General features: G+C 36.2%; 1 protein-coding gene and 1 pseudogene across 7 annotated transcripts; one reads left to right on the top strand and one right to left on the bottom strand.

The window, feature by feature from the left end:
- The first annotated feature begins 40,774 nt into the window (after nucleotides 1-40,774).
- LOC134391520 (cytochrome c oxidase subunit 7B, mitochondrial-like) lies at nucleotides 40,775-41,014 on the top strand (annotated as a pseudogene).
- Nucleotides 41,015-110,497: 69,483 nt separating this feature from the next.
- KIF21A (kinesin family member 21A) lies at nucleotides 110,498-257,424 on the bottom strand. 7 transcript variants are annotated; one of them, XM_063115509.1, is made up of 38 exons: nucleotides 256,973-257,424; nucleotides 185,779-186,001; nucleotides 185,469-185,651; nucleotides 183,970-184,119; nucleotides 183,125-183,259; nucleotides 182,451-182,618; nucleotides 180,306-180,421; nucleotides 176,393-176,588; nucleotides 175,817-176,006; nucleotides 175,218-175,281; nucleotides 169,989-170,192; nucleotides 164,470-164,508; nucleotides 159,839-159,929; nucleotides 159,261-159,381; nucleotides 158,654-158,842; nucleotides 157,934-158,133; nucleotides 156,713-156,820; nucleotides 146,629-146,697; nucleotides 146,310-146,524; nucleotides 146,010-146,163; nucleotides 145,642-145,836; nucleotides 145,118-145,219; nucleotides 144,234-144,399; nucleotides 143,725-143,745; nucleotides 138,940-139,000; nucleotides 138,510-138,564; nucleotides 134,284-134,498; nucleotides 131,550-131,657; nucleotides 130,045-130,173; nucleotides 127,831-127,869; nucleotides 127,115-127,129; nucleotides 123,713-123,849; nucleotides 121,910-122,090; nucleotides 120,180-120,344; nucleotides 118,063-118,180; nucleotides 116,454-116,624; nucleotides 114,920-115,119; nucleotides 110,498-110,757 (listed from the first exon to the last, which is right to left on the bottom strand). In XM_063115509.1, the coding sequence occupies exons 1-38, from the start codon at nucleotides 257,014-257,016 to the stop codon at nucleotides 110,664-110,666; spliced, it is 5,031 nt and encodes a 1,676-aa protein (XP_062971579.1). In that variant the 5' UTR covers nucleotides 257,017-257,424; the 3' UTR covers nucleotides 110,498-110,663. The 7 variants fall into 7 exon arrangements, with proteins under 7 accessions (XP_062971579.1, XP_062971580.1, XP_062971583.1 ...); XM_063115510.1 differs by having other exon boundaries at nucleotides 127,115-127,126; XM_063115513.1 differs by lacking the exon at nucleotides 130,045-130,173.
- Between the last annotated feature and the right edge of the window lie 30,934 nt (nucleotides 257,425-288,358).

The following is a 288,358-nucleotide window of genomic DNA, read 5'->3' as shown; positions in this document are numbered from 1 at the left end:
TATAAATATAGTTTTGCTTAGATATCTCTTTATGGAAATGTATAAATATATAAGTATTAAAATGCTATTTTCCATCAAAAGTATTCTTCCTCTTTATATATTTATTACCTATCTTTTTCTGAACAGTATGTATTTGGTATATTTAATGTCAGTAAACATGATTTGTGCAACGTAATTTTTTAGAGCATGTTCTCTATCCTATCAGATTTACTTGCTAGCTGAAGGGCCTGGAGTTGTTTTTAACCCCTCTGAGACTAAGTGTCCTCATTAAGAAGCTGGTCAGTAGTAGCACCTGTCTCACAGGTTTTTTGTAAAGATCAAATGAGCTAATTCATAAAAAGCTTCTAACATTATGCCTCAAACAGAGTTTTCACCAAATAATTGTTAGCCTGCTATTTTTCAAAAAAAAATTAATGGCATCACAATAATCTACCAGATTGGTTCTCATGTGACAATTTTAATTTTTACAGATTTGAAATCCCAGCTATCAGTATCTATATGGAAGACTTCAAATCTCATGACTAATAATGTAGCTAGAAAATAGAAAGTTTTAACAATGATACTAAATATGAAATATGATATTATTTTGAAATTAGGATTTGCGACTAAAAACAAGAGACACCCAATTTGAACTAGAAAATAGGAAAATGAGGAAATTTTTGACTATAAGTTCTTTTTTTCTCTCTTTTTTTCCTCTTTGTTATCTGCATTCTCAGAGAGAATGGAAAGATGGACACCAACAATTCCAGGTTTAGATTATGCTTACAGGAAACCATCCCAGTGAAAACAGGATCCAATGTAATGATGGTTGCTGAACTACTCAAAAGGAGGTGTCTCATGAGCTTAATTTACATCATGTATTAATCTTCTGGAAAGATGTATGTTGGGAAAATAGAATAGTTTGGTCAGGGCCCTCACCTCGGGTCCAGATGGGTGTGGTTTTAGCACATCCTTTGTAGGAAATTGTGCGTGCATGTGTGTGTGTGTGTGTGTGTCTGCGCGCGCGCGCGGAGTTAGTGCGTATGCGCATGAATGTATCTTTTTAGTTTTGTTGCTATTCTTATTGTGTGTGTCTGTGTGTGTGTGTGTGTGAGAGAGAGAGTTTTAGTGAAGCAGGCAGGTGGGCATCTGCCTCAGGCATCCACCTGGTGCAGCCATGCTTTCCAACCTATGGCTCCAGGGACCTTTTGGCCAGTTACCTAGCTCATAGACCCATGTGAAGGGGTCTGGTGGCCCAGCCTGGCATATGAAGGGTTTGTGACCCAGTCTGTGAATGGGCTTGAGGGGTCTGGGAGCTCCAGACCCAGCCCTAGCTCAACAATTGGCCCAGTCAGCAGGACTACCAGCGGGTAAAAGAGCCCAACAACTGGTGTGGTCTTGGAGCTAGACAATTGGCATCACGAACAGGATTAAGAGTTCTACAATGTACATGAGTGCTTGTTAGGCAAAAGGACAGCCTAACCTAAACCATGTGAATAGCCTAAGAATGGGTGAGAGGTGGTTCCCGAAAGAGATACTGGGCAGACAGAATCTGCCCACTTCATAGGGTCTACCCAGTGCAAATATACTTTAAAACTAACTGAAGTATCATGAAAACTTGATGTATGTGTATTTTATTTTTAGTAAAGTAAAAATGCAAGAGATCCAATAAAATAGGTAATAACTATATAGTACTAGACATGTGTCAGACACCGCTGTAAGAGTTTACTTATAGTAACCTATTTAAGCTTTTCAACAACAAGAGCTAAGTTTCCATTTTCAGATGAGAAAATTGAGGCACAAAGAGATTGAGTTAAGAGGCAAAGCTGGTGTTCAAATCCAGACAGTCTGGCTCCAATATGCATGCCCTAACCATTATGCTATTTATGACTCCTTCTCTGCGGTTGACAGGAAACTCTTACATGAAAACATTAGGGGGAAATTCAGCTATATCTGAGTGAATACCTGCACTGGTTCCCTTCAGTTGCCTGTCCGGGCAGTGGTCTCCATATACTAACCCTCTCTGTGTTCCTCCCACTGCTTCCTCTCTTTGCTTCTTCAGGCCTAGAAGCAACAACTTCTTGCTGGTGCTAACCTCAGGATAGTTCAGTATCCCTTGTTGATGTCTCTGATTTTGTCCCATCGCTTTGCTTCAATCCTCAGTACTACATTTGATGGTGCTCTCTCTTGCCTATTTCCTGGCTAATACAGTAGACAAAATTCTGCTTTCACTTATTTGAATTTAAAAGAGGACTATTACTACAGAGCTCAAATATGGCTTTTCTCCTTGAATGGGAAGAGAAACATTTTTATATAAAATGGGAGGAAATTAATTTTAAGAAATCTAAAGCACAAGTTTGTTACAAGAATTATTTTACTATTTTTGGATGGGCTCTTTAGGGTTAATAAACATCTTTTTCAATAGACAGCTTTCTCTTTAGTAGAGTTGCTACATGTACAAATTAATTTAGGTTATATTAATTGTATTATACCTAGACTTCTGGCACTAATAGTTTGCGGGCATATAAAGGAATAAAATAGACTCTTGCCTCTAAATTTTGTGCTTTGGTAAGCCACAAAAACAGAAAGTTCTAGAACAATTTGGAGAACTGACTTAAAGCAGTTAGTCACAAACAGTTCTCAGGTTCTTTTGCAGAGAAAGCTAACTAGTCACCAAACATTCGTGCTCCCCTTCCACAAGGTTATTGGTTATTAGGGGGAGTTACTGGAGGCATCTTCCTGCCCGGAGACTACGCTTGTTCAGCCTTTTGACATCTGAGTGGGGTTATATAACTGAATTCTAGCCAATAGAATACAGACAGAGGTAATGTTTGCACTAACATGCCAAGCCCTAAGACCTTCTCATGTGATTCCTCTTTCTACTCACTGGATGTTGATAATCAGGGCAACTTTGAAAGCCACATTTTCTAACACCCTGGATGCCTGAATGATTGGATGGACAGGACCCCTCCCCTTTACGTAAGTGAGAAATACACTTCTACTGTGTTAACTCATTAACATTTCTAAGTTAATCTGTTACATCATTTAGTGTTAACCCTAACTCATAAAAGCTCTTTTTAGGAAATAACTGTGTGCTTAAGAATGAGCTACTGCTCCACAATCTTGCTACCAGGTTACGAGAAAAGCAAGCCTCAGACCAAATTCTGCCACATGTATTAAAACAACATTCCTTAGCAAGCAGGAAAAAAAAAAAAAAAGATTATAAAACCTGTTTCGTAAGCTCAGTAGAATCCCAGATTTTTGTCCCTTTATATATTTCAGCTACCACTTTTCATGAAAGTTGTATTTGAGGCATTCACAACATTCCAGAGCAAGATTCTTTTCCCCTCAGAGTCAATACTGATAACCAGAAATCCTCTACATCGACAACTAAACACAGGACCATTTAGAGCTCAAACTGCCTGAAGGTCTAGGTCACAGGGTTTGTCACATGATTACCCTCTGTTCATGCATGAGTACATCTAAAATACTTTAGCCAATCTTTCTATCTTGAGTACACTTAACTTGACCAATTAAAACCCATTTATAACGTTTACCTTGGTAATTATCAAATCATCAACTTCTCCAATAGTCATCCATTTGCGACATTAGTATGCTAATTAGCAGAGCTTCAGACGTTGATCAAGTGAGAGATCACAGACTGCTTGAGTCAACACCTCTCTAAAGTGTGACCTTTCTGATATCACGCTAGCTGATCAATCTCAAACTGAGCCTCACATTTTGAATGGGTTATAGCTTTGCCTAAGTATTTCACACCCATTACATAAATGAAGGGATTTCTAAGTCAAGTGCAGTTATCCAAAGAGTAATATAACCACTCCTGAAGATGGAGCATAAGTTTGGATTCAGGGTCTGCCATAGATCCTCCTCTAGCACTGTACATAGCACTGACAAGGCTGTGCCACGATTGAGGCTGAGAGGACAGCAAACACTGTGTCTATAGTGTTAATCGTTGCTCTTCCCTGGAAACTAACATAATACCTGGCACATAGGAGTCACTCAATAAATATTGCCTAAATTATTTAATGAAATTTCTGTGAACTGAACTAGTACAGATATGTCTTCCTATTAAAAAAAGGGCAAAGTTAGAGAAGTAGGCACATGTCTTTTCCAAAAAAAACCGTGTCTTCCTTATAGTTTTTCTGCTTAAAGGGTATATGGTAAGATAAAGATAGCAATCTATTGTCCAACCGTGTTAAGAGTTCAACATACACGTGGAGTAATGGAGAATGAATGTGCAAATGCCCTGCCTCTATTTTCTGACAGCACACTCCTTTACCATTTATGGACGGGGAGCTGCAGATTTTACTCACAGCACACTCAAGCGTGCAAAGAACATGATGAGGTGGGGTGACCTTAGCCTTTGGCCTTGAAGTTCCCGCTTCCCGTGGTCTGAGGTCTCCACTGCTCCCCTCATCCTCTCAGCACTTCTGCATCCTTTCTACAGTAATAAAAGATATTTCTCAATCCCTGCAGTCCCTCTGCAGGCTGTGGGGGACCAGGAGCATGGCCTGAGGCTCACGTGTTTATTCCCTCCTCTCAAATCCCACTCCCCCCCATTAATGTCGGATGTAGAGCTGAGCTAAATGCACACATTCTCCTGTAGGCCTGCAGCTCCCCTAAGGCTATGCCCAGGAACATGGACCATCACTTCTAGGGTTCTGCATTTCTCTGTGCCTATTGGAAGTTTCTACCACATCAAACCTGTTTTGAGTTGGACCATGGAAGGGGAAAATGCTGACTTGGGACCTGCCCTCTCTCCTCCACTGGGAAAGAAATCTTTTCTCTCTCACAAGGACAGGCTGAGTTTTCTCTGCCCTGTGTTCTTTTCTGAGCTTACTCTTCTCCTCCACGCATTTTTGGCACCATTGCTGAAGAAAATTTTGAGAAACCAGACTGGGCAAAAGATGACTGGATGTCCTTTCGGTGGAATGCTGGGTCTGTATGTTAGCTTTTTCCCTTGCCATGGACTATTTTACAACTGTGTAAGTTGAAGAAAACTGATAATAATTATTCCTGTCTGTGGAATTACGAATAAATTTTGACCAGTTTGATTTCCACCCTATAGACACATTTATTCAAACATTACATTTTATTGTCCTGCAGGGTATCACGAGTTCTGCATCTATGAGCAAATTCATTTCGGTATTCCTGACTCCCTGTAATGTCTTCAGTTTATCTTTTGAACTAGTTCTGACATCTTATTGTTTATCTAATAAATGAGTAAGTTAAATGAGCTAATAGGTTAAGTAAAATCCTTGACATGTGTTTGTTTTATATCCAAATGACAATCATGATTTTACCATTTGAAAATTATATTTTAGTATCATCAGTCACCTTTTGTTATAAAAGTCAGCAATTTCAGTGTTATTTTCTCTTTTCCTCAACCTCCCAAATCCAGTGAGTCACCAAAGTTCAAGAAATCTGTATGTGCAGTCCCTTTTCTCCATTACCCATTGTCAGTGCCAGTTTGTTAATTCTAGGCTTCATCTTCTTTATTAGTCATGCCTATCTCCCACCTTCAATCTTTCTCTTAAAAGTCTAAATTTCTAGATCAAAACATCACATTGCACCCTAAAATGCACACAATTATAATTTGTCAATTAAAAATAGTTTTTTAGTCTAAATTTTTCACAACCACTGGACTGATTGATTTAATATGCAAATCAGAGCCTACTACTCCTCTGCTGGAAGCAAGTCACTGTTTCCCCATCGCTCTGGGGTAAGTAAAGCTCCTAGGCAAGGATCACAAAAGACCCCTGATCTGCTTTTTGGCTCCCTCCAGAGCTTTTTCTCTCCTGAGATCAGCAATACTGAATTACTTTCATTTCCTTAGGAACAATCCCCGAAAGTTCCCTCAGTATGACTTTTACCATTCTCTTATTTCAAATAAGTGTTTAATTTGTCCGGTTCTCCCATGAGACTGTGAACTTCAGGAATGAGTCATTGCATTCATATCTGAACTAGTTTTCTATTGTCATGTAACAAATGATCACGAACATACCAGGTTAAAACAACACACAGCTATTATCTCACAGTTTCTGTGGGTCTGGAGTCTGGACTTCACCTGACTGGATCCTCTGCTTAGGGTCTCACAAGGCTGTAATCAAAGTATCAGCCACCCTGACTGGGAAAGTTCTCTGGGGTCCTTAACAGAATTCTTTCTTTGAGCTGTAGGATTCAAGGTGGATTGCTTCTTCAAAGCCGCAAAGGAGAGAGAGCCCCTCGATCGAGCGTGCTAGCATGGCAGTTTCATATAGTGGAAGGAACATAATCACAGGAGTGACAACCATCACCATATCCTATTAGTGAGAAGCAGGTCTTTTCATGGGGACTTATTTTTCTAGGCCAGCTTTTGGCTGAAGATTGTGTGAAGGAAATGTGACAGAAGAAAGCTGGGTGAGAGAGCGACATGGATTTTTGTTTGTTATTTTGAGACATTTTCCGTCAATACTGTCCCTGGGAGCTAGCACTCAGCATGTAGCTAACACAAAGTCTCCCAGCCTCTAAGCATAGCTCCTTCTTTATGAGACCTACGTGTGTGTGTGTGTGTGTGTGTGTGTGTGTGTGTGTGTGTGTGTGTGTGTGTGTGTGTGTGTGTGTGTGTGTGTGTTTTGTGTGTGGTGTGATTTGATTCAACAGCTGGCCAACATCACTAGCTGTACCACCTTCTTTTTCTGCTTCCATCTGTCATGCCAATAGTTTAATTTTGGAGGAAAAAGAGGCCCGGCTACACACTTCCTCATTCTCCTGACTTGTCAGCCAGTCTGTGGGGGGTGCCACATGGAGTTCAAGGATAATCCCACATTCCAGGACCTGGATGTTTCTAAGGAAGTGTTTTTGATGCATTCCCTGAGGTTATGCAAGCCACTTTTAGACACCTGACCGGGTACCATTTCTACTGTCAGCTACTTGCTTCAGAGCTGTGTTGGAAAGCCCTTGTTCTTGGGTTATAATTGAGTTCAATTATTAGAGCAGCAGAGGGATACTCTTACTTTTTTTTAACTGGAATAAATGCCAAGGACTTTTCTAAACACACAATGCTGCCCTGATTTACATATAATGGGCTTCCCCTAAGCCTCACACGATCTTTTCAAGATCTGATCACCACCCTTGAGCCACATCTCCTGCTCTCAGAACATACAGAATTTATTTAAATTTATATATTTAGCTTCCATTTTAATTTTAATAGATATTTAAATATAGAGCTACTTGCTGATGCCTGAGTGTGCGATGCTCCTCCTACCTCATTGGCTATGTGCATGGTTCTGCTTAGGATGTCTTTCTCCTGCTCTTCCAAACCAACTACTTCAAGACTCAGCTCAAGTGTCACCACCTCTGGGAAATCTTTTATGACATATCCTCAACTCAGATTAATCTGCCTTCAAAATAATATTCTTCTAAGGTAAATATTAGTTTACGTATTTGTCTTCCCTAACAGAGTTAGCTCCTTGAGGAAGGTGATTTGTCTAGTGTATTTTGTTATCAGCAGAGCCTAGAATACTGCCTAGCCATAAGATGCTCTTAGTAAAAGTTTGTTGAATTATTGTCTTCATTAAAAACACAAAAACAATATTTTACAGTGCCAAAGGCTGATTTTTATGTAATGCTTCTAGAGACCTCACTCCAGATTGATGACAAATTTAATCAAATTAACAATTGACCAAAAAGCATTGTCATTCAGTCCATATACATAGTTTATTCTCAAGGATATTCTGGGACTTGATTAACTAGCTGGATGGAAAAAAGATGAACCTGAACCATTCCTTACTTCATCACCTAGTTAACCCTATCAGTAAGGAAATATTTTTCACATTATTGCACCTATATTGAGTCCAATGTGCAAGTTGCTACCCAATGGCTTTCTCTGCCCAGAACCACTTTTTACCTTCTGGTAATTGCAATCCTTTTCTTTCATAATAACATCTTCTCCCTACCCCAACCACGTTATTCTAGAGGAAACTGCCAGTAATGTTGTCTAGCCCCCTCCCACTTCCTTGTCATAGGATGGGTCCATGTCAGCACAGATTATTCCTAACATGCAACCCTATGACTCAGCAGGACCAGTCGTAAGCCTTCTACAGGATTCTTTAGCAGCGGCTGGCTGGAATGAGGCTGTCCTTCTGGATCACGATCTCAGACATGTGGAGAAGTCCAGGAAGACAAAGCCTGCAAACAGAAAGAAAATGAGAGCAATAATAAAAGGAACATTTCAGTTCTCTCTTTGAGTTGCTGAAATTCAGGTCATTGTCCTGGTTCCTGCAAGTTTCCTTCCTTTCTGTAAAGCGGGCTATTGTGCATCTTTAAAAAAAAAAAACCTCTTTTTTTTCTTTGGATTTCTGTCACTAGCAATTAAATATTTTCCTGAAGGGCTTCTTTACTAAGGAAACAGCAGTGGAATTATTTGTCAGATTTATTTTCTGCAGTGATGTACCTCTCCATTTTAGCTCTATAGAAACAGCGCCAAATATACATAAGTCCTTCTCCCATCCACAGAGAAGACTCAGGACGTTTCATAGTTTGAGGAATATAGAGCAGGATCAAAATGTGTACAGGGACTTCAAAAGTGAATAGATGCACTTCCAATCAATGAAAAATCTTAACACATACGCAAAAAATAGTTGAGTATGAAGATGTTTACTACAAATGGTTTCATAATTTTACAAAATTATTTAACAAATTATTCCTTTGAATAGTGAGTTTCTACTGTGATATTTAAAATATGATTTGGCTAATTCTAATTTTTCAGGAATGTTTTATATATTAAATATGGGAGAACATCTATGAATTGCTAAATGAGGACATTTGTCTCTCCGTGTTTTATAGATTCTAAACTCTGGCCATGACCATACAACCAGAGGTAAAACAAAAGTAGAGATGCCACAATGACACATTTATTTAAGTCATTACACAATTTTATGGGCAAACAAATATTTCAGCCAAAAAAAATTACAGTATTTCCAAATGCATACAGTCTACATAAATATGTAATCTTTCAGAATTTATGAAATAATATTCTAAATGGGTGGGAAAATTGAACATCCTATTTCAAAATGTACTCATTAATAATTTACCTATTTTATGTAGTTTTTTCCTTTAGCAGTGACAAAGTTCTGCCAAGATTTACAAATATAGTGCTTTTCATACATATTTAGCAGTATATAAATAAGTTAAATAGAAAGGGAAGTGCATCCTTCCATCAAATAAAGAGGAAATTTAAAGATAAAACAGAAACAACTTCATCAGAATGAAAGATTAAAATATATTTCTGTGAAAATATAAAAAGTATTTCTTAGCACTAAGTGGATATATATTATTGAAAATTAATTCATAACATATTAGTACAGGCAGCTGCACAAGTTTGAAAATGCAAGTTAAAAGGTAACATTAACAAAAATTCTTTAATGTTCTTTGTTAAATTAAAATAAATTTCATTTTAATAACATTACCAATAATACTATCTTACTCATTCTTTTCATTACAGTATGAAAAGGAGCTTTTAGACTTAAGGGCTACAGTTTGACCAATATTCCCAAATTATTGCAACATGCAAGTTATCTGAACAAACTTTGTGACAGTTACCAATACTTCATACTGTACTCCATTTGTCTTTTTTTTTTTTTACAAAAAGCAGACATCTAGTTCAAAAATTTCAAGTTGCTTTTAGCAGACAGAGACATAAATCTAGCAACAATAAAATTGAAGAGCAAGTAGTATACAAAGAGTTAAATATAGATTTAAAAACTGACATTTAAATTAAGCACAGTGTTGCACACAGTGTTGTGTGCAAGTATATCAGATTATAATTTACATTTACGTACTCTTTTGTTTATTTATTCATGACTGCCTAATGAATAAAAAGCAAATCACAGGTAGTATATATATATTAGTTACACAGACTCAAATGCAGAAAGGTCTCACAAGACTCCACAGAGTGCATTCTTGTAAGGCTTTAACAAAGGTAAGGGTTACAGTAAAGCAGGAGACATGAAGCCCAAGCAATCAGAAAGGTTTGAGACTTTCGGGCACAGCCCTTCAGGGGCCCTTCCTCAATCACACAGGATGTACCCTGATTTTAGAGTAACACAGGCACAAGTTTTCAGTGGGGTCTTTCATACACTGCTGGTCACATACCCAAGCCAGGCTGTGCAACAATTACACTAAGTATAAACCATCAACCCATACATCCCTCATCAGTGGAAATAAGTCAGCTCCAGGGCCTCTGGGGCCATTTTGAACATTAAACAGCACATTATAAATCATTAACTAGTATCTCTCATTCACATGCTGTCCAAGTGTCAGTACCAGATTTCCAGGCATTCTCAGAGATAAGCATAGTACTGTTCCAGTCCAGCTATAAAATCAGCCAATCTCACACAACCCACATAAAATATCATCATAATAGTCAGGGTTACTTTCTTTTAAGTTTAATTAATATCAATGTTCATTTGTACCTCTTATGACAGAGGCTTGAACATCTCATAAAATATGAGCCTTTCAATTTTTTAAAGTTAGTCTTCAGTAAAACAAGATATTAAGGATTCAGTATAAGCATATAATAAAGTCAGAGGTGTACCAAAAAATAAGAAGTTAATAAATATTTGAAAATTTTAAAAATATTTTCTTGCTGTTCTAAATTAATGCACATGCCCTTTCCTTTAAAAAAAACTAAAAATAAAGTAAATTAGGGAGATGATTAAGTAATAAGCATTATGCCAGACTCCTAGAGGTTAGCTACTTTCTGATAGCAACTTCCACCACAGGCTATAAAATTAGCCATTTACCATTAACACATCTGAGTATTTCAGTGTTTCTAGACATGCCCCAAACCCATCTCTTCCTACATTTTACCTGGAATAAGATGCAGTGCTCAGAGTTATCCATGGGAGGTACAGGCTGACACAAGTAATTCTGTGTGTTCAGTACCCTCAGTTCTACCCATCACACTGTAGACAGGTGAGATCGGGTTTAACACAGGGAGAACTTTGAAGAGTAATCACTAAAAGGCACTCTAAAGCTGGTGTAAAAAGAAGAGACGAGGGATGATCTGACTAGTGGTTGCAAGTCTGGCCAAGCTTTAAAAAAGAAACAAAACTGGGGAGATTTTTAAAATGTTGATGGTCAGGCCACTGCTTCTGGCCATACAAGCTGCACTTGGCACAAGTCCAAGGGCACCATGCATATAATTACAATGTGGATGGAGCCCAGGGAGCAGGACAACCTAGCAGCCCTACTGGTCCCCACCATTAAAGGTCTGAAAATAATGATGGGAATGGTGTGCAAAAAGACGATTCTAACACACAGTCAGAGTTGAGAACTACTGGTCTAAACCATTTTTTTCCATAAGCTAATTATATGCCTTTGAGACTCATGTTGAGATTGTTATTGTTTTCAATATCTGCCTGCTGAGCAAATATTTTGCATCTCCATTAATAACCTCAGGATTTTATCTCTTTTTTAATGTGTAACAATAATCTTCCCACTGCAATGCAAAAACATTTGCTTCTGTTCCTACTTTTACTTATTTTGCTCCAGCATCCCCAAAGTTGGAAGGAACTTGTTGAACCTCACATTCTTTTACATAATTATGAAATTTTGGTTAATTAATAATAATATTAATAATTATTTAATTTTTATGTAGACATGGATGTTATTTTTCTAGATACTGTGTACATTTCAATGATTCTATTTAGGAAATAAACATAACTTGTAACAAGAAAGTTATTTTCTAAGCATTACTCCTATATGGTCCACATTCTTTTTTTTTTTTTTTTTGCCTCTGGCAGGTTCCGGCATCTGACCCCTCGACTTTGATGTTATTAACACCACACTCCAACCAACTAAGCCACTGGCCAGGCTTGATCCATGTATTTTAACACCATTGTAGCCTGCTTTAAAAAAAAAAAAAAAAAAGCCATTTGAGCAGCTGAATTATTTGCTAGTGGGTAATCTAGGTTGTTTTGTTTGTTTTGTCTGCCTCACAACGCTTCTTTGGAGACGTGATCTATCCCCTTGCCACGTGTGGCTGGAGAGGCCACTCCTCCCCCCCCATCGCCATAGGGAGGGCGAGAATGTGACTCAGTCAGGGCCAATTTGAACCTCGGGACAGAAGGCAGCTGGGGTTGAGTTAACTGATGGGAATGCCCTAGAGATAGTTCAATAATCCCTGCTGTTTGATTCCCTGACCTGCCCTTCTTAGGGCAGACTTCCTTTTTATTCTGTGAATAAACAAGTATGTGTTGAATAAATTGCTTTTGGCCTAAGTTAGTCAGAATTGGTTTCTGCCATTTGCAATTAAAGGATGGCACAATTAAAGAAATTGGCACCACTGTAGAACTGAGGCAAAAGAACCTCAGGGATATTTGCAGTATTCGAATTTATTTATGGGGTTGAAGTGAGTCCAGTGAAAGTAAAAATCTACTTCACACTCCAGGAAGGAACTAGTAGCGATCGCTACAAAGTGGCAAAACAATTAATCAAGTTATCAGTTGCAGTCATCTCAGATGATGAACCCAGTGAGGTGAAGCTGTGGCAGAGCGAAAAGTTGCTGTCATTAACCAAAATAAGGAGATTTAAAACTGTTGGGGAAGATGGTGGCTCTGAACAATGTAAAGGAACTTAAGTTCCAAGCTTAAAACCCTCCCTTCTAGGCATGGAATAGAACTCAGGGCCTTATTATGATCTACTGCAAGTCTCGTACTAATTTCTGTTAAGGCTAAGCTTACGGAAAATTAAACACAAAAACTTACATTGTGGATTTCCAAATTGCCCCAGATAAATTGACACCACCTCAACAGATCACTTTTGTAAACATTAGAGCTCTGATCAGAAAAAAGTAAGATGCTGACAATTATAACATTGATGTCCGAAAACAGAACTGGAAGAAATGGCGAATTTCAAAATTATAAATCCCTCAGAAACACCAAGATTTCTTTGCCCGAGGCGATCCTGACTCTCTTGTAAGGGAAGTGTATGAATCTCACTTTTGCTCCACCTCTCATTGTTGCTCCAGTATCCAGGATAAAAAGCTGACATGACATGGCATGGGTGATAAGCAGAGGAAAGGAGAGAAACCTCACGCCTAGAAGGAATCAAAGGACTCCTCTAACTGCCGTGACTTAGGATTTGTTTTTCATTCTTTTTTTTAGTCTTAAGACTATTCATGGAAGTGGTTCTTGAAAGATCTCAACAATTTTGGATTGATTTCAATCCAAATACAAATTTGGTAGACCTGGATTTATTAGCATGTGTGCAAGCACCGGAAGATCTGCATGCAATGTACCAGCTGAGGCGCTGAGCATGGTTTTATCAGCTTGCCTAATACTGGCCCATACCCAGTGACACAGAGAGGCCAGAAATTTCTTGGTGCAGTGTAGAGAAAGGAACTCAATTATTTTTGAAGACTGGAATGCTAGATTCATTGTGCATCTAACTCACTTTCAGTTTCATTCTTCATCCATTAGAAATGAAATTAATGAACAAATAAGAAAGAAAGAAGAAAGGAAGGAAGGAAAGAAAGAACAATCAAGATAACACGCTGAACTTTCAAAAGGAGAGAACAGAGCTGTGGTTACTAGAGGTGGGAAAGGGGGAGGGGTCAGCAAGAAATTGGTTAAGGGTCACAAAGAATGATTATGTTTTGCAACGATGAATATACTAACTGTCCTAATTTGATCATCACATATTGTACACAGGTATTGATATTGAAATCTGTACCCCACAAATATGCATGATCAATTATGTTTCAATAATAATAATAAAAAGAACCCAAATCCATCTCCTTTCATTCTTTCTGTAGGAAGACATTAGGGAGAAAACATTAGTCTTTTAAATGTTGATTACTGGCTGTGATCTCTTGAGGAGGAGCAATCGAAAAGGGTGTTTAATCTCAGCAAGTTTCACTGGAGCCAAATTGACTGAAACCAGGTGCCATCATCATCATAATAAATAGTAGGACAATCACTGAAAACCTTAAGACATAAAAAGATCTCTGGCTCTGGCTAGATGTGAAGTTCCAGGAATGAAATAAATAAGCGATTGCCAATATCATATTTGATTTGTAAAACAGGAAAAAATATTCAGATCAGCAGCATGATAAAGTTACCCTGCTTACGTCATTGCCTCTCAAACAATTCTAAACCCTGGGTCAATTCACAGACCCAGAGGCCCTTAAATGAAAAGAGCCTTTGGGTACCACTGAGAAAAAAACCCAAATTAGCACCATTTTGTATCCTTGAATCTTTCTACTAACATTCTCCAAAGGAATGTGTGGCCATCTGGGTAACTGTTCTTGGAAAAATGGAAACATGTCAAACTCATTTGGGAATTATTAAATACAGGCTCTAAAATAGCATTAATGCCCAGGGGCCCAGAGCGTGGAGCTGGGGACCAGACCCCCTGCCCAGAAACAGGCACACCACCAGTGCCAAGGAGCATGACAAAGACATCACCTCCATGTGGGTGGCCCACCACAGGAACCAGAGTAACTACAGCTGCCACGAAAGTGGCTGGACGTCACAACCACCATGCAGATGGTCCACCAGCCACTGGCGTGCACTGACATGAGGAGAGTCACCAGCAGAGACCAAAGAAAAGAAGAGGACGTCTCTCTCCACAAAGCCCATTCCACAGTGACAGAAGAAGCAGCTGCTCTATGATAATATTGGGGGACCTGAACATACCTCTCAGCATTGGACAGATCATCTTGGCAACAAATCAACAGAGTAACCATTATTCTTTCAGAAGGAGAGAAGAAATCTAGGGTTATCAGTGGTGGAGGGGGGAGGTAGAGCGGGAGGGGAATCTCTCCAAGACAAGGGGCATAAAGAATAAGTACAATTTGTAACAATATACGTACTAGTAATATTGATTTGATCCACATATGTCAACATTGAATCCAAAAAATATATATAATCAATTATGATTCAATAAAAAATTAAAAAATAAAAATAAAATAGCAATAATGTCTGGGGATCTATAATGTCACTGTACCCCACTGGTCAGAGTGGAGGCTTATGGAATCCAGATGATACATGGTGTTCTGACCTGAGTTTGCCTCACAGTAGTCCTGGAATGCCCTAACACCATTCATTGGTTATTTTTCTAGTTCCCCATTATAAATCTTGTGTAGTATATTCAGCAATTAACAGCATCTTCACACTGGCTCCCTGACCATGCAGTAAAGCCTATTATGAAGGAAAATCCATATGGAAGCCACTATCAATTCTCGTGCCTACCATTAGAGTAAACTAAAAGCCACAACCACATTACTTGGGGAATTGCAGAGAGTCACACCATCATGAAAATTTAGAAGATGCAACTGTTGTAACTTATATCATATCCTCCATTATTTGTCCAATTTACCACATGCAGAAGACATATGGATGTGTGAGAATAGCAGCAAATTAACATAAGAGAAATTACATGGTGACTCTGATTGCAGATGTTGTCTTCTTACTGCCACAAATTAAAACATTGCCTGGCAATTGACATGCAGTTATTAACCTATAGAATGTATATTTCTCCTTTTAAATAAACATCAAATAACAAAATAAAATGACAAAAGGTTTGCTTTCACCTACCAGAAACAGTAGTATACTTTTACACACACACACACACACACACACACATGCACACACACCCGTATATATAATGTAGTTCAACTACATAACATATTCCTAACTGGGTACTATCTGATCCTCATAGCCATGTGTAGGAACAGCTCAGACAGGACTTATAATCTTGTCCTTTCCAAATTATCTTATTCCCTATTTAGTCAACTTTGTTTACGTCGCTTGCTTCATGAAGAGATTTCAATTGCGACCCTGAGAAATATGCAATCAGAGCCAGGGATAACATAGGGGAAAGCCAAGGGCTCTTCTTAAACAACTTTGCCTGATGGTAAAGATAGATGGAAGACTCTAGCAATTCTGTGCAAGGAGACTGCAAGCAAAGAACCCTGATCAACTGTCCTCCTGGCCAAAGTCCAGCAGAATGCCAGAAGGAGTAGTACAGAAAGAATAATTAAGTACAACTAGGACCTCATAACTAGTTGCAGAAAAATGTCTGTAGCCTGCATTTGCTGGTTCACTTTATATTTAGCACATCATGTTATATGGTTTGGTTTTCATTACAGAATGAGCTCTACTACACTGGTTCTGATTGAACAACGTTATATTTCTCACAAATAAGTCTAAATTGTCCTCCCTCAATTTCAAGAGTCATTCAAATTTTAATCTTACCCTCCAAGGCATTTAACAGCTTTGTATATAGATTCTCTTAACAGTCTCCAGACAAATGAGCTTATAAACACCTGGAACCTTCTTCACTCTTGCTATCTTGCTTGAACATAAATAATGAAATGTTCACAAATAACACATGATTAGGTAATTTTAAAACATAATAGATCCTTAGATAAAACATTTGAAAATATATCTCTCTTCAAAAGTTTCTGTAGATTATAAACATAAAATTTTAGCTAGGATTAATGCCATGAAAATGACTAAAAGATCAGTCCTTCAGTATTTACATTGACCTTCCCTGGGACACTAATAGAAAGTTAGCAAATTAAAGAAGATCTATTCTGCTCACTATTAAGTAGTTGTGGCTGAAAGAGAATAACATAACACCTTGTAGACTATGTTAAGGGTTTGCAGTTACAGCTATCGAAGATGTGGAGCTATAGAAATATAGCATGAGTTATATGAACAAAATTTTGGTTTAGAAGTGTTTCTCTAGCAATAGCAGAGAAAGGTAGGAAAGCTAGAGGTAAGAAGAGCAGTGAGGAAGCTATTACATGAGTCTGGAAAAGAGGTTTGGGTCCTAAATCATGGTAAAAGAAATTGGAACACGGAAAAGAGCCACACATTTTCTACATAAAATAACTACTGTGCACTATCTCATTATTATAAATATACTACTCTTAAATGTCAAGATGCCCCTTCTTAAAATTTCTGACTATGGTAAGCAAACTTATCAATAGCATTAATAGTTTCAAAGATATCCATTAAAAACCCTCTCTTGGCATTTCATTTTTTAAGGATTCAGCTATCTAGAAACTTCATTGATCTGAAACTAGTTTGTAATAAGAAAAAGTTACATGTAATTTTTTTAAAAGGCTTCTGAATGGCCAAATTAAATGTCACAAAGTTCACTTAGTAAAATGTATATACTTAAGGGAAAAGTTTTCAGATCTTACACAGAGCCTATTAACTCCTTTAAAGCCTTTTTTCCTATTATTTTTAAGAACTGCGGCCATCTGGATTTCATGTCCAACTGAAATAAGAAATCAGAAGCCCAAAACTCTGATTCTTACAGAGGGGGTTAAGCAAAGCAGGTGAATGAGTGAAGAAACCCTGTATAAAGCAGTAAGGAGGGGTGAAGACTGAGACAAAATAGAGAAGACAGGCCCCATTCGAAGGGGATAGTCACTGCTCAACATCAGCCAATTGTAGACAAATGGATATGAAAGCTAAGTACTATCCCAATCTTCTGAGTTTTCAAAAGAAGTTAGAAATTTAAATTTTATATGAAATCTCCCAAATTTTAAACCCACGACAAACTCAAATTGTTTCAACACTGGGTAAGCCAAACAGTACACATTTGTGACATCTTTGAGGGCTGTGTATAGACGCACAAAGTACCAAACTTTTCCAGTGTTACTTCATATAAGGACAAAGCACCCTAATCCCTTCAATAAGTCTGAGAATATCACCGTGTTGGACCAATGGAATAGAATAGAGAATCCAGAAATCAACCCACACACCTACTGCCATCTGATCTTTGACAAAGGCTCCAAGACTACACATTGGGGAAGAGACTGCCTCTTCAGTAAATGGTGCTGGGAAAATTGGATATTCATATGTAGGAGAATGAAACTAGACCCATACCTCTTACCATATACCAAAATCAACTCAAAATGGATTAAAGAATTAAATATACATCCTGAAACAATAAAACTTCTTAAAGAAAGCATAGGGGAAACACTTCAGGAAGTAGGAGTGGATACAGACTTTATGAATATGACCCCAAAAGCACAGGCAACCAAAGGAAAAGTAAATAAATGGGATTATATCAAACTAAAAAGCTTCTGCATAACAAAGGAAACAGTTAACAGAGCAAAATGACAACCAATAGAGTGGGAGAAAATATTAGCAAAATATACATCTGACAGAAGGTTGATAATCAGAATATACAAGGAACTTAAACAACTTAACAGCAAAAAAACAAGTAACCCAATGAAAAAATGGGCAAAGGAGCTGAATAGGTTTTTCTCAAAGGAAGAAATATGAATGGCCAGCAGACACATGAAAAATGCTCAACATCACTTAGCATTCGGGAAATGAAAATCAAAACCACTTTGAGATATCATCTAATTCTGGTTAGGAGGTGGCTAATAGTCAAAAGACTGAGAATGACAAATGCTGGTGAGGATGCAGAGAAAGAGGAACCCTCCTACTGTTGGTGGGACTGCAAAATGGTGCAGCCTTCATGGAAAATGGTATGGAGGTTCCTCAAATAATTGCAGATAGATCTACCATATGACGCAGCTGTTCCAGAGGAATGGAAATCATCATGTTGAAGGGATATCTGTACTCCCACGTTTATTGCAGCAGTATTTACAATAGCCAAGATTTGGAACCAGTCTAAATGCCCATCATTGGATTAGTGGAAAATGTGGTATATCTACACAATGGAATACTATTTTGCTATAAAAAAAAATAAAATATTACCATTCTCAGCAACATGGCTGGACTTAGAGAAAATTATATTAAGTGAAATAAGCCAGGCACAGAAAGAGGAATACCACATGTTCTCACTTATCTGTGGGAGCTAATAAAAATAAATAAATAAATATACAAACAAATGGGTGGGGGGGAAGAAGACAACAATCACAACAATTCCTTGACTTTGTTAAGACAAGTAAACAGATATGATGTTGATGAGGAGAGCAGGGAAGAGGGAGGGAGGGAGGAAAGGGAGCAATTGGTAAAGGGGCACAAAAATCGACTATATTGTATATTGATAAATTAAAATAAAAAAAGAATATCACCATGGTATACCATTTCACAGTACTTTATATTTACAATGACAATCCCTAATCATAAAGAAAAAGTAAATTAAAATTAGTACCATCTGCTTAATAAGGTTGGGAATTATATAATACATTTGAGAAAGTTTCATTTCCACAAGGATTAAAATTTTTAAATGGTGGTGATTTAAACTATTTGAAAACCTTGGTTGTCTAGAATGACATAATACACAGTTTTAATCAGCAGAATTTCCTTTTATGACCTTACACCATTAGTTGATATACAGCCATAGCCATATATGTGACTTCTCAATGAACCAATAGTAGTGTGAAAATACAATGATTGTGTTTTCTATATCATGCTTTCAACTCTCCTTATAAAATCATCATTCATGGGACAACTCCTGACGTGGTAGTAAAAACTACTTAAAGTCTCCAGAAATTGTTCTAAGGGCATACAGTAAATGAAAAAACATTTATTTAATAAAATCTACTAAACCTTGTTAAAAATAGCAAGTTCTGTGCCATTTGAGCCATGACCTATAGCCATTTCACCATGTGACATCCTGCATTGCTGTGAAGAGTCACCACCTACCAACAAGACCTCCACCAGATGTGTTTCCTGGACTTTGGACTTCCCAGCCTCCAAAACTGAAAGGAATAAATTTTGTTTCTTTATACATTACCCAGTTTCAGATATTCTGTCATAAGCAACAGAAATTGACTAATTCATACAACCTGTTAAGAGCATAATTGATTGGTGCCTTTGAATCCCTGCTTCAGCTGGTCTGTTTTCTGCCTCAAGAACTGTGAAAAAAAAAAAAAAAAAAGAAAGAAAGAAAAAGAACAAGAAAACACCTACATGTCTATTATGTCTATTCTGCCATATGTCTAAAAACAGCTGATCTCTAAGTCAAGCTACTGATATTATTGATCTGATGCAGGAAGACAACTTCATTCTAAAACCTTTGTTGATATAAACTACCTGTAATTTGTCAAATTGTTAAACCCAATATGTATGTTATAGAAAAGAAAGCTGTATATGGAACTTAGTTTGGCATCCAGAGATACATTTCCCTCTGATCACGCTTTCATTCTACATTCCCTCGTCATTTATATTCCTCACAATAGTATTTCAATCTATTCTGTACTATTGCGCACACACATTGCTGTACAATTTATCTCTTGTGCATGTATCTTTCCACAAATTGATTGAAAGTTCTCTGCAAGCAGCAATACCCTCTGTCTTGTATCTCCTCATGGTATTACCGTGTTACTATAAGGAATACTGAGTGAAAATATTGAGGAAGAAATATCCAATCAAAGTCAGGTGCTGGGGCTGAGCCCCTGGAGCACTTGGTAGAGTGCTGCGCTGGCAGCGCAGCGACGCTCCCGCCGCGGGTTCGGATCCTATATAGGACTGACCGGTGCACTCACTGGCTGAGTGCCGGTCACGAAAAAACGACAAAAAAACAAAACAAAAAAAAAAAAAAAAAAAAAAAGTCAGGTGCTTAGGGGAATATTGAAAAATGCTTTTGCTTTGGTGAACCACTTGCAACATTTATCTCCCTTATGAAGAATTAATGTAAATTGTAGAGATAAGCCATTATGACTTAGAACATCTACAAAGTGCAGGTAATTATTATTTTATGAAAAGCGACTGTTGATTGGACAGAGATTACAGCTATTAGGAGAAAGAAATGAACAGAGCAAATGAACAGAGGGGGAAAAAAGGCTGTGGAGGAGTGGAAATATTGCCAAGGAACCTGTGTCTGAGCTACACCTCCAAAAGCTCTGATCCGAGTCCTCGGGGTCACACAAAAACCAGGTACAGCGCCTCCCCTTATCCCTGGGGATCCACCCTAAAGCCTGCTCCCCCTTGCTGGGACCATCTTTTCCAGTGCACATCCTTCCCGACCTCACGGTGTCCAAGTCCCTATTTTCTTTGTCACGTTCTCAAAGCACCACAGTCCATCATAATCCCTGCCCGTCATTCTAATCTGTCTATGTAATTGCTAACATAGGCCGTTTATCAGTTTCCAGGGTACCTCTCAGCCAGATTTAGTTTTCCGAAAAGGGATTTTCGGTTGCACTTCCACAGAGTGTAATTAATCTTCCCAATGTTGAGCAAATAAATACATACTTTGAATAGTCACCAGGAATACTGTTTTAGTATGAAGATCTACACTTCCAGTCGTTTATAGATTCTTAAAATTGGTGATGAGTTAGTCAACATTTATTTTATTTTATTATTTTACTGTGGAAAGAACACAACATGAGATCTACAAATGCTCAAGTGTGCAAGACAGAATTAACCATCAGACGTGGGACATTTAGAAGAGGATCTAAGCAGCAGCACAGACGGGCTGAGCAGAGGGTTCCGGGGACTGGGTCACGCTCCCAGGTACTGTCGCAGCTTCCAGAACGGACCGCCCACTCCAGAGGGCTTTCGCCTTTGCCCCGGAGTAACTGCGGGGCCGCAGCTGCGGGGGTCCCCACTCACCGCGGAGCGCCGCCGGGCTCAACCCCCTGCCCGCTAGCTGGAGGCTGGGTGGCGGGGGTCGGGGTGGAAGGGACCGACCTCTGCCTGCCCGGCCCGCAGGAAGGACAGGCGGAGAGAGAAGAGCTGCGTCCTCCGTGACAGGACCCCGGCATCTCCCCCGCGTGCCCAAGTCGCGACACCTGCGGCCAGAGGGTCCCGGTCGCCGGGACTCAGGGGGGAGGGCGGGCCTGGGCGGCCGAGTCGGATCCCGGGGAGGCTGCAGCCGACGCCCTCCCCGAACCCCGAGGGGCGTCCTGGGCGTCTCGCGCTCGCATCGCTGAGGTCCAGGTGCGCGTTTTCCCTGCCCCCACTCTCTTTTCAAACAGGGGAAGAGAAAGGCGCCAACTTGCTGTCCTCTCGCTCTTTGGAGCTTCAGCGACCCCGCCCCGACCGCCGCCACCAATGCCACTGCCCGCCGGAGTCAGCGACCTTCAGACGACCCCGCCGGGGACAGGGGATTGGCCGCGGGCGGCCGGGCGCGCACACCCAGCGTCCCGAGCGCCGGGCGCGAACCCGGCGGACTCGAGCGCTGCTCCCGCGTTGGAGTCACAAGCACCGGCGCCGAGAGGAAAGGACGAGATGGACCGGGAAGTCGCGAATGCCCAACTCAGGACGTTGATCCGGGGCCGCGGGCCAGCGCTGAGTCTGGGCGCCGAGCACACGTGTGCAGGACAGTCCGCGGTCAGGGAGGGCCGCGCTGGCCCCCCACCGCCTGGAGTGCAGGACACACCGCCGAGGAGGGGTGTCCGCGCGTCCCCGACGGTGGCGGGCGTCACCACCAGGGGGCGATGGACAGTAGGCGCCTCCCAGGGGATCTGTCACGTCCAACCACGTTGACCCCAGGCTCCAGCCTCCAGCCTCCAGCCAGAGCGCACTTTCACAATATAAAGGCCCCGGTTTTAGACGGGCACGTTCTGGGGTAATATTTTAATCCACTTAGAGCTAGCTGCCGCTGCCCCTTTCCTACTCCACACGGAAAACCCTGTTCCACTCTGCTCGTTGCCCCAGCCGTTACTTCAACTTAGTTTTTTTGTGTTTGTTTTGCTTTTCCATGTTGGAAGCAAAGGAATAACGACGCTGACGCACAAGGCTTGAAACAAGCTGTATAGACTCCAATTCACTTTTACCAGCTTGAATCCACTGTTGATTGGTCATGAGACCCTGGGAAAATTGTTCCCATTCTCCGTGCCTTATTTTCCTCATCTATACACAACATGAATAATAACAGTACTGACCTCAAGGTTATTATGAAGAGTCTTAAAGATAAGATTTTCTATCATACTGCCAAATCGTCTATTAGGCATGGGTAGGAAACTGCTATTAGTGAATGGAATTTGAGGGTGGGCAACCTGGGTTGCAACTATACCTTCACTTTTTATGAGATGTGTGACCTTGGGCAAGTCACTTCACTTTTCTGTACCTCAATTACTTCATCTGCAAAATGAGACATAACTGTTGTTAATGAGGACTAAATGAGTTAACATTTGTAATTAATTTCAAATATTTACTATCAAGTGTATTAGCCTTTATAAAATGTAGAACTTACCTTTTAACCAGGTGCTATGGGTTGATTGAATTGTGTCCCCCAAAATCCATATATTAGAAGTTTAATCCCTACTGTAACTGGTGAGGGTGGGAAGTCCTATAATGGTAATCAGAAGGTGGGGCCTTGAAGAGGTGATTAGATTCTGAGGACCATGCCTAGTGAATGGATTAAAAATGGTGGTCATGGGCACGGTTCTCTTTAAAACAGGAGAGTGTACCAGGAGCTCTCTCTGCTCCACCATTTTCTGCCATGTGAGACCCCTGCATTACTGTAAAGCCCCAACCAAAGAAAACCCTCACCAGATGTTTTCCCTGGGCTTTGGACTTCCCAGCCTCCAAAACTGTAAGCAATAAATTTCATTTTCTTATAAATTATCTAGTTCCAGGTATTTTGTTACAAGCAACAGAAACAGACTAATACAGCATTGCATTGTCTTCAGTGTGAAATAGTGACTTGGAAAGTCATTCTTAGCAGTCCTCTGTGAGCAAAGCCAAAATGCTAAGTCTTAACTTCCTTAAAGTAGAAAGGCTGTATTATTATTTTTTTTCACAGCTTATTAATATTTACGAATATGAGAGAATAATGTTAAAAGAATTGCATTGTTCTAGGTTTCATTAACGTAATACAACCCAGAATTATAACTTACCATAAGATGTCAAGCTATCAATTTTATCTTATTGTTACACTTAAAATTATTAAAACATTTTGGAGAATTTTAATCTAAAAGCTGAGAGACAGTGTTATTTTGTAGAAAGGAAAAGAAAACCCAACAGTAAAAATGGCACGTAAAATTTGTAATCTGTTTCAATGTGGAAGAGTCAACCAACAGTAAAATTAAGGTCTTGCCATTAAAGAAGTACATACCATTTTCAGTGAACAAAAATCAGCCTATAATTTTGATGAGTGTTCATCTTCAAAATACTGAAGCCACCTCTTGAATAATAACAAACTCAAAGCAATAATTTTACATAAGAAGGGAGATACTGGGGGTCCACCCAAGGGTGCACCAGGTCCTTTACCATCCGTATATATCTCCCCCATCTCCATGACAAAGGAAAGACCCAGGCTATTCCAGCCTTGCCTGGAGCACTGTGGATAGTAAAGAAAAATTATCCAAAATTTGCAAAACAAAGATGTGACTATATGACCTTTATTGTTAATCTAAAGATTTTCCTAATAAGCCTAAGCTTCATCTGACTGTAAGGTAACAAAACGTTGCTTGACTATAAGGTAACAAAACGTCGCTTGACTGAAAGGTAACAAAACATTGCTTGACTTACTCCTTACTGTTGATTAGGACTCAAACATATTATAATTCTGTAGTGTCAGATGTTAATTTGTAGAAAACTGATGAGATAAAATATATTTTTATTTGATAGAAATATAAATTATTTCTCTCTGATAGAGAAGATAAATCCAAAGGTTATACTGTCCTGCAGTTCTTTAATCAATTTTGTGCCCCTCTTTCTTTTTTTTTCACTAATATAGGTTTCTCCTATATTCTTTTGAACTGGCTAGTTCCTTCATTATAAGTTAAATAAAACTTTGATAGGTGCTCATTAGGTATGAGGATTATGTTTTATAACATTTTTAAAATTACACTTTTGGCAGTTCTGGAAAGTTCACTGAAATTTGATTGTGTCTCCCTGACTTCCCTGGGTCCTGAGTTGCTAGGACTGGTATGTGGGGTTTGGGGGGTTTTGTTTAGTTTTGTTTTGCAACACAGAAGATTGGACTCATTTTCAGACTTGCATGTAGCCATTTACCTGTCTAAGATGTCTTTAGCTTTCAAAAATTAAAAATTCTATAAGTCATGTCAGACTACTGTTTGGAAACCATAATCCTGGTTATTCTGGTTATTATCTTCCAGAGTGAGAGTGAATACTCTCTTCAGGTTATTGCTAGAAGTTGTGATATTTTTCTTATATCCCGGAGAGAGCTCGGTATACTTGGTTAGACATCAATCTTCAGTATACACAGACTGGAAGTTTGTGTATAATGTCTTGGCTTTGGTACTACTGTGAATGCTTTAAAGGTCTGTGGAAGCTTGGAAAGATGAAGTAAAGAACTTGCAGGTGTCTGAATCCTTAAGGAATTCCATAGATTGAGGGTCTTAAAGTCTGAACAAATGGGAGAGTGGGAGGGAAAGCAGGGAGGGATAGAAGAAAGAAAGGACTGAAGAAAAGAAGGGAGGGAAATTGACTTACATAAAAAAGAGCTGAAGTTATTTATAATTATATTACTTTGCTATACTTATTTTAAATCATTATGTTGGCACTCTGATTAATAAGTAACCAAGCTATAGTCAGCCGTTATTCTTAGGGACCTCTGTCCTGGACTTAATCAAATGACCAATCTCCTCTTGTAAAAATGCTCCCTTCCCAAGATCAGATAATAAATTCAGAAAAATAAAATTATTGAGATATTTTATATTCCAGAAATGTGGGCCAGTTCCATTGCCAAACCTGATGTCCCTACTTTGGAGAAGGGAAATTTGAGGTTTAAGTAAGTAATAATTAGAAAGAAGGTAAAACAATGGCCGAGGCTGAAAAGCAGGCATAACTTTGGTGCCTCAAGACCAGCTTAGAGCAAATAATTTTCTCTCTTAGCTTGCACTCAGATACCCATAAGGCTGAAGCATTTTGTTGTCGGAAGCCTCTGCTATTACTAAAAAAACCAGTGTGCTGTTACCTGGGAGGCGGCAGACATAAGCATGCTTGATGGTTAAAGGGAACAGCACTGATGTGGCCGTCTTTGGCTCTCATTTTAAAAGTTACATTTACTATTGGGGAACCAAACTGAGATATTATCAACAGAAATTTCTCTCTCTAGATCAACCCTTAATTACCCTGTTCTATAATGGAGCTGAGAATCATTTTGTAACCATAAATTTGATAGTGAAGCATTAAGAAAAGTACTATGTTATAAAGGTAGAAAGCTATCTGCTGCTTGCCTAGTATGTCATAGAGTTACATGCCAAAACAGGTTCTTACCCTGTTTTTATGAATGGAAAGCTTTAAAGAAAAAATAAAAAGAACATGTGGGTTATTGAGATCAGTCAGTCCATGCGGAACACATAGTAGGCTCCTACACTAGATTCTTAAAACATTTGAAATTCAGAGAAATCACCTATGGGAGACCCTGTGGCACACACAAACAAAAGCACATTTAAAAGTAACCACTACCTATATGACTTTTTTCCTCAGGAGCTTAATATTTTGGGGTACAAAATATGTTTCATAATTACATCCAGGCAATTAGCGCACAGTTGTAACAACATGTATGGTAGATTAAAAAACTTTGGCCTACCAGATCAAAGACAACTTTGGGAATAAAAGGATCAGGCCTAGCAATATTAGAACACACAGAATTTGTTGTTTGAATTCAGTCACTCAGACCTTTACGCACAAATAGGATGTCTTGAGGGTTTCCTATTCCAGGAACAAGGCACAGTATAGCAAGCTCCATGGTATGACAATGGGATTACCAAATGGAACAAACTTCGCAACAACGTGGTGGAACACAATAGTGGGAGAGAACTTGTACTCTAACCCAAGCAGAGCTTTTTGATATATTATTTCAAATAGAAGCAGAAGTTCAATCTCATTTATCTGGCACATTGAATACCAAGTCACGGGGAATCCGTTTATGAAAACCATTTAGGCCATCTAATTTATGAAAGTGTTAAATGGAGATTGTAACTTACAGTGGTGCGCATTAATTGCTTGCCACCACAAATAGAATAAGACATTTGTACAATTTGTGGAGATAGGAGATATATTAAATTTTACACATTCCTATAGGAATTTGATGGTCCCTCTTAAAAGACCCCTCCCATTGGGAACGCATCTCAATTCAGTCCTGTGAGATGAAGGAAAATATCTGATTATGTCTACAGAACACTTGGAATCCCAAACTCAACCAGACATAGCCTTTGGTTTTTGCCACTGTACACAATAATAGTTTGCCGGTAAGGGAAATGAATACTACAGTCTTAATTTATGAGTTGTTTTACAACAATATCCCTGATATTTGTAATCATACTGCAAATTGTCAATGAGATTAATTTGATAGTTGTCAATAAGACCTACAATGATACAGATGTATAGGATCAAATACACATGTAAATCTAGTTCAAACCTCCTCAGTACCTGATCCTAGTGGAAGATGATTATCCTGAAGACGACTTAGATTTCATTCAGTAAATTATGGCTTTAAATCAATCAGCACAAAGTTATTATGGAGTCCGAATTATAATAGACAAAAATGGAAAGAGAAATGTTAAGCTGATACAAAAACATGAGGAAACGTGTAGGAATTATAGGATGGTTGAGTTGTCTTTTAACACTCACACCTGAGTTGTTACAAAAATAATTATTTGTGTGTTAATGATTTGCCTACTATATCACTGTTGTAAAATATGTAACTCAACTAGTCCAGATAAAGAATGATTTATTATGAAACAGCCTTGATTCATTGTCACAGGGTTGGATTGCATTGTGCAGGTTAATCTTACCTGGTCAGAATTGACCAGATGCTTAACTCAGAGTTGGCTGGAGCAAGGCACTGACCATTGGCCAATATTATAAAATATATTAACTAAAGAAAAATGATGTCCTATAACCATGAGTCCATGACTTGTTTCAAGGGCAGACACAACAGACTGTCAGCATTGTTTAGCTATAATAATTTGTATAGCGATTTATTCAACTGTGATTTGCTTTGGATTTTGTTGGAACCCAGGAGTTTTGATGGTTACAGCTGATTGCATAGCAAATGTACCTATGCAACCAGCTCACTATAAAAGACCCTAATCACAAGCAGATGTTGGGCTTCCTGGTACTCAGAGTTCCACACATTTGCTAGTGATCCTTCAAGAACTGGAGACAGAGAGCGCCCTGTGTGAGCCAGCTGTGTGGGGACAAAGAAACCTGAACTTGGGATTGCTGCAGATTCTTTTCAAAGCATACTCTTTTCCTGCTGTTGCTGTACTGTATCCTTAGCCTATAATAAAACCGTTCTGTGAGTATAATGTTTAAGTCCTGCAAGTCCTTTCAACAATCAAACAATTAAGATAATTAGTGCATAAGTAATGCAGCATGCAAACATGCTGTGATAGTCTAACATTTACAGTAGAATCTGTAATTGTCAAAAACTATTTTTTGACAATTTATTTGTCAAAAACTACTTAAAACTATTTTTCTTTACACACTGTAACTGAACTACAATATTGCTGAGACAAATTTGATGCTCAATACCCCAGCCACATTAGCATAGCAATACTCATTTTCTCTTTACCTGCTATCAATTAGATTTAAGAAATGTTTGAAAAAAATCAATTTATCTGTCCTACAATGGTATGGAACATTTTTGTAAACCTCTAAATTTTGGTTGCTTTATCACTCAATTGTAAATCTTTGATGAAATTATTCATTGAATAGAGCACCAAAAATTTTAGCTTCTGAAGTTTTTAGTGGTTTGCAGTTCTTAAAAACAAAGCTTGCAATAAGATAGAGTTTGAGATTTATTCCTAAAAGCAAAGGCTGCACTGAACAAATTATATAATGACAACGTGAGCTGTGTGCAAGATTTAATTTGAAATCCTATAATTACACTTTGGAATATTTCAGCATGGTGGGAAATATTTGGTAGAGCTCACTTTTTATTGAATAAATTTATATTATGTACAGAACACAATGAAAAGACTCATGAATAGAGGAAGTTTATTGTAGAATTTTGATTTTGACTTGTAAAAATATTTGACATTGCAGGATATAAGAACAATATAAAAAATTGTACACTAGCAATAAACATTCTGAAAATAAAATAAAGGAATATTCCTTTACAATAGCATTGAAAAGAATAAAAGACACTTGTACACTGAAAATCTTAAAATGTTAACTTAGAGATTTAAATAAACAGAAAAACATCTCAAGTTCATAAATCAGAACACTTAATATTGTTAAGATGGTGAGAAAGAAAAGTGGCCCAGAACAATCTGAGCCATGTGAGGTGTGTTCATTGGGCCCAGAGAGATAAGAGCGTGGAGCTTCAAGCCACATCTCCCTCATCCATGTCCAGGATAATTGCTAAATCGCACGTTTGGGCAACAGTTTGCAGACTAGTTGCAACCACCAATGAGTATAAACTAGACATATGTTATCACAAGTTGTACCATGTGACCCCCACCCTTTCTTTGTTGCAATGTTCCTGGAATTTATGATGCAAAGAGGAATGTATAGCCAATCAGTGGCTTATGTTATTTTAGTTAACCAATGTAAATTCTTGGCAAACAACTTGGTAACTGCATTTTAACTTCCTTTCTCCCTTTAAAAATCATTTGTAGCTGCTGCCAAATGAGGTACATATTCAAGGCAACCTGTATTTGTGTTTCCCGGGCTGCAGTCCTCAATCTTGGCACAAATGAACTCATTGTTTTACATATTATTGCCTCAGTTTCTTCCTTTAGGTCAATAATGGTCACACTCTTTCAATTGATCTATAGACTCAATGCAATCTCTATCAAAATCTGTTGCTTTTCTTGCAAAATTGATAAGCTGCTCTTCAAGTTTATATGGAAATGCGAAGGACTCGGAATAGCCAAACAGTCTTGAAAAAGAATAACGTTGAAGGAATCATACTTCATGTGATACTGGCATAAGGCTAGACATATAAATTAGTGCAATAGAATTGAGAGTACAGAAATAAGCCCTTACATTTATGGTTAATTCACTTTCAACAAGGGTTCCAAGACACTTCGAAGGGAAAGAAACAGTTTTCCTAACAGTTACCAGTATAACACCACATATCCTAAAGACACTAGGAAGAAAATTAGAAGTTAGAAATAACTTTATGCCAATAAATGTTAAAATTTACATGAAATGAATAAATTCCTTGTAAAATATGATTTACCAAAATGAACAGAAAGAAAATGGAATACCAGAATTGTCCTGTATATATTATAGAAATCTATTTTTCTCTTACAAAGAAATCTCCAGGCCCTGATGGAGGTTTCAAATTCTTTTAGTCATTAAAAAATAATAATAATACTAATCTTACCTAAATTCTTTCTAGAATAGAAAAGAACTTTTCCAGCTCATTTTATTTCCACACAGCATAAATTGATATCAAAATTCAAAAGAACGTGCACATGAAGGAAAATAAGGAAAATTATAGGTCATTCTCTTCTATGAGTGTATGATTATATAAAATACTTAGCAAAGATATTAACAAATGAATCCAGTGATATGTAAATAGGATAATACATAACGACTAAATTGGTTTTATTCTAGGATTGCAAGTTTGGTTAAAGTTTGAATAAGGATAACAGCATAGACAAAAATCTACAATAAACATAAACGTAATAGTGAAATTTTTATATATCTCTCACTGCCATTGGGAGTTAGACAAATGCCTAAAATTTACCACTTCTATCTCATATTTTACTAGAGGTCCTGACCAGTTCAATGAGACAAGAAAAAAAAGCAAAGAGGGATGTTGATAAATGGGATGTGTCCAACACCCTAAGTTTGCAAATATTTTTCTCTGTGGTTAGAACATCTGTATTTGCTAATTGGCATTCATTCCAAGTCAGGATCCTACCCTCCCACAGAGAATGGGAGATTGGGATACCATCTTCCTTGATGGCTGTATTTCAAAGAGATGGCTCCCAGGTCCTTGAGAAAAATACTACTGGGTTGTAAAATTAGCAAGAGGCTGGGCAAAGATTTATATAGTAGTCCCACCTTATTTGTGGGGAATACTCCCAAGATCCCCACAGTGGATCTTGAAATAGCAGATAGTATTGAACCCTGTATACATATATACATTATGTTTTTTCCTATACGTACATACCTATGATAAAGTTTAACTTATAAATGAGGCACAGAATGAGATTAACCACAATAACTAATAAAATAGGACAATTAAAACAATATACTGTAATAAACATTATGTGAATGTGGTCTCTCACTCTTTCCCTCAAAATATTTTATTGTATGTAATATATTTAGACTGCGCAGTTCACTACAGGTAACTGAAACCAGAGAAAATGAAACGGCAGATAAGGGGGGATTACTGCATACATTTCAAAGGGGTAGAGAAAGAATTTGCAATTACAAGTTGTCTGAAGTAAATGCTCTAAGAAAAGGGAGGTCAGGGGGCAAGAGTCAGGAAGAAACCTGTCTAAAGTCTAGCCAGGGTGAGGGGAATATTAAGGCCGTCTCTTTATCATATGGCAGAATCACAGACTCCAACACAAGGCCAGGCCAACAAAGGGATACATAACACTACTCTTAACCTTCAGTTCATTGAGCTGCTTGTATAGCCTAACTGAGTTCCCTGCTCTATGATCCTCCATGATGACTAAGTACTCCACACACTACCAGACAGGAAATGTCCTATAATACATTTAGTCAGACCATCAATAATTTAGTACCTAATTTTTATTTTATTACTTCCCCTTTCTGGGTCTAGTAACCATCAAAATGTAACTCCAGATACTGTGATTTATAGTAGTTAAGTGATTAATCCCAAACCATATAGCAAGTAGGTAGTGAAGTCACTATTTATCTCTTAGGCCACAGTCCATGCTGCTATAGAAATTTTGCACAAAATTCTTCCAGATTTTTCCACCATGAAGACCCTGAAGAGTTTTGTGGTTGCTTTGTTATCCTCTTACCAACACATCATCTTTATTCTGATTGAAAGGTGTTAAATTTTCTTTCTCCGCCCTGACCAATTTGCTTCTGTTGGTGGGTAGGGATCAGAAATTCTGTTTTGTACAGAGATGTAGGTTATCTTTTCCCTGTTGAGTCAGTTAGGGCATTTTCAGTGTCAGGTAAAAGAAAACCTACTAAAAATGGCTTAAGCAATAAGAAAATTAACTCATAAAATGAAAAAATTAGAGGTTGAGTGATGCCAGAGTAGTCTAATTCGGGTGTCCCACAACCTCACCAAGGACAAATGTCATTTCTATTTTTCAGCTCTACCATCTTTGATCTGCTGACTTTTCTCCTTAAACATTCCTTCTTGTGCTTGGCATTGGTGGGCTATGAGCATTCCATCCTCATTCAACTATGTTGAAAAGCCAGAAGAGAGAATACCCCTTCTTTCTGACTCTCCTTTAGAATGAGAAAACCTTTCCCAGAAGCCTCTTAGTAATGCTTCTTCTTATATCTCGTTAGCCAGAATTGCATCAACACGTTCATGATTAAACAAATAACTGGCAAGGAGGATTGGAATTTCCATAGATACTTTATATTATTCAAGATTCAAATGAGAAAGGGATCAATTTTCTTTGAAGCACATGGCTGCCTGATACCTAAAAAACTGGGTTTCCATTTAAAAAAGATTGTAAAGATTGTTGAGTATAGTGATGGTAACTGAGTAAGAAATAAACAGTATCTGCTACTTTTCTTGACCCCAATGGAGCTACTCATATAAGTCAGCATCAGGAATACTTATGAGGGACTAAACCGAAGGAAAAGTCAAATCATTTTAATTATCTTAATGTGCCATAATTCTTCCATTTTAAATAAAAGAACAGGATAAAGTCTGTGGATTCCTAAATGTCAATATCAAACGTTTTACAGATTTTATGACAAATGAAATGCCCCTTTTCTCTTTCAGTCTCTGTTGGTATTGTCACAGGTATAGAGAGTTACAAATCTATACCTGTGCTTCTAAGTCAGTGATTTCTTTGTTTTATATCTTTAGTCCTCATTGCTGATTCATTAAGTGAACTGAATTTTGTTAGATGTCAATTACAATTACAATTTCCTCCCTCCGAATGATTACAGTTTTCATCTTTTTAAATGGCCTTATTATTATCTTAGTATCATTTACTATGCCTTTACACAAATTTACTTAAGTTTTTTATTAATTATAAAAGCCTTTTGTATAACAAAAGCATCTATGACTCTGGGCAGACTTTACCTCAAAACAAAAGCTACAGATATTTAAAAATAAAATTAAAATCTCTTAAATAAAATTCTGGCCTGATCATTATAATACCTCACTCATAATATTTACTATATGTTAAGCACTATTCTAAGTTTTTACATATATAAATTCATTTAATATTCCCCATAACTTTACAAGGTAAGTTGTTTTCCTATCCTTGGTTTACAAGTGAGAAAACTAAGAAAGAGACAGGTTAAGTATATGGTTCAAAGTGAAAAAGCTAGTGACAGTCAGAGCTAGTATTTAAACTTGCACAGGTGTTTCCAGAGTCCTGTACTTAATCAGCACACCTGATGAGAAAGAATTCTCATCTTATATTTATAGTATGAGTTGTCTATGAACTTTGAGATGTTTCTGTCTTCCACCTAAAAAGCTTTATTAAATAAGTTTCAAATAGTCTATTAGGAAATATCTTAAAGAGGGTTAAAGGCATCTCATAGCAACTTAGGGGCCATATGAAGTAAAGTCCCATTTAACACATTACCTGAGAATCTAATTAACAGCCCTATAATTAAGTTGGTGAAACTCTATTGGACATAAGTCAATTGCTGTATTTATTACTGAAATAGAAATTAATACGTAATTAAATGTTAAAAACAAATAGACATCAGCAACATGGTGGAATAGGAAGTTCCAGTCCTTGATCCCCATGGAAACATTGATTTAACAACAACATTGGACCAAAATACCTTTATAAGAAGTCCAGAAACCAGTAAAGAGGTTGCAGTACACCAGCTAAGCACAAAGCCTAGAATAGCCATATTGAAATAGGTAAGGAGAGCAATTTCATTTTACCCATGTCAGCCCTTCCTCTGAGCCAGGAGAGAATGCTCCAGCTCATGACTTCTCCCTCAGAGAAAAGAGAAGAGCGGAGCATACATCCAATGCTCTGGCTTTTGGAAGGTTTCTGTCTCACCTCATTTGAAGCACAGCTTGAGCAAGCATGGTTTGGATGCTGAAGGTCCACCAACAACAAAGAAGGATGGGAGGTAGCTTGCTGCAGCTGGCATGGCTAAGTCAATGGTGAGTAAATCACTTTGAATTCTGATATAGAAGTTAAGATATAAAAGTATAAAAATAACTATAAAAATATGTTAATAAACAACATGGAAAATATAAATTGTGACATCAACAATATAAAATGTGAGCAAAGGAGAAGTAAAAGTGTAGAATATCTGTATGTGATTGAATTAGGTTGTTATCAGCCTAAAATAGATTGTTACAACTATATTTTATGTAAGCACCATGGTAACCACAAAGAAAATATCTGTAGAAGATATGCAAAAGAAAATGAGAAAGGAATCAAAGCACATCACTATAAAAAATTAATGAAACATAAAGGAAGATAGAGAAGAAAAGAGGGACAAAAAAGCTACAAGACAGACATAAAACAAGTAACAAAATGGTGATAGTAAGTTATTTCTTATCAATAATTACTTTAAATGTAAATGGATTAAACTCTCCAATCAAAAGACATAGAGTGACTGAATGGATTTAAAAAAACAAGATTCAACTGTGTGCTGTCTACAAGAAACTCACCTCAGGTGTAAGGACAGTCACAGATTGAAAGTGAAAGGATGGAAAAAGAGAACAGGGGTGGCCACACCTACATCAGACAAAAAAAAATTTGAAATGAAAACTGTCAAAAGAGATAAATAAAAATATTATATACTGATAAAAGTGTCAATTCACCAGAAATATATAATGATTATAAGCATGTATGTACCCAATATCAGAGCAGTCAAATAAATGTACCAAAAAGTGACAGAACTAAAGGGAAATATAATCAGCAATACAATGATAGAAATGGATTTAAATACTCCACTTTCAGTCATGGTTAGGACATCCAGACGGATGATCAATAAAGAGACAAAGAACTTGACAGCACTGTGTACCAAATGGACCTAACAGATATATACAAAATATTCTACCAAACAGCAGGACATACATTCTTCTCAAGTGCACACAGAACGTTCTCCAGGATACAACATATGATAGGCCATGAGTCTTAAAAATTTTAAGAAAATTGAAATCATATCAACTATCCTTTTCAACCGCAATAGAATTAAACTAGAAACCAATAGCAGAAGGAATACTGAAAAATTCACAAATATGTAGAAATTAAACAACATGTTCTTAATCAATGGCTTAAAAAAGAAATCAAAAGTGAAATTAGAAAATATCTGAGACAAACTAAAATAAAAACATAGCACACCAAAATTTATGGTATGCAGCACATCAGTACTAAGAGGGGATCTTATAGCAATTAATGACTACATTAAAAAAGAAGAAAGATCACAAATAAACAACTTAATGTTAGCACTACAGGGAACCAGGGGGAAAAAGGAACAGACTAAGCCAAAAATTAGCAGAAGGAAGGAAAAACTTAGCAGAAATATAAGAAATAGAGAATAGAATAAACAACAGAAAAAAATCAACTGAATTCAGAGTTGGTTTTTTGCAAAGATAAACAAAATTGACAAATCTTTAGCTAGACTAATTAGGAAAAAAGAGAAGACTCAAATAAATAAAATCAAAAATGGAAAAGGAAACATTACAACTGATGTCACAAAAATGAAAAAGATCATAAGAGACTAATACATATAAACAATCATATGCCAATAAACTGGATAGAGTGGAAGAAATAAATAAATTCCTTGAAAATATGAACAGAACTATAACTAGTAAGCATATTGAATCAGTAATCAAAAACCTCCAAACAAAGAAAGGACCAGAACCACATGGCTTCTCTGCCAAATACTACCAAAACATTTAAAAAATTAACGGAAATCTTTCTCAAGCTCTTTCAAAAAATTGCAGACAGAAAACTTCCAAACTCATATTATGAGGCAAAAATTACCCTGATACAAAAACCAGACAAAGATACTACAAGAAAAGAAAGCCACAGGTAAATATTCCTGATAAGCATAAATTTTTAAATCCTCAATAAAATATTAGTGAACCAAATACAACAGTACAGTACTCTGACGAAGTGGGATTTATCCCTGGAATGCAAGAATGGTTCATCTTATAAGAATCAGTCACTGTGATATACCAGATTAACAAAACAAAGGGTAAAAATGAAATGATCATCTCAATAGGTGCAGAAAAAACATTTGACAAAATTTAACATCCTTTTATGAAAAAACTCTCAACAAACTAGAAATGAAGGGAAATTAGGTCAACATAATTAAGTCCATGTATGAAAAGCCAACAGCTAACATCATTTTCAATGGTGAAAAACTGAAAGCTTTTCCTTTAAGATAAGGAACAAGGCAAGAAATGCCCTTCTTTCTCACTTTCTCACTATTCAACATAGAACTGGAAGACGAAGCAGAGCGATTAAGTGAGACAAAGAAAGAAAAGGCATTCAAATTGGAAAGGAAATGTAAAACTATCTCTGTTTGCAAATGACATGATCTCATAATGTAAAATACCCCGAAGACTCTTCAAAACTTTTAGGACTAATAAACAAATTCAGTAAAGTTTCAGGATACAAAATCAACATGCAAAAATCAGTTTTGTTTTTATACTCTAACAAACTATCTGAGATAGAAATTAGTAAACATTTGGAGTCTTTCTATTCTTTTGATGTAAGCATTTATTGCTATAAACTTCCCTCTTAGTACTACTTTTGCAATACCCCACAGGTTTTGGTATGTTTCTTTATTTTCATTAGTTTCAAGAAATTTTTTTATTTCCTGTTTGATATGTTTTTTGACCCATAGTTCATTCAGGAGCATGTTGTTTTAATTTCCATGTATTTGTACAGTTTCCAAGTTTTGCTTGTTATTGATTTCTAGTTTTACTTACTAGAAAAATTCTTGAAAAGATACGTGAAATGATTTCATTTTTAAAAATTTTGTTGAGAATTGATTTGTGGCCTAACTTATGGTCTATCCTGCAGAATGTTCTATATGCTGATGAGAAGAATATATATTCTGTAGTTGTTGGATGAAATGTGCTATAGGTGTCTGCCCAGTCCAAATGGTCTAAAGTGCAATTTAAATCCTGTATTTCTGTGTTGATTGAGAGAGGGGTGTCAGGTCTTCAACTATTATTGTATTGGGGTCTGTCTCTTTCTTTAGGTCTAATAGTGTTTGCTTTATATATCTGGCTGCTCCAATGTTAGTTGCATATATATTTTTGATTGTTCTGTCCTCTTACTGGATACATCCCTTTATCATTATACAACGACCTTCTTTGTCTCTTTTAATAGTGTTTGGTTTAAAGTCTGTTTTACCTGATGTAAGAATGGCTGATCCTACTCGTTTTTCTTTTCCATTTGCATTGTATATCTTTTTCCATCCTTTCACTATTAGTCTGTGCAAGTCTTTACAGGTGAGGTGAATTCTTGAAGACAACATATAGTTGGGACTGGTTTTTTAATTCACTCAACCAGTCTATGTCTTTTGAGTGGGGACTCTAACCAATTTACATTAAGGGTTGTTATTGAGAGGTATTATCTTACTCCTGGCATTTTATTGATTTTCATTTGGATGTTTTGAACATCTTTTATTCCTTTCATTCCATTTTATTGTTTGTTGTTTTTTTCAGGTAGTAAGATATAGTTTCTTTCTCTTTCTCATTTACATTTTTGTTCACCAATGGGTTTTGTTCACCTATGGGTTTTGTTCTTTCTTGTGTATTCATGGTAGTGATTAACACTTTTCAGCTTCCAAGTGCAGGACTCCCATGAGGATTTCTTGTAGTGCTGGTTGTGTGGTGGTGAACTCCCACAGTTTTTGTTTGTCTGGGAAATACACTATATCTCCCTCATTTCTGAAGGATAGCCTTGCTGGGTGTAGTATTTGGGGCTGCCAGGATTTTTCTTTTAGGATTTTAAATATATCATCCCATTCTCTTCTGGCCTGTAGAAACTCTGTTGAGAAGTCTGCAGTTAATGTGATGGGAACTCCTTTATAGGTGACTTGACACTTTTCTCTTACTGTTTTTAGGAGTTTGCCAGTTTAACTATAATGTGTCTCAGAGAAGACCTTTTAGAATTGAATCTGTTTGCAGATCTTTGAGCCTCCTGGATCTGAAGGTCCATGTATCTCCCTATACCTGGGAAGTTTTTCATTATTATTTCATACTATACAATCCAACAATCCCACTACTGGGTATATAACTAAAGGAATGGAAATCATCATGTCAAAGGGAAACCTGTACCCCCATGTTTACTGTAGCTCTATTTAAAATAGCCACGATATGGAACCAACCTAAATGCTCATCAGTGGATCACTGGAAAAGGAAAATGTGGCATATATACATGATGGAATACTATTCTACCATAAGAAAGAATGAAATTCTGCCATTTTCAGCAATATGGATGAACTTGGAGACAATTGTGTTAAGTGAAATAAGCCAGGCTCAGAAAGAGAAATTCCACATCTTTGCTCATAAATAAATAAATAAAGCTAAAAAATAAATAAGGAAAAAAGCTAAAAAAATAAACAAACATGATAATACATTGAACTTTCAGAAGGAAAGAACAGAACTTTGGGGTTTTTAGGAGGGGTTTAGGGAGAAATTGGTTAATGAACACAAAGGATGAGTACATTTTGTAATGATGAATACAACAACAATTCTGATTTATTCATCACATATTGTACACAAATACTGATAATCAATTCTGTGCCCCATAAATATGTATAATCAATTATGTTTTGATTTAAAAAAGAAATTAGAAAACAATTCCATTTACAATAGCATCAAAAAGAATTTAAAAATTAGGAATAAACTAAGAAAGTGAAAGACTTGTACACTGACAACTAAAAATCATTGATGAAAGAAATTAAAGGCACAAATAAATGAAAAGATACCCTGTGTTAATGGATTAGAAGATTGAATACTATATGACTCAAACAGTGTATGGATTTTATTTAACCCCTATTAAAATCCCAAAGGAATTTCCTTCTGGAAGTGAAAAAAAGAATTCTAAAATGTGGAGGCTGGGAAGTAAAGGTCAAGGTGACAGATATTTGGTGTCTGGCAAGGGACTTTTTGCTGTGTCCTATGATGGCAGAAGAGCAAAAAGACAAACAGCTCCCTCCCATCTCTTTTATAAGGTTGTTAATTCCACCAGTGAGGGCTCTGCCCCTATGACTTAATCACCTTCTAAAGGCCTCACCTCTTAATACTGTCATATAGGTAATTGTTTCAACATACAAATTTTGGGGGACACATTCAGACCATAGCATACAGTCAACTGATCTTTGATAAAGGGGATAAATATACAATGGGGAAAGGATTATTTCTTCAGCAAATGGTGTTGGAAAAACTGGACATCCACATGAAAAAGAATAAAATTGAACCTTTATCTTACATCATACACAAAAATCTACTCAAAATGAATTAAATACTTAAACACAGGACCTGAAACTGGAAAACTCTTGGAGAAAACATTGGGGGAAATCTTCATGATATTGGTCCTAGCAATAATTTCTTGGATATGACAGCAAAAGCACAGGCAATAAAAGCAAAAATAGACAAGTAGGACTACATCAAATTAAAAACTTCTGCACAGCAAAGGAAACAATTAACAAAATGAAAAGGAAACCTACAGGAAGGGAGAAAATATTTGCAAAACATGTTTATCCAATAAGAAGTTAATATCTAAAATATATAAGCAACATTTAACAACTCAATAGCAAACAAACAACCTTACTTAGAAATGGGCAAAGAACTTAAATAGAAATTTCTCCAGAGACATACAAATTTTCAACAGGTATATAAAAAGATGCTCATCACTAATCATCAGAGAAGTGCAAATTAAAACCGCAATGAATTATCACTTCATGCCTGTTATGTTGGCTATTATACAAAAAAAAAAAAGAAAGAAAGAAAGCATAAGTTTTTTTATTTTGTATTTTATATTTTAATTTATCAATAGACAATGTACTTGATTTTTGTGTCCCTTTACCAATTCCTCCGTTTAAAAAGTGGAATCTTTGTGCTCTGTTGGTGGGAATATAAAATGGCAAAACCAATGTGGAAAAAAATACAGAATTTCCTCAAATAATTAAAAATAGAACTACTATAAGATCCTGCAATTCCATTTCTGGGTATTTACCCAAAAGAATTGAAATCAGGATCTGAAAGAGATATTTGCACTCCCATGTTCATTGCAGCAATACTCACAATAGCCATGAGATGGAAATAACCTAAATGTTCATTTGACAGATGAATGCATTTAAAAAAAAATGGTATATACATACAACGGAATATTACACAGCTATTAAAAAGAAGGAAATCTTTTCATATGCTACAACATGAATGAACTTTGAGGACATTATACTAACTGAAATAAGCCAATCACAGAAGGACAAATAGTGTATGCATGCTTCTGCTTCTATGAGGTATCTAAAGTGGTCAAACTCATAGAAGTACAGAGTAGAATGGTGGTTACTAGGGGTTAGCAGAAGGAAAAATGGGAGTTGCCTCTGTTCAGTGGATACAGAGCTTTATTATTGCAAGATCAAAAAGTTCTAGAGATCTGCTTTACATCTTTGTGCTTATAATTAACAATTAAACACTTAAAAATCTATTAAAAGGGTAGATCTTATGTTATATATTTTTGACCACCACTGCAACAAAAAAGACAACATGAAAAAAGTGGATAAAGTTAAACCACATAAAATAATACCAGATCAGTAGATGGAGTTGTCACAGTTCCATCTGCACCTTTACTATGTTTCCCCTGGCCAAAAATGAATTGTTATCTCTGAGTTTGAAGCTTCCATCAAACAATAGCAAGGCAGAGACACCAGAAACCTGCCCCTGATTTTCATGACAAATATGGTAACACTATTTTAGTTGGTGAAGCCACTCCCTTTGTTGCTGTATGGACAGTACAGCAACACACACTGGAATAGAATGGAACCTGTCCCCTGTTGGCAGAGTCACTCCAAAGTAATGGAGAGATCAGTAATTATTCTAGCTGATGTAATACTGAACTGTTTCAAAACCAACTGATGCCAAGTAAAAGCACTGTATATCCATTAAAATACAGCATTATTGAACAAATAAAGTACTTTTAAAACCTTTTAAAAAAATAAAAATCAACGTTTTGGTAGAAAAAAATCACTGAACTTTGAATCAAAAACAGGGTTTTTCCAACCATTTTGACACTATCTGACTATGTGACTCTTGTGTATAACTTCATCTTTCTAAATCTGGTTCCTTCAGCCTCAATGTTGAGTCTCTAGCTCTGCTCAGATGGCCTCTCTGCCTGTGATTCCTTAACCCCATTTCCATGGTCAGAATACTATCCAAACATTAAGATTTGTCACTAAGAAACCATTCCTCCTCTCCAAGGCAGAATTAGTCAATAATTCCACATTTCATCCACATCCACAATTTCTTAGGAAGTTTTTGGTCACATCTGTCTGATTTTATTAAACTTGAGGGAAAAGTATAAACTAGAATTAAAAAGGCTTCTCCTTGCAATTTGCCTTAGAAAAGATCAGCTTCTTCTGAAAATAGGCTAAATGCTTCTTAGGTTTAGTCCATAGACTCCAACAGGATTTATGTATTCAAGTCACAGCTAAAATTAGAATCACAGAATTCATTGTACTGAAATTGTAAACAAGACTCAAAATGAGAATCAAGAGCCAGACATTAAGCAGGAATTTAATTTGGATTAACCAAGTAGGTGGTTGATAGTTCTGACTCTGATTTCTTTTGGGGGCTCAAAGCGGAGGTCAAATCAGAAATTAATGTGAGATGGAAGAGCTTTATTCATCCGTAATGCAAAACAAGACATGGGCCTGGGCTTTCTCAGTGTGAGACTACTCCTGTGAGAATCTAGTGGTTAATTCAATGACGGATCAGGAATACTGGCTGATATATGTCCACATTTAGACAAATAGAACCCTATTCACAACTAGAACCCTATTCAAGGCATTTTCATTTAAGCTGTATAAGGGCAGGAATTCCAACCTGTTATTGTTTTTCCTGCTGTATTCTTAGCTCTTACAAGACTACCTGGTCCCTTGTTGGTGTTCAGTAAATATTGGCCAAATAATAAATAGATAACTGGCAAATATGATGTGAATATAAGTTATTCTGCTTAATAGGTGCATTCTTTTGATTATTTACTTAATCTCTGAAGACTTTATTCTTATATCCTTGAAAGGGGAATGCTAATACACCTCTCAGATAAATATGAGATTGAGATAAGAAATCTAAGTACTTAGAGTACATGATACATAGATTTAAATAAAAATTGATTTGTTTGCCTTTTCCCCTTTAGTTCATTGTCTTAACTACTACAATTATCATTTAAAGCAATATTATGATTTTTGAAAATATAATGATCCATACTTTTTGATGGTATTTTGCTTAAAGCAGTGAAAATTCCCTAAATTCCGTCTTAATTAAATAAATTTAAGTTGTGGGGAATTTAATGCATTTATTTATTTACTTATTTAAGGAAAGATCAAATATACTATTTCTGGATAATTGTTTGTTTCTTTCTGCTTAGTTCTTTAGCATTATTCTTTTATCTTTTGTATCATTTCTAAAATCCCTCTTCATGGGAAAATTATTTCTACATCAAATCCAAGACACCCAGTGGCTAATTCTAGCCAATGGAGTAAGCATAGAATTCCACAGTTCTCATTGTTCCCAAATGAATCTAAATTTATCTGCATATGATTTCTCTAAGTCACCTACAAAGTTACCCTTGCCAACGGCAACCATAACAGAACTCAGGATTAATGAGCATTATTTTGACTATATGGTAGCTACCACTGTTTAAGTGTGCTCTTATAAAGTAATACTGTACATGAAAGGTTCAAAAACAATGATGAATTCACAGCTACATTTCCTCTTCTACATAATGAAGGCCTTGAGAAATGATCTGTTTTAACAAGAACAGGATTCTCTTTGTGAGAAAAGACGGATAAAGACAAGAAGGCAAATAAGAACAGTGTGATTTGCAATGATCGTCTCAACATGCATTATCAAAAATTCACACAAATATTTCCCAGTTTGGAATGTAAAGTAAGAAAGCCATGTATACCCCATTAAAAATTTAAACCTTCTTATTTTCCACAAAAAAATCACTTTTGCATCATATTGTAAAATTTTAAAAACAGTGTTGTTTGAGCCAGTAATAAATATAAGAATATTTATTCTAAATATAAGTAAAACCCCACCAATTATGGTTTTGTCTGCCCATTGCAGTACAATTGCTTTCCCTACTTAGATTGTAACAGGACCCTCCTCCCTTCCCTGAACAGGTGAACGTGTGCCTGGGCTAAGCAATTGCATCTTTATTACTGCAGTGAGTAGCTCGGTTTGGGTGGCTAAACAAGTTGGACAAGTCAGGCCATCTCTTGCCTTTTCCTAAATGGAATTAGCAAAGTAGAACCTCGTTTTCTTCTTCAGGTACAAGTGTGACTCCAAAGTTCCTGGCTGTCACGTTCCATCCTATGAAACGGCACAAATGGAAGAAAAAAATATAGAGAATATTGGAGATCAATTCCTATGTTCAAGTCTTGAGTTTTCTTAGGTTCCAGTAGTTCTTCCGACTGTATGAGCTACTCCATTATCATTCCAATAAATCCTCTGTTTTTGCTAAACTGGCTTGAGTTGGATTTAAGTGCTTACTAATGAAAGAGTATGTACAGAACTTCCACAGCTGTGCAAATCCCAAAGACTCTAAAACTGGTTCATTGTGCCACTTACCCTCAAATAATGAGTCATTTTGTATTTATTGGTTTGAAAACTACGGCATGGTTGTTTTCTGTATTAGCACATGAAAGAAAAGTAGACCATGCTTTGTTTTGCCACTCAAATGGAGAAAATTGGTTTGAAATGCTTTTCCCATAGAGATCATTTGAAATTTATGCATTACAGGAAATGGGACTAGAAATAACTCTAATTGATGTCATATTCATATATTTTTCATTTCTGCTCACATTTCTCTAGATGTGTCAAAAAATAGAATACTTGTAATCTTTTCATATATAACAAAATTATTTATATTTTGTTTTAATATTTAATCCCCTGCTTTTTTCTAAAATAGGCTGATGCTAGATGGGATGCCTTGCTTGCTGAACTGAGTAATAAGTGGGAGAATGTAAAAGAAAAGAAACTAAAAAGAACCAGCATAAGCATATCTGGAATTAAGAAATGACTATAAACAGCAAAGAAGGAGGTTGGGAGGCAGTGGGAAATATGTGGTTGAGGTGGATTTGGGTTGAAGAATTATTCCTAGAAAAGGAGTTTGGAAATGTTTAATGGGTATTCTGACCAGGTATTGCTAAGTGCACTATAACATTGCACCTTTTCTCATCTATCTCCCTACAACATCCTCAGGAAAATCCATACTCTTTGCTAATGCTTTGTGAGTCGGGTGTGCTTTTCCAGCTGTGACAAAATGTCTTTTCTTGATTCAATATGGTTACCAGGGTAAAAACAAAAACAAAACAGACTTCTCCTATAGGGACATTGTCACATCTGTTTTCAAATGTAAATAGTAATTGTCCTTCATAATGCATTATTGACTGCATGGGGTCTTATAAGAAACTTGGAACTTCCATCTTAAACTCCAAATTTTGGCATTGTTGTTATTAAGTGATGTTGATTTTTGAAGAGAGAAAATGAAGTGACTGTCAGGTATTTTGCGGTTGAAACAAAACATGTTGAAGGCACTATGTATAAATAATCCTTAAGGGAGGAATAATCTATGAAGGATTTTTATCTTGGAGACTTTGTCAACTCCTGCACTTCTTACAGACACCAATTTAAATGGTCATTAAAGTAAAATGTATTTAATTGCACACTGTTGGTAGAACTAGTTTGTGCAATTTATTAGCAAACAAGATCACCATTATAAAGATGTTTTTATTTTTTACTTGTATCTCCTACAGAACTCAGAACACATTCTCTCCTGCACACTTTCCTTGACATCAGTTCTAAACCATCTCCAGCACAAAGTGGTCTGCACATTTTCAAGGAACAGTTATATGAACATATCCCATAGACAAATGGTTTAACTATTCTGGAACTTGAAAACTTCACTCAGAAACAGGATCTGGGTCTAAGAAGTTACAATAAGATTCTTAGTCTTTGCCACAAATCCATCTCTCTCTCTCTCTCTCTCTCTCTCTCTCCCCCCCCCCCCCTCTCTCTCCCTCCTCTCTCTCTCCTCTCCTCTCCTCTCAACTTGGGAAAATAAAGAACTGAACCAAAAGCTCCCAAAGGATAGAATTATAACTTGATTACCAGTGTAACTTCATACATTAGGAATACTTTAAATATTACTTGAGTAAATGTGTTGGTAATTCAGTAATGGTGGCCCCAGGACTCATCCTCCAAGCTACTCAAACTAAGAGATGTAACAGAGATAGAAAGAGAGGATCATAATTTATTACAGAATGAGTTCTGTGCAGAAAGCATTAAATTAGGTTTATTTCTCCTTGGAAAACCTGATTACCTTCTTTGAGAAATTTAAAGGACAACATTTGTTTTACTCTTTCCTCACTTATTCACCACAACAAAAATATGCCATAACCCGTTCCATGAAAGTACTGGATTCTAAGATGCAATATGTACCTCAAATACTGATCTTTCCCAACACCGTATTTATAGGATATGCATATACTTGGTTCAAATAATTCAATCCTGGAAGCAATCTGGATTTCAATAAGTTTTCTTAGAATTCTGTAAATAGCTGGAAGCTCTCAAAATTCAATAATGATATTTCTACCAGTGCTTCATACTGCTGATAGGTTTAGCTTTAACTAGCCACTTTGTTACAGGTACCATGCTGCTGTCATAGCAACTTTGGAGAAGGTCATGATGAATGGGAAACTGAGAGATGACCTAAAGATGTAATTTAATAATGACTGCAGTGATGCCTTCTGGGAAGACAATGTCGAAAGTCAAGAGATTGTTTCTATACCTGGCTTATGTAACTTAATATAATTTTTTCTATAAGTCCATCCGTGTTGCTGAGAATGGCAGTATTTCATTTTTTTTTTAAATAGCAGAGTAGTATTCCATTGTGTAGATATACCACATTTTCCTTATCCACTCATCCGATGATGGGCATTTAGGTTGGTTCCAACTCTTGGCTATTGTAAATAGTGCTACAATAAACATGGGAGTACAGGTATCCCTTTGACATGATGATTTCTATTGCTCTGGTTATATACCCAGCAGCAGAATAGCTGGGTCATGTTACACTTCCCTCTGTGTAATGGAGATGAAGAAAGAAGAATTATTCAAAGCACCATGAATACCATGAGAGGCCCAAAGTGACTGCACTTCAGCATCTCCCCTGTTAGAAGCAGAAAACTGAATGTGACAGCCCTGATTCAAAGTTAGTTTCTCTTTTTTACTGTAAAGAAAAGGAAGTTTCACGAGAAAATTCAGTTGATTCAAACATCAAAGAAGGACATAAAAACAAAGGCAATGCCAAACTAGTAACAGCAGTAAAATTAACAGTGTGACATTCCAGAATGCAATTTGTAAAAAGCCAAGTTGATCCACCAACAAACAGCTTGCCCTTAGCAAACATTTTCTTTTTCACTACAGCAATTTCCTCAGCATATTTAAACAACAATCAAGCAGTTTCCTCAACATATCTTAACAACAATCAGTAGGTTAAGCTGCACCAAGGACATCTGCCCTTAGAGCCAGCAATTTTGCTATATTACAGTTCTTTATCTACAACAGAGACTAGCCCAGGGAAAGTTTCCTGTCTTTCACAAGCTTAAAATTTCTATGTGTAATTCTAACAGTTAGGTTATACCTGAAACTACAGGGCCTTAGAAGCTAGGCCCTGTGAAATACATTTGCTTTATAAATGTTAGTATCCTCCACAGGGTCATATAGCAGTTTTATCTGTAATTGTTGGAGGAACCCCCATACCATTTTCCATAAAGGTTGAACCATTTTGCAGTCCCACCAACAGTGTAGGAGGCTTCCTCTTTCTCTGCATCCTCACCAGCGTTTATCATTCTCAGTCTTTTGGATATTAGCCCTCCTAACTGGATCTCACTTATTTGTAGCAGCTAATAAAAATAAATAAATAAATATACAAACAAATAGCGGGCGGTGGGAGAAGATGACACAACAATCACAACAATTCCTTGAACTTGTTAGGACAAGTGAACAGATATGATGTTGATGAGGTCTGGAGAAGAGAAAAGAAGGAATTCTAAAGGGACACAAAAATCTACTACACTGTATGTTGATAAATTAAAATTTTCTAAAAAGTCAAGAGACTGCTAATTCTTCACATATTCCACATGGTAGATTTATTTGAGGCTTACATCTTTTCAAGCTAAAACAGAATAGGTCTGAACACAGATTTTTCCTTCACTCCTTTATTACGTACAATTTTGTCCTAGAAAACAATACTTCTGAGGCTGGTATATGAATAGTATAAACTATATCCCTACCTTTTTGACAATAATTTTTAAAGATTTATTTTAAATGTGAGCCAGTACATATCTTTATTTTCCATATTTACAGTCACTGGCCTAGAGAAAAAACTCATCTTTTTCATTTATACCAAAATTCTCCACAGAAACAATTCTTACATGCAGTACATGGGTACTAAGCACTGAGTAACTTTTCAATGTCTCTCTTTATTAAGAAATTGAATACTCTTTAATTTTTTTTCTGATTTCTTAATGTGGGGCTCTGAATATGAATACTATTCTAAGCTTGAAAACTAAGACATGACAATTTTGTTTAGAAATTATATCTAAAGATCCTATTGTGATTCTTAAACCAGGTTAAAATCTCCCAAACTCACACCTGTGTTCTCTTAAAGTTGAACCAACACCTATTTGTCTCTAAATGACTATTTCCAGTGATACATATTGCTAAGAAAAATTTAGATTATTTTAGGGAAGTAATTAAAACAATTGAAAATTACGCTAATTTTTCACTATTTCTGTACCTTATAACAGGCCAAAGAATAACCTTCCTTCTTTGTTACCTATCCCCAGTGAAAGCTACTCTGAGGAAAGCAATTTCGCCTATAAAAAAAGAGCATGTCAGACATGGGTTTAATCATAGCTTGGCCATTTACTAAACACTTGTACTTGGATAAGTTACGTATACCTTTTGAGTCTTTCCTCATGTATGAAATAGAGATTATACCTTGCAGGGTTATGGAAAGGTATAGAGACAATATATGTAAAATGGCTTGAGCAAAATAATGAATGCCCACAAACCAGAGAAGTATAATTCATGATGGCTTTTGCAAAGTTTCATTAATTATTTATTGACCATTTATTGGCTATTGTAAATAGTGCTACAATAAACATGGGAGTACAGGTGTCCCTTTAACATGATGATTTCTATTCCTCTGGTTATATACCCAGCAGCACAAAATTACATTTTGTAATTATCTAATTGAGTGAAATAAGCAATGAATTTTCTAATAAAGGAAAAGGAAAAGGAGTTGTCTCACTCCCAGGCAACATCAACTGGCAAAAGCTACTATAGATATTTCTCCTAAATCAGAGGTAAAGAACCACACTGCAGCAGTGATTAGTACCATGTTTCTTTATTTGTTTCAAAGTATCTTATCTTAAAACTCGAATCAGCATAAGTTGTCAATTAAAAACAATCAAAACTCAACTCTGAAAAAAAAAAGAAAGAAAAGAAGAGCCACAACAGATATCTTTTGAAAGGCAGCTAAGAATTCAATTGAGGAAAACAATTCTAAATCTTAAGAAGACAGCTACGCAGCAGACGTAGCTGCACCACTGATTCTGACTAGTTTGGAATGGTTTTTTACTCAGAAAGGGTGTTCTCCAGGAAAAAATAAAGTGCAAAGGTAGTATAATTTATAGCATAGACATTTCTGAGGATATATAAACATCTTGTTGTTGTTGATAGAAAATAGGCAGTTAGAAATTTCTCCATCAGAAGACTAAACTTTCATAAGAAAGTTGTAGTTCAAACACAAGGCAAATGAAAATATGACTTTTAAGCTTGCAGTAAACTATAAGAAAGGATGATCTATTTGATCTTGTTTAGGAACCAGGCCAATAGCGAAGGGAATACAACATTGCTTAAGGTGGTGGATGATATTGACATCGCCATAACAACAAAAATGCCCTTTAGGCATTGTCAACTTTTCAGGTCAACCAATGGATAAAGCATGAAAGTCTCTATTGTAGCAGCAGAACATAAGGTAAATGTTAACAATTTTTAAGACAAAATTCTGAAATTATAGCTATTAGGAAGAGGTAGCTGGAAGGAGAGAGAGGGGAGAGGAAAAACTAAGCAAGGGCAGGTATACTGGATTTATATCCTCTCAAAGAGCAGGAAACCAAGACACTGCACTAAATGCAACAGTAAGTAGAAATATGTTATTTAAAATTAACAAAGCTAACCAATATAAGAACTAAAAATAAGGGTTAGTTTGTGATCCAAAGGCAACCAAAACCACGGGCTGCCCTGCAAACTATAATTCGTGTGGCTTGGGGGAAAAAAAAAAAAAAACTAGTGATCTTACCAAATAAGGTTATTCTTTTCTTGCAGGAATTTGAAATCAGAAACATGGAGAAAAAATTTCCAGTAGTAGCATAGGCTGAAGTGGGAAACAAAGGTAAAGGAACACATGCCTATAGAAAGAACTACTATACGAGTATATATTATATAGAAATTAAACCATGTTGTTTCAGGACATTATTACATCTTCATAGCCTTTGCCCTTTTTATAATATTGTATTATTTCTCTGAATAGAGGATCCATACAGATGGTCACCAAAGGTATAAAAGACTTTACAGTGAAAAGTAACTCCCTCTGCCTTGCCTGTTTCCCTCTCAAGAGTCAACTATTGCAATCAATTTCTTGAGCATCTCTCTCCAAAGCTAGTCCTTGAATTTACAAACATTCATATAAAAGGGTTGCAAAAAAGGAATAGTGGAAAAGTGCCAGTGCTGCTGAGAGACTGAATAAGATGATGACATACAAGCCCTCATGGCTTTAGAAACATGAAAGTTGCTGGTGGCCCTGACAGGAGGCATCTCAAGAAAGCAGTGAAGGCAGACAATAGATCAAAGAGTGCTGGAAAAGAACAGAGTAGGTTTTCTAAAATGCTTGGATGGAGTAATTAATTGAAAATTTATATTTATTAAATATATTTCAATTATATCGTTAATAGCAACACTTCGTTATGAAACTCAATAATTACTAATTCATTTTAAGAAACTTCATCAAGCTTTTCCACAAAGGGCAAATCAAGAAATTATTCTTAGAATGCCAATGGGCTTGCGAGAAATATAATTAACATTCACGACCTTCAAAAAAATAAAACAGACATTTCATTTCTCACCAATAATAGTTAACTTATTCATAGATATTTTGAGAGACCATTTACTCAAATAGTGATACTCACCAGGCCTTCTTCATTGGACCTTTTCTCTTCCATATTCACATGTTCCTTTGTTATCCAAATCCCATTACCTACTCTCCTCCGAATCTACATCTCAGGTCTGCCTTTCATCTATGAAACAGATCTATGTAAAGAATTCTCTGGCTGACAATACTATTTGGGCCTATATTTATGTGCACATGAATTCAATATGTTTACAATTGAACTCATTTTTCAAATCCGGTGTCTCATCCCTGTGCCACTGCCCTGAAGGCTACACCACCATTCACCCAGTTGCCCAAGCCAGAAACCTGGGGGCTAACTAGACCCTTCCTTTTCACTTACCCCATTTATCCAATAGCAGTTGCCAAGATGGGTTAAATGTCCCTCTTTATTGTCTTTCAAGTCATGCATAACAGTGTTGTCTGAATAGTTTCTCTGAGACGTAAGCCTAATCACGTAACTTGTCTTCTCAGAAGCCTTTGTTGCTTCTAGGCTAATATCCAAATCTCCCAGCAGGCCAAGACAGCTCCTCCAAGATCAGAGCCTTTGACATGACCTTATCTCCTTTCACTTTCACATTCAGACACATGCCACCATCTCATTCGTTCACATTTACTTAGCTGCCCAGTGTGCCCTTCTATCCTTGCTGCACTACTGGTTAAATATTTTTAATAAAATCCCTGGAGGTAGTTTCCTCAGGAGATTTTGTATGGGTTACACAGCTTTATATATTTGATAAGAACTTTGTAAGTGCAAAATGCCATGGAAATATGTTTGATTATTTACTAAAAGGTTTTTTTTTATATATACCTTTTTTAAAAATTTGCTGGACAGACCACAGAAAATTGGTTATTAATACACCGCTTAGAAAAATGTGAGTACTTAGTACAATTCTTGCTGACCTTTAATTTTTGGAGTATTCTACAAATAAGTCCTTATACATTTGGTTTTTGACAAAGTTTAAAATATTTTAAGCCTGTTCTTTTGTTTGTTTGCATATAACTTCTACATGTGAAATCAAAAACACTGTTTATTTAACATATAAAACATGACTGAATTTTTTAAATCTATAAATAAACTGAGTTGTTTTCTTTTTAATTTGTTCTTGCTCTTAGGCAAAAATTGAAAAAACTTACTGAAAACTTACTAAAAGTTTTAGTAAGAGTATTAAATCAGAATTGCCCATAGCTTGGTATTGTCCAATAGTTTCCTTTAGAAACAATTTTTACTCTTTGGGGTGTACGTAAGTCCTGTGTTTCACAAAATGACTGATGTAAATAAACAACCAACTGTTCAGATCTCCTTACACCATGAGGACAAGTGTCACCTTTAAACTCAGACACATGAAACAGGTTAAAAACCCCTCAAAAGCATGACCTCAGTTCCATAACCTCAGTAGTGACAACCTGCTTCAAAACTAAGAGGATAACAGAAGGATTCTGTGGCAGTTCAGCCATGAAAATATTTTTCAGAGCTTCTGGGAACCCGAACATTTACCAAAATCTTTACAGATCTGTCAGACATTCAGACTTGGAAAATTTTCCTCACCTGTCTATTTTCTATGCTTTTACAACATACCCTTTGTAGCATTAATTTCCCACCCCCCAAAAAGTGCATTTCCACCTGTCTTCTAATTCTGTTTGAAGGCATTTAAAACGGTTCTGTGCATCAGAAGAATCACGTGGATTTGAGCTGGGGTGGGGATGGAAATTGGGGGGGCTGGGAGATAAGGGTTTGTTCAGAAAAGAACAAATAAAGAAGTTGAAACATTTTCAGAGGTGGCTTTCTTTTTGCTTCAAGGTATGAAACAATTCAAGTGAACTCTAGGTATTCACTTCTTAAAACAAAACTTTATTTCTTTTAAATTCTTTCATGGCTATTTTAGAACTTAAAAATATGTTTAGGTCTGTTTAGATATATTTTTTAAATGAAAAATTAATTTAAGTTATCATTACAGAAATATGATCTCTTCAAAAATCAATATCAAAAGTATAAAAAATAAACACAGCCATGATATCCCTGGACTACTTTTAAGTAAAAAATGAAAATAAGTTTTAACCGCTCTTAAAAAAGAGAAAAAAAAGCCATATCATAGCTACAAAAAGTTATAGAATCTCCCTCTTCCTGATGCTGTTGTTCTTCCCCAAATGAACATTTTATCTATTCCATAATCTGAGAATATGAAATAAATCTAGCTTTGAATGTCAGAAGTCACTGGTTTTGATAAAATACTTTGGAGACTTAACATTAACTAGCTCTTCTTAAGAAGACCCCTCATCATACTCAACAAGAATTAAGGCCAACTAATGTTTGGTAATAATCACCTAATCATTAATTAAAGAAATCAACATTAAAAATAAGAACTCATTACAGTCATGCACCACATAACAACGTTTTGGTCAGCAATGAACCTCACCTATGACGGTGGTTCTCTAAGATTATAATGGCTACACCATATAGCCTAGGTGTGTCATAGGCTATATCATCTAGGTTTGTGTAAGGACAGTCTATGATGTTTGCACAGTGACAAAATCACCTAACGAGACATTTCTCATCATTAAGTAATGCATGACTGTATTCTGTAGGCTTTGGTTTCATCCTTGAAGTGATCTAGTGACATTCATTGGGGTCACCTACAGATTATCACGTAAACCCTAACAGAAAATGATACTGAATATATGATAGTCCAAACTTTCCCAAACAGAAGAGCCACTTAAAAAACAAAAGTAATATGTCCCATGTGAATTAAATAAAATAAACAAATATCTACTTACAACATTTATTAATTTAAATAGAATATTTAGCATAGTATTAAAGTGGGTACCACTCTTTTCCACTTTGACATTTCATAAAAGAACTTTATTCAAACATGTATCTTTGGGCTGGCCCCATGGCTCACTCGGGAGAGTGCAATGCTGATAGCGCCAAGGCTGCGGGTTGGGATCCTGTATAGGGATGGCTGGTGCTCTCACTGGCTGAGCGTGGTGCAGACCACACCGTGCCGAGGGTTGTGATCCCCTTACCGGTCAGGGGAAAAAAAAATAAACATGTATCTTTGATATCAGAGCTCTTATCGTTACTAAATAAACTTTTTGAAACATCCAACATAGTTTCCCAGAATGTATATTTTCAGTTCCATCTAAGTTGTTAGAGATAAAGCCATTTTGGAAGTGTAATATGATTCCATCACTGGAAATTCTATCTTAAGCCACACTTATCTTTTGTATATAACATTAAGACGTCATAAAGAAATTTGTCCTGTAGGTTGTTATTCATAATTTCCACAACATTACTATGCTCAGTGACATGAAACATTTGCAATTATGATGCCTTACGTTCAGGAATGCTTGTTGATTGTATGCCAATAGTTTTGCCTCTATTTCTACAGATTTAACCAGGTAACCTCTGAGAACTAGCATTAATTAAGGTTATTTTAGCATACTGTATTTTTCTCTAATAGCACTTTATTTTTCAAATAAAATAATTGAAACTGCACTTATATGAGAAACTTTCCAAAGACTTGAATATAATACAAACATTTTCTGAGTGATAATGTTAAAAACACTTTTACTTGCACTTATATAATAAGTAATTTATTATATGATAAAAATTGTTATAAGTATAGGTCCCTTGACATAAATTTGCATTTTTTACATCTGATCAAAGCAGTGATTAATAATTAAATTGACTGTTTTTTTCTCTGCCAAACTGAATTCTAAACAGCCTTCAGAATTCCATTCTAGTCTTGCCCTCCTTCATAAAATATTTCTTATTTCAGCCCAAAGTGATCTCTCTCTTCTGAGCATTTCTACACTATTTCTGATCTATGTTATGGTTTATAATTTAACAATACCCTTCTATATTATTCTACAATTCTTTCATGTTAGTTAAGTTTAACTTCTCGACCTGTTGATTTGAGACTTTATACTTCTATTTTACTCTATACACTACTTACCAGATTGTTAGATGTAACATAATTACTCAATAATTGATCATTGTTGTGAACTATATATAGTCACCTTCACAAATAAATGTCTTCTGCTTGGGATTTGCACCATCCTCAAATGACTGCACGGATTAATCAAGTCCATCCAGATCTATTTTATAGAAAACCAAATGAGGCTAGAATAAAACAGACAGAATACTTACTCAGACATAAATAAGTTCTTGTATTTCTACTGTTGTAAAAATGGTAGAATAAAGTATCAACAGATATCTGATCATTCATATTGAAGGAGAAATCACAGCACTCTCTCTTATTCCTACTGAAAGAAAGGAACTTCTGAAACACATAAATGAGAAGACTTTGCTGCCTGAAGTGCAAATTTATCAAGTTTCAATTCTTTCCTCAAGTTCTTTTCTGGAGCAAACAATTGTTGAACATTTTTTATCCTTATATTTTAGTTGTTGACAAAATAGTGGACCATTGCAAAAATATATAAGATGGCCACAATGATATTACTGATTGTTTTGAATCCCTACAAGTCTAGAAATTGCTCTCTCACTTAAATAAGGTCCATGAAGTGTCCGAATCATAGTGGAAAACCCATATGCCTAGAAATCACAGAAATATTTCAGATTATCTCAAGACAGCATATAATTTCCATAAACCTTTTGTTTCCTTCCCAGAGAGGGTTAGGCCACAAAGTCTGAGGGAGCTGGTCATTAAACTCACAGCTAGATCTGCCTTCAGCCAAGAAAAAGGACAATTTCTTACTGGACCATACTATAAATTGCCTTTTAGTAGTATACAGATCAGAAATATGCTTGTTCAGAATTATTAAATAAAATAAGATTTGTCTGATGCTGGCATATAATTTGATGAACTGATTTATAGATAAGTCCTCTTTGGGGAGTTACACAAAAATTATGTCCACACACAAATTTAGAAAGCATCTAAAATTTATTTTTATAATTTTTGCCTTTTTCTGAAGCTTCTAGTAATAATTAGTAATAGGTAAATAAGAAATCCAAACACACTTTTTCCAGCTGGATTGAAGCACACATTGGATTTCAACTTTTTATATTTTTATATAGGTACAGTTTTGTGTGTGTGTGTGTGTGTGTGTGTGTGTGTGTTTGTGCATGTGTCTGTGTATAATTATTCTCTTATTGAGAAAATGTGATGATTATCTTTTATAACTTCAAAGAGATTTTTTTACAAGATAAAATCCATGAGATGAATCCAATGCAATATTCATAAGTAAGCTTTGTGTTTAACCTCTAAGTAACAGCTCAAATCTTTATTATTAGTTTATGTCAGCATCAAGCTGTATCACATAACAATTTACCAAATGCAGATGCCTTCCTGTAACTTAACATGTAATGAAAACTTTATCATAACCAAAATGACCTAATTGCCACAAGTTAGCTATAAGCTTATATGAGGATCATATTTATATTTATTTTTATAATTTTTAGATACTTTTAACTCTAAGACCATTAGCACTTCGCATTTATAGTTTATAGCCAATACAAATTTGTTTGGTCTTTTCTGTATTATCTATATCTTTAATAAAATCTAATATATCAGCAATGCTTCCTCAATTGTTAACCCACCACTATCACTTTTGTAGATAAGTTTTATGGGTTTTTATTGTTTGTTTATTCGTTGTCTTTAATCACAGGACTTTAGCTAAAGAAAATAGTGCTCTATTACTTTTGGAAGTTTAAATTTTACTCCCATATTGCAATGACCAAGCCTCTATTATAAATTTTGCCCTCTGCATCCGTAATTCCTTTCTTTTTCCTTCTTGCCATAACCCTAAATTCTGAGGTTTTTGAAGTCATGGCTGGTTGCTGACAGAGGAAATCATCTGTTTCATCTTTTCTCTATCTCAAGTCCTATTTTATCATGACCAGTTGTTTCACTTCAAAAACACATTTAATTGCAAGATAATCATAGTAATATTGTGATCTCCATAGACTGAGGGCATTTCTAAATGAAATCAAACAAATCATAAGGCATTTGCTAGAATTTCATGAAGTAAGTTTCCTACATATAATGGAGAATACCAGCAGATTGTCTAGTGTTTTTATAAAATTATGTAGTGCAATGTATCTTCCTAGAAATAAAAAATAAATTTGATACCCAAAAAGTGATATCAACTGTTATGAAATGTGTAAGACAGCTGATATGTAGAAGTCCGGTATTTGACAGGTGCATTTCCTCTATAGCATTGCTAACATCAAGGTCATCAGTAGGGTATTTTGTTTTCCTAGAAGATGTAAAACTACTCAGAACAAATGCTAGGTCCCTTATATAGCATTCACAGAAGCACCTGGGCATGGGGGAGAATGAATCTTTCAGTGCCTTTCTATTAAAGATGCCATATTTTTCCATGGAATTTTATGGGCAATTTAACATTCAGAGCTGAATGCCTTAGTGTAACAGATTTTCACAAGCCAAACCAGGGTTTTTGTCTGGGGCAGGCAGCCAGACTTGGTTTTGGTAACAGTCTTAATCCTCAGTCCTTCAGAATGTAACCTTATTTGACATAGGTTAAAGAGGTAATTAAATTAAAATGAAGTCATTAGGGTAGGCCCTAATTCAATAGGACTGGTGTCCTCATAAGAAGAGAAAATTTGGACACATATATAGAGAGAAGGAAGATAACGTGAAAACACAGGGAGAAGGAGGTCGTCTGCAAACCTAAGAGAGAGGTCCCAGAAGAAATCCACCCTGCCAACACTTGATCTCACACTTTCCAGCCTCCAGAACTCTGAGGAAAAAATTTTCTCTTGCTTAAGCCGCCTAGTCTCTGGTACTTTGTTATGGGAACCCTAGCAAATGAATGTACTTGATAAACACTCTTTTGCCTTGTGAAGGTGGATTTTGCTAATACTTGTACTGAAACCAATTTTCATGTCTTCTGGTAAGCAATTTTCATAGTTTTAATTTCATTAAGTTTAATTCATTTGGAAAATAATGTTATTCTTACCTTAAGTTATGAAGACTTAGAACTATACCTCTTCATGAAAAAACCACATATCTAAAGAAACTTTTTATTCTTATTTAAGGACTCCAACTGGCAACATAATTCAGATGCAATTAGCAAGTTGTTGGGGCATGTAGATGTGGGTAGTGGTGTCTAAGGGGAGGGTTTTCAATGCTGAGTAGGAACTAGGAATAGAATCCTTACATTTTTATTGTGAAACTGGAGACAGTTATTAATAGAAAAATCTTGAAATAATTAATGGAGATAAAGCGTTTTTGTGTTTTATGTGCATAGCATAAAGTACTAATTTATTTACATTTGGTAAGTCTTTCAAATATATAAAATCATTCTCCGTCCCCAAAAGTTGACAGAGCTATTTCTATGTGTAGCATTTTTTGTTTATACTATTGAGAATATTGTTTAATCAAAGTTTATAATCATTCTTTTTCCAGACAAATTAAAGCCAAAGAAGTGAAACATGGGGAAGTGTAAACTGTTCGAAAACTTAGTGGTAGGTATGACAGAGTCAGTTTCCAAGGTCATGTATAGCGCTGTACTTCTGTTGATTAGGAAAAATGAATTTATGAAATTCTCCAAACATATAGCTCTGGTTAAACAGTTCTACACAAAAATCATGATTTCATAACAATGAATTTGAATTTGCATGCACATAAGTCAATTCTCTATTAATTACCATAATTTACTAATACGGCACCACAACCAATATTTGAGATTCATCCTTACGAAAAGGAAAATGTGTGAATCTATCGACCACATCTTCAGGCATGTTAATGTACCTGGCTAGAGAATGTGTCCTCTTTCCTCATCTGATCCCCACAGCCCTTTCAGATCAGAAGTCTAGACTTTGTACCTAGGAACTCCAGGTAACATTCAGGACCGGGATAAGATGGCAAACTAAAAACAAGGGAATCCAGAGAATATTTCCATAATAAACAGTGGGTATCTCAGCCTTCTTCCCCAGACATGCTCCCAGAATAACTGCGACTGTGTGTAGGAAACTGGATAATTTTTTTGGAGAAACTCAACTATCTCAGATGTATGGTGGTCTTCCAAGGTTGGCAGCTACTTGATTCCCTTGTAATGAATCCCACCAGGCAACAAACCCATCTCCAATTGCAGATCTTCCAGCATGCTTTTTACTACCTCACTATGAAATATGAGTGAACAGCTAAGGAGCCACCAGACATTTGAGGAAAGGATTTAACTTGAGAAAGAAAGGCCAAAACAAAGAGAAAATAAAAGGAACCTGAAGGACATGATAATGGAGAAGAAAATTTCAAAAAGAGAAAAGCCTATAACTATATTCTTGGCAAAGTAAGAGAGGATATTGTGCCCATAAAACCAGAACAAGGTTGAATGAAAAAGAAACAAACACTATGCAAGAAAGAACAATGGTTTTCTAAAATACGATAAACAAAACAAGTGTTTCAATAGAAAGATTGAGATAAGATGATCAGTGAAAAATCTGAGAGGAAAGTAAAGAAAATTAGAACATTATACCAAGAGGAGAAACATTTAAATAAGAGTTCCAGAATAGGAAAACAAGGGAGAAAGAGTTGTTAAAAACAAAATACAAGAGAAATTTTCCTGGGCTAAAAGATGTAAGTCCTCGTATTAAAAGTCCCACATAGTGCCCACTTCTTTGACTGATAAAAGACACATGCAAACACACACTGTGAAATTTCAGAACAGGGTTAAAGAAAAGATCCAAAAAACTACAAAGCGGGATTGGGAATGAGGGTGTCACATGCAAAGAAACAGGAATCATAATGGCATTGGAGGTCTAATAGCAACATTGAACAATAGAAGACAGTGGGGACAATTATTTCAAAATTCTAAGAGCACACTTTCCAACACAGAACTCTACCCAGACTAAAAGGTAAGTGTGAGGATACAATAAATATATTTTTCAAACATTCAAGAACTCAAAAAATATACTGTGCATACTTTTCTAGGAAGCTACAAGGAGATGTGCTTCAGCAAAATGAGGTAATAAACTAAGAAAGGGGAGGACATAGTATCCAGGCCAAAGATGCAAAACAGGAGGATGTGAAGAGAAGCCCTGACTTTGAGAACTCGATGCCAGACTGCAGGGCAACCAGTCTGCATGAGAGCAGCAGACAGGGGGCTACAGAAAAGCAGACAGGGGTATCCAGGGGAGATAAAAAGTGGGAAAGATAGGTAATTTCATGCATGTTGGAGCATTTGAAAAAAAGGTGGATAAATGTTTAATGATTTGGTGGAGCATAAAAAAAAGAACAAGTCTATCAAAAACTAAGCAAATGAATAACAGACACTGTTACACTGGGGAAGTGGGGAAGAATATTGGAAGAGAATGAAAATGCAATCACAATACAGGACTAAGTTATTAGTGAGCAGCGTTTGTTGTCATAAAATATAAACATAATTTGAAATATGATATAATTATATTGGGAAACTGGGAAGAAGGAAACCAGGGTGAGGTGCAATAAGAGGTTAAAGCCTCAACTACCAGGAGGGGGAGTTAATGATTAAAATTCATAAACGAGGAAACAGAAGAATTCAGAAACCTACGGGTAAATATTAGAGATATCTTCCACATAGTAGGATGGGCTGGAATTTTTAATCTATGCATCTACACTACTTGGATTAAAATAAAAATTAATTCTATAAGTAGCATTTCACATAGAAATGCTAAAAGAAATGTGTTAACAGAAATTAAAATGCATAGTTTTAGGTAGTTAGAAGTTGAGAAGGTAGGTCTCTAGAAACACATGATTGAAAAATGGAAACTATTTTCCACTGTAGCTAAGACAATTGTCACTGTGGCCTCAGGACTGGACTGGCAACCCCACACATTCCCATGATGACCTTGAGTTGACCTTGACCTTGGCTTTACATCCAAGTACCACCTGTTTGCCTCTTTAAGATGAGGGCAATGACAGTGCTCCCCTTGATGGGTTGGTATGAGGATTCCTGTGCCGTGCTGGCACATGGTAAGCATTCAATGAAAGCACCCAGCAAATACATAGATGAGGACTGCTGGGGCTGAGTATGTAAGTGGCTGATGCAGAATTAACCAGCCCATCTTAGATTGGGACCTGGACGAGAGGTTGAAAATGTATATTACTACAGGGTTCCAGGAAAGACTTAATGAGTTCAGAGAGATGATGTTAGATGAGTGCATGCAATGTGTGAATGACAGGGACTGTGAAAACATACGCATCTAAAAAGAACAGAAACTTCTCAGCCCCAGTGTGGCCATGCAGAAAGACAAAACTTTCATGCATCTAATTTTAAGTCATCTAATTTTATCAAATCATCTAATTTTAAGTCAGAACAAATGTATAACGTTTGTTAGAAAGCCAAGCAAAACCCATTTTTAAGCTGTGTGTAGCCCACAGCTCCCCAGTGGGCTGTCTCTGAAGATGCTGACTTCCCTTGATCGGAGGTTATATCCACCCATCTTGCTCAGCAGGGCACTTGGGAACAGCATCACACTCAGGTCAATCCTTATCACTGTCCAATGAGAAGGGCTACTGCATGTGCTCTTATTTACTGCTGCATGAAAACAGCTCTATTTGGAGTTGATGGTATTACAGAAAGAGATATAGAAAAATTTTTAAATGTGAGTTGCATATGAGTATTCTTTAATACTCACAGCACTGCCTAATGCCTTTTAATAACTGAAGAGAGTTCACTGGCAATTTTGCTCCTTGTTATACTTTTTCCTGATAATTCTGACATTTACTAGAAAGCAGGATTTTAGCTTCTGTAATCACCGATAAGCTTTTAAGTCCTCTGCTAAAGTCACGGTAACATGCTTTTGAGATGTTTCAACTACTTGCTGAAAATACTTGATGTCACAGGCAATACATATAACACATAGTAAATAAAGTAAAACATTGAAGAGGAAAATGATTTTTTCTTGACTTCATAAATTCAACATTTAAAAAATGAGTAAATTGGATATCTACTTAAAAGCAATAAATTACCACTTCCCTGTCCATTATCTTAAATGAATTAAAGACATTTAAAAAAAAAAACAAAAGAATGTATTTGAGCCGAATTATAAGGTAGTTTTGTCTGTGACTTGGAAAATATATAATGTTTGCCAATAATCTCCCAAGTAAACCATAGGCATAATGTCAGTACAGGCAAATATTTATCAGTGATAGCTAAGGATGAAACGAAAAGGAACATACATTCCAAAAATAATTTAAAAATCCACAAATGTATAATTATATGAAAAATATCTTTGGAATCTTAAAAGCATTAAAATCTTCTAACATTTCTGTCTTCCAGCATTTTGAAAAAAGCTATTATGACTAAATATGGCAGTTTGTTTCCATTCTGTCCTATACACATTCATTAACATTAACATTGACATTTTAGAACAGGGGTTGGCTGTCTATAGCCCACAGACCAATTCCAGCTATGCTCATGTGCTTATTATTGACTAATGGGCACTTTCTTGTCATACTACTACTGCACAGTTGAGTAATTTTGATATAGACCATGTAGCCCACAAAGCCTAAAATATTTACCATCTGATTCTTTACAGAAAAAAAATTGCTGACTCTTGTTTTAGAAATATATTTTAAAGCTTCCTAGTATCAAAAATTATCATTCAGTTTGTCCCTTTTAGAATGTATATCCCTAAAGAAAAGCAACATTTTCTTTTACTTCTTTCATATAATCCACAGTATTTAAGAATTGGGACAATAATAATCTCTTTTTTATGACAAAATGATAAAACTTCTAGGTAAATGGTTTGCATTTGGCAAATACATTCTTAAATGTGTTCCACATGAAATACTATTATTGTCTGAGGAAATATTATCTATATCAGTGGGTTTCAGAGTTTTCTTACTGTAGATTTATTTTCTTCCAAATAAAATCTTATTCTGGGATTTGAATTCATAGAACAAATGATAACCATTTGCAAGTTTGCCCATTGTTTGTCAGGAAAAAATCTCCAGGGAGTTCTTAAGTGTTATAGAGCACAGTTAGCAGTGGTCTAAAAGAATCATTGAGTTATAATGGCTTATAAAACAGGACCATAACCAGAGAAAAATGACCAATAACTCTTTCATTTCATTCAATTCCCTATAATATACTTTTACAATGTGCTAAGCAAGCATTGAATGCTAATTTACAATACACGGGCAAGAAATTATATTATATACAGATGTACTGTAATGAATAAACTGTGAACCCCTTGAAGACAAAGACTTTCATATAAGGATGCAATATGTTCTATAGGATATTTTCATGGGACTCAATACACTCCCCACTAACTAGGACATGATATGAAGGCTATGTCAGACATACCCAATACGTCTCAGCACTTTGCAACTTAATTAGGCTGTATGAGGGTACTTTAAAAAGTTCATGGAAAAATAGAATTACAAGATAATGGGAATCTTTTCCTGAACTTTTTGAAGTACCCTCATATTTATTGATGATAATATACTCTATTCACCACCAGAAAAGATACATAGTTTTAGAGTTTGAAGCAAGCTTAACAAGCTAAAATAGACACAGAAATGTTTAAGAGTTGAAGAGTTGTAAATTCCTGAATAATTATTGCAAAGACAGTCTTATAAATGGGCTCTTTGAGGTAATCACAAAAAGAATGACTTAGAAAAGCCCCTTTTATCATTCTTTTTTAAATTTAGAGACAAGTGCCATTTTTTTTAATTGTCCTCTTTTTGCACCTTAAATTATATTCAGTGCAAAACCAAATATACTAGGTTTACCAAGTGCTATGTGATTGTGATGTGTCTGTCCTGCTTTTTTCTGTAATATTTGAGTAAAAGAGTAATATGAAGAAGTTCTCAATTTGTAAGGAGAAACAAAACTTTTGTGTTAAATAGAAAATAGACATGCTCTAACTGTATAGAGTTCTCTGCCCACTTCTGCTGAATTTTGCAACACAAATTCCAGGCACAGATCCTATTTCCTATACCCAACTTCATCAAATGCCTCTCACTTTTGCCTGTCTGTTCAATCTCAGACTCTGGATATTAACTTGCCACATATTTGGACTACTGGATGTACGATGTACTCTGAAGTCAGACAGGAATTTGAATCTAGATTCCACCATATAGAAGTTATGGGACCATAGCCCTTTACTTCTGCTTCATGCTCTTTATCTTGCTCATGTTTAAGATAAAGTATTTAAGAGAACCCTTTTCATAGGGACAATGAGAGAATTTGCTGATACAGTGCCTATAAAGCACTTGGCTTGATGCCTGGTGAGGTAGACAAGGAGATGGAGGTATATAGCTTTTCCTAGCCTCTCCTGCCCTACTTCCACCGTGAATGCCAGATCTAGCAATCCACTGGGCCTCTGCTTCTATCCTTCAGTGTGTCTGATGACCAGGAGCCTAACCACTCACATCTCAAAGCGAAGCAGCCGATCCCATTTCATCAGAAACATATCAAGACCTGTTGGGAAGAGAAGAGCAACTTAGGAAAATGAATAAACCCTAGGATGGGTTTACATGAAGTTGGGCCTTCTGTGAGGTAGAATCCCAAGTAAAAAAAATCATTCTTCATGGAAAGAATAGTGTAAAGAAATACTTCATCAAAATAATGGAACCCTAGAGGGCAATAGTCAGAGAGTCCTTCATTACTGGATAAAGCAAAGTTGGTACACACAGGAGGAAAGGAAGTCAGACTACTTTAGAGATGAAAGGAGTTTTTTAATGTTCTGTTCTGCCCAAAGTGAGAGGTGAACATGTCATCTCTGCCCTTCTGAGTTGAGTTGCTTCCAGCGCACAGAGAAAGCGCCCTCTTCACATACATTATAACTCTTCTAACGCTGTTTGCTGTAACAGACAGCACAGCACTTACTTGATATTTAATCAGTACTGAAAGCTCCTTGAGAGTGGGGGTCAGATTTTCCTTTCTCTCTCTCTCCACTCCCTGAACCAGGGGCAAATACTCAGAATAAAAGATATTCATTGAGTTGAACATGGAGTTCTTTAAATTCAGACACAAATTATGTCCTGTTGTGGATTTTGCAAATAGGTAATAATACCTATTAATCCTGAAATTTTTTTTAAAGTGAAGTCTTTTGTGGATGGGTGTAAAATCTGAAATGTGAAGTAGGAGGGAATGTACCAGGCAAAAGGGTGTTATAATCAGACAAATACAAGTCTACATGCCTTCTCGTAGTAGAACAAGAACATTCAAGTGTGGCAATGCTTTCCAGGGCCATTTTGACCCTTATGCTGATCAAAGTTCAACAGTATCCAAAGCCAACTCCATAGCCATCAAAATAGTGCTGATGCTGGGAACCTATGACACTGGTTTGTCATTTTGATGCTTGAAGAAAAGTGTCAAAAATCCAAATCCCACATACGTACAAAATGAAAAAGACAGTAGAACCTTTCTTTATCCCACTGATTAAATCATTTTCTTCAACACTTAAGAACTTGATAGGTTAACTCTTCTTTAAAATAGCTATTTGGGAATGAAATTCTGCCATTTGCAGCAACATGGATGAGTCTGGAGGGAATTATGTTAAGTGAAATAAGCCAGACAAAGAAAGAGAAATACCACATTTTTTCACTCATAACTGGCTGCTAGGAAGGAAAGGAGGGACAGAGGGAAGGAGGAAGGAAAGAGGGAATAAAGGAAAGAGAGAAAGAAAAGACCACAACAATGCATTGCATTTTCAGAAGGAGAGAACAAACCTAAAGACACTAGAGATGGGGGGAGGGAGGGAGGGGGTTTGGGAAGTGATAGGTCGGGTAAAGGCCATAAAGAAATATCACGATTTGTAAGAATGAATATGCTGACAATAAATAATAAAAAAAAAATTTTTAAATAAAGTTTAAAAAATTAAATAAATTAAATAGCTCTCTGAAATTCCATCAAGAACTAGAATGTATGCTTTCCCATAACTTCTTTATTATCTGCCTCTTTCCCTCTCCCTCCCCCAGACCAGTGGTTCCCAGTTCTGGCTTCACATTAGAGCCTGGGGGGGCTTTTAAAACTACAAATGCCAGGGTTCATTCTCACACACACACACCCCCAAAAGATGGTCTGCATTAACTGGTCTAGGATCTAGGATAGGGTCTGAGCTTCAGAATTTTCTAAAGTTCTCTAAGTTATTTTAATGTACCACTAAAAGTTGAAGACTACATCCAATCTCAGTCATACCCAGAGGTTTGGTGACTGTTGGTACTAATGACTCCAAACTTCAGGTCTTCAGCCATCCCTGTCTCTAAGCTTCACGTGTATGATTATTTGGTATTTCTCTCACGCCGCTAGACCACAGGTGCTGTAAGGAGACCTGCATTGATTTGTTGCTTGCTCATTTTATCCCAACACCAAATACAATGCTTGGCACATAGAAGGTGCTTATTAAATATTTCCTAGTTAATTAACTTAATTTCTTGGTCATCTTTTAGGATCAAAGGAATTAACATCTTCCAGAAGAAAAAAAAAATCTCACATTTAGCTGTCCCAACATTCTTCATTGACAAGAGAATGAGATAAGGAGAAAAATCCAGAGCACAGTGCTTCTAAATCTAATCTGCTGCCAGGGTAAATTTCATCTCTCTCTTCTCCATATCCAAAATTGAGACAATTATGGCATTTTCCTAGTTGTATTCCTAATGCATTTTGAAGGTAAATCATCCCATTTATACAAAAATGTTATGAACTACTTAGCAGAGAAATACTGTGCCATATTAATTAAAAACTTTATTGATTCTACTTTAAGATTATCTGTAAAGAAAACAAGCTGCTTTAGCCAGATTTTTGAGAAGACATTTTTTCTGAAAAATTAGAGTTGAATTTATTGTCCTTTAGTTTTCAAAACTACCCACTCAAGGAAACAAAATAAAATGTAACTCTTAAATTTTTTATGCATGAAATATCCTCTTATCACTTTACCATGTGCATGTTATATGACTAAAATTTTCATCTGCTCACAAAATCTTCAGCTCAAGTGAAAGCCTCTTGCAAGATATGCACAGAAAGGGAAAGCAACAGCAGAGGAATCTGGGCATTTTGTATTAATCTTCTTACCCCCTGCAGAGAAAGAGAGCAGTTCTCATCACAGCCATTTCCTTCCAGAGAACATTTTAAGCACTTACGGTATGATAATGAGGCAGGCCTGCTTGGCCACAGGGGAAAATGGCACAAGTGTAGATAATTATGGTGGAATGCAGTGGGTAATTGCAGGACTCCTGTACTCTAACCAGAATAGAACTCCTAATTATCTCAAAAGGCTAACTTTATGAAATCAGAAACAGTTACCAAAGAAATTACACGAAGTGGTAAAACCTTAGACTGTTGAAATGAAAAAGAGATAGGAAGAATTTCTGTAACGGGAAAATAGCCTGAAGATCTGGAAACTCTTCTGCTGCTTCATGGGGTCTTTATTCTCAGCACGTAGGCATCACTCAGCCTGACTGCAAGTAAATTTCTTTAATACGTTGTGCATCAATCTGTGTGAAGAATACATCTAAAATCCTTATCAGTCATTTTTTTCTCCTTTAAAACGTCCTTAAGGTAGTATTAATTGTTAAAATTCTATCTTTTGTTTGTTTCATACTTATTCTCCCAGTCTACATTGTTCTCTATTAGTCAGGAAAAAAAAGAAAGAAAGAAAGAAAGAAAAGAAAACCATAAATCCTCAGGTAGCTAAACAGCCACTTGTTTAAAAACAAACCCAATTATATACAGTCAGCCCTCTGTATCCGTGGGTTTTGTGTCTATGGATTCAACCAACTTTGGATTGAAAATATCTGGGGTGAAAAAATTGTGCTTACACTGAACATGTACAGACTTTTCTTTAGTGTCATTATTCCCTAAACAATACAGTATAATAACTATTTACATAGCATTTACACTGTATTAGGTATTATGAGTCATCTAGAGATTATTTAAAGCATATGGGAAGATGTGCATAGGTTATTTGCAAATAATACATCGTTTTAAATCCGGGACTTGAGCATCTTTGGATTTTGGTATCCACAGGGTGTCCTGGAACTAATCCCCCGCATACATCAAGGGACAACTGTATATAAAAAAAAAAATGCAAGTTTTCCAAGACAGCCGAATCTTACTGCACCTAATAAGAACATCACTGGCATAATTGTTTGTTGGCTTTGATTAGCAAAACACTTGAAGCTGATTAAATGGGGAGAAGTTTGACATTAATACCATTTCTTGAACATTTACTGTGTTCCAGGCACTGTGCTAGATTCTTTACATATATTATTTATGATCAAAGCCACATTCTGTAATAAGACACTATTTGCCTACATTTCAGAGGAGGTAACTGAAATTGGGAAATAAAGCAGCTTGCCCTAGCCCCTTGTTTCACAGGAGGAGACTTACAGATCAGAAGCGTTTGCATTTTTAGGAGCTTATTAGAAATGCAAAATCTTTGTCCTCACCACAGACCTACTGAGTTAAAATCTACTGTTTAACAAGGTCCCTAGGTGATTCATATACAATTTTTTAATTTCCTTCAAACATGGGGTGGGGTGGGGGTTTTTTGGGGGGGGGCAGCTGGCTAGTAAGGGGATCTGAACCCTTGACCTTGGTGGTATAACACTGCACTCTAACCAACTGAGATAGCCGGCCAGCCCCACTTCAAATTTTGAGAAACCCATGCTACCTCAAACATCTTACAAGTGACTAAGACAAAAACCTAAGCTAGGTATATCTGTCCCCAGAGACTGCACTTTTTCCCCCTATGCCACACTGCCCCTCTAGGTACCATCTTGTGGTGTCAGCATTCCTGCTTTCTATCCTTGGACCAGAAGTTTCTTCTCAGGAGAGTGCTGGAGGTACCTTGCCCGGTAAATCTCCATCAGCTCCCAGGAACTTTGAGCACATTGCTTTGGAGAACTAAGTTGACTTTCCATCTCTACTGAATACAACGATGGTTCAACATAGGCAAGTCAATAAATGTGATACATCACATCAACAAATGCAAGGACAAAGACCATATTATAATCTTACTACACACAGAAAAAGCATTTGATATAACTCAACATCCCTTCGTGATAGAGGCTATCAGCAAATTAGGTATAGAAAGAAAGTATCTCAACACAATAAAAGCCATATACAACAAACCAATTGCCAATATCATCCTGAATGGGGGAAAAGCTGAAAGATTTTCCCTTAAGAACAGGAACAAGACAAAGATGCCTACTCTTACCACTCCTATTTAGTACAGCATTGGAAGTACTAGCCAGAGTAATCATGCAAGAGAAAAAAATAAAAGGCATTCAGTTGGAAAGGACAAAGTCAAACTGTCCCTGTTTGTAGATCACTTGATTCTATATATAGAAAAACCTAAAGACTCTACCAAAAAACTTTTAGAGCTGATTAACAATAGCAATAATGTTGCAGGTTACAAAATCAACACACGAATATCAATAGCATTTTTATTCTCCAGTATCAAACTAGCAGAAAAAGAAATCAAGAAAACAAGCCTATTTACAACAGTAACCAGAAAAAAAAAAAAATAGAATACCTAGGAATCCATTTCATTGAAGAGGTGAAAGATGTCTACAATTAGAACTACAAAACACTACTGAAAGAAATTAAAGAGGACATAAAAAGATGGAAAGACATACCAGCTCTTGGATTGAAAGAATTAGCAATGTGAAAATGTCCATACTACCCAAAGCAAACTACAGATTCAATGCAATCTCCATCCAAATTCCAAGGGCATTCTTCACAGACATAGAAAAAAAAATCCTAACATTCATTTGGAACAACAAAAGACCATAAATTTGCAAAGCAATCCTGAGCAAAATAAATAAATAAAGCCAGAGGTATTATACTACCGGACTTCAAATTATATTACAAAACTATTGTAACCAAAACAGCATGGTACTGGCATAAAAATAGACACTCAGACCCATGGAACAGATAGAAAACCTGGGAATTAACCCACATACTTACAGCCAACTGATCTTCGACAAAGGTAACAAGAACACACATTGGGGAAAAGACTGCCTCTTCAATAAATGGTGCTGGAAAAATCAGACATCTATAGGCAAGAGAATGAAACAAAACCTGTACCTCTCACCATATACCAAAATCAACTCAAAATGGATTAAATATTTCAATATAAAACCCCAAACCATAAAATTACTAAAAGAAAACATAGGAGAAACACTCCAGGAATTAAGAGAGGGCAAAGACTTTATGAATAAAACCCCAAAAGCACAAGCAACAAAAGAAAAAATAGACAAATGGGATTATATCAAACTAAAAATCTTCTACACAGCAAAGGAGACAATCAACAGAGCAGAAAGACAACCTACAGAATGGGGGAAAATATTTGCAAACCATATATCTGACAAGGGATTAATATGCAGAAAATATAAGGAACTCAAACAACTTCACAGAAAAAAAAATAATAATCCAATTAAAAAATGGGCAAAGGAGCTGAATAGACATTTTCCAAAAGAAGACATACAAATGGCCAACAGGTACATGAAAAAATGCTCCACATCATTAATCATCAGGGAAATGCAAATCAAAACCACATTGAGATACCATCTCACTCTGGTTAGGAGATGGCTAAAATCCAAAAGATTGAGAATGACAAATGCTGGTGAGGAAGCAGAGAAAGGAAACTCTTCTACACTGTTAATGGGACTGTAAAATAGTACAACCATTATGGAAAACAGTATGGAGGGTTCTCAAACAACTGTAGATAGAACTACCATATGATCCAGCAATCCCACTACTGGATATATACCCAAAGGAATGGAAATCATCATGTCAAAGGGATACCTGCACTCTCATGTTCATTTCAACTCTATTTATAATAGCCAAAATATGGAACCAACCTAGAAGCCCATCAACAGACAACTGGATAAGGAAAATATGGTACATATACACAATGGAATACTACTCAGCCATAAAAAAGAATGAGATTCTGCCATTTGCTGCAACATGGATGAGCCTGGAGAAAATTATGTTAAGTGAAATAAGCCAGACACAGAAAGAGAAATACTGCATGTCCTCACTCATAACCTGGTGGAAAGGAAGGAAGGAAGGAGAAAGAAAGAAAGAAAGAAAGAAAGAAAGAAAGAAAGAAAGAAAGAAAGAAAGAAAGAAAGAAAGAAAGAAAGAAAGAAAGAAAGAAAGAAAGAAAGAAAGAAAGAAGGGAGGGAGGGAGGGAGGGAGGGAGGGAGGGAGGGAGGGAGGGAGGGAGGAAGAGAAAGAAAGAAGGAATTGCACTAGGGATAAAATAGGTGATGTGAAACCTGGAGCATGTAATGCTAAAATAGTATTAGTTATTATTAGTGATTTTTCTATGGAAATTAATATAAATTGAAGGGCTACTTAACAAAGTTATGCTTCTTTTCTATTTAGTAATTTATTTTATAATCCTGGGTCCTCTTGAATTAATTTGAATATTGTGATGGTTTTTAAAACATGTTTACATAGTCTTTGATACTCCTCCCTTCAAAAGATGGAACTAAATTCACCTCCCCATGAATGCTGGCTTTACTTAGTGACTGGCTTCTATGAATAGTGTGGCAGAGGGACAGTTGGTGATGTTCAGGACTGAATTGTAAAAGGCACTGTGGCATCCCCCTTGCTCTCTCTCCTCTGGATCACTTGCTCTGGGAAGCCTGCTGCTATGTCATGAGAATATTCCAGCAGTCCTGTGGAGAGGACCATGTGGTGAGGAACTGATGCCTTCTGCCAATAGTCAAATGAGTGCGCCATCTTGGAAGTCAATCTTCCAGTACCAGTCAAGCCTCAGATGACTGCAGTCCTGGACAATGTCTTGACCATAACCTTATGAGAGATGCTGAGTCAGACCATCCAGATAAGCTTCTCTCGGTTTCCTGATTTCTCAGAAACAGCAAGATATAATAAATGTTTGGTTTTTTTTTTAAGTGGACAAGTATGGGGATAGTTTCACAGCAATAAATAATACAAACGTTTTTATTCCCTTTATATCAAAACAAGGGAAGGAAAAGTAACTGGCATCATTAGATTGACATATTTCGAAGAGGTTGATCAACTTTTAGAGGTATACTTTATCTATTAAAAATGGGTGTTACTATTAAATCTTTCACCCGACAAAATATATAACATATTATGTGAGTCTCACTTTTCCATTTTGAATGGAACCTTTAATCTGCATGGCTCTTTCTGGCAAAGACATTATAAAATACCCTGTCTTCCTTAGCGGATATTCTAGACATTTACTGTAAGATCTGTATATTATAAAGTAATAAATCCCATTAATCCTTTTCAAAAACTTCAATTTGCCCTCCAAAACATTCATTTAGGTCCTTTATGAATTTCATAATCTCGGTGCACACTTCCGTTTTCTTCCTTTGAAAGGAATGCTGGGAACAGGAGGGGAAGTTCGAGCTGATCCTCTGATCCCTCTTATCTCTCCAGCCAATTAGGCTCCTCCAAGTAGCTGATTCATTCCTATCATCTCACAGCCACAGCATGTTTAAGCCAAGAAAACACTTAAAATGGTGGCAGTGATGACCAGTGATAACCAAAGCACTTACCGCCACTACAGAAATCTGTCACAGCTTAGTCTGAAAAAATATCCATGAATATTGAACAGAGAGGATAGACTGGAAGACATCATCTCCCAGCACCCATGAGGGGCATTTGCCACTCATGTTTGGCCTCTCTGCTCCTTGCTGTCTGATTGTCACCTGATTGGAATTAACCTAGAGATAAGATCTTCAAGAAAACCTACTTTTCTGGAAGCCAAAACAACACCCAAGTGGCAAAAAATGTAATGTACAGGGCTGGTTTCCTGGAATCTGAAGACAAGTTTGAGGTCTTAGTCAATTGTAAAGGGACAACAGAGAAAGTATTGTTAAAGTATTTTATAAGTGGGCTGTTAGGAGCTAGAAGGACCTAGGAGCATCTAGATTATATACAAGTGACTCATCCAGTGTCACATGCTGCTAAGTGATGATTTACCTTAGGGACGTAACTCTCCTGATTTCTGATCTAGTGCATCTCCTACGACATAGCTATAACACTAGGTTTTGATATACCCTGTTTTATTGATTTTGTTTTTGCCTTGTTTTGTTAGTTTCTGTTTTATTAAAAGTGTAATACACTCATTTGATAAACAATTCAAAAAACAAATATATGACCCCATTTATGTAAAATATTAGGACAAAACCATCATATTTTAAGATTTTCTATGTAATTGACCTATAAAAATATACATAGAAAAAATTCATACCAACCTCAAGTTGCTGGTACATCTGAGGACTGAGATCACAAAGGGATAAAAAAGAAGCTTCCATTTTTTCATCAACTGAATACGTTAAGAAAAAAGCATTTTTTAAGAAAATATGATCAAAAAAACTTTTATATTTGAGAGGTTCATTTTCTTTATAATATCCCCTATACTTCTCTGTATATTTTAAATATTTCTTGATTAAAACAAAAATGCATGTTAAGTTTTATACCACAAAAGAAAGTGTCCCTCTTACCCAAGGCCCCCACTGCCCCTCCTCAAATGCAATCTCTAATTAAGTTTCTTACATATTCTTTTGGAAATTTTTTTCGCATATGCAAATTGCCTTAAAAACATACAAGGCGTCATAATATATACAGTTCTTCATTTTGTGTTTTTTATTTAAACAGCACACCTTGCAAATTTTTTTATTTCTTCCCTTATTCTTTTAATGACTTCAACATATTCCATTGAATAAATATATCTCAATTTTATCAGTCTATTTTACCTGAAAGCTTGCTACTAAAAGTGTGGTCCATGGACTAGGAACATCAGGATTGCCTGAGAGTTTGTGAGAAATGAAGAAAATTCATTTTAATATGATATCCAGGTGATTCCTATAAAATTAAAGTTTGAGAAGGACTGATATAAATTACAATAGAACATGCCAGTGACCTCACTTGAAATAACCAAGAATATTTATATTGTATAATATTTATAAAACCTTATAAATTCATTTTTAAAGTAAATATTCTTCTATGTAATATAGCTAGAAAATGGTCTCAGTATATAAGAAACTCAGGTGGCATGAGTTTATTGCACGGCTAGGGATTGAACACAAAATAAGGGAGGAGAGAATGATTGAGATAATTACTAAAATTTCTGCTGAGTCTGCTTGTTGGCTTGAAGGTTTTAGAAAAGTAATGAAGAGTAGTACAGCTTCAGGAGGCTTTGAAATGTTACCACAGAAAGAAAAGAAACCAACAAAACTGGCTTGAAAACCAGGCTTGATAATCAACCCATGTGCTGGTCACTCCAAAATCTCTCACCTAAGGCTCACTCCAGAACTCTAAACCATTATTTCCAACTTACTACCAAAAATCAACACATGGATGAGCTACAGATTTCTCTAACACAGTGGTTCTCAGCTTTAGAATGCCTCGGAATCACCCAGAAGGCTTGTCAAAACTCAGATTGCTGGCCCATCCCCAGGGCTTAGGACTCAGTAGATCCAATATGCAACCTAAAACTCTGTTTCTAAAAAATTCCTACATGATGCTGATGCTCCTGGTTCAGGGACCACCCTTTGAGAATCACTGCTGTAACAAAACATATTCAAAATTAAGCTTATTTTCTTCCCCCAAGTTCTTTTTAATTGACCCTCATCCTTATTCTGTTGTTTTTTCCAAGGTCACAATATTGGTGTTAACTAACTCACTCATTCCTGAGTCTTGACAATAACCCTACCTCATTCCCTGTCCTTCCTACCTCACATTAATGCAGAAGCAAACTTGGTTCCTGTGGTTAGAAAGTGTGAATGACTTACTACCCAACATATACAAACTTTGCCATAGCCCATATCTATAAAGCTCACCAAGTAACCATGAGGGCAGTCCAAGAGAAATAAAGGAAATGCAAGTTATTTTACACACACACACACACACACACACACACACACACACACACACACACACACACACACACACACACACACAGCCATAACTCGCCCAGTCTATTTCAAATAAACTGGAAAGAAAACAAAAAATCTGTCCCATAGGAAAAGCTAAATTTTAGTGCACTTTATCATCGTTTTCAGTTTACCAACCCTTTGGATTTATGGTGAAAATATTTACAAAATAAATTCTAAATTAACTTGAGACTCAAGGACTAGAAGGAACACAATTCATGAATTTGCTAATTATCCCTCCTTTAACATAAAGAGAAATTTTAGCAGCATGAGGACAATTTAAACACAAATTACATACACATGTTTACATCTGTGCATTGCTGGGCAATATTTTCAGGTGCAGTATCACAAAACATGTAAAAGACAAGGACTCCTTCAGTAGTTCAAAAAGTCATAGGAAGACATGGATGTGTAGTGGTATGGGGAAAAAATAAACTATTAAGTACAAATAATGAGCAACACTAGATCACTATAATTTTAAGTTCTCTATTATTCACATGTTAACTAAGCCATTTATTAACTTACACTAAATACCAATAGCAATATCTGGTGTCCAGAATCTGCTGACATTTAACCATTCAGTAACAGGGTTTTTCCCCCAGAGGATTTCCTTGAGTCACTTATAAGTGGCCTATAAAATTATATACATCTTATGTGTTTACACAATGCCACATACATAAGCCATGGAAAACACTATCAAGTATAAGTAGGAAAAGCTACAAAGGAAACTAATTACATGAGGGCTGTTATGTTCACTTCATAAATTGAAACGCTGTGTTAACACAAATGGGCGATCATGGTGAAAACTTTGCTGGATAGGCATGGAATATTAAAGCAGGGACAAACTATTGCATTTCCATGTGCGTCAGAAGAGTTATGTATATTCAAATGGCTTTCTATCTTCACTAGCCTTGTGTTATTTTAAAGGAATTGGTCCATTTGATCTAAGTTATCAAATTTGTAGGCATAAACTTGTTCATTATTTTTTTATTATCCTTTTAATATCAAAGTGATTAGTACTAATGCACCTCTTTATTTCTGATATTATAATTTGTGTCTGCTCTCTCTCTCTCTCTCTCTTTTTTTTTCTTTTTTTGGTTAGCCTGGCTAGAGGTTTATATGTTATTTTTAAAGGAAAGAAAATCATAACTGTTTTACATATATTGCTACTTTCACTCAGATAAATGTTTTATTGAAAAAGTCTCCTTTTCAATATGAAATATGAACTTTTAAATAATTTTAAATTTCAGCTTTTTAATTAATACAAAGTTATAGATGGGGAAAAGGCAAAATTATCATATAAATTAGTTTTTTTTTTACATTTTTACAAGGCAATTAATCAGTACTGCCATCCAAGAGAACACATGCATATGAAAATCCCTCTCGTGCACACATAAAATGTCTGCAGCACCTACATATTGCTTGAGGGTTTATTATCATATAAATGTCTTTTCAAAAGATCCGATAGCATTTCCAAAAACAGAAAGCGTCTATCTGAATACTAGCTTTTAGTGGAATGTGAATAGCGCAAGGTGTGGCCTGAGTAAAGGGCGGACCAGTGGAAAACATTAATAGACTTTCCAAAATTTTTTTTTTTTTTTTTTTTTTATTTTATTTTATTTTATTTTTTTTTAATTTTATTTTGTCGATATACATTGTAGCTGATCAATGCTCCCCATCACCAAAACCTCCCTCCCTTCTCCCTCCCCCCCCTCCCCCCCAACAATGTCCTTTCTGTTTGTCTGTTGTATCAACTTCAAATAATTGTGGTTGTTATATCTTCTTCCTCCCCGCCCCCCGGTTTGTGTGTGTATGTGTGTATGTGTGTGTGTGAATTTATATATTAATTTTTAGCTCCCTCCAATAAGTGAGAACATGTGGTATTTCTCTTTCTGTGCCTGACTTGTTTCACTTAATATAATTCTCTCAAGGTCCATCCATGTTGTTGCAAATGGCAGTATTTCATTCGTTTTTATAGCTGAGTAGTATTCCATTGTGTAGATGTACCACATTTTCCGTATCCACTCATCTGATGATGGGCATTTGGGCTGGTTCCAACTCTTGGCTATTGTAAAGAGTGCTGCGATGAACATTGGGGAACAGGTATACCTTCGACTTGATGATTTCCATTCCTCTGGGTATATTCCCAACAGTGGGATGGCTGACTTTCCAAAATTTTAACCATGGCCAATTAAATACAAATACACTTAAACAAAATACCTCCTGGCATTAAACTCCTGGAAACTTTTACGAAAAAAGTTTTACATTTCTATCATTCTTGCCATATCAGTTAGTTTGTATTGCTTTTGGTATAAAGAGAGAAAATTAACCAAAGATGGCTAGAATTACAAGCATGTTTATTAGTTACTTTGTAAAAATCTGGAGGTTGCTGGTTCTGGCAGTGACTCCGTGACTTAAGGAAACACTGCTTCTTTCTTTGTCTACTCTGCTGTCTTTATCTCATTGGCTATTGCCCTGTCATGGCAAAATGACTATGAAGGTACAAATAAAATATCCTCAAATGGGGCATGCAATTGTCACATTGCCACTCAAAATAGAATTTTCTTCACAAGGAAGAAAGGAACGATGCTTTTGGGTGGGTAACCAGCAGTGTGTACCACATTTTCTCTTGTTAAAAGCAAAATTTGAAAGTCAGAGCTCCACCATAAACCCTTCTACTAAATACATTGCTATTGGTGATTGATATCTAACAAAATCCATGACATGCTTAAATGATGAGTATTCGTGTTCATCAAATCCACGCATATGACTAGATGGCACAGAATTTATCATTTGTAAGGATGGCTAGGACAAAAGCCAGTCATCCAATGAGGGTACTAAGTGCCAAATCAACAGGAAACTGATAATAGAACTCAAAAATGAATCCCATTTTACACATAAACCCTAAAGTAAACACCTATATCCCATTTTACACATAAACCCTAAAGTAAACACCTATCTCAGTCAAGCTTTACCTCTCAAAAAACAGCCTTGGTTCAAAAAACAAAAAACAAAACCCTTTTGAACAGGATAATCAGAGAATGAAAAAAGACCTAATACTTTGAGCACTTACCAGGGCTAGTTACTGTGTTTGACTCTTTGCACGTGGTGCTCTTTTAATCCTCACCATACACCAATGACTTATTATCTCTTTTTATAAAGAACACTAATGCTCAGAAATACTAAACAACTTATTCAAGGTCATTAAAAATAATGAAGAAAGGATTCAAACCTAGGCTTTGGTCTCCCTCCCTACCCTGATCGCATCTGTAAGGGTGGCAATAGCTGGAGCAGTGTTTCCCTCGGGTCTTGATGAGATGGTAATAGATCTTTCTCTTAGAGTCTTTACTAATCAACCTAAAATTGCATGATGGCTATGTTGAAGAATAAAACAAAGATCACCAGAACTATTAATAAACCAACTAGCTGACAAAATAAGCATACTCAAAGCTGAGTCTGTTAACTTACCAGGCAAGTAATCACATGCCAGTGAAGAAATTTGCTGAGTAGTTAGCTCAATCAGGGAGAAAAGTCAGAAAGTTTTGAGTTTAGAAAGGGGACATTCATGGTAATTAAGCATGAAAGCCGGCACTCTAGACGGGTGGGAATAAATCCATATGTCTGTACGTAGTTGGTTAAACCAAGATTCATTGTTTATGGGTCAGAAAAACATCTTCAGTTAGGTCCAGTAAGGGTGTGCTCTCTCTTTCTCTAAAAGCTCATGATCTTTTCTTAGCTTCAGCTTGCTACTAGCAGCAATGAAACACAGCAGTTAGTTTTATATCTCTAAAGCAAGTACTGTTATAGGTGGAAATTTTTCCATTTATAGCTCAAATACAATAGAAATTTATTTCTCACTCAAACAACCCAAGGCAATTTCCAATGAGGCAATTGGATGGTGTCTCCACAGTCATTGAGGGACCCTCGCTGACAGAGACTATATACTATCTTTCACATGTGGCATCTAAAATTTCCCAGGGCATTTAAAAATAAATAAAGCCACTTCATTATTAATGATGAGTGCCTTGGGTTGAATGTCCCCCCAAAACTTAATCCCCCTTGTAATGGTTGAGGGTGGGAAATCCTATTATGTTAATTGAAAGGTGAGGCCTGGAAGAGGTGATTAAATTGTTGGATCATGCTGTAGTAAATGGATTAAAAATGATGGTCATGGGTGTGGTATGGGGGACTTTGAAAGAAGAGTGAATGACGATAGTCTCTCTCTGCTCCACCATTGCACAATGTGATACCCTGCTGTCACTGAAGCCACCACCAAGGAAAGCCCTCACCAGATGTGTTCCCTGGACTTTGGACTTCTGAGCCTCTGAAACTATAAGGAATAAATTCCATTTTCTTCATAAATCATCCAGTTATATTTTGTTATAAGCAATAGAAACAGACTAATACAGAAAATGGTACCAGAGAAGTGGGGTGTTGCTTATAACAAATACTTGAAAATGTCAAAGGAGCTTTGGAACTGGGTGTGGAGGAAAGGCTGGAAGAATTCGAAGGAGCAGGCTAGGAAAAGCCTAGCAGCTGGTGGGAGTTTAGAAGATGAGAAAACCAGGGACAGTTTGGAATGTTTTAGAGATTGCTTAAATGGTGATGAGCAGAATGCTGATAGAAATATGGACAGTAAAGGCCATTCTGAGAAGTTCTCAGATGCAAATGAGAAGGGACTTATTGAAAACTGGGGGAAAGTTCAACCTTGCTGTGAACTGGCAAGGAACTTTGCTGCATTGTGTCTATGCCCTAGGACATTCTGGAAACTGAACTTGAGATTTGTGAACCAGAGTATTTGGTTCACAATAGAAGAAAATTTTTAAGCAGAAAAGCATTCAGGAAGCTGCATGGCTTCTTGCAACAGCCTACTCTGAGTTATGGTAGCAAAAGCCAGAATTTTAAAGGGAAGCAGATCATAAAGATTTGGAAAATTTGCAGCCTGGCCATGTGGTAGAGAAGCAGAGAGCATTTTCAGAAGAAAACTGCAATGGTGCTAAGATTAGTACAAAAGAAGAGGATTATCAAGAAAAGGGGGGAAAGGCCCTGAAGGCATTGCAGAAGCCTCTGAGGCCAACCCTTCTATTTTAGGCCAAAAGGCCTAGGGAGACACAATGGTCTTAAGGAACAGGCCTGAGGCACACTCCACAGTCTTGCTTCCCAGGGCCACGTGGGAAGCTGCTTCCAGCACCAGCACCCTGGCTGCTTTGGTGGCTCCAGCCATGGCTAAATTGTTCCCAGGTGTGGCTGGACCTGCACCTTTGGAAAATACAAGCCACAAACCTTGCTGGAGTCCATGCGCTGTTAGGTCTGCAGGCTCACAGAATGCCAGAGCTGTGAAGTCTTGGGAATCTCCACCTCAATTTCAAAGAATGGAAAAGCCTGGGGTCCAGGAAGAGATCTGTTGCAAGGACAGACTCACCAGAAATAGTCTTCTCTAGAGTGATGCAAAGAGGAAATGTGAGGTCAGAGTTGCAGCAGAAAAACCCCAGCAGTGCCATGCCTAGTGCGGCTGTGAGAGCAGGACTGCCATGGAGACCCCAGATCTATGGTGCTACCAGAATGCAACACCAGCCTGCAAGAGCTAAAGCATCCCCTAAGACCAGAAAAGCCATAGAAGAGAGTTGCCTGAGGACTTGGGGATCCAACCCCTGCACCAGCATGCAGAGGACATCAAACATGGAGTCAAGGTACATGATTCACAATCTGTAAGATTTAATGCCTGCCCTGCTGGGTTTTGAACTTATTTGGGACCTGTTAACGCCTTTCTTTTAGCCTATTGCTCCCTTTTTGTATGGGAATATATACCCTATGCTTGACCCACCATTGTATTTTGGCAGTAGATGACTTGTTTTGATTTCACAGATGGGACTTTGAACTTTGGACTTTTGAGTTGAAACAAGTTAAAACTTTGGGCATAAAATGAATGTATTTGCATGTGGAAAGGACATGAGTTTTGGTGTGCCAGGGGAAGAATGCCTTGGGTTGAATGTCCCCCCAAAACTTAATCCCCATTGCAACTGTGGAGGGTGGGGAATCCTATTATGGTAATTGAAAGGTGAGGCCTTGAAGAGGTAATTAGATTGTAGGACCATGCCTTAGTGAATAGATTAAAAATGGTGGTCATGGGAGTAGTTTAGAAGGCTTTCAAAGGAGAGTAAATGAGGAAGTTAGTCTCTCACTGCTCTCTCTGCTCCACCATTTTTGTGATAGGAAACTCTGCCGTCACTGTTACCATCGCTAAGGCTCTCACCGAATGTGTTCACTAGACTTTGGACTTCCTAGTCTCAGAAACTGTAAGCAATAAATTTCATTTTCTTCATAAATTATCCATTTCCAGGTATTTCGTTAGCAACAGAAATGGACTAATACAATCAGGATGTCTAGGAAGTGTTGATTCCCTCATGGCTTCTCTGGTCAGATAAAGAAAAATAGAAATGCTCAGTTTATTAGGCTTCCTGCTACAGAATGCTTAGCCTTTAGTTTGCCGATGAACTCTGTAATTTTTTCAATGAGATGTACAGATTTATAGCATTACTCAAACTGATTTGAGTATTTTATTTATTTTAGACCATGGTACAATGATCCAAAGAAATGATTCTCAACTTTAATGTGCATCAGAATATCAGAATCACCTGGCTTGTTAAAATACAGATTGTTGAGTCCCTCCCCAGAATTTCTGATTCAATGGGTCTAGGATAAGGCCTGATAAGGCCTGAGAAATTTGCATTGTAATGGCAGAGGAAGGGTCTCTTACCTGGTAGCTGGCCTCAACCCACCCCATTCTCTTACCAGGTTCTTGACTCCACCACAGGAAAGAATTCAAGAGCAGAGTCACAATAGAAAGTGAGAACAGGTTTAATGTAACAAATAAGAAATACAGACTTCACAGACAAAGCGCAGTATAGCTCCAGAGACTGAGCAGGGTCCACTCCAAGTTTAACACAAAAGGAAGAAATACACACTCAAAGTTCAGTACAGAGTATAGGCTGGGTCAAGAGAGTGAGCAGCCACTGGTTGAAAGTAAGTTTGATACAAAAGAAAGCATACGCACCTCAGCTGGTGAAGTGCAGGTTGGCGCCAGGAAAGTCAGCAACAACCGTGCCTTCTGCCAGGATTCAGCTTTTATAGTTTTGCTATCTAATACATATCCATGCTATCTAATGAATATTCAACTAAGAGGGTGGTTCCCTGTTATGTAACATAGTTTTGCACATGTTCAGCTGGGCTCCCCTCTGTAAGAAAATAATCTAAGTGATTTATCTTCAGAAATAATTCAGGCCCAGCCTGAAAGTTGCCTGAATGGTCCAGCCCATTCCTGGGGGGTTGCTGAATAGATAAAGTTGTCCTTGAGATGGTAACGAGTTAATAGCCCTTTATTGTTCTCTTCATTTCCTAATGTTTCTCCTTCCACAGGGTGTTGGGTGGGCCTTTTTTCCAGGCTTGTCCTGAGCCCTCAGACAAAGAAATTTCCTACAAGGGGGTAGTAAATTGGGGTATTTTAGATGTCATATGGGAAGATTATACACTCTGTAGTACTCTCAGCCAATGAGGAGGCAGGGGCAGGGACTTGCATACTAGGAAATAAATTGCTTGTTACAGCCCTTTTCCATGGGCCTGCCCATTAGACGCCCGAAACTTGCAAGGCCATAATTAAAGTCTTGCTTTTCTCTACCTCATGTCTCTATGTCCATCCTTTGGCCTTGGACAGGTGAGGGTGTTTCTCACACCTCCCAGCATATTCATTGGTCAAATTCAATCACATGCACTAGATGTATTCAAGAATATTCTGTGCTCTTTAGCACCCCTAGTGGAAGGACATTCAAAGGATAAATTCCACTTTACTGAGCATGCTCAGCTACCAGGGTTACAACTCTTCTCTACTGAGCATGCCCAGCCACTGGATTTACATAAGCCAACCCCTTTTGGTCTCAATTTCCCCCTGTTAGTGCCAAAAATAGGTCTAACTAGCAGCAGTAACTTTCTTCTAGGGGAGGGCCTGGAGGAGAGGCCTGAAACCTTGGGAATGTCTTGAAACCCAGAGGTGTGTTCTGTAACCCAAGCCCTTGGAAACTGAGCACTTCTTATCTCATTTCCAATAAGTTCTCAGGTGATGCTAGTGCTGTTGGTCCAGAGACCACACTTTGAGTAGCGTTGATCTATAAGATCACTTAAGAGCAAAGGGAAATTTGAAGTGATGGGGATGAGGACGTGTGCCTCTTGGCTGCAAGTACTGAGCTGCCACTTCTGCCATAGCCTCTATTGCTTTCTCAAGCCCAGCCCTCTCACTTGGGAGAAGCTGTGGGTCTAGCACCTTTTCATATACTTGTTGGCCATTTGTATGTCTTCTTTAAAAAAAAAGTCAATTCAGGTCCTTCTCCCATTTTTAAATTGAGTTATTTCTTTTTTTGCTATTAAGTTGTAAGAGTTCCTTATATATTTTGGATATTAACCCTTATCAGATATATGGTTTGCAAATATTTTCTCCTAATCCTTAGGTTGCCTTTTCTAGTACACATTCTAGACAATTGCATCCATAGAAAAATAGAAAACAATTTAATAAATACAGAAGAGATGAAATGAGTAAAAACAGTCTCCTAAAGAGCCTTTGAAAGGACCAATAAAGTAAAAAAAAAAAATTAAAGAAAAAAGTCACAAAATATTATATTAGGAATGAGAACATCATTACAGGTATACATGCACAGATATTAAGAAAATTTTTCAAATTATCCTATTTTTATCAAATCTAAAATACACCATCAATTGTAAGATATGCCATTATTTTATGCACCACTGAAAGACTACTGCCAATTAAACTATGATACAGAACTTTTTATCACTTACAATTCTTATATGTATTGAAATAACCCTTTTATATTTATTTAGCCATACCTATTTTATTATACATCACATCCGTGTACAAAACAATAAGGAAAATAAGAGTGAAATGCATTGGTCAGATATTCCTGAAGTTCCATATTTAGTCTCTCACTCTTCTGAATCAATTCTGAGTTGGAGAGTTTAAAACACAAGAAAACAAAAAACTAAACCATAAAACAGAAATCAGCATATTAAGTCTATAAGGACTGTTAACGTCCTCTTGCTTTGGTTTAAAATATTCAACTACCCACCCAGTTTTCATAAATAAAGATTCAGACATCTATTCCTCATCTGTTTTTATTTTGCTTGCGAGTAGGATTCTTTAAAAAAAAAGCTCCACGACTTAAAGAAAACTATGGATTTGAGAACTCCACTGGCAGGGGAAGAAAAGTCTTACTCATATCATCTCTGAAATAATAAATGAGAAAAAAAATCTATCTTTGGCTTACGTTTCTTGCTATTTTGGAAAACTCAATGCAAAACAAACAGGACAAGCTCAAAACTCAGTGGGCCAGCCTACGAAACTGTAAAGTGTGAAATGGATTAATACAAAGTGAGCATGTGAGTCTGCTCAGGATAATACTTTGTATTCATTAAGTAGCTTCAGACAACAGCTTCAGGTATTTTCCTGCCAGTAACTATACAAGTGGACACCCAAATCAGCTGGGAGAGTAACATGTGATTTATTTGTCTTATTTTTAAGTGTAACTTTAGATGCAAAAAAATTATTAACAAACTCAACAACACAAAATATATTTAAAATACAGAGAAGCTTATACTATTTTTCCAGTTTTATCAAGGTATAATTGATAAATAACAATTGTATGTATCTCTGGTATACTGAGTGATGATCTGATATACGTATATATTGTGAAGCTAATGTCACAATGTCAAAATTATTTCCCAATCAAGATAATTAACATATCCAACACCTCACAAAATTTTCTTGTGTGTGTGTGTGGTAAGAATACTTACGATATACTCTCTTATAAAAATTCATGCATACAATACTCTATTAAATACAGTCACAATGTTATATATTAGGTCTCCAGAACTTATTTATCTTATAACTGAAGGTTTGTACCCTTTGACCTACATCTCCCCATTTCCCCTTCCCCCTGTGCCCTGGCAACCAACGTTCTACTGTCTATTTCTATGAATTCAACTTTTTTAGGTCTCATGCATAGGTAAGATCATCCAGTATTTGTCTTTCTGTACCTGGCTTACTTCACTTAGCATAATGTCCTTCAGGTCGTTCATGTTGTCACAAATGGTAGGATTTTCTTCTTTTTTAAGAAGAAAATGTTGTATAATATGGACCACTTCATTTTATCCATTTATCTATCAACAGACACTTAGGTTGTTTCCATATTTGGGGTATTATGAACTGAATAGTGCTGCAGTGAACACAGGAATGCAGATAGCTCTTCAGGACAGTAAGATAGTCCTTTGGATATGTACCCAGAGGAGGGATTGCTGGATAATATCTTAGTTCTTTTTAAAAATCTTTTAAAGGAAATTCCACACCATTTTCCATAATGGCTATACCAATTTACATTCCAAACAATAGTGTATAAAGGTTCCATTTTCTCCACAACATTTATCATTTGTATCCTGTGATTTTACTGAATTTATTAATTCATTCTAAAACATTTTTGTGGAATCTTCAGGGTTTTCTATTTATAAAATGTCATCTGCAAACAGTGATAATTTTACTTCTTTCTTTCAATTTAGATGGCTTTTTCTTTCTTTTCCTTGACTAATTACTCTGGCTAGCACTTTAGTACAATGTTCAATAAAAGTAGCAGGAGTTAGCATTTTTCTCTTGTTACTGGTCTTAGACTGAAAGCCTTCAGCTTTTCACTACTGAACATAATGTTAGCTGTGGGATTTTCATAATTGGCCTTTGTTGTGTGAAGTTCTTTCTACACCTAATTTGTTGAGTCTTTATTATGACAGAATGTTGAATTTTGTCAAATGCTTTTTCTGCATCTATTTAAATTATATGATTTTTATCCTTTATTCTGTTAATGTGGCATATCACATTCATTAATTTGCTAATATAACATATATGTTGAACCAATCTCATATCCCTCAGACAAATCCCAATTGGTCATAGTGTATGATCCTTTTGATGTGCTCTTAAATTCAGTTTGCTAGTATTGTGTTGAAAATTTTTGCATCTATGTTCATCAGGGGTCTCCTGTAATATCCTTGTCTGGTTTTCGTATCAGGGTTATGCTGGCCCAGTAAAGTCAGTCTGAAAATGTTCCCTCATCCTTAATGTATCGGAAGAGTCTGAAAAGGATTGATATTAATTCTTTAAGTGTTTAGCAGGATTCACCAGTGAAGTCATCAGTTTCTTAGTTTTTATTTTTGGGGGACAGTTTTGATTACTGATTCAATCTTGCTCATTATTGTTCTGTTCAGATTTTCTATTACTTTCTGATTCAGTCTTGGTAGGTTGTAGGATTCTAGAAATGTATCCTTTTCTTTTATATTATCCAATTTGTTGATATATAATTGTTTAAAATAGACTCACAATCTTTTTTATTTCTGAAGCACTCATTGTAATGTCTTTTCTTTTGTTTATAATTTTATTTATTTGAGTCTTCTCTCAGTTTCTCTAGCTAATGATTTGTCACTCTTATCTTTTTTAAAAAATTAACTCTTGGTTTTGTTGACTTTTTCTGTTTTTTCTCTAGTGTCTGTTTCACTCATTTCTGCTCTAATTTTTGTTATTTCCTTCTTTCTGTTAACTTTGGGCTTACTCTGTTCTTTTCTAGCTTTTTGAGACATACAATTAGGTAATTTATTTGACATCTTTCTGTTTTCTTTATGTAAGTGTTTGTTACTATACATTTCCCTCTTATATCTGTTTTTACTGTGTCCCATAAGTTTGGTGTGTTGTGTTTCTATTTTTGTCTGTCTCAAGGTTATTTTCTTTTCCTTTTGATTTATTCTTTGACCCATTAGTTGTTCAGGGGCATGTTGTTTAATTTCAACATATCTGTGTATTTTTAATTTTTCTCCTATTATTGATTTCTAGCCTTATACCATTTTGATCAAAAGAGATATTTCATATGATGTGAATCTTCCTAAATTTGTTAAGGCTTGTTTTGTGACCTAACATATGATCTATCCTGGAGAATGCTCCATGTATGCATCCTACTGCTGTTGGATGAAATGTTCTGTGTATGTCTGTTAGGTCAATTTGGTGTAAAGTATACTTCAAGTCTGATGTTTGCTTACTGATTTTCTGTCTGGATGACCTTGTACTGAAGTCCCATACTATTATTGTATTGCTGTCTATTTCTCCCTTCAGGTCTATTAATATTTGCTTTATATATTAAGATGCTCCAATGTTGGGTGCATATATATTTACAATTGCTGTATACTCTTGATGAGCTCATTACTTCATCACTACATAATGAAATTCTTTTCTCTTATTATAGCTCTTGACTTAAAGCCATTCTATATACTTTGATTGGTGAGTTTAACCCATTTACATTTAAAGTATTGATAGGTAAGAAATCACTACTGCCATTGTGCTACTTGTTTTCTCGCTGTTTTGTAGATCTTTTGTTCCTTTCTTCCTCCCTTGGCATCTTCCTTTGTGATTTGATGATTTTCAGTACTGGTATGTTTTGATACCTTTCTCTATCTTTTGTGTATCTACTATATGGTTTTGCTTTGTAGTTACCATGAGGCTTATGTAAAACATTTTATGTTTTTGATGTCACAATTTACATCTTTTCATACTGTGTATCTGTTAACAAATTATCATGACTATAGTTATTTTTAATACCTTTGCCTTTTAACCTTTAAATGATTTACACACCACCATTACAATGTTGGAGAGTTTGAATTTGACTACATACTTACCTTTACTAATGAGTTTTATACATTCATATGTTTTCGTATTACTAATTAGCATCCTTTTGTTTCAGCTTAAAGAACTTCCTTTTGTATTTCCTATAAGGAAGGTCTATTGGTGATGAACTCTCTAAGCTTTGTTTGTCTTAGAAAGTTTTTCTCTCTCTTCATTTCTGAAGGCCAATAAAATATTCTTGGTTGGCAGATGGTTCTTTCAGCACTTTGAATATACTTTCCTACTCCCTCCTGGCATGCAATGTTGCTGGTAAGAAATCTTCTGATAGCCTAATGAGGTTTCCCTTGTATGTGATAAACCTCTCTTCTCGTGTTGCTTTCAAATTACTTTCATTGCCTTTGATTTTTGACAGTTTGATTATAATGTGTCTCAGTGTAGCCACCTTTGAGTTGAACCTGTTTGAGGACCTTTGAACTTCATGTACCTGGATATCCATATCTCTCCCCAGATTTGGGAAATTTTTAGTTGTTATTTTTTTAAGTACTCATTCTTTCATGCTCTCTCTCTATTCCTTCTAGAACTAGCAAATTTAGCTCCCTTCAGTATTATGGTTCATAGGTCCTTTATCCTCAACCAGTGATATAAAAGTGCTGGAGTGAATAAATAAATAAACACATAAAATAAACCCATAATAATAAACAGGATAAAGAGTTCACCAAAGTTTCTGAGAGGAAAAAAAAAGATATAAGGATATTTATGGAGGTGAAGAAAACTCTTTCCCAGAGTTAGCACTGGTAGAAGTCTTCCTCATTCCCTTCCTTCTTCTCACAAAAGTACAGCAACAAATGTTTAAACCCAAGGGGTGTGAGAAGCACCTTCTTAAATAATTGAAAGAACTCTCTGGAGAAAGTGTAGGTACCCATTCCTTCTTCCTTGTGGTACTTCTGGAGTCCTTTAGTCTAAATGCTTTCTCCCTCCTCCCCACTGTCCTTAAAGGGAAGCCTGTATGATGATGTGTTCCATCCTTCTCCATACACAGTTGCCAGCCAACATTCCCACCCAAGCCAGAAATCCTTCGTTCATACAACAGAGGAAACCACACTAGTTACTTGGTCTTTCATTCTTTTATAGGATTCCATTGCACGGGATCAACAGGAAAATAAAGAGAATCTGCAGCATAAAAAATGAAAGACAAAAACAAACATGAATAAAACAGAGATAATTCAGGGAACAGAAGAAAATATTATTAAAATTGCAGAGAAAGAGAGTTAAAGATAACATATAACTAAAATAAGAACATCTTCTACAGAAAGGGGATGATGAGAGAACGAGAGCTCTTAGAAGTAAAAAGTACTATTGCCGTATTGCCAAAATAAAAAAAATTCAAAAGAAAAACTGGAAAATAAAGCGTAAGAAAATTTTTAAGACACATAGAAAAAAGACAAAGTGATGGGTAACGTGGCAGAATTTGATAAAAGATTTGGCAAGAAGTTCCAAACACTGATTAAGTGAAGTCCCAGAAGCAATACCTGCCCAGAAGAGAGACTAGTACCACCAGCAAGTCATGGGGACCCTGAAGGCAGAGCTCGGAAGAGGTGGGTGTGGCTTCATCCAGTTCCGCTTTACTTCCTAAGTGGAAAACCAGCCACCTTGTCAAAACTGAGACTTTCTTGTTTTCCCAGGACTACAACAGTAGCTCAGAAGGATTTCTGCCATAGTATAGGGAGTACTTAGGACAAACTCCTTCCCACCAGTGTGGTATTTGCCGTCTGCAATTTCCTCTCAAGCTCCTTTTATATTCCCACAGAGCAGGTCCCCAGGTGGCATTTGATAGGCCCCTTCCCCAAAACTGTTTTAAAATTTAAAAATTTTAAAAAGAAAGAAGAGCAAAATGAAAGAGAGATATTTTTTCAAAGAAATAATAGGAATATTCCAGAGTTGAAGACAGGCATCTTTACATTAAAATAGCCTCTGAATAGAAATGGGAAAGTGTGTGTGTGTGTGTGTGTGTGTGTGTGTGTGTGTGTGTATTTTTTTTTCCTAAATGGCAAGGGGATCACAACCCACAGCATGGTATAATCTGCACCACACTCAGCCAGTGAGCACACCGGCCATCCCTATATAGGATCCGAACCTGCAGCCTTGGAGCTACCAGCACGAAACTCTCTCTAGTGAGCCATAGGTCCAGCCCAAGAAAATGTAGATATATTTTAAAGACATTTCAGAGCATCAAGATAAAGTGAATATTTTGAGAAGAAAATGCAAATTATTCCAAATAACTAGACAAGAACTAGATAGGCATTATATTTCTTGTTAGCAATAAGATACGCTAGAGAGACAGTAAAGTAATACTTTCAAAATTCTAAGAAAAACATATTTTCAACTTAAAATTCTATGGCACATCAAGTCAATAATAAAGTGTCATGGTACTTGATTGCTGTGATTAGAATAGATTTAGAAAGTTTACTTGCTATCTACCTTTTCTTAAAAAGTTACTTGAGGATTTACTCTAGCCAAATAATAAATAGAATGCAGGGAAACTGGAACTAAATGGGAAAGCTAAGGAAGGGAAGTCCCAAGATGACAACAGACCTAGACAGCAATCGGTCTATTTTGAAGAGGCAGTGAGAGGGCTCTGAGATGGAGAGCTCCAAGATAAAGGAAGATGCCACAAAGTGTGACTGACAGGCTGGAAAAAGTAAGCACATGACAAAGGCAAATGAAAAAAAAAATTTAGAAACCCCAATAAAATAAAAAAGCAAAAAGAAAACAAAAAAGACATGACAAGAACGTAAGTTTCAAATATAAAACAAAAGTACAGCATTTATTTTAAATAATTGGTAACAAATCTGTGATGGTTAACTTTATGTATCAACTCGACTGGATCATAAGGTGCCCAGATATTTTGTCAAATATTATTCTGGGTATTTTTTAATGAGATTAACATTTGAATAAATATACTGAATAAAGCAGATTGCCTCCCCTGCTATGGGTGGTCATCCAGTCAGTTGAAGGACTGAATTGGACAAGAAGACTAACCCCTCCTGTGAATAAGAAGGAACCCCTCCTGCCTGACCGCCTGAATTGGAACGTGGGTCTTTTCCTGCCTTTGGATTCAAACTGAAACATGGGCTCTTCTTGGTCTCAAACCTGCCTGACTTTCAGGCTGGAACTTCAACGACCAGCTCAAAATTAAAATTTCATCATCCGCATTTAATGCAGAGTGTTAACATATAGTTGGATACAAAGGGCAGGACTATATTTTTCTAATCTTTTAATCCTTGGTACACAGTAAAAATAAAGAAATAAATAAACCGCTGGCTTTCCTGGGTCCCCAGCTTGTCAACTGAAGATATTGGGACCTGTCAGCCTTCGTTAACATGTAAGCCAAATCCTTATAATTTAAATACACACACACACACACACACACACACACACACACACACACACACACACACACACACACCCTGTTGGTTCTGTTTCTCTGGATAAGCCTTACTAATACAATATCTTTGCAATAGAAGAGAAGAAATGTAATTTTAGCACCCCCTAATTACAAATTGAATTTTCTTTATATTGTTATATAATATCATTTTCTGTATCATTTTCCGGCATTAAATTTAACATATGGACAGAACACGGAAGATTTGTGTGTGGTTTCTGAACAGAATGCAAGTTTTATTTTTGTTTTTGGTTTCGTTTTTTTTTGTTTGTTTGTTTGGACTTTTGCAGTAACTTGGAACAGAATGCACGTTTTAATAACTTTGGTAAAATAAAAGCAAAAATTTGATTAATATAAAGTAGACCATAGAGAAGGGAGGAGATCAGACAAAAGAAGAAGCTGATATTTCATCTCACATAGTGGACTGTCAAGACACCCTATTGAAAGTAAATAGAGCAAGGAAATGGGAATTAAGGTTGCTATTTAAAGTAATAGTTAAGGAACTGAGGAACTAAAAGTAATATACCTGTCAGCTACAGGTAGGAGGAAGAGGTGGAAGGTGTTATGGCCAACGTCCAACGGGTAAGAGAAATTTGCCCACGAGAACTGGGTGATAGGAAAAGAGTTTATTTCTGGCAGCCAGGGCTATGCAGGCCAATCGAAGTGCGCAGCCCGAGTTGAAACCTCTCGCAGCTTTTATTTTTAGCTAGGCGGGAATTTTTCACGCCTGACACAATCTAGCCAATGCAAGCAAGCCAGCGATACATAAGCTAATTTTGTGGGTAGCCCTGTAGCCCCTCCCCACCCTGGATTCCCCATAGGGACTTTTCAGGCTAAAATGGCAGAGCCACCTAAAATGGCGTTGGCCATGCTACTCTGTTTATTCCCCCATTTATTTTAGCAAGCGACTTGTACAGAAGCAGAATGCATATGTTAAGGTCAGTAGGGGCTGGGGCATCCCTTATCAAAGGGAACCGGAGGTTGGTGAAGCCAAAGCCTCAACTTTCATAATGAAGATCCAATAGATATCACCTATTTTACAGTTTCTTCTACATTGATAATTACCTATGGATAAATGTAAAACTAAAGATAAAACCATATTGTCTGGTTCATTGAGGTCACCGGAATTATCAAGAGTTTGCCTGCAGAACAGGCAGGGACAGATGAGAGTTTACTGCTTTTCATTATATAAGGAATTAAATAAGGAATTAAAGTTATTTTAAAATTTAAATCAGTCAAAAGAAGAGAAGAAAAAGAAAAGGAATAGAAGAAATAAAAGAACAAACCAAGAGTAAATGCACTTTTTAAAACATCAGTGTTTCCTATGGGTGGATGACACAGAGCTTTTGCATTTTAATGCTAATTTCTTTAAAAGATTCCTGCTGATTTCTAGTGATTGTTAGAAATATCCATCTGAAATAGAAAATAGTGGTGGTGAAAATAAACCTTACTTCAACTTCAGATATTTTAGGAATAAATATTCAGGTTCTTTTTTCACTTAAAAGAACAAAATCCATCTGCTCCTTAGGATTATTGACAGCCTTTCTTCTACCACATGGGTTTTATTTTATGCAGCAGCATGAAGCTACAGTTTTGAGGTCTAGTTTTCTACCTTTTGTTTATTTTCTTCTCTCTTTCTTTGGGGAAAATAAAAAACATGCTGATTCTTAGTCAGAGATTGAATTCCTACCTGTGTTCCCCTCTCCTCCTTGGAGAACAGGGTTTTTTTGTGGCTGCTGTTGTTGTTTTTTAATTTCCTTTAAGGGATGCAATGGATTTCTGTTATCTAGAACCATATTATCAAGCTGTCAAGCACAGCACACACAGATAGGGTATTAGGCATATAAAAAAATAAAAGAACCATCAAAAAAGATAAAAGTCAATTAAACTCCACAGTGAAAATATTATAGACCACGAAAGCAGTCTGATCTTATTTTAGTATGCACCTTGATCTGTCAGGGTCCAGAAAATGACTTTTAATGAGCAATCTAACAAAAAAACCCAAAAGGTATACTCTGGCACAAGTGATTGAAAAAAGCAATTGTCAGTAAATAATGGATTTTTTTTAAAAATAGGTTTTTAATCATCCCAGTAAAGTCCTTCAATTCAACAATGAGAGAATTCACTTAAGCCTTAACCAAGAAAAAACCAAGGAGCATAAGAGTTTAAGGAGCTAAGAATGGTGTTGAGAAGATGATATGTAGATGCTGTCAAAATTGGAGGACAAAGACTAAAATACTGAATTGAACATAATTAAGCGTCAAAAACGCTTGGGGTGTGTGAATACATTTCTGAAATATTCCACAAGAAATGGAGTAATATGGGCCCTAAAAGCAGCAGAACTTACCACAAGTAGAAAGTTGGAGAAAGGGAGCAATTATAAAATTGAGCAAAATTAAAGCTGAGAGACCACATCTTGAAACGTGTAGGAAACATTAAAACCTTCTCAAGTCTCTAGCGTTCTCCTGTTCTATACCACAACTCTCTAGCTATTGTCCTAATTCCCCAGCTGGATTCAAGGGCAAGGTCTGCATGTCTTGTCTACTTTTTCACCTATCTTCATGACTCAGTTCATTGCAGCATCTAACAGCCTCCACCTGTTTACTCTTGCTAAGGTTACGAGTGGCCTCTACTGGCCAAATCCAAAGTCTGTAATTTAGTCCTTATCTTTCTTGACATTTCTGTTCATTTAAGATTGTTAGACACTCTGTCCTTGAAACTGAATTTTCCTTGAAATGGTTCCTCTTTTGCTGGTCTCCTGACCTTATGGTCATTCATTTGAAAAATAGTTATTGAGGGCATACAATGTGTCAGGCACTCTAATAGGCTCTGTGGACACAAAAGTAAATGACACTGATAAAAATCCTTGATCTCACAGAATTTCCATGGTAAAGGGGGATGTAAAGAAATAAGTAAAACATTCAGTGTACTAGAAAATTAGAAAATGATTCCTGCTAAAAAGGGGGGAAAATAGGTAGGGAAGTTGAGATAAGGTGTTTAAGCAGTTTGGGATTGTAATTTTAGATAAAGTAGCCAGAAAAGGTAATATTGGATGTTGATTAAAAACCTGAAGGAAGTAAGGAAGTAAACCAAGTGGATTTCTGCAGGAAGACCAATCCAAGCAGAGAGAACAGTAAGTTCAAAGGCCCTGAGGCAGAAATGTGCAGGATGTATTAGAAGAACATGAAGAAGACCACTGTGGCTAGAGTCAAGTGAATACAGGAGAGAGAAGTAGGAACTGAGTTAAGAGAAGTAATCAGGGACAGATCACAGAGAGCCTTGTGTGGCCATTGGAAGGAGCTTGACATGTACTCCAATTGAAGTGAGAACCCATTGGGGAGTTTTAGTAGAGAAATAAGAAGACATTTTAGCAGGATACCTGGCCACTCTATTGGAATAGAATGAAGGAAATTCATTCTATTCAATAGTATATTATGGGTTGAAGCAAAAAGACCAGTTAGGAAGCCATTGCAATATTCCAGCTGAGAAATGTTAGTAGCTTTGACCAAGATGGTAGCGGTGAAGGTGATAAGTAGTTACATTCTGAATGTGTTTTCTAGGTGAAGGTGATAGGAGTTACTGATTTTTGGCCTAAGCCACTGGGAGAATCTAGTTGCCATTTACTGAGATGGGAAGACTGCAGGTGAAGTAGGGTAAGTGAGAGAGGATGACAAAACGTCAGAAGCTTGCTTTTGGAGATGTTAAATAGGAGGTGCCTATCAGACATTCACATGAAGCTCTATAATGGGCAGGCAGGTGTATGAGTCTGAAATTTAAGGGAGAAGTCTAAGCTAGAGATATAAATTTGGAAATCATAAAACACACATGGTATTTCCAGCTATGAAACTGGATGATCACGAAGAGAGTGCAAAGAGAAGAGAAGCTCTCCAAGGACTGAGCTCTGGGAGCCTCCAGTGTTTGAAGTTCTGCTCCATCTCCGTGGAGAGTGGTCCCCGGGATCTTTCCTTGCTCTCCTCTCCTCCAGCACCGAGGTTTCAGCTCCTCTGGACATCTCCCCTTTTGCCTTGTCTTCCTCCCAGTTACAGGCTTGGGGTGACCAACGTGACTTCTATTTTTTTCCCATAACATCTTTGGTCTTCATATGAACCATGTTTCCTCGACAGCACTTATCACAATGTGTATTTACTGTATTTGTGTGTCTTGTTTGCTATCTGCCTGCTTCACTACACTGCAAGTTTCATGAACTCTGATGCCAGCTGTGTCATTAACCATTTGTAACCTCAGCAACAAGCACAAGGCCTGGCATATTGAAAGAAAATATTTGTATTTGTTGAAAGAACAAATATGAGCCGTTCACTGATGACTCCCCGATACCTAATCTCAGTTTGATATTTTTTTCCCTGAGCTTCAGAATTCACCAAACTGGCTCTGAGTTTTTCATTTGGATGTCCCACAGACACCTCAAACTCAATATATACAAAAAGAACTCCAAATAGTGCTTTGTAAGCCAGTGTTGCCTCCTCATGTCTTATTTCAGTGGCTAGAGAGATCGTTTACTTAGCCATCCAAATCAGAAATCTAAAAGTCATCCTAAACTCCTTTTCTTCAGTTCCTTTATCCCATTTGTTACCAAATCTTGTTAATTCTTCTCCTAAATGTTCTTCAGCTTTATCCCTGTACCCTTGGCTCTAGTTCACCTTCTCAATTTTTATTTTAAAAGCTTTATATTTACTCTTTGTGACTCTATTCTAGCACTTTCAATCCATTTTGCTCATTGTTTCCAGAATAATCTTTCAAAAAAAGCAAAACTGACCCCATCAGCCTCCCCATTAAGATCTCATTTGGACCTTTTCACCTCTCATGGGGATCAGAAACCAATGACCAATAAACTCTATGTATAGTTTGGCCCATACATTGTTAAGTAAATTTGAATTTGTTTCCAACATTTAAATTTGGAATATTTTTTGTACAAACCCAGATTTCTAGCTCCACTTGAAAAATCCAAAGCTCTGGTAACACCGGACACAAATTTCCAAATATCAACAGCATGGAACAGAATACCGCCTACTTCCTGTGGACTGGGAGTGTCTTGAGCTGCATGCAGTTCACCACACGCCAGCCCAGCTCCTGTCACTCATGTAAGACTGGATCCACTGGCCTAAAGGGTAAACTTCAAATACCTTACCATGGCATATGCTTCTGCCGGACAGCCTGTCTGAGATCCTCCCTTTCCATGTCCCCTCACTTTGATGCCCATTCCGCTCTGACCTCACACTATACTTTAGTCATGACAAAATATCTGCAGTTCCCCAAACACACCATGATCTCTAATATCTCTCCAGGTACACACAACGTTCCTCTATCTGGAATGCCCTTGAGCCCCTTTAAACTCCCCCTCATGCTTCCAAAGAGAGACAGATCTTGATGGGCTGACAGGCACATCTCCTCCTTTTGGGGTAGATTAGCAGACAGCTAGCTTAGTAGGTCTGAAATATCTCAAAAAAAAAAAAAAGAGAGAGAGAGAGAGATGACACTAGCGGCTAGGTTTGGAGGTTCTCCATTCATCACAATGCCATTTTCCTCTCCCATTGTCATATGATCACAAGCATGTCCTCTGTTCTTCTAACCCTATAAATATGTGGATAGTTATGGGGTTGGTACCCCTTTCAACTGTAACAGTGTCTGTTGCATATGCAGCCTAGAACTGGCCTAAGCTATGGGACAGTGAGAGAGTAGAAGGTCACGTGTGCTCTATTAATTCTCTGCTTGTAGGTTTTCCCCCAATAAACCCTTTAAAATATCATTCCATGCAGTGCTAGAGGTGTGTATCCATGATCCCTTAGCACATTACCTTCAATTTCCTGTCCCCACCTCCGTTGACTTGTAAAGCTTTTCCTGACTTTCCTAGAAGACAGATCTTTGCTCCTCCCACAATCCCCTGGACACCTTGTTCATTCTCCTGGAGTTAATCCTGACACTTAGAGGATTTATCAGCTCTGTTGTAATTTCTTATGCTAGCTCATTATTCATCTTTCTAATACCACATCAGGCACAGAGCAGAAGCCTGATCAATGTTTATATGAGTTAGCTGAATAACATTATATAGAGTCACTCAAATAACTTTCTTACAGCAATTATTCATGAAATAAAGCACTGAGTCTTCCCATCTTATTCAGTAAAATTTGAAATAAATAACATCAGGTTTCTTTTCATTTTTCTGCATTTCTTAGTATTATATTTCTTTTTATTCTTGATATAACAATTTCATGAAAAGGTTTAGAATTAATTTCAACAAGGTTCTCATAACGTGTTTAGCGTGGTGCCCAGCAAGGAGCGAGTGCTCTGCCACAGAGCAGCACACCAGGAAGGCAACATTCCACATGGTTGAAAACAAAAGTATTGGAGTTAATCAAGATTCCAATCCTGCAGCCAAAACAGCACATAGTGCACAGTGGGCACGGAACAAGTGAAAGAGCATATGCTGGCTCTGTTCACTATTCCTGGGCTGCCTCCAAGCCTTTGCACTTGCTGTTCTCCCTACCTGAAATGATCTTCCCCAGATATCTGCCTGGCTCCCTCCCTCCCCTAGAACTCTATTCAAATTTCCATACATACATATATATATATATACACACACATATAATTTTTTTTTCCCTGCTGCTGGACAGTATAGGGATCTGAACCTTGACTTCGGTGTTGCCAGCACCGTGCTCTAACCAAGTGAGCTAACCAGCCAGCCCTTTATTCAAGTCTTCTTATTGAGAGGCCTTCCCTAAAGAACACAAATGAAATGAACTCTGGCATTTCCATTTCCCCTTACCCTATTTTCGCTCTCCAATTTAATGCTATAGAGCTAGTTCTCCTCTAGCTGAAACATTAGCTCAGAGAGCAAAGATTTTCTCTGCTTCGTTTGCTTCTGCATCTCCACCTAGAGCAATGTCTGGATGAATGAATCTTGAAGAATCTTGACAAGTCTCCTCTTCCTCATTTGTAAAGTAATGGGATAGAAATAAATGTAGTAATGCCTTCTAAATGAAATTATATCATCCCTTTTCCCCGGATCTTTGCCCATCGAAACCTCCTTCCTTAACTCAGTTCAAATTCTGTGCTGCCAGATAAAGTTAGTAAAGTTGGTCGTGCTACAAAGCTCTTTCTTGCACACACCTACTCTGAGCTGTCTATATGGTAGCTAGATCATAATAGATTTGTGTTTTCATAAAATTTGGAATATCAGAGTTGTCGTGAATCCAGAAGCTCACCTAGACCAACCAACTCATTTTATAGATATGGACTGTGAAGACCGTAGGGGCCAAGTGACATAGCTGAGATCACACAGAGTTAGTCGTAGAGCCAGGATAAAAGCCCAGATTGTAGAATCCTATTCCACACCCATTACAGTAAAACATGGTCCTACCATCATTAAAAGAGCACCACCAGTTTTCAAATATCTTCCCCTGACTCTGAGTCCATTCCTTTTCTACTGTAATAACCTAATGCCTCCTCCAGTCTTGCCCATTAAACTTAACCAGCGGAAACAGTTTTATTCTTCCAGTAGCCAAATCTCTCCTGACAAGCTAAGGTGAAATTAGCAATAAGAAGACAGAGCTTGACCTCACTGAGTCTGTGCTCAGAAGCAATTCTTTATCCCGTGATCTTTGCTTTGCAAAATTTGTTCCTATGGTTTCATGGGACACATAATTCTTGCCAAATCAAGGTCCTCAAACTTTCTAAGGCTACTGGACAGGTACTTCAAAGATTGTGAATTCTCAGCGTCTTAAGAGAGCCACTCAATATAACCAACTGTGGCGACTGATTTAATTACGTAGCCACTGTGGTTTAAAAGACTGTTTTTGTACAGATCCTATTTAATCATCCTGTATTCTGCTGGAATTTGGCACCAAATACAATCTAATGTCCATGGGCATTTAGAATTAATTGCTTCCTACTCACACCCACTTCAAGTCCCAAAACAATGTTTCCATCCTACAGTCACCAATGTTTTAGAAGACATTACTGCCCCCTAGTGGAAATACTAAAAACTGTTCCTGGGAATATTACCCCCCAAATCAAAATCTTCCCAAGAAAGAATGTTCTCCAGCTTATCCAATAAAAACTAACTTCCTAGTAATCTGAAAATTGAAAGGTCATAGGGTCCCAGTGACCGTGTTATTTTCCTGCTTCCTTTTTCCCTCCCTAACCCCCCGACCCCTAGCTCAAATTGCTTTAGGCATCAACAACTCATCATCAGATGGCCTCCAGGATAGTGACACTGGAAGGCTGAAATGTCCTCAATAAATATTCATAGGCAAAGCATCAGTGATCACTTTAGGACAAGGCAAACGTTTGTATTTATAAACTAAAATTATTACTTGTTGGAGTTCAGGGAGAGCTCTAATTCATGCATCTACTAAAAATCTGGCTTCTGTTCAAACTTGGCACGTTTGCAAATCACCTCTACTTCCTCCCCAATTGTTGCTACCCATGTCGTTTTCCTACAAAAAAGTTAAATGAAAGGGGTAAGTAGAACCTCAAGGCCTTTATTTTCCCATGCTGGTGTAGGACAGGGAAAACAGTCCAAGAGTAGCTGTCATAAAGAAGCCTTCCCCAACGACTCCAGCTTTGCTCCTTTGAATATCAAGAGCTTTGATTTTCTAAGTCCATGGATGCCAATCCTGGATGTTCATCAGAATCATCTGGGAAGTTTGCAGTGTCATTGTTACTGCTATTGTTTTATATTGCTATTGTTGAATACAGATTCCCAGCTACTTACTGAATCAGAATTTCAGAGAATGGGAAACCAAATTATTTTCATAAATGAGTGAAGTCTTTAAGTAAACTTTCAACTTCTTGAGAACAGTATTTCTTCTGTATTCTCACATACCTGACTGCATAAAAATTAATTCCTTTTTCTCTTTTCCAGTTGCCTCCATTTCCAGTCACACGTCACCATCATTTGTGGGCTATTGCAATTAGCACAATATAATACTATGGGAATAAAGGAGGGTGTCTTCCCATCCATCTGCAATACAACTTGTGTTATTTCTAGACATTAAATGGATCCTATTACTCCCCTGAATAAAACTTTTGATTTCTCTCCTTTAAGTATATAATAAAATTCTTGTTCCTTAGCAGGACATGCAAAAGCTATGTTTCAACCGTGACCAACACCTTCCAGTACCCCGGAACACACCACACCATTCACACCTCTCCACGCCTCTTGGCCTTTGCTTAAAGCACTGCTCGGATTGCTTTTTCCCCATTCCTACCCCTTTCTGCAGGACAAACATTTATGTTTCAAGATTTTCAAGTTCCCTCTTTTATATAGCATTTTTCAACTTTCTTCTTCTTCCCAGATAGAATTAACCACAGTACCTACAACACTTTAGCATAAATATTTGCTTGTCCACCTCCCTCTGGTAAGCTATAACTGCAGTGAGGGAGAGAGAGTTGTGTCTTAATCATTTTTATATATGGAACGAATTACTGTTGAATGAATGAATGACTAGAAATGCTTAATATATACACAATTTCAGCTTTGACTTAGTTTATCATTTCTCCATTGCCAAACCGATGAAGAAAAATAAACCTTGTGTAAAATTACATGACTGAGCAGATCTGATTAAAACATCAGGGATAAAGAGGGGCATTACATGATGATAAAGGGGTCAACACTCCAAGAAGACATAGCAACCCTTAATGTACACACACCTAATAACAGAGTGTCAAAATACATGAGGAAAAACTGATAAAACTGCAAGAAGAAATGCATGAATCTCCACTATTATTATTTGAAACTTTAACACCCCTTTATCAGAAATGAATGGATCCAGCAGACCGAAAATCAGTAAGGACATAGATGAATTCAACAGCACCATCAATCAACTGGATATAATTTACATCTATAGACTACTTCACCCAACAATGGCAGATTACACATTCTTCTCAAGCACACATGGAACATTCACCACAATAGACCACATTCTAGGCCATAAAATACACCCTAACAAATTTAAAAAATAGAAATCACACAATGTGTGTTCTCAGATCACAGTGGAATTTAACTAGAAACCAATAACAGAAAAATAGCTGGAAAATTCCCAAATACTTGAAGATTAAACACCACATTTCTAAATAATAGATGGGTCAAAGAATAAATCTTAAGAGAAATTTTTAAATATTTTTAATTAAATGAAAATACAACATGGAAATTTGTGGGATGCAGCAAAAGCAGTGCTTAGAAGGAAATTTATAGCATTGAAAGTGGATATTAGAAAATAAGAAAGACCTAAAATCAATAATCTAAGCCAAAGTAAGTGAAAGAAAAGAAATAATAAAAATTAAACCAGAAATCAATGAAATTGAAAACAGGAAATCAATAGAGAAAACTAATGAAAGTAAAATCTGGTGCTTTGAAAAAATATGTAAAATAGATAAGTAAGCCTCAGGCTAGCCTAAGAAAGAAAAGAGAGGAGACTCAAATCACCAGTATCAGAAATGAAAGAAGAAACATCACTACAGATCCCAGGGACATTAAAAAGATAATAAAGGAATACTATCAACAGCTCCATCCCACAAATTTGATAACCTAAATAAAACAAACTAATTTCTTGAAAGACACAATCTGCCAAAACTCATACAGTGTGAAAAAGACAATCTGAATAGGCCTATATCTATTAAAGAAGTTGATTTAATAATTAATAAACCTCCAAAACAGAAAACATCAGGCCCAAATGGGTTCACTGGTGAATTCTACCAAACATTTATAGAAGAAATTATATCGACTGCTGTGGGGTTTGAAGCGTTTTTCTTAGGTTTTCATATATTGTTAATGTTTCTCTTTGATTGTGGGAAATTAATTGTAAAATATATGTGTGAACCGTACTATTCCCTCTTTGTTATACTGTCACCATTCTCCTATTTGTGGGGCTATTTTCGGTTTTTACAAATTTTATGTAAGTGATCAGGAAAATATCCTTTTTCATGATGCTTCTGTCTTGTGGGGATCATTCTCTTGATCCTTGACATCTTTGTCACCTCATTGACTCTTCCTTCTCAAAACCGTATCATAACTTAATGGAATAGAAAAAATTGAATTCATTTGAAGTTTTTCCCATCATACACTAATAACTTCTAGTACAGAGAATAAGGTTAATTTTATTCTTCCTTACTGTCTAGTTTATCACATTTTGCAATCATTTATGCAATTCTTTTGAAACACTTCTCTTCCCTTCTGATCACATTTTTAAAAATTTCAGTGACAGGATTACAATGTTTAAACTTTCCTTTTAAATTTCAAAATTATGAAATTTCTGCCAACTTATCAGCATGATTCCTTGTAAAATATTCAATTAACCTTTACATTTTCATTGCTTTAATAAAAAAAATATCTTGTTGGCAGATTAAGCTAACACTGGTAACTACTTATTTGTGAACAGAGCTGTGAAGCCCAATTTCAAATATTCAGCTGAGCATTGTCAACCTTTTTCTTCATTTTTGACATTCTGAACCTGCCCTCTTGTACAACTGGCTAGTAGCGGAAAGTGATGGAATAATATTTGATCTAGAAAATATCACTCTGGAGAAAGGTGATCAGAGCAGAGGAGCTGAAACCAAGGAGTGGGCATGACAGGAGCCCTAATTTGTGCTCTAGAAACAGCCCACCTGGATTATCCCAACAGCCTCCTATGCGTTTTCCTGTGTAAATTATCTGTGGCCTTCGATCTATTACCAGCAGAGTAATTTGTCAAATTTAGAAGCCTTTCTTATCTTCACAGTGATGGACCAAAGTTCAAATGCCTTAACTCAGCACACAGGTTTGTTACTATCCAGCCGCTGACTGACATCACTCATTGCTCTGTCTGGAATTCTTTCACTCTCTGTCCTTTCTATTTTTCTCCCTCATGATTACCTCTCTAAACAGAAACTCAAGCATCACCTCTCAGAGAGAAAGAGTGAGAACAACACTTAGTTTTCTGTTTGAGATAAAGGTAGATGAAAGCCAGTCCAAGATTTTCAAACCAAAGTCCTTTCAAGAAAGCTACTACTTGACCCACTCCTCAGATTCCTTCACTGCCTCTTATTGAACTCTTATGAGTCAACTGGAGTGTTTTCAAAAACTAGGAAAGAAACCCAAGCCCAGACATGTTGAATAAGAGTATTCATCATTTCACATACTGGGCAGCCCCAAGTTCTGGCATGCTTGGGGTCAGCCTGCTCTGACATTTTTATCACTGTTATCATCTTAATGCTGGGTTCCTTTGTGGTCATAGATGGCTTGCAGTAGCAGTTGGAGCTACATACTTGCTAAATTGGTCCACTGGGGATGTGCAGTGGGCTTCTCCCAGTAATGGTGTAGTAACTCTTGCCCTTACACAGACCTAGGAGCTAGGTCAGGAGTTCACACCTAGATCAATAAGCATTGCCAGAGAAATGCTGGGTTTCAGTTGGTTTAAACCTGTGTTCCTGAACCAGATTCCTGAACCACTACTAAGGGGAATAGGATCAACACAGACCAATGGTTCTCAAAGTGTAGGTCCTTCTCCAGTGCCATCAGTATTTTCTGGGAACTTGTTAGAAATGAACATTCTTGTGTATCAGAAACTCTGGGTGTGGAGACAGGAAATTTGTGCTTTAACAAGCCCTTCAGGTGATTCTCACTGATGAGAGCCACTGTCTTAGACTAATCAGAACCAGTCATGGGGTTTCCCTGAATCACATAGACTCTATAGGGTAGAATGAAATCCTGAATTGGAGTTTGAGAAAAATATAGTGTGTGTGTGTGTGTGTGTGTGTGTATGTGTGTGTCTTAGAGACAGGTCTGCCTAATTTGAGATTACCTCCCTACCTTAGGTTAGATTGTACATTCATTTTTTATTGTAATAAAAACTTTTCAGGACACAAAGAGATAGAGACGAGTCAGTTTTCACATACTCATCACACCTTATCAAATGCTTTGCCTAACAGTTGCTAGATATTACCCACACTTTTTTTCAGCCCTCTGCCTGAAGGCGGGAATCTTTAACTATTCAAAGGAGCTGCCAAGATGTTATTACTCACAGGGGAAGGGACAGTTGGCCGTTTCTCACCCCCACTTTACAGCCAACCCTGCAGGGACTATCAGACCATGTTCCCGTAAATAGAGGGAGTGTTCTCATCCTACAGAATACTTTTCCTAAGGAAGAAATGATGAGCTCAAAGACGATTCCAGATTACTACCTTTGCCTTAGCTGGGATGCAAAAGAGCAAGAATTTTTCTGACTTACTTATGGAAAACTGAATATCCAATAGAGCATGTAAGCAACAATACTGAATAAAGGCACTTTGAGCAAGAGATTGCAGATGCAGTTATTGTCAATTCAAGCAGCTGGTTATCTAGGAAAGGCGCAATAACCTTGACATGCCTTGCTTAAGGAAAGTAGTCATCACATATTAGTAATACATAAAACAGAAAAATCTTTATTATGGAAGGACCTGAAATCTCAAACACCTTCTGGAGATTTGTTCTGTGGTGCTTCCATAGGAATGTGAAATAGATAAGGCTATTTTAATCCAGGGAGATATTGTAAGACTGGCCCGAAAGCACGAATCTCACTTGTTGGGAAGGCTCATCTCGCAAAGACCAGGAGACAGAGATCACTGCAATCAAGCAAGAGGTTTTTTTATTTCCAGCATGCTCGGGTCACTCCATCTTCAGGACAGAAGCGGCCTCGAGCTCTTAACACAAGCACTTTTTATACAGTTTGGTAGGCAGACTTTGGCAACAGGATGAGTTGTATACAGCTTATTGGTCACCTGAGGTGACTTTTAAATTCATTGGTGGCTTTCAGTGGGGTGGTATACAGACGAGGAACTGGGGAATTGCCCAACAGCCCATCCCTTGTGTGGTTAGGCCCTTCCCGGAACTGGTGAACTTTGGGCAGTTTGGGAAGTCCTTCATCTGCCCTTACCAGAAAGTCCCACCCACAGGGGCTTGTAAAACCTTGTGCAGGCTAATTACAGAAGCAGAAAAGCTAGTCAGTTAATATTTAAGGGTGGGGGAAGGGGTTCAAGTCCACAATATTTAAAGTGAGTGTGTCAGAAATAGGCAAATGATCTATAATCATTTGTTTTTCTATTGCTGACATCTGTGTCACTTCTAGGGATTGGAAACTCAGCTTCCAGCAGATCTTTATCATTTGTCTTAGCTGCAAATAACAAAAACCAACTGTTACAGGGAACCCTAAGCATTTTTAATTGCTGAGCCTTTCCCTTTTCCACTTGAGAAACTGTTTTAGAAACTCTATGCTCCACTGGAAACTCAAGCCCCTGCCATTTTACCTGCTTGCTTCTTGGGCCCACCTTCTGTGAGATAACAGCAGTCTCACACCCTCCCCCAGAGGCCAAAGGCAAATTAGGCTCCTAAAGTGACCAATGGACTGTGTCCCACAATCAGCCAATCCAAATTAACAGGACAGCATCCCTTATTTACATAAGAGGACCTGAATGAGAACCCAGGAGAAAGAAGGGTGGGAATTTAGGCTATATAAGGGGGTTGGTTCCTTTGTTCGGGGAGACACTGGCTTGGGAGTTTTCTGCCCTCCAGTGCCCTCCCTGCTTGCAAGCATTAAAGTGCTATAGCACTGAACAAAGAGCTGCAACACTAAAATAAAGAGCTATAAAACTACAACTGACACTGGTCTTGGATTCCTCTGTGCGTTCTCCCCACAACCCAACTCCACAAGTTTATCAAAAAAGGAATTTACCAGGGGTTATTAGGTAAGATATACAATTCTTGCGTGGCTGGAGAATGAGGCTTGGAGGCTGTATAGTCAGGAACAATGCCAAAATCATACCTCACAACTGATTGCTTCTTTCTCCACTAGGCACAGACCCCACAGCTTACACCATGGACACTGACACTGGAACTTCGTCCACTGCTTCCACGGAAAATGGCCTTAGCTCCCACCTTCCCCATCACAGGGATTCATTGAGGTGCCAGCATTTTTCTGTCACTAACTTCCAATTCAAAGTGTGTTGCCTGTGGCTCTAATGGGCCAAATCTAAGTTGTATGCCACCCTAGCCACAAGGGGAGGTGGGAAAATTAATAACTGGCCTCTAGAGTGAGAAGTGAAATTCATAGGGTAGAAACACCTGTAACACAGAAAGTTGTTCAAAGGTGCTAAGAGATCCTGTAGAGGTAGAGATAACCCCCATCCTTTTTGGGTAAACAATACCAGGTACTTAGGACTTTCCGCTACCAGGTGCTTGAGACTTTTCATTATCAGAGATAAGGACTTTCCGTTGCCAGGGGGAAGGGACTTTCCAAAGACCCCAAAGTTCACCCAGTTCCAGGAAGGGCCTAACCGAAAAAGGGGTGGGCTATTGGTCAATTCCCCAGTTCCTCGTATGTGTACCACCCCACTGAAGGCCACCAACGAAATTAAAAGTCACCTCAGATGACCAATAAGCTGTGTACAACTCATCCTGTTACCAAAGTTTGCCTACCAAACTGAATAAAAAGTGCTTGTGTTAAGAGCTCGGGGCCACTTCTGTCCTAAAGACGGAGCGACCCCAGCATGCTGGAATAAAAAAACCTCTTGCTTGATTGCAGCGATCTCTGTCTCCTGGTCTTTGCGAGATGAGCCTTCCCAACAAGTAAGATTCGCACTTTCGGCCAGTCTCACAATCCAAAAGGATGGCAAATATCTATTAGATCCAGACTTGGGACCCATTTTTACACTCAGATTCCATTTTATTTTTTGCAATCAGGTACGGGTGGAGGAGGCAAGCAAGCCCAGCACTTACACACTACCCAGGTGCACACTTATGGATCTCTTACTACTTAGGGTAAATGGCAGAGGGCCAGCATCTCAACAACAGTGCCCTATCCCAATGCTGCTGCTGCCACCCACCTGGACCCCAGAGACAACATCCCTGAAACTGGGTGCTCTGACCATCAAAGTCATCTCAGATTGCCCTATTTCAGGGGATGCCCAAACAGACAGTAAATACTCAATAAAAATTGACTATTACAGATACTACCCTAGTCAAAAAAAAAAAAGAGGAAGGATTAATGGCAGCTGTGACATTTTAAAATTGGTTGAGCATCTCATTATGATTAGAAACAAGAATAGATCATTCTTATTTTCTCATTATGATATGCATATTTAGCACAAACTTTACATTTTATAACTGTAATTTGCAAATAAAAAATCCCAACTATCAGCATCTGCACAATAATTGGCAAATCAAATCCCCAACAATAAAGTAAGACAAAAAAAGCCAACCTATTCTGAGGCTGAAAACAGAATTTGAAATATTTCAGTTCTTACATTGAACTCTTCAATCCATTTTGAGCTGATTTTTGTATATGGTGAGAGATAGGGGTCTAGTTTCATTCTTCTGCATATATATATAAACCACCTTTCCAAGTTGATTTTGAGTTAAGGTATGGGCAATGCTTGGGAAAAATAACAAATAGCAGTGAGACAGAATAGGGCTAGGCCTGTGAACCAAACTGACTCCATTTTCCCTGCAGAGGACACTTTGCTACTTTTCCACTCCTCAGTCATGAGACACCCCAGGGCACATGATTACCCTATGGCCCTCCCTGATAAAACAAACTGAGATAAGGGCAGAACAGATAGTCACTGATTTGCAAAACCCCTCCCCAAGGCTTGTTTACCATAATTGTAAAAATTAAGTTACAGATAAACCCCAACACCCCTTTAGAAATTCCTGCATGTGCAGAAAGCTTCAAGATGACCACTACAATGACCCTCTAGGGTGACGATAATGAACACCACGACCATCTTGGGCCACAACCATTTTGGACCTACAGAGCAGGAGCAAAGACGAAAGACTTAACTGAGCCTGTGCCCATGACACAACCAGGAACAACAGAATGGATCACCTCCAGTGATGCTGGCCTGCACCCCTTAACTCTTTTCCCTATAAAAGACCCTGAACAGCTCCCCTCCCCTCAGAGGGCTAACTTTCCTGTTGCTACCCACCTTATGCATGAGTCTATCTCCTCTTTTAATAAAGCATTGCTTGCTTTACTACTGGATGCATTGTTCATTTCTATGACTTTGGAACCCAAGAGCCTAATTTGGTAACAACAGCATGGAACAACTCCTTACATGTTGATTTTAATTTAAATTTTTATGAAAAAAACTCCACATCAGCTGGGAATTAAATAAATAAATATGCACATGTGAGGTATAGCTGAATTAATATGCAAAACTTTGTCATTACTCTTTGGCTAAAATGCAGAGATTTGGATTTGAAAGAGGAAACATACCTTCTGAAAAAGGAAGTTATTCAGTATGCGGGGACAAGGCATACATTGAATACATAGTGAGGAATAATCCATTATTTAGCTTTAAAGGCACTATTTTAACTGTTTTAAGAGTTATTTTAAACTTTCTGGATAGGATCTTTAGGGCTTAACATTATGTTTCAAAATGCAGATTCTTTAAGAAGATTGCCTCTTTTACATATTCTTTTCAATTACTTGAATCAGATCCACACTAGCTCAGCCTCCAGCATTTTAAAAGGTAAAAGAGACACTGGCTTTGTACTTTGCACAAGCAAAGACGGTGCTCAGGAATTCCAACTGTATTTGTAGTTAGGATTGGATGCCTCTAACAGGTGCTAAGACACCCTGGAGTTTTCCTACCTGAGCACTTACCAAGCTCGGGTAAGTGCTCAGGTTTTATTCTCTCCCTCCACTAAGAAGACAATCATCATCTCAGTCTTGTTATTTCTTCATCCTCAATACCTTGTAAGACTGGCTCGAAAGTGCGAATCTTACTTGTTGGGAAGGCTCATCTCACAAAGACCAGGAGACAGAGATCACTGCAATCAAGCAAGAGGTTTTTTTATTCGAGCATGCTGGGGTCGCTCCGTCTTCAGGACAGAAGCGGCCTCGAGCTCTTAACACAAGCACTTTTTATACAGTTTGGTAGGCAGACTTTGGCAACAGGATGAGTTGTATACAGCTTATTTGTCACCTGAGGTGACTTTTAAATTCATTGGTGGCTTTCAGTGGGGTGGTATACAGACGAGGAACTGGGGAATTGCCCAACAGCCCATCCCTTGTGTGGTTAGGCCCTTCCCAGAACTGGGTGAACTTTGGGCAGTTTGAGAAGTTCTTTATCTGCCCTTACCAGAAAGTCCCACCCACAGGGGCTTGTAAAACCTTGCGCAGGCTAATTACAGAAGCAGAAAAGCTAGTCAGTTAATATTTAAGTGTGGGGGAAGGGGTTCAGGCCCACAACCTGAACCCATTTATGGTCAATAAACATTTATTGAATAAATTAATTGTCAAGTTAACGAGTTATCAAGCAATAGTCCTGCAAAAAAAAAAATGCTGCAAGAGACTTGACATTCAAAATAGACCTGACAGTCTCTCTCAGGAAAGGAGGCATAGTTACAAAGTAGCCAAATCTTGGCTGGATAGTACAGGGATCAAACGCTGGACTTTGTTGTTATGAGCAACAAACTCTAACCAACTGAGCTAACCAGCCAGCCCAAAAAATATTTTGCTGTGAAACATAGCACACATACATAAAACAATACACGTAAAGTTTAACGTGAATACATACAGAAAATGCTATGGTAACATTTAGGACCCAGGTAAAAAAAATACAGTATTGCTAGGACTCCAGAAGCACCTCCACCCCCCTTCTACCCTCCCAACTCACCTGCTGTGACCCCTGCCAGTCACCATCCACTCCCTCTCCTCTCTAGGTAATGGAGGTCACCACTGTCCTAACATTTATGGGAATAATTATTTATTTGTTTTCCCATCTATGTTCAAATCCCTAAGTTACATAGTTTCATTTAAGTCCTTTAAATAGTGACTTCATCAAGATTAAGTAACTTTTTTCTTAAGATTAGTTTACATTTTAAACTTTTCTAGAATATTTTACGTCTAGTGGGCCAAGAAAGGAATGTACATAAATTGCTGGATAACCAAAAAAATGCTTTCCCTTATATGACACAGAAATAAGACAAAGTTTTACATACACTGACCATTTTCTTACAGTTAGAAAAAAAGCAATAGAATAAAAATAATTCATAGCAACATGTTTATTTAAGCCCTAGCTAAGCTTTCATTTACAAGCAAATATTTTCAGGGAAAAAAAAAAATCACATAAGACAATACTTTCAAATGTCATACCATCTACATAAAAATTAAAATTGCAGAATTTACAAATTAATATTCTGAGCAGACAGAAATATTATACATCCTTTTGCAAAATCCAATCTACAGCACTAAAAAATTCATACAGGCACAACACAATAGTCTCTCTTTACAAACTACCTATTTACATAGCTTTTCCCACCACACATGAAATAGTTCTTCTCTTCAAAGCTACCAAGATTTGCAAACATAGTGTATGTAAAATATATTTAGCAGCATATAAAAAAAATTAGACAAAAAGGGAAGGAAATACTACTATTAAATAAAAATGAAATTAAAAGGTGATAATAGAAACAACTCCATAGGAAATAGATCAAAATAAATTCCTGTTAGGACATCAACAACGTTTCCCATCATAGAATGTATGCACAGCACTAGTAAAACAACAATTTAATAACATTTTAGTCCTGAGCACAGAAAATAGAACAGCTGCAAAACTTTGGTCAATACAAGTAAATGTCAACATTTAACACAAACTGTTATTAACATTCTTTGTTAGTAGATTAAGGTCAACTTCAAATTTATGAAAAAATCACCAATAATCTTCTCATATCTTACTTTTTCTCCATTACACTGAAAGAGCTTTGAAATTTGGGAGCCCTCCATAGACTGATATGAATACCTGACAAGCGGACCACAATTTGACTAACATTCCCATATGTTTAAATACATAAATCACCTGAACAGACTATGTGAACGAGTTAACAGTGGGTTGCATTATATTCCAGGTGTGTTTTCTGACTGTCACAAAAGCAGACATCTTGTAATTCAAATAATTTAAAGGTGTTTTTTATAGCTAGGCACAAAAATCCAACCACAGTAAAAGTGCGAATCAAGCAAATATATCAATTGTAGGATATATATACGTATCGGTAGATATTAAAGTTAAGCACACAGGATAGTACATGATTTTATTAGAATTCCATTTATATTCAGCAGTTGGATTCAGATATATTTTCCAGTTAATTCCATTCATAAGTTTTTGCCTAATAAATGCAGGACAACATTTTCCCTATAGAACATATTATTATCACAGTATTAAGTTTATCTTCATTCTTGTTTAGTTACTGGCAATATCTTCCCCCAGATCTCCTGTGTCAGAGATCTGACCATCTTGCAAATTGCGAGCCTTCCAAATTCTCACAGTTCGGTCACTACAAAACAATAAATTAAAAATGGACATATTAACAGAAGCAGAAATATAAAGAAATACCTATTAGAATTACTTATTATGGAAACATTTCCTAAATAGGCCTTTGATAAATGCAAGTAAAAATATACATTGTCTCATAGGCATAGCGAACATGCATCATAATAATGATGATAATATGAATATGGTGATAATAGCTCATATTATCAAGGGCACACTATGTTCCAGGCATAGTTACCATGTGCCCTTTACGTACATTAACACATTTAATTTCCTTTAACTACCATTAGAGAAAGGTACTGCTATGATCCTTTTATTAATGATGAGCAAAGCCCAGATCACAAAGCAAGTGACAGAACAAAGATTTGAACCCAGGCAGTCTGGCTCAAGAGCCTTATCTCTTAATGCTGTATCTGCATTTGTGATTTGACATAGGGTCAGAGGGCTTCAGGCACAACAATTCAGATTAAGGTCACAGTGAGGCTTATGGGCAGGGAGGGAGCCAGGGCAGTATTTTCAGGGGGTCGATGAACCTGGCAACAGTCAGGAAGGATTATCTTTGGGTGAAATCTTCAAATAAGCCCACAGAAAAAGCAGGAAGCTATTGAGAAGTGAACTAACACTCCATCTAATATTTAGCATAGAATGTACCAGATTAAAAGTGTTTCTAATACCCTATAAGTATATTCCATTATTATTTGTCAATTAAAATAAAAATTTAAATTTAAAAAAGGGAAAAAAGTATTTCTGAGAAAATTTGTTTCTGGTCACCCCAGATATGGATACTGGGGACCAATCATTAGACAATCACATTTCTTACCATGTCTCTCATGGCTTATAGGAAATGTGGTTTTTTCTCCCAATTTCCAGATAACCCCAAAGTTAAAGAAAAAGAGTTTCATAGAATTTATGGCTAAAGGGCACTTTAGAGATTTTGTCATCCATCACAAGGGAAAAAAAAAGTTTAGTGACGTACTCCATGTAACACAGTAAGAGGCAGAGCTTTACTGGAACCCATGCTTTCTAGATTTTAATCAATCTTCCTCTCATCATTTCACACAGCACTCACACATACACTGATAACAGCAATGGAATATGCTCATTCATCCACCCATTCAACCATTCCATTATCCATTCAACCATTTACTCAACGAATGTTATTGAGAACCTGCTATGTGCCAAGCACTGTTCTAGGTGCTTGGGATATGGGTTTTTTTACATAAAAAAATAAAATATAAAAACCCAGACCCTCTGCCTTTTGTAGACCATACATTCTAGCAAAAGGAGACAGATAATAAACCATAATAAGTAATTAAATTATAGAGTATATTAGAAGATAATGGGTGCCATGGGGAGAAAAAAAGTGGATCATGACAAGGAGAATCAGGAGCACTAGGTGACATAAGAGATTATAATTTTAAATAAAATGGACTTACTCTTCAAAAAACTTACTTAGAAAGACTTAAAAGAAGGTCAGGACCTTTGAAGGAAAAACATCCCAGGCAAAGGGAGCAGTTGGGTAAATGCCCTAAGGCAGGAGTGAGTCTGATATATTCCAGGACCAGCAAAGAGGTTATTGGGGTTGCAGGAGAAGGAAGAAGCCAGAGGGTGAAGGAGGTAACAGACATTCAGAGGGTCAGACCAAGCATGGCCTCAACCCCATGTGAAATACAGGAACACTGTAGGATTTGAGAAGAGAGGGAATATGATCCAACTTCTGTTTTTAAAGTATTACTCTGGCTTCTGTGTTGAGAATAGACTACATATGGGCAAGGGACATTGTTTAGGAGGCTATTGCGGCAATCCAAGAGCTGGTGGTGATTAAGTCTAGTGAGATAGCAGAAGATGTGGTGAGAAGTGGTCAGATTCTAGATATAACTTGAAGGTAGAACCAACAGAACTTGATAATGGTTAGATATGGAGTAAAGAAAGGTTCTGGCCTGAGCACAGAAAAGACAGAGAAGTCATCAACCATGATGGAGAAGGCTGTGGGATAAGTGGGTTTCTTACGGAGAAGATCAGGAGTTCAGTTTTAGGTACGCTAAGTTTGAGATGATCAAATCTTCACTACTAGCCATGAAGGAGTAACTCATGCCAGGTTAACCATCCTACTGTAAACAAAGAGAAAACTTGATAAAATATACGGGACAATTGTTTTCAGACATAAGGCAACAGGCAGTGCAGTCTCTGATCCCTGAGAAAAGGGAAATGAAGATGAACTTTGTGATAGTCCTGGCTTTCTGCCTGGAAGAATATTTCACACTACAGCACGGGGAGGGAAACCCAGGCAGAGAACCACAGGATCTCTAAGTTGAAGAGACAGACAACAAAATCTGGAGAGTCTGTAGTAGTTGGAATTTGTAAGCAAAGAAGAGGAGATAACTATGCAGAAAAATAACTCTATAAATCTACATAAAGGTCTCTTAAAGTCTTTGACTGAATGCTGAGCTGCACATGAGTAGAATGAGACCATAAGGCCAGACAAAAACAACTACCAGGAGCTATAAATTGAGCAATTCCCAGAGTTCACACAGGACTGAGATGTTCAAGTTCTGACCAGTGAAGCAGAATAGATATCCTTAAACAGCTGGGACATTCAGCAGAGGTTATAGTAATAATACTTACCTTCTATAGTTATTATGAGGACTAAATGAGTTAACGCCTGCAAAGCACTTAGAACAATGCCTCACAAATAGTAAGCTTGACACAAGTGTTTGTTAAATAACAAATAAGTAGAACTAATTTTAAAATAGGCCTTCTGATCTTACTGGCTATTTTCCTATGATTTCGAAAATGTTTAATAAATGCACTTGCATTTGATGCATTCTGGGTAAACTGAGAAGAAGTTTAGTTTTTCAGAAATGAAACCATATCGTGAAAAAGACATGAGTACAGTCACATCACACATCAACTCCCAGGCCTCAGTTATACATAGTACTTAGTTTTATATCGGGTGTCCCACAGCTTAAGTAGTGTTATTTCCAGTATGTTACCAAGGTCACAATAAGTTTCCAAGAAAGTAAAGAAAAGTGGTGACTTTTAAGAAAGTAGTTTATCTTGGAAAAAGCATCAATGAATCATTAAAAGTAAGCATCTTAGAAAAACAAATAAATTGGCTTTGATGTACCTTAAAGATGAAAGAAAGTAAACATAAATGAAAATAGGGACTGATTCAATGGAAACATCACAAATAATAACAAATGACACAGAAATAAAGTAGAGGTTTCAAAATAAAATAGGGCATTCAAGCATTTTGGGTAGATTGAATCAAGGCAGTGTTCAAATTAAATTAAGTACCATAACTGGTGCACAAATAAAATAGGGAGATTTTTAAGACAGATATTCATGAGGAATTACATTTTATTTGAATGAGACCAACACGTCACATTATAATACACATGCTTTCCTTTCTAAAGTACTTAGAAACATATGTCATTTTTATGGTCATGACATCTTTCTATGTCCTTCAGCATCTTCTTAAATGTCACATTCTTGGTGGGGTCTTCGCCAACCACTGTATTTTGTAACCCCTGCCCTATGAAACTCCCATCCCCTTCGCTTTATTTTTCACGATTGCGCTTATCACCATCTAACACATTCTACTTATTTATTTTCTATTTCTTCTCATCAGAATGTAAATGGGGTTTGGATCTGTTTTGTTTACTGTTCTATTCCGAAGAGTCTGGAACAATGCCCAGCAGATAGGAGGCTCATTGTAAATGAACAAATCCATAGGAGGGAGGAAGCAGAGGTTACTACTACGTACTTATACTTTTAAGGGAGGAAGAAGCACACAGAGAATTTTTTAAAAATTTGTTCTAATTATGAAGAATGGCAAATTTGCTGCCTTTTTTGAAAACAAAAATCTTTAGAAATTAGTCATCTATGAATTTTTTTAAAACTTAAAATCACCAAGGAAAGATCTGGCAGTAGACTTCCTATATAAGCAGAGTGTTAATACAAAAGTAACACTATTTTCATGTAACCTGGGGAGGTGTCCCCAGTGTACATCAGAAGATATAAAGACATCTTAAACAAACATTAAAATGACTGCAATAAAAGGATTTCATATGTTCAATATTTCTAAATATTTGCAACTTATAATATTTATTAAATCTGAACACCAAGCAATCGTTAATAAAGAAAAACCACATAGGAAAACTTACTCAGATGCAGTAAAAATGAAGGTGGAATTAACACATATGGCATTGATAGGACTATCATGACCCTTCATCTCTCCGACTGGAACAAAAGTATCCATGTTCCAGAGTTTCAAAATGCCCCCTCTGCAGCCACTGAGCAAAACCGGGTGGCCTGGCAACACTCCCAGGGCACAAACCCAATCCTTATGTGCATTTGGAACTTGCTGTAAAAAAAAAAAAAAAAAATAGAGAAATCAGTAGATTTAGAAGAGCATTCCAAACTGACATTTTCACACCAAAATAAGTTACAAACATTTTTATTGATCAAATGCAATATTTGGAACACTGAATGAATGGCCTAGAAACTAATTACAAAATTCGTTTTCTATAAAATCACTCAGTATTTAAATAAATAAATGTATAATTTGCTCCCCAATTTGCCTCACTAATTTTCATCATTATTAAAGGCCTATAATGTTAATAATCTATAGAATCTAAATGTCACAGAAAGTGTACAAAATTTTTCACACATCACATCCTTTTCATGGACACTAAATATCTCACTTTTCTCCAAAATTTATTTAAAAAAACAAGTTTGAAAACTATAACCTGATATGTGGACTATAAGGACTGCCTCATAAAATAACTGGCTTAAACCGCTGGTAAAGAATATAGAGAGGCCTGAAGTTTTTTGAGGACCAGAGATAATCTATATATTTCTTAATAAGCAAGCAATAATTACAAGATCAGACTACACGACTATACACACAAATATACTTATATGCACAATGTAAAAATCACAACCATGAAAGTAGGTCTATAAAGGAAAAGCTTTTGAATGCAGTATATGCATCTATTGCCAAGGTTTTTCTATTAATATTCATGCTACTTGTTCATTGTGTTTTCATCTGCTGGTTGCAAGCAGGCGTAGCCACTGTAGTACTTGTACATACATACCCACACATACAGAAGAAAAAGCTGGAAATTGAGAAAAATTTCATCTGTTAACTAATTTCTTCCTCTAGGAATTAGGAAAAGACACCAATATTTGAATGTATTGACACAATACTCCAACCCAACTATTGTTCTGTAGGAAATGAGAGAACCACCACTCTTGGATACATGAAAATGCTCTTGTAAATGAAGAATCATTTATATTATTCTTGACTTCAGTAAACTTGATACTCTTTGGAATATATATATGTGTATAAAACAAAAACAAAACAAAATGAGAAATTACAACTGCTCTACTCCAAGGCTGATTTTATTTCATAAATACATGCATGGGGCAATCTCAGGTCTTTCAGTTCTTATCAGTGTCTATTCTCTGCTTATCTAGTAGGTATTATTAAATGTTGAATGTTTCTCTTCTCCCAATTAGTAATTCTTGTAGATGATAATGAAACATTTTTTAAGAGGAAAGAATATTATGATTAATTATATTATGGTTAATAGACCTAAATAATAAAAATCTACATAGAAGTTCTTCAAGTTCTTACATAGACTACTGAGTGGTTCTCAAATGCCCACTCCATACCATGAAAAGGTTTTGCATTACCTGAAGAAGGTCTTTTTGAGCTAAGTCCCATTTCTTGATTCCATTATCTCTGGACCCACTAAATAGGTTATCCCCTTGAATGGTTAGTGCTTCTATGCCATCATAATGAGGGGGTTCAAAATTGTGGGTGGGACTCACCGTTCCAAGAGCCCCTTCAGTTACATCAAACATCTAAAAAAAAAAAAAAAAAAAGGGCAGAAGAAAAGCAGTTTTCCCACTTAACTTACAAACAAATGCTTATGTGTACATTCATATGAACACATATACATGTGTGCTAATCAGACATGATTTATTTTGTTACAATATTTTACTAAGTTAATTAAATTACCATGGTGTGAATGACACTGAGGATGAACCTGAGCCCTATTCCACACTACTTTTGCTTGCATGTCACATGCATACATGTCTGTAGGCTTTTAAGATAGGCAGCCAGATGTTTTCATGTATGAGTGCACAAACAATAAATACTACATATCAATACAGCTGAAATTCAGATAAACGATATGGTTGTTATTTAATCACTATTAGGTAACCCTGAAGTCCTGGAGGTCATCTCCACTTCCTCAAAGCTGCTATTCAAAACCTTTTCACCTTCCTCAGCTGCCTTGTCTCTCTTAGCCAATTACCTTGTGCTTTCCTGAAAAGTCTAGTGGGATCAAAAATAAAACTTTTTGGACCCTCCACTCCATTCTAAAAGTTTTCTTTTATCTTCAGACATCCTTTTGCCCTTCCCCTCTTTCTCAGCAGCTGAAGTGTAGTTCCTCCCTCCCACCGTTCACATCTGTCATCCGATTCTAACTCCTCCCACCACCTCCATCGATTGCCATCACCACCACTCCACTCTTCTCTTCGACCTCTGAGCCCATTTCCTAAGCACAGAAATATGTTCAAGTCTCCTGAGTATAAAAACCTCCCCTCCTAACCATTTTATTTTCAAGGCTCTAATTCATCTCTCATCTCTTAATCAAAGTTTCTAGAAAAAGTACTTATATTCATCCTACCTTTCTTTCTTACTCTATCTTCTTTTTACTTCTATTGGTATTTATAAGTATTCCCCAAGGCTGTGTGTTCACTCAACGTCACTCCCCCTTGGCCATCAACTCTAAGTCCTTGAACATCTGCTTCTACTTGAACGGCTCCTAAACCTACATCTCTAGTCACAACTCATCTTCACCTCTGGATTTCCACTTCTAAAGGCCTGCTGGCCTTTATGTGTATGTCCTCTGTTAGTATCTCAAATTGAACATTTCTAGAATCAAACTATGCATCTTTCCTCACCTTATCTACTAATTTCATGGAATCCTGAAGATCATAATGTGCTTAATATAAAAGATGGTGACAGTGAGACTCATGTATTAGTTGCAAAACTGAGCTAAAAGATTTTTAAAGTCCCTCCCAACCTATCTTCCATGAAAAATGAGAATACATGATTGAATAAAAAGACAATAAAATCAGGAACTAAAATGAGGAAAAAAATAGGAAGAAAAAGCAAAGGTTAGATAAGGGAAAAAAGACAACTGATTAAGATAAAGGGGTCCTAGACGAGTCTGAATACTTCAAACCTGTCCTTTAATACATGAATATAAATCAACAACTCTATTATACACACTTTGATGTAATGATCCTTGGAGCCAGTGATAATTAGATCTTGTCCACTGGAAATCTGATCTACAGTAAGGCACATAACAGGGCCTAGGTGTCCTGTTAACTTTCCTGTTGACTGAAACCTTTAAAAAGAAAGAAAAATAATTTCGTTTGAAAATATTTCTTAGCATAATCGGGCTAAGCCCCAACATAAATAATCTATTTTCTTTCATGAAATTGTTCACTAACTTTTCTTTTTCATTTTTGCTCCACCTCTCTGAAACTCTGTTCAAATTATAGTTAAAAATAGCCAAACTAACATATTTTATGATCCAAGCAGGGTAAATTATTCCAAAGCTGACTAATGTCATTTAGGTAGTAAACAAAAAAGCAGCAAAAGTCTGAAAAAAAAACGGCTAATTCTAACTCGAATGTAAATCTGGGTAAATGTCTGAACACATCATAGACATATGACTTATGCTATTAGGTTCAATTTGAACTTTGAATAGATATCATACAAAATTAGTAACAATATAAAGTAATATTATGTTATTACACACATTCATACATTTCACACATACATATAAATGCACACATATCATATATACACACATATGCACATGCATATATGTATGCATACATCAGAAAATAGGTGGTCCATTTAATCAATTACTACGTTTTATCGATTATTATAAAGAGATGAAAATGACCAGGACAGATATCTGGCTGGTAGAAAAATGTGTGATGTCAATTGTCAGAGGGTGACAATGAACCTGTTTCACAGTCCTACTTCAAAGAAAGATGCTAGAGATGCCATTTGGCTTCTATGGTATTATATTTTCTTGGAAACTATTCTCTTAGCTACTTTATTAGGATTAATTTATATTTAATTATGTTGCTGAAATCAGCCAAGTTTCAAAGGATCTAACTTTCCAGCATAATAAAAAGTATAAGGATTTTTAAAAGCTGGCCTCTTTTCTGCTTTATGTCATGACTTTGTCTATCTTCCTCCAAGGTGCCCCTACTATGAGTCAAATTTAGTATCTTCAAGAATAAACCAGTTAAGTCTTCACCTTTTCTAATTTTCTTGAACAAGCACTGTTTTCAATTTTCTACATTTTATTTCCAACACAGTATTTAGGACTGTGGTTTCTCCCTCTTCTCTCTCATCTATTTATCTACAAATTATGTTTATTACACTTTCTCAGTCATGCTTTAAATGTCACAAATTATAACACTAGTTTATCTCAAAGTTTTTCAAATAGATATTTGCTTGATTTACCATGGATGAATCCCTTCTAGATGAGAGGCTGTATTTCCTGAATTGTAAACCTTATTAAAGTGTCCTGTAATATCCTGTTTAATGAGCTTTATCCTTCATTATAAGATGAGCCCTAAGAAGGTAGATACCATAATTGTCTTGTTTGTTCTTTATTTCCAGTACCTACTGCATTGTTGATGCAATGTCCACCTTAATTGGCATTTAATCAACATTCGTTAACTAATAAATGAATGCTCCCTTGCTGCCAAAATTTCAAGAACTAGAAAAGAAGCTAAAATAAATACTGAACTAAAGCATAAAAGTTCACACTTCATAGCAAACAAAAATCAAATGAAAGATGTAATGCCTTACATTTCAATTTATCACTTTTTTCTTTTTAACTATTTAATCTTCTTAATACTACATAGTTTACATATGCTTCATCTTATCTTCACAAAAACCCTGTGAGGATTAATGCCCAAAGTTATTAATTTTACAAGCTGACAAATTTGGAAATAAGATGTTTAAATGATGTCGCAAAAAATAATTTTTTCAAAGTTACTAGAGAAACTAGGATGAGAATCTTGGCCACTTCCTAAACAACACAAGTTGCAGACAAATACTAAGAGAGTGGACCATTTAAATTCTATTTTTCCTCCATATACTTTTTTTTCCCAGCAATGGAGATTAAAAGAAGAGAAAATTGTGAGTTTGCTACTGAGGACAGAAGAGACATTTAGGGGGTTTGTGGTGAATAGAAAAGCCAGTGATTTCACATTAACTTCTGAGGTTATAAAAATTATATTTCACGTGACTAAGATGTTATTAATGTTTGAAATTGCATTTCCCATATACAAGGTATGTTTTCTTAAAACTTCTACCTTTTAAGATCCCACATTCTGACAGCATTTCCAGAAGCTGCATAGAGGAAAGTGCCAGTTGGATTCAGTGCAATTTGATTGATCTGGTTCTCTCCAGAAGGAATAGCTACTGTCCGGCTGGTACTTGCAGAACAAGCATCTCCAAGAGTAACTTGACCTGAAGACCTTAAGAGATACAAAACAAAGCTAAAAAAAAGTCACATTTCCAGATAGGAGCTCAGCTTAGAATTCCTTCAATTCCTAGGAAACTGGCTATAGGCAACAACAAGAATTGTGTCCTTCTGTCACCATAATCACAATGTCTAGAACAGCATTGCACACAGAGTTGGCACATTTAAATTACTGTTTAGTGAAAGTGAATAAATGAATGAATAAAACACGATGACATGGTTTAAAACTCTTAATTTGTATGACTATTGTAACGCTAGAAATTTCAGGCCCTGAGTTAGGAATCATTAAAACATCATTCAGAAAAGATTAGGTGTCAAAGATAAAAACTCAACAAATGATGCAGTACCTCAAAAGTAATTCATTTTCCTACAATTTCCAGAAGCCCCCTGTGGGTCAGACTTACGAATATTCCTTTTGTGAATAAGAACCTCCTTTTTGGATTAAAGACACTGGGGCCCTTTTTAATTATTTGCAGCTTTTGTTTACTTGAACCTAATCACAGATGAAGGATCTACTATGTGCTAAAGACTTAAACATAGTTTATTTCTCTTTCCTCTGATAAATTCTAGATGGTAAATTTTTAAAAAAATTTTGAAACATTTTCTCAGCAACTTCTAAAATATTAAGCTATAATCAATCTTGTCAAATTTGACTTTAGTGATTCAACTGGATTGGTAATTTACTAACTTAAGATACAGTGTTCTTTTTTTTTTTTTTTTTTTTTTTTTTTGTCTTTTTGTGACTGGCCGCACCGCGCTCAGCCAGTGAGTGCACCGGCCATCCCTACAGTGTTCTTTTTCTACAAAATTTCCCTCAAGAGACTTGTATTCAGTATAAGAAATAATTAAATAGTTCTCACATTACAAATTAGCATTTAAGAGTTAATAATCTTTACTATCTCTACTCTAGAAACTAATAAAAATTAACTTTTCTTATGCTCCCTTCTCTCATTTAAATAATTATGGAGTTCACCTCAATTTTGATTATATAAAACAGTTCATCAATCTCATGGCAAAAAGAACCATTTTGTTTTACATTTTTAAAGATATACTAATAGACACAAAGAACACAACTTGTAACCTAAGTTATGAAATTTGTGCTAATGCCAAAGCAGTCTCAAACCTAAAAAAAACACTCAAAGCCTATATTAAGGGTTACAAGTACTTCTTTACTGCCTACAATGGTGATTTCAGCCATTTTCCAAGGAATGGTACCATTTGAAGCAAGTAATATAAATTATTTATTTCCATCAATTAGTAAATAGTATAAAAATGTAATACTTTGATATTTGAGAGGGAGAAAACTTGATATGTGTACTTAGTCACAGATCAAATATGGCTTATGCCTTTCTGTTTAGTACGGGTCTCATTTTTTTTTTTTTTGGTAAATAGTTTTTTTATCCCCCTTATTTTATCTGTGCTTTTATTATGAACATTTTAACATCCTCTGGGAAATGGACAGTTATAAAAAAATTAAAATGCACTCATAGCCTTATCTTTTCTTATATTTTGAAAAAAGAACTATTTGCCCCTTACGCTATTTGTCTTTGTATTACTTACGTCAGCGTTCGTATACACTTTGCCGAATCTCTGATATCCCACACCTTAATATAAGATGTTGACACAGTGAAGACCAAACTGGTATAATTACAGTATTTTACAGAAACAACATTGTTGGGATGACCTCCCAGTGACATTATCTCCTGCCCAGTCACTAGATTCCACACTTTACAAGTACGATCTAAAACAAACAAAAACAGAAAAAATACTGTTAATATGAACTACTTTAGGTTCTCAGAACAATAAAAATTAAACAATTTTTTTCTATGAGAGAAAAAATAGAAAAGAAACTAGCAATTACTCAGTTACACTGCAACAGGCATCCTAACTCTGTTCTTGACCCTCTGCAGCAGGTTCAAAGGCAGGGTAGGTGTAAAGGACCAGATGCAAGTCAGGGATGTCTGGTTGTGTGCACCACATGGTATTAAAAAATAATTATATGAAATTCTGAAATAGTCATATCAAAAGAGTCTCGCTTCAAGTTGTCCCTGAATTTAAAATGGCTATCTCAAATCAGCCTCTTCAAAACATTCTACTCCTTCCTCCTCACAACACTCTCCACACTTGTAAACACACACACCTTTCTTTTCCAAGGGTCACTGATTGATGGATTTTATTTTTATTTTTGACCCCAAAACATAATCACAAAACTATTCTGTTTTTCTGACATGTTGAATATCTAATTATCCTGCAGAGATCAATTTAATTTGAATCATTAGAAAAATGTGATATTTTCATAGAACAGATTTTTTTCAGTTGTGGGAACTGCTTGCCATTATTCTCAATTCCTAAGTTCTAGCTGGATTCTTATACTTCCCTCACAGACAATGAGCAATAAATACTTACTAACTAAATCAAATCTTGGAATATCCCTAAATGCTAAAAAGCTTTTACTAGATCCCCAAATTCTTGTGCATGCTTTCTTTTTACCTTTCTAGCCTTATTGCCCACCGCTTCTCTTACATATATTCTACTTTTCAACCCACTGGACTTAGTTTCCAACATACCTCACTTTTACCTCCATGTCTCTGCTTATATTGTTCCGTAATCTTGATTATCCATACTTACCTGTCAGTATCCAAACCATCGTATAAGGTTCATCCTAAATACCTCATTGTCAAAGCCTTCCTTGTTTCTCACAGCTGGGCAAAATCTTTCCCTTTTCTGAAGCCCCCAAACTCAGCCTATAACTCTTCAACAAATTTACAGTTGATTTCTAGTTGCTTTCAATTGTACCAAAGGGGTTAAGAGTGCAGGACATGAGTAGAACTAGGTTTCTAACCCTGGCTCTTCCACTTACTAGCTAAATTTGCCTGGGCAAATTATTTTATCTCTTAAATCCTGAGTTTCTTCATCTATAGATTGAAGATACAACGTGTATCTCATTGGGGTTGTTATGAGAATTAAAGGAGATATATTTGTGCAGTGCCTAGCATAGCCCCTGACATATACCAACTGCTCAAGACATGGTAGTTGCTACCTATCTTATTCTCTTTACCACATCTTAATGGCCTTTTATAAATTTGTATAGAACATGCCTTACACAGTCCAGGACCTTGCATGCAGCAGGCGCCCAAATACTAAAGGGATATGTTTTCTCTCACCATTGTATTCACAAAATACTAACAAGGATTTTACTTCTCAACCATGTAATGATTTTATACTTTATATAATTCAGAGTTTGTACCAGATTGTCACATTCTTGCTGGTCTTAAATAATGTGGCTTTTTATTTTTAGAGCCTGTTAAAAATGTAATTTTTAAAAAAATCTATTAAATATTCGCATTAAATAACTACTAGCACCTTTTGATCCAGTGAAGAGGAGATCATCAGTAGAATCCACACAGAGCACAGCTTTTGTATGCCCTTCAGCTATGTGAATACACTGAAGTGGAGAAGCTTTGATTCCCTTTGAAGCAGGAAATGGGTTGATAATGCCCCTGAGGTGGGGGGGAAAAAAAAAACAAAAACCCAAGACTTACTTCATTAGCTATATTATGAGACTGGTTTAAATTTTTCCCCTTACTTTAAGAAGTCTTTAAAGTAATTCGTAATAAAATCCAGACTGCTCCCTTCCCTCTTTTTTAAGCAAAAGGACAGAGACAAAGTGTGTAACAGTCATAGTAGTGATGGAGTGCATTGACTAATTAGGCATCTGCTACCAGCTGCAGTCTGCCGAGCAAAGCCTATGATCTATCTGGATTTTCTTATTAACAATTTCATCTCTCCAACGTTTAATGAAGCATTATTGGTGGCTGTTTGAGAGTACTGAATTCTGACAAATAAGGAATAAGTAGAAACTATGAATAACTGGAAGATGTGACTCTATATCATGTGGAGTGTAACTCTATATCAAAAAGGACATGCTGGAGAAAGCATAACACATACCACCTAAAACATTAAGAAAGCAGATTTCAAAGACAAATTGAAGAAAAGGTAAGAATAATTGCATGAACAAAAATTCTAAAGGAAGGTTGGTTTAAAAAACTGACAATCTCAGAAAAGATGTTTAAAAATGAGAATTTAAAAGAACAGTGAATATCTTTATGGAGCTTTCTCATAAATTTAATATTTCTAGATTTTCTACTTTATGCCACTGGGCTATGCACTATGGAAACATAAAGATTATCAAAACATTTTCCCTATCCTAAAGGAGTTTAAGGCAGTGCTTAAATTGAAATAACTGTGTCAGAAAGGCTAAACATGAGAATGAATTAAGAAACGATAAATATACCGGTCAAATACCTTTGCTCAGGGCAGGAAGAAAAATTATGTTAAAACACGTCCATTATGTAAGCCAGATGGCATAATATTAGGACAAATACAGGGATAAAGCAAAACTGTTTTGTAATAATCTTCAAGATGCAAGAGTCAAAAATAATTAAAAGAAATGTGAGCCCAAGATAAGTTAGAGCTGAAACAAATACATATTCAATGAGTTCAAATATGTCTGTTTTTTAAGTCATTATATCATAGGGTTTTGAAAGTATATGCCATTGTGGAGGCAAAATTATTGTCAGTACTCTAAGAAATCACAAAAGGGGGACAAAACGTGTAGACCTGATTTTCCAAAAAGCAGGAAAAAAAAAAAAGTGAAATTCAAAAATTATAGATGGGTAAAACTTATTAAGTCTCACAGATGAAAATATTAAACAAATCATTAGAAACACTTAAAACTAAATAGTCATCAATAAGAGATAACAATCTCATGGGGGAAGTTCTTTGTAGGGTTAATAGGCAAAAAATTAGGGGAATGTCATATTCACAACATATGGTGACTCCAACAAAGCCCATACAATAAGCCTTTCAAATGATATCCTTAAGTATGGAACTGTTGTGGTAAAGTAGTTCCATAGATGGTTAAAGAATCACACCTAAAGAGTCAATGTCATTGTCAATCTGGGAGATCTGTGGTATCTTTCCCTAGCCCTAAAGACAGAGATGGCTTCCTTATTAAATTGATATATTAAAGGGCTGAATACTATATTGTAGTGCCTAAAAAAAAATTACTGAAATAAAATTCATTTATTTTATGTACCTACTTAGCACTAAAATAATCATTGGATAAAATTTTAAAATAAAATTTAAGTCAAAGATAGAACAGAATGCTATAAGTGAGAAAGAAGCTCGATAGTAGCCTAAGTGTAAATAATTAAAGGGCTTTGTCTATTGAATCCAGAATGAATGGATTAACAATTTATGGTTCTTCTACCAACACTATCAATGATTTGATCAATAGTATTTCAGGAGAAAGAAAGTAATAGACCTACTGTATTTGCCTAGGCCTCAGTTGGAATGGGGTTTAGTTCTAGATGCCACATTTTAAGAACATTAAAAAATTGGTGGCTTTCCAAAACAGTAGAAGCAGAATGAAGGATCTACAGACTATATTATGTAAAGAACAGATGATGAAACTAGAACTATTGAGCTGATAAAAGAACATTCATTGGAGAAAGAATACAATAGCATAGTTAGAAGACTGATATTTAAAGGGCTATCACATATACACAAAAAGAGTTACTATATTAATTCTGGAATAGCTCAAGCGTGCTGATAAAAGACTAATAAATGGAAATTTTAAGGAGGTAAATTTAGGCTCGGGGGGAAAAAACTTTATTTTTAGGGCTAGTTATAAAGATTTCAAAAGTGGAAGGAGGTTCGTCATCACTAGAAATGATACCAGGAATGGTTATCCCTGGAAAAATAATTATGAAGTCTGATGCTATTATGTATACACACATGTCAATTTGAGTTTCTTGAAATTATTGCTCAGTAACTTGTTTGTAATCTAATAACCAATATGAATCTGCCATTTTGAAATCCTGTTGATGTAAGGTTCTTAGCTATGAACTAAAGCCATCAAATTTACAAACACTGCTTCAGATATTGAAAAGTATGATTTTAACAAACAGTAAATTGCTACTGTTACTTCTCAAACAGAAAATATATATGTATGTATATTCCAAAAAGCTGATTATAAAGGAAAAAATTCATGTTAACATCATAAGAGCTGCTTTTGAAGTGCATTTAATGACACAAATCATCCTAAGAAAAAAAACTAAACAGTACCTTTAGTTATGTAATACTATGTTCCCAAAAGATTTCCTTCCTTCAGATTATCAGTTTTATCCTGAGAATCTATTAAATATTCTCCTGATGATATAACATCCAACACAATTCTGTCGTGTCAAAGGTTATATAACACTATGAAGTACTCAGTAAGTATTTGCCTCCAGTGACTTATGTATGGCACAGTTATTTCCTGGAGAGCAGGATGCCTCCTTTTCATTCTCATGTATTTTAGTATCACTGATTATTCTGTCTTCTGAAGAAAAATAATCTCAATATTAAATAGAGCATTTTATTAATTAGATACTTATAAATGTTTTCAAATACTTGGAATATTAGGGTTTATATTTTATATAAATTACCCCACACTAAAAATAATAGAAAAAATATAAAACTTGTAAACATACATCCATGGTTTTTCTTTTTCTATTAGAATTAATCTATTCACATTCTAAAACATAAAAATCAACTTTAAAATAGTTTCAAGTTAAGGTTAAATATTGCAAATTTGTACAGCAGACCTGCTCTGAAAGGGGAAAAAACAAACAAACACACACTTGTTTTTGTTCCATGCAAACCAGGAAAGTTTTGTAATATTGTGAATGAGATTAATTTTCTCTCCCTCCCCTTGCCTACCTTCTGGAGGATCTGCTGATGAACAGCAAAATAGCCACAAAACAGGGAAGTAAGGGTAGACGGAGGAGACAAAATGGTAAGTGGGGAAAGGGAATGAGAGAGAGAAAAAGTGAGAGAGAGAGAGAGAGAGAGAAATTAAAGATCCAAAAAAAAATCCATAACATGAAAAAATGAACATTGTTATTTTAAAAACAGCATCTATCCATAAAAAATTTTCTTAAAAAAAAATAAAGCAGCTCCTTTACTTTCTGTTTCTTTTTCTTTCTATATTTTTGGTTCCACAGTATCCCTTTTTTCCCCTAACATACCATTTTTATCACACAACCTTTCTATTTAAAATTGTAAGCCAACAAGAAAAAATGCCTTATCCACCTCCCACACTTTGAGGCATTGGAAATGTTTAGTTATTAAAGAGCAAAGCCTCTTGACATCAATATTCATAGAGCTTAATTTCTTTAAATAAAACATTTAAATTATGGACAAAAACCAAATATCACAATTTTTTAAGCTATCATACAAAAAGTTTGCCAGTACTTTATTTAAAAGGTATAATCACAAAAATATATTAAAATTAATGTTTTTAAAACATAATTTAATATTAGTGCATTATGGTTCACGAGTGAAGCATGCAGTAAAAATGAGACTCACTTAGAATTTCTAGGAAGATATTTTAGAACATCAGTGAAATGCCAGAATGTAGGAAAGATAGAAAGTACCTGTGTACCTCCGACAGAGAGGAGTCACTTTCATCAGACCTACAGTGAAAGAGTTAGAATTATGAGAAAGAATACAGATGTCAACAGGTAAAGACAGCGACTTTGGACTGAAAATCAACAGCATGAATAACAGAAATAGAGCACACATTTCCTTTATAGTGCCCTGCTTTTCTATCTATACTGCATACCAGCAAGTCTAAGGTATAGCTAAGTCAGGCAAAAAGTTTGATTCTTATGTTTTCTATCAAGACTTTGGAGAAAAAATTATCTATTACTGATCCACAGAACCTATCCTCACTTCTAAAATTTAGGTCCTGGAGAAGAACAATACCAACTACATGAAAAACATTATTTCAAAGTTCTTTCTATTTAATTTGACTAGTACTAGAAAAAGTTTCCCATTTCAATAACAATTAATGAATTTTATTCATCTTGGTAATTATTACTTTAGATAGAGACTCTAAGTTGGAAGTTGCACAAATACATTATATGTTTGCATGTAAAGAAAATCAGTCAAAATTTAATAACCCTTGGTCCTGGCTTATCTCAAAAACATTGAGTAGTTCTAACTAGGGAGCTGAGCCTCTAAGTAATGATTGGGGGACTTTAGTGGGATTTTAAAATTAGACAAGCCATTCTTATTAGCCCTGCCCTAAGCCTCCAAGACTGGTAGTAAGTCTAGTTATTTTTGAAATCTATTTAGCTTGTATAACAGACTTGGGAAGAATGAGAATAGAGTGAGTGCTGGCATGGACTATGACCAGAACAATGTATGGGATCCATAACTCACAAGTCAAATACAGTGGTCTCAAAAAGGAGCCCCCCAAAAAGTGATGTAAAAGGTAGGCAAGTTTTTAAAAGTATACAGTAGTCAGTTTTAGCTTATAGAGAAGACAGAGTCAAATTATTGGTAGCTCATAAAATATTTCAGTTAAAATTATGGAACTATGATTAGATCATCAAAATTATCAAAAGACAGAAAATTTTATGACTCTGAATACAAGGTAGACAAAATTTAGCAATTCTTCATATAACTATTGGAAATGGACTTCCCAAAGACAGTCCTTGTGCTTTACTTTTCTCAATTAATGAAAAAGATGGGCCGAGCCCGTGGAGCACTCGGTAGAGTGCTGCGCTGGGAGAGCATGACCGAGTGCACTCACTGGCTGAGGGCTGGTCACGAAAAAAAAAAAAAAAAAAAAAATTAATGAAAAAGATGATTTAACAATGTTAAAGATCTAGATCAATTTAAATAGCGTGTCACCTGCTGGTTAAACTATATCAAAATCTGATCAAGAATTTTATCCGTAAATTAAGTGAATTAAAAATTCTTTCAAAATGATAGTGTTTCTCTAAGTTTATAGAGCCATTTAGCACAATATAAACATGCCAAGCAGATCTTAAATGGCATCCTATAAATTTCAGAGACCATTGATATACGCAGGGAGATAAGAGCATAACAAACAAACAATAGAGGTGAGGGAGGGTAGATATCATGAACATACATCCACAATGTTAACATTCAAAATCCAAGCAAAGTCAGAATTAATAAATACCTTATGACAGTATTGTTAGTATTGAATTCTTGCAAAAGAGATTCTGGCTCAATGTGGGGATACTTTTTCACTTCAAATTTAATGAAAATTATATTTTCTACATCCCTCCAACCTCTCCTACCCCCAACTCACTCCCAGTCCTACCCCCTCCATCCACAAAGGTGCTCTTTTATCCCAAGAAAATAATCACTGAAGTTTTGTGGTGCATTTGTCAAGAACAGCCAAATGATATAGGAACAAGGGTGTTTGTAAGCTGTTATATCCACCAAAGGTAAAACAAGTTGCCTCTTTTCAACTCAGGCTATCTGGATTAGAGGCTTTTGTGGGCTCATAGAAGCTGAAGAATCCCAAGAAATTTAAACTACAAGTGGTCTCAAAGATTTTTCAATTCTAATTTACTCGTGAAAGAAAAGGCAAGACAAATGCTGAAAGTAGAGCAATGCGATTCTACAACAGGGAATGATGTTCAGCAGGAAAATAATTTTCTCTACTTTTGGCTATGTCTCCTTTCCCATTAGAAAAATATACAAAATATGGCAAGAGTTCACAAGTCAGGCTCCATCTCCCACACGGAGATGGCTAAATGTTTTCCAAAGACTGTACTGAAAGGTTCAGAATATTGTGTGAACATTTGGGGCTCTTTTCCATAATGACTTACTTATCCTGCTGAACTGATGTGTTTCCCTGAGAAACAGTAAGACGATTAAAAACATTCAGTTCATTACGGGGCCGGCTTGGTGGGGAAGAAGGAGGTGAAAGACTAGCCTCTGAGGTTCCAGAATCTGAGCTACAAGAAAAAAAGAACATTAAATAGGTGGCTTTAATTGGTTATGATTTGTTGGAAAGGTATAAGAAACATGCTTCAAAAAATTTTTAAAAAGCTTTCCTTTCTCCTTCTCTTCCTTTTTTGTAAAATAAAATACACCCTGACCAATTTAATTAAAAATTTTTTTACAATGAATTTTGTTACATTGGCCACAAGATGGCACTAAAGAAAAGGTTCTGCCTGCAAAAATCTGAAGTCAGTATAGAGCAAGCTAAATTTAAAATTATACAATTTTAAAATTGAGACCAAGTTGCTCATTTTACAAATAAGGAAATAGAGCCAGAGAGCTGAAGTGTGATTTGCCTATTCAGTTGATTCAATCATTTATTTTTAAGTTACTTATTTGCTCCACCCCCCATTTCCCAATTATTCTTGAGATATTCAATTCAGTAGAATCAGGCAAATTACACCTTTAAATATAGGAAGCAAGGACAATTAGAAGGATAACTTCTATGACATTCAAGTCAGCTAAGCCAGTGGTCAAAGTAGAGTGTGCATCTTGTCACAGGGGAGGGAGATGGCATAAGATTGTCCACTCTAGGTATATTAAAAATATGAACACAATTTTGTATTTCTTTATATGTTAAAGAAATTTTTTAAATTTGCTTAATGAATATTTAAATGTAGGTTGTAGATGCTCTCCCTCGAGGACCTGTCCAAGTCTACCTATCATATGCAGCTCATTAGGTAACCCAAGAAAGGAGCGGTAGGATAACAGTGGCTCTATTCCATTCAACTCTGCATGCTATGGTGTTGCAGTTTACAAACACCCAGATAAATGGATCATCCTGTTTATTATGTGCTTCTAAATAAACTAACCTCACAAAACACACAAAAGAAACAATTGAGGATAATTAGTAACAATTTAAGCATAAGAGAACAGTAAGAAAATGGCACAACTAACAAACCCTGTGATTAATTAATACTAGCTTTTTGTCAGCCACTGTAAAGAGGTAAAGTAAATGTCAGTTTTACCAGATTATAGTCAAGATTATTAATTTCATATTTTTCTAGGGGACTACTTGAAATATAGATTTAGTAAGACTCATGTTAAGTGTATTAACTCTTACAATGATCTACACAAGTAATTGAAAAATAAGTGGACGTAATCATAGACAAGTGCTCAAATATTTTCACAGGTATGTGTGTGTGACCAAGAAAGTTCTAGTAGACCACTTAGCCAAGTTAACAGCTGACTTGCTTATCTTGATTAGTCAAATCAGCCATAACCACAGAACCAACCTATATCTTAAAAATAATTTCACTATTGTCCTTTAGCATCTAAGTGCAGCACATCTTTTATAAAGTCTAGCAGATAAAAAGCATTAGTAACTTACTGTTTTTGTTCCTTGGCTTTTGATTTTTCTGCTTTCTCATATGTCTTTCTCCTTGTTGCAGGGGAAGGCTCTGGTATTTTTTTTTCAGATACGGATGACTGCCTGGAACTAAAATAGAAAAAGATTTCTTCAATCATCTAATTTTAAGTATAAACATATAACTTTGGTAGATATTCAATCTGAGATTTTTAATAGATTAATAACTGGAACTTGAGAAAGATTATGACCTGGAAAAAAAAAATATAAGTAAGATAGGAAATATTACGTGCATTATTTTTAGTTGATAGAAGCTTGACAACTATAAATTTTTTAATTGACAATCTTATTAAATATCTGCTGATATCTTAGAATGTAAACAGCAATGCTATATTGCCAAATAGCCATACTAAAAATTTTATTTTGAGTACAAATGTTTAAGTTTCATTAAAAATTTTGTTGCAGTTGAAGAAAAGTTATTTTTATAGTTTTGCAGAACAAAAATATGAGAAATAATAGGATTTAATGAATTAATATTTAGACAGTCACAAAATAGTACTACATAATCACAAAAAAATCACAATTATTTTACTTAACTAATATTTAGTTATTAATTAGTAGCTATGTATATTTTAGTAATAAAAATATTCCTGCCTTATAAATTTTAAATGTCAAATGGTTGCTATGTAATTAAATATTCAAGTCTGTCATTTTTGTGTATGATGATAATGAAATTTAACTAAAAAATGTATCTTGACTATTCTTGGCTAATTATATTAATAAGAAAAACAAACAAACAAATGAAAAACCACTAAGGAGGAGCTAGCCTGCTAGTTCAATTGGATAGAGTGCCGTGTTGTGAAACCAAGGTCAAGGGTTTGGATCCCCGAACCGGCCAGCCACCAAAAAAAAGAAAGAAAGAAAAACTAAGGAATTAGAAAGCAAGACCCCAGAATGGGTTTACATGATTCCTATTTCAAAGATAATAAAACTTCATGTGCCTCAGTTTTCTAATAAGAGGAAATCACATTTTAGAAATTCAGCATCATTTAAATCATAAGGGTCACTTGAATAAATTATTTGACTTCGTGAAATAAATGTTGTGCAGTAATGGCTTATAAGAGTTACTGCACCAAATGTGTGACCAACTCTTAAATTTGTAAAGAATTACATATTTGTGAGTACAAGCATCTGAATTTATGAAAACTTAAAAATAAATCACATAAAGAGACAGAGTCCAAAAGATATTTTCTACAACCTGTCATAAAGGATAAATTTTTAAAATGAAAAAAGACAAAAAGAAGATATTACCTGATTCTGGATTCCAGGCCATAGATTTAGTCTTGAAGTTCCAAAAGTCTTTACTCATCTCACAGACTAAATCCCGAACACATGCAAATCCCTAAAATCTATCCTCAGTTCTATGTCACTACCTTCACCAAAAGCATTTCTTCTACTCTCATCTTATAACAAAAGTACTGAAGCCATAAGCTATACTGGTTAGCAATCTCCAACAGCAAATCCAATAGTTTATTAAATAGGCCACCTCAAGCACATGCAAGAAAGTTCTGTCATCACTAAAATTAATTTTAGAACTGAAGGTAGTAGGTGAGATCATTGAATAGAATATAATGAAAATTTCTTCATAAAATGTAGAATATTAGGGGTAATAGATATTCAAGGGTGGAAAGTTTGTTATTTTGCATTATTTGCAGAGTCATATAGTGTGTGCTGTTTTTTTGAGCAATATTACTCAATGCAGAGATTTAGTCATTCCAGAAATCATTTGCTCGATCATATGTCAGAGTTAGTTTGAAAAATGTCATTAAAAATCTTAACCAGTGAATGACTGATCTAATTTTAATATAACTATCAAAACACACACGTGCACACACACATGGTACATACAACATACACACTGGTTGTATAGGGAAATCTTTCTCTTTCCTTGATACTATAATAAAAAAATTCCAAATAAGATTTATTTTTAATAGAAGGTTTTTTGTTCAGATTATCATGGAGGGAGAGAGAATATTCCCTCCTTAAAATCCTTAATAATACCAATAAAAATACTTTTAGCACACACTCATTCCAGACATGAAATGTGTTTCAAGGTAAAAAATTAGGAAAGCTCAAAATGTATTAAGTTTGTAATCGGTATTTCTTTTTTTTTTATTTTATCATTATGCTATGTAAACATTTTTTGTGGCCTTTTACCAATTTCTCCCTAACCCTCATCCTTTCCCACCTTTGGTGGCCTTTGTTCTGTTCTTTCCTTTTGAACGTTCAAAGAATTATTGTAATTGTTGTATCTTTCTTTCTTTAAAAGGGTCGGCAAAGATTTGCTATGCTGACCAGGCTCCTGGAACTAGGATATAGATAATCCAAAGCAAAATTAAGAGTCTTTAAAGCTTCTGTTTATATATAACGGTTTCATAGGTATAACTAATCTAATTTAGGTATTTCTAAATAAGTTTTGTCTGTAATTCATAACAGCCTTTATAAAAATTATAACCCTTACGAATGATCCTAAAACTTGGAGACAAGACAAAGCAATTTAATAAAGAACATCTCATCTTAAATAATTTTGACTATCCAAAAAATTAGGGGAGACAACACCTAACAGAAATTACTCTGAAAACCAGAGATCTTATTTACATAAATTTTTAAAAATAGAAATAAGAAATTAGTAACATGCATATTAAAGAAAAAAAAAAAGCCAAAAGAAAAGAAGTTAGTGTAGATGGGCCAGACTTACATGCTGCCTATCTTAGAAGGTAAGCCAGATGGGGGAGAGAGCTCTTTTTCCCTAGCAGAAGTACCACTTGTCTCTGTATTCATTCCAATCTCTTGCCCTTCTGCAACAGGTGTAAGAGGGCCAGGCAAGGAGGCATCTCCTGTACTAGTATCTGAAGCTAGTTCACTGCTATCTGCATACAGCAACTCCATTTGAGTGGTGGTTCTCCTTCGTGCCTAGTCAGAGAATGGAAGGAAAAGCAATCAGGAGCAAACTTTTGCATAAAAGATGATTAGGGAATAGAGATTTATATTAGTTTGAAATAAGTAAAAACATTTAGTGTGCCTTTTCCTAGCAGGCGTGTCAAACATAGCATTGTAAGATAGTGACAAGCCAGAGCTAAAGCCAGATAAGACCTTTAGAGGCCATAAAAATAACCAACATTTATATTGTACCCCATCTGTTCTAAACACTTTATTACATTAGCATATAGATAGGTAATATTATTATCCCAATCCATGAATGAGTAAACTGAGGCACAGAGAAGCTAAGTAACTTTCCCAAGGTCATATAGGTAGCAAGTGGCAAAGCCAGATTGAAAGCCAGGCAATCTGCCCCCAACATGACTGTGCTATCCTGCCACTCATGGGCCAGCTCCCTCAATGTATAATTTAGAAAAAAAAAAAAAAAGAAAGAAATTAAACCAAAAGAAAATTTCAGGGAAAGTCAACTAATTTCTGATTTATCCCATGCTTAAATACTTTCTTTAATATAAGTCTTTAAATTTTTTTTCCAACTCTTATGACCCTGCTCCCGATAGCTTAAATATGTGTTTAATCTGCCGGCTAGATCATTCAATACCAGCCAACACCAGCTTTTGGCAGCATGGTGAGATAGGTAAAGGTTATTTTCCTAGAATTAAAATGCACTATAAGCATTTCTTTCTTTACTCTTGAAAACCAAATGATTACCCTGTTATTGCTCAGAGTTGGTTGTTGATATCCTAAGGTATTAACAGATAATCAAGGATTATAAGCCTCTAGAGGGCAGGCACCCTGTTTTATTCAACTTTATATCCCCTGCACTTAACATAGTGCTGGTACATATTTATTTAAAATATATAAACAACTTCATTTTTTCAATGAGTACAAAAGAAATGATAGGAGATTCTTGCAGGCATCTTTGTAGTTTAAAAGAAGTAGCCAGCAGCACTTCAGAAAATGTTTAGAAAGAGAAAGCCCTGCAGCCATTTTTTACACTGTCAATTCTCATCACTGCCAGGGCCTAGGGCAGAGAAGAATTTTTCCTTGGCAATTCCAAACCAGAGTGATTTATCCAGGAGATGACCTTTAGGACACCACTTCATGTCTCTCTCTGCTATCCCACAAGGGCGTGACTAACTAGGCTTTCACAGGGCATGAAAGATAAAAGTTACAAGAGATTCTCTCCTCTACTTAGTACTGGATTCAAACCATATTAGAATGTTTTCTTTGAGTTTTGGTAACCTCTGCTTATTTAGAATAATAAAACACAAACCACATGTTGCCAAACCAGTAGCTCAAAGACCAAACAAGAGCCCAGAGTTGTTTTTTGACTGGCTTGCCTGTTGTTTTAAAGATCAGGAAATTCTACATAAAAATCCATAATTAAGACTTCTCTTGAAAAAACCGAGGCTCTGGTAGCCTTCAGCCCATATTCCCACATGGCAAAAACAAGCAAGACTTGGTGGTGGCTATTTGTTTTAGGTGGTACATGTTCTTCCCAGGTAATCACAATGACCCCCCAACTCATTGTTTCACACCCAGCCAAATTACTCATTTACATTACCTAATTAACCATTGAGGGCCTTAAATTTATCCTGTCTATTTGCATGGTATTATTGTTTCAGGTCCTGATCTATCCATTCATCCATTATTATTTACTAAGCATTCCAAGAATTCTTTGTTTTCAAACATCTTAAGATCATTAGTTAATTCATCTAGTATCAAATGCTACCACAATCAGATTGGAAGAATTAACATTGTGAAAATGTCTATACTACCCAAAGCAATCAACAGATTCAATGCAATCCCCATCAAAATACCAATGACATTCTTCACAGAAATGGTAAAACAATCTTAACATTTATATGGAATGACAAAAGACCTCAAATAGCCAAAGCAATCCTGAGCAAAAAAAAAAAAAAAAAGCTGGAGGGAAAACACTACCAGACTTCAAATTATACTACAAAGCTATTGTAACCAAAACAGCATGGTACTGGCATTAAAATAGACACTCAGACCAGTGGAGCAGAATTGAGAACCCAGAAATCACCCCTCAGGCTTACAGCCATCTGCTATTGCACAAAGGCAACAAAAATCTACATTGGTGAAAAGACTGCCTCTTTAACAAGTGGTACTGGCATAATTGGATATCCATATGCAGAAGAATGAAACTAGATATGCACCTCTCACCATATACTAAAATCAACTCAAAATGGATTAAAGACTTAAGTAGAAGACCTGAAACTGTAAAATTACTAAGGGAAAATATAGCTGAAAAACTTCAGGTACTAGGTCTGGGCACAGACTTTATATACATGAGCCCAGAAGTACAAGCAGCAAAAGAAAAAATAAACAAATGGATCTATATCAAACTAAAAAGCTTCTGCACAGCAAAGGAAACAATCAACAGGGTGAAATGACAACCTACAGAGTGGGAGAAAATTTTTGCTAACTATGCATCTGAAAAGGGATTAAGATCCACAATATACAAGGAACTCAAGCAATTACACAGTAAAAAAAAACAGCCCAATTAAAAAATTGGGCAAAGGAGCTCAAAAGACATTTTTTAAAGGAAGGCATACGAACAGCCAACAGGTACATGAAAAAATGCTCAACATCACTAGTCATCAGGGAAATGAAAATTAAAACTACATTTAGATATCACCTCACCCCAGTTAGACCAGCTATAACCAAAAAGATGGAAAATAACAAATGCTGGCAAGGGTGTGGAGAGAAGGGAATGCTCCTACACTGTTGGTGGGACTGTAAATTAGTACAACCGCTATGGAAAACAGTATGGAGGTTTCTCACAACAACAGAAAGATTTTCCATGCTATCCAGCAATCCCACTTTTGAGTACATACCCAAAGGAATTGAAATCAACATGTCAAAGGGATACCTGCACTCCCATGTTCATCGCAGCTCTGTTTACAATAGCCAAGACATGGAGCCAACCTAAATTTCCATCGATGGATGATTGGATATGGAAACTGTGGTATATATACACCATGGAATACTACTCTGCCATAAAAAAGAATGAAATCCTCCCATTTGCAACGACAGGGATGAGCATGGAGAAACTTATGTTGAGTGATATAAGGCAAAGCACAGAGGGATAAATACTGCATGTGCTCACTCATAAGTGGGAGCTATGAGCAAAAGAAGGAAGGAAAGAAAGACCACAGAGGTGCGCTGGACTTGCAGAGGGAGAGAACATTACCTTGAGATACAAGGTGGAGTGGGAGGGAAAGCAGGAAGGGGAGGGAGGCTGGGGATAATTGGGTGGGGGACACGGGGTACAAACACAATTTGTGGTAATGGGCATGCTGCCAGTACAGATCTGGCCTTCACATCTTGGGCACAAGGGGTGACAATCAGCTTTGCATCTCATGAATATTCATAACCAATAAAAAAAAAGTTACCACAATCAATCTGAAATGTACCATGTTTTACACATTTAACAGAATTTATATTTATATTTACGTTTATTTCTTTAAACCCTAAAAATATGCATTATAGCCTCATAAGTTTTTAACACGATGATTGAGTTGTTTGATTATTCAAACCACATCAATAATCTCAAACAAAATAAACAAAAGAACTACCTATGAACATAATAGAATGCTAAAATTCCAAAAATCTCCTGCCAATCTAAATAATTTATATTGTATGCCACTTTAGAGTCTACATTTTAGTCAACTAACAGCTTAAGAATCAGCCTCCATAATTATATCTTATCCAGTGCGAAAAGTACAAGAACACATTAAAGCCCAAGTTCCACCAAGGAGAAATTTTCCACTAAAAGTTTTTTTCAGTTATCACTTAAAGGGAAATATGATAAAGAACTAAATTTTTTTACACATGGAAGAGCTTTGGTAAAAGCACACCTACTGGCTAATTGATTAATCTGAGGCCTAAGTGTTTAATACTAATTACAAAGAACAGTGGAAAAAATATTTGCCTGGTATTTTCAATTCTCCTTACCTTATTCTTAGGTTTCACTTCACCACAAAGCTTCAAAAGGTCTGAAGACAGTGTGCTACGTGCAAATAAATAATTAGTCACAAGATTAAATGAGAACTTATTATAAAAATCTATATGTCCTCTATGTTTACAATTATGAAAAAAATTATATGCCTATGTAAAACAAAGACAATATTTAAAATCAAAATGAGCTAACTTAAATATAATTCATTGTTCTTCCTTAAATATTTCAGTATTATTATTTTAAAATTTGTCATGGTTAAGCATGATTTAGTTTGGTTTCTGTATTTCTGTTTCTAGTGCTAGTCACTTAGCCATAAAATTCAAAATTATTTCTATTTTATGGCAATTGTTTGAAACAACAGGATAAAAGTATTAAAAGTATTATAGAAATAAGTCAAATCTATTACTTTTCTGAAGATTCTCTTACCTTCCTTCTGATCCTGGGCTGTTTAAAGGTGCATCCTCATCAGTACTATCCTCTACATTTTCTAAAAAAAATAATGTGCAAAATGTAAGTTTTACCCACATGTCACAGTTTGAATGGTGACTGCAATCCCTATGCTATAAAAAATATCAGCTCAACATATCAATATGGGCACTTTGATTTTAATAGCTGAATCAAAATAGATAGAACTGTAGAAAAATATTTCTAAGAAACTCCTTTAATCAAGTCCTAGGATGAGGAAAAACATGTTCAAGATAGGAAAACCATGAGTTTGAATGGTAAAACATAGAAGAATAACATTCATTGGATGAGAACGTTCATAGGATAGGAATGACATCATGTATTTAACTGAGTAAACATATACTCATATATATACACATATATATATCAGAGTCATGATTAAAACTGCAAGGTTAAAAAAAATGCCACATGAGCTTCCTTTAATGTATTGAGCCAACCAAGAACACTATGTAAGTGTAAACATACAAAGGCACTTCAAAAAGTTCATGGAAATATTCGTATTATCTTTAAATTCTATTTTCCATGAACTTTTTGAAGTACCCTCATACTTATTTTACTTTATGAGTTATGCCAATTTACTTAAATATTTTTCTTTTTTTAAATTTTTTATTTTTGCCTTCAAGTAGAAAGAGAGAGAGAGAGTGTGTGTGGAATTGTTCAGAAATCCCACATCAGCATGCAGCTCATTCACAAGTACACAGAAGACAAAAACAGTAGGTTTGCATGCAACGGTTCTGAAAACTAATACAAATAAACCACTGCTATTTCAAAAAAATTGTAGCAGACTAGTAAAAAGACAGAAAAATGAAACATATATAACTGGCAAGAAGTCAATAAACAAAACAATCATCAAAATTAAACTACTTACAATGCCATTGCGTCCCCAACATAGGTGAGGTTATTAAAACACATACTTTTTTTAAATAAAATCATTCCACAAAACTAAAGACAATATTATGAATGACATATATATATTAATAAAAAATATACAGGATTCATCCCCTTTTAATTTTAGTTTATTTTATACAGGTGGAATGTGGCCCATGAGTCAACTAATTCCTTTCTTTCCAGTGACGTTCCCTTCCTTCCTCATGGTTTAGCAGACACCTTGATAGACATTCAGTAATACTTGATACTGTTATCGGAAATGGAACCACATCTAGGACCCACACAAATGGAGTTTACTTTCTGAAATGAAGAAAATGGTGGTCTTGAAAGTATTGTATATCTCAAAGACCACTAGTAGAGGAAGACTCAGGGACTTGCTTCACAGACAGGATAACTGAGTGCCAAGATGCTGAATTAATTGACAATATAGAAACTGAGGTTATAAGGAAATGGCAAACCTAACCTCTGTTTTCCCATGTATAAAGTATAAAAGCAGGCTAAGATTTGCTAGTATTTTTCTTGCAGGGAGTGATGAACCTAACAATATGTTAAACATCATGTGAGTGCTTAGTAAAAACCACTTAATTCCTGCTTAGGCATGTGTGCCTTATTTTGAGATAATTGTCTTGACATAACTAACCTAGCCAGAGCACAGAGGACCCCACCCAGACAGTCACTAACTCAGACCCCTCTTCAGGACTGAGTTTGGTGAGAACCATCACCTCACTTTCATACTCTCAGCTCTGAGAACCTAACTCCAATTCAAGGTCACCTTCTTTTCCCATCACAGTAGCTTCAAAGCCAAAGACAGAGACAAAACTCCCAAAAGCCCTGAGTTCATCCATATCAGTGTAAAGTTTCAGTCTCATTTCACTCAAAGTTAAGCAAATGGCTGGGGTTTTTTGGTCTTTTTTAAATTATTTTTTAAAAGATATATAGACGGTATATAGGTAGCCAGACAGACAGAGATAGGAGAGAGAGAGAGAGTAGTGTACAGAAAATAGTTAATATAGCAGCCCTGAGAATGTTATCCTTAGACAGGCTTGTCTGCTGGGGGCGGGCTGATTAGCTCAGTTGGTTAGAGCACTGCCTTGTAACACCAAGGTCAAGGGTTCAGATCCCTGAACTGGCCAACTGCCAAAAAAAAAAAAAAAAAATTGCAAAACTGACCTTTGGCTGACAGCTGAAAACTTAGCTCTCAGAGTATCCCATATCAACAGTGACTCACTGTACCTGAGCTGTTTGTGCAAACTATATGGTTTATGCTGAACACTTGCTTTCATTCTAGGAGTCTAGAATTCTGGTACATGTTAAACAAATGATATCTCTGTGACCATGCCCAATAAAAACCTTGAGCACTGAGTGTCTAATGGACTTTCCTGGGCATATTGCTGCATTTTTGTTGCCGGGGGATGACTGCACTCTGTGTAATTACTCCTGGGACAGAGAGAGCATAAATAAGCCTGAACATGGATTCTTCCAGAGTCCATCTATGTCTTTTTACCTCATGATCCAGCTGTGTATCCTTAACACACTGTTTCTCATAAATCTTAGTCATGAATACAACCATATGCTGAGTCCCATGAGCCTTCTAGCAAATCTCCAAAGATGGGGTGAACTTAGGGACCCCAATCTAGGTATAGGAAAATAAGGATGTTCTTCATGAGCTACAAAAGTACAAGCCTGTTAGCATGGGGTGCTGGTCCTGGCTTATCCTCTAGCCTTAAGTTCCATCATTCCATGTCATGTACTTGTTGCTCTGGAGCACTAACCTGTTTGTATGTCTCATGCACACAATATTATGGCTAAATTTCCATGCCTTAAATTGTGCTGCTCTTCTACTTGGAGTTACTCTTCTCTGTCCCCCCTTCAACCTTGTCTTTTACCTGGCTAACCCTTTTTCTACCTTTATATTTCAGCTCAAATATCACCTCCTCCAGAAAGCCTTCATTGATTCCTTCATTCTTTTTAGGTGGCCCCACTCTGTGCCCCCATAATTCCCTGTATATATCCCAATCACTGCTCTCACTGCAATGTATCATAATCTATTCGTCGTCTGTCACCCTCAGCAGGGCATCAAGTCCATAAAGACAAGATTACCATCTCATTCATCTTTGATTTCCAGTCCCCAGCCCAATGCTTGAGGTAAAATTGGAGAGCTAAGTACATGTTTTTCAAAGCAATGTATCTGACTGTCTAGCTTCTGTGGATTTAAATCTCATTGCTTTCCCCTCCCATGATCTTCCTCCAGCTCCTCTGGTCTAGACAGTCTGATCCCTAGGACAATTTTCTGCCATAAGTCATAGGTTACATCAGTTAAATAGGTTTCCACTCTCTCCTTCCGACCTTTCTTCAAGCGAAGGATAATTGAAAGTTGTTTGAAAGTTGTGAAAAAGTAACACTGCTCATCAATTTAGCAGTTTAATATTTTTCTTCACAAAAGGACATCAAAGAATTTTTCTTCCAAGTTCAACGAGATTGTACTATATATTATATTACAAGCTGAGCCACTAAGAAGGACAAAGAGAAGAAGGAGCAGGAAGAGGGAGAGGAAGAAGAAAAGGAGGAGCAGGTGGAGGAAGAAGAGGAGGAAGTGGGGAGGAGGGACAGAAGGAGGGGAAGAGAGAGGGGCAGGGAGAAAGGGAGGGGAAGAAACTTGCTTGATAACACATGGAAAGGCAAAAATGCTGGTTATAATGCCAAGTACTTGAACAGCCTAACTTAGCTCCTTTTAACCAATTCCACTTCTCCTATGTGTCCTTGCCATGGCCTGAGTAGCTTAAAATAATAGCCTTTCCACATACATATTATGCAGTGCATCTTAAGGAAATACTATTTTGATATTAATATGTCATGTAAACAGCTAAAATATCAAAAGGATCGAGTACTTTATTTGCATAACATCGTATTTAAAATAAATGTAATAAATTAGACTATAATTATTCTAATGACACAGAGAGGTAATTATGCTTAATCATTCTGTTACTTTCCTCTCCTTGAAGCAAAAGCATCTAGACAACTTTTGACAAATTTGCAACTAGAAAAAAAAGTTAAGATCAGATTTTATTGAAATGACTTTAATTAAATAAAACTATGCTCCAAAAATTATCATTCAGACACATCGCAAGTAGTAAAATTTCCCTGACACTGGTGGTCCTTCATATGTATCATCACTAAGAGGAGACAGAGATGTTACCAATGGGTGGGTATAGTTCATGTGAATGTTGCAGAAGCAGGAGAAAAAGGTTGAAAACCTCTATACCTAATGATCTATAAAGTTCCTTCTAACTTGAAAATATTATGCTATGATTACAAATACCATTTTGACCTGTTCAGATGAAATCCTTTGGATAGTTTTATTCAATTTAGAATATTAAAAAATGTGTGCCTAATTTTACAAAAATAAAATAGGAAGGAATCTAGCAAATATATACCAAAGACAAATAAATATACATCAAAGACACATATGAAAGAAAGTTATTTTTAAAGTTAAAATAACAGATGCATGTTAATAGGTATATTTAAAAATTAAAAAGGAACATATATTCCATTTTTTCCTACAAGAAAGAGAAAGAACGCAGAGGATTTATGAAACTGGAGCCACAAATGGAGCTCAAATAATAAAAGAAATAATTAACTAAAGCATACTTCTTTAAACATCTGAGAATTTTAACATCAGGAATTTTAATAAAGACAAAGACTTAGTATGTTTGTGGTCATGGACACATTTCCAAAAAGATCATGCAAAAACCAGTTGACTGCCAATAAAAATTTTTATACGAGGTACCACAATTAGTGTACATGAACAATTAGTAATTCATGCAGCTGTAGGATACACAGAAAGCTAAACATACTTACCTAATGGTACGCTATCTAGATCTGTGTAAATAACAGCAAAAAGGAAACAAAAAGCAATACTCCAATCAAAACAGATCCAAAGTTAAGAACTCTCACATAAAACAAGATTATGTACCATTTATAAGATATGTAGAATAGATGCCATAGCAATAACTTATAAATTTATTTTTTAAGGCATAAGATATGCAGAGTAACATAATAAAACTTGTTTACTATTTTAAGTAATTTAAAAAACCAATTCAGAAACTTGGTTGGTCTTCTTTACCCATAGAAACTAATTGCTTAATAAGTTTAAGTAAGCCTCTTAAAGTCGGTAATCATTTCTTGGAACAACAATAATTACCTCCCCCAAAATTTACACATGCAAATTAAAGAAGAAACAATTACTAAAAGCATAAGTAAATATAGCATCTATTCAGTCAAGCCATAGAGGAAAGAGATATAGCATAGCATGTTCAAAGAGCAAAGGTACCATGCAATCCATTTAATTAAAATTTAGTTCAAATTACCTTGTAAAGCATGGCCTAGTAAAGCATCTAGCTCAGGATTTAACTCTGCTTTCTCTTTCAACATATGGAATAAGAGCTGATTTTGTGTAGCACTGGTTATTTCAGTTTGTTTGAGTCGACCTTCAAGTACTTTAATTTGAGCCTCTTTCTGGGCAGCCTGAAGTCCCTGCAACAACAACAAAAAATTATCTTAGGTCATACAAAACAGAATCTACCACACAAAGATCTGTATCAAATAGCAAATGCATATGATATATGGACTTTGACATCAGAGAGACCTTGATTCATTCTAGCTCCTCCACTTATTAGCTTGGTGATCTTCCTGATTCTCAGTTTCCTCATATGCAAAATGATGTGAATAATGCCTACTTGCTGGCACATTGTTGAGATTAAGTGGGAGAACATAACATAAAGGGTCTAACACAATCCATGGTGGGATTAGAAGTCATTAGCACCTTCAGCATTTGGGTAGAAGCTTCATACAGGAGACAAATTAGAGCATTTACATTCAAAAGAGGAGGATAATACAACTATTTTTCCTTTCTGATTCTCTTTTGAGCTGTAAAGAATCGGAATTAAAAACAGTTATGGTACCAAATTTATTTGCATCCTGAGAAATTTTTTTAAATGCTTCCTTTGTTAAAGCGAAAGAGGAATTATTTCTTCTTTATTTATCTATTCTAATACATAAGCCTAATAAATTAGAAGTTAATGAAATTGATCTAAATAATGCTGACTCTTCTAAACTCTAAGTAAAGGTAAAAGGAATACTTTCCAATTAAGAACAATCTTCTTTCTTATTACAGAAGGTTACTGGAGAAAGATAAACAAACTACAATTAATTAGTCAAAAAAGTTTTCAGTAATAGGGTAGTTAAATCTTACCTTATTGATGCCCATTGACAAGAAGTGATCTAGCAGGTATCGGGCTTCTGTAAGTGTGCAAGCATTAATGACTGCAGTGACATCCAATGTCTCACCTTCTTCCTACATCAAACCAGCATATTATGATCATTACTTTGAACCCAATGCATTTAAATAGAAGGCAAGAGCCTTCTATTTATTTGATAGTACTTGTTTAGCTAGTGAGACTGCTCAGAAAACTGTAAAATATGATTCCTACCCCAAGAAACATATAGTTTAATTGAAAAGATAAGATACATTTGAGCAGTTAGGAATCCAAGGCAGGATGCAATAAATGATACATGTGTTGTACAAATAATAGATAATACTACAAAATCAGAAGAGAAATCTGGAGAGTAGATAGGAAGTGGTATACATGTAAAGCCTAAAAATCAGATTAAACCAATAAATAGAAAATTCCTTCATATAAGTTCAAAGTGTTTTGAATGATAAACAGTACAAAAATACTTTTCATTAAGCCATTACACATTTTTAAACTTACAAACCTTTGCTTCTTCCATCTGCATGATGTTGGCTTGACAATCAGAAATACTGTCATTGATGTAATCTATATTAGCAGTTAGGGACTCCATCTCCTCATTGATGTTAACCACATTTTTATCTCCCTCTCCACTCTCCTTGATTATCTTCTCTCTTCTTTTTGAAAGTTTCTCTCGTCTTTTTGTGAGTTCTTCCCGTTGCTATTGAGAAAACAGGTAGGATTTTAAGAAATGATGTTCATCTGTTCATATACAGTACAATCAAAACAAAAAAAAAATAAGTTCGTAAGTATTAAATTTACCCAGGGAGCACATTTAGAAGAGTAAAATTAGCAGTCAGCTAAGGGGGAGAAGCTAGTTTCTATTTTCCATACCTTGAGGAGTCTATTCATATCTGTCTCCATATTAGAAATAGTCATTTTCTGCATGATAATGTCTGTGACCCTGCGCTCAAGAAGCTGCCACTTCATGCGAGCTGTCTTGGAAATAAACACTCGGCCAGTCAATCCTTTCCTCTGATATTTTTTTCTATAATCAGATAAATATAGGCAAATATAATTACTTATGTATTTATTTAATGCACTACCAAATAACTGTTTTTTTTATTTAACTACAACATTCAGTATTAATGCCCAGACAGATTATGGCAGGAGGAACAGAAGAATCATGTGGACCTGGTTCCATTTGTTGTGGCCGTTGGTAAGGCCTGGACTCTTGCCACAGGAATTCTCATTTTCTGCTGGGCTCCTGCCTTTGATGCCTCTGTTTCAACAGCAGCTGCACTAGAACCTGTGTCCTGAACAGAGGCATCAGATGAAATCAGCTTCCGAGTGACTTTCCCAGCCACTTTATCTGACATTGGCCTTACTTGTCGACGAAGAGCTGTAACCTGAAATAGCAACAGAGGTTGACTCATTCTCTTAATCTACAGAAATATGTCATTTATCTCAAAGTCAGAATGTTTCCTCCAAATCATCAACTTGCTTACTGTACCTCTTCAGTTTTGCGACGAAGAACCACTTCTTGGTTTCTTTTTTGGGCTTCCAGAAGCCTAAGTTGATGCTATAAAATAATATTGAATACACTGAAATATTAAATTGAAAGATATGATACTTCCTACTCCTACAATAACATTTCTCCATCTCCCTGGGAACTATAAGTGTTCTTAGCAGAATCTGAGTCAACAACCTTTTATCAATTACTACAGATACAGGCAAAGTTATCTCTGTGCCCCATACTTTTATTCAACACTTACATAGTGCGTAGTATGTGCAAATAGTGTTCTAAATGATTTACGAACATTCTCATTTAATTATTATTAGAAATTTTGTTTTAGTTGCTAGCTGAGGCACAAACAGAAGAAACAAAGCTTAGAATATTTTCAGTGAGTCATTTTATAATATACACAATAATTATAAACTGTTGTAAAAATAGGGAGAACATATATTAATTGTATTAGCACTTTATAATAATTTTGGAAATGCTATTATAGTGGGTTAAGTAAATGGACAATAAATATGTTAGTATTGACTAACTATTTGTTTCTAGGTACTCTAGATGATAAAGATAACTAATTATGGATTACTTCAAGCCATTCTATAGAAATATAATTTAGGAAAGAATTTTGGACTGAAAAAATGAACATAGATCCTCATCCTGGTTCTATCATTTATTCAACTCTGCTCTTGGGTGAAACTTAGGAATTGAACTTCATTGCAAACATTCTGTCTAGCACTTAAATTCTGTTATATAACAAATAATCTTTCGTGTTTTGTATCTCAAATTCAAACAGATCATTCATTTCATGTTTATGATATTCCTATTTCATCATACGGAAATTCCTTAAGAAAAGGATGCTCTCTTACTGTCATATCCTCATTGCCTACTACAGTGATTGACATAGAAGCAAAGTTAATAAGTGTTTTTTAAATGAATGAACTACCAAAAACTACAATTAACATATAGGTTAAAACTTGTTACTACATTGAATTTGTTCCTGTCGAAAACAAAATCTCAAGATCATTCACATTTTTTGTATGATATACAAAATCACACTTGGCTTTCTAAGGGTTCGAAGATGAATATGACAAAGAGTAATTTAGAAAGGAGATCAATATGCACACAAAGAAACAAAAAAAAGAGAGGGAGTCTGACAGTTTAACATGTGAGTAACCAACTGCATATCTTTATAATAGAATATAGGCATCATATGTTATGAATAAGATAAAAAAGTTTCATCCCAGGGGTTAATTGTTCAATATTGATCTGTCTATATCTCATATAAATTAGTAATAAAAAAATAGGTAGCATACAGTGTAAAAAGTTATTTCTGTTGTCCAAAAGTTTTCACTAAAAATAAAATAAATAGCCAAAAAGTAGAAACCACCCAAATGTCTGTCAATTGCTGAATGGATAAACAAAATGTGCTCTATCCATATAGCCATTAAAAAGGGATGAAGTAGGGCCGAGCCTGTGGCGCACTCGGGAGAGTGCGGCGCTGGGAGCGCAGCGATGCTCCCACCGCGGGTTCGGATCCTATATGGGAATGGCTGGTGCACTCACTGGCTGAGTGCCGGTCACGAAAAAGACAAAACAAAACAAAACAAAACAAAAAAAAAAAAAAAAAAAAAAAAAAAAAAAAAAAAAAAAAAAAAGGGATGAAGTAGTTTCAAGATGGCGGCGGCTGCGGCGGCGGCTGGCGCGGAGTAGCTGAGGTGGAAAAGGTGGCCACTGGGCCTCAGGCAGCCGGGAAACTTGTGGACCTTCCTCTGGCCATCTCTTAAGGGAGGACTGCTGCTGCTGGCCAGTCGTGGGGGCTCAACGCCACTTTGCCCCCGGCAGGAGAGGCTGCCTCATTTACAGGCAACAGCTTTGAAGTGTGGAGCAGGAAAAGAACTGATTCTTAGCTGCAAAAGCGAGTCTTGAAACAGGGAACACGGCGCCAGGGCTGCTGTGGATGCAGCCAGGATCCCGGAGGCTGGGGCCGCACTGAAGGCGGCCAGCTGCCCTATTCAGGATTCGAGGTTTCAGGCCGGCATTAAAGAAGATTCCTGGGAGCGCCCAAGCGGCGCCGCGACTGAACAGCCCGAGGCGGCAGCGCCGAGAACACGGAAGGCAACAAACCAGAGACAGAGCAAGCGCCCGACCTGGCACAGCACTGTGAGTGATCCCTGGCACAGCTCTGTTCGGGGGGTGGATGCCCACGTGGCTCCTGCCTGCACCACCAGGCCACTCACTACCCAGGTGCTGCCTCCATTTTCCCAGGTGCGGGCAGCTCCGCCCTGCTCGGCCATCACTGAGCCCATTTGCTTGGCCTGGCGCGGGGCTTTCCGGACCCTGCGGGCCGGCCTCCTCTCCCACTACCTCCGCGGTTCTTTGGCGGGGCTGGGGGTGTGGGGCGTCCCGACCAGTGTTGGGAGGGCTAGGAAGTACGGGCGGGCCGACTGTCACTCCACCACACCCTGGACTCCGGCCCCGGTAAACTTCCTGTTACTGGGAGGCAGATACCATCTCTGCGACCACCAGTTTGGAAAAAAGCCTAACGAATTTCTGGTTGGGAACAGTGTGGTAGGAGAGTTCCCAGGTCCGCTTGAACCTGCCGGAGAGCAGGCTGCAGGTGGGCACTAGACTCGGTTTATACCGGGGGGATACAAAGGTGAACAAGACCCGAGAAAGATCTACACAGTGCTACAAAGGCACCCAGAGAGACCGGTCGTCTGTGCCTAGCAGAAACCTGGTAGACTTCCTGGGTGAGGCGGTGCTGAGCAGGGTCTTGAAGGCCCAGCTGATAGACGAGGGGTGCAGAAGACACGCCCCAGCCCAGCACAGTGTGCACAGAGGGGGGAGACGTGCGGCCAGGGAGGCGGAGACTCGACAGAAACCACACACCGGTGGGGTCGCCACTGCACGATCTAACAGCCTGGGCCAGAGCACACGGAACGGGGAGAAGTCCTGTACAGAAAGTGAAAGCTCAACAGAGATCACACACCCTGTGGTACGTGATCCACCAGCCCAGCAGAGTCCAAGCTGACCAGAAAGGTGGATCCCCGGAGAAGCCCAAGACCCGAGGCAACCACACACACAAGACACTAGAGGCCAACTGAGCAGTCACGGCGGGAGCCATACCAAATTGGCAACCACAGCAACATCCTAGTTAGTCATTAGTCTCAAACCGGTGGACTGTGAAACCCCCTGCCACAATGAATAAACACCAAAAAAAAGACACCAGAAATACAAAAAATCAAGAAAGTACACCACCAAAAGTTAATAAATCTCATACTCTAGATCCTATAGAACAAGAAGCCCTTGAAATAACTGACAAGGAATTTCGAGTGATAATTCTAAGGAAACTGAATGAGATACAAGAAAACTCAGCTAGACATCATGATGAAATGAGGAAAAGTATACAGGATCTGAAAGAGGAAATATACAAGGAAATCAATGTCCTGAAAAAAAATGTAGCAGAACTTGCTGAACTGAAGAAGTTATTCAGCGAAATAAAAAACACAACGGAGAGTTTAACCAGCAGGCTTGTCGAAGTTGAAGAGAGAACCTCTGAACTTGAAGATGGGCTGTTTGAAATAACACAAGCAGACAAAAAGAAAGAAAAAAGAATCAAGGACATGGAAGAAAATCTGAGAGAGATATCAGACAACCTCAAGCGCTCAAATATCCGAGTCATGGGTATTCCAGAAGGGGAGGAAAATGGAGATTCCATTGAAAACATATTCAACAAAATAGTGGCAGAAAACTTCCCAGGTATAGGAAAAATCACAGATCTTCAGATCCAGGAAGCTCAACGATCTCCAAACGTATTCAACCCAAAAAGGCCTTCTCCAAGACATGTCATAGTCAAATTGGCAAAACTCAGAGACAAAGAGAGAATCTTAAAAGCTGCAAGAGAGAAGCGTCAAATCACCTATAAGGGAGCCCCAATCAGGTTAACATCAGACTTTTCATCACAAACCCTAAAAGCTAGAAAGGAATGGGATGATATTTTCAAAATACTAATAGACAAAGATTGCCAGCCAAGAATACTCTACCCTGCAAGGCTATCCTTCCGAAATGAGGGGCAAATAGTATATTTCTCAGACAAACAAAAACTGCGGGAGTTCACTACCACAAGACCACCCTTACAAGAAATCCTCAAGGGAGTACTGGGTTTGGTTCCTGAAAAATAACTACCACTGCCATAAAAACCTAAGAAAAATCTAAACCCGCTAGTACAATAAAAATGGCATTCATGAAGAGAAAACAAGCTAACAAAAACACTATCTACAACCTAAGGAGCCAACAAACAAAGAAACCAAACAGTAAATCAGAAAGCAAGGAACAAAAGACACCTAAGACAACCAAACAACCAATAAAATGCTAGGAATAAATCAACACCTTTCAATAACAACTCTTAATGTTAAAGGCTTAAATTCCCCAATTAAAAGACACAGACTGGCTGACTGGATCAAAAAGCAGGACCCAACTATATGCTGCCTACAAGAGACCCACCTCACCCATAAAGATTCACACAGACTAAGAGTGAAAGGATGGAAAAAGATTTACCATGCAAACAGAAAAGAAAAACGAGCTGGAGTGGCTATTCTTATATCTGACAAAATAGACTTTAAACTAAAAACGATTAAAAGAGACAATGAGGGACACTACTTAATGATAAAAGGACTGATCCATCAAGAAGACATAACAATCATAAATATGTACGCACCCAATGTTGGAGCAGCCAGATTTATAAAACAAACTCTATTAGACCTAAAGAAGGAAATAGACACTAATACCATAATAGCAGGGGACCTGAACACTCCACTGTCAATATTAGACAGATCATCTAGGCAAAGAATCAGTAGAGAAACACAAGATCTAAACAAGACTCTAGACCAATTGGAATTGGCAGATATCTACAGAACATTCCACCCAACAACCTCAGAATATTCATTCTTCTCATCAGCACATGGATCATTCTCCAGGATAGATCACATATTAGGTCACAAATCAAGTCTCAATAAATTCAAAAAAATTGGAATTATCCCATGTATCTTCTCAGACCACAATGGATTAAAACTAGAAATTAATAACAAACAAAACTCTGGAAACTATACAAACACATGGAAATTAAACAGCATTCTACTTAACGACATATGGGTCCAAGAAGAAATCAAGCAGGAAATCAAAAAGTTTATTGAAACTAATGAAAACAATGATACATCATACCAAAACCTGTGGGATACTGCAAAAGCAGTATTGAGGGGAAAATTTATTGCATTAAATGCTCACTTCAGAAGAATGGAAAGATGGCAAGTGAACAACCTAACACTTCACCTTAAAGAACTAGAAAAACAAGAACAATCCAATCCTAAAGTTAGCAGACGGAAAGAAATCATTAAGATCAGAGCAGAACTGAATGAAATTGAAAACCAAAAAACAATTCAAAAGATCAACGAATCAAAAAGTTGGTTTTTTGAAAAGATAAATAAAATTGACAAACCATTAGCATGGCTAACAAAAAAAAGAAGAGAGAAGACTCAAATAACAAAAATTAGAAATGAAAAAGGCGAGATTACAACTGATTCATCTGAAATACAAGGAATCATTCGAGACTACTATAAACAACTATACGCCAACAAATTTGAAAATCTGGAGGAAATGGATAAATTTCTGGACACACACAAGCTCCCAAAACTGAACCGTGAAGACGTAGAAAATTTGAACAGACCAATAACAATAAAGGAGATTGAAGCTGTTATCAGAAGGCTCCCAACAAAGAAAAGCCCAGGACCAGATGGATTCACAGCAGAATTTTACCAAACATTCAAAGAGGAATTGACACCGATTCTTTACAAACTATTCCAAAAGATTGAAACGGACGCAAATCTCCCAAACTCATTCTATGAAGCAAACATCATCCTGATACCAAAACCAGGTAAAGATATAACCAAAAAAGAAAACTACAGGCCGATATCCTTGATGAATATAGATGCAAAAATCCTCACTAAAATACTAGCAAACAGAATACAGCAACACATACGAAAAATTATTCATCACGATCAAGTGGGATTCATCCCAGGGATGCAAGGTTGGTTCAACATACGCAAATCAATAAATGTGATACACCATATTAATAAACTCAAACACCAGGACCATATGATCATCTCTATAGATGCTGAAAAAGCATTTGATAAAGTTCAGCACTCATTCATGACAAAGACCCTCTATAAGTTAGGTATAGAGGGAAAGTATCTCAACATAATTAAAGCCATATATGCCAAACCCACTGCCAATATCATCCTGAATGGGGAAAAGCTGAAAGCTTTTCCTTTAAGAACAGGAACTAGACAAGGATGCCCACTCTCACCACTCCTATTCAACATAGTGTTGGAAGTACTAGCCAGAGCAATCAGAGAAGAGAAGGAAATAAAGGGCATACAGATTGGAAAAGATGAAGTCAAACTGTCCCTGTTTGCAGATGACATGATCCTATATATCGAACAGCCTAAAACCTCTACAAAAAAACTGTTGGAATTGATAAATGATTTCAGCACAGTAGCAGGATACAAAATCAACACACAAAAATCAGTAGCATTTCTTTTCTCCAATAGGGAGCATGCAGAAGGAGAAATCAAGAAAGCCTGCCCATTTACAATAGCCACCAAAAAAATAAAATACTTAGGAATTGAGTTAACCAAGGAGGTGAAAAATCTCTATAATGAGAACTACAAACCACTGCTGAGAGAAATTAGAGAGGATACAAGAAGATGGAAAGATATTCCATGCTCTTGGATTGGAAGAATCAACATAGTGAAAATGTCCATACTACCCAAAGTGATATACAAATTCAACGCAATCCCCATCAAAATTCCAAAGACATTTTTCTCAGAAATGGAAAAAACTATTCAGATATTTATATGGAACAATAAAAGACCACGAATAGCCAAAGCAATGCTCAGCAAAAAAAATAAAGCTGGAGGCATAACACTACCTGACTTTAAGCTATACTACAAAGCTATAATAACCAAAACAGTATGGTACTGGCATAAAAACAGACACACTGACCAATGGAATAGAATAGAGAATCCAGAAATCAACCCACACACTTACTGCCATCTGATCTTTGACAAAGGCACCAAGCCTATTCACTGGGGAAGGGACTGCCTCTTCAGCAAATGGTGCTGGGATAACTGGATATCCATATGCAGGAGAATGAAACTAGATCCATACCTCTCGCCGTATACTAAAATCAACTCAAAATGGATTAAGGATTTAAATATACACCCTGAAACAATAAAACTTCTTAAAGAAAACATAGGGGAAACACTTCAGGAAATAGGACTGGGCACAGACTTCATGAATACGACCCCAAAAGCACGGGCAACCAAAGGAAAAATAAACAAATGGGATTATATCAAACTAAAAAGCTTCTGCACAGCAAAAGAAACAATTAAAAGAGTTAAAAGACAACCAACAGAGTGGGAGAAAATATTTGCAAAATATACATCTGACAAAGGATTAATATCCAGAATATATAAGGAACTCAAACAACTATACAAGAAGAAAACAAGCAACCCAATTAAAAAATGGGCAAAAGAGCTAAGTAGGCATTTCTCTAAGGAAGATATCCAAATGGCCAACAGACATATGAAAAAATGCTCAACATCACTCAGCATCCGGGAAATGCAAATCAAAACCACATTGAGATACCATCTAACCCCAGTTAGGATGGCTAAAATCCAAAAGACTATGAACGATAAATGCTGGCGAGGCTGCGGAGAAAAAGGAACTCTCATACATTGTTGGTGGGACTGCAAAATGGTGCAGCCTCTATGGAAAATGGTATGGAGGTTCCTTAAACAATTGCAAATAGATCTACCATACGACCCAGCCATCCCACTGTTGGGAATATACCCAGAGGAATGGAAATCATCAAGTCGAAGGTATACCTGTTCCCCAATGTTCATCGCAGCACTCTTTACAATAGCCAAGAGTTGGAACCAGCCCAAATGCCCATCATCAGATGAGTGGATACGGAAAATGTGGTACATCTACACAATGGAATACTACTCAGCTATAAAAACGAATGAAATACTGCCATTTGCAACAACATGGATGGACCTTGAGAGAATTATATTAAGTGAAACAAGTCAGGCACAGAAAGAGAAATACCACATGTTCTCACTTATTGGAGGGAGCTAAAAATTAATATATAAATTCACACACACACACACACACAAACCGGGGGGGGGGGGGAAGAAGATATAACAACCACAATTATTTGAAGTTGATACAACAAACAAACAGAAAGGACATTGTTGGGGGGGAGGGGGGGAGGGAGAAGGGAGGGAGGTTTTGGTGATGGGGAGCATTAATCAGCTACAATGTATATCGACAAAATAAAATTTAAAAAAAATAATAATTAAAAAAAAAAAAAAAAAAGGGGATGAAGTGTTGATACATGTTACAACATGGGTGACCTTGAAAACATCATGCTAAGTGAAAGAAGCCAGACAAAAAGGGCCACATATGATATGATTCCATTCATAAGAAATGTCCAGAATAGGCAAATATATGGAGATCAAAAGTAGATTAATGACTCTCAGGAGCTGGGAGGCAATAGAGTGATCGCTAATGGGTATGGGGTTTCTTTTTGGAGTGAGAAAAATGTTCTTGTATTAGATAGCAGTGATTGTTGCACACGATATTGTGAATATACTAAAAACCTGAATTGTATACTTTGAAAGGGTGAATTTTATAGTATGTAAACTATATCTCACTTTCTTAAAAAATAGCAGGTAAAAAAAGAATAAGCAATATGTTTAGAAGGTGATTCTCCTTGATTTCAATCGGAACATACTGTATAAACAAAATCAAAATGCCCAGAAATTGCATGTGATGAATAACACCAATTGTCAAAATATGTTGATATACTGGAGAAAAAAAAGAAACAAATATAGCGATATGGGAATTATCTGGCCAAAATATCTATTTTCTACCATGTTATTCTCTCCTCTCTAACTCCTTAAGTGTTCTCCTTACCTCCCAAAATAGATTTCCATTTTCTAAAATATGCTGTGTTCATATTTTCTCCAGGAATGATTTAGAAAAAGTTGAGCAAGAAAAAAGGAATAATGCATGAAACCTAACTAATAATGGGGTGGGAGTGGAAGGAGTTGATGACCTCTTATTTAAAAAAAAAAAAATCGTAAATATAATTTCTCATTTTAAAGAGATAACTGTATTGCCAAAAATGTGGAAAGAAGAAGAAGAAGAAATCAATCATAATCGGTAACCCTAACACAATACAGTTAGCATTTGGTATGTATCCTTTACTTTTTTCCCTTGTGGTAATCAAGCATATGTATATCAAATGCTGCTTTACTTTACACCTAATGTTAAATTGTATTCATTTTTCATATAACTATATAGTTTCTAAATCCTAATTTTTAATGGATTAATAACAACCCATTAAATGGAATGGACCATAATTTATTTAACCATTCCCCCTACTGTCAAGTATCTTGGTTATTTTTAATTTTTTCACAATTACAAATAACCTTAAAGTGAAGATTTTAACACACAGAAATTTTTCTTATTCTAGATTATTTTCTTAGTTTGAATTCGTGGAAGTAGAACTCTTAAATCAAAGAAGGTGAAAATTTTTATAGTCCTTAGATAAGCCTGTTCTAGTGAGGATTCATTATTATTCCAGATTTTTAAGAATCTCTAGAGTAAGGAAACTATCTTCAGAACCATCCTGAAATTGCTATCTTATATACTACTGCAACTACTTCCTTTGTCTCCCTAGAGATAACCAGTCACTCTTTGCCATTTACTTCTACCTCATCATCTAGGAAATAAGCATCAACTAAATTTACAGTGTTAGTGTTTTCATAAACTTTTTATACTGAATGACTATAATTCACATACTATAATAAATGTCATCTTATAAAATGAATGCTTACTTATTGCCCTTAATCTACATTTCATAGTTATAGTTATCAGAAATGTTTCCTCCACTTATTAAACATTCTTGTTCAATGTACGACACTCACGTAATAGAAGGTTAAAGTTAACTCACATCTCTTTTACGTTGATCCTTTTTCAATTGAGCAATCTCTCTGTTTCTTCTAGACTCTGTCAATCTGGCTTTCTCTTGTTCCTCTTTCATTTGCTTCATTAGGCGAACCTTAAGAATTAAGTATATACATTTACTGAAATTACTCAATCACAACATTCTTTAAATAAATCAAGTTAAGTTCTTAGGAGTCTCAATACTTAACGTGAAAACATGTAGAGTTTTGCTGCACATTTTAAATAGTCAGTTCTTATTTCTGTAGGATTTAGACATTTCTATTTCTAATACATTTCTATCAAATTACTTAGTGCTCTATGCTTTTCATATTCAATGTTCAGTTGTTCTATAATTTGAATGAAATTTTCTTAATTTATTATCAATAGCTGTGTGACCTTGAGCATATTACTTAACCTCTCTAGGTTTTGATTTTCTAATCTATATAATAAAAATAATATTTCCATAGCATTGAACTAGTATGAGAATTAAATGAGCTAACACCTGTACAGTGTTTATAAAAATGCCTGGCACATAGTAAGCACCTAATAATTTTTAGCTATTGTTATTATCAGCAACAACACAACATCATAATCTAACTACTTCCTAAATCCTTTCCAGGTTTGCTATTTTAAGGAAACTACATTGATTTTCATGCCATATGTTAAGAATAAATAATCCAACAACAAAAGCAAATAACAACAACAAAAGCAAATAACAGATCAGGATTTATATACTTTGTTTGGTCAGGGGGAAAAAACTTGTACTCTTCTATGCGTGGGAATGATAAACACCAAAGTCAAGGTGATTTTACTTCTTGGGGAATAAGGAAATGATCAGAAAGAAAAACACAGGAGGCTTAATATGTACCTATAATGTTTAATATCTTAAACTAAATAGAGAATATAGTGTTTATTATGTTATTATTTATGCTTTTCTTGCATGTTTAAAATATTTTTTTACTTTTGTTAACCTGTCTAAGAGTTTTAAGAGGAAAAATACCCATCGAAGTCCAAGAAGCCCTGTGGACCACATGATTTTCAGCTACTCCGAAGAAAGGATTTGATGAGGGATGACTATCAGAAAAAACATCTAACTGCCAAAGGGAAATGCATCATTTGTAACACTGGTTTACCTTTTATTGAATATGGAAAGAACCACTATAATTTTTTTGTCCCAAGTGACACAGCATCCTCAACATCAAACTTTAATGGAAAACGTAATCGATACCTTTGTTTTTTTCATTTCCATCACATCCTGCTGCAATTTCTTCAATTGCTTTTCATACTGAGACTGATTTTTAAGCAACCTTGCATGCTCTTTTTGAGCTGCCTGAAGTCTCTGCAGTTCCTTATTCATGGCTTGGAGTTTCTTTTCATATTCAGACCTAACTTTTTTTGCCTTTTCTTCTGAGTAAGATTCCACCGAGCCTAAGTGACCAAAGGAAATTTGTATTTGTTTTTACAAGATACTGATTTTTATTTCACAGATTTACAGCTCATGACCCTGGAGAAGCTCTCTCTCCTAAACGACCAAGCTTCAGGAGGCCAGGCTGTCTTTCAATCACTCTCTCTTTTATTATGTACTCTTAACCTACTTAATGATTATTGAAGCTATTTTTTAAATTATTACAAAATGTCCTCAGCATGAATCAAGACTTTAAAACAATTATCCACAACTTTGGATAAAATAATGATACAGCCTAGATAGATATCAGTATGAAAAATAAATAACAATATTTAACATAATGAGACAAATTAATATTTAATGTAGCCAGAATATTCTTATATGCCATGTATAATTTTTAAATCTAAGGCACAAATTTTGACTTGCAAAAAACAAACATTTAATGTGGCTTCTAACATGTTTTCTCTTCTAAAGGAAGGGAAGATAAAAACACATTTTGAGAATTTAGTTTGAACTTTCATTTGAATTAAATATAATTCTTACCTAAGTTTTGAAGCACCTGGTCTCTTTCAAGCTGAGTGTCCCGAATTTTATGTTGCAGCATCATTAGCTTCTCTTCATATTGTTTTTTCAGCGTCTGCAGTCTTTTCTGGCTGTTTTCTAGTTCATCAATCAGCTTTTGCTTAATTGCAATTTCACATGTAATGTTTGCTAAATCTGCTTGATAATCGGCTATTTATAAAACAAGAAAATAAAAATACTGAGAATAGGCCAAAATATCATAATTCTAGCTTTCAAGCAAGACGATAAAAAACCACCTTCTATATCCAGGTATTCACTTGGCAGCTATAAGGAAAATTTCCTAGATAAACCAAAAAATAAAAAGATGAGCAAAATAAAATGTGTTCACACTGATCAGGGACAACAGATACTGTTCGTGCTAAATAAGACTAGAAATCACACAATGACTAAATCCAATAAGGGAAGGAACTCTTCACTGCTTAGCACATGAGCCTTGGGGGCATATATAGGTTAGTAGTCATAAAAGTTGCTTTTATAAAGAATGAAACGGGGAATGTTAAGAGTTTTCTGTCATGGTTTAAACAACTTCCCCAAACGAATTTTTGCCCTTGTACTAAAAAGTAAGTACCTTTTTCATCTGATTCAGAATCTGATTCATCAGAACTTTCACCCCCTTCAATGTCATCTTCTTCCTCCTCCTCCTCCTCCTCTTCCTCATCCTCATGATCACTCACTTCTTGACTCTCTTCCTAAAATATGATTTGTGATCATTAATACCGCAATATTGGCAAAGCAAACTGATTACCTCACTAAGAGAGACTGCAGGAGTACAATGTACAGAAGCACAAAAATTTCATTTTTTATCAATTCAAAAATCATTCTTAGATTTTAGGTTATTACATAATAATTATGTCTTAAAACAAAGAATACTTCATCTCTTATAATATTCTATGCCCCCCAACACACACACACACACACACACACACACAATGCTTTCACAATACACAAGATTGAGAGTTGCCAATATTTTAGGGCTCACATTTATTAAAAAAGAACTCCTCGAGGAACTATTTCAAACTGGATGGTTTAATGGTTAATGGTTATCATTAACCATTTCCCCTTCCTAAACTTGTTAGTACAGTTATCAGCAACCAACAATAACCTAATCCAGGGACTAAAATTTACAATTCACCTTCTCATACTTACCACTTCTAATTCATTGTTTTCTCTTTCTGAAACACCCTTTTCTTCTTTCTTCTCCTGGTCAGTGTCTGTATTATCCTCTTTACCAGCCACACTAAAAAAAAAGAACATAAGGGTATGGTGTTAAAATAGAAAAATTGTACACTTTTTTCTCACAGATTTTTAAAGCCATCAATTACTTGTGAAAAAAAAAGAAAAAGAGTTGGTCACTTGACTAAGCAAAGCTATACTCTCCTTGATGCTCCAGAAAATAATAGAAATCACCACTCGACCAATAATGTAAGGATTTATATCACTGAAGAAAAGCTTGTTTCCTAGAAACACTGAGGAATAGTTTATACCCTGACACATGAAATCTGATGAGAGAGCTAAGAACTAGTCACAGTAACAGCCAATTAACTAGAATGTAAGACAATTTAAATTCAAAGGAAATAAAACATCTTTGTTTTCTCATCCGAGTACATAAAACTTTTCTCCTACAAATATGAAGTTATAAAAACTGCATTTTTATTGATGTCCTAATAAATTTAGGAGTAGATTGAAAGACCCAGAATAAGTCTGCTCACAATAAGTTTGTCTACACTGTCTGTATCCACCACAGTATTCAGGTCTCCTTCCAGGTGTATCACAAGCTCTTTTCTCTTAGGCCATCCCTACAGCAGTCTGTTTCCCACTATGTTTTCAGAGAATGGGTCTTTACATACCAAAACTGTCTAAGTTCAGGCTGCCCTTTGATTAAATAGGAAATTCCAGGGTCTGCCACAAGATTCACCATATGATTGGAAGCCCTCCTCTTCACTTATCTATTACCTACAGCCATAACTACACACTGGTATCAGGTAATGGTTATAGGCTAAACTAATTCAGCCCTGGTTGCACTGAGGAGAAGACAGAGGACTACAATGAGAACACTTTTTGCACACCCAAATCATTCTGATCCTTTTGGGTTTAGCAACAATGGTTAACTATGAACAAAAGTGTAACTTCTGTTACACTAGACTCATGCATTTAATCAAGCTAAATAATATTAAGAAAGTGAACTTTACATAAATCTATATGTGAAAGATTTCCTTTTGTGCTATAGTGATAATTTTAAATGATTAAGAATAAAAAGAATATCCTAATAAGGCAATATTCTCCAAATAAAATTCCTCTAGAAAGAACTTGAAAACTTTACAGGTTGAGTATCCCTTATCTGAAATGCTTGGGACCAGAAGTGTGTCAGATTTTGGATTTTTTCAGATTTTGGAATATTTGTATACACATAATGAGATATCTTGGAGATGGACCCAAGTTTAAACACAAAATTCATTTGTTTCATAGACATGTTTATATAAATAACCTGAAAGCACTTTTATACAGTATTTTTAATAATTTTGTGCATGAAAACACATGACCCATCACATGAGATCAGGTGTGGAATTTTCCACTTGTGGTATCATGTTAGCACTCAAGAAGTTTAGGATTTTGGAGTATTTCTGATTTCCAGATACAGATGCTCAACCTATGTCCGAGTAGCTTTATAACAACTATCATTTCTTTCAGATATTCTGCTATATTAAATATTTGCCTTAATATGTGGATTTATTTTTAGCTTCTGGGCTAAAAATTTAATCTCATTTAGGCTCTGTTGTTACTACTTAACTCTAATGTTTAATTCTAGGTTCCTCTCCTCACAGATGTTTTTGTACCAGAACAATATGAATATAAATCCTTTTCCCTTGCAAGCACTTCTCAGAGTTTGTAATTTACATTTATTTATGTGACTTTTTATTTAATGTCTGACTTCCCCACTAGACTGTAAGCTTCACGAAGGCAGGGATCATGTCTGTTTGGCTAGGCATTACATCACCAGTACCCAGGGCCTGGCACATAATAAATGTACACCAAGTATTTGTTAAGTTAATCTATCCCTGTTTGATCATGCCTATCTGTTTGATCATGCCTATGTGTTACATGCACTAGTTATGTGTGAGTAGAAGGGTACCATTTGAAAGATGCATACAAATGCATGGAATCATATGTCTGGAGTGAGAAGGATAAACTAGCAGGAGTACCAATAAAACAGGCTTAACTGGAGAGGAATCAAGTAAATTGTAACAAGGTTCCAAATCATTTTGGCAGAGAAAAGTGAACTTGAATAAAACTAAGAACCATCTAGAAAGAACTTTTATGACAAACAAGAAATAATTTTATGTGATCTATTGAATGTCTCTCTTGTTTTGCTAATAATATACTGGGACTGCTGATTTTTCCACCATCAGGCAGTTCAAGCTGAAAATCTGAAAAGAAATCCCCCCTCATCCAATCACTACATTAAAAAGCCAGCACCACATAGTCAAACAGTGCTATACTTTAGGTTTAGCCCTAAGGTTTAGGGCTAGGAAAGGAGAATGTGTTAGGAAGACATCTCCCATCAGTTCTCCCTATTACCTCCCCTACACAGTCTCCCTTTCTCACCTGCGACTGTTGCAGCATACAGTTTTCATTATTTGAACTTCAAGTTTCAACCCAAATTCCCTTTTACTTAGGTTTACAGCCAAGCAACCAGCTTATTTCAAACACTTGACTCAACAACACACCCTCCTGCTTCCTCCAAGTCACCAGCGTCCAACACAACAAATATTATCTTTCACGTATATATTAACTCAACTCATATAAGTTGTTCATGCCACTCTGATGTAGAAAAATCAGCAGTCATAACTTTATATTATTAATTTACCTTTATAAACCACTTTTAAGGGTTAAGCTTTTAAAATATAAGTTGGTACTTATAATTTTTGTACCACAAATATTCAAGTTTTTCTTGATAAACTGAGGCAAATTGGTATCTAAAATAACTACCTAAACAGCAATGGAAGATATTTAAATTTGAACTTTACGTAGAACAGAATCTTAGGGGCTGGAAGGAACATTAGCAATTAACCCCTTCATTTGACAAACAAAAAGAAACTGTGGCCTGGGGAAGTTAATCCACTCGAGGGAATTAAAACCAGGTCTCCTGACTCCCAGGCCAATATTCTAGTATCTCGCAGTCAAAGTTCAGTTCCTGCTGGCTGGCTAGCTCAGTTCATTAGAGCATGGTGTTATAACACCAAGAGCAATTGTTTGGATCCCCTTACCAGCCAGCCACCAAAAACAACAAAAAAGTTCAGTTCCCAGACCAGAAGCATCTGCACCATCAGGAACTGGTTAGATACACAGAATCTCAGGCTCCACCTCAGTCCTACTGAATCAGAGTCTTTATGTTACCAAAATCTTCAGGAGATTTGTATGCACATTTGTGGTTGAAAAGCACTGTCCTAGAACATCAAACTGTTCTGCTTTTTCTGTTTGTCCTTTAGGGATCACGCAAAGTTGAATGTAAACTTTATTCACTGAGTACAATTAAAAGACTTGGACATTTTAAGGTGGTAAAATGCTTCCACACACAACTTTGATGATTCATCTTATTTTGACCTTTCAAAATAGAAGAAATTTCACAATTGTAATGCCTTAATTTAATTCCATTGAAAACATACTGTCCTAAATATATATTAATTAGGTGAGTCCTAGTGTGACCTACAGACAATTAGAATTATATTTTAATTATAGAATACTTTAAAGAAGTTATAGATATAGAATATAAGTATAGAAACTTTAGAATACTATATAATATATGGAATATAATTATGGAACGTAAATTATAAAATAATCAGAAGAAAACAAAAATTTTTAAGCTTTAAGATGCTTAAAGTAAGATATTCATTTAACTAACTACATAGTAAAAGTTTTCAAGTTCCTATTTTAAGAGATGAATTTCTAAAGTGGTTCTTCTAAAATAGTTAAATATTATTTTGAAATTAGTTTATTTTCTTAATCATTTTGACTATATAATATAAAGACTTTAGAAAAATCTATCAAGGAAATTTCTGATAAGAAGTAAAATATAACTTGACCCATGTTTAAATAATTATAATTCCAAATCAGTAAAACGAAACTTTATATTATCTAGAATTCAGAAATATGCTTCAAAATTTTGCTCAAGTTTCAAATGGAAAAAAAGAAACTATCCTGATTTTGAGACCCACTACAAATACATTTTCAAAGCAAAAATTGCTTTTCTATTTCAATCTTGATACTGTCTTATAAATCTTATCTGTAGTAAGGCCACAGTTTCCTTTTGCTTTGTTGCCATTTTAACATTGTTTTCCAATAAATAAGAGAGGAGAGGCCCACCATGATTTAGTATGTGCTACAACAAAATGTCAATTCCCACTTGCTCACACGTTTCTGAAAGATAAAGACTCACTGATTTTTTTATAAATCAAATAGTGGGGTTTAGAGGGTCATTTTTAGACTACAAAAGGTAAGTCATTCATCACAATTATGGTAGTTTATTTTGAAATCACATAAAATTGCCTGAATTTTAATTCAAGTAACCAGTGAAGGTTTTACTCTTCAAAAGTACTTTTTAAAAAAAATTTGTTTTGGTGTTTTTTTTGTTTTTATAAAATCATCATTACTTTTAGGAGCATCCAGCTTATCTAGTCTGAAACAATCTATAATTCTATAACACATTTCCTTGTGAATGGCAACCAAGTATTTAAATGACATTTTTTATTAAAAAAAAAAAACCTGGGAAATATTCCAACCTTCTTTCTTCTCGATTGCTTTCCTCAAGTTTCTGTAGCCTTCAAAATCACGAGGCACAGTATTGGAAGGCCAAGCCAATGAAGGACAAACCAGACAGTAAAAAGCGAAAGTGATAAGAAGGTAAAAATGACACATGAGCTTGAAGACTTTAAAATAAATTTTAAAAGATATCATCAAAGGACAATACACAGTAAAAAGGCAATACATTTTGTATGAATAAAAAGTTAAGTGAAAATCAAGCAGCATTATATCTAAGAGTATACAGACTATCAGTTTAAATTATTCAGCAGTAAAATGTATAGTTTCAATTTATATAAGTTGATAAGTAGTAGGAGTGATTGGATGCCATTGCATTTTTTTAGTCTGAAATGAATTAATTTTCTGATTCAAAAACAAAAAAGCCAACTTTCAATGACATTCTCTTCTTTTTAAATATTTACAGAAGACCTTTCCATGGCATCATTAAAAGAAGTTCATAAAGTAATGCCTTTATACCATAATATGAAAATACCACTAATACTACATACTATGATACTACTTTTGAAAATTTATTTTCTGTTTTAATTACTACATGCAAACATCACTAAATCTAAAGAAATAAATAAATCTTATTTCAAAATTATACACAAAATGGTATTATAGGCAAATGATATGATTGTTATGATATCAGTAAAAAAAAAAACCCTACAATTTTATTAATTGAAAATAAAATCTCATAATGTTGGGATTAAAGGTTTTATTGTGCTAATTATTATAAACTAAATACCAAAAGGGCATATCTAAGGCAAAGGTGGCAAAAAAAAGTGGTGGGGGGAGGAGAGGGGACTTAGTACTTTCCATTAGTAAAATTGCTCTTTAATCAGAAAAGTATAAGAAAAACTATAAATATGTAGTTAAACACTTTTAAATATAATTTAAAGAACATTAAGTACACAAACTTGAGATCTTTACCAAATGGAATGTACTGTATGCCAACATTTGTCATGTAGACAAAAAGATAGATGTGCTAGGCTCTGCTTAAGCTTACAGCAATCTTGATATTGCACACTTCTGCTCACAATCCCAAAAATAATTTTAAGAGTCATCAATATTTTAAAATGAAGAGATTGAGTCTGATGTACGAATTATTTCATCAAGCCAGTTATTCTCATTTTTATTTTATAATGTATGCTCACATGCAATTTTTTTGTTGTTGGTCTGTGATTGTTCTTCAGTCAACTCATACACTGCTATTACAAGACTAGCAATCTTTCAAGAAAAAAGTCTACAGAGTGATATTCACCAGCGATCACATGGTCCAATATAGTAATTTAAAAAGGGAAAGTAAAGCTACTGTCTAAGAAATCTATGTTTCTAGAGTTTCAACCCAACACCACTAAATACAAATACAGTGCAGTCTGATGTATGAGTGAAGATTTTTATATTGCACGTCATTTAAAGCTAGATATCCAAAAATATTGGATATTTAATGGTAAGTTTTCTTTATGCATATGCACACAAAAAAAATTACATCTAATCTAGGCTTATACTTTTGATAATAAACTATAATGACTACTTGGTAAAGAGCCCAAATTTTCTATTTTCAATATAAAGAATTTTTGTTTACCTTATGCAAGAGAGCAATATTAAAATGTACGGCTGAAATGAGCTAATAAGTAGATAAACTTTAGATGCCTCCCCAATTGCCTCTTTAAAACACATTGCAATCAATAGTTCAAAAAGACAGTGGAGGCGCAGAGAAACAACTAATAATCTGACACCTCTCCATAATTTAAAGGAGTTCAGTTTTTATTTCATTTAGCTCCCTTACAATGCTTCTTCTATAATAACCTGGTTAATAGGATATCCATTATCCTTGATTCTCCCTTATTTTCTTACTGTCTATATCTTTGGGTTATTTTACAGCTCAGGGGGAAATAAGCCAAAAAAGGTAGAGGAGCAAATCTTAAAACCCTACATATTAGCCATTGCTTATAGTTCTTGTAAAGAGTTTGATGCAGAAGAGAGTGACACTTTCATGTAAAGTAAGATTTGAGGCATGCTCCTTGAACACAAATGCAGCTTTTGGACATAAAAATGACCCAGTTGCCACTCTTCCTACCAACTCTTACATTGTTGGAGGCTCTGTAGCCACTACAACCAAAAATCAACACCACAGAATAAAGTAAATTTAAAAACATGAGGCTTCTAAAGAACTTGTAAATTCAGTGGAAAGGAAAGAGAGCATCTATGAGAGCCAGGACAGCTTAGGAGAGCTAAACCCAAAGGTCAAGCCCCAGACAGGTTTCAGAAACTCCCAGCCAAAAGAGAGTAAAAAAATCTTTCCTACTCTGCTGATTTTTTTTTTCTTCATTAGGTTATGATGTCTGAAATTTTGCTGTTTGAATTAATGTATCATCTTTCAAAGCTACAAACATCCCTAGAAAGGAAGCTTATTGATTATCAGTCATTTCCACTGGTATGAATTCTTTTAGTCAGATGGCTTTGCTCCCGAGTTCGAATTTAAGAGGACGAGAGAAGTAGATAATTTTGAAATTGGGAACACCTCAGAGTAGGGCAGAATTACATGAGAACTGGATAGAATAAGGGAAAAACTGATCAAGGCAGCATGTGGACACATAGAGGTCAGTAAGAAATGAATGGCTAAAGCAAAAATTCACATTTTTTTCCACAAGAATTGGCCTACACCCATTAGAGGGGAAAAAAAGTTTATTTTCCTCTCTTTTGCCTTTTCCTGGCCCCTTCTGAACTGTTCTTATCACACTTTAAAATGGGCAAAAATCATCTCATGTGAGTGAGCTGGGAAATCTGGACACAGTGTATCTATAACACTTACTACAGAAAGATTAATACCATGTTCCAGACGATTAATTTTTAATTGAACCTACTGTATGTGTAAGGTTGAGGAGAAACCCATATTTTGCAATGCCCCTCTGATAAATAAAATAGATAAATATGAGGCACGTAATGCAACTGAACCAAAATCAATACATCCGAACAGTAACTATTACCTCCAAGGAGCTCCTGGGGAAGACTAAACACTAATTTTATTACAGCTGCTGAGATTCTGAACACTTCTGGAACTCTAGGTTTATTGTTTGTTTTGTCTGTTTGTTTGTTTCAACCTATAGTAAATCCTTTGGCTAAAATGAGAGCTTACCTACATATTTAAAATAGGAATTTACGTTATATACAGCTAAAAGTCATTGGGATTTAAGTGTGATGAACAAAATGCTTTATCAAATTGAGTAAAATCGTATTGGTTTTCATTTTCTAGCCTAAAACAACATTTGATTACAGTGTGTAAGCCAAATTCCATTAAATTCTATAAATTTTTATAAGTAGTAATATAAATTCAAAAACTGGCTCTAAATGCTTTTACAGTTATATTGTGTCTATAGTACACAAGAAAAATTTTCTAGGTTCACAAATTACACAGGTGCCAGTACTTCAAAGATACACTATATCATGTGTGTGAAAATGCTTTATAAAACTTTTTTTATAAAGCACTCTATAGGAGTATTAACTTTTAGGAAGTATTAATTTGTTTTTCTTGTTTAAGTTGTCTTTCACTTCTTATCTAGCTTGTTCTTTTTTTCTCACAAATATTTTAACTTCAATTATATCACTTTTTGATAACTTATTTTACTCAGTTGGATTTTTATGTTTAAATCCAGTTTTTTGGTGAGTTCTTATTAGTATTAAAATCTACTACTCTTTTTATCATAATAATTATTACAACTACCATAATCACTGAATTAGTCACAATTTTTCACTTTAAAATAACTGCTGTTTTATTTAAACTTTGTTCACCTTAGAATAGATAGGAATTACATAATAAAGCAACAAGGACAAGTCTTAATGGAAAAGTGTTTTTCCTTTAGTACTGCTTATCTGTCAAAAGTGCTTATTATTATGCATTATCACAAAAATAAACTGAATCAAAGGTGTTAATTTGCAGCATCTATCACCACTATAAAAATGTCAAAAACAGCCTAAATTTCTATTGGGATCCCTATTTATTTTTCATTATTCATACTCAACAGGTGATTAGGGCAATATCTCTAAATTTACCTCAAAAGGAAAGAGCTGAAATCAGCTTATGACCTTGAAAAATAACTCTTGCTTTTACATACTTATTATTCATGAACACAAACCATCTTGACTTTTAAAAACAAGTCATACCGTTTGACATCTTGACCAACTACAGAATTGGATTTTACAAGTAAATGATAAGTCATGTGCAAAAGTTGCATGTTCATTCAAGCAGTATGTTGGGTAACACTAGTTTTGATAATCCTATGATCATTATTTCAGTTTTAATTGCCCTCCAGAAGGGGAGAGCTAATCATTATACAGTTCTTAATTCTGCCATAATCAGTTATCCATGAAAAACACCTATTAAGACATTAATATCTCAAGAAGGCAATTTCAGTTGCAATGCCTCCTAATCATTAACGTGTAACTCCTTGTTTTAACTATTTTAATCATTCTTTTTTAATTCAAGGACACAAGCAGAGTTCATTTAAAGAATTTAGATTTCCAATAAGTTTGATTAACTGTCTGCTCAAGAAAGAAATGCCTGGTTGCCTTAATAAATTTCTAACTAAACTGAGCAAAGCCACACAGGTAGACTAAAAGTCAACAGTAATTCTACAAAGTGCTCCCCGTGTAACAAACCATGTGGCAAATAAGATGACTTTACCTCCTTTTGAATATCTAGCCAAAAATGGTTAATTTGACAGGTATGTTCAAAATATATTTTCAGGAAGTAATTTGACTGCACCATAGAATTAATGTGAAAACACATAAAGAATTTATGAGTATTTAACCACTCACACATCACAAGTGGTCAAATTATCATTTTCTTCCTCTTGCACCCAGTTGATTTCAGAGGGAGATAGTGTCATTATCAGGATGCAAGGAAAAAGAAAGCCTAGAACTGTGGTGACAAGCTGAGTAAGTCCTTGTTGGAAGATTCAGAAAGCCTGAAATTGCATGAATAATTTTCACATAATCAAATTAGAAGCCCTGCAGAAAATAATTATACAAAATGACATTAAATGACATTCTGATGGATTAGTTTAGCCTTTAGTCAAACTAATTTAGACAGAAATTAGAATATCCAAGAGACTACTTAATTTCATTAGAAGATGGAGGGAAAAAGTGAAAACACTGAGTTGGAATGGTATAGCAAGCTTTGCAAAAAAGCAAGATGAATGGAATGCAAAAGCAGCTATTTGAAGAAATAACAAAATAATTTCTAATAGTAATTTTACCTTGTCATCATCTAAATAAAATGCAATACCATACTGATATAATTAAACTTACTTTTCTTCCATGTAAGTAGAAATAAACCATTAAAAAGTGTATTGTTGTAATTGCCAGCTTACTTAAATGATTTATTTCATTTATTAATATGCTTATGAGACTACGTATACTCATTGTAATTCCAAATTAAAATAATACCCTGAAGAGAAAAATAGGGGTTCATATAGCAGTGATTTTATAATACTACCTTTTTTTCTTCTTCTTTTCTTTTCTTTTCAGCTTCTCTAAATCCTTCTTAGCTAGATCTATAATTTCAATGGTTTCTTTGTCTGAGGATAGTATAGTAGGAGAGAAAGCTGACGATCCACTGAAATACGGTGATCTTGCTGTGGCTCTTGTCAAGTTTTTTCGAAGGTTCTCATTCACTGCTTCACTTTCTAATAATTTTGCCCTAGTGAATAAAAACAGATTTAAGTGGGGAACATTTTTATTGTGGTAAAAAATAAATAACATAAAATTTACCACTCTAACCATTTCTAAGTGAATAGTTCTGCAGCACTAAGCACATTTACATTGCTGTGCAACCATCACCCCATCCATCTCCAAAACTTTTTCATCTTCCTATACAGAAACTGTACCCATTAAACACTAACTCCCCCTCATCCCTTCTACCCCAGCCCCTGGCAACTACCATTCTACTTTCTGTCTCTATGAATTTGACTGCTATGGGAATAAATAGGGAACATTTTTAATTAGTTGCTTTGCATGCTAAAAAGTTTTCCAAAATGTATTTCAACATTGCTACAAGATACAGTTTTTTAAAAAATAATGTGCTCACAAACATTAATGTTTAGGACATTTTTTTAAATTCCCTGATTAAATAATTATAAGTTTGAAATCACACTCTTAGTACTCAAAAGAATTCTGTATCTTCAGATGCCAGTGGTAATTAGATTACTTGAATTCCTGCCAGTGGGTACCAATTGTCCTTGCTTTGTAAACCCACTGTTCAAACTTAAAATATACAGGCAGCATGGCCCCTTCCTTTCAGTTTATCATTCATCACACAATAATAGCATTTACACAACTTTTCAAGAAACTGTCAGATTTGCCCCTAACTGGTTGAAGACATCTGGCTCCTGAATATGGCGTGGGAAAAGATGATATCTCCAAGGAAACCTGAGTTTGATAATTGAAAACATTCTTTTGTTTGCTCAAGCAGTCCTAATAATGACCAGAGAATAATGTACACACTGTTAGTAATATGTGCAAACACAGAATGATGAGATCGTTAAAAAGCCTGAACTTTTGAGACTAAAAGTGATTCAGAGAGTCCTCTAGGCTAGTCCTTTTACTTCCATTTGATTTTAAACCATCAAGAACAAAATTACCTGCTTCTACATAATAGATTTCCAAGGTTAATTTGGCACAAGAGAGATTGAGACAGGGCTATAAGAAACCACTACCTATCTCTGTCTTAACACTTTTGCCATATGTTCAAATGTTTCAAAGGAAAATGATACATTATTTGCAACCACTAAGCTCTGGAAAGCAGAGTAAGCTCAGTGATTTTTCATGGTCCACCAGAATTATTCATGATCCTCTTGAAACCAGCTATATAGAGAGTATGCATACATCAGTTAATATATGTTGCAGGTCAATGTCCTATACATTCTTTAATAAAATTGTTTTATCTGGTGTCATATGTGAGCAGAACAACAATTACAGTGTTTTACATGGTTAAATAGCAACATATGAACTAAGTTAATTAAATGACTTTAAAATTGTTTTTAAAGAAAATTCTGAATTCTTGCTATCTGATTTCTGAAAATCTGCTGTCATTTTCTTTTAATCGATAAGACAACCCAGGTAAAAAAAAATCTCAGCTTAACTATAAAAGTCAGAGCCCATGATTAAAGCCTGGGTACATAACAAAGAATGCTAATAATGAATGCAAATATAATAAATCAGCCAACAATAAGGACCCGCATTTTAATTGGTTCCTTTATTATATAATAATATAATTCATAATATAATAATAAATGGCAACTTGAGTTTTTTACCTTATTTTAAAAGCTTACATTTGGTAGGGGCATATTCAATGCTTTTTCAATCCTGTTGCTAATAAAGGCTAAAACCTTTAGGGCCTCCTTCCATAAATCCCATGCCACATTAGCAAAAGCTGCTTTTTGTATGGGCTATAGAGAGAACAGCTCTCGCTTTCTCTTTCTCTTTCTTTCTCTCTCTTCCCATTCACCCACCCACCTATCAACCCACTTGCTGCTGCCTGCATTTCTTTTAATAGGAGACTCAGTAGTGAGGCATGAGTAGAAGTGCACAGACTTCTTGGGAAGGAGCAGATTGACGACTTGCATCTCAGCTGTCACTTTCTGGATCTTGGGCCATCAGTCTCTAAAAGTCCCCATTGTTCCCTCTGTAAGATGGAGATTCTTGTCTAGGGTTGTTATGGTAAGTGATGATATGTTGAACTTAATATTCACCTCACTGATATTGTTTTTTATAATAATAAAAATATTAAATAATTAAATAATTTAAAATATTAAATAAAAATTTAAAATAATAATTATTCTTATCAAAAAGTTGGAAACAATACAATTATCTAATATTAGACGATTAAATAAATCAGTTACAACCATAAGATAATACTATATGGAGCCACACAAAAATCATTTTAGAATATTATTCAATAACATTGAAAAATGCTCATAATCTATCACCATATTTCAAAAAATAGATAGTGAAGCAACCTATACACTGTGAAGTCAATTTTGTTGAAGTATGCATTGAAAAAATATTGAAAAGGTATGCCAACATGTTAAGATCAATTCTTGGAATGGAGGAAATATGGGTGATTTTAAGTTTCTTTTTTTATACTTTCCTATATTTTAAAAAATTTCTACAAAAATTTTCACCCTGAAAAAATATAAGGATTAAAAAATTAAAGTGATTTGTATTATTTCACAAATAATGTGACATGTAAATTTATTAAAAAGTAATATAATTATATGATAAAACAAAATAGAAATATTACCAAGAGGCAATATATCAATATAAATTTGCATTAAGTTTAAAAAACTGTGAATAAATATCTTCCTGAGACTAAGTTTTAATAGAAATATGAATTAGAATAGTATTTAGTAGACAACCAAAAACTCGGCCCTAAATAACAACACTTTAGACCTTTACAGTACCTTTCAATTTAAGAACTTATACATCCTGTTCTCTGATTTGAGCCCCATAATAACTATAAGACTAGCAGGTATTATCTTGTTCTTACGGATAAACAAGCTAAAGCTCAGAGATGTTAGGTAACTTGCCTAAGGTCACATACCTTATTAATAAATAGAAGCTTAAATTTCAATCCAGGTAATCCAATTTGAATTCAAAGTTAATTTATGCTTTTCTATATGTAAATTATTTTTATATTGTAAATTATAGTCCTGGGATTCTAGAAGACTACTCCCCAGGGGTGTGACACACATAATTAAAGAGCCATCAAAGAAAAGTTGAGAACCTGGAACAACCTATTAACCTCCACCAGGAAAAGATTTGATCCATGATTGAATTCAGGGTTTATGAGTCATCTCTGTTCTCTAATGGCTTAAGGAATGTTTTTGACTCAAGACTTTGAAGAAGGAAGGTATTAGATGCTGCTTTTAACCAATAGAAGGAGTGGAAATGATTCAGGCAGAGTTCTAGGAAATAACGACACTAGACAAGCCATTTGTCTAATAGTGAGATCAAGACTAGGGACAGCCTTAGAATAAAAGGGTAGAGGAGAGGAAACAGAGCACAAGAACCAGAACATGCAATCAGCCTTAACAATTGAAAAGAGATAAAGAAAAGCAAGCTAGAAACAAGAAGAGGATCATCAGGAATAAAAAAACAGAGATATCAGTTGTGTCTCAAGGAATAGTAAAAATGGGGTTGACAAAGTGAGAAAAGACTGGTCAGAGAACAAATTTTTTGGCAGTAGGCAAGGTAGAAACTGCAAAAGGTAGAAAGCTGCTGAGCAGAACCAGGCCACAACACCCTAAAGGCCTCTGCCAAAACACTAAAGTATGAAAAATTTTATATATATGCATAAATATATATATATATATATATACTCATACATATATATTTATACAGAATAAACATATATGGCATATATATATATATATATATATATACAGAATAACAATTGTATTTATTTGAGTAATTTTATCTATGCCACATCAAGATGTTTTCTCATTTGTTTTTGTTTTTTGAAACACTTAAGCAATCCAGTGTACGTTGTGGAGCCAGAACAGTGGAGACAGTACTTGCCACAGTTTGAGAACCTCTAGAACAGCTCAGAGGAAGAGAAGGAAAAAGAGAACACAAATACAAGATGGGTATTAGGATAGCTGTGAAAAACAATCTCCAAGACCGGCCCCATGGCGCACTCAGGAGAGTGCGGCACTTGGGAGTGCAGGGGCGCTTCCGCCCCGGGTTCGGATCCTATATAGGGATGGCCAGTGCGCTCACTGGCTGAGTGAGGTGCGGACGACACCAAGCCAAGGGTTGAGATCCCCTTACCGGTCACAAAAAAGACAAAAAAAAAAAAAAAGAAAAATGATCTCCTACTTGGTTATTTTCTGCAAATAGGTGGGAGGAATGAGATTTGAGTTACTTAGATGCTCCCCATGGAGGTAATCGCAGTTTTACTTCAAGAGAAAATAGCTCAGCCATCAGGGAAAACGATGGGACCTGAAAATATCATAGAAATGACTTTCTTTCCCATCCCTATTTTCCCAGTCTGGATTCAATAGTCTCCTCTCACATTCCTACACCAAGCATGGGCATTCCTTTTACTAAATTCTGTCATTCCACTTACTACATATGACTATTTATGTATGTTGTCCCACCTACACTGTGACCTCTTTATGTTATGCTTGCCCCAGCCCATGGTATGGTGTTGGCATATAGTGAACATTTATAGCATGCTGCATGAAATGTGAACAGATACACCAGAGAAAGGCAGGCAAATTGGTAGGGATACAGTGATTCAAACATATGGAAAGCTGAAGAAGTTAAAGGAACCAGGAGTAAGAGAAGATTGAAAAGATTGAAGATGACTTGTAAATATTGATCTATTCCCAAATGGTGGGGGAAGAGGAACAGGGAGGAAAGGCACCACAGATAACCTCAATTATGCCTGTCCTGTATGTTGGGTTAGGTAAGCTCCCAAAAAAGGGTATAACAGTAAGAGTAGGAGGACAATATGGGAAGATAACATGGGACAAGAAGTGAAGAAAGTAGTTTGGAATGTGACATTATGGGAAAGGCACGTACCTAGTCTTCTAAAGTTAACCCGACCAAAGGGCTGAAATATCTCTTTGAACAGCTGCTCAACAATAAGCCCAACAAGTAAAAATATTACAACATTGCAAAACCCAAAACAAACACACGCATATATGAACATGAACTATACCTGAGATCCTCAATTTCTTTGATATAACTGTGAATCATATTACTAATCTCTTCATTCCCTTCACCTGCAAGACAAAACATAAAATTTAAAATTTCCTTTAGGGCCGACCCCGTGGTGTGCTCGGGAGAGTGTGGCGCTGGGAGCGCAGCAGTGCTCCTGCCACGGTTCGGATCCTATATAGGGATGGCCGGTGCGCTCACTGGCTGAGCGCGGTGCGGCCGGTCACAAAAAAGACAAAAAAAATAATAATAATAAAAATTAAAAAAAATAAAATTTCCTTTAAATTAAGACTTCAACAAAACAGGAGAAAAAACAAAGTTTGGAAACCAAGTGATAATTCTTTAAAACACAATTCTTATAGCAAATTTTCTACCCGTAATTATATAAGCAGACCATAACACAATGTGATACAAAGGACACATTTTGTTTATGTAAGAATTTATTATTTTTAAGAAATTAGATATTTAACATAAAATCACATATTGCATATATACAGACTGGCATTTCTACTTTGACTATTCTAAGTAATTAATGAATACAAAGAATGTTCCCTGCATTACGGAAGTTAATCTCTTACTCATCCCACCCTACACACATACCTGCTCTGGCAAGAACTTGGTTGGCTTGATCACTAACAAGCTGTGTGATTCTTGTCCTCAACACATCAACCGTCTCTTGCATGGCTTTAATTCTTACACGCAGGTTATTATTTTCAGTCTGTAGCATAGCATTCTCATGAAACATGTCATTGATGCTTTCTACACCCTCCTCGTCAATTATTCTTTTACCCTAGAAAAGGAATATTTCCTGTTGATTGAGGAATCTTAAATACACAAGAGTTTTGTTTAAAGATACTCTGGGACTACACAATTCTACTACCAAGAGCCCTTTTATCTCACCAGCCTCTAGGCAGAAGAGATCCTTTCCCCTCTACTATAACCCTTCATGGTGCATTTGTCACTAAAGAAATTGTCTGGGTAGGAAGACATTTAAACAAGTGGTTCATTAGGGTAGATGGAACATCATTAAAGACTACTCAAAAGGAAGGCTAGAGAATCCTACTTCCAAAAGAAGGCCACATGAGACTCCAGAGACAAAAATGTGCAAGTTGTCACAAAAAAGAATCACCAGCCTTAGACATATCACTAAATGCAAGGTCAAACCCATTAGCTTACTGTTTTGTACTCCATGAGTTCCATCTGAAGTCGTGTGATCTCACTACGGAGTGCATTGATTTGCTGACTAGCTCTGTCCTGATTGACCATCACCTTGTTCTTGATATTTCTAGCTCGATTGGCATATTTCAGGGTATTTAACGTTTCCATAAAATCTCTGTCTGAAGGGCTGACACATGCTATCATGATTGTTTGGCTGAAAGTTACAAACAATAATTAGATTTAGAGATAAAAGCAAACACAATACTGAAATCATTATGAAATTCTTGCCATTTAAATTCCTGCCATCTTCTCTTCAAGATACCAAAAGAATGACACTAAAAACTTAAAGATAAAAGCAAATTTAAAATCCCCCATGCTTTAAGACTATCTTAAAGAAAAAGATTTTGTTTACTTAATTTAAATTGGTGAAAATAAATTTATATTATCCTTCTTTGACCAATAATATCTTGAGAAAGTACAAGTTCACACATTTATTTCTCACCTCTTTACAAAACAATTTTTGAAGCATTTGTACACACTAATTCTAAAATTAATCTAACAAATATGATAAACTAAAAATCAAAAATCATTTTGTCATTATTGACTTATTTCAATATTTTAAAATTTTCTTCCATTTATTTAGTCACCTGCATTCTGACTTTTGATGTCAGCAAAGAATTTTACACAAAATCCAACTACACCCAAATGAGAACAGTATTTAGTATATCCTTATTGTTTATAATACAAAACATCATTGTGATTAAATGATCAAAGTTTCAGAGTTTCTAGCCAAATTATACAGGAAATGTGGGAAACATTATCTTAGAAATATGACTTTATGGTCATGATATATTGCTTTCCCAACCAAAGAACAGAGTAGTGAAATGCTTAGTATGCCCCAGCTATTATGTCTGTCAATGAAACAGACATGAAGATTCTAATGGGGAGTCATGAACTAAAAAATGTATATGAACTACAGTTAAGGAACTAATTTACCTGTCCTGGTAGGAAATCAATGCCTATCAATCCTACTCTATAGCCTCCTAAACAGTCTCCAGCTTCCACTCTTGTCTTCCTCCAATAATCTCAAAACAACATTCATAGGGACTCTTTTGAAAGAGGTTCTATTCTATACCTTCTTCCCTTTACCAATTCTTGCTCATCCTTACTTGCCCTCACTCTTAACATTATTCAAGAGTCAACCAAGGTTTCATCTAGTCTAAGAATCCAACCCTCAGTTTGGCTGTACCCTTTCTCTCTGCTTCCTCATACTCTGTGCATATCTCCTTTTTATTCATTGTGGTACTAGTATTAGTATTAGTATTACATTGAAATTTTATAGACCCCCAACTCTTAGGCTCTACACTTCCAGACAACAGTGTCATCAAGTTTTATTCTTGTACATCTAAACATATAACACAATATTTGGACCATAATTGGTGATTAAAAATTTTTGCGGTGTGTGATGTGTATATCATATTTATTGGGGTCAGAAAGTTAAGATAATTGATGCCTTTTTATCTCTCTCTTTTGATGAAGAAGACAAGGTAATCAAGGTAGAGTGAGGATTATGGATGCTGACTAGAGAACTAGCAAATATAAATGTGGTTGTACCAGTGCAGTAGCAGTCTGCAAATTATTTATTACTGGTCCACAGTAAGTACACAAATTGACAGTAAGCATTTTAGAAACTTTTACAACATTTAAACTTCCTGTAGTCAATGAACACAACTTCTTAAATAGAGTATAGACTAGTTCAAGTGTTTTCAAACTCACAGGGTGAGTCAGAAATGTGGCAAACTGAGCACAGTCATGAGCAATATTAACCCACCACCAGCTGGAGGGTGGGACTTGCCCTTCACAAATATTTTCAGGAGCAGTAGGATCAACGGCTTAAAAAGAATGGTGAAAGTCAGAAATGAGAAGAGTTGGCTGAGGTTGACTATATAGAGAAAAGGTCACGAGTTAAAGAAAACCCAAAAAATACAAATTTCAAGAATGATTCTATTTATGAAAAAATTACAGAAAACATTAAAACTGTCTATTTTTAAAGTTCACATAAAAAACCACAACTTTGTTTTAGAGTAAACTATATCATTTCAATATATTGTGTTACATATTATATATCTTAATATATTAAGATATACATCTGGAAGGAAATACATAACAAAGTTAGCAGTAGTTAGTTATAGGTACAGATATACAATTAATTCTTACTCACACTGTATATTTTTCTGTATTTTCCAGAATTTTTTTTACCATAAACTAGTTATAATGTTATATTAAACATTATATATGTATAAAACCCAGTTTGGTTTAAAAACGAAAAAAAAAAGTCACTAAATTATGCACATAAGCATATGAGGCTTGTTTTTAAAAATGTCTTCCATCAAATTTTTCTTTTAAACTTAATTTGCATAAACTTCACAAAATGAAGGTATTTTACTCTCCAAGACTTATTATACTAAGTACACTGCTTTTAAACTAGAAGTTCAATCCTAAAATTTTAAACAGGAATTGAGGTACACAAGGATGGAATTAGAAGGTGTCATCACCTCTGAGGGGTTACCACCCATTAAGGAACCGGGAGAGGAACATCTGAGACTACTTAACTGTAGCCTGTCTAAAACTCAAGTGGAATTTAAGACCCACCGAGAAAATATTTTAAACCACTTACAGGGCAATTCAAAAGTATTCAAAAGTATTGAAACTTGTAAGGGGAAGACATTTATCTTATCTGCTTTGTTGCATAGTTAAGAGATAAATATAGGAAAGTGCTTCAATTTAGAAAACTTGAAAAAAAATTATTTGGCTTAAAAAACAAAATTTTCTGTTGCTATAGTAAGAACCAGATTGACATTGAAGATCAGACTAAGAATATAGAACCAGAGAAATACGCAACAACGGATTCAAAAAATTGTATCAATACATGGGATATGCTGCAAGAAAGAGTATTTAAGACTAGGCCAACATCACATAAAAGGAAGAAACATAAAAATCATACTGTTGAATTATATAAAACAAAACTTAATTTCTAAATCAACCTGATTTCAAACCTAAATAGACTTGACACTATCCAAAATTATTTGAATAATATTGTTCAAAGAGAAAGTTTGCAAGTTTAATTACCAGATCACTGTACAGAATCTAATGATCTTTTCAGTAAACAGAATTTGTTAAAACATTGAAAACACTGTTAAATAGATTCTCTGTGGTTGTTTGTAACTTGTTGAATTGTGCTATGAGTGTATTTAAACACCAGAAGTATTTCCACTTGTAAATCCAACATTTTGATGTTTCTAGATGGGAATGCATTAACAAAAGGATGTGTTTAGCTGATGAAACATCAGAATGATGCATAATATTGGAAAGGAAGAAAATCAGTGATATTGGCAAAGTTAATAACCAGCAAACACCCTATATTGTATTTAATTGACATTTTTAAAAGTTTTTCCAAATAAAAAAATAGTTTGAATTTTTAGGAGACTTGTAAAAAAAGTGTCAATAATATTTAAGTTAGTTTGTAATTACTTAGAAGTCAGCATAGAATTTTTTTAACAAAATTGTATTATACATCTGCTATGTGCTAAGCATTAAAAGCAAAAAAACAATGGTACGGTAGAAAGACCACATGCTATGGACTTCATACAGGCTAAGTGATCTTGAATAAATTACCTAATCTCTCTGGATGTCAATTTCCTTATCTGTAATAGAATGACAGCACCTACCTAAAGGAATGTTGTAAGAATTACAGAAATAACAACATACAAAATGACTCATGCATTTTAGATACTTAATAGTATAATTATTAATTTCTCATCCGATTAATTATCCTTATAATAAAAGTGGTTCTTATAAATCATCTTACAAGCTTACTTAGAAAATAATGAATAATCAAAACTCAGGGTAGTGGATAATCACTTATGCATACCTATTACCCCCGAGGGAATCCTGTAGTAGTCTTGTCAGCTTGGAATCTCTGTAGGGGACATGTGTGGCCCTCTTGCTCTTGTCTCCTAATGCACTTATTACATTGCCAAGTGCCAACTAAGAGAGAGAGAGAGAAATGATATAAATTTACTAATTATAACATTTTTAAGTACAGAAAGCATACAGAAAATAATGAGGAGACATGACAGAATTGACATTTGTGTTTGGTTTGGTTTATGTTCGTATTTTAAAATATAAAGTAAACTTCAAAGTTTTCTATATTAGCTACTAATAACTGACAACACTCAAAATATAGTACTACATATACTCATAACTCACAAATACTTAAACTTCTATTAATAAATTTTCTTTGGAAATAGACATGTTAGAAGATTGATGTCTTCTAACTACCCCTACAGCATCAGGTTGTGTACCCAGAAAATTATCAATTCATGTTACAAATTCTTCCCCTCAATTCAATAAAGAAATGAAATGTTTAGTTATGGAACAAGAAACTTTCTTGTTTCAATATAGATTCCTTATGGGAAAACAAAATCTCCTTTCACCATAATAAAAATATTAGTATGATTTTTCTGAACAAAACATTCTTATACAAGTAAAGCTGTCCTTGTAAATACAATAAAACTATGCGCTAAGCATCCACTTTTTAAAAAACTAAGTTAAACTTTAGAACTCTTTTGCCACTCCTCCTGCCTTACCTATTGCTTTTCTTACTGTCACCAAACTAGCACCTACAGCATAAGCATTATACAAAACGTTGGTCACGGGCCGGCCCGTGGCTCACTCGGGAGAGTGCGGTGCTGATACCACCAAGGCCCCGGGTTCGGATCCCATATACGGATGGCCGGTTCGCTCACTGGGTGAGCGTGGTGCTGACCACACCAAGTCAAGGGTTAAGATCCCCTTACCGGTCATCTTTTAAAAAAAAACAAAAAAAAACCAAAAAAAAACGTTGGTCACATCACACTTCAGTCATGCAAACATCTATAACCATGTCTCTGTTAGGGCCAAAGGATTATGCAGGAAGTAGCATCAGGATCACACTGTTTCTTGGTCCCCCTTTTCCAGAGAGGCTATAGTCTTAAGCACTGGCCACCCTGAAACTCTACTAGATATTTCTCAACATGCTTCAACAGCCTAAACAGAGAAACAGACCAATGGCTTGTATCTTTTCCTGACAGCACAAATATAAATACCACCATGATTTTACTTCCCAAGAAATTCAAAACAACACACAAAGTCCAGGATTCAGGTCACACACAACATCTATATAACATTCAACAATATTGTGGGAGCATCAAAATGGGTATTGTAGTTGGGCGGTCTGGCTCTCTCAGCCTCGGCTGATAATTCCCCCAGAGAAGGGTCACAATCGTATGGTAGCAAATATTGGGCAATGATAGAAAAGGACCCTCTGTTTGGAGCCCCCAACTATAGGATGGAAGGAAGCAACGCAGAAAGCACACAGCATCTGTTAGCATCACAGAAACTTAGAGATTGCCATCACTTTTATACAGAAACAAATGTCCAATTTTACAGTGAAGACAGCAAGGAAAAAAAACGTACTACACAAAACTGCTCTAAAACATTTTCTTCCACATAACAGAAATTTTATGCTAACTCAACCACGAGGTATTTTTCTAATCAAAATACCACTAGGTGGCAAGGTATTAAAGTTAATTCCTAATATAATATAGAAAAATGCTCACCTTGAAAAAATCATTACGAAAAAGCATTTAATTATAACTCCAAAATCAATAAAATGTTAGCAGAAAGCTATTTTGAAAGTTTTATCCCATGAAATACTTAATATTAAAAGTTGATTTTTACAGTATATTTTGTGTAGAAAGAATTTTTTAAATAATTTCTATATATGTAATTTTCTGCATATATTACAAAATTTAATCCAACCAAATTTACACACATGAAGAAAACCTGCAATGTGAAAAAAATAAAAAGGCCTATAACGTGAGATCAGCAACTCACTGCATTACTAATAAGTTCACTGCAACTTTCGTTTCTCAGTTCAGTGCATAAAAGATTTCCATTTGGTATTATGGATTAAAAAGAGAAAAGGACAATAGAAAAGCCCTTATATATTCCCAGCCCAAAGCCTTAGTCTTACAAGTCCACAGTTGATAGAAATGCCTTCTTTTGCCCTCTCGCCTGTAGCTCCAGTACGCTTCAATCTTTCTGATCCTGCCAGATCAACAAAATGGAACTTTGCAGTTAGAGTTTCAAATTCATTCATCTGTGATGATTCAGAAATCATCTTATTATCAGTTGCATTTTCCTGCAATTAAGGAAAATAATTGAAAATACATTATTAATGTGACCCTAAATATCCTCCAACCCCACCTTGCACTCACTCCACATACATTTTATAAGTATAGCCAAAGAAACAGTCATGTAGCCAAATAAATATAAATGAAAAAATGTCTGCTGTGAATTAGAAACTTAAAGTCAGAAAGAAGCTATAAAGTCAGAACCCAACTGTTATCAACTAAGGATTTGCTTATATTGATAAAGAAAAACCTACAGCACAGAGTCCTGAAAAGCAGAGGGTCTCACTACATCCATCACTATACAGCCAGAACATGCCTTCTGATTGTTGCAGACACATATTCAATTTTTTGTTTTAAAATCTCACATGGTTGGCCAGCTTCAATTTAAATAGGATCAGAAGAGGAAATTAGGAAAAGGAATGATTAAACAATCTGGTTCAGACATAGTCTCCTGAGATTCATGTGACTTTAGGGAGATAAAAATTGAAAGTTTAAAAAACTACAACTAACTCACAGCATCTATTTGGGGACAAACTCTGGTTTGACACACATGAATAGTAAAAATGGCATGTGAACGAGAGCTCTGAACATTCATCTGGGTACTGGCAGTGGTCCGGGATAAAGCACCCAACTTCAAACACTGCATCATCTGGAAGAGAAAAAGAAAAAAGGGATGTACCTAAGCAATATTTAAGCAAGATACCACACAATCCAGTCCGAGCTAATGGCTAAAACCCACCATATTAAGGGATGTAAACGATGGGGATTTTATACTGTTATTTTAGTTACAGCACTTTTTGAACTGAACTTAGTATAATAGTGTATTATTTTTTAAATAAGAAAAAACACTGAGATTCCATTGTTTGCCATTTGCTGACATTTGCAGCTTCCATTCCAAAACTGTTACAGTAGAACGCTTTAGTACAAACGGAGCAATAACTTGAATTACTCAGGCTCTTCTGTATTGTCTGCTGAAAATTCTTTTTTTTTTTCTAATTTTTCTTAAATCTCCCTTTAGGAGCCATGACACAGTCCTATTTATGTTACAGCTAAAGGTACAAAAGGATTATGATGTCATAATTCACCATCAGTTGTCTAACCCACTTTCTCTAGCTGTGAAAAAATAAATAAATATATATACATATTGCTTAGATCCTTTTGATGGTATTATAAATGTACTGATTTTATCATAACCTTGACATTTTTATAATAATATTCTGGAAAGAAGACAAGATTTTAAACTCCATGTTATGCTCAAGGACACAGATTTCATAACTTGATCTTATGCAGACTATCAGCAAAGCTGACTATTTAAATAAAGCCAACCATACTCTATTTTAACTGCAACATAAATGTCACCTCTGATTCTGTATTCACAGTACGTGTTGTGACGCCCACAGTATAAATTCCTCCAGTTGAATCTTCATGAATTCTTATGTTTGATTTTTTATTTTTTGCATCAATATCACGAGTGGTATCAAATAAGTCAAGGACCTCTTCATTATAGAGCTATCAAAAGGAAATACTAGTTTAATTTTATCAGAAATTGCCTTGCGGTTGTCATAAGTTACATAATGTTATTTTTCAAACATATTTTAACAGTTATTTAAAATGACACATATTTCTTCAAAATAATGCATAAAAATGAATGAAGCAATTATTATTACAGAAATAAGTAAATGCAAGAGTAAGAACTGTAAATGGCTTAGTCATGACTAATGGGTTGATGACTATGTAAATGATCTACTAATACTTTGTAAGAGATAAGCAAGTATTTAAAAATACAAGCAAATTCTACGATATGTGTGCCAAATGTAGACAAATCCTAAGCTTAGAGAAGATTTAAGAATATTCACTACTTGAGCTAAAAATATATTTCCTATTGACCCCACTACCCTTCTTAATGTGCCTAAAAATTAATACTCAGCATTTTTGCAAGGTCAGCAACAATATTAGTGTTTCTGTGTCAATAAGGCTGAAAAGATCAAGTTACCTCCTTAGAACAGGATACACATGCCTATTTTTCTATCAATATGCTTTAAAGTCACATGCCTAACAACACTTTGAAGGGAAGATGAAAGAACACTGTTTCTTTTCTTTTCCCACCATCGCTTACCTTTCTTTTGATATAAACACACACTGTTTTCGGTTTTTACTGAATGGGGATGTCCATTAAAATCAGCAGTAATTAATTTGAGTTAAGTTTCCTATTTTGTGTTAAATAATGCTGAATAAAATGTTTCAACAATTATCAAACTGATTAGCTCATGGATCAGGTCATCTAGACTAAAACACTCTTTGGACCAAGAACCCAGAATTATAATGCCACTGTCTATCTAACTGCAATGTTGCTCAAATTCTAGATGTCCTCTTACTGTCGTGCCCTCCCACCAGATCAGACTGCCCTACATTAATCCAAACCTGCCCGAACCTTTGATGCGATGTCCATCTATTCAAGGATACCAGCTTCTGCAGCCAGATTAGTGCTATACCCTCAATTCTCACATTCTCATTCTCCCTTTTGGTATTAGCCACTGAGTTCCTAGCACTTTGTAAGCCTGTCTAAATTACAACAGCAATTTATATTTATCTCTTGATAAAGGAAGGATCTGAAATAAACAATATTAATTGTTCTTTTACTTTATGGACACTGGTCAGGTGTTTATAATATTAAATGCCAACATCATTGCCTACAAGTAAGAAATAGTTAACTATTATCAAATGTTAATTTACTCAAACAATATTTATTGTGTACTGTATGCAAGGCACTGTACTGGAAGCCAAGGGCATAAAATCATAAGGGCTTATGATCTAAGGACAAAATTTAAAGGAAACTAATGATACAGTTAGATTATTACCTCTAAGAATTGGGCATTCACTTTAAAATCTGGAGGAGGAAGCCCATTTTTAATTGCTGTGTGTTTTTTTTCTTCAATATTCTTGAAAAGGTGTTTAACAGCACGAGAAATAATACCCTGTTCTTCCTCAATGATGTTAACATCAAATCCTGTTCCCATTGTGTATGTTTTGCCAGCTCCAGTCTGAACAAAAGAGTAGAGAAAAATTAGTGTTTAACCTTAACATAACCTGAAGAAACAAAAATGGAAGTGGAACTGAATTAACATTTCTAAAAAGTTACAACTCCTATGAAAATAATATGGTACTTACTTGTCCATATGCAAAAACTGTGGCATTGTATCCTTCAAAACAACCTTCAATCAGTTTTTCTATACATTGAGTGTAGATCTGCTCTTGTTGGGATTCAATGTCAAATACATAATCAAAAGTAAAAGCTTTATCTTTCCCTAGGAAGACCTGAGGCTCTCCTGGTGTGACAGATGTACAAATATGGCATCCTTCGATCTTCTCTTTGGCAAGCTGTGGTCTTATTCTGTGAGAAACAATCAGAAAGAAATAAAATAAAATAAATGGGAAAAAAAATCAAGAAATAGGATTTAAAATTTCTTGGCCAAATCTTTTTTAAAAAATAACATAAAATCACCTGCTGCTCCTTTATTTGAAAAGTTTAAATAAATTGAATTATACTGAATCTATTTCAGTATATGAGATGACTTAAAAATCCTAATGAGTTACTTAGCAATCCCCAAAAATCATGAACACAAGTAAAATTCAATTTAAATTTAAATATTTATCCAGGTGAATACTTTTCCTCAACTCTGCAAGAGTTAGGCACTCAGTCAAATAAATTCTACTACCAAAATGCTGTTTGTTGTTATTTTTGTTTTAGATTTCTTCTCTTTATTTCCAGTAATGATGGTATGCAAAAATGAAAAATTAAGCACATAATAGTTATCTTGATGCCCTGATGCCCTTGACTTGCCTTTACCACAAATTCTTCACCAGTTTTCAAACTTACTTGACTATTACCTTCTGATACTTTAACATGTTTTAGGCATATTCTCACAATATACAAGAGTACTTCAAAAAGTTCACGGTAAGATTTGTATCATCTATTAATTCAATTTTTTCCATGAACTTTTTGAAATACCCTCATATACTTATTCATTTACAAATGATATGCATGTACTACTATATTGATTTGTCATATATTGAGATACAAAAGAAGAATTTTGTAAAGCAAGAAATTAAAAATAAATACAAAGAGTTCTAATATTCTCCCTCCAAAACCCAGTGAATTATCATGGGTTGTCCTCCTCCATTTAGAAGACCACAGCACTCCACCTATCCCACGTCTACCTCCACCTACTCCAAACTCCAATACTTTCCTGTTCTGTCATCTCTTCCTAATTTCAAGTCCTGTTTTCTTTTTTTTTTAATTATATGCTAAGCTTTTTGTTGTTAAGGCCTATTTTCAAAGAAGGAAGGTAAATTTGGTGATATGTTCATAACAGAACGAGCTGAAATTTGGCCCTATTCTGTTCACTTAGTAGTATGTGTGGACCTACACACAACTGACTTATTGTATCTAGATTTTTAAAGAGATTCCTACCTGCCATGGAGAAAGGAAAAAAGTTTAAGGAAGAAAAGACAGCCAGGGATTGAAAATATAAAATGATAAAGATAGATCAAGTAATGGTTTTTAAAGGAATCTGGCACCACATCCTTATTTTTTGAGATTAAAAAATAATAATAAAAAAATAAAAAACAACCTCAGGTCAGGTCTACAGCAGTAGAAAAAGTTCATCTATTTATTAGCTATAAAGCCAAGTCTAAGTCCATATCTCTCGACTTTTCATTCTTTCCAGTTGATCAAGATGAAAGGTCAATAGAGGGTAGGAAAGACAATTTTGAGAAGGGAGTGAATTTCTATAGTCCCAGTTATTAAAGTAGAATTTGGTACTCCAAAAAATGTGTTAAGTAAAGGCTATATTTATTTATGCAATTATTTGCTTTCCTCTGTGATGTTGGTGTTTTTCTTTTATAAAGTCTTTAGCTTTGGAATGGAATGTAATAATCAGTGTGGAGCTGGCTAGGTACTGTGGAAAAAGCAATGGACTGGCCATTGGAGACCTGGGTTCTACTGCTTTTTTTCACTCCATAGATATGACATGGTCTTTTCTCAAAGCTCTAGTTTCCTCACCTGTGGAGGAAAACTATAACATCCAAGATGACCCTTCTATCTAACACTATTTAACAGTAGGACACTATATTATAAAAAAGGGAACGAGGGAAACAATATTTACATACTGTTATACATACATCCCTAAGTCCCTCTGTTTTTACCATGTTCCACCTTTGTATTAAAGAATTTTTGTTGGTGGTAGTGGTGATGGCTTGTCTGATTTTTTGTTGTTATTGCTGTTGCTGGTTTTTCATTTTTGTTTGTTTGTTTGTTTTGTCTGGCCTGTATGGGAATCGAACCCTTGGTGTTATAACACTAGTTTATCTTAATCCGTTTCACTAACAACCTATGCTCTCTCTTGCTTCTATGGCTTCAAATACATTGCTCCCTTTTCCTGAACACTCCTCTCCATCCTCTTAATTCCCAACTCATTTACCAGCCAGAACATCTCAGGTTCTCAATCTGTGTTTAGATATCACTTATTTTGGAAGCTCCCACAAACTCTTTGTATTCCACCGTAAAGTCACATCTCAGCTCAGGCTGCTCTCTCTCCTGAACGCTACCTTTTTAACACCAGGTCTCTGCTTTCCACCAGTTTTATGGCTGCTATACACACTCTGTGAAGCTTAACAAATCCCATGTAATAAAACAGACAAAAATAAACACAATTCTCTAAATGGAGGTGAACACTTGGCTACTGTTTGAAATCAGTGCCTCATTAAGTAAATGATTTATAACCATAGGCTAATTTGGCTATTACAATACTTTTAATTTCATTTCAATATAAAGAGAAACTAGGTGCCATTTGAATTATTGCAGATATAACAGTCAATTTTAGAAGGCCAATGTCACTCAGAATGTCTTTAACTTAATCTCCTAACCTCTACTCATCTGATTATTATCTTTGCTAATGGCAAGGAGGATTCAGTTTGAAACCTGGATGATGCCCAATTCCATCCATCTGCATGGGCAGGCGAGAGAGTGGTTTTAAAGTCCAACTAGACTGGCAGAACCCTTTTCTACTGGATCCAGGCAATGACAGTTTCCCAGCAGGTCAGAGAAATTCCCAGCTGGGTGGTGGCAGTCTTCCACACGTGCAGATAATTCGAAGCTGACTGCACTTCAAAGGTTAGGGATAAATTCGCCTTTTCAATTCTCCTTCAAAAATTAGTATTTTAAATACTCCAAATCCCTAAATTTATACTTGAGTCAAGAATTCTCAGATGAAGTCCCAATCCAAGCCAATTCAACTGCTTTATAATGTGAAGTTTGAAATTTACCCAGCGGCAAACCTCAATTTCAAAACTAGTATGAGATTATGTACATACAAAATATACCAATACTTCTGGAAAAGAGAAAACTGAAAAAAGAATCCAAAATTTACAACTCTGAATATTTTGAAATACCTTCTTTCTTTATGTAAAAAATAAGACCATTAAACACACTCATCTAATCCCAACACTAAGAAATCATCAATGTTAACATTTTGGTTAACATTAACATTCAGAAATAACAAAGCATTGCAGGCTTTTTGAAATGTATAATCATATAACTACATACATTTGAAACTGTTTTTTAAAGAAAACAATTATGCATAAAATTTATGTCATAAGTATTCAGGATAAAATTTTCAAATATTACATAGCAATATTATATTATAAAAGGCTACCAACAACATTTACCTATAATTATCGAGACATGGTATATAATGATAAATTATCTATAATTATACATGTGTAATATATAGATAATTATACATTATGTATGTATAATTACATTATCAGTTGTCCCTCGGTATCTGAGGGGAATTGGTTCTAGGACCACCACCCCCCACACACCAAAACCCACAGATACTCAAGTTCCTAATATAATATGGTATAGTATTTGCATATGACCTACACACATCCTCCTGTATACATTAAATCATTTCTAGATTACTTACAATACCAAACACAATAACTACACATCACTTCATTCCCATGGATTTAACATAGTACTCACATATGATAATCACAATAATCTAACTAGCATCACTTTACTCAGCACTAGAAACTTGTTCTTAAACAAGCATTTAACCATTCTACATCTCAATTTTTTAATCTACAAAATGAGGAACATGAATTTAATACTCCTAAGATTCTTTCCAACTTCAAATTCTATTTAAATTAATCTTTCAAGAAAAATGAAAGTTTTCTATATTGGCTTTGAAAAGGTTACAATATATTGATATTCAACACAGTACTGCACAGATATGTTTCAATAAAAAAAAATTTTTTTTAATCAGTTATGTTTCAATAAAACAAAAAAGGTAGCAATATACTACTTTTTTTTCCCCTGCCACACACTATACCCACCATTAGTTATACCACTTGCTCCTTATTTCTTCATGGTTCCTAATGTATACTCCAGCTTTTGTAGCAAATGTTGCTGTGGCCATAGGGATAAGGGACTTCATTTATGAAAACATTATTATGGCTCCTTGCAGTGGCAATAGCTGGTGAAGATTAGAGGAGAATCTGAGACTGAATCTAGCAAGCTTCCTCAAATTGGGCCCTGCTTTCTGTTCTTTGTCTTCGTAATAACCAAAATTGGTTTTAGTAACTGAATACATCAAATAAGTCAAAGGACTAGTTTCAAGATGTCCTGGGTAAAACAGAAAAATAAAAAGATAAATATATTTTGGGGGAAAGGTTTACACTTGCTACCTTTTCAGTTAGAGTTGTTGTAACAAAGCTCAGCAAAACTGAGTTTACAATTCAGTTCTGCCACACACTGTCATCAAGAGGCAATCCACCATTGGAGTTAAGGATGTCAAGAATGCAAGACTGTGACTGCCTTTTCATGGATCATTCCTCAGGATTGTGTTTGCAGCAAGCAACCTTTAAGGATGAGGTAACATCTTCCACCTGACAAAGAGCTGGCTTGCTCCTGCTTACAAAAAAAGTAATGAACCCACAAGCTTCATGTTTCTCAATGTCCTCACTGCTTGCACACATCCATATAATAGGTACACCCGCAACTCCCTGGCTGGAGTGAGAGGGAATGGCGAATCAGTTCATTAACAGGAAGCTCACTATGTTTCTTGTACTGTGAGTAATAAAAGTCCTTAGCCTCCAACTCAAGAGTCTTGTGTCTTCTGCCACTATTCTTGAAACAGGAACAGTCTAACTTGCTAGTTTGTAAATAGAGTAAAATCTCAAATACTTCACAGGTCTTATACATACTAGCTGTGACCTTGGCAAGTCACTCTCTCGGCCTCAATTTCCTTATCTATAAAATATCTATAAAATATTATGACTACACATCCACATCATAGTATCTTGAACGAATGAGAAACTATGTGGCAATGAAAACCTGTGTACCTACAAAGTGTTGTTGCTTCTGTTGTTGTTATAGCACCACTTAAAAATTCTCGAAGTCAATTCTCTCATAAGGCACTCTAACATTTCAATTTGGGCTTCCCACCATGTTAAAGAATGCATGATTTACTCTTTGGCTCCCCAAATTATTGCTATATTTTTTAAAACACACTCTGAATGCCCTGAGTGTTTAGGAAAATTAAATGTAAAAAAACTATGTCAGGAATAGAAATAATACAACAGTGAACATTAACTAGAAATGTGTACATATGCATACAAATATACATACATGTATTGTTGTGCAAAGATAATAAAAATGAATATTAGTTACATCTCCATTTGCAAAGAAAAGTCATAATCCCCAAATTAACCTTTTCATAGTAATGAATAATCAAGTCTCATTTATCCTGTTATTCATATCAGTATACCATATAACAGGAACCAAAATGGGAATTTTTATTTTCAGTATTATTATCATTTTTTTCTGTCTTCAAATAACCAGTAAGGAAATTTCATTCATTAAATAATGAATAACTTCCTGAGTAACAGGTTTGCTTAAAAAGGTGGATTCAATTGTTGTGGTACAATTGGTACTTATACTGAATTAAATTGAATTAAATGCTACTGACTAAAATGTTGACAAACGACTAATCGATGATTTGTAGCTACTGAAGGAATGTTGACTTAAGCCCATGCCATTATAATTTATAATCTCCCACTACTTGTGCAGGTACCCATTTTTTCCTGAATTATAAGAGTAGCGATAACATCACTCAATAATCTAGTCCAAGGAATCAAACCTATAGTTTTAAATGCATGTCATTTGTCCAGTACTTTTCAGACATTCTCTTACACCCTCACTTCTCCTATTCTTCTGTTCTCCATTTTATTAAAAACATCAGAAGAGACAAGACTTTCATTTGCTAATTTATTGGGCAAGTTATTTTTCCCACAAAGAGAAGATGAATAACACAAAAGGTCTTCCTTTTTGCATTCTTTTGCCATTGCTGATTTTTGTCCTGTTAGGAAGTACTCGTACTATTGTCCCTAATCTATGGTTTCATAGATGTAACAAATTTTTCCATTACCTAAATGTCTTTGTAAACTATCTTTTCTTCTTTTGCTTGAGTTATTCTGATCTCATCCCCATGTGATTTACCCAATAATCTGACCTGATTCCCACTTTGTGTGGTTCTTTTACTTACTCCTATCTGTAACTAGCTCACTTGGCACCTTAACACCTTTGTTCCTCCTACATAACACCAACAAATCTATCCCCTGTATAGTCCCTTTGCCTTTCTTTATTCCATTTGTTAGAGTTCTGGATGATCATTATATTGGGTACTACTTACTAGTGTTCAATTTGATTTCTTAATGTTAATTATATCTTACTTATTTCCTCCCTTCCGTTTCCTAAAAATTAGGACAGCTATCACTTTGTCACAACAGCTGAGCAACTGGGGTTCTGGTCCCTTTTTTGATCCTCCTTTAGTTCATTCCAGTCAGAAGACACCACATCAAGGAAGCATCTGCCCTACTTTAACCCTCCACCTTCTGTTCTAGAAAAGAGTTCTGACACACCATAGGAAATAGTTAGACCATTTGTGGGCTTGCTGACTTGTTTCCTAAGAGCTCAGGCACTGCCTAAATAATGGGTAACTCAGGTCTACCAAAAAAAAATTCCTCTCCCCTAAATGGATCTTTAATTTCAATGATGATACTCTGGTTTCTCTTCAGGTGGTATAAATCTTCCACCTTTTACTAATTACAACGATGGTTGATAGGAAAAAAGGTATTTCTTCAAGACATTCCAGAAAAAAAAACACATCTCAGTAATTCCATTAAAGAGATTATTAATTCAGTAAAAAGCCTAAGAACCAGAAAGCATAGGAGTGTGTTCCAGGGACCAGTAAATACACACTTCTGTAAATGACAGAGACAGAGAGGAGAACCTCATATTTTAATCCACTGATGATGAACCACTTTTCAAAACTATCCATAAATCTTATCCTAATCTCCACAATTGGCTATGTAATTAGCCTTATCTGGTGTGGTTCACCTGACTCAAGTTTATTCTTACCCAATAACATGAAAAAGTATTCATAAATTTCAATTAAAATGTTTAATATAATGTATATAACTAAACATTTGGAGCTACAAACCTAGACTAAGCTACTCAGTCTCTGATTAGCATCAGCACCCGGAAAAACAAAGACTTAGCTCCCTCAAGTGCGGTTCCACAGTGGCTGAGTAGGGAAAGGAAGCAGGAGAAACAGGATGATGCAGCATTATAGTAGTCCCACCTTATTCACGGTTTTGCTTTCCATGGTTTCAGTTACCCAAAGTCAACCAAGGTTAAACGAAGTTGACTACAGTACAACAGGATATTTTGAAAGAGAGTGAGAGAAACCACACTCACAAAACTTTTATTACAGCATATTATTATAATTGTCCTATTTTATTATTAGTTGTTGTTAATCTCTTAGTGTGCCTCATTTATAGATTAAACTTTATCACAGGTATGTATGTATAGGAAAAAACATAGCATATATAGGGCTCAGTACTATCTGCAATTTCAGGCATCTACTGGCAGTCTTGGAACATACTCCCTGTGGATAAGGGGAGACTACTATACCTTCTTCTGACTTCCACTCCCAGGTCTCCTACCTTTTTATCCCCATGGTTCTAAGGATACAGCACACTGAGAGAAGTTCTCTCTTAAGTCAGGAAACTAGTATCTTTCCGGAGTTGGATTTTATCACTCCCTCTGTTGAACACCAGATGTTCAGAAAACTACATTGAAGTAGTGCACATAGCCTGACAAAGTAAAGAAGAAAGTAGCTACATTCTAGATTGAGGGAAAAGTTGAATCTTCTGCATCACTGTAATTAGTCCTTTTGGAAACTGTGGAGCTTTCTCCTTCAGCCTCTCTCTCAGAAATAGAAAGCTTCTACCCCAAAAAACTGAGTGAGGGAAGGGAGTGACATGAGCCACCCACCTACTTTCCAAAGTGCTCATAAAAGTTTTGTTGTTGCTGGTGGCTGCACATGATGCCATATCTATAACCCAAAGCCCTCAGAAAACCTCATTTAGTCAACAAATCCCTGTTGAGGACCTACTTAATCACAAACAGCAGTGTGTCAGGCAAAAATTTTTAAAACAAAAACAAAAAACTTAAGAAGTATAGCCATGGGGTGGGGTGGGGGAGCTAGAAGAAAATTAAATATTCGCTCAATGAAATGTTGACCTAAAAGAAACTGAGGCTAAAGTATAGGATTTATTGAGCCAATATGACAATTGCAACCAGGGAGATTCATAGTCAGGTCCCCTAAGAAATGCACTCCAAGAGGGCTAGCAAGGCTTAGCATTTTATAATCACAAGAAGGGGGAAGAATCAAAGGGAGACAGAGAGAACAGCCCCTCTCTAATCACTTCAGTTTTTCTATTAGTTGTACATGATGTACAGATTCGGGATTGTTATTAGGTTACATCTTACATGCAGGGATCTAGGGTAAGGGTTACAAAAAGCATTTGAGGTTATATTATGATTTTCTGGTGCCATCACGTTTGTTTCTAAGTGAAGATGGTCTTATGATAATGTTTTCCAAGACATATGAACATGACTACTGACATCTCAGATCTCTCAAGGCACTATAATTTAGCTGACCTGATCAGAGCAGATTTTTTTGTTGTTGCTGTTATCAGGAATATTATATACAAAGGAGAAATGCAATAAAGATTAGCCCAAAGGGAATGAGGGAGGAAAAGGAAAAACTGCACATAGGGAATTTTATATTACCTGGGTTTTGGAGGGTGATTAGAATTTTCCAGAATGAGAGGATGAATGAGAGGAGAGAAAGTTGGTTCAAGCAAAACAAAGACAAAGATACTTGAAGTGCATTTGTTCCCTGGTTATGACATAGTCCTTTGGGGCAGAAGCACCAGCCTAATAGTTGCTAGAATTTAGGGATGTTTTATGAATGTTACGACACCACTTAATTAGGCATCCTAGCTAAGACATTATCTTCTAAAATGAGCACCCTGGTCTCCACAAGATGAAAGATGCTACCAAAAGGCACCCAAAAGGCATACTAGAAATTGCTGCCAAATATTTTTTCGTTTCCTCCTCCAGATCCACCCATGCTCTGGGGGGAGACTGACTTTCATGGGCTGCAATAATGGGCTCCCTTGCTCTCGGGCTTTTGGTGAGGCTCAGCAATGAGAGACACCAGTAGGACACTGCAGGGTAGGAGAGGAATGAGGTCAGGGTGGGCTGTGTCTTTTTACAAAGGCCACAGTTCCTATCAGGCAGCCACTTCTTAACCAATACCTTCAGGAACTAAGAGTGGTCCCCAGACAACAGATAGCAAGGAAATGGTGACCTCAGTCATAAAACCACAAGGAACTAAATTCTGCCAACAACCAGCATGAGCTTAGAAAAGACAGTGAGCCCCAGATGAGAAATGCAGCACCAAGTGACACCTTGATTGCAGCCTTATGAGACCTGAGAAAAGGGTCCAGCTAAAAGGCCTGACTCCTGATCCATGGAAATTGAGGTGTAATAAATATGTGATGTTTAAGTGGCTAAATTTGTGATGATTTGTTACACAGCAACAGAAAACTAATACAGAAGGATACTTCTGTTACAAATCTCCAACTATCTTTCTTTAAGCTTAATTTTTTGATTTCAGAATCCTTGAATCAAATGTTTGACAATAGCCTACATTTCCTATATGTCCTAAAATAAAAATAAATGCTGATAAGTATAAAGAAAAACAATTAACTCAAATTAGAAACATGGTTTCCCTCCAAGTATAATATTCTCTGGTCCTCCAAGTCAGAAAAAATTATAAGACAGTAGTTATAATAACTTTTATATTCTCTGTTTCTTCGACAATCAGCTAGTCTGAATTCACACATTTCTATTTCTGTCTATATTTTCTACTAGAAGGTTGAGATACTTTTCTTCTGATAACAGCCATTGCTATAAAGTACAATGACAGGGAAATGGAATAAGTTATACCCTGTGACTGGCTAAATAATGGCCCCAAATCCCAGAAACAAGCAAATAAGTTACCTTACATGCTAAAAGTGACTCTGTAGATGTGATTAATGATCTTGAGATTATTCAGGTGACTCAATGTAATCACAAGTGTCCTTATAAAAGGAAGGCAGAGGGAGATTTGCTACAGCAGAGGCATGTCAAAGTGAAACAGTATGAGAAATACCTGACCAGCCATTGTTGGTTGTAAAGATGGAAGGAGCCAAAAGCCAAAATATGCAAGCAGCAGAAAAACAGATTCTCCCCAGAGCCTCCAGAAGAAATGCAGCCCTGCCAAGTCATTGACCTCCAGAACTACACAATAATACGTTTATGTGTGTTTTTAAGCCACTAAATTTGTGGTAATTTGTTACAGCAGCAACAGGAAACTAAGACATGCCCTACGGCTTCCTATAAAAGTCTGGTCCTAAAAACATGGGTCATAGTTAGACTGATCCTATAATCTATTGTCCACACCAGGATACTTTTGAAAGTAAAAGGGCTACTATTAATAATCATTCCAGGATAACAGTCACAAATTAGGATTATCCTAGGTAAAGTGAGATGTATGATCAGCCCACTCATGTTATACTCATAACAAAGGATTCAATCAAGTTACAGAGATGTACATTTCAGCTCAAAATGAGGAAAAAGCTTTTAAACAACCCATCAAAAAAACATTGCTTGCCTTAGGAGGTGGGGAGTTTCCACAGTGGCTACTGATAACAGATGAAGGGTAGTACAAGTTCTCAAACCTGGCTGCATGGGAGAATCACCTGGTAAATTCAGGGTGTTTGTTTTGTTTTTAACTTATATTCCCAGACCCCATCCCAGACCTATCAAATCAGAATTTCCAGAGGTGAAGCCCAGAATCTATATTTTTAATTAGCTCCCCAAGGGATTCTAACACAGTGTCAGCCCAGCACCAAACTCTGGAAGCAGTGGTGAGCGGTAATGTTTATACTTTATTTTGGAAGCAAACCTAGGGCCCCCCAAAACACACAAATAACAATGCCACTATTCCTACCAAACACAATCTTAGTTCCAAGGCCCAATAAATAAAAAATATAAAAATGAAGTTAGTCCTACTGGAGGTGCCCCAGAGATTCCTCGACACCAGGCTCACCACCCCCAGCAGCCCCCAAGTCTCCTCCATGAAATCTCAGGGCTCCTCTGAGAACTGGCGTATGAAAACCAAGCCTCTGCATCATCGGCAGTAAGCAGCTTCATCACATCCATAGTTTGTAATAACTACCCAGAGCAGCAACCATCTTTTAAAATTAAGTATTTGGAGATTGTTTCAATTAATACATCTGGTCTTATCCAACTTTGTAAAAAAGTTACCTTTCCTCGGGTGGGGAAAATAAGATAATTTAGTCAGGCTCCCTCAGCTCAGGTCTGGTTGGGGGTCAAGCAACACATTTCCTGTAAACAAGTTCTGTATGGGTGGAGTTAGTGAGCATGTGCACCCAGGTATCTTTCTAGTTAATTGCTATTGCTTGTTCTTCAGTTTGTGAGGCAGAAGCTGGCTGGCAGAGCTCGCATCTAAAAATAGAGCATGTTTGCTCTGCTGGCAGCTGTTCAGTTTTTCCTTGGACTTTGCAGATTAGCAGTGGGGTTTTTGAGTTTCTCTGTGTACTGCCTAGCTCTTAACGTTGCATGTGCTGAATAAAGACTATTCCTACTTCAGCCAAGGCTCCAAGGACTGTTTTGTCCAATTACCTAGCCCGTGAAGTGTTTGTGAACAGGCTCCAGGGGTCTGTGAGTTCCAGACCCCAGCTCTAGCTCTACACCTTGATTTCCAGTTCCTCTGCCTGAAGATACCTCAAGTTGGGGCTCAGAGATGGGAGGTGGAGAATCTGTCTTTCATCAACTCTCTTAAAGCATAGCAGATCTAGTTGCTTATTCATTTGTAGGATTTTCTTTTAAGAAGAAATAATTTAGGGTTTTGAAAACCATTGTCATAGAGGAATTCCTGCATATGGCAAGAGATACAATAAATAATCCTAAGATTCCCTTAAGTACCAGCTCTAAAATTCTAAAAACTTCAAATTGTAATTATTCTAAGAACAATACAAGTAATCTGATTGCCAGTAAAATTAAAACATGAATCATGTTTGAGAGAACAAGGCTGCAATGTCTCTTATCTTCCAAGGTCACCATGTATTTAATTTTTAAAAAAAAAAAGACATTACTCCAATTGGACATTTTTAACATTCAGCAGACTTAGTATTTTTTAGATTATTTTAATACTATATTTGGATTCACTCTGTGAAACAACTCTGCTATCTTTCACTGTCATGCTTGCTAAGCACCATGAGGCAGAAATGATCATGAAAGAGTCTCAATAAGACTTAGGATACAAATAGATCTTTTAAATGATAATAATTTTAGAAGTCCCCCAAAATAAACCATTAATAAACCATATTTTTCTAAACTCACATGCAGTACATACACCATACAACAGCATGTGGAATGAAATTACCTTTTTAACAGTTAAATTTCCATACATCTGCTTCACTTTTTACAGATTGCATTTTAGAAAACCAGCCAAATAACATTCATGGAGATTTACATTATTTCACGAGGTATCAAGAATGGAGAATGCAAACAGCATTCCCCATACAATTCTCACCAGTTTAATTTGGTCTGTTACCTTTAGGAACAGAGGTAAGTGAAAAGATCCCTGGCAGGTAGGCAAGAGCAGTTATTTAGGAAAGCCGGCTTTCTCTCTCAGACATTTTAGAGCATGAATGTACTAGAGACACATTAGAGAACAAAGTGTCTTTGATAAATGCACAGACTGCACTTAATACTCTCCTTGAATTGAAGGTCAGAGGAAATAGATAAATGTCATCCATTAGCATGGATACTAAAAGAGTTAGGAACTGCATGTGTACATTCTGAATGTTAGAAATAGAATTAAAATGTCATTAGAGATCTTTGAACCACAGCAAGCTGTCTAAGCCATTAGCTTCCCCTTTCTGGCAAAAGTCTAATGTCTACAAGCAGATTATGAAGCTTCCTGCTATCAACAAAATTATGTCCTAAATAACAGACATGTGAGGCTAATTATAAGAATTTAACATTTCCAGAAAATAGGAAGAAATCCTCCTAGAATCGATTCAATTTAACGAATAATTTATTGTGCCCCTATATGTAAGTTACCATGCTATGCACTGTAGGAGAAATAAAGAATAAACCTTAAGTTCCTGACACCCGGGAATTTATCATCTAATACAGAAAATGAGGCAAATAAAAAACAAATGTAATTCACCATGATATATTATTAAACATCACAAAAGAGGTTTAGAGCAGAACTTCTCAAACTTTAATGTATGTATGAATTACATGGAGAGCTTATAAAAATACAAATTCTGAGCTTGAGGGTCTGGATGGCAGCTGAGAATCTGCATTACTAATAAACTGCAGGTGATGCTGATGCTGCACTCTGAGCTTCAAAGCCTTAAGGTAAAGTAGAAGGAAGACATCAGCTCAAGTAAGAAGAGGGAAGAAGTACAGCCATGACAGGGAGGGAGAAGATGGTATTACAGAGGGCTCTTGAATAGGCAGACTTGCGGGAAAAAGAAATGAAATGTAAAATGCATCAACCAAAGAAGCATGTGATTTTGTTGTGACTGTTGTTTAACTAATAAAGTATTTTTCACTTAAAGTAAATCCTAATAATGATTATTACATCTATTGTCTTAAAAGAGCTATCTTACATCACCTGTACAGATATAATAGAATTTTATATGTGCCTTTCATAATGACTTAGGTTTCTAGACATTGCCAAGTCAAGCAGCCTCACACAACTACAGCATTTAAGTCAGTACTTCACAAAATGAGCTCAGACAAGAAAGCTCAAAAAAGAAGCTGACACCTGTAGACTCGATTCCCAATTGTATCCCTGATCCCCAATTGCATCCCCCACTCTACCACCCTTGGACAAGGACGCTCCAAATATTAGCAGCCACACAGAAAGGGAAGTAGGATGTGGAAAGTGAATTTTTTTTCCCCCTCAAGCAGCAGAGGACTCTTAACAACTATATCCATTTTCTATTGCTGTGTAACAAATTACTAAAAACTTGGGACATAGGACAACATGCATTTATTATCTCACAGTTTCTGTAAGTCTGAAGTCCAGGCATAGCATAATTGGGGCCTCTGCTCAAAGTCTCAAGGTCAGGCTGAAATCAAGGCAACAGCTGGATGGCATTCTCAGCTGGAGTTCAGGATTGTCTTCCAAGCTCATGCAAGTTGGCAGAATTTAGTTGCTTGTAGTTCTGAACTGAGGTTCCTGTTTTCTTACTAACAAATGACCAGCTCTCAGTTCCTCAATGCAGCCCTCAGGTCCTAGCCATGTGGCCCTGTCACAATGTGGCAGCTCATTACTTCAAAACCACCAGGAGAATCTTTTACTCCCATTTGCTATGATCTAGTCTTATGTTACATAGCGCAATCATGGGGGTGATATCCCATCACCTTTGCCATATTCTACTAATTAGAAGCAAGTTACAGGTACTACCTGACTCCAGCCAAAGGGATTACACAAAGTAAGGAACACCAGGAGGCAGAAATCATTTGCTGTCACCTGACAGCCTGTCTGCCATAGTCAAGAAAGTTCTTTCTTAGAAAATGTGCCTTTTGGTCAAAGACTTGAAGGATGAGGAATCAGTTATGCAAAGGCAGTGGGTGGAGGAGGCAACCACTAATATTATAGGGGAAGGGAGAGAGAATAAGGAAGGAGATAGCCCTTAAAAACATGTCACCAGTAGCCATATCAGATATCTTTTAATTTCATCACTGGGTGTTAATGAATGCGAATAAAATATATAAGGTGAGTTTTATAAACCCAGCTACCCAGTCTTCTCAACTATTTCATGCATACCCAAAGAAGTATGCATCAACGTGAAAGAAAGACACAGGAAAAAATACTGTACATCTTCCTGGAGTGTCAACTTTACATTTGGTAAAATTAATAAGTAACTTAAACATTTTATATTAAAAACAAATATATTTATAGAATGTGTATACAAAACTAAGTAGAATACAAATTTTACACTATTTTTTAGATAAGACTTGAGGACTCAAAGAAATTTCCAGTTTGAGAGTACATTAAACATTTTCTCTCACTGCAGTTAGGGGAACTTTGTTGGAAAAGCTTCAGACTCAATGCTATTTTGGGTCTTCTCTGTTCTTTAACCTCATTAAGTATTAATGAGGAAAAAAACTTACAGATGAAGAAATAAATTTTTAAGTACACAATTTCAAATGGAATGCACATGAGCAAATTCACTGTCGTCACTGAAAGTCAAGCTGCAGACTAAATTGTTACAAAAGCAATTAAATTTATATATCATACAGTCAGGTGTTGATGCCTAGTGTTGTCCTTGACAATTATCCTATCCAATTATTAATTTTCAGTGTTATGGTAAAGGTTTTCTAAATGTTTGGTTGGTTTTGGTGTGTTGGTTTTGTTCTTATTCTTTAAGATCCAAATGTGTATCCTATGTTTTATGGCATAAATTGCTAATGGTACTTCAAAATCCATTCTCTCCTTTTTCCTGATTAATAAAAATTTTTGTTATTAATAACATGTTTATTTGGACACCTGCACATTTTAAGACTCCTTGCAGCTAGCTGTGGTCATATGGCCAAGTTTTGGTCAATGTCAACAGCAGAGTCTTAAAAAGCCTTCCCCTTTTTTCCTCCCTTCTTAGTGACTAGAATGCAGAAGTGAAGGTGGTGCACCATCGTGGATCATGAGAACTAGGGCAACACCTGAGAGATGGGGGAGCAACTTAGCTCTGTACTGCTTATACCCTGGCTGTAATGTGGAAGAGAGGTAAACTTCTATTTTGATTAAGCCTTTGTAATTTGGAGTCTTTGTTAGAACAGCTCAACCCATGTCCTAACTAACACAGAATCTGATAGGTGGAAGTAGCTGCCACCCTAACAGAACCTTTAATATGTGGCTCTGACTTAGAGATAGAGCAGCAGGTGGTGAGGAAACAGTAACATGAAAAGCTGCTGACTTGCTATGTAGTGGCAAAACATTTAGTCAAATTGACACCTTGAAAGTCAATACCTTGAAAGTAAAGTACTAACCAAGCCTCTAATTTAGTTTTTTTGTTTTGTGACCGGTAAGGGGATCGTAACCCTTGGCTTGGGGTCCCCCGCACCGCGCTCAGCCAGTGAGCAGACAGGCCATTCCTACATAGGATCCGAACCCGCGGCCTCTGCGCTCCCAGCGCCGCACTCTCCCGAATGAGCCACAGGGGCGGCCCGACCAAGCCTCTAATTTAAAGGGAAGTGATTAGAAAAAGTAAGCATGTTAGCATATATTGGCTACTTCTGCCTGCTTTCAACAAATAACTCAGCCCAAATAATGCAGTCTCAGCAGATGTGTAAAGAAATTCAGCTCTACTGAGGAAAGCTCATACCACATATGAGTATAGCTTGAAATGTAAATTGATTGAGTGCCTGGCAAAGTGAGGCTTCATAGGATTCAAAGGCCTGATTCTTCTATATTCCATGCTAACACAATTAAAACAGGAGGTTCAAAAGACACAGCCTAAACTGATATAATCCGGGACTCCAACAGTTCCAGGCCAGACAATGGGAGCCAGCCCATTAATTAATTAGATATTAAAGGTATTACCTTCTCACCTATGCCTCAAGGTAGCTGTCTTTGATTAAGAAACTGGGGAATTTGCAGAGTACAAAGGCCAACAATTAAAATCCAGCATTTTTAGCTGGAAGGAAAAAAACTGTATTTGTCTGTGGTTACTTGGAGCTAATCAGCACAAATAGGCAGAAAGCCCAATGAATTTTTGAGAGAAGGATGTAGTACTTACACACACACACACACAAGCCTGGACTGTAAAATCCAGTGATTGTTCAACTCAAAGACAACCCCTTAGGCTCCCTTACCTGCACCAGCAGGAAGTCGGCTTTGAAAGCTATCTATCCCCAAGAAAACAGTACACTTTCCAATGCCCACTTTAGATCCGGCCATGGAGAATAATAGACAATAATGAACCTCCCAAAGGACAAAACCAGGAACCATAGAGAACAAGTGATTTCCTCCCCGAGGGCAGCAGAGTGAGCTTGCCAGCAGCACTAACAAAGACCTTTTTCTATTGCCAGGATAAAAATCTCCATGATTATTACACACAGGATTTGACAGTTACTAAGGACCAGTGACTGTTGGGTTTTCTATTTTCCCATTCTCCAAATGGGAGTGTCTTATCCTGCTTCTCCTCTACCACTGTTTATGGAATACATTACCCTGCTCCTACTTTACCATTGTATTGTAGCAGATAGCAGACAAACTGACTTTCAGATCGGATGTGTCAACCACAAGAAGCCACATCAAAACTTGGAGAGAGAATTGACATTCCATTGTCCAGGTAAAATAAACCATGATATGGCTGAGATTTGGTGAGGGAGTGGATATGTTTCATGGATAGGAAATACAGTGCACATGGCAGAAACTGCGAGATGTCTCCCAAAATCCATGTTCTCCTTCTTCCATAGTAATAGGAATTTTAGCTAGGTATATGGCAACCTGCATCTCCTAATCTCTTTTCCTACTACATGAGGTGATATGACTGAGTTCCAACTAAAAGCCTGCAAAAAAAGTAATGTGTGTTACTTCCAGACCAGTCCCTTAAAAGAAAGGAGCATTTCCTCCCTGTTCCCCTTCCTGCTAGGATATAAACATGGTGGCTTCCGTCCATGCACATGAGATCAGTATCCTAGGAACAGCAAAGCAACAAGGTAGAAGGAGCTGGGCCCCCAATGCTGTGAAGACTCCTTGCTAGCTCAGGGCTATCATAATAATTTCTATCTTATTTAAGCAATTGTTGTTTCAGATCTCTGTTAAAGCAGCCAAACCTATATCCTGATTTACACATGCTTATAAAACTATGACAAGGAATTTCTAAACTTAATCTATAGATTTGTATAGAGGCACAGAGAATGGCTTTAAACACAATTCCAACTAAACTACTGGCTAATTTAGACTGTGACTCACTATGCTAATTCTCTGTTTTGTATAACCATTTGCTACAAGATAATAGTAGGAGTTAAAATACATACTGAAACTTCACTGAAATAATGCATTTTCTAATAGAAATTTGTAAACACAGTTAAGAATTCTTTGAATTATAAAACTTGGGGATTTTTAAACTAATTTGCTAAGGTAGCACATCTTAATATGTAAATTTTGCATTAATACATGTGTGCTTTAGAGTTGGTTAGAACTGAGAACTTTTCATCAGTTCATTTTCCTCATTTTTTACAAAAATAACTTCAGAGAAGAAAATCTATCATACAGATTAATATTTACTCAATATTTGGCTATTTAATATTCATTCATTAAAAACATAGATGTCTCCTGAAAGTCCAAGAACAAAGAAAAACAGCTAACAAAATAATAATGTATAAATGCCTAATGTTTCACAGTTCATGTAATGATTTTCATGCAACTCTAACATACAGAAATTTGCTTTGTCCACTCCAGAGCTAGACGTCAATAAAGGACAATATTGTATCATCCATAACACAGCCTGCAAAGGAGCCATGTGTGACACAAATTGATAAATTATGCACCCTGTGGTACACTAGCTGGATGCCCAAATTGGCAATTAAAGTATGGGCTCCCCACGGATCTATTTTCACTAGGATCTGCTTGCCATTGCCACCAGTGCAGAAACCCCAAAAGCCAAATAGTATTTGGAAGTAATTTAAAACATAAAAGAACTTGGGAGGTATGACACATGTACCATAATCAGGTGTCTTTTCCATTAACCTCCAGGGCAGGCCGACAACATGGAGCTAACTGTGAGAATGACCACCCTCTACTAAGAGCAATGTATTTCCAGTACATCCCTAACCCATCATTCTCTTAAAGCCTAAGTTACTTTTTCTGAGACATCTATTGTAATGCAGATGGAAATCCATTAAAATTTTAATTCACAGCAGTTTAAATAATTTAATTCAGTTCTCATTCAAGACTACAGACTCTGAAGATTTATATGTGGTTTCCACGCTGCAGCCTTTCCCTTAGCCCCTAGCTCTATGGGGATGTCATGCAATTTGGGATGTGAGAGCTTAACACCTTCCTCTTCTCCCCCATACACTGTCTACCTGTACTACACACCTTACCTTCACTTGGTATATTTGTCTCTCTCCCACATATACTTCCAACCAATTTGTGAGTTAGGGGACTGTAAACACATGTCAAATTCATCTTTTCACATCTCTTCTCACATACATCCAACTGAGATAGGGCGACCCCCTCTTTCATAACATATGCAATTCGCTTCTGTGAAACTGCTTGCTGTGTGACAAGGTAGATTAATTAAGTTTAAATAGTGTTTGAATCGCTTAAAAAATGTTATTGTTTAAAAATCCCCCTCGGCTCTTTAGCCCCCGTTGATAGAAGTTAAAAAGCTAAATATTAGCCTGCACTTAGAGAAGTTTGAATTTTGTTTGATGTTCCCCACCCAAGCTGCCCCTGAGTGATTAATGAGCTTGTTTCAGCTTCTGTTATCAGCTTGCGCTAGGCCTCCCCAAACCCCCTCCTTACGCCAGGAGGGTATGTGTGTATGTGTGTGACTATATGATAGCTATGAGTGTGTGACTATTTGATAATTATAACTGTGTGACTAATGTAAAAATGTGCCTTTAAAAAAACCCCTAAACTTCAAGTCAGGGCTGCTCTCTTCTGAGACTTTCTTGGAGAAACAGTCGCTGGCCGGCCAATAAAAACCCCCTTTTAAATTCTCAGTTGGGTATTCTGGTTCCTTTTCCATGTGGCAGCCTCACAACACAACCTCCTATTTCTAGTGCTATGCTTTCCACCTGGCAGGTTCTTAGGAGAATGGGAGAGGTAAGACTGTGGAAACTATTTGAAACAACAAAAAACCACCCGGGCTTTCTCCCAGTTGTTCAATCCACTCTCTGTATATCCTTTACAAAGTATGGGTATTCAGATCATTCCTAATACATTTTCACATAAGTGAATGACTTAAATAAGAATTCTTAGTAGAAGGAGAAAGTTCTGATTTAATCAGAAAATAGCACTCAATATATGCTAAGAAAGAGATGAAAGACTCAAGCTTATGAGGAAAAGTAGAGACTTGAAGGATTGTTGGATATTAGATTTTCTTTTCATAAAGGTAGTCTTTATTTATGAGACTAAAGTTTATTTAAAAAGAAAAAAAAATTAATGACAAAGAAGACCCAAAATCTAAACCTTGCTCCACCACAAAATTGTGGTATAAATTTCATTTAGGTTATACCAGCCTCCATCAAAAAGAGTACCAACAAAATGATCATATGTAAAGTCAGATTGTTGTAGTGTTTAACACACAGAAGTCATTCAGTAAAAACTAGCAGACCGGTTGCTTTAAAGAAGAGAAAAACATGTTTGTCAGGATTGAATGAGATGATTAATAGCACTGACGGAGAAAACAACAACCAAGTGCATACTATATATGCCAGTCACTTTACGTACGTTGTTTTTATTCTGAATAAGAATCCTAAGAAGTAGATACTGTTTTTACAATTTTACAGGTGAAAAAGGTAATACATAGAGAATTACATGCCACAGAGAGCCAGAATTCAAGCTAGTGCATGTCTTATTCCAAAACCTATGAGTATTCCCTAGGTCACACTTCCTGCATGGCCACAGCCCTCACAATAGTAGTAACAGTACAATTATAACACTTGAGTAATTACAATTATAATAATTGAGTGTAATTATTATACTGGAGTTGGAAGAGAAGAAGTTGTAGCTAGAGTATCACTGTAAAACATGCTGATCCCATTACTGAAACGCAACATGAATCCAGTATCCTATATTACCTAAATCTATTTGGTTCCTGAGAGTTCCGACAGCAAGGAATTCCAGATCCGTTAAGTTTTAGATGGTAAATAGCAAAAGTTTGGATACTGAAGGATTCATTCAAAAATAATCAGAATTCTTTTCAGTTCCTGAGTTCAGATAGAGTTTAGTTGATAAGAGATACCACCATATGAATAGGTTTTACATAGTGCTTGCTATCAGTCCCGCACTAAATTTAGTGGAGGATACAGAGGAGGTTGAAAACATGAATTATGGTTCACGAGAAATTGTAATCTATTTGGAGAAACAAATCTGTTACACCTGTGTGTATGTAAATACATGTATTAAATCTATAATAGTGTATGAAGTAAAGGCTAAATCGAATGCTACAAACAGCAATCTTTTCAAAAGCAGGGATCGGTAAAGATGGAAATAACCACAAAAGCACGAGCCAGGGGGTTAGATACAGTAGATCCTGTAGGAAAGGAAAAATCAGCAGGACCTGGGGATAAAAAAGGATATTTCCAACAAAGAAGGAGCATCATTAGTTAGAACTGAGAATTAATAGTGCATTCATGGAACAGTGATGAGAACAATGTAACGTACATATGTCTGCCTCTTCGTGCTGCCTGCAGCCACAGCATGCCTCAACTAACATTTCTCCCAACTTGTGTTCATACAACTGCTGGCCAGTCCTCTATTGCAGTGATGTGCACGACACCTTCTGCTGTGCATAAGGGAGGGTACCCTGGCTTTGCTCAGCATTTGCTTGAAGTATCTTTCATGGGAACACTTGCATTTACATTCCAAGAATTATTCCTTTGTTTCTCTGTGGCAAACCCAGAACCTCTACACCTCTGTCATCCATTTATATTTAACAAAGTGAAATAAATGGCAGTGTAAAGGCCAAAGTGAAACACATGCCAGTTGGCAGAACTCCCTCAGCTCAGGACAAGGAGGTATTTGGTGCTCTCGTTAGCTGAGAGCATCTGCAGCACTGCTCCCATTCAAGGGCTGGGAGAATTCAGCCTTCTGCGTTGGCTGTCACTGGTGAGAGAGCAAAATAAAATTCAGATTGTGGGAAAATACATACTATAAAGGAACTATACTAAATGTTTATATAAACAGGTATTAACGATTTGAAAGGAAAATGTTTCCAGAACAAATAGCATTATAAAGAAGCTGCCATGTACTGAACCCAGTTTTTGATCCTCCACAGATCTCTCAGCCCCACCTGCATCACCTTCCATCACTGACAGGTGTTCCAGCCTCCCCAGGAGGGAGGGCCATGCTCCTGGCACTGCACAAGAGCTGCAACAGCCTGGCACCAGACCTCGTCCAACTAGACTCACAGAAGCCCTAACACTTCCCACCATTTCTAGACTCAAACGAAGAGCTGCTCCACAGGTTGCAGAATCTGGCTTCCCAGCAGCTGTCAAGAGGTCCAAGTAGCAGAACCCAAAAGGACAGAGGGCAAATGCTGACCAGTGAAGATAAGAGATAGAAAGAAGGAACAGATAAATTATTCCCCTTTCCTCCCTCCAACATACTATTCCAAAATGAGTGTTTCCATATTATTTGTCCAGAGACATCCCTAGTAATTTTTCCAATTCAATAAGGCCCTGTTTATAATTCAATAAGTGTTGCCTTGCATACACTATACCATATTTGCCATCCCATCTTCTCTGCCCCGTTTCATTTTTCCGTCACTCTTGCTACACTGAGATTGTACCCTGGTAGATCATTAGTTCCTAGGCTCTGTTGTCTAGGAAGCCCAAACTAAGATAGGCAGTGTTAAACTAACTGTGGCAACTGTTTGATAACTTCTCCAAACGATTAGGAGAGAAGGAATAAAGTTTTAACTACCACTGTGCTTGCAGTGAAGTGAGAAGAAAGGTAACTAATACAGGTTAAGCAATTGCAACATGCACGGCAGTGCACTGGGTTTTATTTATTTCATGTAAGGTCATTTACTCCTCACAATGAACCATCCGTACTTATCAATGAAGAACAAGGAAATATAAGAAAAGTAGTTAGCTTTCAACTTGTATAACACTGAGTTCTGCACAGCAGAACGAGCATCATAGCTTGGATTCATTGTCATAATCAGCCAGATCAGTTCAGCTGTATTACAAAACTTGAGTATCTACAATACCAAACCAATCTGCAGGAAATCCATTTGTCCTTCTTTCCTTCACATTTTGAATGCTTGGTTTCATCTCTTTTCATTCCATGATTCATATGTTAATCAAAGCTCAGGGACAGCCAGGCTACACTTTTTCTAAGCCAATTCTCTTGTCAGTTTGTCACAGCATGCAAAATGGAGGTCATCCTCCCCTCTTCCTACCAAATATCATGGTCGTAGTCTATTTACCTTTTTCAGCAGAAAACCTGTTGAATTTCAGCTAATTTAAACTTCATTTTCTTTAACCAGATCTTTAAAGAAACTACATCTGGTTCTATCCAAGCAATCCCCCTTACTGCTTCTGGCAAACCTTTTATAAATAATTAGACATAAATAAAATATTAGCTCGCATTTTAAATTTTGATATTTGTGTATACATTTTACAAACTAAGAGTACTGATACACCCAAACACTATTATCAACCCAAATTAGCAGAAACTGCAAAAATTCTATAGATTAATAATTATAAACACCTACATAACACATATTATGTGCCAGACACTGTCACATGTGCTTTACATTTGCTAAATCATTTGATCTCAGGACTTGAGACCTTAAAGATTCCAGTAATTTAACCCCTAACAACTACTTTAATCCCTTCCATGATACTGTCACAGGAATATGCTTCATTGAGTAGAGGAGGTCAAACTATGGAGTCAGGAAACCTGTCAGGTGATTAGGCAATATTTGCATGGCACTTTCAAATGTCAATTTCTTTGATTCTCAAAATGACCTTATATATAGTTACAGCCTCCAAATCTTTATCTACATTCCAATCTCTTTCCCAAGTTCTAGTCCCATAAAATTTCCCACGTGTCACACAGGTATCCCAAACTCAATATGCCCAATACAATTTATATTGTCTTCACCACACCTCTGCTCTTCTCACTACAATCCTTACCTCTTGGGAGGCGAGAGGGGCTGAAGGTCGAGTTGATCACCAAAGGCCAACAATACAATCAATCATAGCTACATAATAAAGCTTCCATAAAAGCCCAAAAAGCCTAGGTTCAGAGTTTCCAGATAGCTGAAAACATGGAGGTTCCTGAAGGGTGGTATGACAGACAGGGCATGGAACCTCTTGCGCTCCTTCCCACATGCCTTGCCCTATGCATCTCTTCCATCTGGTTGTTCATCTGTCTCCTTTGTAATATCCTTTATAATAAATGGGTAAACATAAGTAAGTGTTCACCTGAGTTCTGTGAGCTGCTCTAGCAAATTAATTGAAATTGAGGAGGGGGGCATGGGAACTTCTGATTTATAGCCAGTTGGTCAGAAGTACAGGTGACAACCTACTATTTGTGACTGGCATCTGACGTGGAGGGAAGTCTTGTAGGATTGAGCCCATCCTCTATGAGATCTGAAGCTATCTCCAGGTACACAGTGTCAGAACTGAATTGAATTAGAAGACATACAGCTGGTGTCCGCTGGAGAACTGCTTGGTGTGTGGGGAAATACCCCCACACATCTGGTGTTAGAGGTGTTATGAGTGGTGTGTGAGAAGGAACAAAACACCTTTGTTTTTTTTAATACTATTCCACTCCAGGGAGGGTTATTTCTATAACAAGATTTCTCCTTGTCTGGGGGATTGTGGCTCACTGCACTTAGAACACCATTTAGGGGTTTCTAGCTAAAATATGATTAAGAAAATGAGCATATTTTCATTTCCAATTAATAAACAAGGGTTGATATGATGAAAATACCGTCAATCTTAAAATAAAACTTTAAATTATAAATTGAACTCTTAGAAAGGTGATGTATATTTGTCATATAGCTACAAAGTCATTATCTGGTGGCAATTAATAGGGGATGTATTTGTTCCTATTGCCACTGTAAAAAATTACTATAAACTTTGTGGCTTAAAACAACATGAATTTATAATCTTATAGTTCTGTAGTTCAGAAGTCCAAAATGAGTCTCAGTAAGCTAAAATCAAGGTGTCATCAGGGCTACATTTCTTTATGGAGGCTCTAGGAGAGAATCCATTTCCTTGCCCTTTTTAGCTTCTAGAAGCCACCCACATTCCTTGGCTCATGAACGTTTCCTTCATCTTAAGAGACAGCAATGATGCTCAAGTTCTTCTCACATCCAATTGTTCTGACCTTCTCTTCTGCCTCCCTCTTTCCTACTTAAGGATGCTTGTGATTACATTGGGCCTATTCAGACAATCTAAGTTAATCGCCCTATTTTAACGTCAGTTGATAACCAACCTTAATTCCATTTGCTACCTTCATTCCCTTTTGCCACCCTCATTCCCTTTTGCCATGTTATGTAACACAGTCACAGGTCCTGGGGATTAGACAGGGAAAATATGTATATATATATCACCTCCACATCAAGTAACCATCTACTAATATAAAAATAGAGTTGATACTAATTTTTTAAAAAATTAAAGGATTTCAGTCTACATAAGCAATCTCTTTATTTTGCAGGCAAATATATGGCATGAAAGTCCAGGTCAGAGGAATCAGGGGGCATTCATTATAAGACCTCTCCTCATCTGGGTAAATCAGCCCAAATAGGAAGTTTCTTGCTTCTTCAAAAGAGAAAAATGTCATAAGAAGCTGAGAAATTGAGAACATGATGCCTGAGACACATTTTACCCCAATGTATTTTAATTCCTGAAATCATCCTACGAGTTGGTTAGCTGCAAGAAAAAAATATGAGAAGAGTCATGAGAAAGTTTTTCAATCCAAGTCCAGGGTATGGAGGGGCACACCACCAAGAAAAAAGGATTCTAGATTAGAGGCACCATAATTGAAAAGTAGGAATTTTTTTTTAATGTAAATATACCCAATCATATCTGTTTGTTTACCTCCTCTAAAAATGCATCCTGTGGGAAGACATATGAATGGATAATAAAAATACAAGGGTAAATCATGACCTTGGATTTCGTGATGAATTCTTAAATGTGACACCAAAAGCACAAGAAACAAAAGAATAGATAAAATTGTACTTTTTCAAAATTTAAAACTTTTGTGCAACAAAGGACATTATGAAGAAAGAAAAAAGACAGCCTACAGAATGGGGGGGAAATATCTGTAAAGCATATAGGAAATAAGGGCCTAGTATGTAGAATATATGAAGAATTCTTACTCAATAATAGACAAATAATACAATTTAAAAACAGGCAAAGTATCTAAATAGACATTTTTGCAAAGAATATATAAATATGGTCAATTAGCACATGAAAAGATGCTCAAAATCCTTAGTCATTAAGAAAATGCAAATCAATATCACAGAGAGATACCACTACATATCCAACAGAACAGGCAATATTCGAAAAGATTGATAATACCAAGTGTCAAGGATATGGAGAAATTGAAGTCCTCAAATATTGCCGGTGGGAATATTAAGTGGTACAGCCACTCTGGAAAACTGGCAATTTCTTAAAAAGTAAAACACTCACTTATCCAGTGATTCCACTCCTACATATCTATGCAATATAAATAAAAACATATGTCCACACAAAGACATGTATACAAACATTCACAGCAGTATTATTCAAAATAGCCAAAAGCTAGGAAAAATGCAAATATCCATCAATTGGTGAATGGATAAACAAAGTGCAGTAGAGTCATGTAATCCAATATTACTCTGCAATAAAAAGAAATACATGCAACAGCATGAATAAACCTTAAAAACCTAACACTAATTGAAAGACACTAGACTCAAAAAACTCATTCTGAGGTTTTTTTCACTTATAAAAAGTTATATTATGTTATTGCCTTTCTCCCAGCAGTGACCCCCACACTCACACACACACATACACATACAGTGGTGAGAAGTCTCCAAAGGAGAAGGTATTGACATACTCCTGTCACCTAGAAGAGTTCCTAGCACATATTGCAGGTACTCAAAATTTGCTCACTGAGTGAAATTTAGGATCCTGGGCCTCACTGCAGGGGGCAAATATACTGTTCAAGAGGGGCTCTGGGATCTACATCTTCACCAATTTCCCAAAATAATGGCCCAATAACATTTGGAATCTACTGGACCACAGGGAGCCCAGCTTTTCACACCTGGCCATAGCAATTCATGTGGTGGCAAAAATAATCTAATGGTAGGCACTGTACACAAAGATATAAATAGCCGAGTGCAGAATTTACAGACAATACAATGTTAGATGAAATAAGGAACAAATTCCTCAGTTCTTGAGTATAACATACAAAGTTTTGCCTCAACAGCAGCCACCTACACAAATGTAACACAATACTCTTAGCCAGACTTTTAAATTGTATCCCAAGGGGTTTCTATATAACCACAGGTCAAATTAACAACTAGAAAAGATTCTTCTGTCATTTTAGCTGCAAACTCAAAGTAACTGACATTCTTATCTATGGTACCAATAAAAATATGGACTTTTGAGTGTTCTGGGAAATTTACACATTACATTTTAAAAACCATCGTAGGGAGAAAAGGTCATTGAATATTAGTTTGAAGTAGCCATCTTTAATATCAAATAATATCTCATGAAGAGATTCTTTTACAAGAGATCATGCACAGATATAAAAAAGTAAGGAAAAATACACTGCTAATAGAAACGATACCACACTTCCTCACCTACCAAACAGAGATAAACAGTATATAATATAATCTACTTAGGTTGTAGTGAGACTAAAATAAGATCATTAGAAGGTACTTAAAGAACCCACAGAAATATACACATATTTTGTATTTATAGAATACATTTCAGACATGTTTCTCTTGCCTGTCTTTTCAGACTTCTTATAGTCAAAAGAAGTCTTTTTACTAGTCTTTGCTCTGAAATTATACGGGTTTACCAAACTGTTATCCCTATGGGTTCTCCATGATAATAAGAGCAATCAAAGAAACATTTTTAGCAGAGTAAGAATTCCAGGACAAAATACTAAAAGCTTTTTTTTTTTTTTCCTGTCTGCAAGAAGCCTACTTTTTATTCCATTATATTTATATATCAAATCTTATGTTTTGCTCATTTTACCACTCTCTCTATGTAAATGTTTTCATTAAATTAAGATAACCAAGATGAAGAAAATGGAATAACACACAAATAAACTATCCAAGAAGAAAGCAGAACAGACATGCTTCAGGGAGTTAAAATGTGAGGAATATGCCTTTACAGACACTGTCAACATGCAAATTTTTTCATTTTGTGCCAATCACCTGAACCACTTAACATATTTTGTGAACAGCCATTGATCATCCCCCAATTTAAGACTGGAATATTTAAACATTCTGACAGGTAAATTTAAAAAGAAAAACAACTTAGATGCATCCCATCCTAACCAAACAGCTTAGGAGTTCATTAATTCATTTATTTGTCCTACACTTTCTGAGCACTGAGATTTATACCTGGGGCACAAGATGACTATGAACTAGTAAGGGCTAGAATCATGAAAAATAGTTGCAATATTGTGTAATATGTGCAATAACAGAGACCTATATGAAACTTATCAGTGGTAAAAAGGGGAGAAAAAAAAATTAAACAAACATAATTAGAGAAGACTTAAAAAAAAAAAAGAATCCCACTTGACTCTGCTTGAGCCCAGAATACCATCGTCTCTTAAATTACAACAGCTTACTCTAACTATATTTCTTACTTGGATTTTTGCTGGAGCCATTTTCTCTCCCCCAATGCATTCTCCATACAATACCCATTACTGTATTTCTATAACATTTATCTGATCATATCATCTCTTAGATTAAAACCTTCAGTGGTTTACCATCAACTTAACAGGATAAAAGCCAAACTCTTTATCATGTTACACAAGGCTTCAGCATCTTTTTTCCATACCTCCCTCAGACATACACTTCCCTTTTCTACGAATCCAGTCTATCCTCCAAAGTCCAGATGGTGACCTCCCCAGTATTCCAGCTCACATTGACCTTTCCTTCTCTGAACTCCTACAGCATTTATTGGCTCTATGACCTATTCTGTGCAAAATCCTACATTACCATGCATCGCCTTTCCTGTTTCTTGAATGTATCTGCTTTCCATAAAGAACACAAACTCTTTAATCCCAAAATCATTATTTATTTATTTATTTTTTGTGCTTTTGTTGGAAAGATCATAAACTTCACAAGTACTCATTGAAGTACATGATGACTGCTATAAAAATTATTTTTTAATTGATTTATCGTGGAATGACATGTTCAAAAGTGATAACTAAAACTAATCATACTTTTTCTCTCAGAAAAACTTTTAAGTATTTACTACATTCTTAACTCTCTCAGATGATAAAATATTCCTTGACAGCCAGGTTAGCAGTAGAAAGGGGGAGAAAAAGGGGACAGACAGAGCAGCTAGGATGTGGGGATGGCAGGCGTGACATACCTAACTCCATATATTTCAGTTATATAGCAATCATGAGCTCATGGTATGTTAGCCTTTATAGGCAAAACTTTTCCTTATTAACTACACTATTTTTTAATGAAGAGTCCTACTGTTTTAAGTTTATCCCCAAGGAATCATTTAACTCTCCATTCACTCATTTATTCAACAATTATTAATTGAACAACTACTATATGCCAAGCACTAGAGAAGAAGCACTGAATAAAACAGATAAAGTACCTACCCTCAAGGAGCTGAGATTCTAGTGGGTTAGTATATAGTTTGTCCAGTGGTGCTAAGTGCAATGGAAAAAACTAAAGCAGAAAAGGGAGTAGACGGACAGGGTTGAAAGAGCAATTAGGTTGCTATTTTATATATGGTGATCAGGTAAGATCTCACTATCAGTGAGATAATATTTGAGGCAATATTTGAGGAAAGGCTTGAAGAAAGAGAGGGAGCCGTACAAATATCTGGAGAAAGAGTGTTACAAAGAGGACACAGCAAGTGCAAAGGCCTTGTAATGTGCATTTGCTTTTGAAAATATTTAATTCTGCTATAAAAGATGAATATATGTGTAATTTATAAGGAATAGGTGAAACTTACATAGGCGGAATTCATAAGATGCGTTGAGTATAAAGGGAAATAGTAAGTAGAGCATACTTATATTCATGAGGCAATAAATATTCAAGAAGCAGCTAATATTCATGAAGCTGTAAATAGAATGAGGCACCTGATGTATTAAATATTCAAGACACAATAAATAAACATGAGACCTATGAGGCACTCTATACACATATGGTCTTAATTGGGTTATCCCACATGTTCTCTGCCCAAGTAACAAATAAAACCCAAAGATGCTCAGCAGTCTAACTGGCAAGTTACAGCTGAGGCCACACATACTTGCCCCTATGTCTTTCTAATAAAGCAAGTGTGTGTCACTGACCCTGGGCATCTTCCATCTGATTGGGTGCCTCACTGACCTCAGTTCTGGTCCTCTGTACTGATAAGGCAGAGATAAGAAAGACATATGAACACTGCACATGGCAAGATTCAGGGAGTGGGGTCCTTCATTCACGTGCACCCTATCCTAAGTGTGTTAACTTTATCCCATCTGTATCCCCTTTCTTCTCATGGTGTGTTTTTAAAGGATTTAATAAACTGTGTGTTTGAGCATCTTACTCTGGTCTGTGAGCCTTTCTGTTTCACGCCCCCTGTGGTAGATGGCCTAGCTTTGTTCTTGGAGATTACCATTTCTCAAACAACAGGCCCTCAGGCAGAGCACTCCTGGCAGGTCAGAAGAACAGTCAGGAGGCTAGGAGAATAGGAATAGAGTAAGAGACAGAAAAGGAGAGAGTATGAGTTCAATAAGTTTTTAATGACTGCATCATGTAAGGCCTTGTAAGCTATTGTAGACTTTGGTGTCTTAGTCAGTTTTCTGTCGCTTATAACAGAATACCTGAAACTGAGTAATTTATAGAGAAACAGAATTTATTTCTTATAGTCTTGGAGGTTGGGAAGTACAAGGTTGAGGCGGCATATCTGGTGAGGGCTTTCTCCCTGCAGGTGACTCGGCAGAGTCCTTGAGTCAGCACAGGGTATCACATGGTGAGAGTGCTAAGCATGCTAACATGCTCTCTTCCTCTCCTTATAAAGCCACCAGTCTAGTCCCATGATAACCCATTAATCCATTAACCCATTAATCCATTAATCCATGAATGAATTAATCCATTCATGAGGGCATAGCCCTCATGATCAAATCACCTCAAAGGCCCCACCTTTCAAATACCATAGTCGGATTTCCCACCCTCTTAATACTGTTACAATGGGAATTAAGTTTCAACATAATATTTGGGGGAGACATTCAACCCTTAGCAGATGGGAAACTATTATAGTGTTTTGAGCAGAAAAGTGATTGGATCTGACTTCCATTTTTTAAGTGTTATTCTAGCCACTGTATAGTGAATAGACTGCAGACTCTCAGAAGCAGGGGGATGAATTTAAAAGGTACTACAATAATTTAGGCAAGAGATGGCGGTGTCTTGGACCACGGTAGCAGCAGTGGAGATAATGAGATACAATGTGAATTTTGTATATTTTAGAAGACAGAGTCAACAGGATTTGCTGATGGACTAGAGGTCATCCTTGGACAAAGGAAAATCCAAGATTACTGGCGTGAGCAACTAACATGTATACAAAATGGAAAGACACGTGCCATGAAGACTAAAACAATGGAATTTGGTCTACCAAATAAGAAAATATCAAATCCATTTAAGACGCTTTCCATGTAAATGGAAATAATGCTCTTTTTTAAAAAAAAGCAGCATAAAAACAGTATATCTACTTAATTACCTTGAGTTAAAAATACGAAAATAAAGATATGTATATGGTACGTTTGTATGTGTGTCTAAAGTCTGAAGTAATTACATATCAATGAGTAGCATTCTCTGGGCTGCAGTATAGACATTTTTTATCTTCTTTTTTAATTTCTTATATTTTCCTAAGGTTCCATAATGTAGAAGTATAATAGAAGTTATAGGAAATTAATAAAATTGCACATTTTCTGTATATATTCTATGTTCCTTAGGGAGAAAAATGATGGGAATCTTGGCCCCATAAGCTCCAGAGGATGCACCAACAAAGATAATGACTTGAGTATCAGAGCAGGAAGAAACCCTAAGTTCATGGAGACTGCTCTTTAAAAAGGTAATTAAGTGTTTCAGGCAGTACCTCAGGAAATACTACAGTCAAAACTCATGTATTGATCTGCACTAGATTATCCAATCAGGAGGTGAGGAAAGTCGACAGAAAATCCAGACACAGTTCAATATGCCAGCACTAAACAAACATGGGTTCTGTGCATACACAGTGACAGTATAGCACTACAGTAAAGAACATGGGCCCTAGTGTCAGATTAAATGATCAGGATTTGAATCTTCACAGATCAGTGAACTTAGGTGAGTAACTTAACCTCCCTGTGCCTCAGTTTCCTCGTGTTTAAAATAAAGATAAGGGTACCAACCTTCTGTGGTTGTCAAGAGGATTAGTTACATGTGCATATTCACTATTCAACAGGCTTGGATTCAGGGTATTGGATCAGGAGTAGCCTAAGGCAACACAGAAAGCAGGAGAGAAAAATAAGGAATGCTGAGACCTTCAACTACAAAGGCAGCCAGGCTTAGTCCTAATTCTGAGTCTGGTAAAGAACAAAGGTGCCATGGGAGGGTTCCTAGCTGTCATAGAATGATTTAATTCTAACCTGCTCTGAACAGGATGAAAATGAGACAAGATATAGAAGTAGACTGATTATGAAATAGGAGTGTCTATGTGAGGAATCACCGGGGCCAACCAAGAAGACTGGAAAATAAATATAGGCTAGGAAAAGAAGCAGGTCCTATAACAGCCCAATCTGGAGACTCCCAATTCATTGATGAGGAAACCGAAGTGCTGAGTAGTTTATCCCAAGTCACACAGCCAACAAGGATTTTATCTGTGATGTGGAAATATACTTCTTGCAAACTGCAATAACTTCAGCAATAAAAAGTCAAATTTTCTATTAGGATAGAATTAGGCTGAGATGCTTGATATTTAAAAAGCAAGAAGAAAAATACTGTTTTCTGAACCACCACCTATAAGTCATAACTGGCTCTTCCGAAAAGATGGATTTCACATTTCTGACAACCAGGTAGAAAGCCTTTCTTTAGTGGAAGTTAAAGGAATTTAAATAAATTTTTATGTGACTCTACCCCAATTAATTTATTCCAAATCTTACAGGAACCAAAGGCAAAGAAGGGGATGAATTAGCATGATATATCATTCACATATTTATTGCATTTACCACTTGTGCCTACTTTGTACAACAGTGACATAGAGCTTTTTTTTTTTTTTTTTTTTTTTTTGCTAATAGGGGAACAAAGCAATACAGAAACTAAGCAGGGTGAATGAGATACAAAAAAGTAAAAACCTCCAGCCCTAAGACTTAAAAGCCATTTTCCACTGTTCATAATTTTCTTTACCTACAGCTGGATATTATTCATGCTCAGCCTCTACTTTAGGTGATGAGAAGGGGAGTCTAGAGTCCAGGATCTTTAAAACTAGAAGGAGAGAGTCTCTAACTGCTGGTACTTTCTTGCTAATCCCAGCAGTATGCTGACAGTGTCAAACACTAGGTACAGAAATAGAGAAAAGATGATTAAGGATTAAGCTCTGATGACTCTCTTATCCCTAACTGAAAACAAGAGAGAAATGTACCACCATGATGTGCAGTTCTGATAGTGCATCAGAAATCAGAACCAAAAAAATCTAAAGCAGAAATCAGTCAATTATACCAAAGGAGAAAACCATCTTTTGCCTAGGTTTTACAAAGATTCCTGGAAACAAGTGGTTTTTATAGAATTATGCTTAACGGAAACCAGACTAAAAGATCAATTTAATCCCTGAGCACCCACTTGGTGAAAAACCCCATGCTTGGCACTTGTGAGAAAGAAAGATAAAACAAGAGTTTATCCTCACAGAGTTTGCATTTCAGAGAATACAGAGATGTTTCTTAAAAATACAGGATAAAATAAGTACCACAAAAAATAATCATAAATGCTCTAGGAACCCAAAGGGAACTATTAATTGTCAAAAGGAAATGAGGAAAAGGCCAGAGAGTACGAAACTAGGGAAGAAAAACAGAACATTCGTAAGGAATAGCTGCTACAGTAGAAAGCTGCAGTTTTCAGAAGAGCTAAAAGATTAGAGAAGGATATGGAAAAAGAACTTGTTTCCAGGTCAAAACTAACAAGAATAATATATGGAAAAATGCAGTAGTAAGAAAACAAAATTTTCAAAGTAAATTCCTTGCCCAATTGTCTTTTAAAAAGACAATTTTTGAAAAACATTTCTTAGATTGAAAAATGCTTTAGATTAAATTTCAGTATACCAAAGATTAAAGGGTGTTCACAATAAAATGTTTTCAACAACAGTAAAGGCCAAGTTCTCATGATTCTACAGATACTTAAGGCAAACTCAAAGTGTGGCCAGAAAGAACTTGAAAGTACATGGGAGGAACACTTGGCTAAGCACCAAAAACTGAATCAAACCAGTGCCAAGAATATCAATGGACGGCATGTCTTCATGAGGAGTGTTTAGTTTCCTCCTCCTAAATTCTTCTTAAATCTTTTTCAAGAGAACATATTTTCACAGATACTTTTTAGAAATGAGATTTCAGGATTAGTAATGAATGTACTTATCAATTATATATAATATTAAAAAAGGAGAAATACATGAAAATCACAGTTCATCCAAAACTTCATTAGAACGATTGATTCAATACTGTCCATTCTTGCCAAGCTGGTTATAAGTTGCAAATATGCAGAGAAATAGACTGAGTACATTTGATTCATTCACTCCTATTCCTAATAGGAAGAAAAATTAAATATATTGAAAAAGCAAAAATGAAATCAAACAAAACTAGAGGCCTACCAAAACTGCATATTTGGACATTCTGGATAATTGGTAAAGGAATGATCTGGTTCTAGAAAAGAAAGGTGACTGTGCCTTTTAGGAGACATTAAAGAAATTTTATTTTATGTTACATAAAAGGATCTCTACCAAACATATAGCAGAATATTAGAAATCTTTCTGAACTACTAAAACCACTTGGGTAGAGCAGGAGGTGTGTCAATTTCTTTCTAGAAATAAAATCAAGGAGAAAGCTATAATAGTAGTTAAAATGTTTATTAGATTTAGAAACATTTTCTTTAGATGTTGTCTAAGGGGTTCTGAAATATTTCTAAAATAAAAGGAACCCTTTCACCTGTACTTAGAATTTAATTCTACTCTAATAACATTATGTTTACTGAAGAAGAAAAAAAAAAAAGTCTGTATATAACCTAAAAACTAAAACATTCTATAATGCATTGCAAGAAAAAAAATTACTAACATCACATGATTGTTGTGCTTCCTCATGAAGCACTATCTGGCATCTGCTTGTGAAAACTGGCAGTATAAGTATTCATGATTCAAGAATGTGTGTCATCTCCACTTAAAAACTGAGAGCCCAATAATGAGCCTTTCCCACTTGTGACAAGAATACACATGAAAAACCTTCAAACAACCCTGTACCCCATAAATATATATAATCAATTATGTCTCAATTCAAAACGTAATTTAAAAAAAAAAAAAACTTCAAACACTCTTCTTGACACAAAACTCTAAAGGTCATTTATCTATCCATACATTCATTTATCAAGCACTTATTGAACACCTGGACATGCTGTGCAAAAGAGTAGGCTAGGCAATGAGGATACAAAGATATACAGTATAATACACAGTCCATGCTCTTATGGAACTCACAGTCTAGAGTTTGTAAGATAAAGCATACATACTGTCTAAAACTATGCTAAAATCTAATCGAAATACTAACTTTTGTAATTAGAAAAATTTTAAATGTGTCTGATGATAAATATGTATATAATGATAAGTGTAATATGAATACACATACATGTACATATATACACGCGCACTTTTTTTTTTTTTAACTCCAATTCTATACAACTTATGTGGTATGATATCATGGAAAGAGCACTGGCTAGGAGTCAAGCTCAGCTGCTGATTAGCTACGTGACCCAGGGCCGGTCAATTAACTTTCATTAGCCTGTTTCCCAATACATAAAATGAAGATAATAATACCTGTTTTACCTATCTCACAAGCTTTTTAAGAAGATAAAATGGCAAGAGTATGAGTGTCTATTAAATTGTGTAACTCTATACAAATGTACAACATTATTATAAATCCAAACCATGAGAACTTCCAAAGCTATTAAAATAGCTAAAATATTTTCATGTGAGTTTTTAAGTAAAACAATCTCAGCTTAATAATAGCGTTGATGATTTAATGAAAATAGAGTTAATGTTGAAGAACTGCCACCTGGCAAAAGTTTCTCAAAGGGTCAGATTCATCCTAATCTCCTGGGAGCTTGTTAAACAGGCTGACTCATAAATGTGAATTTATGATAGAGGGCTAGGTTTAGGAATCCACATATTTATTATGCACCCTGGAGACCCTTACACACAGTAAAATCTAAGAGCCATTGGCCTTTGGTGAAAGACCACCTTATCCTTCTGACCTCATTAACAGCTAAGATCAGAAAAAAATCGTGACTTGATTAGAAAAAAAAATCATGTGGTGTAATTACTGTACTTTCCAGCTCCTATAAAAATATTTTTTAATCGAGAAAGGATAACATGTTTTAGGTATTAATTTCATACCTTAAGTAGTCCTAAAAATAATCTGAGTTGTTACTCTTTTTTCATAACTAAAAAACATATCCAAAGCAGTTGGGAAATATGCAACAGTTATTTGGAGCCATTAAATATAAAAGTTCTCCTTTCCCTTGAGATAACACTATTTAGCATAAATGTCATTTATTACTTGAAATGTAATATCACCATCATGTTTCGTGATATAGGTAGCAACGTAAAAATACATAATCAATAGTTCTGCAGGTATGCTTTCTACAATTTAATAGTAAATGAGACTTCTTACATGTTCCTAAGGTGAATTTTATGTAAATACCGTATCAAGAAAATAATCCAATTTTACAAATTATTTTTCTTGGCAAATTAAGGACAAAATTAGTAATACTTTCATATTATTTCAGCAATATCTACACTGTTATAAATGTTATACATTCCTTACTGAGACAACACAAATTTGGAATGCACAAATTCTTCCTATGGAAAGTAAATTCTAAGGCCTTTTTTTAAATTTAAAAAAATATATAGTGGGTAGCTGTTAAAGTATATAATGGAGAATTTAAAGTTATTTATATGGTAAAATCATAGTTGAGAATTTATTTTTAAAATTTGTAAATATTAAATGCTATTTTTAAGAGAGATTAATTAGAAAAATATACACAATTTATTTTCCAAAAAAGTACAATTACCACAATAACTTAAGAATGTCTATGTAAAAAAGAATTTTGTTTATGTAAAACAAATTTAGAATCTTAATGTAAAATTGTAACCATCTAATAAAACTGCAGCACAGAAAATATCTAAATCATAATAATCAAAGCTCTGTTGAAAACTACATACAGTTCTTTAAAGATTCCTTACATTAACATTTAAGAAATAAAAACCTACACACACTTTTCCTTGCAGCTGCTTTATAAAAGTGTATATAAAGTTCCAAAACAAACTACTAAAAAAAGGCTTACATTATTGTTGCATGTTTCTTACTAACAGACATTTCTCTGTTTGAAACAGAAGGCTGCCTGTTCACTGAACCGACTAAAAACACGGAGTTGGTCATTCTTAACTAGGCCATAAGAAAAAAAATATGCAATAAGAAAAAAAATTATGCAATAATAAATTCACTCAGCAGTGGACAAAACAGTAACAGGACAGCTACAAACCCATCATTACATGTGACTAACATTTTATTTTGTGTACAAGAAAGTCTCCCCTTTAGCTCATGTGTGAAGCATGTCTTTACATATTTCTTTCCTGGCCATCCTTCATGTTCAAGTCCAAGAAAGCTTGGAACACTCAAAACATTTCTGTAAATTCCAACAGAAATTTGAAGTTACAGAACATGACCTGTTAAAAAAGAAAAAAAACAAACTATCACTCCACTCTCTAACCACACCCCTCCCTCAAAACAACAACAAAATAATAATTCCAAGTTTCAACAAATTTTCAAGTAATATATTTGGTACATAAATGAAAATGAAGGCATTTCAAGGTGATTGTACCCCTCATTTAAGGGTAACTGTAACACTATATTATCTTCAGAGGAAAATGGGCAAATCGATGTCTCTATCCACCCAACTCCACAGGAAGTAGAATCAACAGATAAGGAATTCAAAGACTCTGAATTTAAAAAGCAGTGTTGAAACCAGGGAGATGTTAAATGATTCTCTATCCTTTTGGCATCTGCACACGCTTTAATGCCCAATTGATGCTCACCTCCCACTAAAGACACCATGTTGCCCAAAGTGTTCACTCCCTCCTCTGAAGAGACAAAGCCTGTGGTCTAGGTGACCCATTTGGCATTTATCATTTGCTTACTTATGTATCCTTTTAGATGTATATCACTTAACTTGGCAGGTAGACTTCAAGCTTTTCAAGGGAAAGAACTGTTTTCTTCCTTTCTTGGCTTCACCTTGTTAACCCATCTTTTGTTCCTTCTCAAAGATGTTGAGCTTCCTGCCTCCCTTTTCTCTCCTGCCTCCACAATCCCCAATTTAAGTTTATGATTACATACTCGAATGGGTCCTCAGCACTACTACCAAAGACTCATTGATATCCCAAGTTAATTCACTCACCCACTCTCCAAAATAACGAATTCACTGCTTCTCTAATACCCCCAACCTCACTCTCAGCTAATTCCCTTGTTTCTTATTTCAGTGAGAAAGCACAAGCTATCAGTAAAAAACATTACCTTCCCACTCCCAAATCTGCTCATATACTTTGCTTTCAATACTATCAAAATGAATGCACAGTCCCTGCTCCTATCAAAGGTCAATCGCTCCATTTGTTGGCTGCATTTCATCATTTCTCACCTTACTTGAATCAAACTTTGCTCTTGAAAGTATCCGTTCTAGCTCCTGCACTGTCAATTCTTCCCTTCCTACTAGATCATTCTCAGCATATAAACATTTTAAATTGCATTCCTCTCTTTACGCCTCAGATTCCTCATTTTTACAGTGGGGGTAAAAATAGTACCTACTTCATAGTGTTAATGTGAAGAATACTGCAACTATAATTATTAATATAATGTTTTAAAGCTATCCTTTAATCATGTCCCCCTCTAGCTAGCACATTTCTGTACTCCCCTTTATAGCAATCTCAAAACAGTGGCCTATTTTTGCTGTCTCTTATTCCTCAGGCTCTCCTAAACCTCCTTCACTCAGGCATTTGTCTCCACCAAACCCTAAAAACCCACTGTCAGAGACACTAATGACTCTCATGTAACCAAATCCAATAGTCTATTCTCAGTCCTCAATAAATAATAGTCAACACATATCGAACACTTACTATTCTGCCAAAAATATTCATTTAATCTCATAGTAACTCTGTGGGATAGATACTATTATTATCTCATTTTAGATAAGAGGAAACCAAGGCATCAATAATTAAGTAACTTACTCAAGGTCATAAGGCATACTCAATCTCTCAGCAAGTTCTAAAGAAAATCCCAAATTTGGCTCTACACTAACAATCATTTCAATAAATATTCTCCTACTCAATTTTTCACAAGCAACAAGCTGGTGTCCTATGTCCCTACTACACTATTCACAGTGATTCTCAACCTCTCTTAACCCATGCCCCATTCCAAAGAACAAAAATCTCCTTCTATTCGTCTATTATGAATTTTATTTAGCATAACATCAAGACAAATGAATAGAGGAATAAAAAATGTGACCAATAATCAAGAGCTAAAGCAGATAACAGAAACAAATTCACAAATTATCAGTATACTGTCACTAGCTATTGAGAATTTGAAAATAACTATTACAAATATATTAAAGAAAAGAAAAACGTACAAAATGGGTGAAAAGATAATGTCAAGAGAGAATTTGAATCAATAAAAATAGTTAAATGGATATTGTAGAACTGAAAAATACAATATCTAAAATCAAGAACTCATTGAATAGGTTTAATAGCAGCTTGGACAAAGGAGACATGTTTGGTTAACTCAAAAACAGATCAATAGAAAATATCCAATCTAAAGTACAGAAAGATAAAAAGAATGAGAGGAGAATACAGCATAAGGGAAATGTGGGACCTTCACAACATATATCACATGTGTAATTAGAATCCCAGAACAAGAGAATGAGGCAAAAGCAGTAGGATTATTTGAAAAGATAATGGCCAAGAAATTTCCAAAACCAGTGAAAGAAACAAGCTCAAAGATTTAAGAAACTCAATGAACCCTAAGCAAATAAAGTAGAGTTTATGGCAAGATATATTACTAAAGAAACACAAATATTTCATAAGAATGATAGGATTGTGGTAGACAGAATAATGTCCCCCCCCCCAAAAAAAATGGCCATGTCCTAATCCCTGAACCTGTGAATATGTTACTTTACATGGCAAAAGAGACTTTGCAGATGAGACTACTGTTAAGGATCTTGAGATGGAGAGATTATCCTGCATTATCCCTATAGGTCTGATCTCATCATGAGAGTGCTTGTAAAAGAAAAGAGAATGAGAAGATGGAAATACAGATTGAAGAAACTACTCTGCTGGTTTTGAAGGTGGAAGGAGGAGCCATGAGCCAAGGAATGCAAAGATTGCAGCACTAGAGACTAGAAAAGGCAAGGAAAGGGATTCTCCCCTAGAGCCCCTGGAGCACCACGGTTTTAGCTCAGTGAAATCCATTTTGGACTCTGACCTCCAGAACTGTAAGATAATAAATTTGTGTTGTTTCAAGCCACTAAGTTTGTGATAACTTGTTATAGCAGCAGTAGGAAACTAATACAAAAATCAATAAAACAAGAAAATACCACAATCTTGAATTTATCTCTATTCAATAATAAGGCTTCAAATCTAAAAACCAAAAATTGACAGAACAAATGAAGAAATGGATAAATCCATTATTGTAGTTGGAGAATGTTAACTCACTTCTCTTAGAAATAAAGCAAACAGACAAAAAAAAAAATCAGTAGAGATATAGAAGATTAGAGCAATACTATTAACTATCTTGACCTAGTTGACATTTACAGAACACTAAATGCAATCACAGTAGAACATTCTTTTCAAGTGCCCATGTAACCAAAACTGACCATATGCTGGGCCATAAAGCAAGTCTCCACAAACCCAGGGAACTGAAATCATACTAAGTATTTTCCTGACCACAGTGAAATTAATCTAGAAATAAACAACAGAATTTTTTTTTTTTTAAACTTCTACATATTGGAAAGCTAAGCAAATTAGAGCTTCCTCCTTCTACCTCCCCTTCCCCAAATTCTCATAACCTGGAGGTGTGGAGGAAGCTAGGGAGGGAGAGAGAATGCTTCTCCCTGCCCTGAAAATTCATTACCCTCATTCAGACTCATCTTTGCCATTGACACCACTCCCCTCCTTCATAAAGCCTTTTCTTTCACCTTCCTACCAGTTCCTGCCTATCTTCAAGGCCTACCTTAAACCATGAAGCAGTCCCTAATTGCTTTTTGTCCATGATGATCTCAATTTCCCTTCAACATTTAGACCAGATATTGTTTGTAATTCTTTTAGGTCTTAAGCACCTTTTATCCTGTATTATTTAAATATTATTATTAAGTATTCATCCTGTATCATTTAAGTATTATTTAAATATTTCATGTGAGTAAACACTAATTCTTCAATAAGAATGTCAATTATTTAGTGATATAATCTAAACCTTAATCAGCAACATGGGCATCAACTGAGGAGCTTGTTAGAATTTCAGAGTCTCAAGCCCCTACCCTAGATCTACTAAATTAAAATCTGCACTTTAACAGGATTCACAAGTAACTGGAATGCATATTGAAGTTTGAAATGCTATGAATTTACAGTGCTTCTTTTTAATTGTACATAGAACCAATCAATAAATACCATTAAAACTGATCTAAAAATATAACATATATGCTATTACATTTTTAACATCCAGAGAGCACATAATAAATTTAAAGTCAGAAAAAAAATAAGATATTTTTCGGAAGTACAATGATTAATGATATGTCAGTGGATAATTCTAAAATCCAGGCACATAGCAATATAACATGCCCATAAAAATGAGGGTTTATGTTTCTCCTGCCTTTTGTCTAGACATTTTGTACAAGACATGTAAATGTTTGACTCGTCACTAAGAATAATTACCCATGATGAAAAATAAAAACTGGATGATTGTTTAAGCCTACTCTACCATCAAGTACATGAAAAGGACTTGTTAAAAATTAGCTGGCAATATTTCTATTGCAACTAATGCATCTGCCATTATTAGAGCGGTAACCCTTTACAAATACCTAGTTCCAATCTGCCTCAATCCCACCTCAAGCCTTCAAAGATATGATGCTTAATTTTGTTTTAAAATTCTACCCTAAAACTATTTCTAGATTTTAATAAGCTTTATATAGTTTCTCAGTGCTGAAAAACTCTCACACATTTGTAAAATAAGAAAAATTAGTATCTCATTTAAAACAAACAAACATGAATTCAGCCTTCTGTCATTTTAGAGGACCTATATAATGGTTTTGAAATTTGAATTTGAAAGCACCCATTTAGAGTATTCCTTTTTTGTTTTGAGATTGTTGATATTGCAAATCTTTTAGGAATGCCCCTTCTATTTTTCAGGCTAAACATCAATCTTAATTAACTATCTAAGCTTTTCCTCCTTTAAAAAATAAATATGACTCTTGAGAAGGAACCATAAAAATTAACTATAATTTCATTATCTTGATACTGTAGAACCTAAAAATCTTTGTTTCTACTTTCATTATCTTGATACTATAGTACCTAAAAATCTTTGTTTCTAGTTTAGACAAATAAATTAGTAGCTTATATTGCATGTCCAGTTTCTTAACCCCATTTTGTAAACAATTGGTCATTCTTCCTTCCTGCCCTACCAATTCCATGCTATTCCACTTAAACAAAACATCAACACCTAATCCTTTAGTCCCTCTGACCAGGTGAAATACTTAAAGGATGTTCCTTGGGGATAAGTGTGTCCAGACAGATGTCTACTGTCACATCTAACTGCTTTGTTATAAGAGAACAAAATCAATTCTGACATATAATAATTTTAAAGTCCTACAAGGAATCACTAATTCAAATTACTTCAAAACTGAATGTGAACTAAGAACTAAAAAATCATGCACATGTCACAGGATACAAAAATGTATTCAGGCAGCCTCCTTTTTTTTGCAATAATGATAAATAAGACCATCAAATGTGACATATGGAATTAAAGCTCTATTAAAATATAAGTATTTATCTCATAAAATTATTTTCCCATTGAACTATGTAATATTATAGGTCTACAATCCTAACAGATAAGATCAACAAAATGCCACAAAACAAAAATAATAAACCTACTTGTTGAAGCTAATGAAACTTTTGCACCAACAGCCACAAAATGAACATAAATGTACTCTATGTTTTGATTTCACAAAGGGTTCAGATGTACTCTTGTTTAAATAAATCTCCATAAGAAAAAAATAATAATAAGTAAATAAATAAATCTGTATAAGAAACCTAAAAGAAAACTAACATGGTATGTATAACAAATTGACTAAAACTTTAATAAGATACCTATCATTTTATACCATCTGAAAACTTGGCATAGCTTTGGGGGAATGGTTTGGATGGCTCAACCTCCTCTTAAATAAAAAGCATGGAAATTTGACTTGATATTCAAAATCATTCTATGTACTTAAAATATTTCACTCAATGATTTAGACATAATTATTCTTCCTGTTGCTAAGGACAGTAATATAAAGATTATGTTTCACCTAATTGTCCTTTTTACTTGCTTCCCTCACAATTTATTCAATGACAAAAATGCAGCTGTGTAGAAAGCAGACGAAAAATGATCACTTTGAGACCATTAACTATTATTACATGACTGTCTCTGATACGTGATCATCAAAAGATCTAGGTGATATTTAGATGACAACTATGGACTGAAAGTTATTTAAAAAAAAAACAATTGAAATGCTTTTAAACAGCTCTTTAAAAATTCTACACAGGCTTGGTAAACATCTAATCCAGCTAAATGTTAAGACCTAAATACCAAATAGATCCATGGGGTCTTGACAATTAGGGGTCTCAGCAGCACTATACAATAGGAAGAAATCTGTTCATGCAGGCAAGAATAGACAGGCCTTGCAGCAGGCAGAAAACATCAGGAATATGAGGTCAAGCAGCACGCAGAAGTCTAAGCAGATATACAGTCAGCCTCAGGAAGATAACGTGAGCAGGTATCAGAGACTCAATCACAAAAACTTATTTTGATTTATAACAAAAACGTATAGAGTCAACAAATATTTATTGAAAATCTTTTATGAATTAATCAGTGTTCTGTATACTGGGATCTGGTTATTAAAAAAATAAAAAAGATTGCTTACTACATAGAAGGGTATGTGGTAAACATTCTGTGAATACAAGTGTTTTGTTGTTGATGTTAGTTCAAGGGAAAGTTTAATGATGAACTAAGCAGTAAACAAACACAGTAACTAAGGCACAGGAAACAACAAGACAGAGTACAAATTATTGGAATAGTGATACAAGGCAGGGCCAAAAGTTCAGTTCCTGGGATCAAGCTATTGAAGAGCCAATAACAAAGGTTTAATTCATTCAGCAAAAAAGGTTTATGACTATATTAAGTACTAGAGATGAAAAAATAAAAAAGACAAGACAGTGCTGATCTCCTGAGCCACTGGAGCTCAGGATGGCCCTGTGTTTAAGAACAGGCTCTGTCCTAAAGATTGGGCAATGATAAATCTGCAAGTGTTAGGTGGCCTAACTTCAAAGGGTAGAGATATACAGGGGCAAGAAGACAAAAAGAGCAGTAGAGATGTGATGGTTTACGAAGGAATAATTTGATAGCAATGAAATAGAAAATCGGGAAGGATGTAAGACAAGGCAGAAAGGCATAAAAGAAAGAATATGTGATTGGAAGTTAGCAGACCTGGTTCTAGTCCTTGCTCTTTTAATTATTATTCTCTGATGCTCTCAGAATCTATGCTTTGTCATCTTTAAAATAGGAATAACAATAAGGTAATTAGAAGACTCAGATAAGAAAGCATGAGGATTCACTGCAAGGAGCCATATAAATATCAATGTTAATCTGCAAGGAGCCATATAAATAAATATCAGTTATTAGTACCATTAGTTAACAGACTAGAGCAATAATTCAGTCATTAAATAGTAGAGACCAGAACTAGAGTGAAAGCTAGAGGTGGGGGAGGAAGAAAAGAGCAATATATAAGGCATTAGTGAGAAAGAAACAGCAGGATTTGGCAACAACTAGGTGTACATGAAAAAGAGAGAAATTTTTAAAACATAAGTATCAGATACAGTGTTAAGGGAGTGATGAAAAAAATATTACAGTACTAAATTGTGGGGAAAAAAGAACCTTGAAAAATATTAAGTATGAATATAACATATAATAATAACAAAATCATGAAGACAATTCTCTCAAGTGCATAGTTTTGTTCAGTCATGATTATATTTTCTAACATCAAAGATATTGGCAATTGTAGTTTTTAGATTTAACTAAATTTTTCTCTATTTATACTATATTATGAAATAGACAAGGAATGAAAATGTATTAGCTGGCTACTTTATAATCAGTGAGGCTTCTTTGTATTAATTTGCAAAGGTAGTGGACAAGCAAAAGGTATTGCTTCCTTCATCTTGTTGCCTGTTGAGTTCTAGAAAGGCTACAGCCAACAAAACAATCCTAATAACTCTGGATTTCATGGTCAGATCATCTTGGAAGGAAGGTTTACTTGTTAGAATGGTCAAACCATACCTAGGGTCCACATCATTACAGCACTATCATAATCATTCAGGCATTAAATAATTTAAAACCTGAACTAGGGTGGTGGCAAAGGAAATGGAAAAATGTGGAGTAGATATAGAAGACAGTAACAACACATCTATACCATGAATGTGTAATGACAAGCTCTACCACCTCAATTTTACTGGTGGAAATCCAATTTGGTCCCTCTTCTGAGTAATGTCCAATTGTCATTTAAGTAAGCAAAGGGTAGCTATAGACAGATTAGCATACAGAAAACACTGGTTTTGTAAGGTCTAATCTATATCTGGACAGAAATGATTACTAACAGTTTTGAGACCTGCCCAGTTAGTAATTCAGTAAGAATGACCCACATACATGAAGTGACATGTTGAGTGATGAAAAACATAGCACATTTTGTTGTTCAATCTCTTCCAAGAATGCAAATGCCTCTTCTCTTACTTAGATAACTGACATATGAAAACAGTATAGGGCTTCCTTGAGTTTTCTATGAGTTCTTTGTCTGTTGATCCTAATATCTAATTTATGATACCTCATCTGTACACATAAACTTCAGGGTGTCCAGGCAGTATTGGAAAACTACAGAAGCAACAGAAATTATGAACTGAAGCCATTTAATTAATAACGTTCTTCAATGAGTGGTGAATACTCAAGCATCTATAGTAATATCAGTGAGAATTAGCCATTAATGAGTTAAAGAAAGGTCTGGTTTTGCAACAACAGTAAGGTGCTAAATGTCTATGACAAATGATGATGATACATGGTTGTGTTATATGAATATTGCACTATAATAATAATGTACCAAGAAAACCCACAATCCCCAAATATTTAGCATTAATATGACACAATTGGTGCAGCCTCCAGGACATGTTCAACTGTTTTAATTGTACTTTGTTTCAATGGAGAATTAACATTTGTTAATCTACTACTATGTACCAGGAACTGTACTTAGAATCTACATTTCTCATTTTATTTTCTATTTGCTCAGCTACAGTTTCTCAAACCGTGGGATTTTTGTTTCTCTTTAAAGAAGGAAAAGGCACAGTACCTTCCTTGTATGTGAATTTAGTGAAATGGCTGGATTCATACAAGTAAATAGAGTAGTATTTGTTAAGTGAATGTATTAATGATGAAAAATGAATGAATGGGATGAAATGGCATGACATGGAGTAGTATGATATAGTACTGGCTCTATTCTAAAAGCTCCACTTACGTGAGCAATCTGTCAACGAGTTCTAAGAGGGTGTAGTTGTAACATAGAAATGCCTCGGAAACATATTCATAAACTTTAGAGCCAGAGGAATCTTGGAGGATATGCTTTAGCCTAACTCTCTCAATTTAAGTATGAGGCCAAGAGAAAACATGTAGTTTGCCTAAAGTAACTTATCTAGTTACTAGCAGAAGCAGGGCTGAGTCTCAGGTCTTCTAACTCCCATTCCTGTACTATAAACAGTTCCTTTATTGCCACTCCCTTGAGGGCTGATTGGGGCTCCTATGTGAAGGAAACATATTGACCAGCAATGTTTACTATGAAATCACTTGAACTATTAACTCATATCATTAAAATACTAGCAGTTATAACAAGATAAGAAAGGAACTTTTCTTGTTGTCTCATAATCTCAACTAAAAACCTCAAGGAAAGTTGTTTGACACATCCTCACAGGATTTACCAAGAGATGGCCTAACTAGACCTTCAACCATCAGCCCTTATCACTCATCTTCAGGCTATATAAGATAAGGCTAAATAAAGATTCAAGGTGGGGACATTCTGAAGGATTCAAAGGTATAGAAAACACTGTTTTCTCTTCTCCTTTCCAAAGTATAGGGAAATAAAATGTCTCTCTCCTATCAAGCAAGTGGGAGTGACCCAAGGTTTTCTTTACAAAGATTGAGGACCTGAAGGAAGAGGATCCTGGCATCTCACTTTTGCAGAACTCAAGAGTGTCCCATCTCAGAATGTCCATTTCACAGAGGACAGGCCCAGCTCAGAGTGTCCATCCAGACAGGACGGGTGAGAGAGTTCTTAGGAAAATAAGATGTGTGTTCTTCAGAGTCTACAGTCCTTAGAAATATGATATCAGGATTCTCACCTGGAAAAGTCTGAAGACAGGAAGTCAACAATTGCTCATTAACTGTGAGAGTGCAGTTAATGAGCAAGCAAGCTACACTTGCTCTTTGACAAGTCACAGTGATATGTCTTATTGCCCCAGAGTACAAAAATGAGAATGACGCAAAAATAATCATTTCATTGAAATTTTGCCAAGGAACACTGACTACAGGGGCAAATGGACATCCATTGTAAGACCCTATGGGTATTGTAAGGACAGAAGGAGGAAACAAGAGCCAGTGGATTCCCAAGAGTTTAGGCAGGGAGTGAAACTCTCATCAGATGTAATGAGGAGGCTGCCCTCAGGAGGCTCTCCGAAGGACCCAAGGGCATAATGGCCAGCTAGTGAAAGCAAGAGAGAACTGCAAAGAGCACCAAGTAAAGAACTTCAAAGAGCACTAAGTAAAAAGAAATTTGGCTTTTATTCCTTAAATGCATCCTTACCTCCTGTTTAAAGATCCTGAAGCAGCAGAGTGAGCATGAAAAGAGGAATAAAAGAGCTAATTGAGGCAGAATAAGATGAGCAAGGGGAGCCCCTCTTTCCCACTGTAGGTCATTAAGTCTTCAGTTAGGACTAAGCTGAGTGGAAAGAGAAGAAAGCTGAATTCCATGTTTTTGGTTTGGACTGTGCAGTACTCTCATTCCTGAAAATAAGACCATTCTTACAGCTAAAAGTAACCTGAAAATAATGAGATCTACCCAAGACACTGGAAAGAAAAATCAGACAAATGCTGATCGAAGCATAAAGCAAAGTTTCCTAGCCAAAACCTACTAAATTCGGCCCACTCAACCAACCAATTATACAGTCTTCAGAAATCAGATTTGAGAGAACTTAATGATCTAGTGAAATGCTCTTCAAAAAAAGTCAAGTGGAAAAAAAACAGGAAGGAAAACTGTAAATAAAACAGAATTCAGCTTTTGATTTTATTACATAAGATTACATTATAATATAACAGGCAAAAAATACATTTTTTTATATATCTGGGAAGCAAAATTCTTATAAATTTTCTAAAATAAATGATACTTTTATAATCAGAAAAAAATTGCTAAAAATTTTTACAAGTAGTCTTGTGAAAAAATATGAAAATCTTTATATTACAATCAAAGTCAATTTCCATCTTCCTTCTGGTGTCATTAATATTATTCAAAATTTTGCAGCCAAAAGCAGTTGTCTTAATAATATATATGATGAGATCTACAACAATTCTTGAATTTCAGGGCCCAAAAGATAAACTAGTCAATATTATGTTCACCCAAGACTATCAAATAAGACAAGACAACAGAATGGTAAGCCACAGCTACCAAAAGAGAGATAATCAATTACCCTTTCACCTCTTCTCAGTGGTATGACAGACTACCACAAAATTTTCATTAGCCACTTTTTTCCAGGTAGTACATCTCCAGACCCCCAGCAAAACCACCCATGTAAGATCTTCAAGTTGCTCATTGGTCTGAAACTTAGAAAAAGCTCATCAAACTGCTGTCCACCAAAGTCTCCACCAAAAGTCCAAGCTTCCAAGATCATCCTTCAGTCTAAAAATGTTCAAGCAATACGACTCTGTATTTCCTCTAATTTGGCCCCATTATCTCTCTCTCACTTCCTTCCTAAATGCCTACACAGTGGTTAAGCCACTGGCAGGATTCAAATCAAGCCCTGTCACTTCCAACTGTGTGACCATGGAAAGCTACTTAACTTCTCCATTTCTTCATTCATACATTGAAGCTAATAATAGTACCAATATTATAGGATTATTTTAAGAATCATGAGAGTTAATATGAGTTTAGAATTTAGAACAGTTGCTTCTTGCCATAGTAAGTGCTTGATAAATACAAAGGGTACTTCAAAAAGTTCATAGAAAGATTCCTATTATATTTCAATTCTATTTTTCCAAAAGTTCATGGAAAGATTCGTATTATTTTTCAATTCTATTTTTCCATGAACTTTTGAAGTACCCTCACATATAAAAATGAACTATTTTTTATCAGAAAACTCAGCTATACCCTTAACCTAAAACCTCACCCGCCCATCCCTTGAGGACATGGCTTTTACTGAAGCGCTCTCAAGAAAGGCTACTTTTTTCTTCCAGTCATCATACGCATAAAAGTTGAGGCCTGGAGGTGAATTTTCCTCTTGCTCCCTAGTGCAGTTTCCAATCTGTCTTTCCTCCTCCAAAGATCCTCATCTTCTCTGAAGCACGTGTCATCAGACCTTACTATCCCTCAACACCCTTTATTGCTGTGTCTGACACACTGCCTCATCCACTGACCTCACTTACTGTCCACAGTCTCCCCTTCACCCCTAGTAGTCCTATTAGCAATCTTGGCAACTTTAAATCCCCATATATGATACATCCAACACCATAATCTCGCATTCCTTGACCTCCTTAACACCATTCTCATTTTTGTAAACGAATTTTTTAAAATGCAGTCAAAAGAGAATTACTTCATCTTTGTACTCCCAGATCCACCAAATTACATGCATTATCGATTCCACTGTTTCTGCTTCCTCACCTAGAATTCTCTCCTGAACCCACTCAAATCAATCACTTCACTAATATAATTCATATATGAGTCACCATAACTTAACTCTTACCAAAGCCAGCAGTCAATTTTTGTTCGCTTCTTATTCGACTTCTCAGCAACATCTGAATCCAACTTCTAGGACAACATACTCTCGCTGCTTCAACATACTACTGACTGCTCTTCTCTAGTCTGCTTGGCTGGATCTTCCCTTCTTGGCTTCTAAATTTTAGAGTGTCCCAGGATTCTCTTCCCACAAGTCTTCTCTAATTTTCTCTCTTCATGGGTAAATGCACCCAGTCCCATGGTTCCAACCATCTAAAAGCTATTGACTCTCAAAAGTTTGTCTTCAAACTAGACATCTTCCCTATGATCCAAACTCATACATTCAATAGCCGATATGACATCTTTCTTAGGATGTCCAATAACAATCTCAACACAGCCAAAGTAGAATTATTGATCCCACCCTACAAAAAAAAAATCAATTTCCCCTCAAAGCCCCAAACCTAAGAATCTACTTGACTCTTCCCTTTCATCACACTGTTTATCAGCAAGTCCTAACAGTTCTATATTCCCAAATCTCCTTTTCACCACTTAAACTGCTATTTTTTAGTCCAAGCCACCTCCGTCTCTCCCCTGGACCACAACAACAGCTTTCTCACTAGTCTCGCACCTCCATTTTTAATTCTTACAATATAGTACATCTTGTACATAACAACCAGAGTTATCTTTCTAAGATGTAAATCAGATCATGCCACATCTCCTCTTGAAGCACTTTAAAGTCTTCCCACTAAAATTAAGTCCAAAATTTCCACTCTGAGCTTCAAGGCCCTAAATGATCTAGCTTCTGCCTACAACTTTGAACTTATCTATATCCATCCTCTTTTCTATTTGCTATATCTAGCTATACTGCTCTTCTCACCATCCTACTAACATGCTAGCTTATTTCTTAGGACATTTGCACTTGTTTTTCCTTGTAATTCTCTTCTTTCAGATCTTCTCATGGCTTACTTCTCAATAATCAGGTCTCAACCCAAATGTCTCCTCCCAACAAAGGCCAATTACTACTATCAAGCATAGTGTTTTATCCTCTCCATAGTACAAATCTGAAAATTTTTTTCATGTTTATTTTCTCTATCATCACCCAATGTTAGCTCCTTGAGGATGGAAACTCTTGTCTTGCTCACATTTCAACACCCAGAACACTCCTGGCACATCAATGGCAGTCAAATGTTTTTTGACAGACTGACTAAAGTCTTCATAAGAATTAATAACAATAGAGTCTTCAGGTCAAGATGGCAGAATAGATGGTTCCCAGTGTCACTCTCTCCCACAAATCAACCAATTACAACTATAAAAATGTAATGACAACCAAGCTGAGGCTGCTAGAGCTCCAGAGAAGAGGAGGAGAGACCTACAGAGTGCATGAAGGTGGGAGAAGCCATGGTGAGAGAAAGAAAAAACCGCTCTGACCATTTTAGTACCCGGCCACATCCAGGCTGGAGATGCTGAGCGCACGGAGCAGGAGCCAGCAAAAGCCGCAGCTGTGCCTTTTTGATGAAGTTGCTAGGAGGCGGCAGGCGGGGAGAGGGCCATGGTGGCCCCCAGGCCAGCAAGACCACTAATAGGGTTCCCGTGGACCCACATAGGACTGAGGAGCCACAACAAATGAGAAAAAGGAGCCACTCAGAGGCTGGTGAGTCATCGCAAGGGACCAGCGCAAGGCCCATCCCATGGGAACTGTTTGCAGCATGGGCAGTGGGGGAGACGTGCCTACCTGGAGAACACTGGGGCACAGCAATGACAGTTGATCTGCACTGCAGTCAGTGAAGGACCACTCAGAGGAGACTGGTCAGGAATAGAGAATTGCATGGGCTGCAGTTTGATGAAAAGACTCAGGCCCAGACCAGAGTTTCTAAACAACCCAGGTACACCGGATCTCTTGAGAGCCAGAGTACCTTTAAAGTCAACCATTAAAACCTGAGCTGCACAAAAAGCCTTCCCCAGGGAATCAGCAGCAAAGCAGCAATTTAGCTCAACCACAGAGCTCAAGTACTGGTCCCCACAGGAAGTTCCCCCATTTTAGAAGTAAGCAAAGGACAGCAAACTAGTTCCAGCATGGATTTTAAATGATGGGAACAGCAAATAATCCAACACAGAACTGAAAGAAAAAACAAAGAACCTGCATCCAGAGACAAAGTTTCATGTTAACTAGTAAAGGTCTCATTTCACCAAAGAATACCTATAACACCTAGAAGGACCAGAAGACCACTGGGCTACCAAGCCAGAAAGCCTCAGCAATGCCCCCTGACACCCACGACCAATCCCAAGGGTGGGAGACGAAGGCCTCAGCCACGCCCCCCTGACACATGCAGCCAGCCCAGCAGCGACCATTGAGCTGCCATAGGAAGCACCCTCAGCTCCCCAGCTGGGGCAGTGGGTGGCCTCAGGTCTTGGCCACAAACCCCCCGACATAAACAGCCAGCCCAGTGATGACCATTAAGTCACTGCAGGATGCACCCTGGGCTCTCATGAACTGGGACAGTGGAGGACTGAGGGCCTCAGCCACACCCCACCAACATGTGCAGCCAGCCCAGCGATGACCACCAAGCCACCACAGGAAGCACCCCAGGTTCTCCTGAGCTGGGCAGTGGGGTGGCCCTTGAAACCTGCAGCCAGCCCAGCAGCAACCACCAAGCTGCCACAGGAAGTGCCTCAGGGCTCTTGAGCCAGGGCGGTGGGGGGCCGAGAGCCTCAGTCACACCCCCCAGACACCTGCAGCCAGCCCATCAAGCCACGGCAGGAAGCACCCTGGGCCTCCCAAGCCAGGGTGGTGGTGGGGTCTTGAGTCTCCGCCACACCCCCCCAACATGTGCAACCAGCCCAGCAATGACCAGCAAGCCACAGCAAGAAGGGCCCTGGATTCCCAAGCTGGGATGGAGGGGGGCGAGGGCTTTTGCCACACCCCCTGACATCTGCACCCAGTCCAGCAATGACCAAGCCACCACTGGAAACCCCTTGATCTCCCCTATGGGAATGAGGGGGGTGCCACAGGCCTCAATCCTGCCCCTCCCCCTTCTTCCTTCTTCCATTCATTTCCTTCCCCTTTCCCCTCTCCCTCTCCCTCCCAACTGCTCTGCAACAACATCCTAGAATGTAAAAAATAATATTAATAAAATTACATTTTCTTTAAAAAAAGAATTAATAATAATAATAGTCTTCATAAGGATAACTAGAAGTATACTATATTTTTCTCCTCTGATGTTGAAGGCCAAAGCTGACATGCCTGCTGATATATTAAGCACTTGACAAAGAGGGACAAAGAAAAAATGAAAGAGCCCATGCTTGTTCTTGAGTAAGTCACAATCCATTTGAGGAAAAAAAACACACAAAAAATCCAAGACACTAAGGACAGCTTTTTATAAAGCAATCTATAAATAAGCCTACTATCATATCATAAAAATTATACTTACATAGGTTGAGGGGCTGTAGTGTTGAGAATATGGTAGAATTAGTCAAGAAAGATACCCTGAGGAGGGAATAATTCTATGAGGTATATATTATCAATATCTTTTTAAGGATGAGGAAAGTGAGGCTCAGGCAGATTAAATAATTCACCCAAAGTTAACAACTAGGAAAGGAGTCGGGTTCAAACAAGTCTCCTAATGCCAAAGCCCACTTTCCTCTTACAAAATCATGTTTCTGCCACTTCCTATAACATGAGTTGGCTACTCTGAAAGGTACATCTAACAGAAGTTACTAAAAAATGAATACTAAAAAAAATGGAGCTATCAAGGACATCTAGAAGTCTGTAGATGAGAAGTCTACCAAAATTCCACCAGTATTAAATGTTCAATATGCCTTGGGTCTTTGGGTCTTTGAACAATAAAACAGATCATCAGTCTGCTGAGAAAAACCATAACCTGGTACCCACAGGACACTGGGATTGATGAAATAGATATATAAAGAAAAGATATACAGATAGCAAAGGAATTTTAAATTGTATTCAAAATATTATCAGAAATGGAATATTTTAGAAAATTTCCACAGAGGTCCTGTCTCACTCAGATCCAAGCTGGCCACTCTGAAAAAATATTATTAACTAATTGTGTGGGAAAAGGATACATGGATATGTTGTGAGTATGCACATGTGGGCACATATGTACAAGGGTACTTCAAAAAGTTTATGGAAAGATTCATATTATCTTTTAACTCTATTTTTCCACGAATTTTTTGAAGTACCCTCATATGTATGCAGTCATGTCCTTGAATGTGCGGATGAGCAGTTGTCAATAAATCTTTGCAATTAATATACCAGATGAAAATAGGATGAAACTCATGGAGAGGGATCTTAAAAAATGAAATGAGCAAGGAACTTAGGAAGGCATTAGAAAAAGTACAGAGAAGAGAAAGCAAATAAACCAATGGGGCTATTTTAAAGATTAGGAGACTGCATAGATTAGATGCATGGCATTTAAATTATGAAGAAGCATTTACATTACTATATTGGAAAATAAGGAGTCATTTTTCTGTCTTAGAAAGTGTCTAATGTGATTAAAATGCTTTAAATGCGAGTAGTCTGTAGCAGCAGACTACTCCAATAGCTTGCACATAATGTGTTCATACTTCATTTTTGGCATGTTTCATGGGAGAACCATCAGATCTTGTATGGACATGCAAGACTCTCCTAATTGGACTGAGCTTTTCAAGTGCACAATTCATATCTGACTCATCTTGCACTTCCCTAGTAATGTGTGTTGAATGCACCTCATCTTAGTGGGGCTCAATAACTAATGAATTGAGTTGAACTAAATTGAAATACATTGAACTGATCAGAGCTGAATTAAATTGGAATGGTCAGGGATGGGAGCTAATTATTATCCTTACAAATTCATTTATTTAAGTATCAGAATATACTTACTTAAGTAACTTCTGCTGTGCTTACAATGAGCTTGGAGCAATAGCTTTTTACATTTTTACTAGCTATGCTTTACAAAGAGCCTGTTATGTACTCAAAAGAAGTATTATCCACTTTACACATAGAAGGACCTGAGTCATAGAAAGGTATAATGTTATGTTTTCCACAGGGTTACTTTTACATCACTGCCACCTCAAAGTGAATCAGTGGAGCAGAAGGGATTAGAACTCAGAGTCCAATAGCATTACTTTCATCACCAAAGTTCATTTTAAAAGATTCAATTGTAAAAGGTAAATAATGTACAAATAAACACATTTAACAATCCAAAAAGAGCACAAAGATGACTGCTTTTGGAAACAGAAACTCCTATTATTCCATCTCTTTTTTCCCCAGGTAAATAGAGAACATGGTTCTCACCAGAATATATAGGAAACAACTCAAATATGTTAATGTCTGTTCTGCAGAATGAGGGCAGAGAATTTAACTAATGATTTTGAAGGATATTCATCTTTAGTTATATTATTTCTACTATTGTGTTCATTATTTTAATAGCTTATATTCAGATGATTGTTCTGCTTGTCAAAAACAGCAAATACAGGTCTCTTAGTCACCTTCAACAGTCCACTTACTTTTTACCATGTATATTTTAGGTTCATCTGTCATCACAGTGTTTCATCTCACAGTAAACCAATTTTTGAAGGACACAGAGGTATTTGTTCAATCCAGTTTTCCTAAACAGGTTTGTCTCGAAAATTGAAGTTTGTTTTCAGGATCATTTAAGTTTCAGACTTCATTTTGGTTATACCTTATCACTTAGAAATTTGTTTTTCAATGCAAACAAAACTAGTCATCTAGTCAAAAGTTTCAACAGCTAATATTGTATAAACAATGAAGATCGAATTATTGAGTAAGGTCCTAAGTATTGAGTCACAAATACATGTTTATTGATTTTTTTTTTCATTTAACCATGGTAATTAAAATCAAAAGTACGTAAAATGACTTGTCTCATAAGTACAAAGAGGAATTGCAAAATTAATCAAATTTCTTTTAAGTTAGCAAAGAAACTCTGTCGCCTCAGTCAATCTTTAAAAATTACTTCAAATTAGGCATGCCACATGGAAATAATGAGATGTTCTCTTATAGTTTATACATAAAGTATGTTTGTGTATGTGTGTGTCTGTCTGATCACTTGTGGGGTCTCAGTAAAAAGCTTGTCAGTATAAGTAGACGTGTGTTCAGGTTAATGATATACTAAGCAATAAATTTAAAAGGTTTAAGGATTAACACACCAGTCAGCTCACCTTGAGAGGTAAGCAGGTTAGAAATCAATAAGTATCTCCATGTCCTTAAAGATAAACAGGAAAAGAATGTAATCCCATTAGTATACATACCAACAGAGAACAAAGATTAAGAAAACATTTTATTCAAAATGGTCCAGAGAGTAGAATCATCTCAATCTTGACTTTCACAACTCAACATATTCAGTAAAGACCAACCAGGACATCCATTCTATCACATAAATACAGTGCTGATAACTTCAGCAGGTGATATCGATGTCATGTATTACCCAATACAAATGCACTATTATCATCCCTTTTCTTCATCACTAGAGATAGCATAATAACTTGTAAAAAGGGGGCCCAAGTGAAGACTTGAATGAATCTCTGTTAAAGAAAGATATTTGCAAGTTAATCCCAATTAACATTTATTGAGGATTACTGTGTGCCAGGCATTATTCTGAGTGTGTTACAAATACGTCAATTCTCATAACAATCCTATGATGTTCGAACTTTTATTATCTTCACTATGTACATGAAGAGACCTCGATGAAAGTGAGCTCACCAAATAAATTATCCCTACCTTGAGGTCATTAGATAAAAAATACGGTCAGTGACTAGACATTACCTAAAAGAGAAAAAATAGAGAATTAGAGCTAGAAATAGAAACATGGAGAGTCAGAGGGAAAAAAAGAGATAGAGGAGGAGGAAGAAGAAAAGGGGGGAAAGAATCTAACATCTCTAAATGCAAGGCATTTACAACATTCTTATAAAAACTTAACAACCCTATAAGATAGGTATTAACTCCATATTATATATGAGAAAACTAAGGCTCATAAAGGTTAAGCGACTGTCTTGAAATTTTGAACTCAAATCTTTGTGACTCAAATGCTCTTTTCAATAGCGATACTGCAAAAGAAAAGAAAATTAAAGAAGAGGTGGGTATGAGGAAAAGAGAAAAAAATAATAGCAATCATGAAACTAGAAAAGAGAGACAGGAGATCAACTAGCTCTTAGCAGCTTCTTGGTAGACATTGCAATGTTACAGCATTGATGCTTTTACTCTAGCTGCCAGGAGCATAGAATTAAAAAGCCAGGATGGTTACTTGATTTCAAGAATATCCCTTTAATCCCTTCGCACATTTGTCTTATTCCCCATCCTATCCCATTGTCAGTGATGCTGCTATGAGAAAAGCAATGACTGACTCACCTAGACATGCCTGTCCCATACTGAGCAATTGCAGAATGTGTACTATTGGCCTGGCCTAGCCCTGCACACAGTCTGTGGACTGCTTCATCAAAAGTAAAATGTCAAGCTGTCACTGTGTGTTTTAGTCCACTTTGTGTTGCTATAACAGAACTACCTGAGACTGGGTAATTTATAAAGAAAAGAGGTTTATTTGGCTTACGATTCTGGAACAGCTGCATCTGGCATGGGCCTCAGGCTGCTTCTACTCATGGTGGAAAGTGGCAGGCTGCCGGTGGGTATGAGCAGATCACATGGCCAGAGGAAGCAAGAGAGAGACAGAGAGGAGGTGCCAGGGTCCTATGAACAACAAGCTCTCGCTGGAACTAATAGAATGAGAACTCACTCATTACTCCCCCCTCCCCCAGGGAGAGAATTAATCCATTCACGAGGGATCCACCCCCATGACTCAATCAGTTTCCAACACTGCCACATTGGTGATCAAATATCCACATGAGTTTTGGAGGGGACAACACAGTCAAACTCCATCACTGTACATATATTGTATGGACACAGCAGAAGTCAACAGGACCATTTTCATATTGATACAAAGGTAGGCACAGTTCAGGAGTGACCAAAATTTTACATTTCAAAATGACAATCAAGAGAGCCATAGCTGAGGAATTAAAACATCAAAGTTTCTTGACAAACCCATATATCTTTTTTCTTACAACTTTAGACTTTTCTCATCAACTGATATTAAGAAATAAATATCAATTTACCCTTGTTTATAAACATTAATATATTTTATACCATATTGGCCATTCAACTCCTTGGTGGATTTTATGTTTTGGTATTTGTGTGTGAGTGTGTGTGCGTGTTTCATGTCAATCCCATACCAAAATCACAGCTTCTTGATCTTAGGTGATTTTAGTCTCAAAACTTACTGGGGCGTCCAGGCTGACACAGGATAAAGGAGAAAACTGGACAACAAGCCTGGCCAGAGGCCTGGATGACATGGAAGTGAAGTGAGGTCCAGAGGTGACCTAGGCTAGATCAGTGCCAATGCACATATACAAGAAGAATCAATCCGGTGGCAGCTTCCAATTCTGAGTGGACCACATGAGTTAAGGAAACCCCAGTTGGAAAAAAAGAAGACAAGTTTCCCTCTCCACATTAAGGAGGAGTTCAATAATCTCACTTAATCAAGTGTGCTTGGATTCAAGCTATAGGAAAGGGATATGAATCAAGAAACCAGACAGAAGCCAAGTTTGGGCAAATAAAATAGGAGGTTAAAGGGAAGGCTATGACCCTAAAACAACAGGCATAATCAATAATAAGTTTAGTGCAGAAAAGCAAATTTCAGACTAATGGGCTGGTGGGGCAAATATCAGTGCTCTGATTTACTTGTGGCTTTATTTAGGACTGACCCAGAAATTCAGAGAGACTGAGTCTCTCCATTTCAGGCATCAAGGACTCCATCTAAAAGAGGTTAAGGAAGACAGGGACACAATGTAATACATTTTAGAAGACTCTGACTTAGGCATTGGTTCTCAATACTGCTGTACATGAAGTCACTTAGGTCATTTTTTTTTTTTTAATGCTAACACCCAGTCTTGCTCAAAATCAGTTAACTCAAATTCTGCCCCCCACCCCCACCCTGTGGAAAGGGCAAGGGGGATACCCAAGACACTGTTATTTTTTAAAACTCTACCCTTGTGATCTCCTTACCAGGAGTAGACAATTATGGAATCTAAAAAAAATGGGTACCTTAACAAGTTTTCACTTCTGTTATAGAAAAAATGACAATAACAAAAATGACAGTAGCAACTACCATTTGTAAAACATTTACTAAGTGCCAATAGTACATATATACATTATCTCATTTAATTCTCACAACAAATATTTGACATAGGTATTATTTTCACTTATTCAGCCCATGTAGACTTTGAATATAGTAATATTCATTGAGCTCCTATAGACATGGAATATAATAATATTTTCATTCATAATGACCTAACGAAAAAGATGAAAAATCTGGAACATGGCTGCAGATTTTTTTTACCAGTGTTAACAAAAGATTTGTACTTATGCATCCTCACTTATATCCAGTCCCTGCTTCTGAACAGCAGCATTTGTTCAAATTGTAAAGGTTACACTAAAAAGAACAAAGCTGACGGGTCCATCCAAGGATCAGACTCATGATGTTTTTCTTACTAGCATCACACTGAAATCAACTGGACTTACAGGTCACAATTACCCACAGGACCCAATAACACATCATCTCCTTATAGAATGAGGTAGGATCCTAACATTGAAAGATATAAAATGAGACCACAAAACTGATGTCAAAACATGCTCAAAGTTAAAAGTACAAAATCATCGAAAGTCCTTGAGTTACTCTATGTTGAGAGCTGCTGTCACAGAACACACACACAAGATAAATGAAAAATTATGACAAGTTATATCATGTTAATACAAAATGAAGAGCCAAAGCCAAATGAAAAAACCCTATACTCAAAGACAAGAACTGAATCTGCTACAAAGGTAACAGAAGGTCCAATTATGCTACTGTAACAAAAAAGATAAGAATATATCTATTTATGTGATATCCAAGGACAGATGGAATTTGTTGCCAATAACAAGGGCAAGGTGACAAACTAAAACTCAAAAGCATCATATTGTATTCCCTAAATTAACACCTGAAAATGTCACAAATGTCACATTTGTATTAAGGAACCATAAATGGCAGGCCAAATACCCAGGAATGAAATCTGTAATCTCATGTTTAATCAGCAGTTGACAACCTCATTTTACAGTAGGACAGATACAAAATAAGTGACCAACAGGCTACTCAAACAAAAGTGTTTTGTGTTGAACTGAGGTGAAAACAAAATAAAATGCCTTAGAAATGCACTGATTCTCAAGAAACATGGAATGGTTATGGACCTGTTTTTGTCTACCATCAGTGGCTTAGAATAGTGGTATGGGCAAATGTCTATATTATCCCAATACATTATATCTTGATATTGATATAGGTGAAAAGTTAAAATTAAATATCAATATATCTTTTTCTTTTCCTTTTTCTTTTTTCCCCTTTTTGTGACCGGTAAGGGGATCGCAACCCTTCGCTTGGTGTGGTCCGCACTGTGCTCAGCCAGTGAGCACACCGGCCATCCCTATATAGGATCCGAACCCGTGGCGGGAGCACCGCCGCACTCCCAGCGCCGCACTCTCCCAAGTGAGCCACAGGGTCGGCCCTCAATATATCCTTTTCTGAAAAGCATCCTCAGTACCATAACACTTATACATTCTGCGTGAGCAGCAATTCCACCCACCCTTCAATTCCAGGAAATAGCCATTTGCAGAGTCAGAGCTCATCAGTGGAAATGAAATCACTACCAAGAATTACAGGAGAAGCACAACTCTGAAAAATAAAATCAATGTCCTTATTAAATAATAAAGACTTGCCAATTAAATTACTGCTTGATATACTGAATTTAATATGGGGATACTTTTAAAAGTTCATGGAAAAATAGAATTGAAAGATAATATGAATGTTTCCATGAACTTTTTGAAGTACTCTTGTACATATTTTACTGAATTATTTAAATAAAGCAGTGACGTATAATATTTAGCATGCTACTCAAAATGTCCTTCCTTAATATTAAAGACATGGAAAAATCCTTATGCTATAACTATATGCTGATTACAATATTTTTTTTAAAAATGTAGGTACACATAAAAACAGACTGAAGTATACCAAAATGCCAACAGTAATTATATTAGGGTGGTGAACTATGATTAATTTTCTCATCTTTCCCCTGATCCTTTTTCCAATGTGATTACATTATTTCAGGTAATTTTTTAAAATTAAATAAAAATAACTTCCTTATGAAATTAAAAGCTGATTTGATTTTGACATAATCAGACTAGCCTTGCAAGATCTATTTCCTGCATCTAAGTATCATTCTTCTTTTAAAATGCCTTCAGCTAAGTCTCCACATAGTTCTATCAATGAGTATTACAAGTACATTGCCCCAACAGCTCCATATCCAAGAAAAAAATTTATTAAAAAAGTAAATTTATTGTAAAAGTTATGTATCATTATTACTTCTTTTACTCAGTTTACCCCTTACAGTGCTTTTTAATCCATAGCCTAGTTTAGTGGCTTGTTGCCAAGGTTGATGAGAGGAAACAAAAAAGTATTAGCAATAGTTTCAAAAATCTGCTGCATGCCAATTCAGAAGGAAAATTCAAAATTTTATTATCCAATTTAGCCACCATCCTCTTACATTAGGTTAAGCAACTAGTGGAAAGTAGAACTCAAAACTATTGTTAATTTCACAAAGTATATGGTAGTAAGTTTACAAAACACTAAAAACCAATTCAGTCTCAGCCAACTGAAACAAAGAATTAAAATGGTGGATTCTACTAAACTATAAAAAGAGAAATTTGGCAGGGTAGAGCAGGATGGCATGTGATTTACATATTGAAATCAACACGAAAACTGGGAGATTAGGAAGGGTCAGGTTTTGGGAAGTATTTATATACATAGTTATATCATCCATAGTGGTAGAAGTAATAGATGCTCAAAAAGCAAAAGAACAGATATAAACACCTTCAAGCACTTTGTAAATTCAAGTTATGGGTTACACATCAAAGAACGACTAACCTAATTGCTAGAATTTGAAATATAACCAACATGCCTATGATTGGTCATATCAAATTTGTGTCTAATAATATTACTACCTACATTTGCGTAAAAACCATTTTCTAAGTGCTTTTCATATGGTTGTCTCTTGATCCTCTCCTAAAATCACTGAGGTAGGCGGAGAAATACCAGCCAAGATCAAGTTTATCACGGGTAAAAATGTCCAGACCAAAACAATTTTCTAATCATCCTACGTTCATTCTATCACCTTGATTCAATCACTTTAATGCCTCCATCTTATGAGATTCCGATACAAAGTGTATATTCAATAATTCTGTAATAAATGAATTTTGATCCAAAAAAAAAGTAAACAAAATAAGAAAGAAACAACTGAGGTTAGAGATGTCCTATGCCTCATTAGTACACCATGTGATCAACATATCACATCATAATAATTATCTACAGCTTGACTCTCTACAAGGTCTCTTGTTCCTGCTTGCTGAAGTAAGTCTTTATTTAGAACTCCTGACTGACTTTGTAGCTGGGTCAAAGAATATGAATGTCTACTCTGAAAAAATATAATTCCTTCATCATATTCAGAGATCTATAATATGGTCAAGCCTAAGTGACAGACACAGCTCTCCAAAGACGAGAATAATGTCAAACCAAATTTCACAAACTAAAATCTCACTACACACTAAGAGATCTGAAGAGTGAGGAATAAACCTTGAGCTGTCCTTGATTTCTTAGCCCATGATCCCCACCTCTCCACAACCTAGTTAGAACACTTTTCTTTGCTCTTTCCTTTTACTGAAGAAGCAGTCAACCAAGTAAATCCCAGTCACCTAAGATTAAATTCTGAATGACCTTCATTGCAGTGTGGATATTTAGATATCTATATATCTAAATATCCTGTAACCCCAACATCCTTCAAATGTTCTATTGTAATAATGCTGTCAATATGTTAGTACCCTTGTATTTAAAAAGGCATTAAATATTCTTTGCCTTTTGGGAATATTTCATGCCAGATAGTGAAAGCCTATCATATATATGTCTCTCCCATTGGAGTTTCAGAGGGATAGAAAGAACAATATAAGGAAGGTCTATGGTCCCCAAAAGTGGAGATTTCTCTGCACGGGAGAAGTCTAGAAAAGCTATGCGAAATAGTGGAATTTAGGATACTTTTTGGATGACAAACCTCCATTACAATCAAAACGTGTTGTACTCTTTATTTCCTTCAGAAATGAGGATAGGAAGGGCTGAGACAATATTTAAAAGCTTCAGAACCACCTACCTAGTGAAGTAATATTCAAAAGGAGGGGTCTTTCTAGACCACTCATATTTCTACCTCCATCTTCCATTTCAGATCCCAATAAATAGGCCTCTCACCCTACCCCACCCTCCAGCCAACCTTCTCTGTAGTGAGGCTGTTATTACCTGAATGTGCAGTAATCCTTAAATCTGTTTGAGTAAAAAGAAAAGCGTAAAGAACCAAAGTTGGAGGTGTGGGAGAAGCCACAGGTCCCAGGTCTAGAATTCACTAAAAACCCTTATACTTACATGTTTTAAATCATTTCCATATTAGATTATGTACAAATTGTATTTCTGTGGTTGTTGTTAAAGCATTAATGTAAAGCATATAAATGTTGAAAACCATCTACATTATTTTTATAACCCAGTTCTGGCATTTTCTTATATTTTAACATATTAGAACACTCAAATTTTGCACCTTGGTTTCTACCTCTGGGATCCTTATCTCATTACCTCTGAGAGGTCCTTGTTAGAATCACTGGTCTAATTCCTAGAATTGAGGCACTCATGAAGCCAAAACAATGGGCAGTGTGGTCAGGGGAACTCATCTAAACGTCAAATTAAACTTTTACAACAAGTGCTTAACGGATTAAAACTGTAGTTTTTTAAAAGTATATAAAGGAATTCTATTTCTGGGATGTCTGCTAGCAAAACCTGAATCCTAGAAAATCCATAGCACTAATCAACAGAATACTAGTTGTATGACCCCAAGCAATTCCTTAAGCTTCACTGGGCCTCCATTTCATCACTATTTCAAAGAAAGGGCCCTGGCAAGCTAGTCCTTTCAAAGTCCCCTTCAGCTTTAAAATCTATTTCATCAATAATTATTGGGTTACTAAAAATTATGCTTACTATATAAATTTTTAATAATTTAAAAAAACAAAGGTCAAAAGAACCTCAAATATAATTCTTAAACATTCAGAAAGATCTCATAATAATTGTGGGGTGTAATGAAAATTGTCCCTTTGGCTTGGCTGTCATTTGCTTCAAATAAAGCCTGAGCCACAGGAAAACTATTTTAACACTCTGAGAAGATTAAATAGTTAATCCACTGGGAAACCAAGTTGAAAGACAGAATTCACAAACCCCCTTTCCAGAGAGAAGCACTGACAGTAACAAACACATTTTTTTTACTTTGAATAAAATTATTCTAATGACATACACTGTAAAAATACTGTTTATTACCTGGCATGTATTTTTATTGATATGTTTTCCTTCCTAATCTGAAACTCAGAATATGTCAGGTCATGCCTGATTTTTACAGAAAACAACCATTTATAAGTCAGAGTCTCACAGGTGAGTTGTAACATGACTTGGGGGAAAATATCCATACTAATAAATATTCCAAGTCAACTTCTTTGAGGAGAAATTGATGCAAATTGGAAGATTGAGCAGATTTTGGTATTAACTGCCAAGATAATTTCTGCTTTCATGGCTTCACTAAACTGGAATTTCTAGTGCATCATTCACTACTCCATAATTATGCATCAAAATGTCAACCAATTAGCAGGTAAGATGGCAAGAATTCAAGGGGGAGTAATAATTAGACATGAAATCTGAACTTCCATACAGTTCCAAATAACAAACATGTCAACCACACTTTAAAAACTGAATAAACCATTCCTGAAAAAAAAATGTATCAACTCAAATTTTGTAAATAAAATAATTTATTTGACTTTCAGCTCAGATCATCTGCTAGCTCTTTAGTTTCCTCTTTCATTTACATTACTTCCTGATCCAAATACAAAGACATACCAGTAAGGCATGTATGTTAGTTCAAGCAGGACATGTTATAAATAATACTGTCCTAACACATAGGCTTTGGAGTTCAGTTTTCCTATGAGATATGTTTGGAAGCAGGGAACACTTTTTTTAAAAAAATCTTTGTTCTTGAGGAATGTATGAACTAAAACATGCTATTAAAAAAATAAAAGAGAAGGGCCAGACCGTGGCTCACTTGGGAGAGTGTGGTGCTGATAACACCAAGGCCATGGGTTTAGATCCCTATATAGGGATGGTCAGTTAGCTCACTTCGGAGAGCATGGTGCTGACAACACCAAGTCAAGGGTTAAGATCCCCTTACTGGTCATTTTTTTAAAAAATTAAAATAAAAAAAAATAAAAGAGAAATAACTCAACTGCAGCAATTGTCTTTCATCTCTAGCTATGCCATTGATTCTATTTTGTGTTAGTTCCAACATATTTTGTGTATTTAAAGAGCATCATAGTGCTAGGTCTAAGCTCCATGAAAGCAGGGATCATGTGTGTCATGTGTGTTGTGGTAGGAAAGTGTCTAGCATATAGTAGGCACTTAAAAATATTTGTTGCATGAAGGAAGGAATAAACAAATGACCAAACACCAGATAACCATCTATTTCCACAAAATAAATGTTTCCCAGATGTCCTGCTTATGTACCCCTACATTTTCTAAACATTAAATTGTTTCAAATAATTTACCTCACATGTATATTTAGTGTTTCAGCTTGAAAGATCATTATTACATTAAAATTAGTAAGTGAAATGCTTTGAAACATTTGGAAATGTTTAAGAACACACAAATAGATACCAGAAACCTGAGTCTGAGTTCCAATTCCCATACTTTGTGGCTGAGAAACCTCGAACAGGTTGCTTAGTGTCTTTGAGATTCATTTCTTCCTCTGTAAAGTAGGGCTAATAAATACCTGTACAGGCTACCTCATAGGATTTTAATGTAGATTAAATAAAATACTGCTCATTTCTATTATAACCAGAATGAGACAAAGAGATCATAGCAGCCTAAGCATTTCCTCTTCAGTAACAACAGTACCCAAAGTAGATATATTATTGGAAAAGTCAACTACGAAATGTTAAAATAGTTCTTTCCTGTCAATATAGAGGCATCATTAGTGCCAATAGTTTGACCCACCACCACAACAAAAATCATATTTAACACACTGCATATGCAAGAGGTCACAGCACAAATCAGTGCTAGTAACAGACCTAAAACACAGCTTCTGACTGTCTAACCAGCCTTTAAGCCTGCTGAGCAATCCACAAACAAGTACTTTAGCAAGGTGACAAGACAGCAAACTGAAACATAAATTAGACCACATTACACACTAATCCAAACTCACCATCAAGGATATGTACAGTTCTTGCCAAAGCCAAGCAAAGAAATTGTAGTTACCACATACAGACAGTGACACGAAAACAATGGTTCTTTCTGTATCTCCATTCTCATCAAGCTCTTGACATATTTTGCAAGCTAAAATTCTTGAAAAGGAAAAACTTTCAAATTTGTTGTATCAGCATTCAGAAATAGGGAAGAGAAAAGGACACATCGTGTCATAATGTCTTAGATTGAGAATTCAAAATGTTCAATCGATTTTATCATTCTGAGTTAAATGAATAGTTCAATTCAGTATATTCGGAAAATAAGGACAAAATATACACTATACTTTATTGTTCACTTTTGTTGATGAAATCTATCTAAGCCATCCATTCAACTTACCACATTTTCTAGAAAATCAGCTAACCATATTTGAGTCCATAATCAATACCTTTCTACCCCTATGTACCTTGAGGGAAAATATGCTGCTATTAAATTGCAACTTATATGTATATGTATGTGTGTGGGCATGTGTGCATGCATGTGTTTGTGTTTCTATCCACTCTAAAAACAGTCACTCAATCCTCCACATTTTTTAAATTATAGAGCAACACTATCCACTAGACATATAATGTGAATGAACGATATATGTACTTTTAAATTTTCTAGTAGACACATTTTTAAAAAGGAAAAATAAATAAATGAAATTAATTTTAATATTTAATTTAACTCAGTGTAATCAAAATATTATCATTTTAACAGATAATCAATACAAAGAATATTGAGATATTTACATTCATTTTTTCAGACTAAGTCTTTGAAATCCAGTGTATATGTTATACTTATAGAACATGTCAATTTGAATGCTAAATTTTCATTAGAAATACTTTATCAGTACTATATTTAGATTTCATAAACTTTACAGTTAAAAAAGTAGATTTACATAACCAAGTTTTTCGAAGCATACTTAAAAGTTTCCAGTAACTAGATCAAGAACAACTTTTTAAATTTTAATTTTAATTAATTAAAATTAAACCGAACTAAAAACTTATTTGCTGAGTAGCATTAATCATAATTCAAGTATTCGATAGCCACATAGGTTTGGACAGCAGGGCTGCCATCTGAATCCATATCTCCATCAATGAAAGATACCCTGAAGAACACCTCAAATATACTGTGTCAAAAGGCATATTTGGAAACAAAAATGTTCTTCCTAAATGAGAAACTTTCTGTTCAACATTTTTTTCCCAAAGCCTTATATGACCCATGAACTTATTTTGAGAAACCCCGTAATACAGTCATCAGCTTTAACATACTGATAAGCCTCTACTAATAAAACACAAACACCTCCAGGATGCTTTGTGCATTTACACAAGTAGAGTCAACTCTCTAATACCTTGACTACATTATTCATCAAAGGGGAAAAGCAGGTCAAGTGCCTCTGTTAATTTTGTGTTGATTTATTTATCCTACAGATGAAGCCTCCCACAAACTGGAGGGTAGGATCAGAGGACACTGGAAAAATTAAAGAATCTGAGGAAACATTTTAGTTGATTTAAGTTCAGGTCTTCTTTTTCTAAGCTCTATCTTTTCTAGCAATGTAGAGGTATGAGTAACCTGTCAAAATCAAGCATTTGAATTGACTTAGTACAGAACCAGGAAGAGGCAACTGACCTTAAGCTAAGTAAAACTTTGCAAAGCATGTTCTTGCCTCTCACCTATATAGGGTTAATGGTTACGAACTTGGGCTGTAGCATAAAGCTATTTGTGTTGGAACCCTGGTTCTGCCACTTGCCAGTTTAACTTTGGGCAGTTTACTTAATCTCTCTGTGCCTCATCTGTAAAATGGCTATAATGATAACAGGACCTAAGTCACAGATCGATATGAGGAATAAATGAGATTTTACACGACATAAATCATTTTAACACACAGCACTGACCTTGGCAGATGGTATGTGTCCAACAACTTTTACTATCTTTAGCTTGGAAATTATGATAACAGAGATGGGGATATATGTGCAATAAATACTTGCTATAAATGAATAATAGATGTCCAAGCACTTTTTAAATACTAAAGTGCTATATAAACATAAACTATTTTTCTCCTATATAAAGTAAGTTTAGAGAGTAGCTCTGTTCAGAGAACAAATGCATTCAATGAAAAAATCCCCTATTTCACCAAATTGGATCTTCCCAATAATGCTTACTAAGTTCCATTAAAACTTTTAAAGCCTTTCTCCAAAAATCATCCCCACATTTATTCACCTAAAAAGTGCTAACCTGCATACCAAAACTAGATATAAGTTATTTTTCAATCAACGTCACTTTAGAATCTTCCATGGTTCTGCTTATCCCCATTGGAAGAAACATCAGATTTAATAGAAATGGTCAATAAACTGCCTTAAAATATTTTACAGAATTCACACATAAAAATCTCACATCTCTAAAAATTGTTTTTCTCACAACCAAATTTTCTGTTTTATTAATATTTTAAGCTCCTTCTTCACTTGCCTTGATTAGATCTGCTGACAAAACTGCCTCTTATTGGATTTCCTGTCTTTTTCCTTCCCCTTCCTCTGCCCTGGTGCAGTCATCAATACATATTAAAAGGCCAAAAGAAAAGTAGTAGCAGTGAATAGGAGAAACAAACTAATCTAACAACTGGATAAGTAGTCCCAGAATAACCAAAAAGGCCAAATTAAAACTTCAAAAGCTTTTTAACAGGTGATTCTAAACAGTTGTAAAACTGTCACCTCCATGGTGGTAATTTCCTCCTCTGTAAAATAAGGGAATAAAAAAAAAAAAAAAAACTTTCAAATTCATTTTATTCTTTAAGTTGATTAAAGATCCAAAGACTACAAAACTGCCATTTCTATGCCTAACCAAGATGTGTCACTAAAATAATAACTATAGAAATGCTCACACGGTAGAATTTTTTAGATAATTTTCCAGAAATACCACAAGAGTGCAAGATTTTTAATAATTTCGAATTTCTTGGAGGACAGATTATTTTTATAATCGTTAAAGTATAAAAAAAGGGAAGTGAATGAACAGTAGACTATCAGAGCTGTAAAAGGCACGCACTTACTCTACCATGAATGCTTCATTAATTTTTCAAACAGTGTGATGATGTTGCAGTTTTCCATGGGCAACTGTCACAGCCTTCCTCCTCGATATGCATCAAAACAGTCTACATGACATTGAATACTCGTGTATCTGTCATTGACCAAAATACAATTTTGATGTATCTAGTATTTCAAAACTCACAGCCAGACACGTATAATGTTACTCTTACATTGTATCCACCCTGGTAACCTCAGGATGTTTCACCCAGTCACCCATTTAGCCCTTCGTCTGGCTGAAGAGTTTTCTTCCTTCTATAGACCTATCAGGGGTGGGTTTACCTTAAATGCAATTCCCATTCCAACACCTAAGAGACCAGATCTGTCCCCTCTACCCACAGACTTGTGCACATCTCGTTCCCTGTGATGCTGCATAGGACGTGCCATTTGCCCAGACGTCTGGAACCCGAGTGGGCGCGCGGAGGGCCCTGCGGCCGCAAGCGCTGTCAGTCTGACGCTTTGTCTCCTGCCTCACAAGGCCGGGCTGCATGTACACGTATGACAGACACACCGCAAATAATGAAAGGAATCCCAGAGCCCCGCAGAGGGGCAGCTCCTCCAGGCAAGGCCAGACAGGCGATCGCCCAAAGCGACCAAATTTCAGGCAACTGTTCCTCAGGTGCGGGACCCAGCGGGGATGGGCGGTGACGGCTTTTTCCCCCGGAGGAGTCAGGACGCCCCCAGGGACCCGGCGCCGCGCAGCCGCCGGTCACCTGCAAACGCAGATGGCGTGAGGGCGACGGGGTCAGCCCGCGAACACCGGCCTCGCGAGCGCCAGGCCGGAGGGAACCCGCTGCCTCAGTCTCCTCAGCCGCCGACCTCGGTCGGGGCGCCCCTCAGGTGGCTCCAGCCCACCGCCCGCCCCCGCAGCTCGCTGCCCGTCCTCACCTGACAGCCACCCGCACCGAGCTCTCGTCCGGGGCGCCCCACATGCTGGCAGCAGCGGGCGGCCGGGCCCCAGGGCCTCTGCCCTGCAGATCTGAGGCGCCGCGGGAGCGGCGGCGCTCGGGCGCAGGAGGTTGCGGCTGCAGGGGGCGACCGGCTCACCTCCGCCGCGCTCCAGCCATGTTGGGCGACTGAATGGAAAGGTGGCGGCGGCGCTGAGGCAGCAGGAGGAGGAGGTGATTCACGGCTCCCGGGCGCCCGCCCCTTCTCCCCCGCTCACCCCCCAGGATCTGGGGCGGGGACGAGGCGCGCTTGAATGGCGAGCGCTGCGGCTGAGGAGCGAGCAGGCCGCCGGCGGCCTCCTGGCGGCGGGGGAAGTGCGCCCTGCCCCCTCCGCTCGGGACGCGGCCTCTCAGCGGCCGGGCAGGGGACTCCACGGCCGCCCGGGCGCTCAGGACTTCTCGCCCCGCACTGCGTCAGCGGCGGCCGCGCAGCCCGGCCCCACCTCGCCCTGCCCCCGTCCGCGCCCCGCCCTGCCGTCGGCGGGCACAGCCTGGCGCTGCTGGGCAGGGAGGCGCGCGGGGGAGGGATGCCGGCCGCGGGCGACCAGCCTGCGCGCCCTTCCAGGCTCTTCTGTGAGAACGAAGCAGCCAGTGCACGCGCTGGTGCCCTTGTCCTTTCCGAAAGCAACGCTTGATTCACCAGCGCGCCGGGAGCCCGCCGGCGGCTGCTCTGGCTCGGCTTTGTTTGCACCCGTACGTCGCCTGATTGTCCTGTCTTCAGCTTGGACTTTGACCCCCTGCCCAGGCCCCTCGCTGAACGCCCGCCCTCCCTGCAGTCGGTCGTTCACGCTAAGCTGGCTGCACGGTTTGTCCACTCTCTCGGGGCAGCTGGGCTGTTGTGCAGTGCATCTCCCATTTACCAGCCCGTGTGGGATATGGAAATGATTTGCTCTGAGACTCCTGAATGCGTTTCTGTTCAATCATTTGTACACTCATAAGGAACTGCCCCTGGTACTGCTGAGTGTTCTCAGAACTGAACATCCAACAAGACCTGCTGTGCAGTAAATCCTTCCAAACTGATTTCTTTCACTGCTGGTCTTCAAAAAGCACCTCCCCATCCCGGGATTCTATCAACATCGACCCATTGTGGTTTCTGCTTGTCACTATTGTGCTTCCACATGCCTTTACATAGCTCTGTGGAAAGAGCCTTTGTTAGCTTTGCCACAGAGTATCTTTTGTGGACTGCCCCATACGTTTCTCTAAATAAACATGTGGGTTCATACAAAAGAGTATGATAGATCAAATGGCACTATCCAAATAAATGCAATGCCCCAAGTACCTACAGTCTAAAATCACACACCTAATGGTCCTAATCTGCAGAGCTATGCAGCGTGGGTCAGAACAGGCTGCACACTTCAGGACAAACAAGAAGTGTTTAACGATCTAATCCCATGGGACGGCCCTGGGACATGTAATCACAGATAGTTTTAAATTTATTCTGTTCCTTAATCGTGCTACTCCTAAATCGTAGCAGACATATAACTGGGAGGTAAAGAGGGCAGAAATGATGAGAATCCTTCTACAGACCACATTGGTGGCAAAGCTCCCCTCTGGCCACCCTCTGGAGAACCTTTTCTAGCCTCAGTATTTATCCATCAACATATCAGAGCCACATTTCATCATGCCCTAGCAGACCCATCCATATCTGGTTGAATCTGGACTGGCCACCTTGCCTCTTGGATTGATGAAAGCTGCAAGGAAGACAAGAATAGTCAAGCAATTCCGCAGGAAAACTAAGGAGAAATTTGTATAATTTAAGACCTTCTTTTTTAAAAATTCTCGTTTTATTTATTTAGGCAGCTGGCCACTACAGGGATCGAACCCCAGACCTTGATGTTATCAGCACCATGCTCTAACCAACTAAGCTAACCAGCCAAGCCCAAAATTCTCATTTTAAACAGCACTAGCACATATATGTCTCAGTAAGAGCTTTATAAACACAAATGCCCTGGGAGCCAGGCAGGTAACTTAACCGAGTGTAACAGGCAAGGTGAGGACTAAGATAAAATAGAGAACACAGGCCCCTTCCACAGGCAGTAGCCATCCTCAGCTGTGACTGAGTGTTGCCCTGCAGGAATGCAAGCCCAACGCTGCCAAATATTTTGTTGCTTTGTGTGTTTGTTTCTTCTCAAGAGAAAGAGAAAAATCAGATCTTTATGTGAAAATTCCTTAGTTTAAAACATCAGCAATTAAATTCAGCACAATATTTGCATACCATGCAAACCAATCAAAATATGTCTCAGGCCAACTTTAGTACCAAACCACTAGGCTGAACCTTCTGGCCAAAACATTAGCACCAATAATAGCTGTGGCTTTGGGTTTATATTGTACATGGTTTCAGGAAGAGGCAGTGTAAAAATTCAAATTCTCATTGACGACCTAGTCAGCAATTTTCTCCCAAATTTCAGAAGTTGTAAAATTAATGACCTATTTTGTATTTACTCCAGATTCCTTTACAACTGCTATAACACCTTTTCTTATGGCTCATTTAATTAATTAATTATCTTAATTTTGAAGAAAATTCCTAGGAAAGCGCTTTTACTGCAAGAATGGTTTAAATCCTATTCAGATCATTCTCTTTAGTAAGTGACTGCTGCTATGTGCAAACAATGCTGGACAATAATGATATGGAGAAGAATAAGATAATGTTAATACCTACAAGGAGCTTACTGTCTAGTTCAGGGAGACAAATTTGAAAAATCCATAAGTGCAATAATAGAAATTATGACAGAATTCTACCTGGAAGAGTAAGGAATTCTTCAGGTATAAACTGCTCGGGATGGTCTCCCAGAGTCTACTCTTGTCTCCACACTGCAGGAAGAGCAACCTTTTAAAACATAAGTCATTTTTGTCATTCCCCTGACTGAAACCTTCCAATGGCTGCCTAACACAAATAGAATAAATTCTTCTGGAGGTTTCTAGTCAAGATGGCGGAATAGACAGTCCCCAGCGTCACTCTCTCCCACAAGTCAACCAATTTACAACTATTAAAAAGCAACTGCAGCCAAGCTGGGGCCGCCAGAGCTCAGGAGAAGAGGAAGAGAGACCTACAGAGTTCATGAAGGTGGGAGAAGCCACAATGAGCAACAGAAAGGATTGCCTCCACCACTTTGAGCCCTAGCTGCTTCAAGGCTGGCCCTGGTGAGTCCATGGAGCAAGAGCTGGCAAAAGCCACAGCTGTGCCCTTCATATGAAGTTGCTTGGAGGTGACAGGGGAGAAGAGGACCTTGGTGGACTAAGGGCCACAAGACCACCAGCAGGGTTTTCATGGACCCACATAGGAGTGAGGGGCCACAACAACAAAAAAGGAGCCACACAGAGGCCAGTGAGTAATCACAAGGGGCGCATGGCCCTTCCCACGGGAAGTGTTTGGAGTGCGGGGATGAGGGAGACAGGCCTACTGGGGGAACACTGGGGCTCAGCAGAGACAGCTAATCTGCCCTCCAATCAGTACAGGAGCACTCAGTGGAGACAGGTCAGGAATACAGATCTGCAGGGGGTACAGTTAACTAAAAAGTCTCAGGCCCAGACCAAAATTTACACACAACCCAGGTGTTTCAGATCTCATGAGACCCAGAAGTGCTTACAAAGTCAACCATTAAAACCTGAGCTGCACAAAAAAGCCTTCCCCAGGGAATCAGCAACACATCAGCAATTTAGCTCAACCACAGAGCTCAAGTGCTGGTCCCCATAGGAAGTTTCCCCACTTTAGAAGTAAGCAAAGGACAGTGAATTAGTTCCACTGCAGAGTTTAAGTGGCAGGAACAGTGAATAATCCAACACAGAACTGAAAGAAAAAACAAAATACCCACAGATCAGAGACAAAGTTTGATATTAACTAGTAGAGGTCACACATCACCAAAGAACACCTACAAAACCTAGAAGGACCAGAAGACCCCTGGGCTCCCAAGCCAGGGAGGTGGGAGGGCCAGGGTCCTCAGCCATGCCCCCTGACACCCACAACCAAGCCTAGCAGTGACCACTTAGCTGCTGCAGGAAGCACCCCAGGCTCCCAAGCTGGGACAGTTGGGGGCCAAGGGCCTCAGCCACACACCCCTGAGATCTGCACCCAGCCCAGCAATGACTGAGCCACCACTGGAAGTCCCCTGGTCTCCCCTGCAGGAATGAGGGGGTGCCACAGGCCTCAACCATGCCCCCCCTTCCTCCTTCTCCCACCCTATTTCCTTAACTTTTCCCTTCTCCCCCTCCCCCCAACGGCTCCACAACAACATCTTATAATGTAAAAAATAATAATATTAATAAACTTTTTTAAAAAGGAATAAATTCTTCTGGACTTTAAGGCCCTTTCCACTCTGGCCTCCTCCTCACTCTGACTTCATCTTTTGCCACTGTACACCTTAACCACTGCTTTTTGGCGATATTGGTCTTCTTTCTATTTCTTGAACACATTAAGTTTTTTTCTCCCTTAGTGTCTTTGCACTAGCTATTCCCTCCACCTGGAGTGTTATTTCTCCAGACCTTCCCACAGTTGGCTCCTTTGGGGCTTTTAGGTATCAGTCTAAATGCTATTTCCTCAGAGAGGCCTCTCCTGATTACCCAATCTAAAGTAGCCCCCCACAAGGGCTGGCTACATGATTTGCTCAACCTAGTGCAAAATGAAAATTCAGGATATCTTGTCAGAAAAGCAGAATAAAAATGCTATTAAAGGTATGAAAATACAAAGCTTTTTCCTTTCTTCTAAGCTCGCTTCTAATTTGTCACAGTTTTTTTCAATTTGCTACTTAATGTCTTTCTCTGCAAAGAAACATTAAAATTTTCTACTATTTGTATGAATTTTACCATCCATCTTTATATTGTACAATGCTAGTTTTAGATATGAATAGAAGAGTATTTAACTCATGTATGGAATTATAAAAATTATACAATTCCTATTTTGTGGTCAATACATGCATGTATATTTCGTTCTGAACAGTAGAAATGCTGCACAAAAGTAACTCAGCTGTTTTTTATTTCACTTCTTGACACATGCACATTCTATAACACTTTCTACTTTTGGCTTACAGATGAGTAAGGAAGAACTAAAAAGAAAAGAAATTATCTTTCCCTTTCCTTTTATGTCATTGTTTTCAGAGTCAGTGATTCGCTACTACAGGGAATTAATGCGAGAACGAAAGGATAAGATGGGGTTCTTCGGTCAGTCATGTTTTTCAGAATGCCATCGCCTCCTTTTGCATTGGAAGCAAGTTCTGGTTTGAGGGAAACATGGCTTCTCAAGATATCAGCATTCCTGCTTCCTCAGTTGTAGACAAAGCAGCTTTACCTTGTACTCGTACTGGCTTTGAATCTCACTGAACTCCCCAAGTATCATGGGTCAACTAGAATTCTATCTGCTCACCAGGGATTGCCAATGCTACATGAGAGTGGGGCAGCAAAAAACAGAGGGCATGCATGCTACACATATGACCCCTGCTTACCCATATGTTCTTATTAGACTTCGCTTACAAAACACAAGTCTAAAGAGAAAATTAAGAATTTCAAGACAGTGACAACTGAGTATAAAACCAAGAGTAGGGTCCTTCTGAAGGCAGGGCTCTGTGTGACTGCACTGATCTCTTGTCCTTGAAGTGGCACTGTACCACTAGTTTACTCACTATCACATCGCTATTTTATTTCTTTATAGCTCTTATCATCAGCTGATAACCTCCTGTTTTTTGATTATTTTCTGTCTGCCTCCATTTGAATATGAGGTCCAACACAGCAGGAATCATTTCTGTTTTACTCACTGATGTTTCTGTAGCTCCCTTAACAGTGTCTGACACATAGTAGGGGTGATTAAATTTTAGCTAGATGACTCTGTGCCTTTGGGTAAGATATGAGACCTTTCTAAGTTTCAGCTTTTTATGAGTAAGTTATGTATTTCCTCCTTCATGGAATTGTTTTTTGGGGATTGAAAGAGCTTTGCTTACCATGTGTTAATCACAGCTCTGGATCCCAGTAAGTGCACAATAAAACTAGCTAATTCTATTTTAAACATCTTCGTAAATACAGAGCATTTTTAAAAGCAAGTACTGATGCTGCAGCTGCACCTGTCTAAGGTACATATGGAAGAAAGATTCATTTAGCACACCTTAAACAGGCAGCCAAAAAGAAGCTACAACATGTGTTAGGGTAGCTATCTCACCAGTTTTCTCCCTCTAGGCCATCTACCCTGTGTTTTTCTGGTTTCCACATTCTAATCGTTCATTAAAAGTTATTTGACTCTTCCTTTTTGCTGCTAGCAGAAAGATTAAAAGGAAAAGATCTGAGTACAACTTCATATGCAAACAACTGCCGTTGCAAAAGCATGCCTAGACAACCATCTCCTCAGAAATCCTTCTGAAAAAATCTTTAGGTAGCTAACCCTTAATGCCATGATTAAAAATATCAGTTTTCATTCAGTGATTCTTTTCATTTTATATATTTTCCCCACTAATAACAATGGAAAGCATTTATAGGGCTCTTCCACCATGCCAGTGTACTGTGCTAAGTGCCTAGAATGCATTATTTCACCTAATTCTCTCAACGACCCTAAAAAGTGGGTACAATTATTATCTTTATTGTACATATGAGGAAACAGAAGCCTTTCCAACAACCTATATCTCTTAAAATCTTATCTATATTTCAGACCCAACTTAAAAAACACCCTTTTTTAACCTTTTCCTGCTATCATTCCTCCCTGGATCAGATATAACAATTTTTCTTCTACCAAATCTCCACTGCATTTTGCTTATGGCTTTGTTATTGTGGTAATGATCACTTTCTAACTCCACAACTAGATTGTGATTTCCTAAAGCCAGGATTTGTGGAATACCAAGGGGGCAGCCAATACTTATTTGTTGAATAAATAAATTGGTGGTTACCAGAAGAAAGGCATGTTATGCTTTGATTCTAACACAAAACAAGTTTTCATTATAGATAATCTGCTGCATACTGGTTGTAGTTCCCAGAGAGACTGTTTCCAGACCATAGTGTCCATTAAAGTTGTCACTCAGGAAGGAAATCAGAGAACCTGATATTCTGTAAACCAGCAAATATAAGCAATGCTTCTATAGTTTTGGAGAAGAAATACTGTTTACAATTCTAAACCATACATTCATTTTACCCGTAAGAAACAGTTCCTGAGAGGAGAATTGATCACCACCACCAGTCCTCCCTAATCCCCAACACACACACACACACACACACACACACACACACACACACACACACACACACACACACACACACACACACAAAATTAAAACCCAGGTATCTTGACTGTCTGTTCTGGTCTTTGTCATTCACTGTTAGTTTCACTAGGCATTTTGTCCTTTCAGCTTAGAAAATCTCCGTCTACACTACAACAAGCATCTGCATATGAAGAATATATGCTGAAAAATAACAACAAGATAAGTTTAAATTCATATAGTAGTAATTTATCTTATAATAAAAGCAGTTTGTTAACATTTTATAAACTCATTTTTCTGGGGTTTTTTTTATTGGTTATGAATATTCATGAGATACAAAGCTGATGGTCATCCCTTGTACCTATGATATGAGGGCCAGATTCATACTGGCAGCATATCCATCACCACAAATTGCATTTGTACCCCATGTCCCCCACCCAATTATCACCATCCTCCCTCCTCCTTCCCCTTTCCCCCCTAATTTTGTAGCCCAAGGAATGTTCTCTCCCTCTGCAAGTCCAGTGCACCACTGTGGTCTTTCTTTCCTTCCTTCTTTCTCTCTTAGCTCCCACATATGAGTGAGTACATGTGGTATTTATCCCTCTGTGCTTTCCTTATTTCACTCACCATAAGTTTCTCCAGGCTCATCCATGTTGTTGCAAATGGGAGTATTATAAACTCATTTTTAATGACTCATAACATTACTAGAAATTCAAACTTTTAACTATACATACATTTTCTTGACATTTTCTCATTTCTGTTTATTTCAAATATCAGTTGGCATTATTTCTGGGTGGGAAGTAAGGGTTTAAGTTTTATTTTTCCTTTTTTTTCTTCTTTGTATCTTTCTGTATTGCTTGAAATTCTTAAAGTAATGTAAATCACTTCTACAAAAGCAGTCAATTTTTTCCTCTAAGGAAAAATGGCAAGCAGCTAAACTTTTTTTTAAAATTAAGAATAAACAATTAGATAAAAGTTAGATTTCATTGTTCACCCTTAAAATCAGAGTTTGAAATCTAAAATTGCCTTTAAGTTTCCATATCTAAGGAAATTCAAAGAATTAAGACTTCCCTCCACTGCTTAGGACTTTTACTGAGTTCGCAGTGTATGTGTAGTGCAGACGGCTTGATTACCCCAAAGCACTGGCCCAGTTAATTGCATTCAAATGCAAATTACAGCTATTAAGTCACGCTGGTTTTGAGCCAAAGTCTTGAGCCAAGTTCCTAAGAGGAGTGTGTTTTTTTCTAACTGTGCAGGACCCAACTTGATAGGCAGTTTGGGAAAGTCATTCATTAGAATGTCATTCTTTGTGTTTTGTTTTGGGGTTTTTTTTTGCTTTGTTTTGTTTTTTGGAATATTTTAGAACTGAATCACTGAATGATAATTTTATTAGCTATTTTTAATAGAGAACATTTTTCCATTTACTTCCCCCTCTTTTATTTATCAATACCACATTATTTTCCCATATCTGTTGATTGAAGTTCCTGCTTTCATTTTCTTTTTTCTAACCATTTTCTTTTCTTCTTACCTGTATATTTTTCAAATTCTCATGGATGTGAACACCCTGAAGCCAAAAGATTAATGAAGTCCTAGATTTTTTTTTAAACCTTACTTTATTTCAGAAAACTTACAGCAATTAAAAATATGACATTAAGTTGTTTTTTTTTAAATTGGGGATAATATGATACATATTTCACTAACTTCTACATGTGCTTAGATTTACGTCTTCTCAAAAAAAGCTACAGTAAAGAAAGGGATATGAAGCCCTAACATCTATCTAGTTCCTTCAATTTTTCTTGTATGGATATCCATTTGGTAGAATCTGCTTTTTAAGAGAAAATGCAAACTACCTTTGTAAGACATGTTACCAAAATCAGTATAAAACTCCACTCTCTTCTCCTTGATCTGATCTAAGACCAGTTTTTTCACAGAAAAGTCTACCAAGAAAGGCTTCCCAGAGAGGAGAAACTGGTGATATTTGTATTTATTTTATGATACTAAGCCACTCCTTCAATTCTTGCAGAAGTGTGAAGGGAAAAAACATTTCTGATAGAAAAATTGTTGTTAAATTCCCTTTTTAGCCCAAATACTTCTCAAAATGACTATTTAAAGGAATTCCTTCTAAATCTGATATTAACAATAAAGATAAAAACAGAGACGTGGACACAAGTAAGGAAGTAAATTAGCAACAAGATTATGGCAGCAACTGAACACACTTGCTTCTGCACACAACACGAAAATGAAGGTGTGTTTCGATACCAGTGAGAAATAAGGTAGAGTATTGAAAGCAGAGGAGTTTAAACTGAAGAATATAGGAAACTCTTTAAACTTTTTGAGTGGAAGAGTGATATGATAGTATTTAAATAATATGATATGATAGTATTACATTGTATCTATATTATATTATATATTATAATATTATACTATGTTATAGATAGATATGATACAATAGATAGTATTTAAAAGTGTGTAAAGTAAAATAAAATTTAAAAAAGGATTATGAGTCTGTTCCAGTCTGAGATGGCTAGAAAGGGGAGATTCAGTTAGGTAGCCAAACCATACTATCACAGTATTTTAGCTATGATGTGGTAAGGGCCTGAATTAGGCATCTTAATAGACTGTGGCAAAAACAGAAAAGTAGAACTTATAAACCAATGAAAGACAATATAAAGGAAAAGTCAACAGGACTTAGCCATATGGGAGAAGAATGATAGGGGATTAAGGTATTAAACTTCCTATCATTGAAAATATTCTGTCAAAGGCTAGTAAAACACTCATGAAGATACCACCAAAAAGACAGAAGCATCAACTGGGGAGATCAAGGGGAAAACATGAACTAAAGTGCTTCTGAGGATCCTTCCAATCAGAGATTATGGATATTTATGAAGTTTTTTTTCACATATCCCTACATCTAGGCAATTGAGAAAACAGCGATGTTACTAACAGAAACTAAGCAAGTTGGGTAGGAGGAAAGTAGAGCTCAACTGGTAGAAGAAGGAGGAAAGAGAACATGTACTGTAGAAAGAGCACGTGTATTGAAGCACCATGACAAAAATAAAGGCAGGACATAAGCATCAGGCACTAAAAAACTAAAGGGAATGAAGACAAAGACTCAATAGATCTATCAGACCAACACAGCTAATTGTAACCGTGAGAGGGTAGTTTTAATAGGACAGGGGAAAGAAAAGCCAGGGGTCCAACAAACTAAGAATTGGTATTAGAAAGGCTAGAGGATAGTTCATTCCTTCAAGAAGCTCAGTAATGAAGGTACAAAAGGGTTCAACCTAAATTCCATTTCCAAGTGTAAGTCCCTAAACCAATTTCAGCATTTTAGTGCTTAAATGGCACCATATTTAAAACTATTTTCATCAGCTTATTTCCATTCTACCTCTTGTTTCTTTGGCCAAATTCTACCCAATTTTGGAGGTACTCTTAGACTATTTTCCTTATTCCCTCATACTTACATTAGACCAAGGACTTCTTTTATATGTTCACATTGTACATGGGCATAATTAAAGTTATTACCTTATTTTGAATTTATCTGTTTAAACATGTCTTTCCCACTAGACTGTAAGCTCGTTAAAAGTAGATACCATGCCTTATTCACTGCATTTACAGCTCCAAACACAATGCATATCATTTGATACTCAGTATCAAATGTTCGTGGATGACCTAAAAATCTCTCTTCTGGCAACATTGTTGTTGAATTCCAAAAAGCTATTAAGAGTTAACTGTTCTTTTTTCTGGAGATACTCTCTACTTTTAGGTCACTGATTCAGATGACTGTACCTGGGACTTGTTTGTAGGTCTTACCTTCCCAATTTCTAAATTTTGAAACTCTCAAGTCTTGGTCCATGGTCCTCTCCCCTTTTCTTTTTATAGTTTCTACCATGGCTTAAATTCAATTTGTATGAGGATTACCACCCATTTATGCAACAATTTATTCAACTATGTTTTGAATGTCTACAGTGTGCAAAGACAATGTTTTTGGCACTGGAAATACAGCAGAAAACAAAACAGGCAAAAATTTCTGCCTTCGTGGAGCCTACATTTCTAGGAGACTGATGGGCAATAAACAACATAAGTAAGATGTAATACATGGTTAAGGGTGATTAGTGCAATAGAAAAAAAAAGATGAATATACAAAATGCTTGACTAGTGGAAATGATTTGAATTTTAAAGAATATAATCAGAAAGGGTCTCACTGAGAAAGTGGCATTAAGATCTGACTGAGGTAAAGGAGTGAGCCATGGGGAAATTGGAGGAATAGCATCCCTGGCAGAGGAAATAACATATGCAAAGACCTTCAGATGAAAACATGTCTGACCCTCTTTAAGGAACAATTAAGTGGCCAATATGACTGGGGCAAAGTGAGGAAAGAGGAGAACAGTAGGAGATGAGGCTAGAGAGGTCGGTGGTGGAAGTGGTACAGGGGAGAAAAGGCCATATACATGATCATCAGATTATCATACAAGGTAGAACTTATATGCCATTGAAACTGGCAGATGAGATAGGATGCCGCTGCATTTGCTGAGCTAAGTAGTGTCATAGTTGACTATGTTTTAATGGGATCACTCTTACCACTGGGCTGAAAATAAACTGAGGGACAGAATGAAGGACATGAGTAGGTGGCTATTGCCATTACCTAGGCAGGAGATGATCTAACTCAAGCCAGGCTGGCAGAAATAAAGGTAGTGAGAAATGGTCAAGTTCCAGAGATTATAAATACACGTGAGTGCATGCATGTGCACATACATGAGTGTAGGTATACATTTATTTACATTTAACATTAAAAAATAATAATGTTAGATTTACAAAAAGTTACAAAATAAAACATAGTGTCCCCACATACTCAGCTTCCCTACTATAACAACTTATATAAATATACCATAATTATCAAACAAGAACATTAGCATCAGTTCCCAAAATGTTCTGGTTCTGTTCCAGGGAACCCAACCCAGTATGCCACTTGGTATTTAAGTGTCATGACCTCTTGGTCTTCTCCTATCTGACTACTCCTTTGTCTTTCAAAACCTTGACACTTCGAAGAGTAGTCATTTATTTTGTGGAATGTCTCTTAATTTGGGTATGTCTGACATTTTCTCAAAATTTGATTGAGTTTATGCACTTTTGGCAAGAATATCAGAGCAGTGATGTTGTGCCTGTCACAGTGCATCATATCGGGAGGTACATGATGCTGGTATGTCTTATCACCAGTGATGTCAACTTTGGTCACTTGGGTGAGATGGTGTCTACCAGGTTTCTTCACTGGAAAATTATTATTTTGTCCTTGCTGTTGATACATCTCTTATGGAAGTATATGTTGAAAGTATAAAAATCTTTTGTTGCATCATACTTTCGTCCACTAATTTTAGCATCTGTCAATGATTTCTTGCCTGTAACAATGATTACTGGGATGCTCACCTAATACTGGTTTTCTGTTTCCATCATTCCTTCTATATTTGTCAACTGGAATACTATTGCCCAAAGTCCATCTTTTTATTTCTTCCATTATTTATTTATAGCAATAGGAACTCACAGATACCTATTTTATTCTATTGCTTATAAGCCATTGGAAAAGAAGAAAGAAAAAGAAAGAAGGAAAGAAGTTGTTCAATGAAGGTCTCTCCTCAGAATATCACTGTCAAGGCCCAAAGGTCACTGACACTAAGACTGTAAACCACAGAAAATTACAAATAAGAAATATTCTATTAAGAAATAAGTTAGAATTTTAGAAAGAACACAAAACTGTAGTAAAATTTTTAAAAGTACCTATGTATTTTGGTTATTTAATGTCCAAATATAAAGATAGAAATTTTGTGTTTGTGAGACATAGAGAGAACTGTTAACTCAAACCTCAAGCAGTTGTCAACACTGTTGCATTATCTTCTCAAGTGGTGCTCCTGACTCCAGCCTGTCCTCTCTTCCACTCACTTCACACATCAGTATGTGAACACCAGAACAGGTATCAAGTTGAGAGTTCTTTTTTATATTATTAAGATTTTGAAAATATTTATCTGAGTGTTTGGTTAAAAAAAAATTTAGTGAAGGCATAAAATCAAAATACGAATAGTGTCATGTGCTATATATACATGCATTTCTCAAAAACACTTACAGAAAAAATCAGTTTTTTACTACCACTATTAGCCTGATAAGGATTCCACAGAACAGTGTAGTTTCAGAACTAAAATGAAAGAAACATCTGATACCTATGTTTCTAAGACACTCTATTTGTCATCTCCATACCTGAAATTTCCATTTCCTTTTCAGGATTTCCCTGTAATAACAGTTTAAACCTCCTGTTCAAACTTACTTCTGTCTATCATTTGCATAGTCTTTATTCTGTATCCAATCCATGTCTTCTCAACATATTGTTTTGTTTTGTTTTTCTTTTTTCCTACTTGGCTGTAGATTCCATTGACTTGACTATAACCTCTAGGAAGATATGAACCATGTGTCTTGTTCACTACATTGTGCCCAGTGCCTACCATAGTGCAATGGCACAAAGAAGACACTCAATATTTACAAAACAAGAATATGAATGAATATTAACTTCAAGCCCAAAGATTAACTGACATGAATGCTAGTAAAGGAAACACTAGCTGCTCATTATGAAACATAGTTTTATCAGTTAAGCTACAGCACCTTTTACTGCACATGCAATGTATGTAGATGTGCTCATGGGTTTTATTTTAATCCTGCTTGTTTTAAATTTGTGAAACAGCTCAGGATAACATACAAAAAGACATGGAAAGTTTTACCACACCAAATATCTATCATATTCTGGACTGAGATTTTAGACTCATGGTAAGTCTAAATATAAATAATAAATAATGTAAATAAAATCTAAATATAAATGAATTTGAATATAAATAAAATTCTACGGGTTTACATCTAAAAGTGTGTTAATACATGAGCCATGATGCATTATTTAATTTTTTTTTATTGCTTCTCATGGCTCCTCGTACTCCTCAAAATGTATATTTGCTTTTATTTGGCAACATCATGCATCAATAATAATATTTTCTAATTATTTTAATTTCCTAATTAACCTAAACACCAAATTACTTTGTTTTGTTTTTACTGGTGGAAGGTTGGGTGGGGTGCTTTAAAAACTTCATGTCTTAACAGGTTGGGGCCTCGCACTTCCCACCTGGGACTCCAAGCCTGAGGTGGAGGCCAAGGCCAGGACGGCAGTGCCCAGGCTCTGTGCATGAGGCCCTGGTGTTTTCTCCAGAGTGTGGTATCTAGCATTCATCAGAAGCTAGAGAAGAGGGACTTTGAGAAGGGAATACATTTGGTAACCATGAATGGCAATGGCTACAATGCTCCTTACTATCTATCCCAGCCACATGGGTACTAGTAAAGCCAAGTGGTATTCCCAAACCTATGGAGAGCTTCTACCTACACTGGGTCAACCTCTGTGGGCACAGTGAAGTGGCACAGTTTCTGCTTTCTTTTTTTCTTTTTCTTTCTTCCTTTCCTTTTTTTTTTTTTTTTTTTTACAACCAGCTGGCCAGTATAAAAATACAACTCTTAACCTTGTTGTTATCGGCACCACCCTTTAACCAGGTTAGCTAACCAGCCAGCCTACATCTTCTGCTTTCTTATGGGCTCAACTTCAAAGTGGCAGATGATGACAGCTTCTCTAGTCAGCACAAGGTTGCTCTGAAGGGTCAAGAGGACCTCTGTTCCTTCCTCTGAAATTCAGCCTAGTCCTGAGGTTGTCTGGGATGGAAAGATGTGACCAACATGTGACCTGATGCCCTGTCATAGTGACTGTTATGAACTGTATGTTCATGTCCCCCTGCGCCTACCAATTCGTATGTTGAAGCCATAATACCCAGTGTGATAGTATTAGGAGATGGCACCTTTGGAAAGTAATTAGGGTTAAATGAGATCATGAGGATGAGGCCCTCATGATCAACAAGCACAAAGAAGAGGTATGTGAGAACACAGCAAGAAGATGTCCATCTGCAAGCCAGAAAGAGAACCCTAACCAGTAATTGAATAGGTTGGCACCTTGATCTTGGATTTCTCAGGCTCTGATCAGTGAGAAATAAATTTCTGTTATTTAAGCCATACAGTCTAAGATATTTGTGAAGGCAGTGGAGCAGACTAGGATTTTAGCATTGAGAAGTGCAGTGCTGCAGTAACAAACACTCAAACATGTGGAAGTGGCTTTGGAACTGGGTAACAGGTGGAGGCTGAGGTGCATGTTAGAAATATGGACATCAAGGGTAATTCTGGTGAGGTTTCAGGTATAAATGAGGAACAAGTTATTGGAAACTGGAGGAAAGGCAATTCTTGTTATAAGGTGGCAAAGAAATTGGCTGAACTGTGTTCTAGTGTTTTGTGGAAGTTAGAACTTGTTAGCAAAGAAATTGGATATTTAGCCAAGGAGATTTATAAGCAAAGTATTGAAAAAGTGGCTTGGTTCCTCCCGACAGCTTATAGTAAAATGTAAAAGGAGGGAGATGAACTGAAGAAGGAATTGTTGACAAAAAAGGAGCTAGAACTTGAATATTTGGAAAATGCTCAACTGACACATATTGCAAAAAAATGAGAAAGCAGGTTCTGAAAGGAACACCAGGGGTGTGGCTGTACTGTCACTCAGTAAGGAGTTTACGGGATTATATGAGAAGAAACACTGCAAGTTTGAACTAAAAGAAATGGAGATGGGATGAAATGAAGGAAGGCTCTTAGACTTCTTGGATTTAATGGAATGGGATGCTAGAGCTATTTAGCTGCAAACATCGACTATTCTCCAAGAATAGGAAAAAATGACTCTGAAGGTGATTCAGAAATCATCAGGACAACTGCCTCAGTTTCAAAATACCAAATGGCCTCTGTCTGAAGCTGTGGGAGTGGGACCCCAACCTAGAGCCATGGGAGTGATGCTGCCACCCCAGTGGGTCCAGTGTACAGAGCATCAAGCAAAAGAGAATTATTCTTAAGCCTTATATCTAGTGGAATCTGCCTTACTGTGTCTTGGACTTGCTTGGGATTAGTTACCCCCTTCTTCCTTCTGATTTCTTCCTTTTGGAATGGAAATGCTTATCCTGTGCCTGTCCCACTATGGTATTTTGGAAGCACATAACTTTTCTGATCTCACATGTTCACAGCTGAAGAGGAATTTTGCTTCAGGATGAATCATACCTCAAGTCTCACTCATATCTGATTTAGATGATATTTAGATGAGACTTTGGACTTTACACTTTGGAGGTGATTCCAGAATAAGTTAAAACTTTTGGGGCTGTTAGGATGAAATTAATATATTTTGCATGGAAGAAAGACATAAATTGTGGGGGGGGGTTGGGGTTGAATACTATGGATTAAGTGTTCATGTCCCCACAAAACTCACATGTTGATGCTCTAACCCCCAATGTGATGGTATTTGAAGATGAGGCCTTTGAAAGGTAGTTAGAGTTAGATGAGGTCATGAGGCTGTGGCCCTCATGATTGGATTAGTGCCCTTACAAAAGAAAAGGAAGGGAGACCACCTCTCTCTCTCTCCCATGTGAGGACACAAAGAGAAGGTGGTGGCCCTCTGTCAGCCAGGAACAGAGTCCTCACCAGAACTGAATATGCTGGCACCTTGATCTTGGACTTCACTTCCTCCAAAACTGTGAGAAATAAATTTATGTGTTTAAGCCACTTGGTCTGTTGAATTTTGTTATGGCAGCCTGAGCTGACTAAAACAGTGACCTTCAAGACCTGCTTGCCAGATGAATTGCCACACTCCCATCTCAGGCTGCCTTTCAGTGGTATTAGCAGGATATTCACATCCCTTAGATTCATGTACTTTGGGAAACTAAAGCCAAGGAAGAGTTGATCAGATTATATATCCCAATTTTTTGGAAGAGGTCAGTATATAGAGACAAGAAAGCAGATTTGGGGGACGAGGAGTGCAAGTGCTCAAGCCTGGACAGATTATTAAATTCCAAATTATTCTTGTGGATATCCCCTACTAACTTAGGGGATAAATGAGGAAAATCCCTCCCTCACTCCATACACAAAAATTAAGTTCTAGGGTATTAAATATCCATGTATGAAAACCAAAACTATGTAAGAATTAGAAGAAAATATAAAGTATATGATACAAATCAAAAGCCATAAAGAAAAAGCTTGGCAAACTTGAGTACATAAAAATTTAAAACTGCAATAAAAAAGACAGTTTGAACAACATTAAAAGATAAATAACTAAAGAAAATTTTATATATGTTACAAAATCATATATGTATATATAATATATATATATATATAAACAAAATAATAATATCCAGGATATATTATTACAAAACTCCCACAAATCAAAATGAAAGACAAAAAAAAAAGTTTACAAAATAAGCAAAGGATATGGACTGACCATTCACAGAAGAGATAACACCAAAAACAAAAACACAGGCAAGTGCTAAACCTTAATAGTAATTAGGAAAATGCAAAATAAAACAATAAGTCAATAGCATTGCTTACCCATCAGGTTGTTAATGATAATGATATTTTGATAGAATCTCAAGTGTTGGCAAAGGTTTGGTGCTCTTGTACACTTCCTGCAATGTACCAAGCACTCCTCTCAATGTTTTACATATTATTATTGTGATTTAATCCTTACGACAATCCTACAGTTAAGTACTATGTTGTCATTCACATTTTACAGTTAAATTAAGGAAAAACATGGTTTAATGACATATACGAAGGTCCCACAGTTAGCAAGTGACTAGAGTCAACACTTTTAACCATTACACTATATTGTGCATAATTGGTAGCAATATCTCTGTATGTCAATTTGGTTGTAATGAAAACTTGGTCATGAACACAGACACCAAATGTCGAGTCTTGAGTTGTCTGGGATATGGAACCAGAAGACTTAGGTTGGAGTGTGAACCTCACTACTATTAAATGAACCTCTGAGTCCTATTTTCATCTTTAAAATGGTTATATAACTCTTTCTATATGGCTGTGTTGTGAGAACTAAAATAGATAATGTATATTAAAAATACTTTGCAAACTGAAAACACCTTAAGATATTCTCATTTTACTGAATTTTTGCACTTTAAGAAAGCACCTCTTTCTGGGGCTTGAGTTTTTGCATTTATGAATAAAAGTATTTCAGTGGAAGTCAGTACTCTCTGAATTTGATGGTCGCTGTGGTTAAAAAAAAAAAAGAACCAGTTTTGGAGTTGTTCATCAGCATTTGTTCAGGACCAAGTACTAGACAAGAATTAATTAGGCATGAGCTGTAGATGACAAAGAAAGAGGACTCACAATACCTCCTTCAGAATTTATCATTGCCTTGGGTTTACACAACATGCACCTGGTGCTTAATATTTACAAAATAATACAGCAACACGTGGGGGGTTCACATTAAAACAGTGCAAACAGAACACAAAATTATAATAAAGTCCTTGAAAGCAGAAGGTCCTTGGTGTCAGGAAGACCTAATTCATAATCCTAACTCTCTTCTGTTTCATAAAACAGAAATCACATGACATACCAGGAAGGATTATCTTAAAAATCAAATTAGTGCAAGTAAAATGCTTAGCACTGACAGTGTCTGGCATAATGTTAAGTGCTTTTGCTATTATTTCTAGCTGCAAACAGAGGTCAGAAATAAGAAAAGTGAGCATTATTCAGAAAATCAGGTAGTGGTTCAGTAAAACATAGGGTCAGAAAAGATTTTCCAAAAGAAATGTGTTTTAAACAGGCCTTAATGAGCTGGCCGGTCAGCTCAGTTGGTTGGAGCATGGTGCTGATGACACCAAATTCTGGGGTTTGGTCCAACCAAAAAAAAAAAAATTAAAAAAAAAATAGTAAACAGGCTTTATAAAACAGAAAACATAGAAATGATATCTTCCAAAATATATTCTTTTAGATAGGAACCATTACATGCTGGGACAAATGAATCTTAGATTGTGGTGACCACACCAGCAGCCAAAATTTTAAAGTGAGAATAGGAATTTTGGTGATATGAATATATGAAAATAAAACTGTACTTCTCCAGCTATCGATTTATATCTAGGTACCAGTGTATAATCTGTTATAAAATCTGTCACACTTTCAAAAAAAAAAAAAACATAGTGGAAAGCATCAGTGTTGCCTTTTTCTGTGAAAACCTGATTTTTTAAAAAATGCTTTCCACTATTAAATTGAACTATTTTGTATCTAAAGGTGAAGCAGCAAGCAAAACTTCAGAAGCAACTGAAATTCAAATTGCCTTTTTTAAAAAATTAACTGACTTTATTTATTTATTTATTTATTTTTAGCACTTTTAGGCTTATAGAAAAATTGAGTGAAAAGTACTGAGTTCCCATATACCCCCTCATCCCTCCCCAGTTTCCCCTATAATTAATATCTTTCATTAGTGTGATGTATTTGTTACAACTGATGAACCAATACTGATACATTATTATTAACTCAAGTCCAAAGTTTACATTAGGGTTCACTCTTTGTATTGCACATTCGATGGGTTTTGACAAATGTACGGTGAGGTGTATCCACATTACAGTATCATACAAAACAGTTTCACAGCCCTAAAAATCTCCTGTGCTCCACCTATTCATCCCTGCTTCTTTCCCCTGAAATCCTGGCAAACACCGATCTTTTTAAACTGTCTCCATAGTTTTGCCTTTTCCAAAAAGTTGCTTTTTTAAAAGCAAAATATTGGTAAGTCACACCTTGGCTTAGAAACCTATAAAACCATCAAAAAAAAAAAAAAAAAAAAAAGCACTGAACTATCAGAAAGTTATTTTATAAATAACAAAAGTAGGAGTCAATAACAGTGTCATCACAAAGAGCAATGACATACAGCTGAATGAAAACACTGCTCTGTAGAGTATTGAATGAAATTACTCATGTGCAGAATACAAAGCAAATATTGACATCTGTGTGGCACATATATGCAGGAAAAAGGCTCGGCAATTTTATTTTACTATCACAGAAAATCTATGCCATTAGCAAAGAGATTTCCCTTTTATTATGGAAAGGGACTTTCAATGCCTTTAGGATACGGAGGTTTACCAGTGGAATGGAATTTTCACTGCAGAGCAGACATTTTCTAAGTTGAAATCTCAGCACACTCACAATTTTCCCCATGTTCAGTGCCTTGGTTGATTTCCTTGAATTATTTATGTATGCCTATTTTTTTCTATGAGACTACAAGTTAACTTTGGGGAGTTATTTACCTTTACATTTCCTAATGCTTAGCACAATAGTAAGTGGTCAATAGGTGGGGGCTAAATGAACTTTTATAAACAAAACATGTATAAAAATAGTCTCGTTTCCCTTTTTAACCTCCCACACTTTCTCAATCAAGCTGACCCATTTCTTTGTAACATTAATTTTTAAAAATCAAGTATTTTTCAAGACATTTTAAAAAATAAATTTGAAATCTGTTCATGGTTAAAAAGAAAAAATATATATAAAAACATAAAATGGAAAGCAATAGACCTTCTTCTAGCAACCCATGATTCCCATTTCCCAGAGGTAGCCACAATTATGTGTTTCATGTTTAGTTTTTCAGAAATTTGCTATGCATACATACTCATACTAATGTGTAAATGCATATATATTTATTTAACAGTATGTTAAATAGGCCCTTAAGCTGAGAATCATAGATGGGAAGTATAAGAATTCCCTTGATCTAAAGAGATGTGCTATACAAGTTACACTGAGTTCTGCAGCCAACGCCTGTGTCCAGCCTATACATGAGAAGGCTAGAGACATTAGAAAGTGAGGCTTTCTTTTAAAAGCATTGTTACTGTGTATGCTTCTCCCCTATAATAAGCCAAATGAGAGGAGTACCAAGAAAGGTACTTACTGAGAATAGGGAAGTCTGCCAGGAGGGAGACCTAAATGCCACATTCTCTTTCTCTTTCCTCCCCCCGCCCCCACCTACATAGGTGCTTACTGAGCTGAAGAAACTTGCTGGCCAAATGTTGCAGGACAGGAATGGAGCCTGGTGACAGAATATGGGAGAAATTAACTGATGTCCACTGGAATTTATGTAGACTGAGGCCTGTGCTTGTTTCTTACCTGGAAAAATCCAACAAGGAGGATTTCTGCTCTGGCGATCTATTATACTAGGGGTTCAGTTAACCCCCTACATACAGTACATCAAACATTCTGAATAAAAACATATATCTAAAATTTTAAAAATTTAATGAATGGGTAAGCTGAGACCAGAAACAACAAAGAAGTATAAATCTATTTTAGTAAGAGAGAACTGGAGATGGCATTTGCCCTAAGACTATCTGTTCATCACTATTAACAAAATCTGGGTTTTAATTAACCACCTGTACCAGAAACAAGAGGTAAAGTCTGGGGTCTGAGTACAGTAAGACACCAGAGAGGAGAAATCTATACATTGAACCAACATCTGCAAAGTGCCACTCTCATTGAATGAACTAGGGAAAAACCCACTGTACAAGATGAGATTGTGGCCATATATGCATATTTTGTCTTTGGATCTGTATAGACAGGAAAAAATATATATCCCCTGAAATTTCCTAATCATAAGCCTGAACTCTACCTATAGGGCACATAAAACTTCAAGCTAACAATTTAAAGAGAATCGGACACGCAAAGACCGCAGTTATTGAAGTTATCAGGAACAGAATACAAAATAACTCTTTGATAAACTTCCAGTATAATAAAATGGAAAGGAAAATACGAGGACAGAAAAAAAGACTATTGAAACTGGCCAATCAGATTTGAAAAGGAGCCACATAGTGGTTCTAGAAATATAAACATTAATAGTTAATATTAAAAATCATTGTATGGATCAAATAGTAAATTATACCTAGCTGAAGAAAGAAGGATGGACCTAGAAAATAGGTCTAAAACAATAACACAAAATATAGCACAAAGGCACAAAGAGATGAAATATAGTTAAAGAAATCTGAAGAGATGTGAAAGATAGACTGAAAGGCCTGTGTATGTTTTATTCTAAGGCCTAGAATGGTTACAGAGAATGAGGAAGTTATGGATTAATTTTCATTTATCTTGCTTATGATCTTTGGCTTCCTGAATCTGAAAATGTACGTCTTTCAATAACTCATGAAAATGATCAGCCATTGTTTTTTCAAATATTGTTTCTGTTGGTAGTAATTTTTTCAGTGTTTACTTGTTTGGAATGGTTTTTTCTTTCACCTTCCTCTTGAAAGATATTTGCACTGAGATATAGAATTGAAAATCTGACAGTTATTTCTTCTCAGCATTTTGAAGATGCCATTCCAGTAACTTGTTTTTCATTGTTGCTCTTTGGGACAGCTGTCAATCAAATGTCATTCATTCCTAGTGAGCTGGGCTTTCTTTCCTCTACTTTTATTATTTATTTATTTATTTTTCAAATTTTATTTTGTCGTTATACATTGTGGCTGATTATTGCTCCCCATCACCAAAACCTCCCTCCCTTCTCCCTCCCCCCCTCCCCCCCAACAATGTCCTTTCTGTTTGCTTGTCGTATCAACTTCAAATAATTGTAGTTGTTATATCTTCTTCCCCCCCCCCCCCCGGTTTGTGTGTGTGTGTGTGTGTGTGTGTGTGTGTGTGTGAATTTATATATTAATTTTTAGCTCCCACCAATAAGTGAGAACATGTGGTATTTCTCTTTCTGTGCCTGACTTGTTTCACTTAATATAATTCTCTCAAGGTCCATCCATGTTGTTGCAAATGGCAGTATTTCATTCATTTTTATAGCTGAGTAGTATTCCATTGTGTAGATGTACCACATTTTCCGTATCCACTCATCTGATGATGGACATTTGGGCTGGTTCCAACTCTTGGCTATTGTAAAGAGTGCTACGATGAACATTGGGGAACAGGTATACCTTCGACTTGATGATTTCCATTCCTCTGGGTATATTCCCAACAGTGAGATAGCTGGGTCGTATGGTAGATCTATCTGCAATTGTTTGAGGAACCTCCATACCATTTTCCATAGAGGCTGCACCATTTTGCAGTCCCACCAACAATGTATGAGAGTTCCTTTTTCTTCGCAACCTCACCAGCATTTATTGTTCAGAGTCTTTTGGATTTTAGCCATCCTAACTGGGGTTAGATGGTATCTCAATGTGGTTTTGATTCGCATTTCACAGATGCTGAGTGATGTTGAGCATTTTTTTTTTCATATGTCTGTTGGCCATTTGTATATTTTCCTTAGAGAAATGCCTGCTTAGCTCTTTTGCCCATTTTTTAATTGGGTTGCTTGTTTTCTTCTTGTAAAGTTGTTTGAGTTCCTTATATATTCTGGATATTAATCCTTTGTCAGATGTATATTTTGCAAATATTTTCTCCCACTCTGTTGGTTGTCTTTTAACTCTTTTAATTGTTTCTTTTGCTGTGCAGAAGCTTTTTAGTTTGATATAATCCCATTTGTTTACTTTTCCTTTGGTTGCCCGTGCTTTTGGGGTCGTATTCATGAAGTCTGTGCCCAGTCCTATTTCCTGAAGTGTTTCTCCTATGTTTTCTTTAAGAAGTTTTATTGTTTCAGGGTGTATATTTAAATCCTTAATCCATTTTGAGTTGATTTTAGTATACGGTGAGAGGTATGGATCTAGTTTCATTCTGAACACGGCCAGGCCAGATGATGACTGCACCGCACAAGTAGGCACTAGAGGTGGGAGAGGGAGAGGGGATGGGAGGGGTGGAAGGACAAGGTGGGAAGGCAAAGGGAGGAAGCTTTGAACTGGATACGTGGATAAGATTAAATCCTTGATATTAGTCTGAACTGGACTTTTTGCTGTCGATAAATGAGCCTTTTTGTTAATTTGTGAAAGTGACAAGAGAAAGTTAAGGGGGTCTTCCTGAGATATTGTCCACAAAGGAAGAATTTACAGAGCTTGTTTGAAACCCAGGGGAAAACAAGTCAAGTTTCTTCCTGCTTGCACTTTACCAAGTTCAATAAACTAACAAATTCAGATTACACATAAATGTTTCTCCCTTCACCTTTTTTAAATAACAGCTTTATTGAGATATTGTTCAAATGCCATAATATTCACCCTTTTAAAGTATGTAATTCAGGGGTTTTTTAGTATAGTCACTGGTTGTACAACTATCATCACTACCTAATTCTAGAACATTTCATCATCCCCAAAAAGAAACTCCACATACATTATCAGGCACTCCCTATTCCTCCCTGTCCCCAGTCCCTGGCCACCACTAATCTATGTCTGTCACTGTGGATTAGTCTCTTCTGAACATTTCATGTATGTGGAGTCATACAATATGTGGCCTCTTGTGTCTGCCATCTTTTACTTAGCACGATGTTTTTAAGGTTCATCTATGCTGTAGCACGTACATCCTTTCTTAGGCTGCATAATATTCCATTATACGGCTATATCACATTTTGTTTATCCTTTCATTGGCTGATGAACATTTTAGTTGATTCCATTTTTTGGTTATTATGAAAAATGCTGCTATGAGCATTCATGTACAAGGTTTTGTGTGAATATCTGCTTTGAATTCTCTTGAATATTTACTTAAGAGTGGAATTGTTGGGTCATATGATAAACTCTATGTTTAACTTTTTGAGGAACCACCGCACTGTTTTCCAAAGTGACTGCATGATTTTACATTCTCTCCAGCAATGCATAGAGCTTCAAATTTTCCACATCTTTATTAAGACTCGATGCTGTCTTCCTTTTACTTTAGCAATCCTAATGTGAGTAATATGATGTCTCATTGTGGTTTTGATGTTGAATATCTTTTCATGTGCTGATTGGTCATTTGTATATCTTCTTTGGAGAAACGTCTGTTCAGACCCTTTGCACATTTGTAACAGGGTTGTGTTTTTATTGTTGAATTGTAAGAGTTCCTTTTATATTCTGGATACACATCCCTTATTACACATATGACTTGCACATATTTTCTCCCATTCTGTGGGTTGTTCTTTCACTCTCTTTATGATATCCTTTGAAACACAAAAGTTCTTAATTTTGATAAAGTTCTATGTCTCTATTTTTTCTTTGTGGCTTGTGCTTTTGCCTCCACCTTTTTTTTTTTTTTTACACAAATGCAATCATACTATACATAAGTCTTGAACATGCATGTCTTAATAATTCTTGAACATCTTTCAACATATCTACATTTATTTATCTATCTGTCTACCTGTCAGTTATTAACCTGTATTATGTATTCTTTTATGGCTGCATAGGATCTTCTTGTATGGAGGTAAATAGTAAGGGCCCTGCTGATAGACATCCAGGTTTTTACAATGTATTGCTATTACAATGCTATAACAGTATTTCTGAGAATATACATTTACCAGTGTGTGTGATTATTCCCACACTGAACATTTCTAATTGTGGGAGTGCTAACTTAAAGAGTATCTGCATTTAAAATGTTGAGAGGTATTGCCCAATTATCTCCAGTAATGTTACATATATTTTTATATATTGTCCTCTAATAGTGTTTGAGAATACCTTGCCAAAATAGGGTATGATCAACACTTTTTATCCTTACAAATCTGATAAGAAAAAATGATATCTTATATTGTATTGCCTTTAATTGTGTTTGAAGTTGACAACCTTTTATATATTTATTGGACATTTGTACTACTTTTTCTATAAAGTGTTTCATCATAATCTTTGTCCATTTTTCTAATGGATTATTTGTCCTTTTATTAAATTTTAAGAGCCTTTTGTATGTTAAGAAAATTTGATTTTTCTCAGGCATGTATGTTGTAAACATTTTTCTTATTTATTTATTTTTTAATTTCTTTATGGACTTTTTGTTTTATAGAAGATGTTTATGTAGTCAAATTTGCCACTCTTTTTTCTTATGAATTCAGGCAAATTCTTAGTTTATTTGTTTCCTTTATTTTTTCTAAGCATTTTTTCCCATAGTTCCAGTTGTAAAGAGTCTGACATTATTGGCTGATTTTTAAATATTTAATTATAAAATCACTGTACACAATTCTTTCAAAACTTTATTATATATATTGCCTTGAATAGCGCCATGTACCTAAGACCACTGGATAATTATTATTAAAAAACACTTTCAAATTTATATTCTAATTTTACACTTTTCCATCTGAGGTCGTCTAAATATTTTAACTCAAAACTTAAAATGAAAATTGCTTTGGCACATCCCACTAGTGAGTAAAGCCAATGCAAAATGAAGTTTTATGCATAACGAAGTCTATATAATTCTTACTATTTCAGTAACAAGTTTCAATCACTTTTTAGAAAAATTACTGGTAAAATAGTAATTGCTTACTGAAAGGTTGAGAGATAACAGACATTTGAGCCTTTGTATTTGGAGAAAACCCTTTTGTTCAGTCCAGGAGCTCTAAAGGTTCCCAGGCAGCAGTCAAAAGGGGTGTTTCCTAACCCTAGTGACACCTGAATACATGTCATTCACAACAAAAGGAGAGTTTCAATGCATTCAGGCAGGAGGTTAAACAGAGAGCCTTTTCAGAAATGAACAGAAGAACGTACAAGTTGGAATTGAATTAACTTAACCTGTTACCAGAACTATGTTAACTCTGTTTCTGTTTTTTATTCCAATCCATATTCTGCAAATAATTGTGACAAGAGTAATTTAAATCAGCCATTTTTTTGGTACCCTTCATTATACGTCCAAACTCTTACAATAAATATAATTAAATCAACATAAATCCATAGTTTGAATTTTTATGATTAATAATGACAATTTGAGATATATAGGAGGTTAGTGATATTATTAGAGTTTAGCTATTAAAATTAAATCAATACACTAAAGGCATATAATTATAAAAAAAAATCTTCATGGCAATAAGACTTACAAATTAAACTATAAGGGAACTGTGCATAAGAATACATAATTAAGAACTAAATAAAACAAAACAATTTCAAAAGTGTTATATGAAATATGTGTACAATGGAATACAGAAGTTGAACTTGTAAGTTATGATTTCTAACTTATGATTTCTAAGTTGATGTTCTACAATTTTTTTCACAATTCAAGAGGACTTTATAGAAAGAATAGGACTCAAGCTATGTAAAGGGATAGTAGAGATTTGTACACACAGATCTGATGGAAAACTTGAACCTGGAGTATAAGCAAAAAGTACAAAGTGTGCTTCTTTGTGTGTGTTTGAAGGGGAGGAAGAATGTTGGCTGAGGATTACAAAAACATGTTAATGTTTGGTCATGGGTGCTTGTTGGACAAAGCTGGGGAGGCTGGGAGAAAACAATGGTTACCCAAAACCTTGAGGTTGAAACCAAGATGAGAATCTGAGCCGTCTGATCCAAACTGGATGATATCTGGAAGACAAATCTGATCTTGTCACACCCAAGCGCAAATGTCTTTTATAACTCCTCACTGTGTAAAGATAGTGTCCAATCCCCATAACAAGTTATGCATGTTATGGATAAAAGTTACCTTAAATATATTTTTCTTCCAGCCCTTATTAAACCTGCATTCCAGCCATTCCAAACTTACCCCATGCCTTGTCCATGCTATGTTCTTTTATCCCTCCTTAACTTTCTTGCATGGTTTGTACTGCCTGTTTTCTCCTTCTCAACAAACCATCTTGCAGACTTCTATTCCATCAAATCCAACCTCAGTGACTACTCTTAGAAGATTTTTGCTATTCTCTTAGAGAGAGCATTTCCTCTTCCATGATTTTGTGACATTGTTCATTCTGATAGTAATTACTTATTTATGGATCTTCTTCCTCCCTCTACTTATAGCTACTCAAACTCAGAGACCACATGATACTCATGCATGTATTTGTATCTGGTTTCAAATCCAAGTCATATAATAGAACAAACTCTGTGTTAATAAATATAACCCTTCACTTTAAAAAATAAGTATCTGAGAAATTGGAATAATCCATGAGAAAATGCATTTATAATGTGCATTCTCCAGAAGTAAACCTCAAAGGCAGGGCTGGTGTCTTCTGCCAATATAATAGTACAAGCCCTCCTCTTTATAAAAATCTGATTTGAGGTGATTTGACAGGCAAAATTCCATAATAAAGTCGTAATTTATGATTGATTCTTAAAATTCACTATTGATCTTCAGGATTATAAAACTAGTGATTATTTCTTCCAATACAGTAATGTGCAAATTACTTGAAAATATTCAATTATGCCATAAGAGATGAGAAAACAAATGGTATGGATTAAACTCTAAGAACTGTAAAGCATACGCAGTAAGATGAGGCTCACAGGATATACTCATGTTAAGTATGGATGAGCAAACAAGTAGCATATGAGAGATAGGCAAAATCATAACACATGAAAATATCAAGAGTAAATTGATAATCTCTAAGACAAAGATAGAATAGAAAATATGATGGAAAAAAGTGTTACTTAAAGATAACAAAGACGTAAAGACCGATTCATAATCATGATACCTCTGGGCCATGGTAAAACACATTACAATCTCATTCTGACTCCACATGTTTTCAACCCAATAAACATGAATAAAAGCCATAATGACTCAGCAGGCTAACTGGCCTGCTGAGTTGTGGCCAGACATAGTTGCCCCTGCATTTTCTGATAGAGCAAGTACGGATCATTGGCCCCAGACACCACTTACTTTGTGGGCCCCTTGTTCAAACTCCAATTATGATTTTCATAATCACATCAAAAGCTGGGAAACCTGGTGCAGCAAAGAGAAAGAGATAGGAACTCTGCATAAGGGATTCAGGTAGTATGGTACTGCTGCTTATAACCTATTCTAAGTATGTTAACCCACTCCATCTTTTTTCCCCAGTTTCACACTGTATGATTGAGTAAACTGTGAGTAGAGCATTTTAATTTTGTCTGTGAGCCTTTCTGTTCCACGACCTGTGAGTTAGCTTGCTTGGTGGTATACTTGGAGGATACCATTGCATCAACGTAATTCTCCATGTGAAAAGTAAAACTATCGGCTCTATTGGATTCTTTGGAGTTACATAGCTTAGGTGAAGTGAATAAATGAAAGAATAAATGACATAAGCCAAGAAGATGACCTTTTCAATCAACAACATGTTCATGCTAGCTAAATAATCATAAAACATTTACGAAAATTAATTGTGACTGAAGAAATAATTACCCTGTTAAATAGTAAGAGCCATAGGCCCTGCTGCAAACATCCAAGAGAGAATTGGTAGAACGGAGTTGGTGAAATCTTAACCCAGGAGGCAAAATATGAACTCTAATGTGGCTTCTGTCACTTCCTAGATGGGTGACTTAATTGGGTTGCTTAACTTTATTGAGCCTCCATTTTGTCATGTACCAAATGAGAAAAGAAAATTGTGAAGGTATCCTGTAGATGTGATAAACATTTATAATCAGTTGACTTTAAGTAAAAGAGATTACCCTTGAAAATGTGAGTGGGCCTCATCCAATCCATTGAAGGCTTACAGAGCAAAAATCAGGATTTCTCTGTGAAGAATGAATTCTGCCTCAAGACACAGAAATCCTATCTCAGTTTCCAGCTTGCAGGCCTGCCCTACAAATTTCAGTCTTTCCAGTTGAAAATTTCCAGAATTGCACAAACCAATTCCATAAATCCTCTATTGGTTCTGCTTCTTTAGAGAACACTGACTGATACAACTTTCCTGTTTCTATTTCAAATTACTGGCAAAGTCATTTGAAAACTTCAAAGTGCTATGCCAAGTTAAGGTGTACGAGGGTACTTCAGAAAGTTCATGGATACTTAATGACATATGGGTCCAAGAAGAAATCAAGCAGGAAATCAAAAAATTTATTGAAACTAATGAAAACAATGATACATCATACCAAAACCTGTGGGATACTGCAAAAGCAGTATTGAGGGGAAAATTTATTGCATTAAACGCTCACTTCAGAAGAATAGAAAGATGGCAAGTGAACAACCTAACACTTCACCTTAAAGAACTAGAAAAACAAGAACAATCCAAATCTAAAGTTAGCAGACGGAAAGAAATCATTAAGATCAGAGCAGAACTGAATGAAATTGAAAACCAAAAAACAATTCAAAAGATCAACGAATCAAAAAGTTGGTTTTTTGAAAAGATAAATAAAATTGACAAACCATTAGCATGGCTAACAAAAAAAAAGAAGAGAGAAGACTCAAATAACAAAAATTAGAAATGAAAAAGGCGAGATTACAACCGATTCATCTGAAATACAAGGAATCATTCGAGACTACTATAAACAACTGTACGCCAACAAATTTGAAAATCTGGAGGAAATGGATAAATTTCTGGACACACACAAGCTCCCAAAACTGAACCATGAAGACGTAGAAAATTTGAACAGACCAATAACAATAAAGGAGATTGAAGCTATTATCAGAAGGCTCCCAACAAAGAAAAGCCCAGGACCAGATGGATTCACAGCAGAATTTTACCAAACATTCAAAGAGGAATTGACACCGATTCTTTACAAACTATTCCAAAAGATTGAAACGGACGCAAATCTCCCAAACTCATTCTATGAAGCAAACATCATCCTGATACCAAAACCAGGTAAAGATATAACCAAAAAAGAAAACTACAGGCCGATATCCTTGATGAATATAGATGCAAAAATCCTCACTAAAATACTAGCAAACAGAATACAGCAACACATACGAAAAATTATTCATCACGATCAAGTGGGATTCATCCCAGGGATGCAAGGTTGGTTCAACATACGCAAATCAATAAATGTGATACACCATATTAATAAACTCAAACACAAGGACCATATGATCATCTCTATAGATGCCGAAAAAGCATTTGATAAAGTTCAGCACTCATTCATGACAAAGACCCTCTATAAGTTATTTATAGAACTAAAGTATCTCAACATAATTAAAGCCATATATGATAAACCCACTGCCAATATCATCCTGAATGGGGAAAAGCTGAAAGCTTTTCCTTTAAGAACAGGAACTAGACAAGGATGCCCACTCTCACCACTCCTATTCAACATAGTGTTGGAAGTACTAGCCAGAGCAATCAGAGAAGAGAAGGAAATAAAGGGCATCCAGATTGGAAAAGATGAAGTCAAACTGTCCCTGTTTGCAGATGACATGATCCTATATATCGAAGAGCCTAAAACCTCTACAAAAAAACTGCTGGAATTGATAAATGATTTCAGCACAGTAGCAGGATACAAAATCAACACACAAAAATCAGTAGCATTTCTTTTCTCCCATAGTGAACATGCAGAAAGAGAAATCAAAAAAGCCTGCCCATTTACAATAGCCACCAAAAAAAT

Source organism: Cynocephalus volans, chromosome 12, assembly GCF_027409185.1.
Source record: "Cynocephalus volans isolate mCynVol1 chromosome 12, mCynVol1.pri, whole genome shotgun sequence".
Lineage (NCBI taxonomy): Eukaryota > Metazoa > Chordata > Mammalia > Dermoptera > Cynocephalidae > Cynocephalus > Cynocephalus volans.
The sequence above is the reverse complement of the archived record's forward strand: the minus strand, read 5'-3'. Positions and strand labels throughout refer to the sequence as shown.

Coding starts and splice junctions, on each gene's coding strand:
- KIF21A (XM_063115509.1), bottom strand. CDS start 257,016: ATGTGGGGCGCCCCGGACGAGAGCTCGGTGCGGGTGGCTGTCAG. Junction 184,120..185,468: donor TGAATGCCCAATTCTTAGAG/GTAATAATCTAA, acceptor TCCTTTTGATAG/CTCTATAATGAAGAGGTCCT. Junction 183,260..183,969: donor CTGTGAATACAGAATCAGAG/GTGACATTTATG, acceptor TTTCTCTTCCAG/ATGATGCAGTGTTTGAAGTT.